Source organism: Anoplopoma fimbria, chromosome 3 (genome assembly GCF_027596085.1).
Source record: "Anoplopoma fimbria isolate UVic2021 breed Golden Eagle Sablefish chromosome 3, Afim_UVic_2022, whole genome shotgun sequence".
NCBI classification, from domain to species: Eukaryota; Metazoa; Chordata; class Actinopteri; order Perciformes; family Anoplopomatidae; genus Anoplopoma; species Anoplopoma fimbria.
This window is the reverse complement of record NC_072451.1, coordinates 21,542,575-21,768,544: the sequence shown is the minus strand read 5'-3', so window position 1 is coordinate 21,768,544 and position 225,970 is coordinate 21,542,575. Positions and strand designations below refer to the sequence as shown.

General features: G+C 39.9%; 16 protein-coding genes across 20 annotated transcripts; 11 read left to right on the top strand and 5 right to left on the bottom strand.

Moving 5' to 3' along the window:
- Window positions 1–4,263: 4,263 nt before the first annotated feature.
- On the top strand, window positions 4,264–10,968 carry LOC129112007 (phosphatidylinositol 3-kinase regulatory subunit gamma-like). 2 transcript variants are annotated; one of them, XM_054624190.1, is made up of 10 exons: window positions 4,264–4,367; window positions 6,433–6,544; window positions 6,663–6,761; window positions 6,878–7,058; window positions 7,191–7,307; window positions 7,448–7,587; window positions 7,679–7,855; window positions 7,977–8,051; window positions 8,171–8,341; window positions 8,470–10,968. In XM_054624190.1, the coding sequence occupies exons 1-10, from the start codon at window positions 4,313–4,315 to the stop codon at window positions 8,741–8,743; spliced, it is 1,401 nt and encodes a 466-aa protein (XP_054480165.1). In that variant the 5' UTR covers window positions 4,264–4,312; the 3' UTR covers window positions 8,744–10,968. The 2 variants fall into 2 exon arrangements, with proteins under 2 accessions (XP_054480165.1, XP_054480157.1); XM_054624182.1 differs by having other exon boundaries at window positions 7,445–7,587.
- A 5,542-nt stretch (window positions 10,969–16,510) lies between these two features.
- ipp (intracisternal A particle-promoted polypeptide) lies at window positions 16,511–21,055 on the top strand. The gene is made up of 10 exons (XM_054626240.1): window positions 16,511–16,563; window positions 17,011–17,403; window positions 17,489–17,700; window positions 17,937–18,156; window positions 18,282–18,437; window positions 18,551–18,718; window positions 18,818–18,955; window positions 19,394–19,516; window positions 19,731–19,951; window positions 20,043–21,055. The coding sequence occupies exons 2-10, from the start codon at window positions 17,064–17,066 to the stop codon at window positions 20,265–20,267; spliced, it is 1,803 nt and encodes a 600-aa protein (XP_054482215.1). The 5' UTR covers window positions 16,511–16,563; window positions 17,011–17,063; the 3' UTR covers window positions 20,268–21,055.
- An 846-nt stretch (window positions 21,056–21,901) lies between these two features.
- Window positions 21,902–23,359, bottom strand: LOC129113798 (transmembrane protein 69-like). Its single transcript, XM_054626279.1, has 3 exons — window positions 23,165–23,359; window positions 22,943–22,988; window positions 21,902–22,729 (listed from the first exon to the last, which is right to left on the bottom strand). Exons 2-3 carry the CDS (start codon window positions 22,979–22,981, stop codon window positions 22,022–22,024), a joined length of 747 nt encoding a protein of 248 aa, XP_054482254.1. The 5' UTR covers window positions 22,982–22,988; window positions 23,165–23,359; the 3' UTR covers window positions 21,902–22,021.
- A 174-nt stretch (window positions 23,360–23,533) lies between these two features.
- Window positions 23,534–36,387, top strand: gpbp1l1 (GC-rich promoter binding protein 1-like 1). Of its 3 annotated transcripts, none has more exons than XM_054626251.1 (12): window positions 23,534–23,622; window positions 25,444–26,798; window positions 27,362–27,476; window positions 29,161–29,290; window positions 32,534–32,862; window positions 33,295–33,370; window positions 33,482–33,678; window positions 33,869–34,012; window positions 34,846–35,001; window positions 35,303–35,427; window positions 35,588–35,690; window positions 35,771–36,387. In XM_054626251.1, exons 3-12 carry the CDS (start codon window positions 27,417–27,419, stop codon window positions 35,939–35,941), a joined length of 1,491 nt encoding a protein of 496 aa, XP_054482226.1. In that variant the 5' UTR covers window positions 23,534–23,622; window positions 25,444–26,798; window positions 27,362–27,416; the 3' UTR covers window positions 35,942–36,387. The 3 variants fall into 3 exon arrangements, with proteins under 3 accessions (XP_054482226.1, XP_054482235.1, XP_054482243.1); XM_054626260.1 differs by lacking the exon at window positions 23,534–23,622 and adding an exon at window positions 23,635–23,768; XM_054626268.1 differs by lacking the exon at window positions 23,534–23,622 and adding an exon at window positions 23,830–23,849.
- Window positions 36,388–38,300: 1,913 nt separating this feature from the next.
- On the bottom strand, window positions 38,301–43,396 carry LOC129088865 (nuclear autoantigenic sperm protein-like). The gene is made up of 14 exons (XM_054596120.1): window positions 43,264–43,396; window positions 43,022–43,132; window positions 42,266–42,346; window positions 42,068–42,171; window positions 41,699–41,944; window positions 41,499–41,581; window positions 41,326–41,405; window positions 41,159–41,232; window positions 40,205–40,393; window positions 39,936–40,108; window positions 39,233–39,304; window positions 38,965–39,057; window positions 38,731–38,861; window positions 38,301–38,596 (listed from the first exon to the last, which is right to left on the bottom strand). Exons 2-14 carry the CDS (start codon window positions 43,120–43,122, stop codon window positions 38,590–38,592), a joined length of 1,434 nt encoding a protein of 477 aa, XP_054452095.1. The 5' UTR covers window positions 43,123–43,132; window positions 43,264–43,396; the 3' UTR covers window positions 38,301–38,589.
- A 3,756-nt stretch (window positions 43,397–47,152) lies between these two features.
- On the top strand, window positions 47,153–50,600 carry prdx1 (peroxiredoxin 1). The gene is made up of 6 exons (XM_054596801.1): window positions 47,153–47,243; window positions 48,558–48,670; window positions 48,871–49,024; window positions 49,119–49,241; window positions 49,464–49,594; window positions 50,185–50,600. Exons 2-6 carry the CDS (start codon window positions 48,565–48,567, stop codon window positions 50,265–50,267), a joined length of 597 nt encoding a protein of 198 aa, XP_054452776.1. The 5' UTR covers window positions 47,153–47,243; window positions 48,558–48,564; the 3' UTR covers window positions 50,268–50,600.
- Window positions 50,601–51,648: 1,048 nt separating this feature from the next.
- Window positions 51,649–55,071, top strand: zte38 (zebrafish testis-expressed 38). Its single transcript, XM_054624831.1, has 12 exons — window positions 51,649–51,902; window positions 52,117–52,261; window positions 52,560–52,623; window positions 52,814–52,850; window positions 52,958–52,978; window positions 53,084–53,110; window positions 53,235–53,302; window positions 53,388–53,536; window positions 53,636–53,868; window positions 54,082–54,130; window positions 54,208–54,248; window positions 54,969–55,071. The coding sequence occupies exons 1-12, from the start codon at window positions 51,852–51,854 to the stop codon at window positions 55,014–55,016; spliced, it is 933 nt and encodes a 310-aa protein (XP_054480806.1). The 5' UTR covers window positions 51,649–51,851; the 3' UTR covers window positions 55,017–55,071.
- A 6-nt stretch (window positions 55,072–55,077) lies between these two features.
- Window positions 55,078–61,256, bottom strand: aldh9a1b (aldehyde dehydrogenase 9 family, member A1b). The gene is given in 13 exon segments (XM_054624818.1): window positions 55,078–55,913; window positions 56,117–56,229; window positions 56,412–56,553; window positions 56,743–56,830; window positions 56,921–57,109; window positions 57,221–57,336; window positions 57,339–57,360; window positions 57,610–57,806; window positions 59,203–59,337; window positions 59,668–59,797; window positions 60,131–60,276; window positions 60,739–60,961; window positions 61,177–61,256. Coding segments are annotated over 12 exon segments (1,551 nt in total). The 5' UTR covers window positions 60,917–60,961; window positions 61,177–61,256; the 3' UTR covers window positions 55,078–55,818.
- Window positions 61,257–62,149: 893 nt separating this feature from the next.
- uck2b (uridine-cytidine kinase 2b) lies at window positions 62,150–68,750 on the top strand. The gene is made up of 7 exons (XM_054596014.1): window positions 62,150–62,291; window positions 64,907–65,066; window positions 65,793–65,889; window positions 66,132–66,274; window positions 66,394–66,491; window positions 66,858–66,906; window positions 67,259–68,750. Exons 1-7 carry the CDS (start codon window positions 62,187–62,189, stop codon window positions 67,393–67,395), a joined length of 789 nt encoding a protein of 262 aa, XP_054451989.1. The 5' UTR covers window positions 62,150–62,186; the 3' UTR covers window positions 67,396–68,750.
- A 398-nt stretch (window positions 68,751–69,148) lies between these two features.
- czib (CXXC motif containing zinc binding protein) lies at window positions 69,149–72,761 on the top strand. Of its 2 annotated transcripts, none has more exons than XM_054596336.1 (8): window positions 69,149–69,179; window positions 69,274–69,357; window positions 69,599–69,655; window positions 69,760–69,841; window positions 69,932–69,963; window positions 70,535–70,632; window positions 71,158–71,223; window positions 72,320–72,761. In XM_054596336.1, exons 1-8 carry the CDS (start codon window positions 69,174–69,176, stop codon window positions 72,492–72,494), a joined length of 600 nt encoding a protein of 199 aa, XP_054452311.1. In that variant the 5' UTR covers window positions 69,149–69,173; the 3' UTR covers window positions 72,495–72,761. The 2 variants fall into 2 exon arrangements, with proteins under 2 accessions (XP_054452311.1, XP_054452312.1); XM_054596337.1 differs by having other exon boundaries at window positions 70,535–70,612; window positions 72,320–72,756.
- A 662-nt stretch (window positions 72,762–73,423) lies between these two features.
- On the top strand, window positions 73,424–90,965 carry scp2a (sterol carrier protein 2a). Its single transcript, XM_054622805.1, has 16 exons — window positions 73,424–73,532; window positions 74,831–74,888; window positions 75,021–75,092; window positions 75,350–75,481; window positions 75,709–75,773; window positions 76,318–76,444; window positions 76,562–76,625; window positions 76,733–76,819; window positions 77,002–77,152; window positions 78,211–78,358; window positions 79,173–79,280; window positions 81,787–81,940; window positions 82,322–82,418; window positions 85,177–85,306; window positions 87,851–87,930; window positions 90,382–90,965. Exons 1-16 carry the CDS (start codon window positions 73,479–73,481, stop codon window positions 90,475–90,477), a joined length of 1,623 nt encoding a protein of 540 aa, XP_054478780.1. The 5' UTR covers window positions 73,424–73,478; the 3' UTR covers window positions 90,478–90,965.
- A 4,084-nt stretch (window positions 90,966–95,049) lies between these two features.
- Window positions 95,050–124,143, bottom strand: slc1a7a (solute carrier family 1 member 7a). Its single transcript, XM_054622817.1, has 11 exons — window positions 124,003–124,143; window positions 117,005–117,084; window positions 106,472–106,687; window positions 102,934–102,976; window positions 102,198–102,429; window positions 101,823–101,922; window positions 100,733–100,966; window positions 99,417–99,611; window positions 96,724–96,858; window positions 96,269–96,368; window positions 95,050–95,316 (listed from the first exon to the last, which is right to left on the bottom strand). The coding sequence occupies exons 1-11, from the start codon at window positions 124,141–124,143 to the stop codon at window positions 95,050–95,052; spliced, it is 1,743 nt and encodes a 580-aa protein (XP_054478792.1).
- Window positions 124,144–132,029: 7,886 nt separating this feature from the next.
- On the top strand, window positions 132,030–133,570 carry LOC129089304 (protein shisa-like-2B). The gene is made up of 3 exons (XM_054596715.1): window positions 132,030–132,211; window positions 132,977–133,113; window positions 133,386–133,570. Exons 1-3 carry the CDS (start codon window positions 132,030–132,032, stop codon window positions 133,568–133,570), a joined length of 504 nt encoding a protein of 167 aa, XP_054452690.1.
- An 8,540-nt stretch (window positions 133,571–142,110) lies between these two features.
- LOC129089330 (leucine-rich repeat-containing protein 19-like) lies at window positions 142,111–143,905 on the top strand. Its single transcript, XM_054596742.1, has 2 exons — window positions 142,111–142,172; window positions 142,476–143,905. Exons 1-2 carry the CDS (start codon window positions 142,111–142,113, stop codon window positions 142,861–142,863), a joined length of 450 nt encoding a protein of 149 aa, XP_054452717.1. The 3' UTR covers window positions 142,864–143,905.
- Window positions 143,906–144,560: 655 nt separating this feature from the next.
- tmem125b (transmembrane protein 125b) lies at window positions 144,561–145,274 on the bottom strand. The gene has a single exon (XM_054596719.1). The coding sequence runs from the start codon at window positions 145,272–145,274 to the stop codon at window positions 144,561–144,563; it is 714 nt and encodes a 237-aa protein (XP_054452694.1).
- Window positions 145,275–156,615: 11,341 nt separating this feature from the next.
- LOC129111974 (low-density lipoprotein receptor-related protein 8-like) lies at window positions 156,616–223,300 on the top strand. The gene is made up of 18 exons (XM_054624147.1): window positions 156,616–156,714; window positions 157,462–157,578; window positions 179,556–179,678; window positions 189,951–190,079; window positions 196,876–197,265; window positions 199,015–199,137; window positions 200,657–200,779; window positions 204,732–204,851; window positions 205,508–205,633; window positions 210,661–210,832; window positions 211,923–212,150; window positions 213,826–213,944; window positions 214,501–214,640; window positions 217,720–217,861; window positions 218,521–218,673; window positions 219,664–219,954; window positions 220,919–220,987; window positions 222,957–223,300. The coding sequence occupies exons 1-18, from the start codon at window positions 156,648–156,650 to the stop codon at window positions 223,298–223,300; spliced, it is 2,976 nt and encodes a 991-aa protein (XP_054480122.1). The 5' UTR covers window positions 156,616–156,647.
- The last annotated feature ends 2,670 nt before the right edge of the window (window positions 223,301–225,970 follow it).

Sequence of the window (225,970 nt, the reverse complement as noted above, 5' to 3'; positions counted from 1 at the left end):
CTTAACTGCACTGAGCTTCCAGGCGTGAATCCTTTGCTCACTGACACACGACATCTTCTCTGTAAAGACTCATAGTTGAGTCACAGTTGAAGATGCATCGCAGAAGTTCTACTAATAGCGATGAGCAGGCGGGCTGTCTGAATCAGAAACAATGGAGTTTTTTGAGCAATTGGGATCTTCTGAATTTATTCATGACTATTCCTGGAATGATACATTTTAATGATCTATCATTAATCAAGCAAAAATACTGCTTTATATCCTAACGATTTGAATATCATTGGGCTTTTGACTGTTGGTCGGACATAACAAGCAATGTTTGGGATCTGGGAAACTGTGCCGAGTATTTTTCATTATTTCATTAATTTACAACAAAAAGCTTCATTGGAAGAAAAGACCAACAAATTATTCAAATAAGAAAATATTTCTATAACCTACTTTAATCCACACCTAATGATACAAGGGCTGAAAAACAGGCAGCGTTGCATTGATGTATTCCACATACATTCTTCATGGTCAGGCCTTTATTTGATGCACCGCTTAAGCAGAGAGGTGGAGAAGGTTTTCTACAGAGACAGAGGCTGCTGATACCACAGGATCATCATCCTAAACATAACTCAGACACTCAGCTGGTAAACGTTATGTGGTGGCATGCCGCGAGTACCTCAGTTGTCACCTCTGTTGGTAAGATTAGGCTCTGGCAGAACGGAGTGACGGATGATGAGTGGTGGGTATGACCACCGGGTGCTCGAGGACAGATAGGGAGAGGGAGAAGGCTGGACTTAACAGACAAGTAGGCAGACAGACACCGAGGGTTTAAAAAGCAAATGGTATGTCAGTTTTGCTGATGTCTATAGTAACAGTAGCCTCCAATTTGACATCCACCAAACATTGGTTTTCAGTTTTTTTTCCTCTTTTTGGCTTTTCTTTGACCTCCTTAAAAGAACAAGCTATGTTTCCCAGGGCCCAGCTATTTGAAGCTCATAGTTTTGGTCATCCAAAGTTTTCTGTTCCAACTCAAGCCGTTCAGACACTGTCCCCACTTACATTTCCACAATGGCAGGGTCCTGGGGGCCAGACCATAGCCGCCCTAAAACTCTGCCCACAGTCGAGTTGCCTCTGGCAGGACTACTGCGTGCTTTGTGTGCTGGTTCTGGCTGGCTATAAGGGAAACCCCACAGTCTCTCCATGGTGGATGTCGAATGCCCTGCCAAAACCATTATGCATGCCTTCAATGGCCGTGAATAGCAGCACACTACAGTACAGAAGATTTGAGAGATGTACAATTCACCCTGGGCTACAATGCGAGACCATGACACAGATACTAGCATTGGTGAACTGAACTGATTCCTGACATCGCTTTGACGTGTTGTGTCTTTGAGTCTTTTTCTTTTTCCAACAACAAACAAAGTAAATCCTGATAAAAAAATGCGTCCTAGTGTCAAAGGAAATATTAAAACAGCTGATAAATAATATTCCTTGACACAGTTAGTGAACAGAGTCTAAACAAGCATTAGTCTAAAAAGCCAGCAGATTATTCCACTGATTCTACAAATACTGGTTGTTGTGATTTAGGGTGGCTGAGTGAATGACAGCAGGAGGCCTATCATGTACACATTTAACACTCTTAAATATGGGGATTAAAGCACTTTCCATAATTTCCCCAGAGTTCATGTACAACACACTGAACCTCACTGACCTAATAACCTCGAGGACACAACAAAACAAGTTTGCCATTCTCCTTTACTCTTGTATATTTATATTTCTCTTCCTTGAATAGATCAACCTATAATGTCTTTAACACCTACTCTCCTTAATATTTGCTTCATTTAACAGCTCTTCTCCAGTCATTATATGTTACTTATCAGATCAGTGTCAAAACATAAATCTAACAGAATTACAATTGAACCGTTATCTACATTTAGCACAGAGAAACATCTGTCTATTCATTTAAAACTCATGCAGTGTTTCCCAGCACTCCCACAGTCTGGTGGTATATTGCGGTGGTGGATATCAAGATGAGTCACATCAGCTAGCGGGCAGCTGGTAGGCTTGCAGTATCAGCCTATCCCGTTAATCTTACGATTAGCCTTCACTGATCCCATCAGGACTGCCTGGATCTGGGGTGCAAAGCCTAAAGGTTTATCCTGCAAGTCGGGCCTCCCTCACCCTGGTCACTACACGCACACAACATGAAGCAAACCCAAAATATTTTAGCGTTTTTCTAATACTAATCACAGAGGTGGCATATTCCAAACACAAAGCCCAGAGACTGGAGCTTGTCATGCCTATGCCTCATTGTCCCCCAACTGAGACATCTGGAGCGCCAATGCCATTGCGTTTCAAGAGGATGGTGCTAGTGAAATGTGTCACGGAGTTCAGTTAAAGGGGCAAACTCTGTGCTCTTCTGACACCAGAGGGGCGGGTGGTTGGGTGGGGGAAAGTGACATGCCATGACAGGCCTCAAGGCTTGTTAAAGTAGGAACGCATGTAAAACACACAAGCTGTCATGTATTGGCGCCCTGGTCTACTGAACTGGTAGAGCCAGCTCCCCGTGTACTAAGGCCGATTCCTTACCACAGCAGCTAGTGCATCCACCCAACATGTGCACACACCCACACAATTGCATACCTGTCAAATGGCGGATATAATGCCAAAAAAAAAACTTGCCAACGTCCAACAACTACCTTTTGGAAAGTTAAACAGCACTGGCATACAAAATGCAAATAATACAGAGGTTTTTATGTTGATAGACGCTTTATTTGTTGGAAATACCTGTCGAGTGTGTACTCATGTCTGTCTGTGAGTGCAGCATGCATGCAGGCTCTCTTGCCGAGATATGCTCCATCACGGCAGTTAGTTTAGGAAGTTTCAGGGGCACTGACTGGACACAGGCAAGAATCGTCTTACTGATGGGAAAAAGGGATGCTGGAGGCAATTACCTCCAACTCTCTGTCCTCGGGTCAAAAGGGGACCGGCCATAAACGCCTGGACACCAACAGAGACAGACCTCTGACCATGCAGGCCTTGTTTCACTCTCCCTGCAGCCACTTATGTCAGCTGGTGGAAGAGGCCTTGGTTGTTTAAATTTATAGCACGTCATTCTGTGTCATGAACGAACAACAACGCATGTATTCATCCAACATGCACACGGAGATAATGATCATGATACTTTTTCCCACATGAAGATTGAAAAAGCAGAATGACCCATCATGAAATCATAAATTCACACTTACATTGATTTTCAAGGCACTGATGTTAACACACCTGCTATTATCTATTATGTCTTGAACCGGACGATGAAAGCGCAGCAATAATTACGTTACATTTTTTGCTGCTGAACGTGTTTGACAAGCTCAACAAGAATATAATACACACTTGTCAAATAGGCAGGCTACTCTGTTACGTCTCAGACAAAAGGGTTTGAGTCTGGTGCTCTCTGGATGCCAAACAGCTAAAGACACTTTTCTCATCATAAAATCTATCGCATGATGTCATTCTATTGAAACCTATTCACTGACCAGCAAATTTGTGTGAAGCTAAAGGGACAGAAAATGCTTAAATTCCACGTTGTAGAAAGTATTTAAATATATAAGGAATACGTTAGGTTGTGTTCTCATTGAATGATTCAAGCTAATAAACAAGGTTTTTCTCGTCCATTCATGCTCTGAAAGGAATTTTTCAGCTGTTAACTGTGCAGCTTGAGGAGAGCTGAATGAAACGGTCTGGAATGAACCAATACAACTCGGGGGGGTTACTGAAGTGGTACACGATAACTACATGCGAGTGGAATTCACATAATAAATAATTATTTTGTAAATCATACGTATTAATTCTTCTTTTTATTTAACTATAAAGCATTAAATTGACTGAGAGTATTTTACTTGACCGTGTGTCCTACAAGAAGAGAAAAGGAACTCCCCTTCTGTGGGTTGGACCGCTCCAAGATGATGATAGAACAGCCCTTTAAAGTCGCTCTACTTCCGAGATGAAGTAAAGTAGAGCTCCGCCGCGCAGCAGGAAGGCAAGAACTGACAATCTATCGGTCCGAAATAACCCCAGTTAGACAGGATATGTTGAGAATACTCAGATGGACTTTGGGACGTTTCATGGACTCGGAATCAAAGACGTTTTATTTTTGTCCAAATCAATGTAGGACGTGGCGTTTGCGACTGCATTGAAGTAGTCTGAATTTGCGGTATAAAGAAACGAGCGTCTTTTTTTTTTTTCAATTATTATTATTATTATTATTATTTTATTATTATTTACGTGCAAAGACAGCAACAGCAACCTGGACTACTCTTTTGAATCAGGAATGGTTTATCTTCCCGAAGGTTTATTCTACATCGAAATGGATCAAGCACCACCAGGTAAGTTATAGGGTTAAAGGCAGCCATTGTCTGATCTGCGGGGGGTCAAAAGAGGTTTTATTCCTTTTTTCTGCTTTCATCTTTTGCTTGCATCGTTTCATGCAATGTCTGTACTAAAGCTGACATCTATCAAAAATGCTGTGCAGGTGATGGTAAAAAAACGTTATAATGGTCCAGGTCCTGTGTGCTGAGCTCCCCCAGTGGCATTGCCCAGGCATGCATAGCGCAATTCACTTGCCAATTACGTAATACCTTTCGGTGGACCAGGCGCAGTGGCTTTCTTTTGTCCCGGGCGCATATACGACAAAACTTGTACACAAATGCATGGCAGGTTTTTTTTTGTGCATCTCCACCACCACCGTGAATCAAATACATTTATGTATGACAATGCAAAAAGAGTGCATTTAGAAAGGGAACGCAGCGGAAGGGTGCGTTAATAAGCGCCGCATGAAACGACCGCTTTGTTCTCCTCTGCAGCCAGCCGTGGTTAATGTGTGTGCCAGCTCTGGAAGTAGGCTAGAGGCAAGCAGACTAGACAGCTCGTCTCATGACTTAACTCCGGCAACTCACGAACACTAAGTTTTTATTTATTTACATTTTGTCAGTTGACCTCCCTGTTATTACACTGGCTTCACTGTGTATAACACTGTGTATTGTTGTCCCCATAATGCCTTATTCTAAATAACCATCTAGCTCATTTCATTTGACACTTGCTGATTAAAAATCGCACCACAATGTTAAGCCCATCACTTTAATTGTATTATTATTTATTTATAAATAACTAGAGATGATATGACACAATAGAGTGTGTACTTAAAGTTATTACTACTGTCACACCATGATAACAATACAGATTTGCTTTATTGTTCCTGTAAGGTCTTTACTGTAAAGGCGTTTTTAGTGACATTTCAGACTTGACTGTTATGTGTTTTCTGAATTGCACACAGTGCCGAAACAAGGCACTTGACTTGATTTGATATTTGTTATTATTCCACACTCAAATTACGTTGTACTGGTATGCCTGTGTGGGTTTTGGGGGGTTTTTTTGGAAGCCAGTAGAGTTTCTCGGCAGTAGACAGGAAAAGGGAAAGGTGTGCTTGTTTTAATTTTGCTGAGTTCAGGAGCTTTAGCTTTACGTTTTTGTGCCTGCCACTGTGCTGCTGCACCTGCCTTTTGTTTATTTTAAGGTTAGAAAAAAAGGGAGAGCGGATGGTGGAAACCCACATTTTCTCCTCTCTGAGGGTGCTCTTGTATTCTCCCTAACTGCCTCATGAAAGGCACTTTTGTCCTGCAGTGAAATATATCGCCCTTCACCTCCTCTTGATGCGGTTTGCCCTCATTTTTAAGGAAAATGCTTAGTCCTCCAGCCAGACTCATGCACATATTACTCCTCCGAGGTTGCTGGAAAACTTGGCGTGCAATCATTGTAAAATGGGAGGGGTGGTCCAAAGGACTCAAAATGTAATTTATGGTTTATTAGATGCCTTTCATGCACTTCAGGGCAGAGCCAGAGGCCGCTGCAAACTTAAGAAGTTGGACTTTTATCTGCTCTGCAAGAGTTGCAGGCAGCTGAACACATACATCTTAGAATTTCTGGGATAATAAAAGAAAGCATGATTCACATGTGTTGAATGATTGGGCTCAGAAATGAGGACTAACTGCCACATTTCCCTTTTTTTAGTTCTGACCACACTTAGTAATGATTTGGCAAGTGATATCTCTTGGAAACATGCCTGGGCTTGTCCCAAGATCTTGACAGGCTCCATCAAGCAAGGGTGTGACAGTGTGTGTGTGTGGGTGTGTGTGTTATATTGCGTGTGTGTGTGTGGCGGTGGGGGTTTGGGGGGGTGGTATACATTCAGAACACTGCATTTCCTAAAAAAATATACACAGACATCCTTGAATGCAGTAGTCATTTCATTGAAAGAGTCGTGTTTACAGTACTTCACCTGATCTCACAACAGATCAATGCTGTACAATCTCTGATAGATCTCTTTCTAAGTCGCTGCTATCCAGATGCTTTGCATTTCATTTTCTTAACTGTCTCTTTCTCTTCTGCTTGTAGCTCTCCCCCCTAGGTCAACAAAGCCAGTGTCCTCCACCATGAACAACAACTGCCTTTCGCCGCCTACACATACGCTACAGGACGCTGAATGGTATTGGGGAGACATAACCAGGTAAAGTACCTTCACTTTAAACATGCCACCGTTCTTATGAACACTGAGTATGTGTTGTTTGATCGTTTAACGCATCGGTACAGTCAGATCCGTTAACTGTTAACTGATTTTCCCTCAGGGATGAGGTGAACGAGAAGCTCCGGGACACACCTGATGGCTCCTTTCTGGTGCGTGACGCATCCACAAAGCTACAAGGAGACTTTACGCTGACGTTAAGGTGAGCAGACACAGAATCTAATCATAACAGCACGACCACAAATATCATCAACAGGGTTTTAATTTTAGTTTTACATTCAGAATCTAATTTTGTGGGTTGACGTTTCACTCTCTCAGGAAAGAAGGTCACAACAAGCTGATCAAGATTTACCACTGCGATGGGAAATACGGCTTCTCCGACCCGCTCACGTTCACTTCAGTAGTGGAGCTCATTTGGCACTATCAGCACCACCCGTTGGTGGAGTACAACGCCACACTGGACCTAATGCTCACCCATCCTGTGTCCCGCTTCCAGCAGGTCAGTGAGCACCAGTATTTTATTATTAAACGTGTCAAACTGTAAAAATGTTTTATAAGTGAAGATACACTTTATTGTTTAATACGGATGATTGTGAATTCCACATGTTAAGTGTCGTTTTTTTTACTTCAGGTGAAAGAGGACAGCGTTGATGTCGCTGGAAGAAAGCTCAAAGAGGTTCACTGTCACTATCAAGAGAAGTCTAAGGAGTTTGATCGTCTTTACGAAGCTTTCACAAAGACCTCACAGGTAAATACAAAAGCATTAAATGAGCTCTGGTGTTATTTACTGTCTGTGCAAAGACATTTGTTCTGTTCTAAACAGTAGGCTTTACGATTATCAGTCCCCTGAGTCTTTTCTAAGTGGATGTCTTGTTTGTGATCAAGGAGATCCAGATGAAGAGAACGGCAATTGAGGCCTTTAACGAGACGATGCTGATCTTTGAGGAGCAGTGTCGCGAACAGGAGCGTTACGGGGAAAAGTTTGAGATGAACAATCAGTCCGAGGGAGCCGACAAAGATCTGGAGAGGTACTTCATTACAACATGGCCCAAACAATTTCCCTATTTGTGGTTTTCCTGAACTGCATTCAGACCTGTGACCTTTACTTCCCCTTGTTAGCTTTCTGATAAATTATGAGAAGCTGAAGTGCCGTCTTGGGGAGATATACGACAGCAAAATCCATCTGGAGGATGACTTGAGAACGCAGGTGGAGGACTACAGAGAGACGGACAGGAAGATTAACAGCTTGCGGCCTGACATCATCCAGCTACGCAACATCAGAGACCTTTACCTTAAGTAAGTATATTGTCAGAGCATTGTTTGTGGTATCTGCAGGAAAATATGTCTGTAGCTGCTCTGTGAAGTATAGCTATTAAATATAAAAAAATGAAACCGTTCTTTTCACCTCTCCTTGCAGCTGGCTTAATCACAAAGGCGTCAGGCAGAAACGCATAAATGACTGGCTGGGGATACTGAGTGACAGCCTTGATGAGTAAGTATCAAATAAAATGAAACAATGTTTTAACTTTGCAATTTTAAATCATAAACGTGAGAGACTTTTTACAGAATTGTTACGGAGGTGTAACAATACAACTTTTGGGTTTTTTTCAGCACGTATGTGTTGAAGGGAGACGAGAAGAATTTGCCACATCAGGATGAGACGAATTGGTTTGTCGGTGAACTGAGCCGGACGCAGGCCGAGGAGATGCTTCAAGATAAAGCTCCTGGAACGTTCCTGATCCGCGAGAGCAGCAAACAGGGATGCTACGCCTGCTCTGTTGTGTGAGTATAACATTTTAGGAAAGCAGTATCTGGACAACAGATCGATTTTGAGATTATTAATATTATTATTATGCATAGTGTAATGTGCGACACTCGCTGATGAGATTTTTCTTCTTCTTTTCCTACAGTGTGAATGAAGAAGTGAAGCATTGTATGATCTACAGCACACCGCAGGGATACGGCTTTGCTGAGCCATACGATGCCCACTGCTCACTGAAAGACCTTGTCCTGCACTATCGCCTGCACTCCTTAGCGCAACACAATGACGCCCTGGACGTTCGGCTGTCACATCCAGTGCACGCCAAAGCTGCAGCCACGCCTTCTCAACACGCAGAGGAACACAAACTCTTACAGACTCCAAAACACACAGCGGGGCTCCCGCCTGCCGCTCCAGAAATGTAATTCGACGGAGAGAAACAAAAGGACATGTTTACTGTATCCTGCGAGAATGACTGCATCGAGGTGCATTGTGTTAAGTTTTGCACTACAGTGATTCCATCGTTTTTTGTGAATGGGATTTCACAGATTGAAGTGGGACTGGAACTTGAATGTCAGCTTGAACTTTTTTATTTTCGTTTTTTGTTTTCAAAGAGACTGTTTAAGCTTTTAAGATTTTTTTTTGTACTTCATTTATTGCCGTTTGTTTAATGGACACCTTTTTCGGTAGGGATGTTGACAACCATAAAATTGCTCACTGACATCAGGTGCTGCACCTTTATTTGACTTCAACTTTTACAACTGGAGTTGATGTTGCTAGAGACGTCCATTTCTCTAGTTAAATTGTATTCAGTTCTGAAAATTTGACCAATAGTTTAGAAATATATTTGGTTGCTATGGAGTTATATTTGTGCCTCATTCCTGAGCGTGTGATGGCACATTGTGAGCACAGAAAAAAAATTGGAAGTATGTATATTTTATTTAGTAGAGAAATTATTTATCATGTAAAGAAAATTGTATTCGAGCAAAAGAAAAAATATACTAGGTATGTCACCAAAACCGCTTTAACTATCATGCTTATCTTCTAGTGCTTCCTTACTCCCCTAGTAACTGATAATACTAACAATCAGACACAATAATAACCTACTTAAGTTTTATTATTTACTGGCATTGTGGCATAACGAACGCTCTGTCAAGTTGAGCGCACAGCAAACCCAGAATCGTGCTGAGCAAGACCAAAGGAGGAGCTCAAACTTTGAAGCAAATTAAACATAGTGGCCAAACGGTGGAATTACAATTTCCAGTTATGTCACGTGATGCCTCGGTCCGCATAAAGATTGTTTCCCATAGACAGTGGGAAAGAGACACCTGTAACCTGTTTTTTGACACTTGAATAGCCCTCATTTAAATCATAGGAATTAACTGAGCACTGCCTCCACCGCTATGTCCAGTTCTCTTTACACATCTATGACGCAGAGCAGAGAAGCTGAGAGTAAGAGAAACACTGAACTAGCGTCAAATCACACTTTGAGAGTTGAAATGAGTAAAAACGTAGGTGCACTCATGTGGATAATAGGAAACACTGTAAGAAGTGTGCGGAGCGCATGATATTTTAGTTCACGCAAATTAAATAATACTTTGCATGACACTCTAAAAGATATAACTTGTGATTGTAAAATATATTTTTCTGTGCTCAAAATGGCCCATTGTGTTCTCACAAATGAGAAAATGCGTTTCTACTACTTAGTGCATTTGTGATGGGGGATAATGGTGCTGTAAACAGGCTGTTTCCGTCATACTGGTTTGGTGGACCAAACCGTTTTTTGGGTAAATGCCACGTGTGAATATGTGAAAAGTCGTGGTGCATCTTGACAATTTGCCCTTTTCTGGACAGACATTCATATACAGTGGATAATTATGTAGCATTAACATCCTGTAGAATACCATTGTAAGAGCATACTCAATGTTATACCCATTGACCAAAGCACTTAATAGTGAGCAAAAAACTACATCCCTGTTAAGTCTGGTTATTGCATTTGGGGCGAGGGGAGGGCAATTAATGTACACCTGCTGATGTGCTGATCAAAACATAATCTGAAGTACTGTATGTTATATTCTGTTACTCAAAGAAGTATAACCTTTTTGTATTCTATATATATTTTTTCTATAAACATGCCACAAGATGAAAGCTTGAAGAAAGTGCAATCCAACAGTATTTCTATTGTTGCAAAGTATGACGACGATGATGATGGTGGTGAAGGTGATGCTGTTATGAGAGGTTGACATTTGCCACAAAAATGCACTCTCTTTGGTGGAGTTGGTATGATGTGGCCTCCGATGTTTGTGTGAACTGCCAGAGGTCCGGAAGTATCCTGCCTCCATTACTTGAACTGTGGCATTGCTCGAGCTATGAATGTTTTTTTCACGACATGCAGCCTACATAGCTTAAGAGGAAAGGAATCCATGTTGAACTTGGCACATTTTTCAAGTTTGAGGACAATAGATACTCTGTACAGAGAAACTGTTTAAATGTATTTCTGAGGTTGGTTTATGGAAGGAGGGTGTTTAAGCCTCTTATAAAAATATAACTCCACTGGGGGATTGAGGAAACTCCTCGGGTGAAGCTAAGCAATGTGAGATCCTGACCTTTTTCTTGCTGAAAGACAATAAACTGATGAGGGTTTTGTCAACATACGTAATCCATTGCTTTCTTTTAAAGTCTATTGCTGATACTGTGAAACTAATGCACAGTAGCCGTTCTTTTTTTCATTTAAGGTATTATTTCTTTGACAAAAGTAGAAATACAAATACAAAGCATTGAGAGACTAAATGAGATAACTAGTTCTGTAATATGTACCATCTGTCTCCAGTGGAGCCATTGTCGTCCGATGAGCTTATCCTTGGGTCAGCAGAGATAGGAGGCAGCGAGGGCACTGGAGGACACACTGTGGACAGATGGAAGAGAAAGGAAGCGATAAGACAATAGCAGGATATGTGTGGGCCCTTTTCCCTACTCAGCCTGGCCGCTGTTGAGTCACGAGAGAACAATTTATCAAACTTACTTCACTAAGAATTTTCTTTATTGTTAAATACAACTTTTCCGAAGCTCCTGTGAAAGGAATGCTGCTCATCTGTTTACATTTAGTACCAGATAGCTTGAGTTTAGTTATTATTAAGTTGATAAATGTTTTAAATATTTTATTTGTATTAACTTTAGCACCATCTATAAAGAAACACCTGTGTAAACTATAGGATATAGTCACTGATGATTATGAGTAACGTTAACCCTGGTGACCCCACCATTTTATCCTCCGTGACCCGGGCAACAGGTGGCCTCTTTCAAACTACCACATGAAGTCTGTGCTAGGTAGGGATTAATGAGGTGCAGAGGGCAGGGATGTACCAGGGTAGAGCGTCAGTTCCAGGCCATGGATTACTCCCTCTTACCTGTGTCAGCACAGAGAGCTGGCGGACAGGCATGCATGCATCCTCTGTTAGGATGGACACGATTGCAGGGGGAGACCGATATAAAGACAGGACAAACTGTACCGGCGCTGAGTCACACTCTGGCTGCGTGAGTGTCCTAAAGACTATGAGAGAGTGGGATGAGAAAGTGTGCAGGGCTAGACAGTCAGGGGAAAGAGGAGGAGCAGGAAAGAGTGCATTTTTCTAACTCCTGTACAGGATGGTATAAAAAAATGTGGGCTGGAAAGGTTAAGTTAGGCCTTTGCTACATTTCCGTCGACCTGAAACTCCCCCTCTGGCTGTGCCCCAAAGCTATTTGCCTCAACAGCACTTCAGCATTCGCAGCCCAGTCCCACCACTTTCCTTGGCTCCCTGAATCTGAGTTTAATCTATGTAAAAGCCGGCCCCCACGTCTTTTTTTCTTGCTTATACACATTGTACTTATCTTTTTTTTTTCTTTCTATTCTCTTATCTGTACACCTCACTCGCTCGTTTAAATTCATAGTCATTGTGCTTTATAGTTCTCAATTTAAATAAGTCCTGGCTGAAAGGTGGGGGGGGGGCAGGACGAATTACCTTTGGAGTCACGCCTAAAATACACACACACCATCAACTGTCTCACAGGCTCTCAGGAAAAGAGGTTTTTGCTTTCAGTTTGGCAGCAGCCAATCGCGTCTCTCCTCCCCTCTGTCTCCGTCCGATTCCAGCGTTTTCACGCTACCCGACGAGCCAATGGGAGGCCGGGAACGCGCCGGCTGACGACCAATCAGCGAGCAGTTGCTATGTTGGAGGCAGAATCGATAAGAGGCATTTTTTTTTCTCCTCTTTTTTTTACTAGCTCACATTATAGCTGGCTTATAGGCTGAAGGCAAGAGATCCTGTTGCCTGCCAAGCAGCATGTAGACTACCAACTGAACCATTAAACATACCAGCTCCACATTTTCTTTGAAACCTTGTGATTAACACCAGAAATAAAAACAGTTTGTCTGTATATTGTTTATCTGTGTGTACGAATCTATCTATTTATTAACAATTTCGGTTCACTTGTTGAGTTGTTGAGGTCATGGAAAAGCTAGAAAAATAAGATGGAAAATTGATTCCAGGCCTGGCTGGATTATGGGAAAAAGATGCAGCTCAAACAGTTTCACAATGGAAATTATGTTGGGAAAGTTTGTACATAAAATGTTTTCTTCAGGGAATTCATTCCTCAATGTATTGGCTATCATTTAAAGAAAAGCCCTTATAACATGTCTGATTACTTGCAGATAGCCCCAATGTAATGTAGTGGATGAACAATATCTTGAATGCTATAGTGAATAGGCTAATGTACGTTTTCAACAAAATATGTATGATAACATTTAGGCACACAGGTATATTTAAGACGTATGTCCTTCTGGTGGCCTAAATCAATCCAACCAGAGGTCTTCAGCTTTACTGATCGGTGTCCTCAAATCAAAACATAAAGAAGAAAGTTACACTAGATCAATCAGTTTAGAATGAGGTGCGATCATTATCTTAATTGAACCTATAACTTGTATTTCAAGTTGACTAAATTAGAAGTGAAATTGCATGAAATAATTTAATAAAGAAACTTTTATGATAATGAAGAATTCCCTGCTGTTTGGTCAAAAATGTACTGTGGCATCACTTACTAGTCACTGATGCGTCATCTATTTGCGATCTCCGTGACCTCTGGTAACAGTGATTGAAGTTGGGGCTCAGATCACACTGAGATGAGAGCTGACACTGAGCCAGCTCTTATTAAGGGATAACAAAATGTTGCTTGCTGACAAACCATTCAGCGCAAATGCCAATCCGGATCCAAAACCAAATCAGATTTGCTTATACCAGTTTAGGCAGGGTCTGAAAATGATCCCAGCTCCTTGAAACAGGTAGAGCAAGATTTTGAACCGACTTATAACTTTCTTTTTGGATAAATGCTCTACAGTTTGCATGACATACATATAACATTGTACTTCTATTTCTCAAGGAAAAAATCCTCACTAATGATTTCAGCTGTAATAAATGAAGGCCCTCGGCGTCCCTCGGGCTCTCAGGACAATCTCATTGTGGGAGTTCAGCTCTCAAATAGATTAAAAAGAACCAGCGGGCTCATGGCCAGCAAACCAATGTTGCACAGGACTGAGTGAATGCAGATGGCAGAGGAGCTTCAGAGTTCAAATAAAAAAAAATCCAGCTTGGTCTGAAAGCATAACACTGTATGTACATTGTAGGTGGTGAACTCACTCAAGATAAAGAGGACTTACGCAACTCACAAGACCTGTCAGGTGAGCAGAACGGCCTTGACAATATCAGAAAAAAAAACATGAAGATGAGATAGCTTTTGAAACTACAATGCATTTGTAATAAGAAGGATATTTTATGATCAACACGAAATAAAATACCCTAATCATATAACAGATATTTTTTCCAGAATAAGTTAAATACAAAATACTTGTATTACTTGTTTGATTCAAAGCCAAGTACTCAGTAAACGCTGAACTCTTCCTACTCCTGTCAAAACCTTTTGGCTGTCAGCTTCATCTCATGATGTTTTTCTTTCCTGGTGAAAGCAAATGTCGAGCCAAAAGAAAGAGCCCTGATGCAAAAGTCTGACATACCCTGCACTTAAAAAACGAATGGTAATTATGGTGACCGCTTTCCATAGGATGACCCTCACACTGTTTACTTTTTCTCCCACTACATGGGAGATTCTGGGAGGAAGTCAAACACTCTGCCTCCCATCACCACAATGGAGAGACAAGATGATTGGTGAAAATAATGACAAGTAAAAACATTGCCTATAGAAGAAAAAAATGAGGGACTAGAGCCATTCATAAAAAAAATAAAAGCATAATCACACACTGTAACAGAACCCCTTTTACCAAAAGAAGTCTATGTCACCACATACGAATTCATTTTAGCACCTTACCTACTTATTAAAACCCGTTTTACGGGAGACACCTGCCAGGGCAGCATAAAGAACAAAAGGAAAAGGAAAAGAAACACATTCATATTAGAAATGAAACACATGGGATAACGCATGGATATTCTGCAAATGAAGTTAATTTAAAGGATTTAGCAGAGGCAGTTTTATGAATCTCTAGTAATAAAGTTATTTGTTAGAAACAACATCAAATTCCTCAACAATTAAAACCAAATTCTGATGGACATATTATCACACTGAACTTATAGAGAAAATGTATGTCCCTCACTATCATGCATCATCCATTGATTGAATGGAGACCGTAGTCAAATTTATGAGAAACCAAAGAGGCTCTTTAATTGCACATTGGCACCGATCACTTCACAAGTGCTAAAAATATGTGATGTGATTAACACTACTCAGGCTTGTGTGGAAAGTGACAGTGCTCGAGCCACCATTGAGAAAAAAACTAATCATATCTTAGGATGAAGGTTACATTCTCCATCGAAATTTTCATATTTTAAGGCTTGCTGATAAACACGTTACCAAAAAAAGACTCTTTGCTCAGCATTTAAATGGGGTAATTTAATAAAAGATATCACATTACAGGTTAAAACATTACAATGGTTCAAGTTTTCTCCTGAAAAGATCAATGCTGAAAGTTTATCATGAAAAATAGTAGTATTATCAACTATTATTAGGTATTTATTCATTACAGATTTTTTTGGCTATCAAATGATACGTCCATGTACATAAACTCTGTAGTTTCTCAGGGCAACCAAGTAATATATTAAGTCTAGATTTTCAAATTCCTCCCAAAATATTTGGCTGCAACAAGGTTGGACATTAAAGTGACAGGGACAGTTTTTTTTATTCAAAGTTCGCTCAGTTCAAAGGATGAGCTTCGCCTTATATTGGCTTACTCACATTCCATTTAAGCTATATCCAATAAGCTAATTGTTCAGCTGGGATATTGGCAATGATTGATGCTCTTTAGGGAAACAGGACACACTGGAAATTTAACAACACAGGGCCGACTATACAAATGTTTAGTACAAAGGATGGCCAGGTTGGCACATCTCTAACTTTGAGTTTTAATTGGCCGACGTTGGTGCCACCTTATATTCTCTAGTGCTCCACTGGCTGTTAGTTTGTGGGTGACACATTGAAATATCAGGAAATACAAGTCAAGTGACAGTTAAAGGACTTTTTCCTGTAGCCTAACTGTCACGGGTGTTTTTTCATTTTCCCCTCAGCTCAAAGACAGGTCTAATGGGCCCAGGCAATGCTAAAGTTTTGTATGTAATAACAGGTTTCCCAAACTCATATTTAAATCAATTTGATGTCAAGCTACTGATTGAAACAAACTGTACTGCCCCATTGCCTGTTGTCTTCAGTGGAAGAAGTTACAGCCAACACAGTGGAAGATGGCTACTTTTAAAATGACCATTCTGCTGGTTTCTGACATGCTAAGAATACTATAATAATTTACATGGTAGGTTTCTGTGGCTTGTTGTCAAGGACTTGCATTAGTTTAACTTCTTGTTCAAAGGCAACACTGCCATCTGGTGTTGTGTTTTATAACAAACCTGGTGAGAATTCTTATGTAAACTGACGAAAAATAAATAAATAATGAAAACTTCAACCAAATAAGCCATACTATGGTGAAATTTTAAGTTATGTCTCTCAAGGTGGACACCGAAAGCACCTGTCAAAAAAAAAAAAAAAAAAAAAAAATGATGCAGATACATTAAAATGCCTCATTTTCGAGGATCGATTAGTTATGCCTGGACTGGAGATTCACCACCCAGACCACTGCAATCGATCCAGGAAGATGTGTTGACAGTCTGCAGGTCGACGGAAGTTGCCTGCATCCTCATCAGTAAACTTATGGGTGAGTCGCAGCTAAAATCAAGCTGAATTTCGACATTTAGTTTTTCTATACAAGTCTGTACTTCTCTTTAAGCCGACACTGCCTGAGAAGGGATTTTTCGAGCTGTAAAGTTGTCTCATTGCAGTTTATTTGACTGATGCAAATTGTTGAATCCACCCTGGCTGGATGTCTGTCGGCTAGCATGTCTGGCTAACGGCGGTGGATGGTGTGTGTGTGTGTGTGTGTGTGTGTGTGTGTGTGTGTGTGTGTGTGTGTGTGTGTGTGTGTGTGTGTGTGTGTGTGTGTGTGTGTGTTTTTATAGAGAATATATCAACAGGGTGACGCACAGTAACTTTGACTTTACCACTTTTGCCAGGACAGTGTGTCTGGCTTATCATGTTGCAGATATTGTCATTCGTGACTCTGACTCTTTTGGCGTCTGTTCATCAGCTCGTGTGTCTTTCTCAGGTCTGTTTCATGCTGAGACTCACTAAAAGAGGAGGGCCTCGACCCCAGCTGCCATGTCCTCCACCTCAATGTCAACAACCACTGGCTGTGTCGGTGATGCTGCAGCTGCCATGGCAACCCAGGCGTCCGAGCAGGCTCTGCTGGCCTCAGACCGCTACGCCAGACTCATCCTGGCCCAGATGAACAAGATGCGGCTCCGCACAGATTTCTGCGACGTGGGGCTGAAGGTTGGCAGCCGGGTCTTCAAGGTCCACAGACTGGTGCTTGCTGCCAGCAGCCCTTACTTCTCCGCCCTGTTCTCCGGGGGGATGAGGGAGGCGGATAAGGAGGAGGTGCAGATCCTCGGAGTGGAGACTGAAGTCTTTGAGGTTTTGCTGGACTTCATATACACAGGTCCGCATCCATCCTGGTATTCCACAAGATCTGTGTAGTTTTATCACGTTTTGCTGAGTGGATTTGTTTTCCCTTTTCCGATCAGGTGTTATCAGTGTGACAGTGGAGAATGTCCAGGAGATGATGGTGGCAGCAGACATGCTGCAGCTGAACGAGGTGGTGTCTATCTGTGGAGAGTTCCTCAAGGGCCACATGGACCCGTCCAACTGTGTGGGCATCTTTCAGTTCCTGGAGCAGATCGCCTGCATGGACATGTTGGAGTTTACTGAGAACTACATCCATGTTCACTTTCTGGAGGTATGAAACAATATGTATGTTATGTTATCTCTCTGAGAATACTCACCCTAAAGAGTGAATGTGTGTGTCGCTGTTAAACTCTGTTGTAGATGTAGATGAAATCTTTTCTTATTCTGAACTTGGCAAACACCTTTTAGAAATTTATCAGAATTGTAAGTTTGCATAATCTTAAAATGCTCCAGATCAGACAGAATTGTCAAGTTTACAGATTGCCTCTATCAACTGTTTCCCGTTAGGTGTGTGTCACCGATGAGTTCAGGGGCTTGTCGAAGGATCAGCTGGTGAGGCTGCTAAGAAGTGAAGAGCTGAGGATTGAGGACGAGTACCAGGTTTTCACTGCAGCCATGGACTGGGTTCTCCAAGATGTGGCAAAAAGGAAAAAACATGTAGTGGAGGTGTTGGAACCAGTCCGCTTCCCCCTGCTCTCTCCACAGAGACTATTCAAGTACATAGAGGGTGAGGGAAACAGAATGTTTTGCGCCTCCCTTTTGCATTTTATATATTTTTATATTTCTATTCACAATATTGCTTTTAAAGTTGCTTAGGTCTTGAAATGTTTGCCATTTTGACTTTTATTTAAGGTATTACAGACTTTAGCCTGCGGGTGGCACTGCAGACTCTGCTGAAGGAATACACTGAGGTCACAAAGTCTCCCAAAGAAAACAAGATGTACAGTCAACTACAACCAGCCAAGATGAGACCCAGAAGAAAAGCCAGGAAATACCTCTATGCCATAGGTTCATTACAAATCTTGTATCAACATAGAAACATAGAAAAATAACCACATGCATTCTGGTGAATAAAGTCTTAAGTCTTTAATCTTGGACGTTTACTTGTTTCCTGGTGACAGGAGGCTACACTCGGTTGCAGGGCGGCCGCTGGAGTGACAGCCGGGCGTTGAGTTGTGTGGAGCGCTTCGACACCTTTAACCAGTACTGGACCACCGTGTCGTCGCTGCACCAGGCCCGCAGCGGGTTGGGGGTCTCGGTCCTGGAGGGCATGATCTATGTGGTGGGAGGTGAGAGAGCTAAGGCCGTCCTATGTTTGTGTTCAAGCCCGCATAATAAAATAACCTCAAAAATCTTCAGTCTGACAAGGAATCAATTTTTCTCACCAGGAGAGAAAGACTCAATGATTTTTGACTGCACTGAGAGATACGACCCAGTGACCAAGCAGTGGGCCGCTGTGGCGTCTCTGAACTTTCCGCGCTGTGGAGTCGGTGTCTGCCCCTGCCATGGAGCTCTGTATGCACTTGGTAAATGCCACTCTATCACCATTTTTAACCAAAAATACATAAAGCTTTTAGAGTCGCAAAACATTGATTTAACACATGGCGATAAGTTTGCTATTCATGGTTCGTGCTACACAGCCTGTGAAAACAGTTGCATAATGTCTCCGCAGAGCTTTGTCAAGTCTAAATCAATTTCTCAGACTTGACAAAGCTCTTCAGGAGCTTGAGCATTTGAGTCAACACTTGAGTGAGAGTGTCATACACCAGATAGGAAAGGTTTTTATAAAATATGCTATTGAGTTGCATGAAATGAAATGTAGGATCTAGTGTTTTGGGAGTTCAACAAAATTCTTTTTTGAAATGATAAAATTGTAAATAGAAGGTGCAATTCATCCAATAACCAGCATCTTGGGAAATGTCACACAAAAAGCATAAGATGATGATTGCACTGTGTCTCTGTAGGTGGTTGGATTGGCTCTGAGATTGGGAAGACCATGGAGCGATACGACCCAGAGGAGAACAAGTGGGAGGTCATCGGCAGCATGGCAGTTCCACGGTACTATTTTGGCTGCTGTGAGCTACAAGGTGTGTTCCTCCCCTTTTGTTGAAAATCAAATGTGCACAATCTAATGGAATTTATTAGTGTAGTTAAGTGCTTTTCTCAGTGTTCATGCAAACTTACAATCGCCACTGAACTGCCCTTCTCACTTTGGTTTACTGCAGTGTATTTCTTTACTTCTCTGAGGACTTGTACTCTCCGTGAAGCGGCTCCAAACTAAATGCTGATGTTTCTTTCCAGGGTTTATTTACGTGATCGGAGGAATCAGTGATGAAGGAATGGAGCTGCGTTCAGCCGAGGTTTATGACCCTATCTCCCGCCGATGGAGCGCTCTGCCCGTCATGGTCACACGTCGAGCCTATGTGGGCGTCGCCTGCCTCAATAACTGCATTTACGCGGTGGGCGGCTGGAATGAGGCCCTGGGTGCACTGGAGACAGTGGAGAAGTACTGTCCAGAAGAGGTAAAGTGGGACAATTTATTTTTTTAGGTTTCTGTAATATATGTGTCCCAACATTCTCCTCACCACCTTTTTATGGGGTTTTTTTCTACAGGAGAAATGGGTTGAGGTGGCTCCAATGTCTACTGCTCGTGCAGGCGTGTCGGTGTCCGCTGTTAATGGGCTGCTGTACGCCGTCGGTGGCAGAGCCGCCAGCAGAGACTTCTCAGCCCCGGTGACAGTGGACTCAGTGGAAATCTATGACCCACATCTGGATACCTGGACTGAAGTTGGCAACATGATCACCAGCCGCTGTGACGGCGGGCTAGCTGTGCTCTGATTGCCAGGAATATTCAAACTGTGGACATCCATATCGGCACTTGAATCATCCCAAAACTGCATTGACTGAAAAAAAGCTGCACCTTAAGAACACAAAAATTGTGTTTCGGTCTCAAGCAGGCTTTCACGTGATCATAGATGTTATTTATACATGGATTAGACATGTTCTTCCTTTTTAGTTTTCCAGAACATTTGACATTCATTGAACATATGCCAGCAGATCTGAAACTGGAAAACTGCCGAAACTACTCACACTGCTACAGGACTCGTCTGTGTCTCTATTTTCAAATCACTAAATACTTTTACAGGAATATCAGTGGAAACACACTTGTTTCCACTGATTTGTTTTGAAGACAAAGCGATCCTTGCGACTAAGGATATTTCTATTTTGAGTTCTATTTTGGATCGAGTTCTGCTTCTCAAGTAGAGTCCCGTGGGAACAGTTATTGGATAAGATGTGAAAGCACTGTTTTTGTTTGTTTTCTCTTTATTTTTCCTTAAAGAGATGTTTGAGGTGAGTGCGTTGCTACTTGGAAGATTTATCAAACCACTTGAGCCTATTTAATAATGGAACCAATGTTCCATGGTAAGTGATTCCTGTAAACAGTTCTAAACTTGAACAGCACACCACTGTTGTCACACCAGTGCAGTTATCACAGTAATTTCCACTGGATTATTTTTGTATATATGATACTGTATATAATAGTGCCTCTTAATCACTATTTACACTCGATCAAGCAATTGAAGAGTGTTTTGTCATTTCACTCATCAGTGTCACCTGATATTACAAAAATTTAGATTTCAACTTTCTGATGTCGAGATACGCGACATCAGTAAAAGACAATGTCCATACTTTTTTATGGTTATCTCATCATTCCACAGCTGACTGAAGCCGCTGCACAGTAACCGTACTTCCAATCAATAGTAACAGCATATTTTATGAATTGCTTTTCAAACTTGATAAACTTCATAAAAGAGTTATGTTCCTGCTTGGCTTACGTTACCTCTCTCCTTATGTAGGATAGTTCAAATCTAAAAACTTTAAATACTACTTACCTCTAGCTCTGCCACTAAACTCAGCACTCATGATTTACACTGAACATTTACGTTGAATGCCGATCTCCAGTAAAACTCATTGAGATACATTTTGAACTTAAAGGTCCTGATGTGTGAAAATGTAACATCTTTATTTAACTGATTAAAAATTCATGTGTCTGAATCATGTATTGTAAACTGAAACAGATTGGTGAGGATGTTTTTTGAACAGTTAGCATTAATAACAGAAGTATACTGTACTATACTGACTTGTATCAGTTTGGAGTTAGAAAAGAAAGGTATTCAAGTAGTCCAATGTGTTTTGTCCCCAATTTCATGAAATTTCCATGTTCAAACCCATTTCAATAAGAGTGCTTTTTGTGTGTACTTTTCACAGCAAAGAATGATTTTACAAATGTTTTCTGATAAATGTTTCATTCATTTCAAAGTCTGTCTTGTTCTACATTTTTATATTTTAAACCAGCTGAACATTTCTGTGCCTATGTTGCAACTGTTCTTATTCATTTTCTAAATGATATGCCACATCTATACATGTCACATTTGTCCAGAAAGATATTAAATGTATTATAGGTAACAAAATTACTGCTGCGCTTTGGTATACTGTACGAACAAACAAGACTGTCTGTACATCTGCATTTAATTTCACATTTTTTTTTTTATTGAGTCCAAATGGCTCAAAGTACAAACTGACCTCTTAAATTAGTTCTGAATCTCTTTGAACTTCTTCTCAGTGCAGAATTTTTTAATTGTCAGGGTAGCCACCAGTGAGAAGGTGGCGACAAGTGTGAGGAGAGTTCGCATGGCTTTGAACCAGGAAGGGTAACCAGGCAGCAGGGTCAGGTCATAGTGCAGAGAGAGACCTAGTCCCATTATAACTACCAGGGCTCCCTCTGCAATATTGTCCCTGCAGAGCAGTGCCATCCAGGCCAGAAGTGAAGGCACCACACTGTTGCCCAAGTTCATCCAGTCAGGCTGAGCAGGACTTCCGGCAGGGAGGGCAAACCCCCAGCGGGCCCCTCCCAGGAAGGAAACTATAGAGGCTCCATAGACCACTTGAGCATATGCCAGTTCAGGATAGAAAGACTGAGTGGCGGCCATCAGGAGAGGGGCAGACAGGAAAGGGATGAGCCCCGAGATACCGAGGTAAAGAGCTGGTGTGGGAGACTGGGTGAGGGCCCTCAAACTGAAACCCTCTTTGCTGTCGCGTCTCTCTGAGTTGCCTTGTGAATCCCTGTGGCAGAGACGGGAGACTGGCCAGCTCACAGGTCTGATGCTGGACAACCTGCTGGTGGGAGTCAGTCTGGATGGCATTAACCCTGAGGAGGCTCTGGAGCGAAACGGCAGCTGAGCTTTTGTCGTGTAGTTTGGTGCTCTGATTGTCTGCTGAAGACATCTCCATACTGGAACCTGATGATATAATAATCATAGAAGTGCATACACATTATTGCCTGACAACAGACAGAATGGTCAATTAATTACACTTGGTGGAGTGGGCAGATTCAAAAGGTCTGGACCCAGGCAATAAACATCATGACTTCTTGTTATATAATGCTGGCACACATAGTACCTCTGTATTAATTAGAAAGCAAGCTGCATTGATCAACAAAGAATCTTTCTTACCCCAGATATGATGCGTCTCCAAGATGCAAGTCTTATCATTCTCAACCTGTAAAATAGACCTTATAATTAGTAATAAAACACTCAAACCGATGTTGTATTTATTATAACAACCCCGGGCTAACGAGTGCTATTGACAGCTAGCACACATCATCTCAACCTGATGCAATACAGAGCTATCCAACTGTAACAACCAATAAAACACAGCAATCCACCAGACCTTACCCTTTAATTAGTTGTCATTCAATGGTTTGCCACGGCCACTGCAGGCACAATTGCATGGAGTTAGTAGTTGCAGAGTTAACTAGCTATACTAAAGGTCGTTTGCAGGCTACCATTGTATCGGTGCTCCACTAAACGCCTGTCTCCTCACATACTGGTCGGAGCTGAATACTGGATCGACTGGTTGGGCTGTCTGCGGCGGGGGAGGTATTAAGTTATATTCAAGACCAACACCATGTTCTAGAATATATGTTATTATAAAATATTAAAAAAACATAAAACCGTAATTTTTACATACGGACAGGCTGTTTTAATTTAAATATAAAATGATTCACACACGCCAACTTTTAAGCCGTTCGACTTTAAAAACACTGTGGAACCTCGTTAGGTTGCATAATCTCGACCGCTCTTGAACGCAGCATCGTTGAGGTTGTCCGAGTCCCACAGTGCAAGCGCCAGTGGTAAGCCCTCCGAAAATCCAAACAAACATCCATAACCTATGAGTAAATAGGTATATAGTTGCAAAAAGGTGCAGTCTGGTTAACGTTTTCAGATTCTATATACACTTGAATCCCTCTCTATCGGAAGCTATGCTGCTTAGGAGAAGGTAAACGGTATCGCCATGAAACACTGCAAGTTAGCTCGCTAGCACTTAGCAGGCTGATGAATGTGTGCTGCCGCTGCTAAGGTAGCCATTTTGAAACTGTGTTGTTCCAACGAAGCCAGGTCTGTTTACCTCTATTGTATGTACGTGACAGCTGCTCAAAGAGACACTTCAAGCCACCGTGAGCTTGATGAGTGCGTTGTTGCTTCGCTAAACCCGCTAACCTTATTGATTAATGTCAACTACCCCGCGGTTATCGATGGCTGGCGTTACTTAATAGGCTGGGCAGCGCTATCTGGTAGCTAACAAATGCTACGCTAACGTTAACCTTAGCTAACCAAGCAGAGTTAGCCAGCAGCAGAGTTTGGACCGATATGATAACGATAACATTCTTAGTTATCGATTAACTATTTATCTCAAACTAGCTCCGCGTTGGGTCCTGGTTGATGTCCATGCCTGTAGTGCTTAGCATCACTCTGCTAACGCTAGCTAGCTTGGTGAAACGTGCATGTAACGCTGCTGTGTGTGTGTGTTGGACTGCTCCACTGCAGTGTGTGTGTGTGGACTGTGTCCACTGCAGTGTGTGTGTGTGTGTGTGTGTGTGTGTCATACCATGTCCACATGGTATGACAATGTGGACTTTTGGTGCTTTGCAAAAAAAACATTGTGTTGCAGTAAATCATCTGAAAGGTGTTTTTGCAGTGAAGTAACGTGAGCGTTAAATGTCCCCTGCTGCACGCTGTAGCTCGTGTCCGTGGCACACTCATTGATGTTGAGCTGTTACGTCACTGGGGAGACGTGAACGAGTCCTGGCTCTGAGTTTGTGCAAACGGGGGATTCATTTTGTTCAGGTGTTTTTGGTGTTAAGCTGTATACTGGTTGGACATGGTTGAATAGTCTCTGTTCAGATGTGTAAAGCTACATTTCCTCCAGCATTGCACTCACTGCTGGACGGGGCCTGTCTGGCTGCACAACCAGTCTGGGGGAGAAGCACCGAGGAAGAAAGTGTTCGAGTTATTTTTACACTGTTTTATAAATAATTTATTTACCAAAGCGGACGCAATTTTATAGAAGACTCAGTGCATTTCAGCATAAAATGGTTCCGAGATCACGGAGTCCTAGTTTTTCTGTCATGTCTCTAGAAATGTTTTTGAAGTGTCAAAAGCAGTTTCTTTTGAAGGCTGTGGTTGTGTCTTGTCTCGGAAGCTATTTTGAGGTTTAATGTCTGACAATAGGTATTTGCAGTGACACAGGTATAGATGTATAAATGCAGGTTTAAGCTTAATTTCTCTGTAAGGCAAACTAAGGCTAACACAGCACGCCTGCAAATCATATTATGTTGCATGCATTAGTCTGGGGCTGTGTTTTGTAATATTTGATCAATGATTTGTCCACCTGTTTTATAATAAAAAGGATGAACTAAATAGTATAAACGCATCACAACACAAATCAACAGCCCCAGTAACACGCCTCCAAACGAAGCATACAGCCAAATCATTTCAATTTTCCTTAAGGTAGGGTTTTATTTATTTATTCCTTGCAGGACCGGTGTATTTATTGGTATAAGTAAGCTAGGTGTAGCAAATAAACTGGCAACTGAGTTTAGGTATTTGTGTGTTTTTAACCTGTAGCGTTGAGGTCTTCTTTTCTTAATAAATGCTGTTATTCTTTGTTGCAGGTCCAGTGTGTTCCTGTGCAAATACCAGTGATCCCTCACCAGGAAAACAGAAAATTGCACCTCTTTATGTGTGAGAAAAAACTAATTGAAGACGGGAAGGAAAGGCTCACTTGCCTATCTTGGATTATCAAACGTCAAAAGGAGTGGATTGAGTTTCTTGAGGAATTCTTTTTGGACACGTTTGATTTTTGCTGAACTCTTGTTCATCATATGCCACGAAGACCTTTGGACTTGTGGAAGATTTATGTTAAGCTATTGAGCTTGCATATCTATGAAATCTGAGCTATACCCTTTATCTGCTTCAATCCGAAAACCGCATATTATTAAATGGGCATCTTACAAATGTGATATTAAAACGTATAAAGATAAAATCGGCATTATAATGCATCATCCGGCAGCATCTCTATTTCACTAACCAAAACTGAAAATGACGGCAATGTAACATAGGGTCTTACTTCCTTCATTGTCATGTGACTTTGAACCTTTGAGCATTATTTTTTTCAAACTCGGACAGTCTTCTTCATCAGTTTAATGAGGTGAGCAGTGGTTCTCAGTGACCTCCATCGCCAACAAAAGACTGCCTCTGAGCTCATTTTTTCTTTTCTGCATGTGTTTCAGTAGATCTTAAAATGATTCGGTAAAAGGTGAGTCGACGTAGAAACGTACTGGCACGCAGTGTGGCAGGATAACACCTGTCTGTTTCCTTTCATCTGGTGTCTAAGTGGAACTGCTAAAAAAACTGCTGTCCATGTTCCAGGGCGAACAACTTTCAGAGACTGCTTCCTTATACTAATAATAACACAACCTCGCTCTTCCTCACCGTTGGGACACATCACCTGTCAAACCAATTAATTTTGCCATTCTGCATAAAGTCTGATCAGGTTTTGAGTATTTCTTCTAACAATAAGAGATAATAGCTCAAATAAATTGAAGGAGTCAGTCTGCCTTGGAAAAAACCCCAAAAAACCTGGACTGGAAACGGTAATACACAGAGTTCATCAGAGACGTGACCTCCACGGGAGCTGTTTGGGAATCTGGTTCAACTAGGAGAATTCACAGACCTCTGCACCTTCTGCTTTAAAATCGACTTCTTGCCCGGCTAGTTTTCTGGATCGCCATTCCAGATCATTCCTGCGACCTTTTGACCCATCTACCAGTGTTTCATCCTGGACGAAGGGATCTGCCTCTGGGTAAAGGGGCTGTGCTGTCCTGGAGGAGGTGGAGAGGGGCTCGCCTGTGTGCTGCTCCCCGTCTGTCCGTGCACACACTCTGTGATCAGTGCCATCAGGCCTGAAGAACCGAGCCCAGCCGGACAGAGAGAGGAGGCAGAGGACTTCAGAGCCACAGACTCTGGGGTAATGATAAAGTTTCACCTGACTGCCTTGGCCACTGCAAACATGCATGGATGCACTCAATAGCTATGAAAGTAATTGCTGTAGTGTGGTTCTTTTTTTTTTTTTTTTTTTTTTAAAGAAAAAAAAAAAGTCATTTGTCAACATTTTGTGGGTAGCAGGTGTGAACTTTTTCACCTTGTAAGCACAATAGCTTAAAATAAAAATTAAAAAAACATGATGAGCTACATACGTTTTAATCACATACACATGTTGTAGAATCAAACTTGTATTATGCTGCACAATATATTTTCTATCCAGCCTGTCAACCTGTTATCAGCTTCACAGACACAGCTGCAGCAATTGGGAATTGTTGTTTTCTGCTAAGAATAGGACTCTTTTGGCTCTTGAGGTAGACTTTTAATGTGCACTGAATTTCTAAAGAACAACTGCTATACAAACCACTTGAAAGAAATTACGTTAAATCAAAGATGGATGGCTGCAAAAGGGAATTTGATTCATGTTCCTGGGCTTGCATTTGCGCTGAGTTTTAAAGATGTCATCCTACGGTCCTTTTCTTTCGTTAGATCCTGGCCATGAGGTTTGATGCCTCGATCCACTGACCGGAAACACTGGACCTAAATGGCGCAGCATGACTTTGTCCCTGCCTGGCTTAACTTCTCCACGCCCCAGCCTGCCAAGGTATGTGTGTGTATACTGTATGGGTTAGACTGTGGGCCAATTATTCACAAGAAAAAAATGGTAATTGAAATAGACAGAGCTTGAAATTATGACCCGTCAGTGTCACTGTGCAAACACCCGATGTGAATGTGTTTCTGAAGTCAGGGACAAGTCAGCCTCAGGGAGAGACAGTGCAGTCAGCACATGGCTCAGCAGAGGGACACCTAGACATTGTATACCTTTTATGAAAAAGACTGATGATGGAAGTAAAGAAACCATTATAATAACATCAAACGACAACTCAGTGTACTGGTTGAGAAGTTCATGGACTGTTTTTGTGATTTTTGCATCCAAGCAGAACTCAATCTGCAGTGGCTTTTCTAAAAGGCTAAACTATTTAAGATTGTATGAAATTGCTTTGATTCAATAAGGGATCACAAATCAAATTCCTGAAAGGTCTGATTTTAGGTGTTCAGTTTTGGGATGGAGTTATATAAAATTCACATCATTATTCATTCAGCAGATGTTTGGTAGCAGATGAGAAGGCTGGCTGAATAACATTCGTTAGCTAGCTGAATAATTCCTCATGTTTTTGGTGTTTTCTCAAAAGTAAATTTTAACCAAATATAATGAGAACTGATAAGAGTGTTGTCTGTACTGACCTGGTTACATTTGATTTAGCTGACTTACCAAAAAACTTTATTCTCACCCACAAAAGGTTCTGATTTGACTCCAACAGGGAAACCACAATTACAGAAGCAACACCAGAGTTATTTTAATTGCAGGGCATAATTTGGGACTTGGCTGGAATTTAGGGGTCTAGAGCCAAGATGTATCCACCACATTTAGTTCAGATTGAAAACACAAAAAGTCAACCGAAAATATATTTCCAATTAAGAAGGGTGAATGTTGTTTGTGAACAATTGTATTGATTCGTGTTCTTCCTTTTTAAAAAGAGTGTCGAGCTGTCTGACTGTCAATCTGAGATTGTACTTGTGTTCAGTGTAATCTGTAAATCAGGAAGTTGCTCAGCTAAAGTTGCCTGTCTGTGAATCCAAGAGACTAGACAGAAAAACAAGTGCACAGCTACTGTCCTGCTGCCAGATGACTTCACTTCAATGTAATTTGTCTTTAGGGATTAACCTACATGCACATTGTATTTTTGTATGTCTGAGGATGTTATAAAAAAATAAAAAAATCCTTAAAGTGACGCTTGCAGGGAAAGGCTGAAGGACAGTTTAGTTTCATCTTCAGCTGATGTCGAGGATATGATTCAGATGGAGCTGAACATTTGAAACACAGCTGTGTCAGTGCAGTGACTTCAGGATCTCTTCCATAGCAGCACATTTCTCATGATGGAGCATTCCAAGATTGTGTTGAGTTTCTATGATGTCTGTTTTTGTTTCCTTTGCTAAGAATAGATCCCCACAGGGACTGTTTCACTTAGAGGTATTTAAGGTCTCTGAGGTAGTAAGAGAGGAACTCGGAGTATGGAGAGGATTTCCGCTTGTCTACGTTTCTTCACAAGAGGATGATGTACAGAAAAAAGTAACGTCCTAGAATATAGTTTAAGGATAATGACTGTCTCTGTCAGTTTAATGTTAGTTTGTGTTGTCAGTTTAACCTGGCATGTGATTCTTTGTCCACCATCTCAATGACGAGTCCCACCTTGACTGACCATGTCCCCTTTTCTGTCCTCCTCCAGTCCCCTGCTGCCAACCTTGAGAAACAAGGTGAGCCCCACCACCACAGAGACGGCAGAAACTCTGTGAGCCGCCGCCGCCACAACTCCTCTGATGGTTTCTTTAACAACGGCTCCCTGCGCGCTCCAGCAGGTAACGGTTCAGAGCAGTTACTAGGGATGGGGGGAAAAATCGATTCAGTTACGAATCGCAATTCTTGTTTGTGACGATTTTTAAATGGCCACGCTGCCTCCCAAATCGATATTTTGTCTGTAGCCTACTTTTAATTATTTCATTTTATTTTATTATATTTTACAAGGCGGAAAAAAACGTTGCCGCTCATAATCCTACAGATGGCGCAATGCAATCTATTCGTTCATGATTTCCTTCCGGCTAGAAGCGCAGCTTCACACGTAGTAGCTAGGTAGGAATACAAAGGCTGACATGTTGGACAGCAAACGTGTCAGATGTTAGTCCCGAGGTTCATGCTGCACCTCAACAGTTTAAATCGCACGTCTGGAAGAACTTTGGCTTTCATAATTTACGAGGAAAAAATGAGTTAGACATGAGCAATGCTGTCTGCAAACTATGCCACGGAAAGATAAAGTATTGTGGTAATACGACCAACGTACGTGCCCATATCACTCGACACCATCCTGAGTTATCAGACAAAACGGCGGAGGAAACTTTATTTCAATACAAACTTTATTTCAAAGTTTATATTTTAAGTAAACTTTTATTCGTTCTATTTAATTTACCTTTTATTTATTGTTTAAAAGTAGCCTAAGTGGCATACATTTCTTAATCTGTCAGTTTGTGTGCAGTTGACAGGGGCTATACAATAATAGGGCACATTTTTATTTACTTTCTCTATTGGCTGCCCTGCAGTCATTAAGTTAATGTTAAGATTTAGGAATTAAAACTTGAAATAAAACTTGGAAAGCTCTAAGTGAATTTGACTGTGTTGTATTTGAAGGTATGATTCAACAGTTTTTTCCATGGTCCAGTGTTTTAAAAAAAATAACCAAAAGAAATCGTAATATCGAATCACAATACTTACAGAATCGCAATACATATCGAATCGCCACCTAAGTATCGTGATAGTATCGTATCGGGAGGTCCCTGCTGATTCCCGTCCCGAGCAGTTACCCTCATGATGTTAACCCTGTTACTGCTATTACAGAAGCGGTGGGAATATGAGCAACAATAATGAATCCCAGATGAGTTTAGTAACTGAATCATCTACACTGTACTGCTGGTGCACCCCAGTATAGTGTTACAAAATCATTGCAAACATTTTTTTTAAAGGCTTTGTTGGGAATTGTGTGATGTCACCAAACTATATGGACTAATATGAATGAAATCCATGCAAGTTGACTTGTCCTACAAGTGCAACAAAACCAACAGAGACATGAGGGAAATTCAGTGAAGTGCAAATTGTTCATATCAACATAGTCCTGAGAAGAGGTCTAATCAGACACATAAGTGGAAACACCTGTGTGGGTGGTGTAGGGCCTTTAAATGTGTCTTGATTAAAGCCTGCTGACGACCAATGCCGTTGATTAACTGGCTAAACTTGAAGGTGGGATAAGATTAAAGACACTTTCATTTACACCTAACTACATGTAGTGTCTCGTAACCAGGATACAAATCTGATTACAATCCGTCTAGGTTTTGCCGGCCACATGCAAATCAGGGCGAGCCTCCACCCGTTGAGGTTGTGGTTGTGGTCCGGCACCTTGAGCTGTTTGGTAACTGCCAAAACCGCCAGAAGAAGAAGGACTTCTGCACTTTTGTTACAACAGTAACATTTTAGCTGGCGTTGGCCAAAAACAAAACCCCAATAATGAATCGTAGTTATGAACTAGAAAGACGTTTTGTTTTCTTCACGGCTGCCCAGCTGCTCCATCAGCCACACGGATCATTCAGTGGTTGAACTAATCCCAAATCTAACAGCGCCTTGTATTTGATCGTATGTGTTGACATTGATGGAGCGGTTTCTCCTTGTTGCTTCATTGAGCAGGAAAAAAGGCACATTTCAGTGTAACTTTAGCTGCAGTTCTCACAAGGACACAGGAAGAGAGGCGGACGCATTTACACCTTTTCAGTATCTGACTGGAATGCGTCTCAAACCACCACCTGAGCGGGTTGATTATAAAGACAAATGCTAATGTTGAATACTTTATTTGTCAAAGCTCGTCGTAGAAAGGGGATGATGCATTGACAGAATTGGTTGTGCGAAGAATGAACAGGTAGACTGTAGAGACTCATTGACTGGTCTCTACTTTTACCTACCAAAAGGACCCTTTATTGAGCTTTCAGGATGAAAATAATGCCGTCTAGGTTTCAAACATTAAATCAGTTTTGCCAAGTAATAATAAAGTAATTCTGCTGGACTTTCATTGATTTTATGTTGAAGGTGATGGCAAACTTCTATTTAAAGAGGACATAATTGAGGTCACCTGCTCTGAAGACAGTGACGTTACAGCAGCGTTGCAGACAGGTGGCGTTGGAGTCCTTTCCCTTTTTTCGAGGCTTCTTTTTACATGACACATATCCCCTCCTGTATACACACTGAATCAAACCAACCTTTCTCTCTAGATTATGCAAATGATTGGGTTTCATATCAGTGTTATGTACACTGCAGGTAGTATGTGAGCATGCGGTTCATTGTGTCAACTAAGAATCGTTTTAATGTTTTTCCCTCATCTCCTCCTTTATGAAATGATGCTGAAGATCCACCAAGCTGCTGTGTTACATTACATTACATTACAGTCATTTAGCAGACGCTTTTATCCAAAGCGACTTACAATCAGTAGTATATATTACATATCATTCACCATTCACACACTGATGACAGGCTACCATGCAAGGTGCCACCATCAGACTCTAACTAACATTCATGCAACATCCAGTCCACACCGATGGCAAGCCTTCAGGAGCAACTTGGGGTTAAGTGTCTTGCCCAAGGACAAATCGACTGCCGAAGCCGGGTATCGAACCACCGACCCTCTGATTGGAGAACTACCTTGCTCTCCACTACGCCACAGCTGCCCTAGTCAAATAACGATATCAACAGATCTCAGTGGACTTAATAGATTAAACTCAACCTCATGATGTTGACTAATGAGGATTTCCAAATTTTCCATATCCAGACCGTTTCCCTGCCTACCTGTTCTCAGTGCCATGTTATGTACAGAGTAAGTTGTCTTATGAGAGGATTCAGAGTCTCAATTAAAAAAATGATAAGATATGAAATGCTAAATCATTTTTCGTTCAGATGTTCTTTCAGGAAGCTCTATCTGTAAAAGCCATATATCACTGGTATTCAGCTCTTACTCAATGACTCATAATAACATTATTCTTATATACACTGTGTTTCTGCTCTGGCTTCAGGTGACGGATGGCAGCAGCCCTCTCTGCTTCTGAGGCATGACTCGGTGGACTCGGGGGTGGCCAAAGGAGGGCATGGCGGGCTGGCAGGGGGCTCCTGTTGGAAGGAAACACCCAGCTGGCATGGAGCGCCGCGGGGTGCCCAGGACGGCCACCACCACCAGGGACGCCACCCCAAACGGGTAGGAGTCGACAGGGACAGGCAGGCGGGGCACCGTCAGCGCAACGGCAACTTTCACCCCCGCAAGGGTCCCTCGTACCAGGACAAGTTCCCCAACGAGGAACGCAAAGACGGCAAGGACGACAAGCTAAAGTTTGTGGAAGAGGACTTTGTGAGTAGATGACCTTGATGGGGTTTTCTTAAACATGCCGCTGACCTTAACATAGTTCTGCTATGTCTGTTGCTCTGCGGAAGGATAAGATATGTTGAGTCAGTGGCAAAGCTATTTGAATTGATTCATAAAGAGGTTTCCGAGTTCAGTCAGCTCTGAATAAAGACTATATATTGAGGAAAATTGTAGCTGTTGTTCACACTGCTAGTGACGTCAGATAATCAAATCTACTGTCAGACACGTTTTAATTTTCTCCGCACATTTACCGGGTGATGCAAAAATGTAGTATATTCCATGACAAGACTTTCCCTTCCCTGATCCATCAGGCTCAATCCTGTCGGCAACAACATGCTCAGATTCTTGGATGTTGATCTTGGATATACAACATTTAAATGCTAATTGGTATTTAGTGCAGGTGGTTTGTCTTTTCAGCCTTCACTCAACCCTGAAACAACTGGAAAGCCCGGGACTCAGATGCGAGCAGTGGCTCCCCATGCTGGAGTTTGGGGTGAGAGCTCCCAGTCCGGATTTGAATAAACAGGACTGTTAAAATTCTTACGCTCTGTTTAACAGTCTCGTTCTCAACTTTATAACATTTCCTCACTGATTTATGTTCCAGAAAACCCCCCTAGTGGCAAACAGATGGTGTCCAAAATGCTGGTTATCAAAAAGGTTTCCAAGGAAGATTCCAGCACAGCCTTCTCTGCGGGGTTTGCCACTGCTGGCGCCTTGCCCACCAACGGCAGCAAAGTTCCCATTACAGGCTCCAGCATCTACAAGAACCTGGTCCCAAAGCCCGCTGTGGCTCCCACCAAGGTAGGACTTGCTGTTATGTGTCAAATTATTATTTTACCAACGTGCAGATAAACTGATAAAGCACACCTGTATTAAATAACACGCTTTGCATGTATTTCAATAGCTAGCTATGTTGTTGCCATGCTGGGATGTAAGCTCCCTTTTTGTTTGTGAAACAAATATGTCCTCTTTTTTTTATTTATTTTTCCAGAGCACCCAGTGGAAATCCAGTGGTAGAGAGATCACTAAGTCTGGCCTCCACATGCCAGGCCGAGATTCAGTCTTCACCAGCCCCGTCTCTGCAGCCAAACCCAGCACCCCAGTCAGCGCACCACCGCACAACACCCCGAAAGAGGTAGGAAAAGGACGGATGAATAACTTTGTCTGTCATTACAGCAGACATTAGGGGAATTTCCGACCCCAACATGACGGAGCAGTTTACTCAGACTTCCTACTAACATGTAAAGCTGCACAGCAAGCAAACCTGTCAAGTTTAAGTGTAGCAGTGTTGAACTCTTAGCTCTCATGGCTGCATGCGAGAGTGTTTGAGTAAATCACAGGTTTTGTCGAAACGTAGCAATTATGTGTCGGTATGGTCAGAGACTGAGCTGCTACTCTCTTGAGCACATGAAGTTTTCCTTTGCAGCAGTGCATGTGCTGTCCAGTGTAGTATGATGCTGTTAACTATGAGAGGGGTGTGAATTTTTTATTGTCCTCATGATAAGATCACAATGAACTTGTCAAAGATTCAAGCAGCAAGCAGTTTGATATATCTGAACCCTCTTTTTATTAAACAACGGTCTTTAATATAAAAAGCGTCGTCATTTAAATACCAGTATCTATGTGAGCTACCTCAGTACATAAAAAAAAAAAAAAAAAAAAAAAAAAAAAAATTAAAAGTGTGCTGTGATCTATAAGGTTTTCACATAGCAGCTCTTGGCTAGTGAACTTTTCCTTACTCAAAGTGCACTATAATGTTCAATAACTCATCAGAAAGTAACACTGTACATGCCTTGCGTGCAAAATGACAGAATTTCTTTTTAGATTTGGATCTCCTAATCTGAAATTTTCACAACCCAAAAGGATTTCATAGTTGATAAATTAGTGTCCCAGTTGAAAAAAATAATTTTACTAACTCTCTTCTTTTCATGGCTTCTCCCGCTTCCTTTGGCACCGTCACCCCTACAGCACCCTTCCAGCACTACTCCTCCCATAGACATTGCCCCGTCGAGGCTGAAGCTAATGCGACGCGGTCCGGACCGCAAGAGTGAGTTCCTGCGAGCTCTCAAGGACGAGGGAACTGGAGAGCTGGTGACGAGCAGCAGCCCAGGAACATCTGGAGAAGTAGGCAACTTCATTTTCATAAAACCATCACACAGCACAGTAGTTAAAGAGATGAGAAAGTGCTTATGACATGCTAATTCCACTTTTTTTTCTGCAAATAAGGACACTTAGTACATGAAATTCTGAAAGCTGTAAGCTCTAAATTGAGCTGCTAAATATTGCAAAGAAATCCAAAAGAAAATCACAGACATTTTGGCTTAGTTGTATCAGGTTGCTGCACTTTTGACTGTGGGTTGCAATTGGAGGAAGTAAATATTGTTTTTTTTAAGCGTGTTGTGTGTCTCTGTGTGAATTTTCTCAGGGTGAAAGCAGCACCCCAGAGCCCAAAGCCTACAGCGAGGAAGTCTGCCACGAGAATGGTCTGTCCTACTCCCTCAGTGACTCGGACACTGAACACCTGTCTAGTTCCCTGGAGGCAGAGCACAGGTAGGACACCTCTAACTGTCTTCTAAACACACACACACACACACACACACACACACACACACACACACACACACACACACACACACACACACACACACACACTCACACTCACACTCTCTCACAACACTCAACTAAGCAGAAAATTGCATTGCTTTTGAAGGTTGCTTAAGGCCATGGGCTGGCAGGAGTACCCAGAAAATGATGACAACTTCCTGCCTCTGACCGAGGACGAGCTGAGAGAGTTCCAGACTAAAACTGAGCAGGTGAGCTGAGACAAAAATACTTTGAGTTACTGGACTGCCTCGTCTGTTTGGGTCCTTACATCTTGTGTTCTTTTGACCAGCTGAAGAGGAACGGCATGCAGAGGAACGGGGCTCTCCCAAGGGCACGGGGTGTGACCCTCCACTTCACCCCCTGGAGGAGTGTGGCCGAGGCGAACGTCGAGGAGGGCTCCGAGTCCGAAACCAGTAGCAGCAGCCAGACCTCTGACGACGACGACTGCATCAAATCCTAACGTGGCTTTACGGAACAAAGAAAAAACAACAACAACAACACAAATGCCAACAAAACATCCCAGCAAGCGATCCCCCCTCTTCCTCTCTCATCTTTGTTTTTAGAGCACCATTTTGAATTTCTTTTCGTTTTGATTTTTTTTGTTGTCATTCTTGCACAAGGGAAAAACCAATCATATCCCAGTGAAGGGGGAGATTCCTGCTCCGCCAGACGTCGTTTTCCCTGCGTTTCCTCCTTCACTGCAGTCCCGGTCGTCTTCGACCCCCCACCCTCCCCTCCACCTTCTTCATTTTTCTTCCTCGCTTTGTGGAACTGACGTGTTCATCAAGAAAAGAAGGGCAATGAATGCACACTTGATTCTGCTTTAAACAGACTAACTCATTTCATTGATGATGCTGATGACACATTATTAATGATATTAATAAAAATTGGTTCCTGACAAGCTGATATGTTTCAATATGAATCTGGCTACTGTGTGGTGTTTGAGTCCACATGTGATTCACGTTGTGTAGATGAGTTTTAACGTTACTTGTTGATCCCACACTGCCTTGCAGGAAAGTTTTTGACTCCTATTAGCCCGAGTGGCAACATAATGAATGTTCACTAAAATGCTTTGTAAAGATGAAAAAACTTTTCCACTTAAATGTTATATTAGTGCTGAATATAACAGGTGCCTGTATTTTGACTTTCTCCAAGAGTGATTGTAGCTTTAAGGAAGGGCGTTGGTCTCCTTAGTGTAAGAATGAAAGCAGATAAATGATGTGCAGATATGTTTTTTGTGTATATTGCATAAACAACTTCCCTAAAGAGCTGTGACCTCATGAGACCAATGCAAAACCAAACCATACATTTTTTTCATGAGGTTGGTTGTATAAAATATAGATTTCTGCACAATCAATGAAAATTCTAAACAAATCTGGTTGTGTTGGGGGGGGGAACTGCCTATTTAATCATTTTCAATCGGATTCATTTTGATTGTTATCGCTTGGATTTCTTTCAGATAGCAAAAAAAATTACAATGAAGGCGTCAGAAAAAAGAAACGTTACTTCCAGAAATGGTGCATACATTTCACAGTTTTCCACTTAAAGTGTGTCGACAAGCTTCAAATGTAAGTTTATCTTCATGTTCGTTTAAAGATTAGGTTCTATACGTTTTTCACAGCAGGCATGTTTGACCTGTCATAGCAGGAAAAGCACAGGTGTTACTAATAACACTTGTGATTAATTCCATGTAGGTGTCTCACAATACAGGGTTGTGACACTTGGACTAGAACAATTATTAAAATAATTATCTACACCTGTACCTTTCAGTCTGACAAGTCCAAATGTCTGCTGTGAAGTTTTAGCTCATTTGAAAGGATAAATTGAGGGTTTTTTATGTATTGGAAACCACTTTTTTCACTCTCTCCCCTTTGACACAGAAAATAAACATTTTCAACTAGTCTTACACTTAAACAGTAACAAAATTACAACTAAAACCATCACAGCTCTGACCACTAAATCAATGTTCTCTCAGTCTATGCTTGATATACTAGCTATTGTCCATCACAGATTTCCTTTGAAAAAAAAAAAATAATGTCTCAAAGTTCAGCAACAAAAAAATATTCTGGCAAAAGTTAGATATTTCTTCAAATGCTCTTTTCTTCACAGCAGATAATCTGGCTGGTCATTGCAGGAAAAGCACAGCCGTTATCAATAAATGTAACCACTCAATGCTGCTTTCCATCTCAGCGTTGGTTCCAATGCTCCATTTATGGGCATGCCGGTTCACTGAGACACAGACACGGGGCCCAATCCCAATATTCACCCTCACTGAGGGTTTCACTCTCACATCGTGGAGTGATTGAGGGCGCTCTCGCACACATTTTGAGGCCATTATGAACACTTTCCGTAAATCCAGATGGTTGGAGATGTGTTGGGAAAAATGGTAAACAAAGAGGACTGCACAATAGTTCAGCCTGGGAATGGTGTACTGAAACAAAACATTTTAAAGATGGAACATAAAAAAAAACGCAGTAGAATGCAAGTATAAACTGTTATACATTTTTTTTTTTATTGAAGTAGTTTGACAAAAAGAATAAATAGATTTGACAAATTCCTATCATCTCGTTAGGCAAGATCCTGGAAGACGTTCAAATCGTTGATTAAAAAGTATAAAATAAATTCCCTCAATTGTTCATAACATAAGTGATGTCCCATTTGTATTTCTACCACTTCGATCCTTTCACACTCCAATTAAGTCACCTGTTTAATGGTTAAGTCCCTGAGGGTTCTGGGTTTAAGGCTTTAGAGGTGACATTGGGATTGGACCACCATGTTCACATTAATACTAAGTGTCAGAAGTTAAAGCTCCACAGTGAAGTGAGAAGCAGAAAACAGGGAACAGGTTGAGCAGCTTAATTATACGAGATGCCCTGACAGAAAGACCAACTCATTCAGGGAATAACGTCAAAAGCAGAGTATGATCAAACAAGGTTTATCAAATTATATTCTTTATTGAACTTTAAAGGTCACATATGTGAACAAACAATGACATCACAACAGGTATCGAAAAAGATTCACATATTTACAGCAGCAAACGAGTGTAGCGACAGTAAGAGCTCTTCATGTTGGTGGATCTCTTCTTGGGTGGAGGCAAAGAGTCCATGTTCACTGACTGGAAGAGAAAATGAGTTCGAGTTACACTCAACAGCAGAAAGCCACTCTGTGCAGTGAAGCTCTGGAGTGTTTGGCGATCTCCGTCCTATCAATTGTTTTGAGCTTTAAAGTAGCTAACCCTGCGTTCCTTACCTCTTGACTTCAGTACTGTCAGCGTGTCCATTAGTGTTTCCCTTGGCTTTTTGAACAGCGTTAGACTCTCCATCATTCTGCTTCACCTTCTTCATCACGCCCTCCTTCACCGGACTCTCCTCTGGTTTCCTCTGAAATAGAGACACATTCATGCAAATAAGAGAAAAGTTTGCTATGGAATTCATTTTTAGATTCCATTTAAAAAACAAACAAACAGACATCTCGCTCCCTCACCTTCTTCCTGACCAGGTGGGAGATATTTGAGACTGGAGCTTTGGAGGCGTGTCCGTTGGTAGAGCTGACTCCGTTGGTTGACACGCCGGTAAACTGGGTGGAGCACAGAATTCAAGACATGTCACTAATTAGCAAGAGTGAAAATGACTAAGACAAACCAATTATTCCTGTTGACGATACAGTAATCTAATACTCTTATGAAACAGGTTTATCAACAGTCTTAACTAATCATTTCTTTACTTCAGACACTTCAGAGTATGAGACTTACCTTTGAGCTGGATGAGGAGTCGCCGTTCTGCGTAGTGGAGGCGGGGAATGCAGAGGAAGTGGAGCCTCCATCCTGACAGGTACATTAAGTTAAGTCAGAAACAAGCTGGTAAACATTTGATCCTGATGATTTACACCTGCAGTAAGTCTAAGAGGAGGTCAGAGGTGTGTAGAGTAGGAAACGTGTGGATCGTCTCAAAGTCTGTGTTTTTGGTAAGATGCCTGAAATAGAGTATGTGGTAAGCTTAAGAGATTTTAACATTTTGTTCCAAGGCGTAAAACAAAAATCAGTAAATACCACTCTTGTGAATTTTGAAGCTTTTTGATTGTAAAAAAAAAAAAGACGGTTGCTAAGAATCGGTTACAAGTGGTGACCGTGGTATGGTTCGTTTATAGCCCAACGTTAATGTTTTACTTCTGCCGATTGCATTTATGCTTTCAGATTCATGAGTGCTGTTCATTTGTGAAGACTATCCTGCTGAATCATAAATGTTTGTTTGCCACAGAGTTTATTTTCTGCAATGCAAAGAAAAGTTCCATTGGCGCCAACTGCTGGTGATGGACTACAATAAATATACCATCCCTACAGCACTCTGTTGATCTGCAAAACTATAATCCATACATGTCAGAAATATCTATGTCCTCCTCTATTGATTCTAATGCAGTGACATGACAAACCGTGCCTCTTTACTTCCCTAACTTACCAGTGAACCCTTCACAGCCTCAGCAGCCGCGCTCGTCATCTTCAGGCCCTCTGTGGCGTCCTCCACCTTCTCCTGGATCTCTGGCAGCAGAGCCTTCAGCTCCTCCATCTCCTTCCTCTCTTCTGGCAGAGCGTCCGGACCCTCAGCCTTGTCCAGCAGCTCCTTCAGTTTCTCTATCGGACAAAGTGGGAACGTTAGCGCAGAAACAACTTCACAGACCGAGGTGAGTGATCATATCGGTTGAAAATATTGCAGCCCAGCCTGCTTACCCAGTCTGCTCTTTATGACAGAGATGGAGCTCTTCAGCTCCTCGATGGCCCGACCGAACTGGACATCCAAGCTGCAGGTCAGACCGAGCTGGTAGTGGGTCTCAGCCAGCAGGCGGCTGTCTGAGTCCAGGTGCTTCACCTGCAGCTTCAGACACTCCTGGAAATCCTCCAACGCCTGAGTGTAATTTCCTGGGAGACAGGCAGCAACTCAACACACTTTTCTCAACAAGGAAATGAGGACAATTTAAAAAAAAAAACAGGTACAGTCTTTAAGGCATGTCCGTTTTGTCAAAAGCTACGTTACAGTCTGAAAGGAAGAATTTAGGGTCCAAACCAAATTATTTTCATTAATGATAATTGTTAAGCCTAAAACATTTCAGAGTAGTGAACAATGTAGTGAAAACGCACGTCACCATCATAGCAGTTTGTATGTAAAGGTTTTTTTGTCTTCCTTATACAACCATAGAATGGCACGCCTTTCCTTAGAAAGGCCATATAATACACAAACTGCTTCCTTATTTATGTTCTCTGCTGACTCCCAAAACTATCATTACCTGTATCTCATTTATGCAAACAAATGATTTACATCATTCCTCCAACCTGCTCCGTTTTGATGAAAATGCTTTTAGAGTTTTTGCACCATCATCTTTGTGTGAGCTACAGAGCCACTTAAAACGCAACCATTTTATAAGCATGGAAGACCAAAAACAGGATAAAGGACTATTTGAACATTGAATATGGATTTCATGTCACTAACATTTTGCTGTTAGTTTAAAGTCTGTTACTTGTCTTTCTTGTGAAATTTCTTATTTTTCTAAATTTTGCTTTTATGTGGCCAAGACTTCTTTGGAAACAAGATTTTTTTTTTTAAATCTCTATGGTTCCATCCTGGTAAAACACAACAACAAAATAAAGTGTTCCAAGCTGATGATTCATTCAGCAAGCTGTTAGTACCTGATTCAGAAGAAACTTCACCCAGTTTCAAGTGAGCCTGGGCTGCCATGAGTTGATCCTCTTTAGTCTCTTTCCTTGTTAAGAGAAAAAAGGACTCAGTCAACATGGAGGCCGTAAAACTCAGATTGCACCATCATGGCTCAGTACACAGTCGGTGTCTCCATTACCTTTTGTAGATGACTTTGGCTACTTCCAACATCTCCCAGGCGAGCTGCAGGTTCCCCACCTCCTCCTCCTCGTCACTGTCCTGAAAAAAAACACGATTACATTTAAGATCGGACACTTAAAAATCACCCAGCCGAGTCATTTTGATTTGTGTTCGAGCCCGCTCGTCAAGTACCTTTTCAGCAGCACCATCTTCTTCGCCTTGCTCTTCTGAATCAGCCTCCATTTCTGCATCATCACAGTCTTCCTCCTCCCCATCTGAAAACATCAGTATCAATAACAATGCGTTTAGATAAACTGGGCAACGTATCATTACCACCATCAGAGAGCTATTTGCAATCAAAGTCTGTCGTTGAAGAACAGAGAGAAAGTCACCTTCTGCTTCCTCCTCCTTATCTCCTGATTTTTTCTCAGCTTCCTTGTCTTCACTTTTATTACATTTGCTGTTTTTGTCCTCATCGTTCCCTTCCTTTGCAGGGTTCTCTTTCTCATCAGCAGCCTCAGCCTTTACTGCGTCCCCTTTCTTCTCTTCGTCTTTGCTCTGCTCCCCTTTGGCGTCTTCATTTTTCTTCTCTGCCATGGCGTCATACACCTGCACCCTCAGCTCATCTCTGGTCTTCTCTGTTGAAGTAAGAGGGAACAGTTAGGGGGAGCAGTTTAATAGCTTCCCTTAGAAATAAATATCAAAAGGGCCAGGTATAAAAAAGGTTTTCTGCATGTTCAAAATGATCATCATTCCCTCACCGTCAAAGTTCTCTGTGCTGTCAACGTTTGAGTCTTTGGGTTTTTCTTCATCCTCCTCTTCTGGTACTCCTTCCAGAGCATTACCCAGGACCGAGTTCTCCATCCTACAGCAATAGTGTCAGTTAGGTCTGCATTTGCACAAATTCCTTAAAATGCAAAATGACCATTAGAGCCTAGCACAAGACTTAAAGACTTTACCGTGCCAAATCCAGCAGCGCTTTACCACACCAGAAGAAAGCCTCTCCACACTCGTCTGCTGTGTCGCCATACTTCTGAGCTCTGAAAGAGGAAATATTAAGTCGTAATGTCAGATTATAAATCGGTATAAAAGCACACCTGGCAAGCACTGTTTATTGCATATGCAAAACAGCTGCATACAGTTTCCATCTATTGAGTAATACGCCTTTAACTTCCATTTAAAAAAAACTAAAAAAACACCATGAAATGCTTTTTCTGAGCTCAAAAGAGGTTCCTCAATAACAGTCACAAGCCAGGCTGCAACTGAACTATAGTTGTTAAAGTTAATATATATAAATATAAATATATATATATATATGAATTCATTTTATAATTGTGACATATATGCAACACTCACTTTTGAGTTCTCCTAATTTATAAAATTCTCAGCTGTGCTCACTACATTTGCATCCTAAAATACCTGCTACACAGCTTCCTTCTCCCGTTTAAATAATAAGCTTCTTCTTGTCTGAGAGTTCATCTGCCCACCTGTGGAAGAACAGCACGCACCTGCAAAAAGCTGTGTGAAAGCTGAATATGCTTTACTTTTATTGGCTTAATATAACTTGTTGTTTTCCCCTCACGTTAATCATTATCAGAATCATTTGAAAACACCTTCTCTTCTTACTTATTTGTGCTGTTAGTTTAGAGCCCGGTAGTCTGGATTAATAATGTTTCGTGTTTGAAGCTGGTTTCTATTGTCACAGTTAAACTCACAGCATGCCGCAGGCCTCCTGCAGGGCGCCCACCGCCTCCACCACCTTCCCCATCACCAGGTGCTTCTTGCCCGTGCCGATGAGCTTGTTGGCCTCCTCCATGTTGGCTGAACTGGACAAACAAAAAAACGACTTTACAAAGCTGAACTTATAAACCCAGTAGATCTTTTACAACGCTAACGTTGTGTTAACGTTGTGTTAACGTTGTGTTAACGCACAGTTCACTACAGACTCGGTGTATACCTGGTCCGAGAGATAGCAGGCGAAACGGTAAAAGCGGTGCAGGTCGCTTTGTGTCTCGGCTGCTCGTCCCTCCTGGCGCTCAGAGTGACTACCCCGTTGTTTCAATTTGGCGCGAAATACTCCGGCCTTTTCCGGTCGATTTCCGTGTTCGTAAACCAGCGCGGGATAATTCTTAAAGGCACCACTGCTGCTGCTAAACGCAAAGTGTTCAAAATTAAATAAAAATGACATTATGGAATCCTTAATTAAATCAATTATGAAAAAAACACTTTATTGAAAAAAATAAAATAATTAAATATTCAATTTTATTTAAAAAACAACATTTTATTTAATTCAGACTTTTTTCTTTTTTGTCATTTTTATTTCATTGCAGCTGTTTTTTTTTTTTTTGTCAAGCCAAACAAGGCAGAGCAAGTACAATGGTTATTGATATGGCCTGAATGAGTAGACCTGCAATAATAGGTTATTGTGAGAAGAATAAGGATGAAATAACATTTCATATGCAGAATTGTATAAACAAAGGCTACATTATTCTTTGCATGTCATGGTAATACTGTGTATTTTGTTGTGTATTTAGGTATATAACTATTCACTTAATCATTTTTTTTTATTTGGTATTTTATAGGATATTTAGCATTTTGGGTATCCATAACTACTAGGCCTAACTGAATGCAACTGTTTCATTAAAGCTGTTCAGTATAATTCATTTAAAATGAGGTGGTGGTGGTATAAATTATATGTATGTGTGTGTGTGTGTGTGTGTGTGTGTGTGTGTGTGTGTGTGTGTGTGTGTGTGTGTGTGTGTGTGTGTGTGTGTGTGTGTGTGTGTGTGTGTGTGTACCCCACGTGGTGCTGCTGTCATGTCCTGCTGTGAGGGACAGGGATCACCCAGCTCCCTTCTGAACACCTCCTGCTGTGTCCCTGCCTCATCAAGACAAGTCTGGACCTGGCAACCAATCAACCTCACACTGAGACAATCACACTCAAACCTCCTCACATTGTCATCATGAGAGACAACAGCTATAATTTCCAAGTAAAAATCTGCCAACACAGAAAACCAAAGCTTGGTTAGCTCACATTTCTTTAAATCTAGAGGCAATCAGTTTGAGAGGGAATATTCTCAGGGGAATATATTTTAGGTAAAAGCCAATATTGCAGAAGGTTGAAAGGCTTTACAAAACATTTTTTTAATTCATTGGTAAAGAGGGCAAGATTATATTTTTTTATCTTTAAATGTTAGACATTTCGGGTCATTTATTTATTTGCTTTCATGCTGAGAGGTAGATAATTGGATTGATACCACTCTGATGTTTAAGAGTGGATCAAACTTATCATCTAATTCTCAGCAAAAAAAGGAGTAAGCATTTCCCAAAATGTAAAATATTTATTTTTATTTTTTATTTCATTCCATGACAACATTCTCAACTGGTGCAAGTTTTTCATTTCATTTAAAAATGTAAATACATTTTTCCTCCAAAAGGAATTGAAACACTTTGCAATACTCTTTGAGATCTGTTGCTTCTGCTGGGTGTGTTAGAGCTTATAACCAATACACCTTTGATAAAAAAAAAACACAGAGCAGTGATGCATAAACAATGAATCCATCGTTGATCCAATATGTGAAGCCTTTAATCGTGTTGTATACCCTCATGTAAATTGATTTAGGGAATTAATCAAAGGGGTGACAGAACTGCCTTAAATAACCAATATTGGCAGCAGTATTTTGCAAGATGTTTCATTCGTTTAAACTGTTGTCATTTATCATTTGCATGGCTGAATGTGATCAGGATGATGGACACACAAGTGCCTTTCAAACATCCTTGAGTGGAGTAGATGCACTAATTATTGGCATATTGTGAAACAGCAGATGAACACAGGGCGACGTTTGATCACAAGCCCACCATGGAGCTTCTAACAGGAGGTTATTGTGTGTCCCCCTCTCATCCGGCCCTTGATGCAGTGACCAAGGCAACGGCATGCAAAGACATCGCTTGGTGACGGCGGAGAGAAGAGGCATGATGGAGGAGCTGATAACAGCCTCTTTCTGTCCAGGTTATAGAATCAGATGATCTAATGCAAAACAACACAGGTTTCACTTATCTACAAATTAGTGTATATAAAGCTTAATTTCCTAAAAAATCAATGTGGCAGCATCTCTACTCAGATATTTGATTTGTGATAGAGTCAAGTACGATTGGCTTAAAATTTTACTTTCAAGAATTTGAATTTAGGGTTACTAAATAGTATATGTATTAACAGCAAAATGTGGTTCTGTGAAACCATGGTTCACTTCCCTTTCTTTTTGTTTTCACTCCTTGGAGAATTATAATTTTGTGTATGTTAGAAATGTTAGCTGTCAGAGCTTTACACTTATGTCCAATTATCTGAAAACATGTAAGGGAACATTTGGGAATATCATAATTAATGGCAAAGTGCTCTTAATTTTTAATCAACTGTACAATTAAGGGTGATTAAATAAAAAAAGGGTCTTAACAATTGTTGTGTGGAGTTAACATAACGCTTCTCAGTGTGACATCAGAACTGTACAGCCAATCATTTAAGAGGATTGGCTTACATACCACGACCAATCAACAGAATACTATCTCCCAACACTTATCACGATATGCCAACGGAAGTTATGTGATGTTTGTGAAACTAGCATGAAGATTTTGTGAAAGATTAAAAAGTAGACACACGAAACTAAACAAACTAGCTGAGTATTCTTTTGTAACTTGAAAAATAAGATATTCTTAATAATTGATATATCTTATTTATTACAGACTCTATTTATAAGGGGTAAAAAGCCAATTGAAATTCCTTTTTCATTGCAGAAACTGCTACCATTATGAAAATGCATAGACAGAGGTTGGTATTCCTCAGCCTCTTTATTAAGTAAACATAGCAGTGGCAAGGAGGAAGTAAGAATGAAAAATGAATTCTACAGCCCACAGGATAGTACAAGGTGTTTCAACAGTGCACCACCCTTTGCAGTACGTCCCACATAAAATACAGAATAGTTTGGTAGTATGTGACAACTCAGGAAACATGGAGGAAACTGGCCAGCACACACAAAGTGCAATGTTCACAGTGTTTATAAATGAAGTACATTGAATCTGTTGTTGTTTTTATCTGTTATGGGGAGGTTCTGTTTCTATTTTTAGTATGGAAATGAATTCCCTCAGCTTCATCTGAAATGTTCTCTGGTGACCACAATTCACTTTTATAATGTGAAAAAACACTTTGGTGTGAGCTCATGTTTGTCTTCTTATATGTCTATATGAGGGTCATAGCACAGAGAAAAAAAAGATTAACTAAAAGAATGTGGGTTCTATGGAGTATTAGTCTATTTTCTGAGTGGGAACGTAGAAAATAGACCAATACGGATGCCGCAGCAATGTGGAGGTGTTGTTTAATGTAGCGGCTCTGCATCCTAAAAGAGTTGGAGTCATGTGATGAAACCTCATGACTCCGGCATGGCATGTCAACTTTGATTAACAAACTTGCAAGCCAGTGAAAACACACTGTTTTTTGAGTTTCAGATTAATAGATTCAGTGTTATGCATCCCAATTGGGTGTAGAATTAATCAAGGTTGCCTCAAGGTTGCCCTGATTACTGAAGATGGATGAAATACAGAGATTAGGTGTCCGATTACTTCATCAGGAAGAGACTTTGAAAATGAAGCATGAAGAATATTTCCTATATGGGCCACTACTTCCGTCTTTCTCCTCAACCTCTTTGACTTGGTGTGGTTTCACAAGAGCACGAAATTTCCCAGAAAAGGAATGAGGAAAAGTGCAAAGTCATGCTGTGTAGTGGGAAATTGGTTGTGAGACTGGAGCTCTAGACTGACTGAAGTGGCCTGTAGTCACGTTGTGACAAAACTTATCGCGAGAAGTGCGCCTTGGTATATATTCCTCAATCGAGTCTGCCAGTCCTCGCACTTTCTTGTGTCTGTTGGTGTGGTGTGAAAGTAACTGAGGTATGTGTTATGCAATGCATTTTATTATGTTTTTAGTATGCATGTTTGGTAGTTTGTTTTTTCACAGTGTTCATTTCTTCGGGTTGTTTACGCTGTTTGTGTTTTTTTTAGTTTTGTTTCGTAGCGTTAGTTGAATTCACAGTTCAACAAGTGGGTTTTCACAAACCTCAGGAGAGCATCGTTAGTGCAGAAGTTGATGATAACCAACACGCATATATATAGTCTCTAACCTGGTCTTTAGATGATCAGTAAACTCAGGCGGGCAAATTCCTGAAAAAAAAACTTCCACTATGTATCAAGAAAAAAAAAAAACCCATTGTTGTAGAAAATCCATATGCGGAAACACCTGTTAGTTTAAACAGGAGAAGAAGTGGAACTAGTTCATAGGTTTCGGTAGTTGCCAGTTAAAGCACCTGTTAAAGTGCTGGGTGCTTTACAGTGATCTAAGCTGATCGAGGTCTGGATACATAACGCTGTATCAATATGTGTTTTTTTTAATTTTGAGCTAACCAAAAATCTTTTTCTTTATGTCTTCTGGTTTAATAATAGCTGCTGTAGACAGTATTTAAAACATTTGCTTAGTTCTGTAAGAATGGCTTCACTCTAATGAAGACATGCTTTATAACGAAACTTTGATTATTAGGAAAAAAATGAAAACGCCCAAGATGATGTCACAAATCATTTCTACTGACCAACAGTCAAAAACCTAAGGGAAACAAAAGTGGATAAACTAGTAAAAGGGAATGTTTGCTACGGTTGCTTGAACAATTTCCTTTAAATCAATCCATTATCAAAACAGTTGGCCATTAATATTTCGACTTTTTATATGATGATTAATTGATTATCAACAATTGTATATATCGATTGATAATTATTTTTTTTGCGAAGATTCTAACAATTTCTGACTCTGGCTTCTCACATGTGATGATTTCCTTTTTTCTATGGTATTTCATAGCTACCTTTTAATATGCTTGGGTTTTGGATTGTCACCTCCGGCTCAGATATCCGCATTTTTCACTGTTTTCATACAAATCATTTTCAATCAACTAATGATTAATCCAGATGATAATAAGAAGAAGATCAGTTGTTACGAGAAATAATGATTGGTTGCTTTTATAAGATACAGAAAAATTGTACAATTGGGTTGACGTATTATATAAAAGAGACCAACTTTTTTGTCTTGTAAAAGAGGAGGGTTTTGGTTTATCCATGATTGTTCACGCAAAAGAAACAAAGAGAAGCAATGCACAGCGGTGAATTTGAGAAGAGATTGCGTAATACATCAACTGTTTCCTTCTTCTGTTATCCACTTAGACTGAAGATGGCTGCAGGCAAAGCACAAATTGGAAAGCTGGCCCCGGACTTCACAGCTAAGGCGGTGATGACGGACGGACAGTTCAACGACCTGAAGCTTTCAGACTACAGAGGTAAACCTCAACATCTGTCTCATCTGCTGTTTAGTGAAGGAAATGCTTTGATGACGCTCTCTCTTCTGGACTATGATTCACAGCTGCTTTGTGTTCCTACAATTTATTGAATAGGCATTCATTTACACTACTGAAGACTAGAATAAATTAGTGACAATACAAACGCAATAGATTCATCTGTTTCCTTTCCTTTGGTGCAGGGAAATATGTCGTCTTTTTCTTCTACCCACTGGACTTCACCTTTGTTTGTCCAACTGAGATCATCGCTTTCAGTGATGCTGCCGACGACTTCAGGAAGATCGGCTGTGAGGTCATAGGCGCCTCTGTTGACTCACACTTCTCCCATTTTGCCTGGTAGTTAAAAGCTTTTATCCTTAACACGTTTATTGTGTGGATTCACTCTTGCAAATGTCTCACTTTCTTCCTTTTTTGGGGAATGTTCTTAAAGGATCAACACACCACGAAAGCAGGGCGGTCTGGGTCCCATGAAGATTCCCCTGGTGTCAGACACACGGCGCACCATCTCCACAGATTATGGCGTCCTAAAGGAAGATGAGGGCATTGCCTACAGGTGGGTTTAACAATGTGGAGTTTCTATGCTTTGCTTAAGATAAGGGACAATAATACCAGTCTAAGTTGCTTTTGCTGCTGGAGGCAGATGATACACTTTTCTTTACATGACGTTAAATGCACCAACCTAATAAAGTTTCATGCAGCGACTGGGAGAACATGAACTTTACAGCGTTCACTTACGTCTTTGCAGACTTATAATTGCTCTTTCTCTCCGCTTCAGAGGTCTGTTCATCATTGACGACAAGGGCGTCCTGAGACAGATCACCATCAACGACCTCCCAGTTGGACGCTCTGTTGAAGAGACCATGCGTTTGGTCCAAGCCTTTCAGTTCACTGACAAACACGGAGAAGGTAAGTTACTGCTGTAACATACTGCAGACCTTAAAGGGACAGTGTGTACGATTTTGTGGCTTCAGATTGAAACCAACCGAATACCCCCCATAACATTTCTGCTAATAAATCCCACGTAAGGCTACACACTTGCCCTTTTAAAGTATGTGATGTATTTTTGTGTGTCCTTTTAGCATATACCTTTGAGTTTATTAAACCCTTCTGTTGCTATAATATTTTTTTAATGTGCTTAGCTGTGCGTGATTACTCTCATCTTGCTTTCCATGACCCAAATATTGTTATGATGATAACTTAACCTTTGTACTTATAACCACATTATATTATTTGGATCCAAAGTTTAATTTATGTCGCAAAATATTTTTTACATGTCAGACAAGTCAGTGCTGATGTTCATGTGAACTTTACAAGATGAGAAATAAATGTAGAAAGGAGGGCATGAATTGCATTGTGCATCAAAACCTTAAATGCATTTCCCTGCTTTAAACCCAAAGCATTAGAGGTTAGATATACTGTATATGTGTGTCATGTTGGCACAAGTCTTTACTGTTTCGTCTACCGGGCCAGGACTCATTACAGGCTTATCTTTTCAGTCTGCCCAGCCGGCTGGAAACCAGGAAGTGACACCATCAAACCCGACGTCCAGAAGAGCAAAGACTTCTTCTCCAAGCAGTAATAAGCCCAGAGTCTGCAGCCTGCTGTAGGAGATTTCATCGAGAGATTAACATTTCCAGAGAACAATATTTAAGTCAGCCGTTGTGCCTGTGGAGGAGTAGTTAGGAACCAGTTTTTGTTGTCAACATGCTGTGTGTGTTCAGTCGTCTGTAGAGTGAATAGTGCACTAATGACCAAAGTATATCATTGTGTAATTATGTTGTGGTAATCAATGCTATTTTCACTGTCAGGCTGAGCTAAATGTCTGTTTGTTCTTCCATGTCATTCCTTACTATTGTTAACTGCAATAAAACAACCTGTTTTATTGGAATGAAGCCACAAGTCCATTTTTAAATTATGTTGTACTTATTTTTTTTACAGTGAACAACACATGTTCTGTCATTGGAATGAAGAAGTTAATAACACCGTCCTAAACGAGCATATTGACTTCAAACATCACAGGTGAAATGCTAGGAAGTTAGGGCCATTACACATAGTATCTAACAAGTAAGGTATATGTTTCTTAAAAATGACACAGCATTAGATTGAGATACTATTATTCCTTTATATTTATCACAGCCATTACCTATGTGAACAATTACACGACATAGTGAAACACATAAAATAAATGGTGGAAGATAAATAAGATTGAGTAATGTGGGAATTTTGAAATGAATTAGCTTTCCCCTACAGGTTAACAGATGCTTAATCGTTTGCTAAATGCACAGGTGCTTTCACTTAGTTTGTCTGATTGGTCCTCTCTTCATTACTGTCGCATATGAATGTCAACTCTACTGTTTAATTGACCTGTTGGGACAAAACAACCTGTAACTTTGACTACTATAAATATGTAGTTCAGTGACTTCAACATATCTCCAACACGCATTTTAGCTTTAACGTTTTATCAGCCACAGTAACTTAAAATAACCCTGAGAGAAAGGCTTTTATTTTATTTTTATTCTAAAACTTCACAGCCAGAAGTTTTTCCTTACTAAAGGGCCAAAAAAAATAAAAATTTGAATACCCATAAATCATGACTGTGTTCCATTTAGGGTCCTGTATTTTGCATTGCTAACTGACACGCCTAAATCAAACAGGGCCATCATTAATATGATTAATTACACCTGTGTTTTAGCTGCTGTGGAGCTGGTAACTGAGCAGTACCTCTGGTTGGGCCTGCCTCTAAGTGAACTCTCTCTTCATGTATTTCACTTGAATTAACGACCTTGGTGTTAATGTTATTATTGATGCAGAAAAAGCTGTTATTTTATTATGGAAAGGTAATAATATCTTATTCATTCAATCCTGATACTTCATATAGAGGTATATTACCTTAATATTTACAAATAGACTTCCGGTCATTTATGGTGCACATGTGACACTTTTGGCGGGAAAGACACATTTCGATACGCTCGCTAATCTTTGAGTAACTACAACGTTTGAGTAACTTTAACCTCAAGAGATAGACTTTCAAGACAGCGTAGATCAAAATATTACAAAAGGTGACTAATTTAACGTCAGCTTGATATTTGTGGAGCATACATATTGTTGGCTTGTTTAATTAATCGTCAGCATTGGAGACCCCTCAGCACCGGAGGAGGGAAACATGGCAGCTGGGAAGATGTGCTTCAGGAAGAGCAAGGAGGAAACTGCCGAGGTTTTTGACCACACCGCATACTACTAAACGAGAACATGTTTGCCATTTGATTTAATCTGTTTCTGCTTTAATAAGTCAATGTTTATCATGAGTTTAAAGTCTGCTTGACGTGGACAACTGCGCCATCGTGTGGTCTTCAATTTAACGTGACAAGTAAGATGTAGTCCAGATGTTTTCTCAAAAGTATTTGTTTCTCTGTTTTACTTTTTCAAAGTGGACTGGATTGTTCCTAAAGGACCTGAAAACCCAGCAGGAGTCCCTTGTCTTCGTCAAGAGGATGATGGCTGTGGCAGTCTCCTCCATCACCTACCTCAGGGGGATTTTTCCAGAGGACGCCTACAGATCCAGATATCTGGAAGGTGCCCACCAACATGACCATAAATAGTTAAAAAAAAAACAAGAAAAGTCCATGCATGCAATTCATAGGAATAAACCAAAATGCAATATCAGAACTCGTTTCACACATTTCATTCGTTGTTAACTGAGTTTTTTTACATAGTAGTTTGGTTTTGGAAACCTGGAAATCTGGAAAAATAACATTTTAGACTTTTAGCAAACGAGGAAAGGAGTAGAACTTTAAAAGGTCATGGTGGTCATCGAGATTAATGTATGCTTTTTTTTTTTTTTTTTACCATTTGTTGTTTGCCATTTCACCAGATTTGTGCATCAAAGTTTTGCGTGAGGACTGCAACACCCCTGGTGCCAGCAAAGTTGTTAAATGGTAATTATAATATTCCTGCTCTAATGCTTCCTGAATACACAGTAGTGATTTGGTCTGCTGGCCACAGCAGCTAGCTGAACACCAGGAGGAGGAAGTCTGCAGTGATAATCAGAACTAGGAGGCTGAGGGTCATTTCCTATCCTAATTATGTCGTTATTGTCTTCATCCTGTTCAATCTTGTATGTTCCAGGATGATGGGCTGCTTTGATGCGTTAGAGAAGCAGTATGTAAGTGCATCCTTAACTACTTCTAATTTGTAATGTTTAATCTGTTCTGCTGTTTTGATCCACACTGCTACTATTTTTACTCTTGTTCAATGTTGTCCTCTTAACAGCTCCAGATTGTATTCATTGGGGTAAGTAAATTAAGTCGGTACAGAGACACATTTGTTGTTAACACTTTGCTTACATGCAGAAAAAAATAGAGCAATAACTCTGTACAACATGTTATTATAATCTAGGTGTACACCAATCCGGATGAACCAAATGTAAGTTGCCCCCTGAAAATACTGAAAAATGACGGTAGATTTTGAATTGAAACACACTATTGCGTCAAATCATAATTACAATGTGAAGTCCGATCAACATTAAGAAACATTTCTCCCTTTGCAGTGCATTATTGAGTCCTACCAGTTCAAATTCAAATACACTGAGAAGGGACCAGAGATGGACATATTCAGGTTTGGATAGAATTCCTATGTTTGCATAGATGTATTGGATAAGGCCTCCATATGTGATGATGATATAACCTCTGTGAAACCACAGGAACAACAATGTGGAGATGAAGGTGTCATTGGAGGACACCAAGAGAGCCTCGGTGCTGCTCATCAGGAAGCTGTTCCTTCTTATGCAGAACCTGGACGTCCTCCCCAACAACGTGTACCTCACCATGAAGCTCTACTATTATGACGACAGTAAGATGCATTAATGTCTCTGTCGTACAAAATTCAGAATCTTGTGTCATTTCCTGGGTTGCACACTGTAAACATCTGCTCCTGCTCTCCTTTGAAAAGTCACCCCAGCTGACTACCAACCGCCAGGCTTCAAGGAGGGCGAATGTGACAGCCTCTGGTTTGAAGGCATGGCTGTGCACTTCAAGGTGGGTGAGGTGCAGACGGCATTTCACACCTTGAGAGTACGTGTGTCAGCGGAGCAAGGCCGGCTGGAGAAGCTTCAAGAAGGAAACCACCTGAGGGAGACCAAGCAAGTTCCTCAGAGCAATCCTCCAGAGAGGGAAACGATCAAGGTGAGGGCAGAAAGAGGGTTATTAAAATATGGGGTTTCAGTTTTATCTTCGTCCCACCGTAAACACGCACAACATTCCCTCTTTAAAAATGTGCTAAATCAAGCTCATTCCCGATAGATCTTATAAGTTCTCCCGTGTTTCAAGGTTTGTTTTTTTTAGTTGGTGTAGTTTGCTTTAAGTTTAATATAATTGTCTGTAAACATCTGGTTACAGGATCCTCGTAAGACAACATACGACGAAGATGATCTACCTTCCGAGGATGGTAAGTCTGTGCTGCTTCTGTTACAAAACTGTTAAAATATATCAAAAGGTTTACACTGTTAACTTTCTTTCTAACAGAGTCTGCACAGTTCAAGAAACCTAAAAGACCCACGGCAAAGGTATAGTTGTTCTAGAGGCATGATTATACAGTGGAAACCTCTTATACGATCACGCCTGTCAAGTTGTTCGCTATATTTGAATTATTATAAGCAATTTTATTCTTTATCTACCATGCAGATTACCATTTAATTGACATTTGTATATTTATTACATTAATATAATGTGAAGAAATGGACAGCTTCGGTAATTACTGAATTTTTTTTTCGACTTCAGCTGTTTCAAACGCTTTTAAATTACTGTAGTGAGTCTAATTCAAATACACTATAATACAGTTCCTACTGTATATACAATATAGTTTATTGTAGTTCAGGCTAAAGCCTAAAACAGTGTTGGGCTGTTTTCAAATACAGTAATGCCAGTAGTGCTAAAAAGTCTCAGCTTGGTTGTGGTTTTGGCACATTTCTCAATTTTTAACAGGCCTGAAATTAAACTGAAGGCTATCAGAAATAAAATATATATTTATCCCCAATATGTTGTCATGTATGAAAAAACCCTTTATGAGCGTTGTAAACTGAAAACTAGATTAAAATAAAATAAAATAAATTCACATTATTTGTGTAGAAATGATTCTGTCCCAAGCTTTTTTACCCACATAACCGGTTGATTACTAACTGTGATCACTGTAAATGTTGTCCACTGTATAAGACGTATGCAGGTTAGATAACATTATATATGACATAATAAAAACTTGACAGGTGATTATTTTTTTTCTGTCTTAGAGAAATGCAGCTGCCAAAAATCTGTCAAGGAGGAAAAGAAGAGTTTAGCCAAAACATTACACAAAACAAAAGCTCTGACAGAAATGTGAACACAAACATAAAATGAAATGAAATGAAATTTTAAACAGTTTCATGTTATGTTACAAGTTATTTGACATGAAAATGTGTCAAGACTGGTTCCTTACATAATACTCTTTACCCACCAGGCAGGAAGTTACTGTCTAGTTCTAATTTAAACAACATTTTATTAAAAGCATAAATTAACTGTACAATCTATATTATTTAAATTCAAGGTGGTACATGTCATTTGTATTTTGTGTGTATAAAATATATTGACGTATATTGTTCAAAAAAAAAAGCTTGACCTTAATAAACCTGAATAAAACTTTTTTGTTCTTAAGTACAACTTTGTAAAGTTGTTATTTTGCACATGAGTGTTGGAATATATCAAGCAAGAAAACATACAGTGAAAATCATATATCACAGTAGGCTAATTATATCTTTGCGTTAAAAGCTGAAATCAATCGAGATTCAGCAAATACAGAGAACAATCTTTAATTTGATCCTTATGACACAGATGGTTACTAATTCAAATGTGTTTTAAGATTCAAATGTTTAATTCCCCCTATTCCATATAGCTACTTGCTTCAGTATTACATTTATTTCACATTCAGAAAATACTGAACATACTTTCAGTACAGACTTGCGCTCCTCTGATTCAGACTTGTTCCTCATCTCTTTGAGCACCAACGTTTGATGCTCTTTCCCTGAAGTACTGTTCTGGTCCAGACCGTCTGTTTCAGTCTCCGGGTCACTGTCACAGCTCCGTCTTCTTCTTGATGTGCGTGTCCTAGAAGAGGCTGTCCACGTCTCCCATCTCCACAAACACTGTCTTCAGCTGGGAGTAGTATTCAACTGTCACCTGGCCGTTCTCGCGCCCTATGCCTGGTGAATGTAAAGATTACAAGGAATAAGGAAGTACAAGCAACAATGATCAGATTAGTTACTGATGTGGTTTTGCGATGGTGCTGTATAAGTCTGTGCAACAAAAAATAAATAACCCCTCTATAGGGCCACAAGCAGATTGAAATGATATAAAAAACAGGCCAGTGGCGTTTGATTCCTGGTCTGTTTACAAACATCTGTACCTGACATTTTGAACCCTCCAAAGGGCACCTCCACTGGAGTGATGTTGTAGTTGTTGATGAAACAGGAACCAGCCTTGAGGTGTTCCACCACACGATGGGCTCGCTTCACATCCCTAGAGAAGTTGCGTGTGTTCATTTTAATAATATTTACACATGCTTCTACTGATCTATTAATTGTTAAATTTGACTGAAACTATTTGTCATTTTGCTGCCTCCAACTTAAAGACAATCATGGTTCAAAAAGTCTCCTTTACGAGCCTGTGAGGTTGTCCTTAATGTCTCACCACAAACCCACCTGGTGAAAACTCCTGCAGCCAGACCCATGGTTGTGTCATTGGCTCGCAGCAGCACCTCCTCTTCTGTTTCGAAGGACAACACAGACATGACGGGACCGAAGATCTCCTCCTTCACACAGGTCATCTCATCTGTGCAGTCGCCTGAACGAGAAACGAAAGAAAGGACAAACGCTTGTGTGACCTTAAAGTCACCTCTATCTTAACTGTATTCAAGGAGAGATGAATCCCTTTTGACTTCTAAACATTTGTGATGTTCCAGCCAGAATTAGAAAAAGGGTAAAATAAGGTTGCAACACTGTACCAAAGAGTAAAGATGTATGGAAGTCTTACCCAATACACATGGAGTCATGTAGTATCCACCTCTGAGTTTGGGATCTGATGGAACAAAAGCTTCACCTCCGCATAACACTGTAGCTCCCTTTAAAACAGAGCAATTCACAAAAAGGTCGAATTAAAGATGCTGCACAAGAGCCTGTTGACAAAACAAAATAAATAGGACGAGTCTTACCTCTTTCTTTGCCTGATCAACAAAGGATAGGACTTTTTCCAGATGTGGCTGGTTGACCAGTGCTCCCATTCGTGTGCTCTCCAATAGTGGGTCTCCTATCTCGATCGCCCGTGTCCTCTTCACCACCTCCTCCACAAACTCAGGCAGAATATCCTTCTGAACAAAGACCCTTGTACCATTGCTGCAGACCTGTGTTACATTTAATCAAATATAATATGCTTTCATTTGTAGATTGGTCACATGTGTCAGCATATACAAATTAAACAGATTATATCCAAAGCAGAATAGCACAATATATACCTGGCCTTGAGACAGGAAGTTGGCCATTAGAGCTCCCCTCACGGCGTTCTCAAGATCGCTGTCCTCAAAGATGAGCAGAGGAGATTTCCCTCCAAGCTCCAGAGTCACAGGCTTCACCCCTTGGATGCCATCTCCATAATCTGTTGGTCAAAGTCACGTGGAAGAATACCCATCGATTGTTCTTGTCACATTTAGGATTATGGAGAAAAAGACAGATCTCGACATCTTTGCCACTAAATCTACAAAACCTAAATATAGGGAATTAACATTCCCCATTACCTTTTATGATTTACTTGTGTTTTTTTTATTTAATATCTCACGCTAATAAAATCAATAAAAGTTGACAAGGTGCGTAGAATATGAAGTTCTGCCGTGTAAGTTGCACTGACCTTCTTTCCTGTGGCCACACTCCCGGTGAAGGACACTTTAGCGACGTCTGGGTGGTAGCAGAGTAAGCTGCCAGTCTCCTGGCCGCCCTGCACCACGTTAAGCAGCCCCTCCGGAGCTCCAGCCTCGGCATAGATCTCTGCCAGCATGACTGCTGTCACAGGCGTCACTGGTGACGGCTTGAACACCATGGAGTTTCCTATTTAAGATGACGGACATAAGAATAAGTAAGACCTCTTGTTTGACTTATCTAATCAACGAGAAAGCACACAGAGATCAGAGATGTCAAGTCTGCCCAATAAAGCACATAAAGCAGCTGTGGTTTGGGGTTATACCTCAATTTGGCATGTTATGGTGTATTACATCAGAAAATTATGCAATCTGTGGAAAGAAACAGACTCATGTGATGTGACCATTTAAACATTTTATGTTGCTGTAGTGCCATCTATGGGCGAAAAGCCATTACATCTTTCAGGATTGCTAAGAGTAAATGTGCATATAAATTTGGCTGAAATTGCATGTTATGTGTGAGTGGGTGAGTTATAAATAATAATTTATTCGCACATATATTGTACAGTTGGAAAAAACTAACATAATCACTAGGAGACTGATCACGGTCTTGATGTCAGTCCCCTCAAACTCACATTCTCTCAGACCATCTCGAACATCACATAGCAACATCCACACAATCAGCAACGGTATCATTACATATTTGGCGACGCAAAACACGTCTGTTATACGTCAACATATTTACATTAGTTTTGTACATGAGAAACCGTTGGTTAATAGCAACAGACGTCTGGCTATACAGTACCAGTCAAAAGTTTGGACACACCTTCTCGTTCAATGGTTTTTCTTTATTTTTAAAATATTGTAGATTAATATTGAAGACATCCAAACTATGAAGGAACACATATGGAATGATGTGGTAAACAAGCAAATGCTCAACAAACTAGAATATGTTTTATATTTTAGATTCTTCAAAGTAGTTGAATGAGAAGGTGTGTCCAAACTTTTGACTGGTACTGTACATCAATCCATCAGAACATAGGCGAACTAAGGCATTATCGCTATTATGCACAGTGCATAGGAACATAGAGAAGCTAGATAACAATTGACATTCAATATTAGATGTTGACATAAGACTGGGTAACAGATTGCAATGAGTAGTGTTGGGGACACGCCAAATGCCAGTGTTACAATCACATGGCATATAGACAGTCACAAGAAGTATACGACAATCACCCACAATCATCATAGCAGCCACACAACGCTTGTTATCAACATCGATAGGTGTAACAGTACATTTAACATGCTTGTCATACACTATAGCACACCCGCCATAAGGCCTGCCAGTACGTATCTCGTTATCGCTCATACCAACTCCTATATCCAAACTTAAAACCTCTATGTTTTCTTAATTCTTAACAAATGTCACTGAATCCCTTCAGGTAGTTTTTGAGATATTCTGCTAAATAAAAAATAAATAAACATAGCAAACAAATAAAAAAAAAAAACCTCCCTGACAGGGGAAACTAGTTATGTGTACTAAAGGTAATAATTTATGTCTTGACAACTTTAGAAGTATCCCATACCACAGGCCAGGGCTGGAGCTGATTTCCAAGCAGCTATCTGGAAAGGATAATTCCAAGCACCGATGCCGACACACACTCCCAGAGGCTCCCTGCGGGTGTAGGCAAAGGATCCCCCGGGCAACTGGACATGCTGGCCTTGAAAAAAAGAAGGCAAAAGTATTTCGTAAAAACAGGTATAAAAAGGTTTGAATAAAGGTTTTTAAGCTTTTGGTTTAAAAAAGAGTGCACAGTGTCAATCTATCATATATCAGATTTTCACTAATATCTTAATATTGGCTAATGCACCATAATGGTTGGCTTTTCCACTAAACCTTGTAATTAATGCATTGTAATGAATGTGGATTACACAGTTAGTAACAGTGTGAAATTGTTGTCTGTCATGCTTGTAACAGTTATTTTTTGGCCTCCGGCTTCAAGACCTCTTGGAAAGTTGGAAATGATGAGTGAGAGTTGTTTTGTACCAACCTGCTAGAGTGCTAGCCAGGGCTGCATAGTACTCTATGCACAGTCTGGCAGAGTCCACATCCAGACGGGCCTCTGTGATGGACTTCCCATTGTTGACCACCTCCATTTCAGCTATCTCCTCTCTCCTGCTCTGAACATGAAAGCCAGAGTAAGTGCCAAACATTTTGTTTGTGTTAGACAAGATCTCAGATGCAACACTGAAAATACATAACTCTTTTCATGAAATACACTTCATTTGGGTAGGGTAATATCCCCTATTTAGTTTTGTTATAAAAGGTGTGCTAATCACAAAGGAAGAGATGTAGATAATGTAGTAATCTAGTATTTTCTTATTACATTAAATATACACAAGGTATAGTGATTCCCACTCTTTAGATCTTTGTTATGCTAGATATAAGAGATCCATCGAATTACTCATACATTTTGGAAACCAGAGGTAGCAAATCAACAAAACAAAAGACACCTCAATGATATGCGCAGCTTCTATCATGATCCTCGCCCTCTCCATCCCAGACATTTTGCTCCAATGGCCAAAAGCCGACTTGGCAGCCTTCACAGCCTGATCTACCTCCTCAGTACCACACGGCTCCAAATGGCACAAGACTCGCCCTGCACAGTGAAGAACGGGAAAGCACACACAGGTTAAGTAGAAAACAAAACGTTGTACAATTTGGCAAGCCCATATCACCTTGCTTTTTCATTTAGGTTTTACTGGTTTGAAGTCATCCTTTAATAAAGAAGGACATGAAGTCTAGGCCTGTAACATAGTGGATGTATGTATTTACACTCTCTCTTCCATTACCAGGATGAGTGACAAGATAAGAAGATGCCTAAAAATACAGCAATCAAAGTGGCTGAGAAAGAGCCACAAAGAGACACAAAAATCATATTGACTGCATTTGCTGAAAGATAAGCAGTGAACCGTGTTTCAGCCATTAGGGTGAGGAAGGTCCAGATACAATGTCCCCCCTGTGGGACTAATAGAGGATCACACACAGACCAGAGATCAGCTGACCTTACACAGCAAGGCTCAAAGTCCAATGAGGACAACGTCATAATAGTGTGGCTCACCTGTTGCAGGTTCGTAAACATGTTCCTTGTTACATTTCTTCCGGCTGGTCTGTCTCTTCCCAGCCCAGAAGTTCAGCGGGACCTTGATGTCCACTGAGCCGGAGGAGACGCACCGCACCGCCGCCGCGAGAGGAGCCGCCGCGGGCCGCCGCACGGACGCAGCGAGCCTCTGCAGCATACCGTTACTCAACCTGTCGACAGCTGCTCCACGTTTAGCATACAGCTGCAAAACATACATACTGTTATACTCCTTTATAATACTGCTGGTAAACTACATGTGACACCGTCCCTTCAACATTAACGTGAAAAAAAGGAGATTCACTAAAAGTTTAAAGTTTTCTCGCGTTTACAACAAGTGCACAAAACTGTAACATGCAGATTTCTTGTTCCTCGCTTTCTCACTTTTTAACATATTGAACTCCTCAAAAAACAACTTACGCGCAGGCTTCCTCACAGGTGGTGCGTATCGGGAGGCTAAGAGTGAGAAAATAAAAAGTGAGTCCATAAAAAGAATGTTGGTGTTGCACCCAGGGGGCGGGGCTAGTGACGTATGACCGTTGCTGGTGTCGATTGGTTGTTTTCAGTCAATCTCAGAAAAAATAACTATGAAAGTAATATTTACAAATTACTCATTTAATTGGAATATAAATGTATTATAGTTCATTTATACTGAAAAATACATGTAAATAAATTAATGTAAAATAAAAATAAAATGTGAGTCCATAAAAAGAACGTTGGTGTTGCACCCAGGGGGCGGGGCTAGTGACGTATGACCGTTGCTGGTGTCGATTGGTTGTTTTCAGTCAATCTTAGAAAAAATAACTATGAAAGTAATATTTACAAATTACTCATTTAATTGGAATATAAATGTATTATAGTTCATTTATACTGAAAAATACATGTAAATAAATTAATGTAAAATAAAATAAAATGTGAGTCCATAAAAAGAACGTTGGTGTTGCACCCAGGGGGCGGGGCTAGTGATGTGTGACCGTTGCTGTTGTTTTCAGTCAATCTTAGAAAAAATAACTATGAAAGTAATATTTACAAATTACTCATTTAATTGGAATATAAATGTATTATAGTTCATTTATACTGAAAAATACATGTAAATAAATTAATGTAAAATAAAATAATAAATAAAAAGTTAGTCCATAAAAAGAACGTTGGTGTTGCACCCAGGGGGCGGGGCTAGTGATGTGTGACCGTTGCTGTTGTTTTCAGTCAATCTTAGAAAAAATAACTATGAAAGTAATATTTACAAATTACTCATTTAATGGAATATAAATGTATTATAGTTCATTTATACTGAAAAATACATGTAAATAAATTAATGTAAAATAAAATAATAAATAAAAAGTGAGTCCATAAAAAGAACGTTGGTGTTGTGGGCGGAGCTTCGCCTCAGTGATGTTCCAGCACAGCAGCTCTGACGATACATTGCAAGCATGACCGGGGACAGTGAAACACACCTAAGGGACCGCGGCGAGAACACCAACGTTATCCGGCAACCGTTTCTCATCGGTGTCTCCGGGGGCACCGCCAGTGGCAAGGTTGGCACTCCAGCTAGCTAATTTGACGGTTTTGGCGAAATGTCATGTTTTAAAATCGATGTTAAATCACGGCAGCCGGGTGCTGGTTGACCGCGTGGCTACAGCGACGCAACCCCGTGGACTCAACGCTGAGTTTTGATTGACAGCTTTCTCATTGTGTTTAACCACACAGCGCCTAGATAGCACAGGTTTTACTTGTTTCGCGTTTGACTTAACGCCTGTTATGAGTAAACATTACTGAAAATCTCGCGTTTGTCCATTACTCCCCTGTCATGCTGGAGGGTAGTCACTCCCGACTACGTGTGTACCACTGATGCTAGCTTTAGCCGTGTTAGCCGCACCGCTACATTCCATCACACTGGAGCAGACCGGGCACACACACCAGTGCCAGCGTGTCTCCAGGCCACCCGAAGTGTGTAAATATTGTGAACCATGTTTGTTACATGTGTAGACTATCCCCTATGAACAGGGTGAGTCAACTACCCCTTGGTGGCGACACACGTGTATGTGTGAGTGGCCTGGGATAACATCGCCTATTTTGTTGGTGTCTTTCCATCGCGCCCACGTCCTTTGTGCTATATACGACACGTTAAAAAAACATGGTGACGAGGCTTTAGTCAGCTATTTGACTTAACATCCTCACTTATTTGCCTTTTTAAGCGTGACATCCACGCTCCAGTGAGACATCGGATGTGGATATTTCCAATGACGTCATTTTCTTTGTTATGAACCGGTCTATTGTGCGAGCTCTCGGTGGTACCAGTAACCACACCCCGTGTTATCTGGGGACACGTTTTAAACGGATAGGCTTGTCAGTGACGACCACAACTAAGCAGCATTTTAGAAAAAACAAGGCGTCGAGTATCTGGCTCCAACTGGTCTCGCTTGCAGTGAAGGATCACATAATTACATATGAGGGCAAATGCTCGCCTCTCCTCCGTCCTCCTCGTTGGCCCCTCCTCCAAACTTTGTCCCAGATATCTTATTACTGGCAGCGAGCCTGTGTTTTCCTTCCTGTAAACCCCGCACAGGTTACTGAAAGAAGGGTGGTCTTACTGGTTTTGACGCCAGTGTCAAGTCGTAAGGTGGCTGACTGCTAATGGATTGGAAGATGCATTTTGGCATTCTGGTCTGAAGTCATCCCCCCCCCCCACAATGTGGCAGCAGTGCTGATTTTGTGTTTCTCGGGCTCACTGCTGAGGCTTGTTTTTTCTTTCTTTTTTTTCTCGGCAGTTCTCGTTGAATACAGAAAATCGTTTCTTTGTTCCATCAGTATTGAAAACAAAAGATATCAGACTCGGTTGCTAAATCTAAGCATGAATTAACCCATCGATCCTGTGGAAGAAAAGTTTCTTTAAGGTCCAATTCAGTGGCTGGTTCAGAGGAGCTTTATTCCCTGCGCAGTGGAGACAGAACTTCACAGTATGCTTGTAGAATTCTCTCTGACTACAGTAGGTTCTGGTCAAGATTATATACAGTTTTACAGGAAACAAACAGTTCATCAGATGATGTGGGTTGGGCTAAGCTTCTCGGGAAGGAAAGACCTTTGATCAATCATCACCCAAGATGTATTCATTGTCAGTTCAAAGAGTGAGTTATGTTTGAGAAGCAAACTGACAAGTCTGTAGTAGTGGATTAATATAGGCACAATACAAGCTGAGCAATCTTCACATTGCATCAAAAGGTTTTACTAACAGAGGGTTGTTAATTAATGTAAAATAGTTTCTGTCTGGACAGAGGTTTACTGTTACTGAGACAGAACGGAAAGGAATACAAATCAATGCAAAAGAATACAGTTAATACAAGTTAAAGATATAAAATGTTCTTCTACAATCCCTATTTGCAGTAGTAAACTAATATTGACATATACTAGACTACAAACCCCCATTAAGTGATTAGAACACCAGTGAAGCTGTCTCTAAATGAACAATTATGTTACAGTGATATAAAAAGTAGTGCCAGCTTCTGGAAACGTTTGCTTTTCACTTAATGAATAACGATGGGTTATGTGATTATTTATGGATTGTGAGTCGTTACCAATCGGTTTCTAAATCTAGAAGTATGAGCATTAAAATTGATGCTGTAGATTGCCTCATTAAATGTCACTGTGGATTAGTCATTCACTCTGAAATTGTTGCGTTTGAGTGTGTTGACACAACCTACCAGCTCTCGAGTGAGGAGGCGGTCCAAATTCATTGTAACACAATTTCATTGACACAAAGGCAACAGAGCCTCGGGTAACGGGAGAATGCCCACTCAGCACTGGGCATGAGATTCGTTTGGCTGGGAAGGTCAGTGGGGACAAACATGGTGGACCGCTGGGCATTTAATCTATGATTGTGTTAGTTGACCTCACACAAGGTCGGGAATTACCCACCCGCTTTCTTGTTAAATTTGAGTGTGGGTGTAACACCAGTCTTAATTCCGTTCTATTTCGATAGAGTTGAAACTAGTTTCACTCGTATTTGGGTTGACGGTTATGAAAAACAGATGTGATATTAACCACACACACTTGCGTACGTTTTTCTTACCTCCATGTATGTAGACTGTTGATGCTCAGTCACCTCCGGTTTCTATCTATTGACTTACTTTTTTCTATTTGTCTGTTTCTGCAGTCGTCTGTATGTGAGAAGATCATGGAGCTGCTGGGCCAGAACAAGATCGACCACCACCAGCGGCAGGTGGTCATCCTCAGTCAGGACAGCTTCTACAAGGCACTGACTCCAGAGCAGAAGGCAAAAGCACTTAAGGGCCAGTTCAACTTTGATCACCCAGGTATGCACAAGCCGAGTAGTGAGGCACAGCTTATAGTAGTGTAAAGGATATATATCACCTCTGCTGGTTTGCAGCAGGCACACGTGTGCCATTCATATCACAGATTTCAGTTGCACCAAGAAAAGTATTTTTTTTTCTTCTTTTAAATGATTGGAAAGCAGGTTCTGCAGGTGTATTTTCACTGTGGGTTTGTGGTTTTGAAATTCTCCACCTACCTGACCTAAGCCAAATTGATGTGGTATGAAAAGAAATGCGTTAGGAATAAGTAACAGCTGAGGCTGCTTAAGGACTACACAGATTAAAATATGCTGACTAATTTAGATTACAATAATTTTCAAATTCAAACAAAGCAATTTACCAAGATGATATAAACCATTTAAATCAGGCTTGGGTTAAGCAGCACTCATTGCTGCCATGTTGATTTCTTCCGCTGCGTCTTGGCAGAAGCATAGACTCCATTTTTGGAGTCTGACTTGGCCCCCTGAAGCTCCTGCTTCCTTTCTCGGCTGATTTTAAATCCCAACAGTCAGCAGGCCTTTCTCAGAGGCAGCTGCTCTAAGGCTCAGAGGCTGAACCCAGCACCTGTTACACGAAAGGGATTCCTGGGTTACCAAACGTGCAGTGTGGGGTCCTACATTGGCGCACACCAAGCCGGTTTAACTGGGGCTAAGTTACACAGCGTCTTGCAAAGATCCCTACTGAGCGTTTGCCTTTTCTTTTCCTTAGATGCCTTTGACAATGAGCTGATAAAGCAAACACTCAGGGAAATCCTGCAGGGGGAGACTGTCCAGATCCCAGTTTATGACTTTGTCACTCATTCCAGGTGAGCACCTATCTGTAACACTTTATAGTTCCTGTTTGGTCAGCACCAAAACATTTTGTTCTATCAGAATAGAATGACACTAATGGTCATGTTGAACCAGTTCCTGCTTAACATAGTTGTGTAATAATTTTACATTTTCATACTAACCCATGGTCTGAATGTAGTTGCTACATGTCTGAATGTAGTCGCTACATGTCTGAATGTAGTCGCTGACAAAGAGGAGGAAATCTGTGTTGTTCCAGGAAAGAAGAGTTTATCACGGTGTATCCGGCTGATGTGGTCCTGTTTGAGGGCATCCTCATGTTCTACTCTCAGGAAATCAGAGATCTTTTCCAGATGAAGCTGTTTGTCGACACAGATCCAGACACACGACTCTCTCGCCGAGGTGTGTAGTGAGAGTTGGGTTAATACACAAAAGGGTGTAGAGCACGGCACCCCCTTACTATTTTCAGTTTGTTTAATAGCTAGCATTTATATTGTGTCTCTTTCTTTGTGTGCTTTCAGTTCTTAGAGACATCAGTGAGCGTGGGAGAGAGCTGGAACAAGTGCTGGCTCAATACATCACTTTTGTGAAACCAGCCTTTGAAGAGTTCTGTTTACCAGTAAGCAATGTTTCTACCCTACAGGCATCTGAGGTTGTGCATAAGAGTCCCAACTGATAAACTTGGGTGTCCAACATTATCAGCCAATTTTAGCTTTAAACAGATGTATTTATGTTTATGGCTGCTCTTCTGAATCAGGAAATTGCAGTAGAGACAGGCCAAAGGCACATACGTTTTAAGTGCTGCATTACATTGTTTAACCAGGAAGCACAGAGTTTTATTTTGACTGTAAAAGTAGTTCATATCTAGGTCACAATTTTCTTAAACTACCAAGTATCTGTGTGGCACTGTTGTGCGGTATATATTTATAAATCTGATCATGAGAAATGTTTTTTGAACATTGACCTTTTTCTTTATTTCTACTAGACAAAGAAGTATGCAGATGTGATTATTCCTCGAGGAGCAGATAACCTTGGTATGGACAACTATTCTACACTACGCCGACACTGCATTTTTGTTTGTCAGGCGGGGAATAGTGTCTGTTAAAAGGGGAATTCAACAGATTTTACACATCTGTCAGTTTACAGATAAATAAACAGTTGGGTTTGAAGACTAAATGTTTTTCAAATGAAAAAAATCTGGGGAAGTGGTGTTACAATAACGTGAGCCACCAGGTGGCACCAGATATTGACAAAGTGTGTTTGTGGAATAGAAAAAGGCCTTCTTTGTGATTTTGACACTTTTTCTTCATCTGTCCATGAGTCTGACAATGTTCTAGAAGTGCTGTGGAGTACTCTGTGTAAACAGCTGTCTTTTATTTTCTGCAGTGGCCATCAACTTGATAGTACAGCACATCCAAGACATTCTGAACGGCGGACTAAGCAAGCGCCACAACGGCTGCATGAACGGCCACAGTACTCCACGCCAGCGGCGGACCTCCGAGTCCAGCAGCCGGCCTCATTGACCTCGTCCCAACTCTCTTCACCGCCCGGAGAGGGGTGTGGGGAGTTACGCTGTAAATAATGCCTGTTGGCATCCCTGTATTTAAGAGAGAAGAAATGCAAAAAGAATTGAAATGCCTTTTATTATGATTACTCTTGTTAATGGGTACTTTCATTGTAATTGCTGTACTTGGGATTTAGATTTTTTTTTCTTTTTTTTTTTTTTTTTTGTCAGCAGGATAAAAGAAAAGATCTTGTTATTCCTGTGATGAAACCATGGGTTAAATTTAACCCCATGCATTTTTCTCCCAAATTGCTTTTTGTTTTTTATGTATCCCCTGCTGCTCCATGGTAAATTATGCCGCTAATGAATAAAAGAGGGGAACCCTTTTTCTTTATTGCAATGTCTGATAAAACTTGAACCCCTAATAGCGGGGGAGATTCATCAACGTTTGAGTGGGTCCCAGACGAGAAGGATGAAATTAGAAGATGAGTTAAAGACACCAGAATTGCACTCTGTATTTGTACTGACAATCTTGGGAGTGTTTCCAACCCTTTTGTTCGGTATTTAAGTTTCTCTGTATTGTTTAGTATGTGTTTCACTAGAGGTCTGTTTACTACAAAGTATCCACCACACTGACTGTATAATGTCTGCTGCAACAGCAACACACTGCATGATTTTCAAATACTGATTATCAGGTGCAGAATATTTTGACTCTCAGATCAATGAAGCCAAAGGCTGGAAGGTTCGTCTGACTACTGTATTAACCCAGTCTAGTGTTGATGGTATTGTTACACTTCGGGGATACACTTGCCTCCTAATTATTACAATACTGATGAGTGCCCCAATGAAAACTAATTTAGAAAAAGTACTATTTTGTAAATGAGATGGTTATTTAAATATGGATAAATTATTCACTTAAATATTCCTAGTTTTGGATGGTTAGACTAGCATTCATGAGGGAATCAAGCCCTGTTTAATATGATTAAAAATATGACTATATGTTTACTCTCAGGTTGGAAATACCATTTTTAATTTCAAATGCCAGAAAAGGGGATGCTAAAGGTGTTCAATGCCACAGCAATATTAGTTGTCCCAGGTGTGTGGCCATTAACCACCAAGACCCACCACAATGCCTCTGCAAAGTTGCCTCAGGTTAACGTGTACAGTAAATATCCACGCTAAAAGCCAGTTTCCATTCTTACACTTAAAGGTATAATAAACTGTTGACTTAATTTTGTATTCCACGTGCTGTATTTATTGTGTATAAATGACTTGAATGACTGATTTGTACCGCGAGATTTGTACTGTAGGCTGTGTAATGATTTATGACGATGAGGACAAGTGCTTAATGGTTAATAAACTGATGCAGCCGACTGTCTTTGTGTGAAGAGTGTGATTGTTTGTTAATATCATGCGTTAATATGACTTATATACATATTTGAATGTCTCATGCGTGGTTTTGCGAACAAAGACTCACTGAAATAATATTGCAAGGGGCATCAATAAGTAGGTCATTAAATTGTATTTGATTGTGTCCACTAGAGGGAACAATAGATTACTGGAGTTATTATCCCTTAAAGTGATAACGGATATATAAGTATTTAGATAAGTGTGGTCGTTCTCAACAGGATGGAAAGATATACTAAGTATTCAGTACAGAATTACCTCATACGATGTATTAAACCCGACCCCGGTGCTGCTTCATTTCTAAAAAAACAAAAACTAAACAAAACTCCCTTACGACTCAGAAACCATCATTTACGAGGCGTACCTGAAGGCAGCAGGGAAAGCTTCAAGATGGTGGTATGTGTCACTGCAGCATGTTTCTGATGTAAACAATGAAGCAGTTATTCCTAACTTGAGGGGAATTTTTAACCTCTCTTTTTTATTGTGACAGAAATTTGGGCTCCAGTTCAAAGCCACTCTGGAAAATGTCACTAATGTGAGACCATTGGGCGACGACTTCCGCTGGTTTCTGAAGGTAGGTTGGCTGTCAAGCTAGCATGCTAACTCTTTAACTCTGTGATCTGTACTGATCATAACGTTAACATGCTCTAACGTAAGACAACTACATACGGGAACACCTTTGTTTACTGTGCAAATATTCATTATATCGACACACTGTTTATTATTCACCACTTCCTGTGATGTGTTAAAGCCTCTAGCAACTTCTGTCTCATTTACTCAAGCAACTCTTTTTTCCTAATTCCCCCTCAACGTAGCTGAAGTGTGGAAACTGTGGAGAGATCCCAGATAAATGGCAGTATGTGACACTAGAGGTAAAGAGAGATATGTGTGTATGCAGTCCGGCACATTTTGCCCATATTGTCTCTCACACACACAGTATCCAACCTGTTTTTCTTTTTTTTTTGCTTTTCCATAGGAGAGTGTGCCACTAAAAGGAGGAAGAAGCAGTGCGAGCATGGTGCAGAAGTGTAAACTTTGTGCCAGGGAAAATTCAATTGGTACAACCTGACATACCATTTAACTCACTTTGTTTTCTTTCTGAAGTAAAAGGTTCAGGTGGAAGTATAATATGTAAACTGTTTTTACAGATATCCTGGGAGACACAATCAAACCTTATAATGTAAGCAAACATATTGTGCCTTTTAATATGTCACCAGTCTGTTTTCATGTAACTAGACAGTCCACACAAGAGAGTTATTTGTCATATCTCCAGTGCAACTGTAATACATACAGATATTCCTAACATACTGTAGTTGCCACTTGAAAGCATGACTGAAATGCATTAAGCAACAGCAGAATGTCTGTAAAACAATGTTAAATTAAGGGGGTGTTTCTTAAATTAAAGGATAGAAATTGCTTAAGGAAGAGATCTTTTAATAGGCTGAATGATTACAGAAAGCAAAAACAGTTTTGATATTTATATCGGCTATTGACTGACGATTGTTTTTAAAGAAACATTAGAATTTGTGAAGCTATCCTATCCTACTTTTTTTTTTTCTGGATCCTACTTTTCTTTCTTTTTAGTTGGATTTTTGGATCTCTTTAGTCTGTAAAATAGCACCTCCAAAATATTTAACGTCCTCCCTCTGTCTCATAGACTAACAAAATGAGTTTGTTTAGTGTTGCCTCTTTTTCCAGCCATTAACAATGTGTCTCTTTCTGGCTGGTGTTGTACGTTTGCTGGGTTGAAGGTGGAGGACAGCGAGAGCTTCAAGACAATGGTGCAGTTTGAGTGTCGAGGGCTGGAGCCCATTGACTTCCAACCTCAAGTGAGTCTCTCTAAGCAGATGTGAGTTTTCATTATGTGTAGCAATCGTCCTTTTTCACAGCAGACATTTTAACCTGTAAAGGAAGCACATGTGTGACTAATACCATTAACGATGACGCCATGCATAACACCAAAAGCCGAAAACTGAAGCAGCTACATGTAATTCAGCCATCATTCATTTAATAATTTACACCGGTGCTTTTCCTACTGTTACATGTCGAAATATCTTCTGTGAAAACCGCTTAACTTGACCTTCTCACGGTTGATATTTGCTCTGCCAAACACCGTTGCGAAACCCAATTCCTATATTCCATTTAGGGCTATTAAGCATATTGACTCACTGGAGCATGTTATTGATGCACCTTATAGGATGAAATTGATTCGTGTTATTAGATATTCATGTGATCCCAGCCGCAACAATATATTTGCTGTGGAAAGAAGTATATCGCTCGTGAGTCAGACAGTTTACTTAAGGTAGCAAACTCCATTAACTGCAAATATTATATTATAATGTGACTCCTCTCAATTACTATATAACCCCCCCAGGCTGGATTCGCTGCACAAGGAGCCGAGTCCGGAACACAGTTTCCTGAAATTAACCTGCAAGAAAAAGTAAGTGCAGTGTGCAAGAGTGAGTGTTTAGAAATCAACTTTATCGGTGTAAAACGATGTAGTTTTTTATGGTAGAAATGCATTTATGTAAAGGAAAACACAAAATTCAGGTGGCAGGTGACAATTCAAAATATTGAATCAGGCATTCTGAATTGCTTTCGCCTGTGGTTCAGTTGTGGACTGAACTGCAGCTGATGAAATTATCCTCATTGGTTGTATAAATCCAAAATAACATCAAATAACTTTAAATAATATCTTTATAATGCTGTGCATAATCAAACCAAGTAGAATTTTAGTTTTCCTGTAGAATTTGTGTGTGCCTTCTCCAGTCTCTTCACCCTGCTCATCTTCACTACCACAGATATCTGTCTTATTGAAAGCTGTCCGTTTCAAGCAGTTTCATGTCAAAGAGTCAGATAGCTAGTGGACTTTTTAGGGAATAAATAGCTATGTCCGGATCTCGAAGACCTTGTCGCTGGCTACGGCCGTGCCAGTGGGAACAACTAAAATGTTACCCCACTAATTATCCTCTTGATACATCTACAGACATTGATATCTCTTGTACCATTTGCAAACGTGATACAGAAATAATTTCTCTTTTTTTTTTTCACCGATTGTGAAATATCCAACAAATTTAGGACAGACCTAAAGTTTCACTTTTTGATTCTCGTTTTTTTTGTATCTTTTTTGTAACATAATTGTCTTTGAATCTTATTTTTTATTATTTGTGTATATGCGTATCATACTACCTACAAATGTTCGGTATGTGCTGCTTATGTTTACCTAAAATCTTTGGGTATTTAATTTTGTCTATTAAAAAAAGTATTTAGAAAAAAAAAGAGCGAACAATTTTTCCTTCAGAGTATGACAGTTTTTGTTTAAAATGTCTTCATTGAGAATATTTCACTAGCAACAGAATTTCAACCTTTGATACTGCACTGTTGCATATCATTCATTTTATGTTATTAAGTTACAGGTTCTTTCATTCATTTGTTGCTCTGCCTTTTTTTTGGTCAATAATCCCAACAGTGTGTTCAGAATGTAACAGCCTCTTCCATCTGTGCAATTTGACAAACCCGCATTTTGTAAATTTCAGGACTGGACGGACTACGATGAGAAAGTCAAGGAGTCGGTGGGAATATATGAGGTCACACACAAGTTCATCAAGTGCTAATGTCATCAAGTTAAAAGCCTCCCAGTTGGGAGAACGAACACTACAGCCAAACATCCTCCGGTCTTTTAGTTGCCATCAAGGATGCATCAGATGTTGAGGTGGCGAGGTTTGGATGATGATGAACAGTAACAGGTGTGGATCAAAACCACAGGTTGTCCATACACGTCTTGGATTAATCAAAATGTTCAAGGCTTTTTTCACTGCTTCAATAAAATTGAAATGGGACAGTTTTGAATTAAGCTTTTTCTATGCAGTGCCACTTTAAATGGTCTGTAGTCATGTAGTAGAACCACACTTTTATAGCAAAACCAACCTGTGAAATTATAAAAAAAAAAGAAGTCCAGAACAACTTATTACAGCTGTGGGTCACAATGAACCGAAATGTATTCAATAAAGCTGGACTGAGCAAAGATTTCCCCTTTAAAAACTAAATGAGGAGTAACATGAGCTGATTGGACAGAACTGATGGGGGACTGCTGTCAACTAAGGAGAAGAAATGTAAGATCTCTCACTCTGTCAGCTTTTCAAGGTATCGTAAACTGTCTAGAAATTGCTATCAACGTACAGGGGGTTAGATTGTATCAAATAGTAGATCTCACCTTAATTACAAAAATAATAAAGACAATACAAAGTAACAGTGCATACAATGTTCAAATGAACAGACATTGTGTAGTAAAACCAATTATTCCATCCTCAAGTCAGCCACATTTCACATAGCACTAATGCACAACACGGCACCAATGGAAAAAAGTATGTCAAGTTCTAACTGAGATAAACTATTAACATTAAACTAATCAGCACAATACATTTACAGACAAGTGAGTGCTTATAATATACCAAATATTTTACATTTACTCAGCTTCAGTTCAGTTTTGAAAGTTTGAAAGATGGCCTGCCACACTCTTTTCAGCATGTCCACAGAGAGGTGTAGTTTTTGTTTTTTTTTCCTTTCGAGTGACGCATCAGCTCGGAGACAGACGATCTTTGCTCTGTGGGTGGCTCCTGTCAGTGCTGCTGCTGTCTGCTGTTCACAGACCTGTCTGTCTGTCTGTTTGTGTGGACCAGCAGAAGATAAGCGACCATGGCACCTGGGAAGATGAACAGGGTGTTTGTCATCGGTGTGGGCATGACTAAGGTAATGTTATCATTATTTAGTTATCATTCTTATTGTCGCAGTTGTTAAGACGACATGAATGAGCCTATGTACAGTAAGACTTGAGGCTATTATAGTTAGCTGACCCCAGACTGCACTGTGTTGGACATGTTCCTTTAAAAAACCTATTTTGTTGTGGTTAGCCAACAGGCCATAGTGTAGAGAACTGTTAATTGTGCTCATATTGTCTCTAAGAGTCGTGTCACAACTGATACTACACATTGTAAACATTAGCCAACGTTAGCTAGGTTAGCCCAAACAAAATAACATTGTTGCAGCTGAGGTTTGTATTTAATGCTGGTTTTAAAATTGTTTTCTTGACTTAGTTAGGTAACACTATGTCTCGCTTGACGTACTTTGCTCTGTATCTCATGCCCTTATTTCTTAGTCCATAGTTCATGGCCAACAGTTAGAAACTGGGCTAAGGGTCATCTCTTTACACGTCAGGCTGCAAACCATGTTTTTTCAATGACACGCTCTACTCTGCATCTGATTGGCTGGTACTGTCGGTTAAGCCAATCAGAGGCCGAGAGGGGCGGGGCATGAGTTCACCACCCAAGGTAGTTATCTATTAGAGATGGGAATAACAGCTCTTTGAAGGGAGTCTGATTTTTCCCATTGCTCCTGTTAAAGTTTTTTTTTTTATTATGAATGAGATCATGTTAGTTTAGTTTTAATGGGTGCTTAAACGGAAGTAATGCTGGAGTTATGAAACTGTTTATATGTGTCGATGTATCTTTTCATACTTGATGAAGTTCATATTTTAGTAGTGCTACCACTTCATATTCCAATTTGTTGAGGTTTCAAGTTGCAAAACAAATGTGTTTAGAGGACGATGTTGCCAAAAAGTAAGGGAATATTTTCCCAGAACCCTAAAATGAAATATTGATTATAATTAAAAATGTAAAATGCATTTGTGTACAAATACATCCTGACAATATATTTTAATTAATCTGGAGATGTTTTTTGTGTTTTACCAATTGACCATCAAAAACGAAAAAGAATGGTGAAAAATATATTCATTTCACAATGATGTATCAGAAGGAATAGCAGCAAATCCTTTCATTTTTAAAAAGCCGGACCTACAGCATTTTTGATAACGATTAAATAGTTGCTTATGTTTCTGTCAATCGACTAATGGGTTCAGATCAATTTTCAGGTCAAGTCATCACAACCATTTTATAATGGTGATAGCTTGATTAGAGGGACTCTCATTTAAGTTCCATCTCATGTTAGTTTTACGATGACAATATTGTTAAATGTTCTGTATTTTGCTGCAGTTTGACAAGCCTGGAGCCCGAGGCGACTATGATTACCCTGACATGGCCAAGGAAGCAGGTGCTTATCTTTTGGATTGTGGATGTTGTTCAGTCTCTCAAAAGATACCATATCTGAATATCTGTGAAATGGATCTAGTTGCATAACATGTAGCAAAGTGTTTTATAACTGTATATCTACATCCTATTTTAGGTCAAAAGGCTCTAGCAGATGCAAGAGTCCCATATTCTGCCATTGAACAAGCCTGTGTGGGATATGTCTATGGTAAAATGTGACTGTTTTGTATATTGTTTACATTTTGCACGTTTTCCACTGAAATATTGAAGTACCAACTTTTATATTACAATGCTACATATGTTCTCACTACACCCTTGCAATGTCCTATATCCTATCTACTCTAAAAACATCCACTTTAAAGGAAGGTGCTTTTGTTCATGAAAGAAAAAACAAAGTGTTTCTCATATTGTAATTACAGTCAATAAATAAGGAATGACATCTTCTTTCCTCTTTCATTCCCTCAGGGGACTCCACATGTGGGCAGAGGGCCATTTACCACAGCCTTGGCCTGACGGGCATCCCCATCATCAACGTCAACAATAACTGCTCCACAGGCTCCACTGCTCTCTTCATGGCTCGCCAGCTGGTTAGGGGAGGTGAGTAGACCAGGACGCCTTGAAATTAATAAACCACACAAAATATATACTTTTAATAAGAAGGCCGTAGAGAGCTCACACGGTTTCAGTGGATTCTAATGATGACACATTTTCACAAGAGAGAAAAGTATTGCAATATCCATTGAAACTTCTTAAACCACCACTGCAGATTAAATATATTGTCTATAATTTAAAAAGAACTCTGCACTTTCCATCTCCTTTTGCAGGTCTTGCTGACTGTGTGCTTGCCCTCGGGTTTGAGAAGATGGAGAAGGGCTCTTTGTCGGCAAAGGTATGAGCTAACTGTTTGCTTTGTGTTGTCGTATTGGATGTAGAGGAGACAAAATAACACGACACAATATCTTACAGTCCACCATCCAGGTGTTGTTGTAATTGGGTAGTTTTTGCTAGCAGCAGAGAATAACAGCTGGGTTCCACACTTGTCCTTAGAGGGTTACAGCTCATTGATATGTAAATAAAAACGCAGACTCAACAAATTAGCTTGGCTGCACTCAATTAATGAAGAAATAATGCAACTCTGCCTTAGTGTTCATTAACAACTCATTGCTATTGAGCTAATTCCTATTACAGGGGAGCAGAGGGGATAAAGAGGTGGCTATTATAAAGAGATCTACCTTCTTGCAGGGCAATCAAAATTAATTTTACTTGTTACCAAAACATAAAAAATATAGAAATATTTCAGTATCTATTATCAACAAATCAAGCATTGATGTGTTATATTTGCCAGATTATACCAAATTCTCTACTTACATTTTCATTTTTTTTACAAGGTGAAAAAGCAATTAAAAAGTAATTTAAGAAATACCTGCTATTAGTTTATGGACAGGATCAATCCAATGGACAAGCACATGGAGGTGATGATCAACCGCTACGGGATGGTGGCCGCTCCAGCAGCACCACAGATGTTCGGTAACGCTGGCAGGGAGCACATGGAGAAATATGGTACATGCACACTAGTGGTCTAACATGTGACAGTGATGGATTTGTCTTGCATTGAGGTCATGGTTTTACTTTATCATATACAGTAAATGTTTGTTTCAATGTTTGAATCTCCTCCAGGCACTAAGCCAGAACACTTTGCCAAAATCGCCTGGAAAAACCACAAGCATTCCACCAACAACCCGTAAGAAAGGGTTAACTTTTAAAAACTATTATTGCTTCAACAATCCTTGCATTTATACTTTATTCAAGTTTGTGTGTGTGTGAATATTTGTGTATTCATTCATGCAGGTATTCCCAGTTCCAGGATGAATACAGCTTGGAGCAGGTGATTAACTCCCGGAAGGTGTTTGACTTCCTTACTCTGCTGCAGTGTTGGTAAGAGCTTCATCTACAGTTAGTGTTGTCAGATCTTGAAAAGAAATTGATCATTCTGCCTCGAGTGTAACTGTCAGGACAGAGGCTATATGTATTTGATCAAAGAGCAGAGTTATTGATGACATTTCCCACAGTTCCTAACAACACTATGTCATCTTTTTCTGCTCTTCTTCTCTCGTCAGCCCGACATCAGATGGTGCCGGAGCAGCAGTCTTGGCCAGCGAAGCCTTCGTCAGGAAACACCATCTGGAGAACCAGGCAGTGGAGATTGTGGCCCAAGAGATGGTGACTGACCTCGCCTCCACGTTTGAAGAAAACAGCTGCATTAAGATGGTAATTATCATTCACAAAGCGTGTCTCATGAAAACACACTGTCTCTGTAACATTCTCCACTTGTCTGGATCTACATTAAACTAAATATTTTAAGTTTAATAGTACATTGTTAGGTGAATGAAAAATGTAGCTACATTACAGCCAAGAATGGAGAGATACTTTCAAACAATATCGCATTTGCACAATTCAATGAAACTATTTTTGAAAGTGTTGATAAAGCAGACAAAATGTTAGCCTGAAACAAATGGCAAATGAGTCCTAGATTCCTGCCATGAATGATGAGAAGTGCTCTCTAATATATGAACCAAATCATATCAATTTCACTATTCAATAGTCCAATCTAAATACACCTCAAAGTTGCTGTTATTTTTTTCCAATACAAAATGAGACAGAACAGACAGTAAAGGACAGGACTGTCATAGCATTGATTTGTTTAAATGTTTTCAAGATGTATTGATCCCCTTCCTCAGATGACTATACATTATTGTCAATCCGTCAGTGCCACACAGAGTTCTGCTGTTATTTCCTCTCCCAAAGACCACTGGCACCATTTGCATTTTTGTTTCAACCACCTGCCTGCTGTCTGCAGATTCATACAGGTTTCACAGGCTGACAGCTCCCCAAAAGGGAAAGCCAAAACATCTTGAACGCCCCCTGGTCAGCTGTTGATTTAGGAAGCTTATCTAAGACGATCTATGAGCGGATCATTTTTTCAGAGAATCATGTTTATTTAATTGTGAGGAGCCAAAACCTTGATCGTGAATAACATTTGATTAATTGTGCATCACTTATACCTAAAACCATCCTGAAACGACCGATTACTTAGCTTCAACCACTATTGTAGGAAAAACACAAGCGATGAAAAATTGACTAGATGTTTGAGTTAAATGGTCCCAAGCTCCTAAAAAAACAATAACGGAAGACCTCATGAGATGGATACATGTGTCTCTATCATTATGGGGAAAGCAGAAATGACCTGAAACATAACTTTGTCGTGACAAATTTGTTTCCTTAAATGTGTTCCTGAAAATACTTATTTTGGGGTTTTTTCTGTTCAGGTGGGATATGACATGTCTCAGACAGCTGCCAAAAAGTGTTATGAAGCTGCAGGTCTGAAGCCCAGTGACGTGGATGTGGTTGAGCTGCACGACTGCTTCTCAGCCAATGAGCTCATCACGTATGAGGCTCTGGGGCTTTGTCCAGAGGGTAAGACCGCACCTCTTAAAACCCTAAACAGCTTTTTTAAGACTCAGGAATATCTTTATTGAGGTTTTTGGACCCTACGGATGCAACTAATTTAATATATCTCATTGTGCTAAACCTGTTTGAAATCCCCAAATAAACTAGAATTTAGACATGTTTTGTTGCCTCTTTTTAATGGGTTATATTTGGCTGTGAGGCAAAATACTATGGCAAGCAGTTTTATCATATATTGGCTAAACTGGATGTTCATTACTGATATCTGAAACATCATTTTGCTTAAAATAAATATACAATACGCTTTCAATTTCTCTTGTTCGCCACAGTTTCTTTGAATATAAGTTAACACTGAATAAGAGATATCTGCAACTATCACTACAGATGTGTGACGAGTTGTGAGTTGTTTTCAGTGTCATCACTGCTGACATCTGTAATTCAGTTTTGACTTGTCAGAATGACGTCGGGGTTAAGTGTCTTGCTTATCGAACCACAGCCACTTCCCTCAGAAAATTCGGAGTTTTCTTGATCAAAATGACTTTCTTAATATCTATAGTGTTCATTTCCAGAAAGTCAAACTTGGCTTACTTAACTTACTTAATAAATTGTTAAAATGCCTTGCGATTAAAATACAGAATATAGCGCTCCTAGAATCAGTAATAATGGAAACAGAATAAATCCTGTTGCTTTCCTTATGTAAAACTGAGGGACATGATCCAGAAATGCAACAGATATTACTGAACCATATATGGTGTTAACATATCAGAATATTATACTGTAAAGTTCACACTGTTCTGTTTTGGGATCATCTCGTGTGTTAAAGGTAAAGCAGGAGAGCTGATTGACAGAGGAGACAACACATATGGAGGCAAGTTTGTGATCAACCCCAGTGGAGGTCTCATCTCTAAAGGACATCCTCTGGGTGCCACAGGTAGGTCAAGCCTCTGACTCTTGATTAAATTATTTTGTCATATAGGAGGACAAGGCACACAGTACATAATCCAGGCTGGTAGGGAGTAAAAGCATTTGCAGCTTATGTTTATTTTTAACTTGTTTGGAGCAGCGGATGAATGGGATTTGCTACACTGTTCACAAGATATGAAGAATTGTGTTTATTGTGATTTGCATGCTGATGTAAATCTTCAAACTTTGCCAAGCAACAATCCACAGTGGCCACCAGGTGGCATGTGTCACATAGTGATGGCCACCTTGTAACTGGGTAAGCCTGCATGTGATCGGAAAGCCTCCGCTGTAATCTCTCATGTTAAACTCTAAACAGTGCAGCTGACTCTGCAGGTCAAACATTTTTCATACACATACTGTTTAATATTATACATACGTTTGTGTTCACTCAAACATGCAAACTGATGGTCGACATCAAAGTAAAACTGTGCTATGTTCTCCTTTTTCATTCATTTCAAACGGATCATTTGATTTGTCCTTTTCTAAATTTTCTTTGATTTATTATATTTTGTGTCTTTAATTTTCTTTCCCTCTGCCTCCCTTTCCTCCTACCCTCATGATCTCAGGCATCACTCCCTCCACGTCATTATTTTTGCATTGACTTTCCCCATTCATCTCATTAATACTCCCTCTGTCTCCTGGGTCACGCTCCCAGTGTGCGAGTGCCCCAGTCAGCGCAAAGCCCTGTCTGATCTCTGGTGTTGCTCCTAATCTTGATTTTGACTTCACCTTGGGAGCAGCACCGGGAGCAGAGATACAGATGGCTCAGTCACTCGTGCAAAATATCACATGTCAGGAAGTGATTTTTACCTTTTGAAATGACATCCAGGTACAAGGGTGTATGTGTTAAATTAGCACATGCCTGTCCCCTTCCCCTATATTTGTAATCTTCTCTCTTTTAGATGAATTTTTACTTGAGGATGATTTCTGAACATTCCTTTTCATTCTGTATGAATATTATGTAAGGTGATATCCAGAGGCTCTTTATTTGGCTGAAAAGCCAAGCCTGCAGTACATTCTCAAATGGGCATTTAGACAAAATTGCAGCGACACAAACAAGTCCTCATGGAGAAGATTAGGAGAGTGCTGCAGAATGTAAGAGACGCACCGTGAAGAAGCCTTCAGCTTTAAGTCCTTCAGCTTATTGGCATAATCGAGAAATGCAAAAGCTCATTAAGCAGATGGGATGAAATGCTTAGCTGTAATGCTAGCGCAGGAGCGGTCCCTGCAGAGATTAAGGAGTTGTTAGATTAGGGGTCAGCTTGTCACCCCTCTGAGTGAAGATATTGTGTTTAACACTTATAAAATGCTTTAGTGTCACTTCACTTGAGGACCGAGACGTGATGGGATTGTGTCCATACTAAGTGCTGGTGTTTTAAGGATCGCTCCCAAGAAAAAAATGCAGACGGCAAATTTACTGTTCACTCTCACTTCTCTCATTAACATTGTTTCCGGCCGCAAAAGGCAGCTTTTTTTTCTTGTTTTTTTTTTTTTTAAGCAAAAAGGCTCTGGCAGACAGACAATGTTAACAACTAACTGGTGATCAAAGTGGAGCATTTAGAAGCTAGAGAGGCCGTTTTTTTTTCCTCAGGAGCTGGTGCAACCGATCACTTAAAATTTAAACTTTTTTGAGATCACTAGTCACACCCCCCCAAATAATTCTAAATGTGGCCAGTGTCTGCCGGATGTTTAAATAAGCATCTGTTTGCCCTTTCAACTTTATAAGGTGAGAATATTTCAGTGCTGTGCTTACAGCTGGTTTCGGTTGCACCTAAGCTGCCAAAACATCAGCGAAAAACAGATTTTAAATGTGTTAAAAGAGATATGTGTTTTATGACACTAGTGCAGTGTCTATAGAAAACATGGCTGTAAGGAATGGGCTGAATGAATAGCCTGTGGTGTTGCTACTTGCACCTCTCTTGATAACTACACATACAAACAACATGAGAAATACACCTGCCATGACTGCTGTGTCTGCTTCAGTGCGGTTACTCGCAGTAATAAGCTACAGAGAAATACATGTAGAAGATTTGGAGGTATTTTGTCGTCGTTAGAATTATAAATTACTATGACAAATTTACACAATTTTAGTTGCATGGCAGAGAGAGCTTGCTTTATAGTTTAATCTTAAAATTCAGGGGCTTTATGTTCTGTCCAACAAATGCACCTTAAAATAAATTGCAATACTTTTACTAATGCATTGCAAAACATGTATTCATTTTCTCATAAATACATTTCAGAGTCTAAATTAATCCATTAGTCAAAACATTATGTGTAAAAAAAAATATGACATCTGCACTTACTTTTGTCTTTCTCACTTTATTTAATGCACCTCTCTTGGGTTGGGGTGTGATGTTACCTTTTCAGCCATTTACAGCTTCAATAACCATAAATGACGTTGCCAGCCCACACCATATCTCCCTCTACATTTCACGTTACCCTCTTTCCTTCTCTGCCTCCTTGTCCTCTCTTAGGTCTTGCCCAGTGTGCAGAGCTGTGCTGGCAGCTCCGCGGGCAGGCTGACAGGAGACAGGTTCCAGGGGCAAAAGTGGCCTTGCAACACAACATTGGCTTAGGAGGAGCGGTCGTTGTCGCTCTCTACAGGATGGGATTCCCTCAGGAGTCCAGGTGAGGAAGAAGTTTCCAACGATTTGTTCTAAGTTCTGTTTAGAGTCTATATGTAGCATTTATTTTATTAGTAATTTTGCAGCCTCAAAAAGACATGATCTGCTGCTGCTGATTAAAACGCCAGAGGCATAATGCCTCTGGCGTTTTAATAATATCTGTTTCTATATTCTGGTGCAGTTACAGCTCTTCTCTTTGTCATTTGATCTCTAGATACAGTACATAGCTTTATCCACTGTTCCTATTCTGCAATATAACACCTAGATTGAAATTTGTACATTGTCAAATGCGTTTGAATCAAAGTGAACCTCCGAAAGCTGAAGTTCTTTTTTCACATAGTGTATACTTCTAATCTAGCGGTGGTATTTTACCTGCTTTGCACAGTTCCCAAGTAGGTGCAGTTCCCAGCAGCTCAGCCAGCGGTCTGGAGGGATTTAAAGCATACCCTGTCTTCAAAGAGATGGAAAAACATCTGCAGGAGGTATAGCAGCACACTGTCACTTACAAAAGCCCCCTTCACACCTTAAACTAGCTATCCTTTTTAAGATGCTATTGAATCTGTTTCTTTCAGTCTACATGTGTTTTGTGGACTTGGAGAAGGCCTTCGACCGTGTCCCTCTGGGAGTCCTGTGGGGGGTACTGCGGGAATATGGGGTACCTGGTTCGTTACTACGAGCCATTCGGTCCTTGTATGACCAAAGTGAGAGCTGTGTCCGGATACTCGGCACAAAGTCGAGCTTGTTCCCAGTGCGTGTTGGCCTCCGCCAGGGCTGCCCATTGTCACCAATCCTGTTTGTGATTTTCATGGACAGGATTTCAAGGCGCAGCCGGGGGGAGGAGAGTTTCCGGTTTTGGGACCTCAGAATCGCATCCCTGCTTTTTGCAGATGATGTGGTTCTGTTGGCTTCTTCAGAACGTGACCTTCAGCACGCACTGGGGCGGTTCACTGCCGAGTGTGAAGCTGTCGGGATGAGAGTCAGTACCTCCAAGTCTGAGGCCATGGTTCTCTTCCGGAAAACGGTGGATTGCACCCTCTGGGTTGGGAGTGAGTCACTGCCCCAAGCGAGGAGTTCAAGTATCTCGGGATCTTATTCACGAGTGAGGGAAAAATGGAGCGGGAGATGGACAGGCGGTTCGGTGCAGCGTCAGCAGTGATGCGGGCGTTGTACCGGACTGTTTTGGTGAAGAAGGAGCTGAGCCGAAAGGCAAAGCTCTCGATTTACCAGTCCATCTACGTTCCAACCCTCACCTATGGTCATGAGCTTTGGGTAGTGACCGAAAGAATGAGATCGCGAATACAAGCGGCCGAAATGAGCTTCCTTCGTAGGGTGGCTGGGCTCAGCCTTAGAGATAGGGTGAGGAGCGCAGACATCCGGAGGGAGCTCGGAGTAGAGCCGCTGCTCCTTCGCGTCGAAAGGGGCCAGCTGAGGTGGCTCGGGCATCTGATCAGGATGCCTCCTGGACGCCTCCCTTTAGAGGTTTTCCAGGCACGTCCAACTGGTAAGAGGCCCCGGGGTAGACCCAGAACACGCTGGAGAGATTATATATCTCGTCTGGCCTGGGAACGCCCCCCCAGGAGGAGCTGGAAAGTGTTGCTGGGGAGAAGGACGTCTGGAGGACCCTCCTTAGCTTGCTGCCCCCGCGACCCGGCCCCGGATAAGCGGAAGGATGGATGGATGGATGGATGGATGGATGGATTTAAGTACAGGATGTATTGAGTTTGCTTGCCCTTTGAATGGCTGTGAGCAATGTATGGTCTTTATAAGCCTTCATACATAAAAGCAGCACACAGTATTGTAAATAATAAACTGTATATGTGTTGACCTTAAAGCATGCAGTTTGAGGGCATTGTAGCCTACACACGCTGAGTATATATAGTATAATAATATATACTAACCTATACCTAATAACCAACAATTACTCGCTGTTTCTAAGCATTGTCCATTATTTTATCAAGGTATATTATGTACTGGTATAAAAAACAATGTCAACTTTAATTGTAGAGCACGTTGAAACAAAGACAATACATGTAATATATTGCGTTTTGGAAGCAATTGATTGAACTCCAAATCCATAACCTGTTAGTTGAACACTGACATCACACATACGTGGTAAATAAACAGGTGTTTTTTTTATGTTACCAGAAAACATGGTCAACAGTAGTTGTACATCGTTTTCAAGGCTTATAAATGTGCTTTGACTTATCAGAAAAAAACAGATGAACAAGGACTGTATGTGCATTAGTCATGTTGTTACATGGGGCCTCATTTATAAATGTACAAACAGTTTGAATGCCTGTACAATTTATTTCAATTTATATAGACATCCTTAAAACCATTTGAGCCTGTGATTCGTCATTGATTGTCAGTTATAACCTGCATGTGACGGTGGCTGACACTTCGGGGGTTGATGCAGTGGAGAGCCGCTATGCAATAATGATGCGTAGTGGTGGTCAATGTTAAAGCGTGTAGAGCTGCTGAAGGGACTTAAAGCCTCATGTAGCAGGATTATATATGTTGATTATATGTTCTTATTGATTTTAATTCTACTTACTACTTCTTCTCGTTCTACATGTCCAACCCCCCACTCCCAACTTGCTCTTTCCAATATTACGTTGAGTAATCACTGTGCTGCTCACTGGGGGATTATTAGAATTTGTGGCTCTGGACAAATGCAAGAGAGTTCAGTTCGAGCGGTGGTTGCAAGTGTTGGTCACATTTCTCAAAAGCTGATGAATGATTTCAGGTGACTCTGTGATCGTTCTAGCCCGGAATAAATTAGTTTGTTTGAAGATTTTCCTTACATCATTTTACTTCTGAAGGTGTATCAAATATGGGTGGTTCTGCAACATTGAGTGACTGTGTCCACAGAATATTTTAGATATTGGTTTTGGCAGACACTCTCTTTCAAAATTCAGTCATATGTGAAAGAGGCATGATCGTTTTGCCCCAGGAAGCCAATACACATCGCCCCCTTCTAACAGAAATCCCAGCATGCTTTGTTGCAGAAAATTAGTCTGAATCGATACAAGGCATGTTCAGAATATTTTGTAACACTGTACACAATGAACTGCATTGTATTGTGTATTAAGTAACTACTATAGGCAATCGAATCATAGTTTTAGTTTGACAGATTCTGACCTTAATAACAAAACCCTATGACTGTGATTTTAAATAATTCAAGTGCTGAAGTCTACGAATAATATGTGTCAAGTTAAACATCTGCTGAACTCCCTGCAGGAAGGAGAGCAGCTTGTCAAGAAGATTGGTGGAGTGTTTGCCTTTAAAGTGAAGGATGGACCAGATGGGAAAGAGGCGACTTGGGTTGTCGATGTGAAAAATGGCAAAGGATCTGTCTCCAGTGACCCAGGTGTGTAATCAGCGGAGGTGTTATCAAGAACAAATCATATTTATTCGTTATTTTGGTTGCAGTGGTGTGTTTAAAAAAAGAAAATAATTTCAAAATGAATTTCCACCCCAGGGCTTTTTTCTCTTACTTTTGCCTAATGGATGTTCTATTCTGTTCAGTAAGATGTCACTAAAAGAGCTGAGGGAGGCTCAGAAACTCTTCCCAGTCAGTCTGAAATTGCTTTTAAAACAAGTAATTTTCATATAGTAACACTTATCTCAATCAGTCCCTTACCACATATCTACCCCTCAGCAGCAGCTGAACATGGACATATAGTATTCACAGAATTTCCTTTATCATAGAGACCACATGCGTATCTCATGGTTTATGTTTTGGAGTAAAAAAAGAAAAACAGGATTGAACCACTTTCTTTGTTTGGCTCTTTGTGCTTTAAGCTCATAAGATAAATGGGTTCAATCCCCTGAGATAAATCCTGGTTTGAAAAAATGTTAATTGAGAAACTCTTAGCCTTTGTAAGGGGTGTATTAAGGGGTCTTGCCAATACTGAACTGAAGGGTTAAGATTTAAGATGTAAGAGATTGCTTCGGTTCTCTGGCTGTGTAGTTGCAATTCTAGTCATTTATCAGTCTAGTAAAACTCACTAGTGAGCAATCAAAGCAGTTGACATTTACAACACAGTCTTCATCACTGCAATTATCTTTTAAATGTCTTCTTCGGATTGAAAGACTGATAAAGCAGCTGCAATAGACATCAAAACGTGCACACACACAAAGCATAATCTTTTTTTCATCTTTCTGATGGCTTAAGCATTTTGATATAACTTCAATATGCCAGAGGCAGAAGGACCTTCTATAAACTGATTTTAAACACACACACACACACACACACACACACACACACACACACACACACACACACACACACACACACACACACACACACACACACACACACACCTTTTCAGAAATAGCCCCCTGTCTGTTTCCGTTAATGGGCCTTATCTTGTGATGTTCTCTGGATCAAATCCATTATTTCTGAGAGTACTGTTGCTTCTCCACCTGACTCATTCAGGAAATGGAAAAAACATCTTCGGGGTAATCTTTAGATGCTCTGTCACAATAAATCCATGTTTTTTCTTTTTTCTTTTGCCTTTAGGTTTTGACAGTACTATATTTGTATTTGGCAAATAAGAGATGATCTAGAAATAATAAGATATGAAATAAGAAATGACACATTTATTACAAATGAAAAGACAATGAAATACACTCTTGCTCAATTAGATTTTCCGGCTACAGCCTTACTTGTTCTGGTATGACCAGTAGCTTAGCTAATGTTGTCTCTTCCTAATATTACAGCACATTTAATAACATTTCACAGATGAACATCAGCTTAATCACAGAAGTAAAACAGGAAGTAAACGCACCGTAGTTGAGGTACCTTAATGATGTTTGCCACTTGTGGCTGCCACAGTGGGCGCTGTACAGGAAAATGTACATGGTCTCACTTTAAATTGTTTATTGTCGATAAGTATAATAACAACATAGTAAGTGAGTAAGTGTGAAAACAATGTGACAGGGGTCCCTTGTAGTGATGAACCTACAGAGAACTGGAAGGGCACTTAGAGAGCGCAGACCTCAGAGGCTGTTTACAGAAGTGAAAAAGCAGCTGAATATCCAACCCCTGAATTGGATCTGTTTAAAAAATTGTACGCGTTCTTCCTTGGACCATGCTACAGCCTGGCACCAAGTTTCATGAAAAGCGGACCTGAAGTTTTTCTGAAATGCTGCTGACAAACCAACAAGCAAAACCGATAAGGGAGACTCGTTGGCGGAGGTTCATTATAACCTGAATCTGCAGCCCGCTTCAGATTAACTGAAATTTACAGCGAGTTCCAGCTCATTGATTAGCTATCTGACCCGCAACTTTAATGTACTGTTTTGGTGTTGGCATTTGTTTAACGTATTTATACGAGAGGATTTCTCAGCAAAATAAGAAATTCATAACACACACATATACACACAGTTTCTGCAGGGGGAAAAAAAATGAATTACCTGATTCCACTATTTGATACATCTTCATGATGCCTGAGGCAGATGTCATGTCTATTTCAGTGATAATGGTCATAGTTGTATGCTGCTTCTTTGACAGGCTGAGGGGTTGATTCAGACGGTCGCTACAGAAAGCCTCAGAACAAGGCAGGGAAAATTTTCATAATGCTTTTTGGATTGTTGCTTCAGTGGGAGAAGCTGCATTGGACTTGTGTGCTGTCCACAACAGGCTTTTACACTAATGGAAGTTTCATCCAAATGCCAAGTGTACTTTTAAGTGCTTTCTATTTAGAGCATTGCCATAATGGTGACTAACATTCTAACTTGTGTCTAGCTTCTTACCACACAAAGCTTATTTTTCTTATGTGTGTATAAGGAACAGTAAATATGCATTTGTTTCTGTGTGCGGGAATTTTTAATTATGATGCATTTGATTTATTGTGGTAGTTAGTTTTGGAGAAAAAGCCACTTTTTTTTTTCTTTTTCTTTCTTTTAGGTAAAAAAGCAGACTGCACCTTATCCATAAGTGATGGGGATCTTCTGGAACTGATGACGGGAAGGCTGAACCCACAAACAGTATGTAGTTATACATTAACCACATCTATCTGTACTCACATGGTGACGCTCATAAGGTTCATAAAATAACTTTATAAATATGAATAATGTTATAATAGTATAAATATACGGGATTGATTTACGAACAACTGAAGATCTCTTTCATCCAATTCTGTGGTTTTAATTTGCTTTCACACCATTAACAAACTGCACCACAGTCCAGATGGGAAGGGACCTTGGTCCAGTTGTTCAGTTTGATTGAGTGCCTTCACAACAAACAAAGTGATGGAACTAAACAGGGGAAAAAGCACCAGAATTTTTTCACCAAACCAAACAGCTTATGTGTGAAAGCAGCCTGAATGCCCCGGATTAGTGTCAGAACCCACTACTATGTCAATCCATAAAAAAAGTCCAAAACTGCTTTTGGTTCTGGTGCAAATTTTTTAAGCAGCCAAACCCACCCGTTGTCTCTTCCCATAGACATATATTTATTTTCACTGAGAGCTGTCTGTTGCCTGTAATGCGCTAAATACATTACATTACATTACAGTCATTTAGCAGACGCTTTTATCCAAAGCGACTTACAGGAAGTGTATTCAACATAGGTATTCAAGAGAACTACTAGTCACCAGAAGTCATAAGTGCATCTCCTTTCTTAAACAAGCATCTAAAAGCATAAACCAGAGCAAACATACATCCGGTCTGCCACCTTTTAACCAACTTAATCCAGTTTAATGGTTTCTGTATGGACACTTTTCCATTTAGTCAATCAGAGGACTTCTCTAAGCAACAACAAACTCAAACAAAAAAAAAGATGTGAATTATCATTACCAGTACGTAGATGATAATTGCGCTGCCCTCCCCATTGACTCTGGAAAATATGACTAACACTGACATGCTGTGAATATTTTGCCGGCAAATTGCATGTTTCCCTGAAGCCTTCCTGCCAGCGTGGGGGCATCACTGGCAATTTGAAAGCACACAGGCAGAGGTGCAGAGAAACAGAAATATCACGTAGGCGTATGGATGAAACCCTGCTTGCATCAAGATGATAGAGATGCCAAAAATCTATTTTATATACATACAACTGGAAGATCGAGTAAGTGTAAGATAGTTAATATATTACCAGATGATAAAGAAATAAGAAAAGTGTTTCCATTTAGATATAGTTATACTCTATTTAAGTTACAGAAACACAGTGATATAACCCCAACAGTGCTTTCTCATTACATTACAGTCATTTAGCAGACGGAACTTTCTCGGAACTGAAATAGAACAAGTACGATTTAATGTCATGTTTTATGTTTTTTTCTATCAAATCTTTACTTTTAATATGATGTATCTTGACCACCACATGGCTTTTATTGTCCAAGAGTTAGGTGCTCAAGTAAATGATTTGTCCATGTGGGAGCATGTAACCTGGCTGTGGAGCTCTAAGTGGGTTGTTATGCAACTCTCTGAAGCCTCTGAGCACCAAAGACAGGGGCATCTTTAGTTTGAGGTAACGAAGAAACAGGTTCGAATGTTCACCACAGAGCTGGTGCTAACAGAACAGGGGGAGCTTATTAAAAATAACGAGTTGTGGTAGATTTCCGAGTGATTTCTAGAGGCTCAAAGCTGCAAGCCTCTGAGCCTGAATGTGTTTTATTTTTTTTAAAGGCTAGCTCCGTTCAGCCTGACATCCAGAGGCCTCATTTACCTGAGCTCCCTGCTCATTGGTTCATGTTACATCATCTTAAAAAGAAAATACTGCATTTGATAGAACAGCAGAGATAGAAATGTACTGGTGGGTGGTAATACCTGTTGGACGTCTCTGCCCATAGAAATATTCTCTTGTAGGCTTGTATGCTCCAGCAGCAACAGGAATAAAAGAATACTTGGTTTGTGCAGTCCACCTTTTTTGACCTAGAAGACGGACTAAAGGATTGAAGAATTTGAGATGTGTATTTTAAAGCAAAGTTACCCCCTACTAAATGTTACAGACGGCACCAAAGAGCAGAACAAACTGTCGTAGCCTGGTTGTAGTGCAGATGGGCGTTATCTTGAAGTGCATGTTGAATGATTAGGACAAAGAGCATGAAAGAATATCAACAAGCATGTTGATCTAGCCAATACTTGGGGTCAATGTCAACACAAGGAGAAGAACTGTGTTCAGTCCGGAAAACCCTAAAGCCTCAGCCTTTGCTCTGATTCATTTTCTGCCAATCAGATCACAGAGACATGGCAGAGGGATATGAACACTAATTGGTCAGTTGACCGCTTATCATGCCACAAAGGCCTGTTCACTTGATACATACATTTAACACTTTATAGTGTCCACCTAAAAGCATCTAATCCAATATGTCATTAGATTTGTGTTTGACTCAAAAATGTCTGTTTTTTGTTTTTTCACATAATGTTTTCACATTTTAAAATTTCAACCTGATGAAGTTAGATTTTTTAAATCTTGATCCTTTTAACTCCTGATTGCAGGCGTTCTTCAAAGGGAAACTGAAGATCACTGGGAACATGGGCATGGCTATGAAGCTGCAGAACCTGCAGGTTACTCCTGGGAAGGCCAAGCTGTGAGACGCTGAGCTAGCGTTGTGTCCTCTGAGCAGCACTTCCAAGGACACATTTGTGTCCTTGGGCAAGACACTTAACCCCAAGTTGCTCCCGAAGGCTTGCCATCGGTGTGGACTGGATGTGAATGAATGTTAGTTAGAGTCTGATGTTAGAGTCAGTAGTATATGTGATATACTACTGATTGTAAGTCGCTTTGGATAAAAGCGTCTGCTAAATGACTGTAATGTAATGTAATGTAATAACATTTCTGAAACACCTATAGTCTCTAATATTCTTAAATGCAAATTTTTGAACATATGTGAAGCTCCTCCATGCTTAATAATCATGTAGTAAAAACACTCAATGTGCCTCTAATTTCTCTCTATGAAATTAAGATTGTGGTTTAAAGCCATTTTTGATCTCAACCATTTTGATAGATCACTTTGTATTTAATATACGTCTGTCTAATTTTAAAAAATAAAATAATTTTCTTACAATAACAACCTCTTAGTTTTGTTTTCCTTAAAGTAAGGTTTATATATCTTCTTACTTAAAAAAACTATACGTCAGTGGCCTAAATGAAGAATTTGATATGTCCTGTTTTCTGTCACTCTCTTATTGTCCTTCTGTACCAATGCGTCCCATTTCCTGTGTATAAACTGGAACATATGTACTCAGAATTTGTATGAAAGTTAGTGAATGTTATGGATTTGTTATGTTGTGGTGTGTCTCTAATGACTTGACCTGCTGGATTCATGTGCGTTCAATCAAGCTCTAGATGGTTGACTAGGTGCACCTGTAGAGTCGCACAGTAAAGGGTGACTCATCATGCACTCAGGAAAATCCAACATGGATTGAAGTTATTGCAGTCTGGCACTCTAAATAGAAACATTGACAATACAGACTCTAATCTTAATCTCTTTTTATTTTCTCAAAAAAGAGATTCCTCCATTGACTTTTCAACTGACTACAGCATCAGAGATTATGTCAAACAAAGGAGAGTTTTTTAATGCGCGGCTCAACCCTTGCAAACCCCAGCTGGTAATTCGGCCATGATGCTTTTGTTTGTCTAAATCCTGCATCCGAATTTAAAAAATACTTGTTCATATGACAGTATCAGCGCTGTTTAAAAGCAGAATTGTGTTACCAATATTAGGCTAGTACAGTTCTCTGCTATTTCCCGTTGGGTAACATTCAAACAAAGGGATTTAATTTGTTTTAGTTTTTTTAGCTTCTGTGCCCTACTTCTCTCACTTTTTCTCCATTTCCCCTCCATTTGTCTATTTATGTATCCCTCTTGGCCTCCCCCTCCGCCCGCTACAGGGCACCTTCCGCCAGATCCAGCCTGCTTTCCTAATTGCTCCTATCCGGCCAACTGCCTTTAGCCCACTCCCCATCCTTTCCCTCTGCCAGGTGGCCAGCTGGCCAAATGGTGATGTTCAGATGCTGCACAAGCTGCATGACTGGCCTGCCTCACTGACCATTAGCAGTGGGCTAATGGGTGTTTAGGAGATATATTGCATCAAACACAGTGTGATGGGGTGGGATGAGGTGGAGCGCAGTGGTGTTAGCTGAGGATTTTCAGGCTTGGTTGGCCTCAAGTCAAGTTCTACCTCAGCTCAGCCTCAATCGTATAAATAACCTTGGCTCCAAGTTTTTCTAGGAAGGCAGGGTATATATTGGACTTTACTTAAATGAGACCCATCAATACTGTAAAGGCCTGGTTTTTACCATTGGTTTGTTATTTAAACTACTGCATACAGTTCACCCCCTGCTTATAACTACGTCTGAAAAAATATATCCTGCAAACGTAAATATAGCAGACATTGTGATGTGGACTTTGGCATCTTTCTTGCAGAAATATAGTCAGAAATCAAAGAGCTGGACTGTGACCAACAGCACATTGAATAGATTGGGGACATAAAGTTAGATTTATACATTGAGACAAATAATTACATGTTCTGCCTTCTGTCCTTTGGACACAGATGATTATATACAACCAAAGAGGAGTTAATTCCAATGTATTCTTAAGAGTTACGTTGTCATTACAGCCTTTACAATTTTTTTTCCCCCCCTCCCAAAAGTTATGGCTTCCCAAACCTTTTCATCATCTCCAGTGCTGTTAACACCTAGCCTTCCAGTTCCAATGATATAGCCTTTTTAAGACATCTCAAAAAAAAGAAAGAAACCAGCCTTTTGAATTTAAGGGAAAACTTTGCATTAAAATGACTAAAATGCTCTGAAGATGGAAGAAGAATTTCCCTTATGTTCCTAAAATTCTCTTGAGTCAGTTACTTTAAAAAAACACCACCATTGAACCTGATGAATAGTAAGTGGGATGCATGAGTGTGTTCCATTGAGCAAGAGCATGTTTCACTGCTCACAAATTCAGATTTTCATCTGAAAGAGGAAGGTTGTGTTATCAAACCTCAAATATCTCCAACATCAATGATTTTTGCTTTAGATAAATCGGTAAAAGAAGCAGGCTTCCTTTAGCATCCCATAGCTAGATAGTTGTTTTGAAAGGTTATCTGTATCTAAACATCATGGGGAACTAAAGTTATTGAATGCAAACATAGAATTCGTGATTATCTTTGCGAAGAGGAGCTAGAATGGATCTACAGTGGTCACATTTATAATTAACTGCAAACATCTGTATTCATTCAGCTTAAGAAAAATCGATAAAAGAAACTCATTATGTAACCAAAGCAAATGCAATTACCTGGTATAAGCCAAGTAATTGTTAATATTAATTTCAGGACTCTCCGTTCAACCTGTCTGATTATTTCTCAATGATTTAACCAATGCACACAAATCCTCCGAAGTGTCCTTGCTAATGGTGTCCCGCTCCAAGGCAGATCTTGTTGCTCCTACTCAGACCTTTTGATCTGAATCAAACCATCTGTATGGGTGCAGAGTGTTGAATATGTGTTATAGATATTTGGTGCACTGAAGTAATTCAAATAATGTATTGCCATGCTCTTCTTTAGAGTGAACCATGTACCCTAGTGCACATACGTATTTAAATTCCAGCCGAACAAAATTTTAATAAATCATCCTTGCGCCCAAGGAAACTTGGCTAGGATTGAAGCAGCACTCAGGTAATCTTTTAAATCTTTTAAATCTCAGTTGGTTTTATTTTACATCTTGAGTTGTTTGAACAGGACATTTACTCAGATGTATTAGTAAATAGCTGCTTGTATGTATGCCTCTGAAGAGAGAAGATGCAGCTTGTCAGATTTCTTTTTCAGTTTTTAGTCCTTGAAATGTCATAAACTTGAACCTTCATTGCACCTGTAGTTCTTGTAACTCAAACCTCATATACCCAAACCAGTGATAATAACTCCAATAGTACACTATTTGTCAATTTTTATATATTTTCCATTTCTTGATGTTTTCTTTTTTTACAGAGTTGATACATTTTATAAATTTCGGACTACAGTGAAATGTTTCTTTTTACAAATACATAATGGCAGCTCTTGAAACACACTGACATTTTAGTAAAATCTAAATTTCTTAAACTTTTGATATACATACATGTACAGCATATATCACATACATATGGACAGAGTTCTGAGTATGACCTGTGATTGTCAACTTGTGTTGTTTTGTCTTGGCTGTTTTCGGGTACGTCATTAGCAAACTGGTCCCACATGCTTCTCCTTTGGTCGTTTAAGGCAAAGAGGAAATACAATGGGGTGCATAGACAACTTAACATGACTTTAACACAAGGGCAAACACTCGTCTTTGATTTCGTCGTGACCTTCATCATCTTTTTGTCTTGGTTCTGGCAATGACCGTACAGTACTGCAGGTATGAGGCAGAGTTCCCACTCAGACTCAGGACAACAAGGCAGAGAAGAGAAGTGTAGGGAAAGAAGTGGCTTGGAAAATTTGATTAATCTGAAATAATCCCTTTTTTTGCCAAAATATGAGACTTTTTTTTCCTGAATGTGACCCAAACTGTTGCATATGGGTGTTAAAGTGAAGGTTTCTTGTCAAAGCTCAATCATCTTGTATTGTCCCACTCTTTGTTGTGCGCGTTATTAAGTCTGTTAATTTATTGGAAGACTGCTCCAAAAAGGCAAAAGACCCAAACAATATTCTGCTAAAAACATCCCAAACCAGATCAGAATTAATAAAAAGAGATATGAGTGGATGGTTTCTGTCCACAGAGGGATAGGTTCCATTTAATCATATCTGATATAAGCTATTGCGTTCTCCATTTCCACTCTTTTGACAAGGGCTGACTCACAGATCTGGGGGGATTTTGTGAAACATTGAACAGGATGAGCTCTCCTGTTTGAAATTACTGTCAGCTAGAGCAGCGCACTGTCACTGCTTGTACCAAATAATACATATCTGATAAATATGTACACACACAAACATACACAAATGTGGATTGTTATTCAGGTTATGTTGAAAAACAAAAATCGTCTTTTTTCCAGGGTGGTCTGTATTCATCCACCCTGGGCTGCTCTCCTTCTCGAAGAGGTTATGCATGTGAGCTCAGTCAGCTTAATCTTTAATATGTCTTCCTCTCCTGCCGGTCCTGCAGGTGTAGACGTGTCAGTAGCTGTTGGCAGAGCAGCTGCTTTTATACATTAGTCTCCAGCCCGTTCATATCAATGGAACAGTGATCCTTGTCCTTGTGCTCTCTCTTGTGGTGAGAGGAGTGAGAGTGTTTCTTCTTCTCTAGAGGCCGGATGCCTTCCTCCAGCTGCATCAGGCGAGCCACATCTGGGGAGAGGTGGTCCGGCCTGCTGCCCGGTGGAGGCGGCTGGTAGCAGCCATTCTTCTGATTCTGGTATGTCATCATCTGCTGGATGCTTATCATGGGCTTAGTTTCACAGATCAGAGGCACCTGGTGGACGCAGTGGTCGCGGAGGAGAAGAAGAGGAAATAAGATTTACATGAATTAAAAATTTGCAGATATGTCTTTCATACAAAAAGATTGGACATCGATTTGATGGAAAGTTAATGAATGGATTATATAGCACACAGGAGAAGTTTGTGAGCAGGACTTTACTGCCAGAAAGGGTTTATTTCAAAACAAACCAAAATCTTTTCCCAAACCTAACCAAGAAGGTTTGTTCTGGCAGAAAGAACAAACTTCTCTAATGTGCGATTCAACTGCTGTCACACTGACAGATTAAAATGGCATGATGCCAAGCTTATGACTATGAAGATGAAATGTAGTCTCCTGCCACTGTAAACATATTCGTCATTATCAGAATAATTTTGGGTTTGACCTCCAGCAGATGAAACTTAAACTTAAAACTTTTGCATTACTATTGATTGTCAAAATGGATAAACTTGCAAGCATGCATTTACTACAATTTCTTCTGACAATATTCTATATTCAACCTGTGATGAGATGATTGATAACGCTCACTATTTGTTAAATATACAGCTAGAACCAGGCGTTGATAGGCTAGCTGAACATAAAGACGATGCAGAGAAAACACCTGTCCTAGCTGTGTGTTTAGACAGAAAGCAAATTTTTTGAGAACACAAAAGAGAGACACAATTAGAAACGAAGAAGAGAAAATGTATGCTTATTCTGGAGCTTGATGATTCTTCCTTTAGAAAAAACAAAAACAGACTGGAGTTCCTTGTGACTGTTGAAATCAGTCAGTGGCTGAACTACACACAAACCCACAATCAGTCTGTGCCTAATGGACTGCATTATAAACAATGTAATACCATGAAAAGCTCTTCTATGTCTTTCACACTCAGAAACATATTCATACACACAGGTCTATACAGCCGTAAGAAGACAACAAAGATGGCTTATTTGCCTTTCAGGATCTCACCTGTTCCCCTTCTTTGACAAAATCTTTTCTGCAGATATGAGCCATAATGCCTGTGGCCAGGGCGTCACCCATCACATTGACCATGGTCCGGAATCGATCCCTAGATAACAAAATGATAAAGTCATCCCCAGTGTTAATGAAGCTTGGAAAAGAACCAAGAAATGATTCATGATCTAAAACTAAATATTTCATTGCAGTCCTTTGAGTTTATAGAGTTGCCGGTGATTTTGTTCAATGAGATGTTCAGGTTAATGCAATGGAGAGGTTTATAATATTCCAAACACATAAAGTATGGTACCTGTGCACTGTGGCCCTTTGGTGGTACAGTACATATCACCTCCAGCTAAAGTTAGATTTAATTTACTGGAAAACACTGAAAGGTCACAACCACATCCAGAGTTTGTGGCTTACAGTATGTTCAAGCTTTCACGATGGAAAGATTAACCCTTACTTACAAAGCCCAATCAACAGCAATGATGAGAGTGATGTCATCAGTGGGCAGACCCACAGAGGTCAGCACAATCACCATGGTTACGAGTCCAGCCTGTGGGATTCCTGCCGCACCGATGCTGGCCGCAGTGGCAGTGATGCTGAGAGAACAAACAGAGGAACAGAGTGCATTCCTTTTTTTATAACGTACAGGAACAAAGATAAGATAAGATGGAACTTTATTAATTCCAAAGGAAATTCTTGTGCTCAAATATTACAACAGAAGAATAACAAAAGACAATAGAATAAAAATATAAACATATATGAACAATAGAGTAATGATTATCGAGTGTAAAAGAAGTAAAACTGACACCGGTGCAAAATAGAATAGCAATAAAAGGGTGAATCAGTTAAAATAGAAAAAGTTAATAACAACAAGAGCAAGTTCTCATCAAAGGTATATATGTTATTTCTGAACTGATGGAAAGTGAGGCTGTTTGCCAGCCTCTCAAGCCTTCCATTCAAGCATGGCACATTTGCAGTTTAAAAACTGACTCACATTAAAATGAAAACGGGGTGTTCTCTATCAACCTGTGGCCCCATAAATAAAGCAGTTAGCTAATAACATATAATCTCTCTTGCCTTAAGAAGGAATGTTCAGTTATCTAGTACTTTAGCCAAGCATGCTAACATAATGTAGCTTACGTTCAAGCAGTCAAAAACACAGTTTAATCCATTTATTACACTTATTCCCTAATATTTTGGGTTTTGGCAAGAGTCATCAGCCTCCAAACTCTTTAGATACCAAATATCAATCTTATTACAGTCCCATTTACACTGTGTCAGCATTTGGAAAAATACAACGCTTGAAAGGCCTACTGTGCTAATTACAGCTGCTCAGTTATGATTGGACAACCAGTGCTCAGGAGTAGAGTATAGTGAAGGTAGAAATAGAGCATTATTAACTTAGAATAGCCGATACATTTATATTCAAAGTCAAATCATAAACAAACACAGAATTTTCAACCAGGAGAACGGTGTTTGAGACTGTTGTTGTGAAGTCACGGTTCTCCTAAACCTAACCAGGGGGTTTTGTTCACCAAACCTTTAAGGTTTGTTTTGTTGCATTCTGTAAGAACCTTACCGGCATATTGCGTGCCTTCACTATTTTACTTACTTAAGTACATCTTGATGATGATACCTCTGTTATTTTACATATCGGTTTGTCAAGTTCTCAATACAGGGCTTTTACTTGTAACACAGTATTTTTTACATTGTAGCAGTGTGACCTGTTATCAAGTAAAGTATTTTAATATTTCTTCCACTACTTTGTGCAGAGAATGATTGAGCGGATGTTTTGTTCGAGACCTGGACCTCTGAGACAAACTGTCCCTCTGCGGGGGGGACAGCTTCATGGTCAGCAGCCAAACGGCACGGGGACAGGATGCAGAGAGGGGGGAAAATTATTATAATTCTGGCGTGACAAGGGAGATGAGTAATACAGGTCATATGGGTTTTACCGCCAAAGGGATTATGAGGGAATGGCACAGACTGCCGCCATGAGGAGAGGTCTGCTTAATGTTATTACAGTATGACATGTCATGAAATCAGAGGAAGAACAGACCATTTTCCTGGACCTGAGTGGACTTATTTACCTTTGGTCAAAAGTTATGTGGTGGTGACGTTGGTGGGAAGAGGACCATTGGTGTTTTTGTCTGTCTATCCGTCTGTCTGTCTGTCTGTCTGTCTGTCTGTCTGTGTCCCCCGGGGCTTCCAGACTGATTTAGCAGAAATCAGATCAGACTAAGAAGCTCATATGAGGCGTAATCTGTGTGACATTTACATATATGTGTATCGAGTAAATCCCATAATATTTTTTATTAATTCAAAATTAAACTAAATATGTGACGCTAGGTTAATTCACGTTGCACACAAAACACCACAAGTATGCCTGCACCATTCTTTTTGACCCAGATGAAATTTGCAAATATTGTCACACTTTGGGAGCAAAGTTGCCGTTGAGATAAGACTCTGTCCAAAGAGTCATTATTATCTAAAAGGAATAGTTTGACACAAGCTTGCCAAATGTTAGCTGAGGGGATGGATACCATACTCACATATCTGTATAGCTGATATGAAGTTACAGGCAGCAGCTGGTTAGGTTAGCTTAGCATTAAAACTGGAAAAAGGGAAAAGAGCTTGCCTGGTTCTGAAACAGTTACAGCACATAACCCTCTATAAAACCACAGCTCATCATCTCCAGGCTGTGGGTCAGATGGTAAATAACAGTGGAATAAATGTCCTTATCTTAACACAGTTCCCAATGTATTCCTTTAAATATTCCTTTAACCTTTTGTAGAACTGCAAATAGTTTCTACACATCGATTTTTGGAGTGTCACTGCAAAACTGTATTCATGCTTTTTGTTGCTGTCACAAAGAATTAATAAATCTTGTTCCTTGATGACGATGTTTTTTCACTGGCGTGTATAAGGCTCGCTGATGCTAACGCTACCAGCAGCTAGAATATGTGTGAGAGACATAAACTGTGGCTAAGATTAGGTGGAGTGGCCCTTTAACTCCTTTGCTTTTTTTGCACAACATTTAATTTTCCTGTAAGTAATCCAACAAGATGCATTAAATCATATAAACGGCTGTTAAAAAAGATTTAGCAGTTTGATCTCCAATATTGGATGAAGGTCTAAATATAGCCGGCCTTACCTGATGGTGATTATCTGTCCAAAGTCAAGCTCATAATTATTCACTTGGGCGATGAAGATGGCTGCCACGGCCTCGTAGAGTGCGGTGCCGTCCATATTGATGGTGGCGCCGACAGGCAGCACGAAGCGGATGATGCGTCTGTCGATGTGGTTGTTCTCAAGGAGGCACTTGAAGGTGATAGGCAGTGTGGCAGAGCTGCAGCGGGAAATAATGATAATAATGATAATCAATTGATTAATTTCACAAAATGTCTCTTACAGGATCTGTGTACGATGTGATTTCTCATTCTGTTGTAAAGCACACAGCAAAGACAAAGTATTCCATGGAGCAATTTTCTCTGCGGGGGCCCTTTTGCCATCTCGACGAAGTGATGAAACATCAGCAGTGCCCTAAAACTGCCTCAAATAGGTATATTTGTAAATGTGTTTATTAACTGGAGATATGTTTTTTTTTACTTTTGTAACTCTTGTAACTGACTTAAACACATACATAGTTTGTGTTTTGATTGAGGAAAATGTTGGTACTGGGGTTGATATACATATACTGTACAAGAACATAATGTAAGTACACCAAACATTTAAATGCTCAACTAAGTTCCATAAAACTGTTGCACAAGAGCCAAATAGACGGTATGCATGCAAATACAGATACATTTCTTTCAGATGCTTTGATAAACGTGATATAAATCTTATCTTAGCTAAGGGGGATGAAAAAATATGATTTTTGTTTTGTTTAGTTCTAACTCTCAATCACTGTTAGCTGTGACACATAATAACACTGCAAATATATTAGTTTTATTATTGATTATTTGCAGGGACCCTCATTTCATCAACAGGAGAGGATTCAAAGATGTGTCAAGAGGCTAAAAGATGTGGTCCTACTGATTGTAAACCAGGGGTGAACACTCTGACACTAATTTGTAATGTTTGAAAAGCTGAAAAGTGTAGTGTTGTTGTAAACATCAAATATATATCCAATCTTAACATAAAATACAGCCTGGCTCTGGTGTGTGAGGTCTAAAGGGTCACAAACCCCACATCCATTTAATATAATGACAATTCTACTATCCACTCCATTTACAGTGGCAATATAGTTTCAAATCATGTCTATATTCTAACCTTGGCGGGTAGGTACTTTCTACTAATAGGTTTCTGGTGAAACTTAAATTGAAGCTTATTTTAATTTTATGGATGTACTCATTGTAAGTAAAAACATTAATGTTGTACAAATATATTACCATTTTCTGAAAAGCTCTCATTTATGTGGTCCCTGATTTTTATCTTATACAGGGAGGGAAATAAACAAAGTAAGCCTACCTGGAGGACGTGGCCAAGGAGATGAGTAGGGCCTGCAAAATGCCTCTGATGTAAACGATGGGGCTCTTCTTAGTGATGAAGAAGTACATGGCCGGGAGGATGAATAAACCGTGCAGCACCAAACCCATTACGACCGTAATGGCGTAAAAACCCAGCTTCTTTCCCATGGCCGAAGGGTCGTCCATCTCCAAGATCTTACCGGCAACCAGAAACACAATCCCAAAAGGGAAATACCTGTGAGGGAGGTAAAGTGCAAGTTAATTTAATGAATACATGTTTTTATTACAAACAAGACTATTTCTAATCACATTTGAACAGTCATGCATTTACTGTTGAACAAGACTTCTCCAAAAGCCATGCTAGCGGTCCTGTGAGGACCTACTTTAGATAGATGCTAATATGCTCACAGTGACAGTGCTAACAGGTAGCAGGTATTATGTTCACCAAGTTCCCCATCTTAGTTTTGCCGACTAACTTTTGCTAATTAACATTAACAGAAAGTATTATTTTTAAAGGTTTTTGGTCATTTTGGTCACATTGGACCCATGAAACAGTTTTGACCTGATATTGATGAGGATGCAAAATCAAAAGTTAAGGGATCACCAAAGCTATTACAATTAATCCTGAGGGGGGCATGATTATCTAGAACAAAATGTTCTGCCAAACCATCAGAAAGATGTTGAGATATTTTTGGCCTGCTGGTGGAGCTAGATGAAAAGTCAGGGTATCATCAAAGTCATAAGGATTCCTTCCCTGAGCACCATGAATATCTGTACTAAATGAAATGACAATCTATCCAATAGTTGTTGAGACATTTCACTAACAAACATAAATGTCAAATTTAAATTGGCTCAAGAGGAAAAGTCAGGGGATACTCCCATTATCAGTAGGATTCATCTTCTAGGGAGCATGAATGCCTTTACTAAATGAATGGCCAATTAACTGACCAACAGACCAACATTGCTGTCCATACACCAAAGCTAAGAATGAGAAATTCCTATTACTGTTTCACATAAAATTGTATCAGCAAAACTGCTCATAAATGGCGTTTCTTTATTTTGATTCTGTTTACATCTAAGACAACTCTTACCAGATGACAATGGCAACAATCTTCAAAACTGCCTCATTCACACTCTGGCAGAAGTTAACCAAAGCACTTCCATTGGGTCCCATTCTTCCTAACATGATTCCTGGGTTGGAAAAAAAAATACAACAACATAAGTCTCATTCATGAATTGATAAATCAATCATACCCCTACAATGACGCATTCAACTGTGTAAATTGACCAGTGGCACAATTTATTTATTCCCTGCCTTCCTCGTGGGGCACAGCACATTAAAAACTAATCTTTTGAAAGATATGGGGGCCACGACTGCAATTATACAATTTTTGCATATTTATGTTTGTGCATTGTGCATGTTACTCTTGGGAGGTGGGTGTGCAGGATCCATGGCAACCGCTTACCCATGGTAGCGGAAAAAATGACAATCCCCAGCACATTCATGCCTTCGCTGGTACCGGGGGAGGTTTTCATGATGACGTCAGGTGGGGGCGTGAGATCCAGGGAGAAATTCTGGACATCTGTGCCATTGTCATCTTGGATGCCGTAGATGTAGACCCTGCGTGTGGTGATCTCATCTAGGAGCTGAGCCACCGTTGGTTTGGGGATGAGCTCCGGGACTCTCTGGGTTCGATACTTGAAACCAAAACACAGCAAAAGCCCCAACATCAGCAGAGTATTCATGACACCAACAGAGATGTTCAAAGCAGCAGAATGGGGGAGGGGGTAACTTTTGAACTAAAAAAATTCACATTACAGTAGTAAATGACCATGAACGCAATAGACAGTTTGTTATTTCATTAGATCTGATTCTATGGTATTTTCTAAAAGAGATGATAGCACTTTTAAAAATTTGCTTTCCTTTATACAAAATAACATATATTTTCACAATTCATCTAACAAAAATAATTCCTTGACGTATTGGTAAATACGCTTACTTGCTTTCTTGTCCAAAGTTAGATAGTAAGATGTCTAAATAAGAAGTTACCACCACCAGCCATTTAGCTTAGCTTAGCATATAACTAGGAAATCAGCTAGTCGGTTCTCACATCACTTCCAAATAATTAATGCTGCTGTTTGGGTTTTGAACATCTTTTGGGATTTTTCTTTTTAGTGTGTCTTTCCCACTTTATTACTTACCTGTTGGAAAGTAGCTTGAACCAGATTGGCTGGAAACATGTTGCTAGGGAAGAGAATTTTGAGATTTTTTAAATTCCTTCAGATATTACTTTATACATAGGTATTTTCAAAGTACAGTTTTAAGAAGGAAATGCAAGGTCACACTGAATAAAAACATGAACATTCAATAAAACCATATGACAGATGAAATAAGTTCATTGCCACAATTCACCCTGTGAGATCACTAAGACGAGAAATAATCAATGAGGGATATTAACTTGTACCTGGACTCAATAATGTTCCACATGAAAGTAACATGGTTTTATACAGTTAGTCAATATGTTTTTCTTCATTGATCTTCGGTAATGAAAATCTTCACAATTTTCATTATCTTCCACACTGACAGCTCCTTAGATTGTAGGAAGGTGTTACTTTAATAACTGCCATAAAAAGACCCACTCTCATAGCCATATATCTCAGCCAAGCAAAAGCCTACTAAGTGCTCTTTCAGCCAAGGCAACTCCAGCAGAGAAGACTCAGGTGGCCAATGATAAATGAGCAGGAAGGAGTAAAACCTAAATTGGAGGTGCAGGTGGATTCTGGAAACATGGAATCAGTGAATATATATATATATATATATTTTTTTTGTTTGTTTTTGTTTTTATATATATATATATATATATATAAAATTCAAATAAAAACAGGTTGGGTTACAGTGACCCTGCTTTTCTGTTTTGAAGTGGGGTGTTTGTGTGGGTGTTCAATGGGGTGGTCCACTTTCCTGCCACGGTCCAAAGACATGAAAAGCAGCCTAATTATCATCTGTAATTTTCATACATTAATGATAAAAGACTTATTGTCTATTATCTAAAAAAATATGTTTTACAAAGTAATCTGAGACCAATATAATAATGCAGTAAAACGACAAGAGTAGAATGAGGCTTTAGAATAATCATTACACTGAGAAAAAAATCTAATCATGACTCAAATTGAAGATGATTCACACACAAATGCTAAACATTTAATCACAGTTGGGGAATCTATTGAAAGTTTATTAAGTAGTGTCATTTTGCACCATGACCACATATTCTGGTGCACTATTGTACTTTCCAATTATAAAGCTCTGCAGGATCTGGCCTGCACATCAGGTGCACATTTAGGATTAGTGCCCTGACTCAGAGCTCTGGGGAAAGTCAGGTAATGGTAACCACCAGCATGTACGAAAAAGCCTGTACTGTGTTGAACCTGTGCCACTTCACAATTATGTTCTTATAATAGGGAGCATGCCACACTTAATGCCTTTACTCTCAATAACAAATTGTATATCAAACAATGTGGAACACTATAGAAGCGATAAAACATTATAGCACAAGTAGCAATGCAGGAACACATAAACTGATGTCTATCAGTCTGAAGTTTCCCTTCATGCAAATAATAATGATTTTAAATATTTTTACCTTCACCACCAACTTGATTATTTTCTTATAATAAATAGGACTTTTTAGAACTCTTTTACCAAAAGAATACAATAATTATTTTAGAATTACAAAGGACAACAAAACAGACACTGAATGAGCAGCGGCATTGTTAAACATACAATGGAGTGCAGGCACCTTTTGTTTGTTGTGCAGACTGCTGCGGATAACTAACTGCAGGCTGGTGAATGAGATTCATTTTGTAGCATTCTTTATGCATCGTAGAACAGAATCAGCATGACATTAGTACTGACTATGCATCCCACATCAACACAGAACTCAAATCCAAACCAAATTACAAACAACCCATTTTTCAGACACAGATAGATTAAAAGGCTTATTGTTATTTTTTACAGCTTTTGCATACACTTAAAAGACATATGATAAGATAAGATAATCCTTTATTAGTCCCGCAGCGGGGAAATTTGCAAATGGCGAAGATATACGGGGACAGTATGGTGAAACTCAGTGGACTGTAGTCAGAACGCAGCATGGATTTGACCACTTAACCACTCAGCAGCCTATCCTGTATCTGAGCAGGCTAATGAACAACTCTGACCCCATTGCCCCTATTACATCCAAGTATACACACATATTCATGCATATTGTTCTCATTACGCATACTTATAACTCTCTCACGTGCACACCTACACACACATACACACACTAACATACGACTGCAGACAGTTGGGCCCATTTGTGAGTGCATCGATATAGTATGCCTGCATGATAGATGAAGGCTGTAAAGAAGCTTTGCGAGATAAATCCAAAGCACAGCTGTGCTCTGTAAAATAAACACACACACACACACACACACACACACACACACACACACACACACACACACACACACACACACACACACACACACACACACACACACACACACACACACACACACACAACATAACCCGTGAACATCAGAGCTTCACCTCTGATCAGTACATAGTTGGATTTCATGGCTTGGCCAGTTTATTAATCCCTCTTTTTATATTCTGATTGAAAGTGATTCATTGGAATACAATTTATTCTTAGTATGTATGATTTGATTTTGTTATCAAAAATACAAAAATCTACAGAGGATCAGAATTTTTAATGACAAAACGTTAATTATTTTTCAGTCGTTCGCAGTTCACTGAGCATCTGTGACATATAGCATGATTCATTTTGAGTCAACGGCTCGGGTACTCTCTGCGTTACATGCCGTTGACTTTAGCCCACTGACCGACTGTCACACTGACACAGCGGCTCTCAGGGCTTCACCGTCATGTTTCTCACTGCATTGCTGACCCAGGTTCAACTCAAACACTTCAACGACGCTAATTAGCTTAGCACGATGACCCATTGGCACACGAGGCTTGAGGCTTTGCGCTCTGACCTCAAGCATTACTCCCGCTAGAAACGCATGTCACAGCCGCTGTGTTATAAAACAGCCTTAAATTAAGGTGCTGTGCAGGTTGAAGGTTTCAAGTAGAACATTATATTTACTCTCAGTGCTTTTAATACATTTTCCCTTTTGTCTGCTTTCATTTGTGCTGAAGTCGATATCTGTTACTTCATTTGTAAATTCACAAAATCCAAAGCAAGCACACTTACAAATATCTGAAAATAAATTGGTTCTTTAATAAATCCATATTCTTAAAATGATCTCATGTGAATTTGTTGAAAAACTGACCACATGTTGGTATCTATTCTAAGAAAAATCCATTTTACCAAGACCAAAGCAAAATACATTGTAGTTGATTCAGAAATTAACATTAGAAAAGCCACATGATCATTTCATTTCCCATGTTGTAACTAATCTTATACCCACAGATTTATTTTGTGGTCTCTTGGAGATCATGACCCCTGGGTTGGAGATCAATACCATAGAACATGTAGTTGTATTTTTCTTTGTACATCTCCAACACATAAAAGATAACGAGAAACTCTAAAGAATCCAAAGAATGAAGCCATCGTATTCCCAGATTCTTTAAAGCCATGGCACTCCCTCATTTTTAAATTTTATTTTACATTTTCCTATAAGGATGGCGGCAGTTTCCTCTGTGCTGACTTGTAATAGGAGATACATGTCAGTCTCTTACCGGATGAGATCCAGCAGAGCGTCAGCAGAGCTGGTCATCGGCTTCTTGCTTTCATCAGAATCCTCCTTCTGAGCGGCTCCACCTGGGTGGATGATGTATACCATGACGATGCCCACCACCACGGCCACAAAGGTGGTCCAGAGGTAGTAGGAGATGGTCATGATGCCCAGGCGGCTGGAGCACTTGGCGTCCAAGGCAGCCAGACCTGACATCAAACTGAAGCATGGAGAGGAAGCAGAGACGCATAGGCACAGACAGAAACAGCAGGGAGACAAAAAAAAAAACAGGCAGGTAGAGGTCAATGTTTGAAATCGAGAAGGACTTTGTGAAACCATTGCTAAAGAATGTATTAGTTCTGCCTCAGTTTTCAGGGGTGGATATTTTGTAAAGACCGGGCACAAATGTTAGCTCATTGGTATTCTGTTGCAAATGTTCAGCTTACTCATTTAGTGCCCAATTGCACTCAAAATATTGATGGACCAAAGAAATATGTGGCACTTAATTACACAATTAAACTATTACTGAGTTATAGGTTGACAAGGTTAGACTTCACAACTGTGTCACAAGTGCATTATGAGGAGAACAAACCACATTTAAAAGACTCTGATGACCCTTAAGCTGATAATTATGGTGAAACATCAGAGAATAACATTCAAGTTCACCATACATCCTAAGAACATACTTTATGTGTGGATGTACAAGCAAGCCTTCCATCAAGGCTTTGGTTAAGTGTGAGATCATACAGCTTTGACATGATGGGACTACTTAACACAACTATGCCTATTTTCAAACCAGAGATGTATTTATAAGATACTGGCTCTGCCGTCTCAGACAATACAATCTACATGATAATTGGAATGAAGTAACCATCTCTTTATCATTTTCTCCTCTTCTGTTACTTGTGAAATGTGAGATCAAGCCATTCAGAGCTTTGTACTCCTCTCTTTTCTGTCACATTAAGCCTATGCTGTAATCATAAACATGATGAACAGAAGAGAATCATTTGCATTTAAATGGGCTGCATTTTTGCTGCACTGATGTGGTGGCAATTTGTGTAAATGAAAAAAAGGAGAAAAAAAAGAAGCAGCATTCATACAACACAATGTGCTCCACATCTGATGTAGAAAAGCAGCAAATGTGTTTTATGGGAAGGTGTAGAAATGGAGGCGCAGCAGGAAGTTCAAGCTATTGAAAGAAGGAATAAAGAGAGAGAGAGAGAGATAGTTGGAGAGATCTTAACACACTCTCTTGAGCTGGAGTGACAAGATTTTCTCCCTGTTCAAATGGTAATCTTGTTCGACTTGGCGAGTGTTTGGATGGGGCTGATGAGTCTTTCCGTGCAGTCACTGCCTGTGCGCCACCTCATCCTACCATAATTTATCATCTCCAAAATGTCTGTCTTTCACAGTCACATTGGGGATGAGTCTGCTCAATGTCTTTTAAAAGAGCAAATTCCAATTTTCCAGCCGTTCGCTACTAACACAGTTTTGACTGATGCAAAAAAAGTGGGATCACCAGGAGGCAAACATTTGTTTTGTAGCAGTCCATCTTTTAACCCACAACCAGTAGGCTGAATCATGAGAAAACATTTCAATTTTCCAATTTTTGGCTACAAGTATAAAATAAAATAAAACAATTCAGCAACAACAGTGGTTTTCTACATAGAGGCTGCTCTAATTAAGCACAGGATTAAATTATTTCACTGCACTGCAGCCACAGAATACAGGTTTGGAGCCTGGGATCACAACATGAGTATGTTCACCTGCCTGACTGAAGATGGAACTAATACAATCAAATAAAAAATACATTCAAAGCATTACTAAAAGATTGCCACAAGTAGCACATTGTGCGGGATATGCTTGCCAGGATTTGCTTTCTTGCCGAGGGTTTGATGAGAAGATTGATACCTGTCCGGTGTGCGAGAGAGGTCTCAACCTTCTCCTTTCGTGTGGCAGATTTGTCTCCCATGCAAACAGGCTATTTCTGTTCATGTGAATATACATTTGAATGTAATATTGCCTGCTTAAAATGTATTAAAATATATTATTTTTAATCAAGAAGCCTTTTATATTCATCAAAATATATATCCAGCTTAAATGTTCTCTGTCACGTTTCCATGGCCCCAAACAGGAACGTATTAATGCAACCTCAAATATTGGGTTGTAAAGTAATTGGGGATTTATTTATGTTTTAAGTGTTACAATGACTGCTTGTCACACTTCTCTCAATCTTGAGGTAAGCCGTCTTTCACTTCTCTCAGGTTGTGAACTCAATTTCTAGCTTTCCTGACAGGACACTCCAGGACGCTAGCTATTGTACTTCAAAACGTGTGACCATTTTGACCAAAAACACAGCTGTGGTTGTATTGCTCCTCGTTGCATGGCTGACATCTTTTGCACAGATCTCAAAAGAATAATGGTCCTTCTTGATGAAAATATTTCTGTTGTCACTGTTGCTACCTCCTTTATGATGCATTCTTACACAGCTGAACCTTATTATGCTACTGTGGACCACTTGCATAAATGACTGCATGGTGTTATGGTTAAATAAATGCTATAAGCAATAAACTGCTGTGTTCATAAATTCTGCTATTATAGGGCCAATCATTCCTTCAGTAGGATCTGAAGGAAGTGTGCTTGATTATCCATGGTTTGATCACCAACCGTGATGAAACAGACGACAACTGCAGCTGCAGCACTGATAGTTTAGGTGCTTGTCCGGGGCTGGTCAGGGATTAGACGACCTCCAGCAGGAAAATCAGAACATTGAAAGTAGAAAGTCAAGCTGAGGTAGACTGGATTGTACAACAAAACATAAATATTCTGGAAAATGGCAGACAAACTGTTTTGAATGAATTATATGTCCAGATGTTTGATGTAGAGTTTTTACTTCAGCTCTTTGGGAAACCAGAAACTGCAACCAGGAGGTCAAAAAGGGTAAAAATTACATTTGCTTTGAAAGGGATTTACCTCATGACCTTCTCCCTACTCTGTGCATTTCTGTCTGATGATGATATCACAGCCACACATCATATTTTCTTCCCATGAGTTTTTTGATGTGCCACAGTCTTATGAGTCAGCAACATGAAACTATGAATCTGATAAAAAACTTCAGAGTGAACTGATAAAAAACATCAGTGAATGAATAGTAATGCAGGAATAAATTATGAACAAACTTTCAAATTCAATTTCATCTAAATGACAACTTTTAATTTTTTTTACATCTTAGAACCAATTATTTAAATTAGTTGCTGACTCATCAGCCGATTACTAGAAGTTTTTTAATTGAAATAACTACTCTAAACACTTGGGTTCTGTAATATACTCCCCCTCCCCTATTAAGAGTGTCTTGTTTTGAATATCAATTCCACTGACACATGTTCATACACACATCCTTATAAACTGGCTACCAGAAAGGGAAAGACAATATTGTTATGCATCACACCTGCTGTCAGATATTCTCAGATTTAATTTCAATAATGTCTAACACAACGTGTACAGGCTTCTGCATAAATGCCATGAAACATTTTGAAATAATATAAACTATACTATGATTGTTTTATGTAGCCAATGGTACCTGACCACCTGACCAGCAAGTAGTGCACACTGACAAAGTGAACTAATACTCACTCCCTTTGGTTCTGTTTTAGGTCCCCACCAACTCCTGAGGTAAATATCTGTCTCTTTAGCTGCTTAATGCTTCACTATGTTCACCAGCTGTCTGTCTAGCCGTTCATACCCAGGGCGTCAAATACCGACGCTTTGCTTCTTTGGGTGTAATATCAACACACAAGGCACTTTCTAGCTTATTTATTAGACGCACTACAATGTAAATCCATCCACATCATTATTAGGTGTTTGTGTTCCAAAGTGTTGGTGAGTTATGTTGAAGTTACGCGTTTTACGTAGTCTATTTCCTTACATTTGACTTAGTTTTACATACTTATTATAAGCCCAACCGTGATGTTTTTCCTAAACCTAAGTGAGCGTCTTTTGTTTGAATTCACAACATTAACCACGTCTTTACTGTGACCCTAGTAAAGTGTTTGACCCGCAGGGCCACCCAGTGCATTAGAAAAGTGACCCAAGGGACCTGACCAAGTGTCAGAATGTGAGGAGTTGGAATGAGAACGTGTTCATGTGTTTGCTGTCTACTTGTGACCCCTGTTCACAGGTTTTATGACCTGTGAAAGAAAGAAAAAATGAAAGAGGAGGCAAAAATAATAGTATTTTTCTATTTCTATTTATCTAGTGATCCTACAATTTTTCTTGTCACCTCTAGGTGGATCACGACCACGAATTGGAAGCCAAGGTATGTACTGCGTGAAGAAGAAAGTTGTTTTTTTAAATTCTTTAAATTCTGCTTCTTATTGACAGGAAATTTAATAACTTGCCTGCCGATAATGAACACAGACTATAAACAGATTGAGACTGAGATCTCTATCCTCTGATATTTGAGGTAAAGTGGGATAACAGTGCGTCACATGTCATGTATAGCTGCCTTCGATCGTGAGGTTTGAAGCACACGTACAGCAGATCTGCCAAAATAATGTTTGACCATATGGGGCTTACAGTCCTCCATGCTGCACCTTCGCTGAGCAAGAGTATTACAGTAATCCTTCGTCCAGATGAAAAAAAAGAAGACTGACGCTCCTTTGGAGAAAGGTTATCCATAACATCCACGACATGTGGCAGTGACACTGTGGCCTTGCAATATCTCAGATCATTAGAGGCCGCGTCAATGTTCTACTTCGAGGCAGTTTCATCATTTGATGCTCCAGGGTTAGTCAAAGTCTTTTGATGTCACACTATATCAACAGCATTATAATTCAGCATACAGTAGGTACAAAAAAGAAGCAGCTCACTACAACAAATGGTGACTACTAATAAACAAAAATAGATATCAGGAATCCAGGACATTTCCACCAACTTGCAATGAAATGGAATGAATGATTAATAAAATATTTTGACTCTGTAATAACGTGTCATTCCTTTTTCTATGAGGAACTATGCCTTCAAGGCCTTTCCAAATGAATCCCTTGCAAGGCTGTGAATTAAAGCAACCCTGAGAAAAGATGATGATAGACCTGAAAACCTCAGAGATCATTAATATGTTGGATTTATTTGTGGCAAGTTTAATCAAGTCTGCCTAAGGGCAGTTCTCGATGATACACTTGTCACCCAAAGACACTGAACTCGTCAGTGCAAGTAAATCAATACTAGCCAGTTTCTGGGGAAAGTTGTGCAACCGGTTATTATTTGTGTACTGATCCAGTCTTTAGACATGTGGGGAAACAGTCCACATCAAGATGAAGCCAAGAGAGCGTCTTTTTGCCATTGCTTAGTGAAAAATACTGAGCAACAAAACAGACATGATCCACGGAATTAATAAACAATTGATTGCTTTCTCAGTTGAGCTTTGTGCTCATAGTTTGGGTTACTGTGGTTTTATGGCCATAGGGTTCAGGGATCAGATAAATCCTTTGTGCACTGCAGTACATTGCTGTGTGTTGTCTGTCTTTATGTATGCTGAGATTAAGAAAACCAATTCACTATAACCTCTTGTTCTTCTAACTCTGCTGCATGACCTGTTGACCGGTTTCTGCAACCCGGAAAAAGCAGAAAAAAACAATGACATTATTAAGAAACCCAGCAGTCAATAGAATAACTTTTGGGAATAAAACTCCCATCACAAAACTATATATTTATATATGCTCATGTTTTCTACATAATGAGCCGTGTTGTGCTTTGGTTGGGCTTTGTAATGACTAATCTCTGAGCTAGTTGGTGACCTGCTGTAGCTTCTTCAGCTAACCCCTAACACGCTAGTGAGCTGTGAATACACTAGCCATGTCTTGTTTTTTTTTGTTAAGTCTGTTTCCTGTTTTATTATGAAAGTTAACTTCCTCATGTATCATGTTTAGTTTAACTTCTTGCCCTTTTCTTCTGTCTGCCTAATTTCTACCAAACCTGAGTTTCATTAGTGGATTAGTCTCTTGTTTATTTAGTTTGTTTGTTTCAGGTCGTCTGCTGGTTTTTACATTCAAGGCCTCATTGTTTTTAGTTTTGCTCAGTGTTTAGCATTCTTAGTTTTTTGGATTGTCTCCTATTTCCTGCCAGTTTTTTGGCCTTCCAGCTGTAAGTTACTTTCCTCATTGAATCATGTACTCTATTGCTGCCTCATTAACTCTTCTTTATCTGTGTTTGAGTCTAAACCTACTACCTCTCCAATCTCTCCAAGCTTCTTTATTTTCTCTGTTCTGTGCTGTTTACTCCACCCTGACTGTTTGTTCACCACGGTAAACAATTGAAGTAGGAACATAAATCTCTCGCTCTCGAGTCTGAGCTGAAGGAGTTTGTGGTGAATGATGACAGGCATTACGAATATCACAAATCAACATCTATTCACTAATACTTCCATGCTCTCACAGCAGCACTTATTTATTTTCTATTTTCTTCTTTTAGTCAGAGAAATATTCACAGGCAGTCAATGTGGGAGAATAGAAAATAGACAAATATCAATTCACCTAAAAAATAATTAAAACAACCCCTTCAATATGTGTAAAAACCTGACAGGATGCCCTATGAAATAAAAAATATAAATAAAAATAAAAAATAACTTTCATTTTATTTGGAAATGCATGCGGCTACAAGAAATACTGTTATGCACAAACAAATCTTTTTTGTCATCTGGAGAGGATGTGTACCATATTCAAGAATGTCAATCATTTCTTCAATACGTCAATATTTGAATTTCAATCTGTTTCCAAGAATGGGAAAGCCAACATGCCTGAGAACAACGCTCATGGTTTAAGAGTACCCAGTCATTTAATGTCATTTTCTGAGAGCAAAACACGTCACTTTACATTTAAATAAGACTTGTTCCAGGCTATATGATATTCAAATTTCTCAAAACCTTGTAAACAACCTGCAGGACAAGCCCACTCAAATCTGTCTCTCAACACTCATCTTCCAGGCCAATTATTTCTTCTCCACTGTGTGCGACTGAGCATTCAGCTTAAAGCCAAATATGGAGAAACTGAATGAGAAGAAGCTAAAAGTCAAGTGGACATACAGAGAAAACAGATTGAAAAATAACTCTATGTTTTTAGGGTTGTAAAGGAGCACAGTGTTAATATTGACTTTATCATACCGTGTATATTTGCAATCTGCGCTATCGCAAATTTAGTTTGTGAGTTAAAGGTACAGACATAATGCTGCTTACATGTAAACTAACATGCTTCATATATATGACATATTAAAGTTACATGCTATTTCTTAATCAGGTTTATTATCATTCTGTTCTCAGTACCTTTGGAACTGATGATGATGATGATGTTGCTGATGATGATGATAATGTAATACCATTAATCTGTGATATTTTCCCATATAATTACAACCCTAGTAACATGTCCCTATCAGTTGACGACACTGAATACGGTTTGGATCAGCCATATGTTTGTGCGGCTGATGCATATCATTAAACTGCTGTTGACCTTTGACCTTCAGATCTCAGTCAAAGCTTTGGTAAATAAGAGGGCTTTATTATAATGTTAATGCTTTCTTTAGCCAAAAACGAAACAAAATACAAAGAATAAAAATATATTCTTCTCAAAATCTAGTTCTTTTAAATATGTGATTTTAATTCCAATCCCAAAAGTAAAGAAACCTGGAACATAAGGAGGCGGTAAATGAAGTGGCTATTGATTCTGCATGACGTGTACATGGGATAATCTGGTTTCCGCTTTGGCTGGTGCGCAGATGGTGCTAGGAGGGGGAAAAAAATAGGGACAGGCAGGCTATAGGGCTGGGGCGGATATTCACCCCCAGATAAGCCCTACTGTACCATGCACCATGTCAACCAGCCGGTCTGTGCATCCAGACCAAGATACACTCTGCTGTTGTTAGTTGGCATGTCAGAAGAGAAAGACAAAGAGAGAGAAGCAGGATATTGACCAAGACTGTGTTTAATGCCTGTGGATGGATTGACGTGCGTGCCTGCAGAGGTTTGCAAAGATATGCAGATATGCCTAATAAATAGAAAGACATTCGTACAAACACAACTGCTGTGAAGTAACAAGCCATGCCTTCCACCGTCATTATCCATAATTACCTCAAAGGCAGGCACCAAGAACACATAATGTGTTTCAAGCTCAACAGGAGCTCTAGCAGGCTGTTGAATGTTTGCCCTGCTTTTACATTCCCATGTGCTGAAATGATGTTTGACCTGGCTGTGTTTGGCCCTACATGCATGTTTCAGATTAGATGTAATTAACGCTGCTTGTCCTCACGTGCCTCATGTTTGGCAGGAAACCTGCACATAAGGGATCTGCTCTGAATCTCTGAAACTGGGAGAGTGGACCACTAGCTTGAATAAATGCTCAAATAAGAAAACGTACTGCCCTTTGCCTTTTGTTTAAACAACATAGATTAAGACAAAAAGAGAAACATGCAAGAGACTGACACAGAAGCGCAGAGAGATATAGACAGACAGAGACAGACAGAGAGAGACGGACAGAGTGACAGGGAAGGATTAACTTCTCATCCAGTCTTTGCTGTTGCATAGATTGTAAGTAGCTTATTGCACAAAGCACCCAGCATGTAATGATTTGTTTTAGTCTTTTGTGTGTGTGGTGGACATCACTGACCTCATGCAGGCAACTAAGAGCTTTGGGCCCAAAATAGTCGAACTGGAAAATCTGGCAGACTCTACACTTCTAAGAATGAATCCAAAGCTATAAAAGGGCAACAGGTTTGCTTCCATATACATATTACCCTTTAATCCTTGATATTGAAAAAGGTAATTGGGTAGAGAAAATCTCATCTAGGTTGTGCTTTTCATCTACATTAATCAACATACAATCATATTAGCAGCCGCCCAGCCCTGTCTGTCTCCTTACAAGCTTTCTCTGTGTGCCTGTCATTCAGAGTGCACATGAGAAGGTTAGCGTGCTGCGTTCGTGTTGTAGTTGAACCTACTCCGTCGCTAATGTTGCAGCTGTTAAACGGTGAAAAAACAACAACTAAAATGACTGATTTCACAATCAAAATTCTATCAATATGCTCCTGCAAAATAGATGATTTAGTAATTTTATCCCCATTCAAGTTAGAATTTGGGCTAAATCGGAAGTTAACTGGCTCGGACAGGGGAAGTCTCTGGTGCACATACTCTGCCCACAGAGCATGCACGCTAACATTCTGCAAAAGTAGCGTGCAGCGGTGAGATGGCCAACATGTCGTATGCACTGTAACTGCTCATTTGTAACCATGGTTTAAGAGCCTTAAGTACACACAAGGCTCTGCGTTTTCAAGCAGACGAAAAATGCTCAAATAATGCTCTTTTTTTCAAGATTTTGAAACCTAATGTTTTTTTGTTATTAAAATATGACACAGTGGTTAATAGCACATTTGCACCACTGTCCTTAATTAAATTAAAGTTAGAATTATGAATTAATGTCTTGCACTGCAATGCAACTGATCTTGTATAATCTAGTCTATTCTCTTTTTAAATCATATGTGTTTTTATATCGACTTTATATTGTTTCTTTTATATATTGTCTTAACACCTTTTGGTTTGTGTCATGTGTAAAGCACTTTGAATTGCCTTGTTTTTGAAAGGTGCTTTACAAAGAAACCAGTCTTATCTTGTGTTTTAACAGTAATTTCTTACATTTTTCCAGAACGCCTTTCCAATAAGACTAGTCTGAACTTCTGACTCTGAGTCAAATTGGTTATGGAATTATGATCAAATATCATCAAGTCAATGCAGAACCTCAGTACCTGCTGTCCCCAGAGTGACCTGCTTTTGCCAGCAAACACAACAAACACTGTGCAACAAGTGTGTTGCAAAGTGTCTCTGAGGCAATAAAAAAGAGCACTTAAACTAATTCACATTAATATCAGGAAATTTCTTATTTTGGACTCTAAGGGCTACGCTCTCTGCTATTCAGTTCATATGTAAGGTCAAACATTCAAATCAATTCCTTCTGACATCCCTACAAGTATGACACCTCACTCTGCTGCCTCTCAATGCTCTCAGCGGAACATTCAATTTTCTCCCAGGAATTCTTTCATCTATTCAATTGAAGGTGAGGCATGTAGATCAGAAGCCTTGATGTCTCAGATGGTACCTTTTCAAAAAACAGCTTCCAGAGGCAACAGCGTGCTTCCTGCTAAATTATTCAGCCATAAATTGCATCACACTCTACATTATATCTATAGATGGAGGAGCGTGATACCAGTGACTGCAGATACAGTATGTCCACTTTGTAGATCAGTTCACTTTGGTTCAAAACATTTCAGCATCGACGATGCAATACAATAAAACTGCAGAACATCGACAACAGGTGATATTGAAGAGAATTTCAAAGCAAATATATAATTCTTTCTGATTGTTGTTCCTCCTTTTCATTCTTAATTAAAATCTGACCTCCATGAAAAATAATTATGCAACATTGTAATCAATATTGGCATGTGGCTCACACAGCATGCAAGCGTTTGTGTGTTTGTGTGTGTGGAGCTGTGTTGCTCTTACCTGGATACGACGAGGGGCAAAATCAACATTTTCAACATCCTCATCAGCAGCTCTCCGGGAAACTGGAAGTACTTCACCTCCTGTAAGTTCCAGAGTAAAACACACTGTTTGTAACACAGAGTTATACATGCAAAATATGTGTGAGTATTTCGCTCAATATGGTGACCTGCATTATTCCTGTTTTTTATAATTTAGCACGACACGTGCATCAATTGTCAAACAATCACTGCGCCACCATAAAATTATACAAATTGAAATTAGTTTGACTGTATGGCCGGTTCCATTTGCATGGCTGAGTTTCTTCTTTGACAACTCTCAAAAACAGCTCATGCATGACATGGAGTTCCACAGGCATCAATCCTTAGCACTCATTTATTTTTACAGATATTATCAAATATTTAACATAATTATGTTGATGATGCAGAACTGGATGATCATTAACCCATTTTTCTGTTATTAACCATTGTCCTGCAAGATTTTACTGTTTACAAAAGAGAGTTTGATGCTAAGAAAAGCACAAAATTAAGGCCAATCTTAATTTTGTCGTCAGTGTTTGACACTTTGGAAAATGCACATATTTCCCTTTATTGCATAGAGTTTGTTAAGAAGATCGAAAGCCACTCTCAAGTCTGTATGAAGCTGGAGCCAGCAGCCGCTCGGCTTAGCACACAAACAGGAAACACAGGAAAGCAGTTAGCCTAGTTTTGTCCAAAGGTTAAAAACCCTGTAGTACCTCACTTTACATCTATGTTTCTTTCTTCTCTACACATATATATATATGAAAAACCACCAAGATCTTTGGCCATCTGGCTTCCTGCTGTGACTTAAATCTCTCAAACAATGCTCTTTGTTGCTGAAATAGTCTTCCAGGGGACATTGATGCTGTAATTTTTTCCAACTCTTTTAAAATTATCCTTGAACTTATCTTTTCCTATTTGTCAATATGCTTTTTCTCTGCCTGTGTGGGTGGTAAAAAGAAAAGGGGTTTCATTATTTGCAAGATGTTTCAGCCTATTCCAAATATCTGGATGGACTTTTGTCTAAAGCCAACAAAGAAACAACAACAACCTACTTTTCCGATCAAAAAGAATAACAGACACACATTTAGAGCCCATTGCCAAAGCGAAGAGTTAAAAAAAAAAAAAAAAAAAAAAAAAAAAGATTCTGTGATGCTGCACAGCGGTGCTTTAAGCCAAATGCCAATATCAGCATGCTAACATGCTAACAATCAACGATAACGTGCTGATGTGTAGCAGGTAGGTTTACCATGTTAACCATCCTATTGTAGTGATAGCATGCTACCATTTGCTATTCTCCAATAACACCATGAATGAGTGTACAAATTTTAAGGCAAACCATCCAATAGTTGTTGAAAATAGTTTTCTAACAGAGCAGACCTTTGTTCAAGTAATTATTCAACAGTATTAGAAATGAAGCTTTAAGGCCACGGAAACCCTAAATACTGCAGCTGATAATATTTATTTTGCTTTATGGGTCCTTTTAGTTCATTATTCACCAGGGTTTATTGTAATTATTATTATAATTATTTTTATTTTTAGGATAAGGACAGTGTAGAAATCGGAAAGAGAGAGAGGGGTATGACATGCAACAAAAGTAACCGCAAGTAGTATTATTAGTGTTTGATCAAGAGTTGGCAGTTGAGATCTTGTATGTCATACTGAAAATTATACAATTAAATCACACTCTAAATCTCAGTTAGTGCGAAGGGAACTAAAAATTACACTATGGCAAGCAAATATTTTACACCTTGCTGGTAAGAATCTACTGTACTTACTTTGTCTTCACCCTCTCATCATTAATGAACACAGTGCTATGCTGCATTATGCTATTGTCTTTTACTTACTTGGACATCATGTTAAGTACACACTTAGGCTACTGAAGGCCAACATATAGCTAATGATGTAGCTAATTACTGATTTAAAACAAAGATTAATGAACAGAATCAAGTCTCAGTCTAATAAACACTTTAATTAGAAATTGAGCAACTATCTACCACAGTGCTCTTTAACACGACAAAATGTCAAACATTATTTCATTATCTAACCACATTATTTAACTGTGGTTAAAAATAGGGACCCTGAGCTGAATTGCATATTCAGATTATAACATTGCAATTACATAACTTCTCACAAAAGCAGCCATGCTATTTGATTTGAATTATACAATTTCATTGAATGATATCTGTGATATATGTGTCTCCTTATCAGTATTCACAGATGATGCAGTCTGGGGTTTCACATGAAAAGGCTGTATGAATTTATCATGTTTCCTCATCGTGAAACATGCAGTGGTTTTAGTTTATTTAAGTCATTGCAAACAGCTTGCAGAGATTTATGAGATTGGTAATCATTAATTGTAAACATGATTGAAAGCATTATTTAATTACTTGTGTGCAAATCAATAATCTGCCATCAAAGAGGGCTCAGATACTGTATTGGGCAACATTTGCAATATTTGAGACCACAGACTTTACAAAATCATTCACACAATGTCTGTGTTCGTCATTTGTTTCCTTTTTCTTATGGGTTTGATTTTAAGCAGTTAATGCACAAGTGTTGGATATTAGGTCCCTTAAATCCACCAAAAAAAGAACAATCCCTCACTGCAACTACATTTTAGTGTAACAGTAAAAAGGCAAAGCTTTATTATGTTTGAGTGAGTGGATTTTTAGATGTAATCTAAAGCGGCTAATAGCGGATGAGCAGCAGGCTTTAAACTTTCACTTCTTTCTAACTCTACACCACAAACATGTAGACTTATGCTGCGTTCAAGACCTCTCTAGCATCAGGTTTGGTCAGTTTCCTTTTGTCAGTTTCATAGTTCCTTTTTAAATTAAACTTCCGTCTTCACATGCAGTATAAGTTGAGGCAACAAAACCACTAGGCAACGAGCATGGTTGACATTAACTTGACTGACTAACGACTCATGTCACTAGCGAGTGAAAAGAGTTAGGTGACTAACAACATTTACTTTCAGTTTTTCGCAAGCCTTGCGGACTATCTTACTATTTATACTACATCAGTTGCTCTGACCGTCTAGTAATGACACAAGTGTGTTTTATATTGGAGTTAGTTGAAGGCCTGGTGCATCGGTATCTGCGTCAAGATGCACTGACAGAACGTCAGCATTTGACCAGTTGGAAGTGAAGCCGGGTTGACTGAAAATTACAATGAGACGCCACTGAAAGTCGCAGTTCCTACTTGTGAAGTTTCTCCTTGTCCTGCATGTTTATTGATGTAAAAGTAGGTCGCCGTGTAATTGGGTAGCTGGTTGAGGAAAACAGTGTCAAGTTATTCGGTAAAAAGTTAAAAGGACAGAAGAATATGTAGGCTGCACTGCTTCGAGTTCCATTGTGTGAACACTTGCCAAAAAAACATCAGTTTGACGCACTCAGCCATAGTGTTTGCTTACTTTTGGTGTCATTCACCTGGAAGGCTTGGAGGTTGGAATTTGGAAATTTTAACTGGGAAAACTGACCTCCACGTTTAAATTATCAGACTTCTCACAGCTCCCGTTGAACCACAAAATGCTTTATACAACTTCATCACATATGCAGTAGTACTCCTCAACACCTGTAATTCCGACTTTAGTTGGAGTGTGAGATTACTGTAAAAGGTGGGTTGGTCTCTGCTCAGTCTGAGGCAGTCAATGACCTGTCAATTGAGCTTCAAGCCCTAACCTATCAACATGCTCTTTGGATATAAATAAAAAAAGTTTAAATGAGTTTCCTTCAGGGTCACCCTTAGGTTAAAGGTGAATAGATTTGAACACTTTGCCCAGGCCAACTTAACCTAATGCTGCAGCTTTAATTATTTGTAAAATAAAAGGTGTGAGTTGTAGTGACAAATCTACGGATAATTACCAACCGACGGTGTTTTGATTTGGTTTTCCGGCCAACAATTTTTTTTGGTTCAGTCTCACTAGCTGGTGAACATAGTGGAGCATTTAGTCTCTAAAGAGCCAGAGCCATTCTTCTCAGGAGTTGGTGGAGACCAAAAACAGCAGAGTGAATATTGGACCAAAAACACCTGAATCTGAAATAATGCTAATGTTGGTGGATATGTAACTAGTCAACTTTTTTAAAACATGTTTGATAACAACTTTGAAGGTGATTTTATGTTTAGAATAATGTAAAAAAAAAAATAAAAAAAAGAATAATGTAGGTTTAACAAAGGTTTTCCAAACAAGAACAAATGTCTGCGGGCACTCAGCATATAAAGCAGGTTAATACTTCAATAATGGCTATTTTGTCTAATGACAAGTATTAATTTGAAATGCGTTAAGCATCTAACTCAACACTCTTGTAACGTTGTTGTGAAGTTATAGAGCATAGAAAGGATGCAAAAATCTAAAATCTTTGCATCCTCTAAAATACAATTTTGTAAGAATAAAATCTAAAATATCATGACGCTAAGTCATGAGGAGAAAAAGGCAATAGAAAATCAAAACAAAGGTGAACAGTTGGAAATTACAAATGAAATTTAAGTACAGCACATCTGTGCAGTGAAATGATGGAGCAATAAAAGCTTTTTTTGAGAGACGGAGCTTATAGGCCAAATGGTTGTGTGTATGGGTGTGCGTGTGTGTGTGTGTGTGTGTCTGTGTGTATTTGTGTGTTTTGAGTGGGGGCAGGTACAATTTTGATTGCTCTTGCACTGTTATATATAGTGATAGTGAGACGTACAGAGCTACTTTGTTGCATATGTGCTATAATTTATCACTTTTTTTTATTCAATCTGCCTATTTTACTCTTTATTCTGTTGTTGTGTAAATAAGTTTCAAGTTAGATGTGGTGCTTCATCAATGAATCACAGTGTGTGCATGACTGTCCTCACCTTTGTTATCACCGTGTCACTCTCACAACTGCCGCACACTCTCTAATAGACTCTAATCCCCTTCCACCCTCTTCATTCTACATGAAAAATTGAAACCATTTTTTTCTATGGAGCAGAGTGCTTCCTCATACAATCAAATGATTTGGCTCATCTCAATATCAGAGTGTTCAGGGTTGTTGAGGGGCACTCCTCCGGCAGCTACTACATCATTTTCTTTTTTCCCTACAGAGAGAGTAGAAATGTTTCTAGCTTGTTACCCACAATCCCAGCTCACTGTGTTTATGTCAGCGAGTAGCAAGGACAAGCAAACCAGAGCTGTGTTTTACCACCATAAACCAAACCATGTGTGATGATGCGGTGATTTAGCCATTTGTTCACTTCACTGACTCTGAGCTGTGAGCTGCATCAGCAATTGTTACAGACTAAGATTTTCCATTTATATAAGTGGGAGTTTGCTCACATGCACATTGACTGAGATGTGTGCTCTGACCCTCAACATGCTTGGATCAAAATCATCTGGAAGGCACACATTTAAATCCCCCTGCGTCATTTGCCTAAACAGGCATGCTCAAACATTAATGGCAATACCTACACACATCTTACGTCATAATCTCACATAGGCCTACACCCACCACCTCCAACATCACCCAATTTCAAAACCTTTTCATTTTTCCAGCACCCTTTAAGCGGTAGCTTTTCAGTCACATTTAATTTCACACATGCTTTCTCCACAAATCAAACCTTTGCTGAATGTGTAACATTTTTTCATGCATTTCTGCAAGTCATTATCGAAGTGCTTAGTGAAATGTTCATCCACCCAGTTATCTGCAGAATTGTAATTTCTCTATTCATCTGCAGCCTCTTGGCATTCTCTGAATTCCAACTATTTCATTCCACTCCCCATTCAGTCATGTGTAAATTATATAAGTGAACACAAATGGTATGTTGTTGACTTCATGTCTCTGTGAGTGATTGACAACTAATCTCCCCACTGGCAATCCCTTTCAATGGACGCACTGAGTCCAACTGAGAAGCTATGGGCAATCTGAGCAACTGATGAGATACATTTTTGAAAAGCTGGGAAAAACACTATTCTTATATCTCATTCCATTTGGCTTCAGTGTGCCTGTGGCAGCAGACAAAGTGTCTTTTGCATGAGTCAATTTAATGCCATTCTAAGAGCAAGCTAACTGCTCTCATCTAGTTTTTTTATTCTTCTTCTCACATCAAAAACATCTACAGCTGTTTTTTTACACTCTTTTGCAATTCGAATGTAAACAAGGTAAAGACCCTTATAACATTGTCCTGTCTTTCCCATTAATGGTCCTATAGTGGCTGATTGTGGTAATGAAACCTTTGCTTTGGTTGAATTAGATGGGCTTGGGTCTGGTTTATAAAGATGAGGTGAAAACCTTATTATTTTAGGTGAATTTGTGTGTGGTTGAGTGTGAATACTGTGAATTCCTCCCTATTGTAGAGTCTTAAGGTTGCAGTGTGAAGGTTTGGCGGCATCTAGCAGTGAAGTTTCTTTGCAAACCAACTGAATCTTCTCCAGTGGGCCAAGCGTGTAGGCAGGAGAACTCCGGTGGTTCACATGAAAATGTAAAATGGCCTTATTTAAAGCCAGTGTTTGGTTTGTCCGTTCTGGGCTACTGTAGAAAAAAGGTGGCTTACTTTGTATAGAGGACCTGCTCCGTATGTAGATATAAACGGCTCATTCTAAGCTAGCATTAAAATATAACGATTTTTAATGTTAAATTCAATTTCTGCCTTAATGCTAGGTTAGTGGAAAAGGTTTGGCGTGTAGCAGTTATGATTAAGCCTCCAACGATTGAGTGTGAGTCATTGCAGTGCCCTCACAAAGATAATAGTGCCTGAGTGTGTGTGTGACTGTGATAATGTTGGTGTGTAGCTCATGAAGTGGAGGTAAAAAGGTAGATGCAGGGAACAGGGAATTGCTTGTATTAGGAGTTGTGGTGTCCAAATACATCATGGCTTTTAAGATGGACACAGGGGGTCACACTCAGACACTGGAGCGGGGGAGATAAGGAAGGAAGGCTGGCGGGTGGGCAGGTGCGTAGTGTGTGTCTGTGGGAGGGAACCAGTCGTCACAATCATCACCAGGCATTTTACACAACTGACCTGCTCGGAGAGCTGCTTGCCTCTGAGGAAGAAGCCCAGCAGGCAGCCAATGACCACGGCCAGCACGGACAGGATGAGCAGTCCGTTCTGCTTGCAGACATTCTTCACCCGCCCCCACACTTCATCCAGAGCCACTGCCATCCTCCTCCACCACCTCTTCCTGCTTGTCCTGGTCCTGACTGCTACTTCTCAACCCCCCCCCCACCCGTGGAGAAAACCACCAGAGCAAGCCCCCCTTTTACCACTTATTCAGCCATATAGAGCCAGCACAGGGCCAACAGCCGCCACCACTCAGGAAGAAAGAGTTGTGTTGACGCGGCAGGTGGGGCGAGATAGATGGAGGCAGACTGATGACGGAGTAGTTGGGATTGAGAGAAGAAACAAATGAGAAAGAAAAGCTTTAAATAAAGAAAAAATGGGGATTTGATTAACAGAGGGGAAGGAGGAAAGGGGGTGAAAATAAAGTTAAAGAGGTAGTCGTCCAAAAACAAGGGACTTCATGAGTTTCTGCGTTCCTCCTCCGAACAGCTTTCTTGATTATTCCACATGAGACTAAAGGCATCACGCACTCTCTATCTCTGTCTATCTGCGTCTGTCTCTCTCTCTATCAGTCACCTCCCCCTGTGTCTCGCTAAACGTTCCTCCTGGTGGCCAACAGGGGGCTCTGCGACAGCTGGTGGTATTGTCATCAGGGTTAATACTACGATCCTATTAGGCTGTGCTGCATGACTCCGATTTAAGGCTGGATTAGAGAGCTCTCTGAACAATTGGACAGCCGATTGTTCCAGACCACAAAAAAAAGAAAAATAGGAAAGAAAAAAAACCTCTCAAGTGACATGAAGTAAATAATAGCGCAAAACAAAAACAGGGATTTACAATCATGGTGAGTGACTATTTATTAGAGCACTTACAAAGCACTTAGCAGTCCATTACATACACAGTGCTACACGTTGTGTGTACTGAGGGGGTCTGGAGATAATGCTGAAGTCAATTTATGCAGAAAGGCTAACGCAATGGTCTGTTTTTTATATTGTCAACCAATAATTTTAGCATTAAAGCCATAAGACGTAACTGTACAGCTAAAGAAGCGGTTTTGCTCTTGCATACTCAGACGTATGTTTGGTTAAAGTCAACCTGGGAAAGATACTTCATCAAAAAACGTAATCAAATAATCATAGCACAATAATAACAATAAAAAAGAAACATTGTGGTTTAAGAGGACAGCCTAGAGTATGAAGGTACTTACTGACTAGCAGTGAGGCTAGCACCCATGCCACACCTCCTGCACCTGAGCCAAGCTGACATGTCCTGGACCCGACCCAGTCCACTGAACACACAGAGACAATATTAATATCAACCCACTCATCCATCTCTGAGTAAGATAAAACATATATAATGCAATTTCTGGATTTCAAATTGTAATCCCCTACACAACTCATTAGCAAAATAAAATAAAAAATTATTGAATTAGAATCAAATGAGTACAAGATCAAGATACACAGAATAAATGTTTTATTCATTAATATGGACTTAACAGCAGATTTTTACATATAAAAACAGTCACAGATTCCCGATCCCAACTATCCTCTGCACCGTCTCCACTCTCACTGTAATGGAAATTTCTGCCACAAACACATCTTTTGATTGAAATAGTTCAAATATCTACTTTACATTGTATTTATTCATGTCAGCCATAGTCTCTCCATATGTCTTCATACCCGAGTCGTGAAAGCTCCTCAAGCAAATGTTTTCACCTGCTGTATAACTCATTTTAGTTCTGTGCAGCTTTAATCTATATGGAATATATAGATAGGAGTCCCTGCATGTGTGTACTGAAAACAATTAAAATCCTTTTTATCTTTAATGCTTATTCTGGGGCATACTCTACCATTCAAAAGACAAAATATTAGTCCCAGGTGCCCAAAGACTAAATACAGTGTGATAAGAAAAACTAACTTCCAAGCCAAGCGGTAAGACGAATATTGAACATTACTTTAGATTTGTTTTTCGGCAAGCCCAGAGAACTTCTCCATCAAAAGAATTTTAAAATTTCAATTGCGTACTCAAATGGCTGAAATGTATTCATGGTGTTGGAGCCATTTCTAAAGTAAAGAAATATTTGTATGCAAATGGAATAGATGCCAAACAGGACACAATCATTTCTTGGTTCACTTTATCGTTAATGTTGTTGTTTGGTGTTGTTAGGAGTTGCTGTGTGTTTGAAAGAATAAACAGCTCTTAATAATAATAATAATGGATTTTATTTATATAGCACACTTTAAAATACAAAGAAATCTCAAGGTGCTGCACAGGGTAAAACAATCACAATAATCAAATATAATGATAAAACGCTAAAAACAAACAAAAAAAATAATTAAAAAAAATAAATAATTGCAGGGTGCTTAATCAAAATCAGTCAACAATGACTGCAGTCTTTTCTGGATTCTGATTGGGTAAAATGTTTAACAAGTTGTGTATAGCAAGACCAGAAATTACTGATATGTTCACTGTCAACAATTCGGCAAGATACATGAATTAATATTTCATCATTATGTTAATAGAAAGTGTAACCTGATTTGCATTACATTTCCTCCAAAACATTAATTTGCTGTTTGAAATTTGTTGTATTGAAATTAAATGATAGGAGACAGGGTTGTAAAAAATCAGTGATGATGTCCATCAGCTGCACGTCTTTGACCTACTCAGTGATGAAATTGAAATTGTAGAGAAGAGAAGGCAGAAAGCTGCTTTTTACCCTGCTCCTGTACCAGTGAACATCCAGGAAATGGATATTGAGATGGTGAAATCTTACAAGTACCTGGGTGTTAAACTGGACTGGACAGACAACACAAATGCAGTCTACAAAAAGGGTCAGAGCAGACTCTATCTGAGGAGACTCGGCTCTTTAAGAATGGAAGGAGCACTTCTGAGGACTCTGTGGTGGCATCAGCCATCTTTTATGGAGTGGTCAGCATCTCAACTGCCGACAGAAAGAGACTGAATAGTTTGGTTAAGAAGGCCAGCTGTGTCCTGGATGTCCACTAGATCAAGTGGAAGTGGTTGGAGAAAGGAAAATGATGGCTAAACTGTCATCCCTGATGGAGAACATCTCCCCCTCCATGATGGAATCTCTGATAACACTCTGCAGCTCCTTCAGTGACCGGCTGCTTCACCCACGGTGTGTGAAGGAGAGGCATCGCATGTCCTTTCTTCCTGAAGCTGTCAGACTGCAAAACCAAGATTACTCTCAGTAGATCGCATATACCAAAAACACTGACAAATTCCTCATTCATTTATCAATTCATGTGCAATATCAAGCCAATGTATTCACTGTGCATTATCAATAATCTGTGCATCCACTGTGCAATTTAACCAACCATTCAGTCCGATTATATCATATTTCAGAATTAGTTTTTTACTTATTTATTACACTTTACTGTGAGATTACTTGTTTATTATTCTTTTTTGGTTCTTGTTTTTTTTTTTTGTCCACTATGCTGCTGTAATCCTGCAAATTTCCCTGCTGTTATTTTATCTCATTTTATTTCAGCCTGTAATAGGGTAACAAGGTAAGAGGAAAACGGGTTGTGTTTGACAGAGACACACTAGTATGCAGCTTCATTAACTTTGAAGCTAAAGTTACTGAGAAAGAGGAAGACTAAATGAAAAACCACAGGAGATGATTGAGAGAGGGACCATAGTAGGAAAAGTGTCAAGAGAGAGTAAATAGGCACACAGTCAATTTATAAAGTTATGAAGACAGGAGAGACAAAGATAATCTTAGAAAAAAGTGCATACACCTTTAAACCGTCCATCATGCTGATTACATCAAAATCCTTCACAATGCAAACAGCTTATTTCATTTCCATTAACAACAATGCCCCACGTGTGACACATAGGAAAAACCAGAGGCTCTCCTGTTATGTTAACATAACAGGCTTTCACATGATGGGTGATATTACTCTAATTTTAATCCCAGATGCCACATCTGCTGCGAGGCTGCTGTGTAATCCCTGACTGGGCTCCAGGATGGGATGTTGGCGGCTGTGGCGTAGTGGAGAGCAAGGTAGTTCTCCAATCAGAGGGTCGGTGGTTCGATACCCGGCTTCGGCAGTCGATGTGTCCTCGGGCAAGACACTTAACCCCAAGTTGCTCCCGAAGGCTTGCCATCGGTGTGGACTGGATGTTGCATGAATGTTAGTTAGAGTCTGATGGGGACACCTTGCATGGTAGCCTGTCATCAGTGTGTGAATGGGTGAATGATATGTAATATACTACTGATTGTAAGTCGCTTTGGATAAAAGCGTCTGCTAAATGACTGTAATGTAATGTTGTCTGCGGCTAAAGACGTGGCCTCAGATGCTGGCTAATTGCTACTGCCAATTTTGGTCCCTGGAGAAAATGTTATTTTAACAAAAGCCACAAGCCACTATGGGTGTCCTTTAGCGCTCTGTGTCAGAGAATACAACTTAAATGAAGGAGATTTGAAGTCAGTTGCTCGGCTCAGTCTTTCCCATTTTTATAGAATGACAAATCCTGCTTTGGAGACGTTGTGCACTCTCACATGCTCTGTCACGGACCCATTAAAGGCGGTTTATGCTAACGTGCAAAGCAACAAAAGCAGAGCTATACTTAAGTATTAAAAAGAGATATGTCAATGAGTTCCTCATAATGATATTTCAGTGGAAAGTTGTTTCAAATTCACCAAAGATAATTAATTTAACAGTGTAACTGCTCCCAAAATGAATTACTTTACATATTTATATGTTGCATCCTTTTGTTTTCTACAAAGGTGTGACATGGAGTATCTGACTTGTTATGGGGTGCAGATGCCTCTAGAGATAGCTTCTTTTTTTATATTTGCACTGGCAGCAGGTTCCCTTAAGGTGGAGAGAGTAATAATGTACAGGTCATATGATTGGTTACGATTCTATGTAGCGCCGATGAGAAACACATTCACTGACAAATGACTCCAGTTCAGTTTGCTGAATTACTGCTTTTCGGTGTGATTCTCTACTCCCTGATGCTGTGATAGCAGTAAATCTCTTACAATGCAGCCATTTCACTCTACACTGTTTTGATTTTCAGTCACGTTCTCACATTCATTTCCTGATGGTGTTATGCACTGACCACAAAATACCAATGGAGGTGTTCATTTAAAAATGCTTACTTGGATTTATTTGAAAGTCTATATGAGGGGAGTTTGTAGTGTTGTGGCAATTGTTGCTATGCAGCATGCAGTGAGCACAGGGACGGTGAGCGTTATCTGTCATGTGGCGGAGCTCAAAGATGGAGTACGTTTATCGTTTTCTGAGGACTGACAGAGAAGAAAGATGCTGGGCTGAGATGGATGGCAGGGGAAGGTAGAGGAGGGAGGAGGGGGACAGTGGCAGGGATTTGTGTCACTGCTGTGATCACTTGCCTGTTGCTTCGACGCCACACATGAATGTATTTGTGCATGTCTGTATGTGTGTTAGGGATGTGAGTGATGCTTATGAACAAGTAGGTGTGTGTTCTAACCGCCACGTCCCTCCGCAATCACCCCACCACTGTCAAATAATCTCCTTTCTTCTGCCAATTTTTTCCCTGTTTCTGGATTGGACTGGCAGAGATAATCTGGGATTAGAGCGAGCAGTCAGGCCTGGTGTGTTCCTCATTCATTTAGACGGGGGGCAGACATGTTCAACATCCACAGGTCATCTGCTGCAGGCCACAACATATTCGTCACGTATCATCTCAGGGCAAAATTTGAGCAGATTTGGGCACTTTGCATGCTAAACTGAGAGCAAGAATGAGTGTGGTTGCCGCCTGTTGGGCTGTAGTGGTGCACGTTGATTCATTCACGTCAAAATTCATGTAGTCCTCATTTACTGGCAGATATATGTGACTGAAAGGCAAGATATCTGAATGATCTGATCCTTCTCTCTTTCTAACTCTTCCGAAATGTTCTTTTTGTTCCTTTCTGTTACTTTCTACTGTCACAATGTTCCTGTTTGTGCGTTAAATGATGCATTACATTGCATTCTAAACTGCTCCTTTCCAAGTTTTTGTGCTCATAAATTCAACAAAGGTCTGACTGATGGGACTCCTGTTATCTATCTTTTCTTTCAGACACCCCTTTTGTAAAGCTCATGTTTTGAAGTAGCTATGTGTTTGTGAACAGCAGACAGATAAGCAAGAATACAAAAATCTAGTTGAATTGTGAGTCTCTGTGTTTTCAGCAGCTTGTTTCTTTGCATCTCCAAGAATCAAATAAAACAGTAAACCTTTTGAAAATTCAACTCACTGCTGAAGCCTTTGGTCTCAACAGCTTCAATCTATCTATCTATCTATCTATCTATCTATCTATCTATCTATCTATCTATCTATCTATCTATCTATCTATCTATCTATCTATCTATCTATCTATCTATCTATTGTATGTATAGTCTTTGTGCTCTCTTTTGTCTGATCCATTTTGTCTTTGTACTTCCTACTCTAGCGTTCAGTATTGTTAACATTCTGTCCACTATCTTAACATTCTGATCAGAGGCAACCGATCAACATCACACACACACACACACACACACACACACACACACACACACACACACACACACACACACACACACACACACACACACACACACACACACACACACACACACACACACAGGCTCTGGGATCATAATCACACACACAGAATAAGTGAGTCACAAAGACTTCACTCGATTCATAAAAATATAATAAGGTCGGCATTTAGTAGCCTGATAGCAGAGTGAATGAAGGACGTAAGAATGAATGCTCCGAGGCATTACAGTCAAATTCTTTGTGGGCAGTATTTTTCCATCTCTATCTGCCTTTCGATTCAACCTCCATCTCTATCTGCAACCGCTTTTCCGGTTCAGGGTCACTGATTATAAAACACCATCTTTGTGATTTCATTATTTGTACTTTTATTATCATTTTTATATCTATTTTACCTATATTTTGTGTTATCACTATTTTATTGTTAATCATTATGAATTATTTCATTCGACTTATTGTTTTAATGTTTTAATCCTTTTGACATCCTTAGTTTTTCAAACGCTTGTAAAGCACATTGAAGATCTAGGATTAGTTTGAAATGTGATTTATAAATTAAGTTTGATAAATGATTAATTGATTGAGCCTATGATAAACGTTTTTTCCATTAATGTTCTTACGACCAACTACATGTGCTGCAACCTCATATTGCCCTGCTATCTCAGTGCTTTTAAATACAGTTTAGAGAGTCTTTTTTCTCCCTTTAGAAAAAGGAAAGGATATATATATATATATATATATAAGGATATATATATATATATATATATATATACAGAGACATTTGTTTGCCCCCTATAGAGATCTATAGGGGGCAAACAAATGTAAACTGTGTTTAAGATAAGATAAGATAAGATAAGATAATCCTTTATTAGTCCCGCAGCGGGGAAATTTGCAGGCTTACAGCAGCATAGAGTTAAAGTGCACACAAGAGACATAGTAAAGAAAGACAAGATAAAAATAAAAATGAAAATAAAAAATAAAAATAAAATAAAAAAACAAGTATTATAAATAAGCAATAAAAACAGTAGAAAAACACAATAACTGAAATATAATATTTACAAACAGAAAAAAAAAAAAAAAAAAAAAAAAAAAAAAACTATATTAACCACAACAGCACTCTTAGTAATAACCAGTACAGGTATAGTGTCCATCAACATTGCATAGCATAGAGAGAGAGAGAGAGACAGACAGAGAGAGAGAGAGAGAGAGAGAGAGAGAGAGAGAGAGAGAGGTGGGGGGTCGAGAGAGCTCCAGTTTTCTTCTGATTCAAAATTACCACCTTACTCCGTCTTGTCCAATTCATGGGGAACACAGAGCTGATGGAGAAGCAGCACCTTCACGCTGAGGCTGCCGGGATCTTCTTCTTCTTCTTCTTCTTCTTCTTCTCCTTCTTCTTCTTTTTTACTTTAATCTACGGATAACAAGTGTTTTGTTTCTTCTTCCCATTCATCTCCTGCTGCAGCATGAGCCCTGAATGCAGCAGCTACTACAGCGCTGATGGTGCGTTCGTGGACGGCTTCTTGTGCCCCAGACCGGGCAACGCCGCCGTGGCTGTCTTCTGCTGCGGATTTAATGATGTCAAATATTGCTGTGACGACCCCAACAGTTTTTTCCCCTATGAGTACGGATACATGTGGTGGCTGAGGTGAGGGCAATTTTTATTTGACTTATTTTGTCACTTCGGAATTCCTAAATAATCTGAAGATGTTAATGGCTATGCAGTTATAGTATGACCAACATAACACTCTCTCTTAGACATTTACTTGTGATTTAGCTTGCCACTAAATTGTTTAAAAGCTAATTGTATCCATCCCAGCTCCTGTATATATCCTATTTCATATACTTCTCATTATTATTGTTTTATATTTATAAATACTCTGATCTTATTTTCAGGTACAGTTACTCCATAAAAAAATTGATTAATGTAATTTTTGGATATTATGCATATATATATATATATATATAATATATATATATAAAAACAACTTAACCATAATGATTAGAGTTGACGTCATTATTTTTTGAATACATGTCTATATATCTTTTACTAAATGATTAATCTTTAAATATTTTAAATAATACTTTTGGTTTTCCCTTTCCCATCCACATCACCCTGTCCTCTTCTCTCCTCCTTTCTCATTATCTCCTCTCCTCTTTTATTTTCCTCTTCTCTTCTCTCCTTCTCTACTATCTTCTCGTCTCTTCTCTTCTCTCCTCCTCTACTATCTTCTCCTGTGTGCTCCTCTCTTCTCTTCTACTCTCTCCATATCTAATCTCCTTTTGTCTCTTATATTCCATTCCTCTGTTCTCCTCCTCCTCTCTCCTTCTCTCCTCTCCTCTCTCCTTGTCTCCTCTCCTCCTGTTCTCCTGCTCTCCTGTTTTCCTCTCTCCTTGTCTCCTCTCCTCTCAGTATTGGTGCTCTGGTTGGACTATCCATTGCAGCAGTGGTCCTCCTTGCCTTCCTCATCACCGTATGTGTCCTCTGCTACCTCTTCATTGCCACCAAACCCAGTCGTCTTGATAACGGCCTACCCCTCAGAGCGCCAGGTTAGTGTGTGTATTGGCTCTAATACAATTGCATTCAATTTAGTTCAATATGCTTAGTTGGCATGAATGTCACAGGGACAATATTGCCAAAACACCAGGGTGATGGGATTATAAATACCCTTACTGGAAAAACATTTTTTTTAAATGTGCTCTTTCTGAAATCCTTTCAATTCAGAAACATCGCTACAATTGACTCGTTTTGTGGCTGGTGAGTGCACAGAACAGATGCTGTGTAACTTTGAACTTTGTGCAATCGTCTTTGTGCTTTTCAGCGGGAGATCCCAGTGAGGGTTCCGGTACTGTGAGAGCGACCTGTGTCTCCGGTCCGCAAGGATTCAGAAAACACTTCATGAGCAGGAAACTGGACTGTGATAACCAGCCGCCAGACCCCGAGCTCCTGTTCCAGAGGTGTTTCACAGTTACCGCCATTGGCATGAAAGTTGAAAACCCTTCATAGGCAGCTGAGAGACCTCTTGTTAAAAATGGGGCCATCAGACCAGAGATCAAGACAGCCAGTGAATCTGGAGGCGGACTGTGTTACAGTTTTTCTCAGTTGTTAACACACAAAAAGAGAAAATTCGGCACAATTTCACACAACCTTCACTTCATGCACCAATCGCTCGACCCAATTTGGCACTACTTCACACTCCCTTATCTGCATTAGACTCTGACTTTCCTTCTTTACACTCTGATGTCAATTACACATCACCTTGTTGTCAAAACACTACACACAATGTTCAGTTGTTGCACACACTTCTCAAGTAAAATCTCAAAGCATCAACCTACAACACACAAATATTCAAATCTCTAAACATTCAGGTCTGTTGAGCAATTTGCAATCAGGACTGCAGCATAAAAGTGCCTCGAGCCTCTGTTTTGTTTGGTGAACAATGGAGAACTTTGAAGAGATCGACAACCAGAGAAGGAGAGGGGTAAGAGTGAGAGGAGGAGGAGGAGGAGGAGGAGGAAGAGGAGGAGAAGGACAAGGAGAAGAAGGAGGAGGAGGAGGAAGAGGAGGACAAGAAGGAGGGGGACAAGGGGGAGGAGGAGTAGGAGGACAGAGAGAAGGAAGAGGAGGAAGAGTAGGAGGAGGAGGAGGAAGAGGAGGACAAGGAGGAGGAAGAGGAGGACAAGAAGGAGGAGGAAGAGGAGGACAAGAAGGAGGAGGCAGAGGAGGAGAAGGACAAGGAGGAGGAGGAGGACAAGGAGGAGGAAGAGGAGGAGGAGAAGGAGGAGGAGAACGGTCATCTCTAATGAGATTTGGGCCACTGTGGTAGACCATGTGCTCAACCATGGTTTGAGCATGAGGGAGGCTGGCCAGAGGGTCCAACCAAATCTGTTTGACTATGAAAAAAGTAGGCCTACACTGAGACATTTTACAAAAGGAGAAATGGCTCATTCTCCAGAGTCGTTGTCGTTCATATGGTGTGTTCCATTTCTATGATTGTGTTTTCAATTTTGCACTTCAGTGTGCTGTAAATGCTTGGTAGTGTGCAGCAAATGCTTAGTTGTGTGTACTCAATGAATGGTATGTGTGTGTCATTTGAAAATATGGCTGTGTGTACCAAATGAAAACACAAGTTCCATTTTGTGAACAGTTAAGAGATTTGATGGCAAAGAGTCATCTTGCAAAGGGAGTGTCAGGTTTAGCATTTTGTGTGTGAGGTTTTCAGTTTTGTGTGTGCAGTTTTGAGAAAGCCGTTATTGTTTTGAGAAACGTGTGTTAACAATTGTGAAAAACTGTAAAAGGGGACGGCTGGGACACTGGGAGGAATAGTAACCGACATAATGTGGTGTGTATGGGATTCATTGGGGTTGAGTATTAACGCTGAGTGCTTTAGAACAACTCGAGTGTGCACAATGAAGACTCTGTAAAGCTTTGCTCGAATTTCTTCCCACACTAAATTCTCTCATCCTCATGGCTGCATAATTTTGACACTCAGCACTGTGCCGCAGTAATCAAGAGCATATGGATGGAAATTCATTATCTACCATCTTGGAAGAGAATAGGCATATGTAAGTACAACTGGTGGCGTAGTGTTTTGATTTCCAGTTTAGACTCAGGATGTACAGTTTCATGTGTATCTATAACGAGGCCGAAGATGTGGCCGATAGCAGGAAAAAGATCCTGACACACCAGGACCACAACAGAGTCTTGACATCCAGGCAGCAAAGCCAGGGTGCACCCTGGCAAAGTAGGGTGCTGTAGACTGGCCGCCTTATCTGCTTAATTTTACTCAGGGACTAAAGAAATCCACAGAGTGATGAGACCATAAAAAAATAACAATGCTGGTTATTTGTTCAAATGCTTAAAATGACCCATGTTTACAACTATCTGACAGGCGTCTTGGGGTCAACATGTGTCTCCTACTGTCAGAGCTAGTTTCTTTTAACCATGGTCAATTTCAGTCAGACACAGACTATCATTTTTCTATTTTGGTCATTTTTGCTTTTAATTGACAGCTGCCATTAAGAAACAAATGTCCCAATGCCAGAATGAATGTTGCATCTTAATCTTTCAACTGTCATGACACCATGAACCATAGCAAATTGTTTTACACTTAGATTTTCTCTTTAATGGTGCTCTCAGGATGATCTGAGTTACAACAAGGTGTTTGGCGAGATAATGATGAAAACTAAATCTTGGATGGACGATACCAACATTGTAGCACATAATGAGGAGGCTGCGGCGTTGAGCTGTGGCAGCAGCTGGCATGAGCGTAATCAACAGTCATGGTTTCCACATTATAATGAACAATTCTTCAGGATGTTTCTAGTCAGCTGATAGTAGGACTGGGTGATATGGAGAAAATAAAATATCACAATATTTTTGACTAAATACCTCCAATATTTAAATTGAGAGGTTATACCGTCGTTGCAGAATTGTCTGGCAATTTTTTTTTTACCTGGCCAAGCTTTTTCAATGTTGATGAAAAATATATGTATTTGACGTACTTTGATCTGAGGTTATCAGTATATATCTGCATTTGAAGATGAAAGTTATTTTCAGGACAAACACAAAGCTTTCTGAACAATGTGACACCGAGTCTAGGACATTATTCAGTCTCTTTTGTTAAATTATCCAAAACTAACCAACTTAAAGGAAATTTTCATATTTTTTCAAGCTTGTATTCGATTTGGAAAATGTGATCTGCCTTTAATTACATTGAAATGAGTAAATAACGGAAGACTAACTTTCTATACTCAAACACATCTCATGGTAAATAGCAGTATTACATTGTATAACTTGCAGTGTCAACAAATGTCACACCATAATTTCAGCTTTTGGCAGAAAACCTCTTATTGCTTTAAAGTGTTACTTAAAAGGTTTTAATAGAGATCACAAAGCTGCATTTCTGTGGACCAACTATTCTATTTATCTCCTGGAAAGTCAATTCCTTCTTAAAACTTTCAAGTGCCCTTGTTTTTGTAACTGGTAGCTTAAGCATTTATAAATCCATGCAAAATGTCATGTCTCGTATTTGTGAATGAATTTTGCCTGTGTAATTGTTGTGAAAAAAATGTTAACTGTCCTCAGTTTTGAATGTCAACAAGTTTCCTTTTTTCTAACTGTCTGGAAAAGTCAAAAGTCTGGAGGAATTATGTTTCTATTATTAATTTGTAAATGTCAGCACAAAGCTTTGCACAGTAATCAACTGTAGCATGCACACATACATTTCAATGGATGTAAAAGAAAAACAAGACTTTGGGTTTCAGAATATTTTCATATCATGTCCCGACGTTTGATGACAATGTTTTTTTAAACACATTCCATGAATGTACACAGTGGTTTATTGATACAGTGCTTGAAAGAGCATCAATAAAATCTGAATCAAAGGATGCTTCCTGTTTATTATGCAGCGATGCTGCCTTTTCACTGAAAAGCAGTCATGTGTTGGAAAATCAACAAACAAGGTACGGCTCGTATTATTTTCAAAGTAAAGAGTTTTTTGATGCACCTAGACTCAGATTTATGTTATCAACATTAGCAACATAGAAACTGCTAATGGTTATTAAAGTAAAGTATGTGTATACTGGAATTATTCTGCAAGTAATTCATCCTTTTTTATAATTTTGCTTAGCTTAAAGTTTCTCCACTGCCAGGCTGGTGTTGGTTGTGTTTGTATTAAACACATCCAGCTGAGCACCTCTGATAATGAAGGCTTTTTTTCTGTCTTTCTTTCCCTCCACTTCAATGCCACTATGTTAATTGAATAGTTGAAAAGGAAGAGATTAAACGGGCCAATGAGACTAAATGTCAGATATGGTTCTGGCTTTTGCTTCTTGATCTTTCTCTGCAGAAAGGCAGAGCCTTGCAAAGCCAGCAGGAACATTTCTGAAAATGTAAAGTCGTAAGAAGGTTGGTATAAAGGATGACAGTGACACCAAAACAGCTTTGATCACTATATAATCTTGCTAGCCTTATTTTCTTGACTAACGTTTTTAAGGGGACGTATCATGAAAAACTCATTTTTCAGTGCTTGTGAATATACATGTGAGTATCTGGAGTGCCTGTAAAACCCACCAAACTGTGAAATAAGTCAGTTTATTTGTGGGTTGCCCATACCAGAACACATTTGATTCAACAAGACATTCAGAGTTTGCTCATCTTACAAGACTTGAGAATTAACTCTGCAAAGTTGCACCAAATTATTCTTGCAAGCAAATCAGTGCAGACTGGGCTTTTTCAAGAGAGGCCTTAAAGAGACAGGTGCTAAAATTGAGATTTTCAGACAGAGGTTGAATACAGATATACTCAGACAGATAGTATTAGATCATTAAAGCATGTAAACATGTTCTAGTGGAAGCCCAAAAATACAAGTGAGGACCTGAAAATGACCATTGATATATCCTTGTTGAAATATACACATAACATGAATAATCCAATGTCTCCTCCCCTACTTGTGAGTTCTAGCACACTGCAGGTTTGTAAGCACCAAAGTCATTTTGGTCAGTGAGTCTGACAATGACCATAATGGAGAAAGCTTAATGGATTATAATTAGATGGTTCTACGTTCTCTAGCAGCACACTAATATGCACATCAAATGCAAGTTATATTTCTGAATTTAGAGACATTTGAAGAACCACCATTAGCATCTATTATGCTTTTAACTACATGGATATGTAAATCAATAATAAGCTATGTTAATGTATTATAGGGATGATGAAAACTTGCAATAGAGTGCAATAGGCACATTAACATGCACTAAGCTCTTTACAGATGTCTGTCATTATGGCAGGACTGGGAGCAGGCCACTTAACCTGGTTTGGTTCAGGTTTATAAGCAGTATGAGCGTGTACATTTGATTATTCACTTGAGGACTAAAGGCTAAGAGTAAAAATCACAGAGGAAATGTTGACATGCACAGAGAATACGTCATAAATGTGCTTTAGCCAGATACTGAGCAATGAGCATTTTTATTCTTGACATCAATGCTGATTCCAACCTAATTACAAGGTATTTCCACCTGTTTCAACAATATATTTCAAATGAGACTGTAATTAGATCTATATAATATAAGATATCAAGATATGGAAGAATCACATTCACTCACTGGCAGACATTTATTTGTTTCAAGATATATTATATTCAACTTTATTAGAGACACATGGGTCTATACAAAACAGAAAAAACCCTAAAACAACAACAAATAAATACAATACAAAAACGGCTTATACTGGATAGAACTACTTAAACTTTAAATCTCATTCAGCTGAATGGAAAGTATGCAACTATGAAGGGACCGCAAATCCTTTTTACTTTCTTTTTTACAAGTAATTGATTAAATGTGACGGGGGGCTGAATGAAGTATGAATGCATTACAATAAATTGAAGAAGCACTGGCATTAAAGGCTTCATTGCCATGTTTACATCTGATTAAGTAATTGGAAAAGTGGGGACTAAGGGACTATTAAAAAATTATTAAAAGCAGAGGGAAGGTCAGAAAAAGGGGGGAGGGTAGAGTTGCTTTTTTTTGCAGAGGGGAGGGTAGTCTGACTTTTTGTGAAGAGCAGAGGAGGATCTGCAGCCAGCTGACTTCTTTTTTTAACTCCAGGACGGACAGGAGCGGAGAGTCCTGATTGGGGGGGATCAGACAAGTAGGAAGGGGGCGTGTCCATTTACAGTTTTGTCTGTCATCAGAGGCAGTCTGATCTGCCATGGATACTGAGTCAATGAACTGTAGTTCAAATTTGTGTTATATGGTGAAAGACTTAGTTGAAGTTATAATTCTAGTTGGCAACGTTCTGCTCCACTTGCCTGACAACAAAACGTTACAATAGTAAAGTCTGAAACAAAGGCATAAAATGAGGGTCTCTGCGTCAGTCATGGAGAGAAAATAAAGGATTCTTGCTACAATATGTGTAAGACAGCAACAGTTAGTGAAAAAATGTAAAAAGAATAAAGTCTGGTATTTTCTGAGTTCTGAAAGCTCTCGTCTCCACTTCACTGTTCAATGATGTTTCCTGGTGATATTAAAAAAAAAAAACTTTATTTCAGTGGTCACATACATATGTGTACCAACATAAAATTTGACCTTTGCATTTAAGCCATCCTAAGCATATAGGAGCAGAGGGCTGCTGTAAAGCACATGTGGCTCAGTGTCTCACTGAAGGACACCTCGCCCAATGAACCTTTTTGAAGCAATGCTCTATTCATGGCAAAGAGAAGTGCAGCATTTATAATGAGGTGCAGAGAAAGTCAAGTTTTGGAATTCTACCAATTGAAGGTCTTATGAAGACACTTAATGTCCTACCTCACGAAGAGAAATGCTGACTGTTTAAAGTGCACTGATAATAAACCAAAGCAAGGCCGCCTGGATTCATTTCAGTGCTCATCTTAATCTACCATTCTCTCAGCACCACTGATTTAGTGAGAAGTAGTTCAAGAAAAAAACAACTTACAGCGAAGCCATGTAAAATCAACGTTTTTATCTCAGTGATTTTCCTTAAATACCCAAAACAAATGGTAAATGAATGCAGATGCCTTCCATGCACATACAGCATGTAGACTATGTGTAGTGCTCTTGTTTCATAGGTGTCTTATGTGATTATAGTGACACTATCTGGCCTCAGAGCACAGATGCAACAATGGTGACAATTTTGCCAAAGGCTTTATTTATCCATGTCGCTGAATTTTAATTATTTCTTGTTAATGCTCTATTAAGACTCTATTTTGAAAGAGTAAACAGTAGAAACATTAAGCGCCTTATGGTTTTACTCACAACTTTTGCATTCACTCCTGTGTAAAAGGATCTGAATGGAGAAATGGAGGACAAACCTAATAAAGTTACTCATTAACATCTCTGTCTTGAGGGCATGTTCAGGAAGGGTGATATTATGGTATGTCCTGCAACCTTTGCTCTGCAAGTCTCTTTATATTTTCAGAAGAGGAAGACAAAAACAGCAGTTAAAAGTCAGGTCTAGGTGAAGCAGTACACCCGCTCTGTCAGTTGTGGTATTTTGATACAGGTAAGTCATTTTAGACTTTGTGTGTGTGCGTTTGTGTGTGTTGTTGTAGATTGTGTAAATTGACAGTCTCTGATGTAGTTGAGACATTTTTCGGTTTGCTGTTGTCATTTGACTAGTGATTGATTGAGACACAGCTACCGTGTGCTGACCTGCATCACCAGGTACATTTTTTATTTCCCCAGTGTACTGCTGCCTTAAATTAAATACATTCAGCCAAACTATGTAGTACGTATTAACTGTTGTCTGCTCTTTAGATTTAGGATTATTGTCTATACAACATAGGTCTACTGATGCTATGTCTCAAGTTAATTAGTAAGCAGGTCAGGACTATAATCATGGACATTGCTCCAGACATCAGAAATCAGCTCTCCAAAATCATGTGACAGTTTCTGTGTGAAAGGGGAATATTTAAACGGAAATATTCATGTTTTTGTTCATGTTAATCTGTTTTATTTGCGGGTTGAAGGCACCTGCTCATGGATAACGTATTTTTCGTCTTTTTTAAAACTCATACTTTTACCGCTGATATTCAAGGTTCATGATTATTCAAAAATTCGGGTTGCGATAATTGATGATAGTGTCAACAATGATGGTGTATCATTATGTAGATATTGGGCGGCCAAAACCCCAGATTAAATAGTGTGAGGTGAATTTTGTAAAAATAAACTTTTCTCTCTCTTAAACTCTTGGCACACAGAAATACAGAAATAGCACAACAATAAACAGCTGTCATATTAAAGTATTAGTAGTGTTGTTTTATAGAAAATTCATCTTTAATTAATAATTAACTTATTTGGGTGCTCTGGTCTATAAACACAGATTGTCTTGGAGTGTTGTTTAGGCTGTGACTCCTTATACTGTTTTGTATATGGCCCTGTTAAAACCCCTGTAACTAGAGTCTCATCAAATCTTTAAAATGTAATGTGTTCAACAGTCTAAATGGAATCAAATCTCATAAAAGGAAATATAAAACACAAAACACTGTATCGAACAATGTAGATCTCCAATTTGTCCAATCAACAGATATTGTTGACCCTTCAAATATTCCAGCGTCAGTTTTAAGTGTATTGATCGTCACATAACACTGGTTAAAGGTTTATTGGCTAGGAAATATAAAACAAAATATAAAAGTATGTCATCCTCACTGCATGTGTCAGGATGTGTCATCAGCCTTACATTACCACAGTAATACACAAATTCAAAGTCTGTCTTAAAACAATACTGACAATCCCATATGTACATTGAAATAGTTATTGGTTGCTCTGATTGTTCCTCTTCTCCACAATGGCTGTGAAATGTTCCCTTCCTAATGCAATACAGGTGATCGGGGATGAAATCACCTCTTTATTCTGTGTAAATATGCATTCCTAAGCCAACCAAATGGGTATAATTTATGGCCTTTGTAGAGCATATTTCCCTCTTTGCTTTATTCATTCTTATTGTTTGCTGATCTTAGTGGTAGTTTCTTGTAGGCAGCCCCACAATTACTGTCTCATGATCCTGAGTCGATGTAATCACTTGATGACATGATTTTCTCGCAGTACGCAGAGATGGGCCTGTGGAGCTGCATCTTCTTTGTGGTGATTTTGTTTGGTGGAGCTTTTATCAGAGAAGCACATCAGGCTTCTTTATCTGATGTTGGCGGACAGAAAGACGCTCAGAGACATCTTCTGATGGAAGAAGATCACACCAACACAAATGGTTCTGAAATTCAAAGTAAGTTACAAACTTTACCATCATCTGACTATTTACAACCAGGTGTGTTTGAGGAACTTTGAACTCTGTAACACTTCATTGACAGGAAACCATGTGAATGCACTGGTGAATGACCTTTCTGTCATCATAGCTACATTTAGATGCTATAAAGTCTTTTTTACTGCTGTGCTTCCAGGGGCAGCCGATCCAGACGAGGCCCAAAGTCGCTGGAGTGGTCCTATCTTGCTGCAGGACTGGGCACAGTCCTTACCGTCTCACTCTTCATCGTGATGACTGTCAAGTTTCGTCTCTTCCATCGCTTCTTGGCCAGCTACAGACACTCCCTGCTCCTGGAGGCCGACGGGGTCAGCCAGTATGGCCAGGACGAGCCGCCCTTCCCTAACAGTGTGATGGGTAGAATGGGAGTGGTTGGAGGCACTACTAGAGGTGTGGATGACGATGACGATGGCTTCATCGAGGATAACTACATCCAGGCCAGTGAGAAAGAAAGGGCAGAGAGAGAGAGAGACGAAGAGGAGGCGGAGGAAGACAGCGACGATGATATTCAGTTCACTATAGGGTGATTTGATAAAGTGGGACTTCATCAAAAACATCTGACTTACAACTAAGATAAAATAAATGATGCTATAGAGGAAGGAGATTATGATCGACAGTTGACAGTAAAGCAGTGATTCCAAATCTTTCTTGTTTCTGACTCATTAAAATGAATCACTATCTACATGCAACCTCTTACACCTTGCATATGAACATCTATAATATTACTATTACTATAGTGATAGTAAGTTTCCCTAAAAGAGTTTCATATTGTTTCATTTAAAAGAAAAGAAGAAAAAAGAACAAATTTGTGGATCAGAATTTTTCCTTTTTCCTGTTCCTATTAATCATTTTGAGGCCTCCAAGATTACCTTGAGGGCTTATGGAGGGTCCTGACCCACATTTTGGGAACCGGTGAAAGTGCAGAGTGGATATGATGAATGTAAAAACTGAACAAGTCACAGCTGCTTCAAAATGGTTGAAGTTGTGAGAATGATTGGACTTGTGTCTAAAATTTGCAAATTTAAATAGTATGATATGATAAAAGTAATATAAAAATGTATAAACGGAAGTATATAGAAATTTTGAAAAATGTTACTGCTTGTGTTTGAAATTATTTGAGTACAGTATCGCAGTTCTATCCAATGCTATACTGAGGCTGGATGCACGTTAGCAGATTCAATTAATGAAAAGTAGAGATTAACTGCACATTAGATTATATCTCCTAAAACTTTATTGGATTGAGACAGCCAACGTTTTGACTGTACTGGTCCTTTGTGTTTCCTGTTTGTACCCTGCAAATGATACATTTTGATAGCAATCACTTGAGTAAGTAAACTATTCATATTCAAGTGTTTGGTTGATTTTAATTGGCTGTGAATTTTCAATAAAGGTGAAACAACTTGAAACGTCCTTTTTGATGTTGTCTGAATGTGCTGAAAGTTACGGATTTTACTTAAAAAGTACTGAGGCAGGAACCTGAGTGTTTCATGTAAAAGATATATCAGTGGATTTATACGTGTAGTTTGAAATAGATTCACTGGGAATGTACTTTATGAATAAATTCTTTTTAATTCCACTTTAATGATCAGTCATTCTTTTGTTCATTGCCAATCTTGGTCTATGAGTCAGTGGTATGAATACAGAGAACTTATCCTTCACATTGATGTTTTGAAAAAAAAGGAAAAGGTCTTAAGTGCTCACAAGTTCAAACAAATGTAATGACGGTGCTCTTTGGTAGGGAACACAAAAGTTTAAAAAAGAAGAAAGATTGAAGGCACTCATCTGGCAAAACCTTGAATCAGATGGCTTTTTCATGCATGTTAAGACTCTATCTGATTAAAGGCTTTTTAACTGTTTGCCAGAAGAGTGTCTTTTCAACCATAATTACTCCGATGTATCAAAATAGTGTAATCAAACAGTAAAAAACATGCAAAAGATGTGCACATCAATTATTGATTGAGTTATTGTTGAAAATATGCAGCAATCTGTCTTTCATTTACAAACAATTTTGAAGTACTAGTAGTCTTTTTTATGCAAATGGTGACAAAAAGACTGGAAAGATGCCCAAACAGCTAAGAAACCCAAAACTAAGCTAGGCTACTTATCCCCTTCTGAATTCATCTCTTTGTTTAACATTTTTTACAGCTGCTAGACAAATGTATTAAAAATCTCTTTATTTCACAGACTCTGATCGTTTTCCTCTGAGTGTTTTTGCTCATTCACTTCAGATCAGGCTGGTCCTGCTGGAGGATGTCTCTCTCGTGGCCTGACTCATCTGTCCTCCTGAGACACTGAACACCCGGACAGTTTGCCCCCCCAGCCTCCTCGCTCTGCTCATTCTCAGCATCATCCTCCTCCTCTGCTCTCTTCTTCTTTTAAGGAAGATCATCACGCCGTAGCCCACAACAGCTAAAGACATGCCTGCCCCCGCAGCCATCAGCACCAGGCTAGACACCAACATCTCCTTGCCGTCGTGACCTTGGCTGCCGACTTTGGCCACACAGAGAAGCACCGTCCCACAGAGCATCACTGCCAGCCCCACAGCTAACATCAGAGCCGGGTCGGCCCTGCCGCCGCTCTTCAGCTGGTCGATCCGACGCCAGCTGTGCACACAGTTCATGTCCTGGATGGCCGAGCTGAGAAGCTGCTTGAGCAGAACAGCCAGGGCCAAGAGGCAGAGGGTGGTGCCCACGCCGAGACGCCACTCCCCGGATAGGCTGGTTGTGGTGGACAGGAGGCCCACGCCGCCGAGGCCAAGCCCCAGTATGAGGGCCACAGAGGCACAGTAGCACAACAGGGAGTGGCGTGGCTCTCTGAACCACCACAGCTCCACTTGATCATCCAGGACACGTCGCTGCATCAGAGTGGGGTCCAGGAAGAGGCCCGGGGGGTGACGGATGGTGTGGCGGGGCTGGTAGAAGGTCTGCATGTCAGGCATGAAAGTAGTCACACCTTGCAAGAATGTGCAGGAAAATGTTATTTTCTATTCACCACAACTGTATGACTGTAGCTGTATTATCAGCAGAAACATCCCGTGTTCCATCTCAGCTTCTGTAAAAAAAAAACTCACTTGTTGTTATTTGAGGGTTAAATGTTACCGTCCATCCTTCTGCATCCCATCATTCAACCTTAGTCATAGATTCCCAAATGTTGGTTTCAAAGATCCTTCAGTTGTTTGGTCTCGAGGCTTCATTCTGTACAAGAGATGGTGTTTCACGTTGAAGTAATCCGGCTTCAAGAAAAGTTTTCCAATGGTGAAGTAGTAAACACAATTTGCTCAAGCATTTCTCGGGTATGAAACTCTCCTCGGCGTAGATGGTAGAATTATCCTGTCTCCGCGCTGGAGGCAGAAAAACAGTTAAGACCCCGGCCACAGAGATGCAGTGACTTCCTCTGTAATACTCACTGCGAGTAGAGAAGTTATGATGGTGTTGACATCCTGACTGGGTGTTGTGTATGTAGCCTGTCCAACTGTCTACTCATGATCACCACAGTGACTGTACTAGCGTCACAAACTGCTAATCTGTGCCCTCTTTACATTCTCTCCCCCAGTGCCAGGCAGAACAGAGGACCCCCATCCACCCTCTCATCACACGGGAACACCATCTTGTCTGGTTAAGTGGGAAAAAGACAGGTCACAATAGCAGCGTTGGATCATGGCTTGGACAGAGATTGGCGACATTGTCCAGCATTCCCCCACACAGACAATGGGCTGCCTGGCGTACACAATGACGGGGCTGCAGGAGGCGGGTGGTGGTGTGTGTGAGCTGTGGAGGGGTGTGTTGCATTGCTGTTGTGGAGGGCTGAGTGATGTCAGTGAGAAGTGATAATGGTGTTTCTGTGATCCTAACGATAGCGTCATTCACACACACTATGTTGAGCCTCTTAGATAGGCCACAGTGAATGCTGCCTGTCCTCAATGAGACGCTCACTGACACAGGCCTGCTGATCTGTGTCTTCCAGAATGCTAATGAGGCTCTTCCTAAAGTTTATTCCTGTTTTTAAAGTTTTATTGGGGGGGGCTTTTCCTGTTCCAATGTGAGGGTCCTGGATGTTCTATGTTGTACACAATACAAAGCCTTCTTAGGCAAATTTGTGATTTGGGGCTATACAAATAAATTGAAAGGAATTGAATTGATACACCTGCCAAAGCTGTAATATCTTTACAAAACATTTTGCTTTGAATTTAAAGGATGGTTCCACATTCTGGGAAATACAATTTTTGGCTTTCTGGAGGAGAGTTAAATGAAATGATTGATACCATTTGCTATAGCAGTTTGTGGTTTTACAGACAGTTAGGTACCAGATTATTTCTTGGCAACCACCATAAACACCAGGAAGACACTTCGCCAACCCCAGCTGACATTTCCTTTTTTCATTGGACAGAGCCAGGAAGGTGAATAGTTGTTTGTTGCTCTAAATTTGTTATTTAGCACTTTTAATAACCAAACATGATGTTACCTACATTCTTGAGTTACATTTTCTCAGCTGCTGATATGCTAAGTTTGTTACTCTCCAGTTAAAAGACTGAAAGACTTTAAATGCCGCAGCTATTCCTGTAAAATCATCACCCGTGGTTAGTTCTGTACTAAACTGAATGAAACCATGCAAACCATCAACAGAGTTAACTTACTACTGAAATAATACTTATCAAACTCAGTACAATAACTTCAGTGTCAAGAATGGTGACTGTATTATGAACTAAAATACATGTTTACCCCCGGAGTGGGCAATATCTTTTAGTATCCAATTCATCCTTTGAATATTTTAGTCTTTTGAATATCAACTGAAGCCAAATGTGAAACTATGATCTTCAACAATCAACTTTATAAACAACAAAATGGAAAAGACGGGAGAAAAGGAATAATTAACAAATAGTAGAGTTGATGTGGGCCTGATCTTAAACCCTCAAGGACATAATTTGTTACAATGACCAGTTTATGAAAAAGTGCTGAAATGGGGTTTGTCGGGTGGTTGAGGATCAATCTATCCAGCCAATAATTTTGCTTAAGTACCGGTTCATTTTTATAGGAGATGAATCCAATGGAGTTACTGTGACCCCTATCAACCACAAGATGGCAACAAATAACCATGTATATTTGTAGCCATTGATAATGTGGAGACACTCAAATCAATACATAAGGAAAGACATATTTGTATATTATAAAAATCACTTAATTATTTGTGAGTGTTACAAAACCTTGTCGTAACCTTTGCTGCACCGCCATTGAACGACTGGTAAACGTTTGTTTAGTTATTAGCCCGGTGGATGCCTGTTGTATTCTTGGAGTGACTCCAAAAGGGCTCTTTGGACGTAGAAAATGTATGGACAAATGGGAAACAGATGTGTGAATAAATGTGTTTGGTTACTGACATGTTTTTGCATTTATTTATTTTGCAATTGTCTACTGTCTAAATATTTGGATGATGATAATTACTGCAGTACACCCTCAAACCTCCACAAAGATGAAATATGTAATAGTCACTGGTTCATTATAAATATTACAAAGCCACATCAACAAAAATGTGAAACATAAAACCATATTGACTCTATTAATTTAATTGGGGCAGGTATCTATAAAATATTTTTTGTTCATTATTGTAACCAGTCCCATTTACCATATTACAATATACAACAGTACAGTTGTTTAAAACATCTGTACTCCTAAAGAAACCGTGAGTGGTGGTGGTGATAAAAAGATCAACCTGTAGAGGGCAGCAGCATCTAAGTTTGGACTGCAACCTGTGTAGTTGAACAGTACATGCAGTGCTGGAAGAAGTAATCAGACCTTCTATTTAATTGCATGATGCAATAAAAAAATCAGCTAAGATCTTATTGTGGTCAAAAGTAGTAGTGGAGTAGAAGCATAACTTAACAGACAAGAAACCCAAATAATGTAAAAGTAATTCTAAATTGCACTTAAGTAACGTACTTGATTAACTATAATTAAATTCCAATGCTGTGTAGATGTCATAATACCTACTACCTTAAGTTTTCTGTATGTTCAGATAGATGTTGACCCAGAGCATTTGTGTGTGTGTAGGTGCCATGGCCACCAAAGACCCTCAACATTCTTTTTTGATCTTAAGCAAATTATCTTATGCATTTCTTGTAATGATATTCAATACATACACTGAATATATATATATATATATATAAATATTAAATATAAATAAATATTTTTTATTTATATATACCAAGCTTAAATACATCTTTCAATAAAATGTATTTAAGAAAAACATCCACAAAAAAATCCTATACATTTTTACAAATTTAGTTTTAAAGTGTGTGTGTTGAGGAAGGATACATTTCTGCTCAGAGGCTTAAAAAAGTGATTGTTTGTTCTGGTTAAGATTAAAGAAGGAGACTGTAGGAGTGTTGAGCAGAAAAGGCGGCCTCCACAAACCTGCAGCAGTTCGCTCTTTGCTTTCTAAAAGATTGGGTCTAAGAATTTGTCACAGAGAGATTTGTGTGAACAGTTTCTCATTCTGGCTCTACACTCCAGCAGCTGATTTCAACAACAGGTGCAACATGAACCGGAGAGGATGAACTAATCTCATGACTGCAGAGCTCTGGGTTAGACAAACAGGGCTTGTGACCAGAGCATCGCTGTTCCAGTTTCCCCTCAACCAGCTGGTGAAAGGTGGGAGGAAACAAACGTGTGTCTCTCATCTCTCAAAAGCAGCTGTGGAGGTGTTCTTGAGCAAGGTACAAAAACCTAATTGCTTCAGTGCACAGAGGCCATCGGTGGATAGCTACTCTGTAACTGAACCATGAAACCTGCAGCTGTGTGTATGCAGAGCAAAGAACAGCTCGGAGGGGACGACGACTGTATGCACGCTCAGCAAATGTTCCCTTAAGGTTAATTAAATAAGAAGTGTGGCCAGAATAGAAGTCGCACTACTTACGGAAATTCTGCTCCTGTGTTAAAGGAACTGCTGATTTCCATGATTGTTGTGACTGTTAGTGAGGATGGTGGGAGCCTCTCTAGAATCCAGAATGTGGAGGAAATGTTGCACATCATCCAAACTGGATGCTGCGACAAATGGAAAGGACCTACTGCCAATTTCAGAGGCCCCTGACAACAGATGGACACACTAGAAAAACGTAGACAAACTTTACCAATCCTGCATTTTTATGTCCTTGGTCTAACCGGATGTCACTCAGGCTGAGTTGTGTCATGAAGTGACTTAATATCAATAAAGTCAATGGTCTGTAAACATGACTGATAAGGGATTTTGTTGTGATGTGCTGTAACCTGCAAGATAATATTTATTTCATCTGCAGTGTATCAATTTGTGGGGGAGTAGACAGCTATTGCATTACATGTCACACAAACCTCTGCTCAGCAAGTGTCACCTCTTCACGACCACTATAAATCAATACTCAAAATATTGAACGAAAGTCACAGTCCCATAGCCCACTTAGGAGGTGATCTCTTGATTTTTCCTCCTCTTGCCAGGTTGACATGTGGTTTTAAGTGCTCAACAACTATCGGACAGGTTGCCTTGAAAATTGCTCCACTTATTCATGTTCCCCTCTGGATGAACTGTGACAACGTTGGTGAACCTGTGACTTCTAATCTAGTGCCATCATCAAGTTAAAAAAGGTAATTTATTAAAACTTTAGATTATGACCAAATACCTGCAAAACTAACAACATTCCCTTCAGTCTCAACTAAACTTTTATTGTTATGCTTGTTAGTAAATGTTACATGCTAAATGAAGATGGCGAACATATCAAGCATTACCTGCTAAGCATTAGCATATTAGCATTGTGAGCATCTTAGCATGATGACGTTAGCATTTAGCTCAAAGCACCGCTGTGTCAAAGTGCAGCCTTGCAAAGCTGCTAGTGATATTTTTGATAGTCTTGTTTCATTTTCACTATAAATAAATGTATAGGTTTGTTTTCTTAATTCTTGAATTTCTTTAGAGGGTTGAGGTTTTCAACATATATAAAAATTTTAAATTAATTTTCTTTTGATTTTTCTTGTAGATAATATTCACCACAGTGGCTTTTATGGTCACAGGGCAAAACAAGAGCAGCTTCCCAATGTTTGAGGGCATACAAGTCACAGGGTGTTTGACAGTCAAAGAAAAAGTGCTTGTGGACAGGACACTGAGACCAGAGCAGAATCTGCTCTCAAGTATTTTCTAGTATTTGCATATTTCAGTTGATTGACAGTCTCTCTCCCTCGCTCAGATATATCCTGTCTTCTGCTTAATCCTCAGTGTGCTAAAAGCATTTCTCATGACTCACTCATGACTGTAAATTCGATTTGGTTCGTGTTATCTCTGATGGGTGCGAATCAGATTTGCAACTAAACCAAAAACATTTATTGTGCTACATCAATTATGTAGTTTACATGTTATGATTATCTTTTAAGGGGCAAAATATACAGTGGGTGAGCTATTACTATAGATAACTATGTCTGTACATGTTTCATAGCTAGTCTATATTGCATGATGGGGATCATACACCTTAAGGAGACAGACATTTACACTAAAAACTCATTACTTAGTGATTCTCATTCATTTGTCTGACAATTTGCAGTACTGAGGTTTTTGTCTCAAAGAGACCTCTGCAAAATATATGGCAGCTGTCTGTGTTGGGTTATTTTCCTGTATAGCTTAAAAACCTGGTCAAAGATTAGAATCAGAATTTGTTGGGCAGGTCTGGAAACAAGCTAATATCACATTATTATATTTCTAATGTACACATATTCAGACATCAATTCTTGATTTGAACACCTGTTCAACAACCACTGTGTTTTTTTCATTCGCTCTGCTCCTACTGCCTCATTCTTGCTGGATGGTTGCCATGCAACCATGACAACAGGCCCCCAACCATCTTTTCTCTCCTCGGTGTCATGGCTTTATTGGCAGTGAATAGGCTACAATGCAATGTGCAAATGTGTGCGTGTGCATGCCAGTGTCTGTGTATGTGTGTATTTACTATATGTTAAGGTTGGGAGGAGGATTAAGTTATCCTTCAGCTTATCTCCATTAAAATGACTGATTATGCTGTCAGCAATGGTCGTGGCCTAGATTTCAAAGACAGCTCTGTTTGCTCTGGCTGGAAGCCAGCAGACCTTGTAAATACTACCGATGCACTTTTATCTGCTGATGTGTTACCTCATTGTGTTCAGTAAGAGCACTAACGCTGGAGTTTGGTTAATGAAAGAGGTACAGGGGGCCTTTTTCCTGTTGCTGTTGCCACTGAGAAACCATATAGCCTGCGGTTCACCTTAGCATAATTTGCATATAGATGAGAATCACATCACATTATTGCACGGGGGTATATTAATAATGGGGTTGTTGAACAGGATATAGTACTGAACAAAGACTTGTGTAGATGCTAAAACAGGTGGAGCCCAGAGCACTCGTTTCTGCCTCACTGAAGCCATATTGTCTCACGAGTTCTACCTCCCTCTGCTCTCCATCAGCGCTACTTTCTGTCTCTCTCTTGTTTACATTCATGAAGGATTTAATAATTTGTTATGTGTGTGGATCCCCTGCCAAGTCCCTGAGTAGACTTCTAGCTGGCTACTTTTCTAAATTACTCCACCCAAAGTGAACACAAAAACACTACAGGGACACCAAATTGCTTGACCTCCTGATCCCTTCATATCTGCTCCTGCTAGTCCACACTGCTGTACCACTACTACCAGTCCGTCATGATCCAAAATTGATTTCACCGGCTCAGCGGGTGTGACATGGACAACCGTAGGACCCACTTTCTCTTTTACTCTCTGTTGCTCACACACATGTCGGCCTAGCTTACACATGCACTCACAGTTGTACTTTATTGATAAGTATTAGTAGCTTATACTGATTGTCTGCTTTGATTGAGATTTTAATACTTATTTCACTAAGCAGCGTCCCAGCAGTTGGGCTCCCTGTTAATTTTCCTGTTAGCCCTGTGTCTCTAGCCAGGCAGCTGCACCAGATATCAGCCCACACAACTTTGGGTTGCTTGCTGGTCAAAAGGCACTGACCAGCTAAAGTCAGTGGTACAGTTGTTGCAGGTATAAAAACGAAGACAGCTAAATATATTAAAGGAATATTATTGACTAAAACACCAAACAGGCGTTCGCTTCCCCCTAATGGACGACGACTGGGGGTAATCCGAACTTTACGTCAGTTGTTGGACACTAATACAGTAGCTACAAGACTAGTAGGTGCACAGGTCATTATTAAGGTCATACACTATTTGAGTGTCAGTTCTTGATCTTTCTTATGGCCAAGAGTAGTATGACCGTATAGCTGCGTTCAAAGTTGCTTACTTTCTCTTTTTACTTTAAGAGACAGACTACAGCTGCCCTAACAGTACTGTTTCAATATAGAGCAATCCCAATGTGCTATATGTGCCTTAAGGCCTGAACCCTCAGGGACTAAACTGACGTCACCTGGTAAATGGAGTGTGAGAGGCTGCAAGGGCTTCAAATGGTATAAAATGGGACAGCAGTTTGCAGCAATAAATCATGCGACCTTGATGACACCAAAACATGTTGTGTGCAAATGTGTTTTAAAAAAAAATGCTCTATTTACTTACTTTTGACAAAATAGCTTCAATTAGCAAAGTTAAAAGAAAAGGTTGAATAAACCAGGTGTGTAATATAGCCTATAGGATTGCATTACTCTGCTTTCATGTGTCTAATGTATCATCCTTAATCCTTAATGTTAATGGTTCCGTGTAAATTTAATTTGCCAGGCTGAACACCCATGTGCTGTCCTCTTAGTTAACTTATTTTTATTTTTGAAACATCTCCGGGGTAAACCTTAACGTCTGAACGCTGTGAATTGTGGGTAGTTCCCTCTGGCAAATTCTGCAGAAATGCAGACTTACAGAAAGTGTGCAAAAAGGCCTCAGACTGTCTTCGAGAGAGCCCTTAAGCTTTTTACAATTTGCCAGTGGGACAGCCCTCAACCCTAACAGACTTTGTGGAAACGCGCCTCAAAGTCCATGAGTCTGTGAATGTGGACATTGGGATTGGACCTATGCATGCAATTGGTATTATACTACTTCTTCACAACATGTCACTTTGAACTTTGCCGCTCTTACTTTTATACCTGCTGTTAAGAGGATTGTGGGTCAGAATAGCCAGTAAATCATGCTGGTTTGCATAATGCAATGTGCGACCAGATGCAGTAGGACATTCTGGTATTTTTGGCGTACTGAATTTGACATACTATGAATGAACACTAAATCTGTTTGTTGCATATTAAATAGTATGGTAGTATCTGTACTTTGAGCGCACAGCGTATACCTCCTTTTGGGCTGACTGACTATAAGGCTTTTGATTGATAGCAGCTCCCTGTATGCCTTCTTGTGTTTCTGTATCGAGGACACAGGACACGAGGGGAAAGAGAGTTCGACACTTAAATCGCAACCTACACACATTCGTTGGCTTGTTGGAAGAACAACGCTCTCTCAATAGATTGAGCGGAGCCTTGGGCCCCCAGACATCTCCAGAGGCTTCTGGCTTACCGATCGACTGTTCTGCCTGTGATCTGGAGCATTTGCATTTTTGACCTCTGATTAGGTATGCTTATGTCCGCATTTAAGGCTTAGTGACGTATGAAAGTGTGGCTTTGAGGTGACGATACCATGTTTGGTATTTATTGTTTCTGTACATCCAGCACAGGTTACACACCCCTCGAAAAGCAGTTACCTTCAGAATTTAAGGTGGCTATGTATTTGTGGGATTCAAGATTCAATAAACCTTCAGCAGATGACATTTAAGTCTCCTGCTGCTGCTTCCTCAGTCTCAGGCTGATCACAATATTTACATCACAGTGTTGACTGCACTGCTAGTGTCTTGCAAGGTTATATTGTCTATAACTGTGGTCATGGATGTGTTTCTAGGATAGGGATAAGACGATGGCTAGCTTTTACTTTAATGTTGTCTTCATCATCTCAGTGTCTAACATAAAGGCAAGTTCTTTCAGGTGTGAAAGGCACTCTTTGGTGGGGGCTGTTGATGCATGTTAGTTTTAAGTATTTTTTTATTACAAACAACCAAGTTTTTTATTTTTTACTTAACCTGCATATCAATTTGCAATCACCAAACTAAAGTGTAACACAGAAAATGTGTTGCAATTTAAGCCTGACTCTATATGTAAAGATTTCATATCATTTCAGTAGGGAATTAAATGAGCTAAAGCACATCCCATTATCAGGGTAGTATTATAACCAGACATGTTTCCTATTTATTTCAAATAACTCAATACATGAGTTAAAATGTAGTTATTGAGTTATTTTATCTTACATTACTTGTAATTTCGTGGGTCAAATCAGTTCTGTCCCATAGTGGCCACAATAAACCAGCACTTTTATGTCAAATAACTTGTAGCTCTGTGTGTTTTTCTTCTTCTTCTTCTTCTTCTTCTTCTTCTTCTTCTTCTTCTTCTTCTTCTTCTTCTTCTTCTTCTTCTTCTTCTTCTTCTATTCTGTTCTACTTAATTCTATTCTAATTTGCAGTTTTAAACAGTAGTTGACAAAAAAAATATCAAATCAGTGCCCATTTAGCTGCTGTTATCATACTGACCAAAAAGCTTCGAGACTGCTTTGAGAATGGACCTTGTTTAGTCTCGTCAAAGATGACTGTTCAATCTAAAAAAAATGTAGTTATTGAGTTATTTTATCTTACATTACTTATAATTTCGTGGGTCAAATCAGTTCTGTCCCATAGTGGCCACAATAAACCAGCACTTTTATGTAAAATAACTTGTAGCTCTGTGTGTTTTTCTTCTTCTTCTTCTTCTTCTTCTTCTTCTTCTTCTTCTTCTTCTTCTTCTTCTTCTTCTTCTTCTTCTTCTTCTATTCTGTTCTACTTAATTCTATTCTAATTTGCAGTTTTAAACACTAACAAAATAACTTGTCAAATCTTTTAGCTTCTTCTTCTAACTTCTGTTCTACTTAATTCTCTATTCTGTGGACCTTGTTTTTCGAATTCAAAGATGACTTTCTTCTAAAAAACTAAAAAATAAATACAGTAAATACTACAACTGTTTCCTATCATTTCAGTAGGGAATTAAATGAGCTAAAGCACATCCCATTATCAGGGTAGTATTATAACCAGACATTCTTCTTCTTCTTCTTTAAAATCTTCTTCTTCTCTACTTAATTCTATTCTAATTTGCAGTTTTAAACACTTTTATGTAAAATAACTTGTAGCTCTGTGTGTTTTTATTCAAGAGAACTTCTTCTTCTTCTTCTTCTTCTTCTTCTTCTTCTTCTTCTTCTTCTTCTTCTTCTTCTTCTTCTATTTCTAGGATAAGTCTACTTAATTCTATTCTAATTTGCAGTTTTAAACACTTTTATGTAAAATAACTTGTAGCTCTGTGTGTTTTTCTTCTTCTTCTTCTTCTTCTTCTTCTTCTTCTTCTTCTTCTATTCTGTTCTACTTAATTCTATTCTAATTTGCAGTTTTAAACAGTAGTTGACAAAAAAAATATCAAATCAGTGCCCATTTAGCTGCTGTTATCATACTGACCAAAAAGCTTCGAGGCTGCTTTGAGAATGGACCTTGTTTAGTCTTTGACTTTTCTAAAAAATAAATTACAGTAAATTCTTCTTCTTCATTTCAGTAGGGAATTAAATGAGCTAAAGCACATCCCATTATCTTATTATAACTGTTCTGTTTATTTCTAATAACTCAATACAATTAAAATATTCTAATTTGCAGTTTTAAACACTTTTATGTAAAATAACTTGTAGCTCTGTGTGTTTTTCTTCTTCTTCTTCTTCTTCTTCTTCTTCTTCTTCTTCTTCTTCTTCTTCTATTCTGTTCTACTTAATTCTATTCTAATTTGCAGTTTTAAACACTTTTATGTAAAATAACTTGTAGCTCTGTGTGTTTTTCTTCTTCTTCTTCTTCTTCTTCTTCTTCTTCTTCTTCTTCTTCTTCTTCTTCTTCTTCTTCCATTCTGTTCTACTTAATTCTATTCTAATTTGCAGTTTTAAACAGTAGTTGACAAAAAAAATATCAAATCAGTGCCCATTTAGCTGCTGTTATCATACAGATGACTGTTCAATCTAATAAATAAATAAAAATAAATACAGTAAATACTACAACTGTTTCATTCTCTACTATCACTATTCTGCTCTTCTCCCCGCCCCACGCACTGTCGTCACGCTCCGGGCAGCCAGTGAGGCGGAGGGGGGTGTGTGTGTGTGTGTGTGTGTGTGTGTGTGGGGGGGGGGGGGGGTGTTTCTCAGGCAGCAGCGACGCAGCCTTACAACGAGAGCGGCTCTTGGGCTTTGTGTCGTGGACGTGAATGAGCTCCATCACCTCCTTCAGAAATGTGGACGGATATAAGGACGTTGCTACTTTTTCATTCGTTAGTCCTGATGCTTCATTTTTCGGAAGGTCAGTATATATTGTTTCTCCCCCCTGTGTGTGTGAGACGTTTATGAAATACAATATAAACCGTGTGTGTGTGTGTGTGTGTGTGTGTGTGTGTGTGTGTGTGTGTGTGTGTGTGTGTGTGTGTGTGTGTGTGTGTGTGTGTGTGAGGTGAGAGATTGGGAGCGCTGCCGGTACTCTGCACGCGTGTGCGTTTGATACTAAAAAGAAAAGACAAAAAAAAAAGACTTTATGTTAAAACATAATGACATGTTTCATTTGAATGTTGGGTAGTTTGGCCTCTGGATGAATTGCTGGGGGTGGGGGTGGGGGGGGGGGGGGGGTCTGTCATGTGTTTTCCCGGCTGTGAGCGTCCATACTGCATCAGAGAGGTAGTGGCTGTAGTAGCCCAGACTGAATCTTTGTCTTTATGTTGTGGAGAATTATGTCCGGCAGACACGGGGCCTCTTCTGCCACGGTTTCCTCCTCTCCTCCTCCTCTTCCTCCTCCTCCTCCTCCTCCCATGGCAGCTTTTAATTATCACGGTAAAGTAGATGAAAAACTGAAAAGAAAACACGGAGCATGACGCTCCCAGCGCCTCAGCCAATTGACCTGAATGAATGCTGAATATCAATTAGGCATTCATTTGCAAATTACAGTTGAACCTACAAGCGGTTACTACTCCACCATATCCGTGTGTTGTTGATCCATCTGGATTCTGTTTCTCCCCTCATGTTTTTTTTTTTTTTTTTTTTTTTTTCATTCTACCAGCAACGGATGAGTGTGAGGATGGACAGTTTCAGTGCAACAACAAAAGGTGTATACCGACCATCTGGAGGTGCGACGACGATGACGACTGCTCAGACAACAGTGATGAAGAAAACTGTCGTAAGTGTTAAAAACAGTGGAGGAAATGAGCTCTGTTTACTGAGGAAAGACCTGCGACGAGTGGGCTGTTGTGCAAATATCACCATAAATGGGAATGACTTGTGGCAATAATATGAAAATTGAACAAAATAAAAAAAACAACCTAATTAGGTCACTGCGTCCCCCCCCCCCCCTTCCTAATGCCAACCACCCTGAGCAATTAACTGTGTGAAAATGTGTACTAAAACCCTAAAGCATCCTATTGTTTTCTTTAGATCTTAGAGACTAGTGAGTATTTTATATCCATGGAAAAACGCTCCAAAAGTAAAAAAAAAACAAAAAAAAACAAAGAAAAAATACTATTTCATTATATCATTCATTTCATCAAGAGACAATTTCTGGAACTGCTCCCATCAGCTACCCATTAATGCTGGCCTTAATGGTCTGTTCATGAGCGGAATGTGTATTGAAGCAAAAGCTCATAATGTTAAATGTTATGAACCTGAAATTGCACCAATATCTCCCATGGTACTCTGCCCTTTTATAATTTTGTATTATTTTTTATGGTGGATTTGCCATCCTTTTAGCATTTTCTCATCATTCAGGACAGTGTCTTTTATTTTTAGGGAGCTATGAAAGCTTTCAGAGTTAACAAAGAGGCACAACAAAATCATGTTTTAGTGAGGAATAAGCAAGCATGTGGGTGTACCTCAGGTCCAGTGTGTGTGCAGCTGATTTTATATAAATATATATTTCTATATATATAGCTCAACAAGCATGTTTTTTTCAAATGAAGGTTGATTGAGTGGAGCCATTTTCCAATCTTGAAATAAAACGCTGTCCGGCTGAGCGACAGATTGCGTGGTGCATCGGTTTAATGCACAAAGCTCTGACAGGTATCTTGGATGTGTTTTTCTGCGCAGAAATAACAGAATGCCAGTTTCTTTTCTGACTGCGAGCCTGTGGCCTATATTTTGGAAGAATGCTTGCTCTGAAACCAGTGAACTTGTGCCAAAGCTGAATCCAAGCTTGCCATGCAGCAATGTTTTTTTTTTGTGTCTGGGTTAATTGTGGCTCGGGAGGAATTCCTGCACCTCCCCACACATGAATGCAAACATACTCTGTATTTCTCCTCATACCTCTCTCTGTCGTTTTTTGTTTTGTTGTTTCTGTCTATTTCTCCCACAAACCCCCATGCACATAGACCTGTTGTATACCAACACCTCATGGTTCCTTTATGTGTTATTCTGGAGGTGTTGCCATTGTTACCCTGTTTATGAGGCCAGCAGGATGAGTCCTTGAGCATGCCAAAGAAAGCCGGTCATTTGGAGCATCTTTGCTTCTACAACATTCATACGTTGCTGCCACACACACACACACACACACACACACACACACACACACACACACACACACACACACACACACACACACACACACACACACACACACACACACACACAGACATAGACCCCTGATGTTTGGAGAAAATCATTACCCTGTCAGGCTTTATTTCCTCAGTTTTTCCTTTATGAATGAAATAGGAAATTGTAAGGGAGGTTTTATTACCCCCTGTGCGTTTTCCACCAGGCAAAGCCTCTGACACATTTAGGGTTTGAGGAAAAACACTCCTCCTGAAAGCCTTTTAAGCCGAGACTACTGTCAACCCACCATTTGATGATTATGACAGTCCAGCATTACTTGCCATTATGTTAGAGAGTGGCCTTCATACCGTGTCGTCATTTCTTTTCCTCATTTGTTCTGTATCCGCGTGGGCAGGCGGATGAGGCTGAGTGAGATTTGTCTCTGCGCTGGCATCCTTGTAGTGCTGGACCACTGATTGGCTAAGCTCAGTAGTTGTTCAACTTTTACCCTGTTTGATTTGGAGAAGCGGATCTCTGGCACACTGTGCAGCTCTTGCAATATTTAATCAATGTGTTACGATTGAAGTCATTCTCAAGGGTTAGCTTCTGTAAACTCTTTCTATTTCTATATTTGAGGAGGCTTAAAGACAGAGGGACAGACATTGCAGTGTGCACTGAAGTGTAAACTTGCACAACATATGCCGCACAGGGGGGGGATTGCGGTGAGGATTTAGCTTGTACACACAGCAAATCCTGTTCAGGAATTACACAGTTTGTTTCTTGTTGACTATTAAGTGTATGCATTTGTTTAAATGTTTCTAAATGGTTGAATGGACGTCTTATGTTTTATTCTACTTGTATTCATAATATATTATTTTACAACACAATGGCAAGCCCAAGAGTTTAGTGACTGAATGTGTGCAACAGACCATGGTTATGAAATATGCAGGAGGAAACCTTTGCCGCAGCTCCTTATTTGTCATGCCAGTGTCACCTTATATCCAACCTGCCTGCTGCCTGTAGTTGAACCTCAAAGAACAGGTGTAAATATCCTAAAACGCTGCTATTGCTCATACCCTTCAAGCATCATTATTCTCCTCCACCCCTGTTCCTGTTAAACCCCATCCCCCACCAGTCCACCCCCAGACTGCATCCCATCACCATCCCCCATCTCCCAAACTCTATTCCCATCTGACCAGTCACTTGCTGCATACACCCATACATTCATACATGCATAATTGCACTCATAAGTATGCGTGGACACAAGTATGGACAAGACGCGTATGAGCATTAATGCATAAATAAACACAAATTAATGCAAAACAATGAACTCTGAACCTTTCAGAAGAATTGGAAAAAGTGAATATACATAATCCACAATAGAAACTGTACATTTTATTTACTGGTTGCATTACATTTCTATGGAGGATGAGATGCAAAGCCACCCTACCTCTAGCCTCATCTGGAGTTGACAGCAGTGAAGGCAACAAAAGAATTGTGCCTTGAATTCTCAAAGTCAGATTTGTGCCAACTCTGACATGGAGCCGCTGTTAAATCCTCACCCTGATTATAGCAGCATATCAGCACACCAACTTCCATCTATCTGTTACCTTCAAAGTCCAGCACATCCGCCTTGACTTTCTCCTCATCCTTGAACGTGATAACGATCCATTTCATCCCTCTTCATGAATTTAACATCAATACCTACAGGGAGGCATTTTCACATCGCCATTCAGAGCTCAAAGTATTCTTTTATTTTCCTCGGTGATGCAGAGTCAGCAACAAACTGTTTGCCTCCTCCTTTTGTGTTCTTTTCCCTAATAAATCTGCACAACTCCTTCGGAGGAAAACTCGCTTTTGGAATTGCTGGTGCTCCTCCACACCTCCTTTAGTCATTGTTAATTTCTTTATTCCAAAGCCTTTCAATGGATGCAGCCTCCTCTGCTGCAGTTGTTGTCACCAAAGTCCTGCCAACACACCAAGTTTTGGAAATGCAAAAAGTATACCTCCAAGCTTGCTTAATGTTTTATTCAACAGTGTTTAAACCTCAGCTGCTTTTTGCTCAGCTTTTATCTGACACCAGTTGAGGACAGAGTAGAACCACATGTGGGAATTCATTGTGCAGGTTTTTTTTTGGTTTGTTATTTGGATGTTCTCTACTGTGTTGCACAGTCTGTAAATTGATCACATTATCTAAGATTAGTTCTGGCTTCCAAGCATATTGTATCTTTTTGTTAGAGCTTCTTGTTTGTTTCTTGGTGGAGTTTATGCCATATCTACTGAAAGACACCATGGCCCTCCTAAATGCTTTTCATCTCTTAAAAACAGTGACAATTGCTCACTGGCTTTAACTTTTCTTCAAAAACGCTACAGGTGTTGCTTTGGATACAATGACAGAACATTGAGAAAAACATTATTAAATGGTAACTGAAAGAAGAGGGCCTCACATTATGCGGTTTGCTTTTGTATTGCTTATCCTATGCATTTCATTTTTCTTTTTAATCTCCTGCTTTATTCAAAAAGGATTTGCTGTCAGAAATCTCTTCTAGACCTCCTAATGCTCACCGACATTCATGTCTTGTGTTACCTGCATCTAAGTTTATCTCTTCAAATGCTCCTATTTTGACGCAATTTCGTCCCAACACCATCTACAATATAGCTACCATCTATGTATCTGACTTCCCCACCTCTCTGCAACCGAATCCAACAAAAATCATGAATGAAATTTGCTGCAGCATTGTGACTCTGGATTTGTGTTTGTTGCCACAGGGAACAGTCAGCTCTACTCTTTTGAGAACTTATGTGTCTGTTTTGATTGTTTATAAGTAAGCTGTGTACTGGCCACTTCGCAGACAGGCATCTATTTAATCAATGCAGAATAATAATACAGTAACCTGTGATGTTCTGCTGTGTGTTATTGATGTTTTGTGGAAAAGAGAGAGAGACGCACCATCCTGTTTTGTTTTTGACTTATCAGTGTTGAAAACATGTTTTGGTTTTTTATTTTCCCCCACAGTTGTTGCCCCTGCTTGTCTCTATTTGACAGCGTAGAAGTGAGGCGTTGTTGATGATGGGGAAAAACAAAGACAGTTGGATAAAAAACGAGTGAAGTTGAAGTGATAGAAAGTGGGCAAAGAAATGATTCTGCCCTGCAGGGTGAGACGGGGCGGTTGTTTGTGTTCCTATCAAATTCTCTCCATAATCTCCACGGCTGTTGACAACTGCACACAGCGTGGAAAGGATTATGCCTTTATCTCGCCATGCAGTGAGGCAGGTTTTCCATTGAGTCTGTGGTCAATTTATGTTTTGTTAACACCCTCACTTGCAGTTCAAATAATCATGATGGAGCCTAAATTAGTGTAACAATTTTTAATCTTCCAGATAAAGAAAACATTTTAAGACAATAGTTTCATTTTATGAATTGAGTAAGAGTAATTGCCCTCTAGTCTATTATCTGAACCTTTTTTATATATTTTTTCATTTAAGCAAGACGCTCTAAAAGTCTGTCTATAGTAAGCATATCGAGGAGTCTTTAAAGTCAAACTGCAATTTTTCTCTTAATAAATATAAAGTATAATGATACTGCAGAGATACATGGATAGATATTATAGATTTCTTAGCCTAAATTATTTAATTTTTTTTAGTTCAATTAAGCAAGATGCCGAGCACACATACGTAACAAAGCAATACATTAAGATATTTCTGACATCTTCATTAAGCAGTAAATATCATTTGTAATGGTGTACTTGTCCAATAGTTAATTAACGTTAATCAGGTTTTAAATCATCTCCCAGTCTGACCGCTAGGCAGTGACGAGACATTTTCTCCCTGGAAGCACTTAGCGCTTTTGTTGCATTTGCTGGCTTCATGTGTCTAAAACTCTCAGAAGCCATTGCTCTGATACAGATGTCCAGTCCCCATCCAAATGTGTGTGTTTGTCACTAAGTTTGTGTTTGTTTGCTTGGTCGCTCTACTGGCCTACTGCCCTGTGAGTGCGTGTCTCAAAACCAGCATGCCCAAAGTGATCATTAAGAAGGCTGCAATTGAGCTATTATCTCAGATTAGTGCAAAGATGCTGAGAGAGAGGATGAGCGAGAGAGAGAAAGAGAGAGAGGGGTGGGGGGGGGGGGGGGATTAATGTGGGGGATATAAAACATCACTCAGCCGCAACCTCTTGCCCTCTATCATTTATATATTTATCACCCATTCCACTTGGTTTTTATGCTCAACACCTAAAAGACAGATTTCATTTACATATTTTTAAACATTAGAAATCTCAGTTCATTGTGAAGGAAAAGACGCAGATATTTCTCAGGGGACACTCTTAGCAGTGTGAGTCTCCTCTTGAAAAATGCTGTTTCAGTTCATTTGATTCCTTGAAATCTGTGCAGCACTAGTTTTTAAACTGAATAATCGTATGTGGGGTTCAACACTGGATTCTTGACTTAAATGTTTTTTGTTTTTAAGTCAATTGACTTCATTGTGCCTTTATTTGAATCATGTTGTTTTAAAAGTTGTCATGAACCAAAGAGGTTTCAAATGCAAGATTTTGTGTCACATGCCTCACCACTGAGTGAATCGATCATATTTACCTTTTATGTTCTATTTTTTGTATATTTAGAGCTTCCCTGTCAGTTAACGCTGCACAATGTGTTCTCTCAACAGCACCATGGTGCTTAAAACACGTTAATGTCAAGTAAAAAAGAGAGGATGCCATGCAGATAATTCATTCAAATATTCATAACAACACCTGACAGTTGTTGTGAAACTGTAAGAAATGTTGTTGTTTTTTTTCTTTAATGAGTTGAGCTTCAAAATCCTGCCACTCAAAAGCTCACACATAAAGTGATGCTGCTGCACATGGCTATAGTTTTTTTTCGGTAGTTGCAGTGAAACGAACCCAGGTTAGGTGAAAATCGATAACACACATGCTGGAGGTTTTAGAGTAGCTGCCTGCTCTGTGAACCCGGGCCCTGGGGCCTCGGGAATCCAGGCACACACTGCCTTTCATCCTAAATCACTGTCAGAAAAACACAGACCCACAAGGGAGGATGTTGGCACACATCGCAAGAACTGTGGCCCTTTTGCAATGTGTGATTCATTTTTGTGAAAAATGTCACTTCATGTGACTCAACAGGCATGCTTGTGAATCTTTGCTGATAGTTCCGGGGATGTTGGGATTGGCTGAGTGTGGCTGCGAGTTACACTTTATTTAGATTTATCTCTTTCTGGATGAGTACACACACTCATCACAGACCTAGAGAGGACATTATGCCACTCTGAAGCCAAGCCAGGGTAACAGAGAGCGTCAGCATAGCTCGTGGCAGTGAATTGGAAAGATGAGCAAAAAGCTGTGACACAGCAACCAAAGCCCTCAGCCCTTTTATTGACGATTCAGTGTAGCTGGATGAATAACAGCTGTCACATCCACTCACAGATGCAGCAACACTCTCTTGCTCAGCTACACAGTTACTCATTACATCGCCACCATCACAATGTTAAAGGTTTGCATGCAGGCCGTCACTGCCTTGAAATCATTCCACCTGCCTACATGTCTCCTGCATCGACGCAGCCCCCAGACTCATTGTGCCTGGCTGGAAATGAACTGAGACTAATGCATTCCTCCCACAGGGCCAGACAAAGGGACTTAATAATGGTCATCTACTGTAGATGAAGTCACAATTGGGGATGGGAGATTGAATAATTATATATTCAATGGACACTTAAGTGCTGCAATTATTGGTTGAATTCATTATCAATTAATCTGCTGATCATTTTCTTAAGTACTGATTAATCATTTAGTCTTCAAAAGTGAGAATTTTAAAGTCTGAGAAGCATTGAATCCAGACGGCCACAATCAAATTATGTTTCGACAAAACCATCCTTCCAATTAGTGGACGAGCGCTTTACATGGGAGGATCAAATGTGTCAAATGTCTAGACTATAGACCCCTTTGCTTCACACTCTGCTCAGTGTCAATTCGTACAAAAAAATTGGCACTTTATGATGGAATATAAATTAAATGGTGGAATATAACAGAATTTAATGGCTCTGTGAAGAGCGCAGAGCTTTTCTGCAGAGCAGCTTTTTTTCACAGTCCTCTGCAGGCCTGTTTTACATCAGAGTGTAATGATTTCAGCAGACACTTTTACTCTTCTTAAAGTTTGAATTTCAAAACAGCAGCAACCATTTTATTTTTTTCAGTTTTCTTTGAAATGTTCAGTCGTATACTACTGCACATGCTGTATGATATGGGTTGCGTATGAACCAAAGGGAATGATTATTACCAGTCTGTTGTAAAGGTTTGAAAATCTGTTTCCGTTTTTTCTAATGAGTTGGATACTAATGTGCGAAACCCAAATTGACGAATGTTCTTCGGGCCTTGATTATGGATTTGGAATTACTTTTTTCATCATTTTGACCTTTTAATCTCATCATTTTGACCTTTAATCAAAATGTAATGTGGAGCTAATAGATTTCTGCTGTCCCTTCAAGGAAAAAGCAGATGTCATAACAGGAAAGGTCAGCCGTGCCCTTTTTCATTTAGAAAGCTAATATTTAAAACATAGGCTGAATAAGAATTTAATGTTATTCCAAAATTCTTTTGACTGTGTGTCAAAGTTGAAGCCCAGTACTTCGGTAGAAGTCTGCTTGAAAGTAGGAAATACAATGCTGCTAGAAAGGCAGAGAAGTGGGAAATGCTAGCTGGCAGATGGTTTCTCTGAGTTGTGCCTGACCTAATGTGCTTTGGGGAGGCATATTGTGATCAAAGCTCAGCAACTAAGCTCTGCCTGGAGAAAGATATGTTTTAAATGCATAGCCATCGGCCACTCGCATGCACACACAAATATTTGTGCACACAGGCACGCACAGTCACTCACACACACAGGCTTCACATTCAAATATACTCACGGAAAAGCTTGATGTGCACAGACGCTCATACTCAGAGTGTGGGAAGTGTTATTGGTTTGTGCGCACCTATCATGCACAAAAGTGATGTAATCTCCTGTGACACGGATCCCCAGCGAAAGAAGAACAACAGCAATGGAGGGTGGAGAAAAATAAGAGCAGAGGATGAGGAGGCAGTGTAGAGGCGAGCCAAGGAGGGTGTTGTTGTGGATTGGGGGGGGGTTGGAGCAGGGATGAAGAGTGCTGCAGTGTCATTGATTTAAGAGTGGTTGCAGTGTTATTGTTGTGATGCAGATCAGATAAAAGGTAGCAAATGAGACAACATCACCTGTGGTCTCTCCTTCAGGAAGCTCAAAGTTGAGGATGTGTTTTCTGTCTCATCACAAAAAGAAAGAGTACGTCTAAAGAAACACAGGGAGTTTAGCTACCACAGCAAACAAAGTAAACAATACAGAAAGACAAATGAAACTCTTAATACATAGTACAAAATGTAAACCAATGGTGCCCATTTGGTTTAGATGAAGACAGGCAGATCATCTTTATGGGAGGCCCCAGCTCGCTACAGAACATCTGCTCATCTATCAGACACCTGGCAAATGTGCAGCGTTCCTGCTCTACTTACGATGCTGTTTGAAGTACATTTTCTGTATTTAACTTTCAGTCAAAACGGAAGCATATCAGTTTGTCCTTTATAAACTGTATACACAATATCTTTCTGTTAACGCTGTTGGAAAAAAAAAACTATCTTAAAAAGGCATTTTTTGATTCATTATATTTCATTATATGCAGGAGTTGCATCCACCTGTTCCACCTCCTCCAATATCAAGACTGCTGAACCTAGTCTACAATCTAATTCACTGTGGCCTTTCACTTGTATTGACCCACAAAGATATGTTACTTGTTTACATCCACACAGCAGAAACCTCCTGCATACAGCACCGTACCACAGCCTACTATGAATCTCAACAACACACGGGTTATTACAAGGTAGAAATAGTAGCAGAAATGCCCCAGAAAAAGCCTCATTAAATTGCCTCATGCAATAGGCAAGCTTCCATTACAACTGAAAGCTGCAATCTATTGCACCCTGTGCGTTCTAAAAAAAAGAAAAGTCATGATCTGAACATTAATGTTCTAGTTTGCATTCATTTTATACCAAGGGCTTGTAAAAATGGCCTTGTAAACGCAGAAATTGTGCTAACAAACTCAACTGGTAATGTTATCCTTCTCTTATCTCCATTTCCTTAACTGTAATAGTCACGGTCTCCAAAGAGAATTGCTTGATCAGTCTACCCAGTATTGCGTTAAATCGATTTTGTGTTGTGACATTTTGGTCTCAAGGAATTCAGACCAATGCTGCTGTAAAATCCCTCAGCTCCTTAAGGCTCTAGTAAGATTTTATGAAAACGGTTAACCACTTCACTTCTCTCCGATTAGTTTAAGTGAGGTCAACCGAAATGCTACATCTCTGATGTGTAACAATCGTACCGTGCTTTTAATGGAGCCATCTGAGCCGTTCGTATATGAGAGAAACCACAAAGAGCACAGTTGCCGAGACACCTTCAGCATTGTCACAATGACACTCACTTGGAGATGCAATGTGTTTGTTCATACTGCTACTGTATGCAGCACATGCAGATGTATTAAGTCTTGCATTGCAAAAAGGAAGAGAGATTGATCTGTTGTTTTGACATTACTGTGTGGTGGATGGATTTGACTATGATACTTTACATGAAGTATTTACAACTTCAAGTCATTATCCTTGCGTCTGACCCTCAGTGCTTCGAGGTGCATTCACAGTCCAATGATAAAGTATTCATCTAAGGCATTACTCGGAACGGTTTATGTGATGTGCCCATCCTTTACAGTAGCTGCATTGTGCTACTTTGCTAACATTCAGCAGCTCTGGTGGTGAGAAGGAAGCCTTTAGTCATGGTCTGAGTAATCTGCTTCTGTGGTGGGTGGCTGCTGGACTCTTTGATTGGACAGCGGGCATTTGGTAGACCCACACAAGAGGATATCGGCCCTCACAGAGTCCATCAATAGCTGTCTGCAACTTTGCTCCTCCTGTCTGACTCTAGTGTGCTGTCTGTGTTTGTGGGAGACGAAGAAAAACAAACCGAACAGACAAAGCATGAAGTCTGGAACGGAGAGAAACAGAAGGTCTACACGCACATGTGCAGAAGTAGGTGAATGTGGGTGTGTTGTGTTTTGCATGTAACTGTCGGGTTGTGTTCAAAGGCAAGCAGCAGTTGGGACTAAAATCTTAATTACGCTGCCTTCTTGCTATTGGGGCAGATTTTCTAGAACAAGAAGTTTGACCTCCGGCAGTATTACAGTTATGCAAATTTCAGTCTGCAGTGGGAAATGTAAAATCCAGCTCTCAGTGCCTCGTCACAGCAATTTGAATTCTGTAGTCTTCGGGCCAGTTAGGGTCTTTCTGAAAAGTGAGTCTTCAGCTAGAGCATTGTGTTTGGTATTATTGGAGTCAGGTCCTTGCAAGAAAACGAGAGAGAAGGAAGGAGAGAAGAAAGAGATGTGTCTCATTCTCCTTGCAGGGTAAAAAGCGCTAATCTCCCACTTCCCATTACAGTCCTTTGGTTGGTAGACGGACACTATAATCCAGTGTGGCACACATTGCCATACACAGGAGAGACTGTGCTGCATGATTCCCTAATACAGTTGGATGCCTGTGACTTAAAGTGGCAAGAAGCTTTTTTAGCATTTGTTCTGAAATCCAGACCTATTGTAAACTCAAGATGTGTAATGAAATACTCCTTGTAAGTAATACCAGTAGACATCAACCTTTCTGAAGGCTTTAATTAGTATTTTATTTTTTGTGTTGTGTTCAGAAACAGGAATGTAATGGCATACTTTGGTTTGCCCCCAAGCACGTTCATGGATTCATTTATATGTCTAAGATCAGGAGTCTGAATGCAGAGAAATCTCCAAATTCAAACCCAGTACTTTTCCATTGATTTGTCTTCTCCCGTTCACTTAATTTGAACCTTATCGTACCTGACCCCAAACAGATAATCTCCTTGACACCTATCCTTAATTTAATCTATGACCTAACCTCAATCAGGGTTGACCCTACTCCAGTCTAGGGTGACAGTAATGCAACTAAAGGTTATTGCTAACGGATAAATAACACCAGAAAGGGTTTGCAATTTAGTTAAACTCTGTTTAGCTAATAAGCCATGAATCCAGAAATGAACACAAACACATATACAACTTGTATTGATAGACTTTCAGTGAGACTTTAGTTTTGTTCATCTTCATTGGCTTCCACTCCCTCACAAGTACAGGTTATTCAGAGGCTGCAATGATCAGTGATCTGATAAACTTAAACAGCCAGTTACACTTTCTGTATGAAGTTGAAATTACTTTAGGGCCTTCATTCCTTTTGCTATGTGTGACAGAAGAAGGATGGTTCACTTATGTCACTTTAGCTGCCCCTGTCACACTGGACAACCTCTGTTAGTGACCATTTCCGCAGATACCTTACTGACCTAGTAACACTCGGGAGGAGTAAGGTTGTATATGGATCTGGCAGAGTTTGATATATTTACACCTTTTTAACATCTGGGAAGAATGTGTCTCAGTTGCACCTTGGCTTTTTAGCGACATGGCTCTATGGATGGCAATGCTGGCTAATTGGTTGCTAATGCAACAACTGGGATGGGATTTTTTAAAAAAATTTAAATGGCAAATAATGCTAAACTCAGCTGGTGAACATGATAAACAGACCCATGACTGTGTGAACATGAGCATTATCATTGTGAGCATGTTAGCATACTGACGTTAATATTTCACTCAAGAAACCAATGTACTTAACCTCACAGAGCTGCTAGCATGGCTATAGACTCTGTCTGGTTTAATATTTGTTACCTATCAGCTTTGAACAAGACCCTCAAAGTGGTTCATTTTAAATCTGGTAACATTTTCCCATCACAAGTTCATCTTAAAATGATAAACCCACTGGCTCCTTCATTGTTGCAGACTTTATGGATTGTGTCAGTCAGGTCTCAATGGGAAGTGAAGGCATTTGGTCCTGCAATGGTAATTACTTTTGACAGATGGATTATAATTGTTAAGAACAGCGTCTCCTGTGTGCAGCTAGATAGAAAGTGGGAGGAGATTGTCCAAGTGAATGGGGAAGTCACTTTGGGATTCTCCTCATTAATTTCCATTCATCTGATCGCCTATAGCGCAGACTCATTTCTGAGTCACGCTTCTTCTCAAATTGATGTAAAAGAAGGTTAAAGGCCTTTTATGTGTAAGCACACTTCAGATGGTATTTGTTTACCCAAGAGAGAGGAAAAGAAGACGTCAAGATGATTTATAGTCCATCTTTAAAGTTAAAGCACTTAATTCATCAGTGAACTTACATAGTGTTGTACTGTAAAGTTTAAACTCACAGCACTGATGTCTTCCCCTGAGATCTTCTATAAAGCTTTGAACTCTGCTTTTAATCTGTGAACTGGCAGAATTTAGAGTTAGTTGTACCTTTGTAGTGAAAGCTTTTATTCCAGATTTCTTTTGTAACTTCAAAACTAATCAAATGTTCAGATGGTGATAACCTGCATGTTACAGATGTGGCCCTCAGACTTTGTGGAAAGTTTAACACTCCCTATATCTACCCAAATTATTTCTTCTTTCTTCCGAATTAGAGCTGCTTAGTGGCTAATATTTAAAAGACAGTGCTTTTGCTTAACAGCTGTAGCGGTTTGAACATGAGACAAGGCAATGCTGGGATGTGTGTGTGTGATGTCAAGCTTCCCTGAATCAGGTAATAAAGGTTGAAAACTGGGAGTCTGATCAATACTTCTCTGGGTAGACCGCTGTGACTTCTGATGAGAAATACAAGACCACAAGACTCAATACCACACAGCACAAATCAAAGCAGAAGGGTCAACCTCTGCAGACTGTGGTGTTTTAGGCCAAGCAGAAAGGAGCATCTGGCTGCTGTGTTGATTTGGAGTAGTTTCTACTGGAGCGTGCAAGAGAGGCTCTGGAGGGAAGAGCAGCAGTGAAGGTGTCAGCTGTTTGGCTGAGAGACCTGTTCTTACTACACCACTTTATTACCAAAAACTATGGGGCAGGTGACAGAATGCACCACCCAGCTTGTTTCCTTTTATTTGGATGTTGTGAAGTTACCAGCTACATCACTTTATTACATCTATTTGACAATGTGTCATTATCTGCAAAGTTAGCTTCAGTAATGCTTTTAATTCCTTTTGCAAAAGCTTGTGATTCTGTCAGAGAATCAGCCGTTATGAAAAAGAAGCTTTCAGCATTTTATCTCAAGAGGCCCATCCAGCTGTCTAGCAGGATTCATTTTTAGGAATGTTTCCTGTTATTCTGTTCATTTTCTGATACTAGTAGGATTTTAGTGGTGCATGCACCGGCTCCAACTGTGAAAAGTGCACATTATCTGACCTTTGCTGTGAATTTAGAATTTAGAAGCAGAAGCTGGTTCCTGCAAACCCCCGCTGTTTAAAAACTTGCCAGGTTCTGCCACTGCCTGCCTGATTAGATTCCTCTGCCAAAATTATATTTCTTTCAATTAATTGCTCAGTAATTGCTTAGTTCTTCATCAGTGCTGCTCATATTTTTTACACGCAACTGTTCTTGCAAATAACAGAAACATTGCCCATGTTCAGGAAAGGAATACAAGTCTGGTGTGATTCTCAGCTGAAACAAAAATGACTGTCTCCACCTGAAACATTCAGTTGATATAATGTGTATCCCTGTAGCTCCTTCTTCCTACCTGCTGCTCTGCTGCAGACTGGTTGTGCTGTTTACTCCCTCCACCATCACCCCCCCTCCTCCTGTGAGGTTTCTGTCTATCTGTCTCTGTTGGCGTTTCTCTTAAAGCTATGTTTTCCAAATCGCGTGTCTGCTTTGCTCTGTTCTGACACCCCTGGGATTTGATTGTGCTCCCTGCTGAACCATTACCAGGCTGCTGGAATTCATGAAGGGGACGCCCCAAGAGAGCAGAACCTGTACCGCCAAATATAACGGTATAACCACTTGTACAACAATTGTTTTAACTCCATAATGAGATGTAAAATTCCTAGCTGAATCTAGGTTAGACTTTCCAACAGAAGTGATAATTACAAAGAATTGGGTGACATTACAGCTAGGTTGCATCACTTATGCTGCTTAAGAAACACCACCTGTCAGCTGTAAAGGACGTAGGGTAGAATTTGTTCTGTATATCACATGAGTAATCTTCTTCTGTGTGTTCTCGTCTCTATTCTTTCATACTGATCTTATATATTCATAGATACACTATAAATGGGTCCTATGGGCACTTTTTCTATGTTCACAGCCTTGTTCTTTGCTGATGAACCTGATGCCTCCTTGTTGATATGGATACCATTTTACAAGATGACAGAAATGGAAATATCCAAGTTATAGGAGATAAATGCATGTCACATGGCATTTCTCTTTGGTGGCTGTATGGTAAAAATGATAAGCAGTAAAGTTCTGCAAGTAATGCAAGCTAATGTAGGTCAGTTCATTATCTGACTGTACTAATCTCATTCAGCAACCTATCATGAGTCACAGCGACCTACAAGATGTCCAAAGCGTTCCTACATCAACATGTCATTGAGCTTAACAGGGTTTGATTTCCTCCTCCTCTGTGTTTAATACAGTGAATAACTGGTCTCATCTGATCTATGTATTTTACTCCCTTTACTGTCCCCAATGGAAGGATCATGCGATTGGTCGCGTATTTGTGCGTCCACCCGTTAGTCCGTCAGTGACTCGGCCACTAACAGTGAAAACTACTATATTGAGCAATAATTACGTGTGTAAAGTGTAAATACATTGAGTGGCTATTGCTTTGAATAACGGCAACCATAGATAAAATGGGGTTTCATTTCATGAGAAGCTTGAAGATTAGAGCTAAACTATATAACATCTTGCATGTAAAGAAAACCCAGCTTCACAGTATTCTGTTTATCATTGTGACACCGTCTCCAAAAAATTTGATGGGGGTAGTCTGGTAGAAGTTCATGTCTGCTGTTTAACTTGATTCAACAAACCCCATGCATTTTTCCTTTTCCCCCTTAACCAAACTTTATTTAAACGGTGAATTTCAGATTGTTTGAATTTTTAGAGTTGCCTGCAGCTTTGGCCGGCCCTGTAGTTTTTATGATGGAACAATGTGTCCCAGTGAAGATGCCATGCTGTAGGATGAAAATGTTGACATATGGCTGTGCATCAAAAATATTTTGGTCTTTAAACCAGCAAACACGGGAAAAAAAAAAAAAAAAAAAAAGAGTAGCAGAAGGTCAGACACATGGAGCAGGCATCATGTGGTGAAGGGCGGGGATATGTGTGTGTATCTGCTGATAGTCAGAGCAGTGGCAAGCTTTATTCGTAAACACTGATGTATGCGTTATCTCTGACAAAAGATGCACAGAGCGCTTAAATAAATCAAACAAATACTGTGTGTATGTGTGTGTGTTTGTGTCCACCTCCATGCATGCTCCATATGGGCACGCAGAGTGAAAGGAAGCGGACCGTCACATGAGCGTGAATAAAAGAACTGCATTGAAGCTTAAACAGTTTAATAAATCGAGACTTGTTCTGAATGTCAATGTGGCTCAGCTGTGTCCTGTTCCCCTCTCACAGAAGCTGGTGTACAACCACCTGTACTGCTTTCTGATATTGCCCCGCCATACTGGAGGCATTAAGGTTTTTGGGGTTTAGCCAAGCTGAAGCAAACCGTCTCCGGTATAAATCAATCTCAGGCTGCCTTGATGAGAACTAAGGAGCCTCCTTCTTGGTCAGGGGTTGTTTGTGTCAGTGTGACCTCACAGGGGGAGAGAAAATATGTCTTTTTAGTGGGCTGAGATCTATAATTAGCACACTATCTGTCTTTGGCCAGTACACAAGGTCAGAAGAAATGCTGGGAGGTGAACAGCACCACGTAGACTGAACATTTTGTGATGCACATCTGATAGCGGGCTTTGTGGCTCACTTAAACACAGCCTGATGTTCATCTTTATCATTATTGATTTAAGCCTTCAGTACTTTTATTGCATATTCCAGAGACAGTGTTGCGGATTTAATGAAACTGTTATGAAACAAAGTAATGAAAGATGGTGGAGTAAGGATATGAGGTGGTTTATAAAAGTCACTTTTCAGTTCAGTGTCATTCTAAATACTAAATTCGTGCATCTAGGGGCAGTTTGCAATACAAATACAACATACGATATAATAATCATCATCCGGCCAATGATACTCAAGTTGAGTCAATTTGATTTATATAGCCTTAAATCCCCTTAAATGTGGATAAGGAAAAACAAGAATTTTCTATGTTATAACGGAAATTAAATTTGCAGCACAAATTGGATTTACCTTGGGAGGGTATGCAATCTGATTCCATATCTGCCTAATTTTATCTTTAACATTTGATTTGCTCAATTTGTCAAAACAAGGTAAAATGATACTGCAAGAGAGAGGGAGATTTAATCTGTATATGCCAGTACTCTGTGGCTCTGTGTTTCTAGATCAATACTCTATCAACCAAGGCTGAGTTAGAGCTCGGTCCCATCTGGCTTCTTGTCTTCTTGTTGGTTCCGGAGGCTCACTGCTCTCCACACAGGCCTGACGGACAGGAGACAATACTTAGTGACTTCCAGATAAGGGGATGGAATCAATAGGAGAAATGACTGACTCACTCTAAGGACACCTTTAATTCACCTAGATATATATATAGCTTCAACTGTAGTAATACAACAGAGATACATTAAATATAAATTAGAAAAGTTCTGCCTGTGCATCTGGCACGTCTGGCAAACCTCAACACTCAAATTAGCCTCATTAGATTCTGTAATGATTCGCAAAAGCAATTTCAAGAACAGCTTGTCCCAAGTCTTGTTGATGCCATGCTGTATTTTGTATGCTACCATGGTATCGTATTAATTTGGGAAGGTTTAATCATTTGCATGCTGGTTTAAGCCAACAGGATACATTATGTTTCCTGCTTCGACAACACTCCCTGCTTCACTCTGAGCTAATGAGGCCATTTGTCTTCTAATGCCCAGGAGAATGTGCTTATCACTGCATTACCTATTAAGCTTCTCGTGGCCTCCAAATGGAAAGAGCTGTCATTAATATCCTTCATGGGGAAAAAAAGTTTCTTCAAGGGGTTAGGGAGTGCGTGTGTGTGTGTGTGTGTGTGTGTGTGTGTGTGTGTGTGCACGTGTGTGTGTGTGTGAATGTCTGATGACTGAAGGCTGTCTGCTGCTCTGCTCTTGAACATCACTGAATGATTGAGTGAGCTCAGTTAAGGACGCATTAAAAAGAACACCCTGGAGCCTTATTCCCACATAAACATATTCACACATAACGTTTCATAAGTCCAATGGAATTTTTGAAGCTTCCTTGTTGGTAATTTTCTTTTGGGGGCACCTGGAATATCCTTAAAATATTATTTGTCAAACTGTTAATAAAATGTCCATCTTCTGATGAAGGTTTGATGGGCCTCAGCTAAGAGGCATTATTGTCAATGATATCAGCCTTGTTGATGTGTGTCCAAAGCTTGTATAGTCTATTTGAATGCCTTACGAAAATGAAATCCTAATTCATCAGTTCAAAATATTAACACATTATCTAGTTCTTTGATACATTGAAAAATACAGGGGAGAATGAACCTACACTCCTAAGGTGAATTTTGTTAAGAAACATTCAAAACCAAGATCAAAATTTCTGGGCTGCTAATGGCGGGTTGAAGCTAACAATTACAGAGTTGAAAAAACTTACCATACAATCTGTAAACCAATTTACTTTTGGATTCATTTCGGATTAATTCAACAACTTTGGCGTTGTGTTTTGTTAACAAATTCAACGATGAAGCCTTTTATGCGTTGACTCAAATTTGATTTCTCAGAACCAAAGCTGAAATAATGAAAGCTGATGGCCATAACATAAACCTATGTGACTACTAGTGAAATAATGAGAGAGTACCTCATCCCTGTGTTAAGTAACATTTAGGATATCACTGAAAGAAAATGTTTTTGATGCAAAATGGGGGAAATACTGAAAAACCAACTGACCTACAGACCAACATTGCCGTAGAGCCACAGCGCTAGTTTGGTTAAAAATGTTAAAATCTGGGTATCAGCTTCTCAAGGCAGGATCATGCTGTTTTCATTGCAGTTCTTACACCCTGACACCCCTTTAGCGGCTGAGGAAAATCATACATAAGTCATGTCAGTGACAATACTTACATTTCCATATCTGATTATCATGTAAAGCTCAACATCAACCCACTGTAACTTCAAACCCATATTGTATATAGGTCTACCATTCACTTCCTCATGATCTGCGTTTAAGAAAGATGAAAAGGATTAGAAGCAGTGAGATGTTGACAACATTGGCCCCAGAGGAGAAAGCTCCAGGTGGGGTTGTTGGAGCGTGGAGCTCCTTCCCACTGTACCTCCTTCAGAAGACATAACATGGCTGGGTGAACTCCCCTGTGCAGGGCCCTCATTCTCTCTGTGTCACATCCCATTTGTAATGCTCACGATGGGTGATTCACACAACACAGATCCCTCTTGTTTTGTTTCTCCTCAGATTTTTCTCAGATGCATCAGAGTTATGTCTCTGTAGTGTGTAAAACACTACCACTTACTGTGTGTGTGTGAGTGTGCAGTGTACATCATAGATATTAACGTTGAGTAAGCGCTATCCCTGCCATCTACAGTAATATTGCCCGTTTTTATTCAGTATCACACTTTCCATTAAGATTTCATAAAGCATTATTACTGTGTGTGTCACTCTCCATCTCTGCTGCTATTACTCACCTGCTATTTCTCCGCTTTCTATCTAAAAAGAGGAAAGAAGCGGGCTTTCCTCTCGTTCTCCTGTCACTTTCCCCTTCGGACCCCCCACAAGCCGAACATTTTAAAACCTCTCCTAATTAAAACAGAAAGTCAATCCAAGCAGATGGCATGAGCTGGCCTAGGTAATTATTGCCAAGTGAACCATGGCCCCTGTAGACCTCAACTGAAATGAGTAGAAAGCTCAGTTGGATTGGCGAGAAGAAGCTCAGACTCTCGGAGAGAAACTGCACAGCGTGTGCACATCTGACCTGCAGAGGCCGAGAACCGGGTGAATGGGAGATTTTCAAGGTCTTTGTCATGCCATCAAATGCAGTCTTCATCACATACTGCATTGCATTACATTCTCAATTTTGCCCTCATCTCTCTATTTGTTCGTCTCATGGGAGTCAGATTAATTAATTAATTGAATAAGAATTTTAATATGTTGTATCTTCCAGGATTTTTAGAATCGTATGAATTTAATTATTCAGTTTCCTTTTAAACTCGGTATTATGCCTCAGGTTCTGTCGTGTTTGTGTGTCTCTTTCTCTCTCTCTCACAGTGCCACACCTACTTACATGAGTGATAAATAGGTTTTGAAAATATGCATCCCTTATGCGAAAACATGTGTTCTTGTGTGTGTTGCAGGAAACATAATGTGAGCACACCACTAATGAGTTTATACACTTGAGGGAGGTGTTGGTTAAAAGCATGTCACAATCCTCGTTTGCCCCATAATCATCTGTCTTCACCTTTTAACAAAGACCTACATTCCTGCTCTCTAATGAGGAAACAAGTGGCACTTAAGCTGCACTCCAGAAAACCCATGCACTTTATGTGATCTAAGAAAAACAACAAAATTGTGTTTATTTTTTTGTGGTGACAAATTTTGCCTTAGGCGAGGGGTTAGAAAAGGGAGGGACCTGAAGGAACAAAGGCAGGAGGGATTGTTTTTCTCAGTAGTTTAATGGGGATCAGTTCATAACATTTAGCAGAAAAGTCGAGAAAGAATGTTTATTTACATCTTTAAAATGAAATGAAACAAGGTTTGCTGATTGTGGTTACAGGCTTATAACACATTTAACAGTTAAACAAATGTCCCATCAGAGCGACACTATTAGACATTTCATAATTTCTTTTCATAGCATCAACAAGCCAAGATGAGCCGTTATGGGTTTGATTTTGGCCCTCTGACACAGGAGATAATTAAAAATGGGGCAATTAAACAAGATTTAGAGTTGGAGGCAAGCAGTTTTCTAATGTGAGTGCTTCTCGGTGGCAGTCTTTCCTAAAAGAATTACAATCGCAACATAGATAACGCATAAGTGACCCAGACTGTGAATGTGCGAATTACATTTCTGTAGGATTTTTATGCACGTTGAAAGCCGGAAGGGTGCTTTCACTTTTCACAGGTTTATTACATTCACAGGTTTATTCTTGGATTGACTCACTGAAATGAGCTGTCATAACTAAGATGAGCTATATGTTGATACAAATATCAACATATACGGTATTTGCCTATATAGGTAGAACAGGTAAGACAGTATTGGTGACCAATCACAAAATGAGGCACAAGAGGACATAAATATAGCATTTAGGATTTTTGTGAGAGAAGTAGTACTGATGAAGCATAAATGCTCAATGGTAACACTGTACAACTAAATGCAGAGTTTGCATGTCAATGTCACAAACGTTACGACAATTTGCTCCCCTATCATTACTCCTTACAATTTTTCCACCATGACAACAGTTTCCAAGGAATGACCTGCAGGTTGTAACTAGCTTGTATGGTGCCACCTGTTTCTTTAAATTGAAGTATAACTCCTCCACTATGTTCAAACTAACTGACACTTTGATGCTCTTTGATTTCAACGTCAAGAAAGAGCCGTAGCCGGAGCCGGAGTTGGAGAAGTGAGAGCAAAGTTATGTTGGAGTCAGCACAGCTAAGACCCCTGAAAAATCACCACCTGCTCTTTTTCCTTACAGCCCCTCAGCTGAGCTTAAGCTCCCTGCACATCTCTAAACGCTATATCTAATTTGCAGCATCAGCTCCAAGATGGGGCCAGTTTAGGAACAGTTGTGACTTTGTAACAGCACCAGACGAGAGAGCTCAGCTTAGGGCCTTTTTAGCTATCAGTGATTTATTAGACCGTACAGCAGGTCCTCTTGGAGGAACAAGCTGAGGAAATTGAATGACTCTGACCTCTGTCTGATTCTTGCTCACTGGCCGAGCTTGCAGCCTTGTTGCTTCAGGTGGAGAGTGTTTTTTGAGTGTGTTGCTCTTTGAACACAGTGGGTTAGCACGATTTGAGTAGCTACCGGGATAAACTCTGGGCCGTGACATGAAAGTTTTGATCACTCTCAGTTTTCGTCTGACTGCTTAAAAAGGCTTTTTCCTGGCAATTTTTTTTATTCTCAATTCTCCGCACGCTTGACATGTTTATCAGCGTGGCCTTGCTGGCTTGTAGCTTTCCGTGGTAAACAGGTTTGGGAGGTAAAAGGTTTAAAAGGCTCTCAGAGCTTGCGGTGTTCAGCAATAGGCATCCATTTTACTGCTCTGTGATGGAAAACCTGAAGGAGAGATTACAGTTTTAGAGACGAGCAGATGAAGGGGAGGGGAGGGGGAGACAGCAGAATGAATAAGAGTCAAGAAAGAAGGGAAAGTGGAGATAATTAATGAGAGGGCTGACGAGGAGAAGAGTGAGAGACGGTGAGCATGATCTCTGATAAGAGGGATGATTACTGGCATTCAGATAATGTGACCAGTTTCTAGACAGATATTAAGTTCTACTGCAGACTGGCCGTGTCGTATTGTCTTCACACTTTCTACTCTGACAGTTATTCTCTGTCTGTGTTTTTATTCTCTGTCTCTGAGCAGCCAGGAAGACATGTGCCCCCGCAGAGTTCGCCTGCTTAAATGGCCAGTGTGTTCCGGGACGGTGGCGATGCGACGGGGAACCGGAGTGTCCCGATGGCTCTGATGAGGCAGAGGAGACCTGCAGTAAGTGAAACCATTTAGCTGCTCACATCAAGGACATCTTTAAAGGATACTTCCACTCTTTTCCAACTTGGATCTTATTCCGAAGGCGTGACCATGGTTCTTGTTATGAATTATACTTTCCATAATTGGAGTCTGCTGCATATTTAACTCATCAGGTTAAGATGTTACACTAAACTAAAATTGAGTGCACAGATAATGTCAGTTATAATCCCTCTTTGCATGAAAAACTCTGCAGTTATGGTAAGTGGTTTGTACATTAGGTTAAAGTTGCACAGGGATACATTAAGGTAGATGTTTACAGTGGGTGGTTTGGAGAATAATCATACCGCTTCCTTTCACTTTTTCTTTCCGATATGTTTGGTTGAATCCTGTATGACTGTAAGACTGCTTGTGCACCTTCTTTTTTATTGGACCTATTTTGAGTGATGTCCCTACATTACCAGATCTCACAATCAACGTCCTGTTATTAATGATAAAAGTCAAGGAAAAAAAACATCAAAATTAAAAATCAGCTTCTATGAAACTGGAATTTCCCTTTCTCTGAATTGTTGTCTGTGTTGCTTTTAACTCGACTGGAGGACCTAAGAGGCAAAGTGAGATGTACTGTTACAGTAGATAAGATTTTTTTATATCAAGAAAAAAAAAAAAACTGTGGCTGGCTAAATACGGTGGCATTTTGCATGTTGCATCAGGATTCGCCACCACGCCTTCATCTCAGTCGTTTTAGACCAGTTTAATTTGACTCTCCTGGAACCTGTATTCAGGTTGCTGATTTACCTTGTTATCTCGGCTCCAGCTGCCATTCAGCTGCCTCCACTCGCCCACACACTTCAATACTCAATGCAGTCTGATGGAGAGTGCATAGAAAGGGCCTCGATTACCTCTCTGCCAAGCTGTTAGAGCCGAGGATCGCTGGCTGGCTCACTTGGAGCCTGTACCAGTCTAGCGCGCCCACACACAGGCTCTGATGGGGGTTACAGTAGGTGAGTTGACGTCTCCACAACCAAGCAGGGTCTCAAGTGTGGGAGGCTCGAACCAGTTATTAATTGTTTTTCTTTCTTTCTTAAATGCTCATTTCATTTTCTCCCATGGCTGCTTGCTTCTCTCATGGGGTTACAGATATCAGATAGAGCTGAAAGCACTGAATTGATGAATAGTGATGTCTTGGGGAGAAGTATCCACTCACTGGAATATAGCTCCAGAAATGTGTTACCCTGAACAGGGGTATCAACCCTACCAGGTCTTCATCAGGCAAATGTTAGCCTCACGGTTATACATTATGTTCAGTGAAACAACACCACTCTGCCTCTATTTGTTTTTAGTTTAGCGCTGTTCGATGCGAAATGCATGCTGGGATAAGGGAATTGTTTGCCCACACAGGTTCACACAAGTCACCTCCCAGAGCTGATACGTGTAGATGGTAACTGTTTGTAAGGTACACCAGTTGGAATCCAGAGCAGAAGAATGACTTATATACTGAAATTTTGTTCCTACCCATCATTACAATGCTTTTAAAATATTTTTTAATGTTATTGTGGGAGGGAACTAAATTACATCAAGATGCGTGGGAAATGAATTAAGAACAAGCCGAACAAATCTTTCTGAGGATTTTCACTCTTGTTTTGGTCCATTTTATTGGCTGTGGGTGTGTGCGTCTGTTCGATGAATAATGTAGCAGCCGAGTAAAGCTTCTGATGTCACCCCCAGAAATTTTAGTGCGAGGAGGGAGACATAAAGGGACCTCTGAAGGATAACAAGTTTATATTGGAAATCCAATTAAAGTTAAATGAAGGAAGGATTCATCTCTTGGCTGCAGAATAAAGAGATTGAGATCTGGGCTGAGAAGAAAGACATTTATATGGAAATCCCTTATGTATTGACACGATGTTGTGATGTAACACCAACACTAAACATTTTTGTTTGGGTTTTTATTTCTCTATATAAATTACAATAATAATCAGTATAGATTCTTGATTTTGACGCAATTTGTCAGAAATATTGTTTTTAATCCAAGTATCTTGAGGTGTAGAGAGATATATTTGTTATCTTTTTACTATGGGCACAATGGAAACATTAATGTCCTTCAGCTCCTTCCCTCTAAATGTCAAACTATAATACAGGTAGTCCTCAACGCCGTGCAGCCCTCCTCATTATGTGTTCCAGATGAGAAGTGTCAGATTGAGGCTGTATCCTGAAAAGAGGGATTGCTAGTGAGATCCACTTCATCACAGATGTCTTTCAGTTTGAGGGGATCCAACTGTGCAATAATCACACTGTAGAGAGAAGAAACTCAAGGGTGGACATTGTGCAAATACGCATGCAGCTTCTCACGCAACGGCAACCAACCGACTCGTGAATGGCTCTCTTATCCTCTATCTCATTCATCCCATTTCACTGATAAATTACCTGCCTGTAACAACCACTTGGTAAGATAACAAAGATCTAATGAGTATAACTGTGCATCCGTCACGGAAAAGCTCTTAACTTGCTGTATTTTTTTTTTTTTTTTTATTAGACCGAAAAAAGCAAAAAACAACTGTAACATGAACATTTAGCATTTCAAAGTCAGATGAAGAAAAAGCTATTTATTTATTAAAAGCAGATTATGTGTGATGATAAAGTCAGCAACATAAACATACTAAAAATTAGAGATACATAATATTTCAAAAGAGACAGCACCAAGATAATAGGCTGAGAATGTTGTTGGTATGTTGTTGTGCTATTGGATAAAGAGACCACCTGATCAGGAGCAAAGGGAATGATGAGGTAGCGTGCGTGAGAGGACTGAAAGGCCGTATTTGAGAAATAAACTATAGGCCTTAGCATGCAAAAATCATAGTTTTCCTGACTGAACTTACACTAGAGTTTCATTTCCTGTCTTAAATCCACCAGTATCAGCATTTTGGTCAACACCCCAATCCCATGCAACAATTCCCTTTTATAGGCAAAACCTCCCAAGCTTCACATTTATCAATTAAACTTTGCTAGAGTGATGATGTTTTACCATCTTAAAAGTTGTGGGAAGGGAGGAATTTCACACAGACTGCATCCAATCTTTAATGTGCAAGAGATATGAAATTTGCCATTATGTAAATAGCAGAGACCGGTGACTGCACCACCGTTTTACACGGGTTAATTACATAGCACAGCGTGCACTTTAATGCATCATGCTCCAGTTATGCTGAAGCCCGATAAGGAAGGCTGTGCTCTCGCATGCAAACAGCCTTCATCTTGTTTTTCATTCTTATTGCCCCCCAACTCTCCTGTACTTTCTGTCTATTTCAGTTCCATATGTGCACAAACATACTGTACACACATATTTGCACACCCACCTGCTCAGCTAAGGCATCTTGGACTCGGTGCTCTAGACATCTGTGCCACAATCATTCTGGCTCACTGAGTGGATTCCCAATTACACGCTGGAGTAGCGTTACACTGTTTTATTAAGAATTCAAATTCGGGCCACACTGAGCGAGTTACTCACGAGCACTGAAAAATGAATGACTCTTTAGAGCAACGTGAAGAGCCAGAGCTCATAGTTTTTGTATTAGATTAATGTGTAATCATAGAGGAACTGGGCCACTGCAGCCAGCTGTGCAGCATCTTCTCTGCTCCCTGGCCAGAGCAGTGACATTTCTCTTTGCTCTTAGTTACCCGAGTCCCTTTTTTAAGTATTTAACAAGAGAGGGACGGTGTTAGATACTTTACACGTTCTGAATAAATTGCTGAGTTCAGCTCAGTTCTGCATGTCAGTTTGCCCTCTCTGCTTTTAAATTCATTTCTAGGAGTTGACAGGCATAAGGGGAACTTACAGTGTTTCATCTTCCTCAAGGAGTCTTTCATTATGTGAAGATATAACCCTGATCTGGTGCATATTTGGGAAATGTTGAAAAATATGGATATTTTTCTTTTTAAATCCGCCAAATAATGATTTAAATTTGGTGTTTTTAAGTAATATGTAATTTGTTGTGGATTATGGTAATTTTTCTGAAAGGAGTTTTGATGAAAACTTCCTCCAATAAACCTCTTTGTAGATTGTGAGCCTCAACCTCGTTGAGCTTTTTCATGGGGTGTTAATAATAAAGCCTCTATTTTTTTATTGACTTTGTACTGGGGGAAGATGTTCTTTGTAAATATATTTGCATTGCGCATACTGTCTGCTCCATCTCTGTGTGCTTTATGGTCTGGATTTCTTTTGATGTAGAGAAGTGGGTTGTTAAAGTAGTGGTTATAATACATTTGCTTTGTCGCTGTTATGCATAGATTTCCCATCGTGTTGTTTTTTTTCTGTTCACTATTCTGTGTCCTCTTTGATTGTTGAAATTGTTGATGTGTCATTACAAAAGTAGGTTTGCCATCAGAGCCTGTATCTTTTGCAAGTCACTATGTTGGTAAACTCAGAACCACGGCTGATAAAAGTCTCATCAATGGCAGAGCCTGACATTGTTGTGAATTTTGAGGCGAATAATGTAATTCACATTTTGGAGTTACTTTCTTTGTTACACAAACGAGTTCACAAGAGTAAACTGGTACGCTTCACCTGAACTAAGTTTCGGTTTCGCACTCTGCCTTGATCAAAGAACTGTAATAAAATAACTTAACCATTAGATGACAGTAGCACTGCATCTAATGATAACTGTCCAATTATTCTTCCATCGGAAAATGTATTGAAATATATAAGAATGTCTATCACAATTTCTAAAACCCCTCGGTGACATTTTGTTGTCGATAACCCTGATGGCAGTCACAAAAGATTTAAAAAGCCTTCAATCCCCACATTTGAAAAGCTGGAAGAAGATAATGTTCGACATTTACTACTTTTTTTCAAATAGTTGCCGATTCATTTTCTTTTTCTTTCAGTTTACAAATCAATTAATCGCCCAAAGTCGATTGCAACTACAGATGATGGTGAAGTTTGAACAGTGACCGTATAAAAATTAAATCATAAATAGTCCCAATGAATGGAAAGTTCTGTGTTTAATTCCACTATCTTGGCTGTTCTAATAGTATTTGAATGGTTATTCTTGTAATAAACTGGCAACCAGTCCAGGGTGTATCCATTGCCCAGTGTCTGCTGGGATTTAAAACCAAAAACTCATAAAAAATATAAAAGTGCCAATGTTAGTTTGGCTTTATTCAGCTGTCTCGCTCGGGGAGCTCAGGTACCTCACTTAATATTAAATGGAGATGCATGCCACAGTGCATTACTTGCTAATGCACTTTGCTGAAAATAAAAATGTTTCCATCTTGTAGTTTGCAAGCAGCAAGTGTTCTCCGCTGTACCAGATCTATAATTCAGAGAGGAGGACATGGCCACGCTAAACCAATTTAATGAAGCGGTGAATCTAGCTTGACTCATGTTATTGGAGCACTTTGTGCCTTTTCGGCTACGAGGCTGAGATGCCGAGTTGTCTCATTAACCACCAGAACCCGAACATTCACGTACACAGAGCAGGCAGACCCAGATAGATGGTCACATAGCCACACATACTGTATCTCAAAGCCTTATATCTCAGGCAGTTGGAATCGCGGCTCAGGATTACTCACATATAGGTTGTGTGGGTTAGGATGTGTGTCCTTCTGAATGATGACTTTAAGCAGTAACATGTTTCTAACTTCAACTGGCTATATAGGTAAGTCAGGCTCTCACAATCCACACATAATGGCTGTCAAGCACCTCTTTGCAATATATATTATAAATTATAAGCAGCAAAATAGACATTAATTTATATGAATAGACTGCAAATGAGTACTTTAGGAACTCGTAGTGTCGTGTTACATTTGTCACGAAGCTGCAGTTCGTTATATCTGATCAGTTTCACACATTTTTCAGCTCCAGAGCATTTATTAGGCTTTCCTTTATCACAGTATTATATCACATGCCTGGCGACAACTGACAAATTAAAGAGTCCCTGCACTTCTTCACTGAAAGCCAAGTTTAGGGTAAAAGGCTGTCAGCAATAACAAGGTCAATCGTGATGATCAAACGGAAAGTGAAGCTATTAAACCTGTTCAGACGAACACTGCCTTGGGTAAAAGGTGATGAATTTCTAAACAGATATCTGCCTTAACGCCAAAGTGGAGATGAATCCTTATTTTTCACTCTGGTGGTAAACAACTGGCAGGCAGTCAGTTTGTCTTTGAGTAATTGGCTTTTATTGTGTTGACTCTTTCTCTAGCAAAAACTCATTACCTACGTCTTAATAAAAATCCGAGGAGTCACTAATCAATAGTTGTCGAGAGTGGCATTGAGTTACCACTGATTTGTCATTTTGAAGTTTTCTTTCTTTGTTTGAATCCGGGAGGAGCAGAGCCCACGGTTCATTAAAGAGTCAAACGTTAAAAGGACCGGACAGCTCGGCGGTTTACAGATTCTGCTCAAGTCTTCGCTCTGCCTGCCTCTCCTCCTTCATCTCTTTCCATTTGGTTTGGATGGTTTTGATTTTGCTTTAGGATAAGAACCTGAAAGGTCATGCAGCAGTTTGTCTTTTCATCCCTTTTCCGAAGCGATCATCCGTATTTCTCTTTTCTCTGCTCTCTCTGTGTCAACCTTGTGTTCATTCCCTTAGTCTGATTCTTATTTTTTGTCAGGTCTTCTTTAGAACTATTTGGTTGAATTCATTCAGACAGCATGTTATTTCCTCTCTCAAAGATTCCACCTCCTCGCCTCTTTCATCTCAGACATTTCAAAGAAATGTTTTCTGTACTGCCTCCCTGACTCATCTGTAATCATTCATTTCATCTAATCATTCCTTCCCGTCTAGTTTCTTCAGTCATCATTAAGCTTGTTTGCTAACTTAAGACTCTCAACAGCTGTGTCTGTCAAGAAGTGACTAAAAAACCCATTTTACAGTGAACAATTGTCTCTGTTGCGTGCATGGACAATATAGCACTGATGCAGGCAACATCAAAGACTGTCAAACATCCAAACTTTGCTTTGGTAAAACACTTTACTCACACAAACTTTCTTAAACATGAAACAGAAACAAAATAAATGAAATACCCCTTTTATATCTCAATCTCGTACATTAACCATGAGGGAAATGAAAGGCTAAGCCAGAGCTGGCAAGTGTAAAAGGCTAACGGCTAGATTACTCCACTTATTTCTTACTATCCTGCCGCTGTTTAACTGGCTGTTTGACACAATATTTTACTTTAATACGACTGTCAAGAATGCACATGTCAAAGCGTGAATTAAACATGACTCTGCAGTTTGGAAAACTATAACTTTTTGACAGGAAAAAAATGTATTTAGTTAGATGTCATGAGTCAGCAGTAATACAATGTTCTCTCTGAGCCTAAGTGTTATCTACTGCATCAGCACTGTGTGTGTGTGTGTGTGTGTGTGTGTGTGTGTGTGTGTGTGTGTGTGTGTGTGTGTGTGTGTGTGTGTGTGTGTGTGTGTGTGTGTGTGTGTGTGTGTGTGTGTGTGTGTGTGTGTGTGTGTGTGTGTGGGGGGGGGGGGGGGGGTCAAGACCTGGCTGCATCAGCCATTCTCACTGCTCAGGCTCCCCAAGCACCAGTCGCCTCTCCATCCTTCTCTCCCCATCTCCGTTCTGTCACCATGCTGCAGGGACAGTCGCAGATTCTAAATGGGCTGGGTTCCCTTACCTATCTGCCAGGCCGGTACCCTGTATCAGTCAATATTGGCTTGTTGCAGATATATCTGTAGGGACGTATATCTTGGTCGATGAGTAACAAGAAAATGCACACAGAGGTGCACACCCATACTCTTCTTCATTCCCTGTTGCAGTTCTCATCCAGGTCAAGAGTTTGATCGACTTACATTGAAAGGAACTGCTCTCTCCTAGCTCCAAGCCATGGCCAAACCCTATACTCCGGCCCGACCATTGCGCTCCTCTGCTTCTGGATGATTGGCCTCGCTGTCACTCTGAGGACCCTGTGGTTTCTCATCTCGGTCAAGGCACTTTTTTATTCTGGTACCACAGTGGTGGAATTAATTCACAAGTGAAGGACAACATGGTCGGTCTTAAAAATCACTCCCCTTTTCAGGTTCCACCTTGATACCTAACACTAGCACTTCAATCTAATTTCTTTCAAATGAACAAAGCAAATATAAGAGGCAATGAGTACTCAAAAAACGGATCTGAGGGATACGCTTCCAGTTTTGGTGACATATTGCTCCTGTAAGTCACGTCTGTCAAATGTATGTTATGTAATCTTGGTGGCCTAGTGGTTAGGATGTTTGACATTGTTAGTTCACCTAGTGGAGAGGGCCTTTTCTTCTGCATTCTTCTTTCTGCATGTCATCCCCCTCTTTTTTCTTTTCAGTCCGTCTATCCTGTCAAGGCAAAATGGCCACAAGAAAAAAAAAAAAAAAAAAAAATGTAACCCAGTTAAATTCTGAGGGCGATGAGTTAACCACAATCTATTGCCGAACTAGGTAACACAATGATGATTGAGCCTTTGGCCCACTGATGAAATCCTCTGCATTTGCAGTGTTACAAACTGGATGTGTGTGTCCACATTCGTGAGACCTATGAAAGGTGACACTGTTTGAATCTCTGGGAAGTGAGATCCAAAAACACACCTGCAAATAACGCTTATTGCCATGGGTGCCACCAAAGAGAACGAAATGCATATCCTTGAGATTGTAACTTTAAAAAAGTGTTTTAGATTTGTGTTGAAGAACGTGACCTTCCATTATGAGAACATTGTTAATGTAAATTACAACTTGGTCAGAAACTAAGAAACTCTTTTTCAGAAGAATAAATGAATATCTGCCAAATTAACTGATTTTGAAACTATCAAATATTGGTAAAAATCTGATGGCACGTGGCAGCAAATCCACTAATGTTTTACAATTTGATTGATACCACAGAATATTAATTTACACTGTAGTTAATTAAATAAACACACAAATGTATGTTAAAACCATTTCTACGAAGTAAAAAACACATAAACAGCACAGTTGAAACCTAAAATGCACCCTGCAATTGAAACTCTGTAGTTGTCATGGAAGTTATACAGTTGTTTATTTAATAATTAAAATCTACTGCATATTGAATTTACATTTGATACAAAATAATTCAATTGTATCTTCAGTGCAGTCTTTTAACAAATGCATTTCCATATGAACAGATGTGCTTTGTTTGGAAAGACCTGGTCTGTCTGGTCCAATTACCCACAGTGCAGTTTACGGCTAGCATTGCTCGTGACATCCTCAGAGATTGTTCTAACCTCATAAATTATATTCATTATGCAGCTTGTTCTCAGTGATCACGCTACTACCATAATCCTTACATGGTTTGTGAACTTTAGCAATGCTGTTTCAGTGATCTTATTTAAAAAAGAAAACATGGCCATTGAAATGTCTCAAAGCGAACCTTGTTATGTTGCCAGGGGATAAGTGGAAGAATTGTAGAGAAACTCAACTGATTTAAAAAATAGAAGAAATAAGATTTGCTGAAAAAAAAACATCCACACAGTCAGTTGTATCCTCTGAACACTATGTGTAATGATTTAGAGTGTGCAAAAGCCAGTTAGCAAATGAAAAAGCTTATGCTAAAGCTACACAGTTATACAGTTCAAATAATTAGCTTAATTTATTGTAATATTAGTTATAGTAAAAAAGAAAAAGTGATTGATAAACTGTTAAAATAGATAGCTACAACTAATGTATTAATGGTTGGAAACATTATTGTAAAAATATACACTTTTATATAAACAATAATGTTAAATAGCATCCAGTTTGAAATCCTTTTAAAATTCAAATGGACACATTTGAAAATATATAAAGGAATTCTTCAGTTCGTCTGACTGACTGAGTGCTGTGGGGTCTGCAACAAGTTGGTAATAATTGTTAAATTTAAATATAGGAAAATGAAATCATCAAAAAGTTAAATGATTTGTCATGTAGGTTGACCACGCTATTTCATTCTGGGAGGCTTAAGGGTGCACTGTAAGCAAAGATGTATAATTAACAACATGCTCTGTAATCTGGATCAAACCTACTCTGTGCCAACTAGAGCAGATTGGCAGGAAAAGGAGGAGGGGGGGCTGGTTTGTTCCTTTGCTTTACAGCCAACTGTGTATTTGCTGTATTTCATGATCTTTCGGCTTGCCTCTTTGGGGGCAGCTCAGACGGTAAAATCAATTGGCCGGTGTGGTGGAGTTTTGTATGAGTCCTAACTGCATCATGGGGGTGATAGAAATCGAGTCCAGCGGTGTTTGTAGTCCTTCTTTGCTGTCTTTATGGGACCATAAAAAACACTGCAGTAATCTCCCTATCTCTTTCATTCCTGCTCACAGGCAAACAGACGTGCCCTCCAGAGAAATTTGACTGTGGGGGATCCACCAACAAGTGTGTCTCGTTGTCATGGAGATGTGATGGGGAGAAGGATTGCGAGAACGGGGCGGATGAGGAGGACTGTGCGTCTGGTGAGTTTAAGAAAGTCTGCTGCCAGTTCTCCACTATATTGGAAATTACCTCAAAGACACACATGAACCATTGTTACTGCTGATTCTACGTAAATCTTCCGCTGCCAACTGCATTTCAAGAGGAAATTCAATTTAAAAAGTGGCAATGACTAATGTGCAGAAGTGAATGACTTGATGAGGCTCACAGTTAGTAGAATAAGGAGAATTCAGATTCCTCCTTTTTTTGTATTTTATGTGGTTTCATCCTTTCTGATCCCACTTATCATCCAGAGCTTTTAGACATTAAAGCACAGTAGATAATTAGAGGGATTTGAAGTGAGGTTTGGGTTTTAAGCCAGCTGCACTTCATCTTTAATGTGGAAAGACACTTGGTGTGGAGTATCAGATATTCACAGCTTTCTGTTGACATTTGGAGGTTTCTGTCGCCACATCTTGAACCTTGAGTCTTTAGATTTTCCACTGCAGGGGCCTCATAACCATCAGAAATGACTTCACCTTCCACCCAGCCAATCAGACAACTCAACCGTGCGCTTCCTCAACCCCCCACCCCCTGCAGGGACTATCCTTGCCCTACTTCTGAGGCGCCGTGAAGAATCGGCTTCTTCTTTTCTCTCTTCCCCTTGCTTCTTCGCATCAGAAAAAATTGATTGAAGCAACAGAGCTGTGGGGTGTGTGGGGCGTTTAGACTTTGAAGATGAAGAGCATGTGGCAGTAAATGCAGGGAGAAAAAAAAAAGCCATCTCCTTATTATCCTATATAAATGATGAAGTTCATCTTTTCAGGCATCTGTTCCCTGTCGGTTGTTTGTCTGTGTGGGTGTTGAGAACATGCCTCTCTGGTGTTTAAGCAATTCATGTTTTTTTTTCAAGGATACATGCAACTTTGAGTTTTTATGAGATGAAGCCAACACAAATTGGGCATAAAATTAAAACAGAGCAAATACATACTCCTCCTGAATATACATTTACCATCTTCTCATTGAATGATACCTGATAAAAATGCTTTCAATTTGTCATGTAATAATGATATTTCTTGCCAGATCAGCCTACAAGTGGCCTGTCAGTGACTCCTCAAAGTGGCCCCACACTCTCATGCCAAGTGGTAGTGATTCCGTTGACTTAAGATCTAATGCCCTCTTAGCTTGGATGGCTTTTCACTGTGCTGTCCATTGAGACCCAGTCGAGCCTGTGCTAATCCTTTTTTCATTCTAATGTCTGTATTGATGCAGCAGCCTTAAGCTTCTCAGTAGTGACATGAGGGCAGGCAGCGGGCTGCCACCCACCCAGGCAAAGGCCAAAATCCCTCCAGAGGTAAATGCCACTCAGCATGACCAGGAGGGGGAAGTTGATTCCAACACCAGCACAACACAGTGCTAGATAACGTCACCAATTAGGCTTAATAAGTGCTGCTCAGTCCAGTTTCTCCGAAGACTGATTAGGCCCACCGCCAGCCATAGAGATGACATCTAAATCAAGTGCATAACAAAGAGTTTCCCTTATTTTAGTGATCGATGCCTAAAACTAGACAGCCCCTACCCATACTGTATTGCCTGGCTATTATATGAATACACAAAAGAAAAACCTTCAGAGTAAACATTCAGCATAATTAAATTAACTTGGTAAATCAGCATTCTCAGTGGTGAGTGTTCAGTATAGTTAAAAGTGTTGCGTAGTCTTGTTTTAATGCAAGCTTAAAGCAGTTATCGTCTGTATGCAGTTATAATTCTGCAAAACAATGACTTGCTTTAAGTTTCAAAAATGCTGCTTGCAGTATTACTCTTAAGAACTGCAGACAGAGGGCTCTAGATCTTTTACATTTACAGTCAGGAAGTGAGTCGTGAGAGAAGTGGTTGAAATTACGGATTGGTTGGATTTGAGTACGTCTCAGTTTGTCTGTGTGTTTCGGACTAGCTGTGAGCACACGGGCACTGAGAGAATCCACTTCAAAGCAGTGTTAACTCAGCTGTATGTTTGTGTTTAGAGGGAGACGACGAATGGAGAAGATGTGTCAAATGATGCAGCAGCAGTCGTACAAAATCGAAATATTGCAATTTTCTGAACAGTGTATGAATCCAATTGCATTTTGCTCCTGCAGGGCCAAGGCTTGGCTGATAATCTCAGAGAGTTAGGCTGCAAATGTAGTAACATCATCTTTGGGTGCAGTTAATTTAAAATATTGAAGCATACATGGGAAGTGTCAGCAACATTGAGCATCAAATGTTGAAGGGACTCCCCAAGTGTAAACAAGAAACCAAAATGTTGCTACAATGTCTGCCCTTTCCACAGCAGAATCAGCATGTTTAGAGATAAAACTCTGCCATTTATGCTCTATCACACCTGGTTTGTTTAACTGAGAAGGCTTCCATGTACTGTAACTGTGATTACTTGCTCATTCAATCATGCGGAAAGACGGTCTGTAAGTGGTAAGGACCCTTTCAGGAGCTGCATAATCTGATTTTTGGTGCTGAATGAAACAAAAAATCCCACAGTAATGCCCTCTTTCTGCAGTTGGTGGCCCGTTTTTTTTTTTTTACTTTTGCACATCTGGCCACTGTGGTCAGAGCTTTAAGCTTTGCACAATCTCTTTTACTCACATTCCTGTCATAGGCTGATGTGAAACTCCCACACCACCTAAGGTGCCAGACATGCTTTGAAAAGCTTTAGACAGACTCCACCTTCATCTCAATACATTTGAATTAACCTCTTACAATTCACAGTGTGTGTTACATCGGCAGATGCAGCTAACTTGTTTCTTCTTCAGACTGACTTATTACAAACAAACCAAGAGTTCTAGACATGAATTCAGCACTGACACAAATCGTTTGGGCAGTTTTGGTGATCTGGCCTCCTGTAGCGCTGAAGTGACACATCAAGTCAGGCTCCACTTGACTGCACCTTGTGACTAAACTTATTCTTATTGGTGGTCAAAGAAGTTCACAAGGTAATAGTTGGTTACTTGAAGTATTAGTTGTCAACTGGTCATAGATAATGATGAACAAGTAACATTAGATTAAAGAAATTAGTTTTTTTGTAACTCAATATAATGTGGTGGAAATTGCTGCTGGGAAACGTTGAGTGTCAGTACTTTTTGATTTTAGGAATGGTCAAATGATGGCAGTGAGGTTGGTACTCTTTGCATTCGCACCACAAAATTGTTTGTTTGTACACAAACTAACCGAACAGGCAAAATCATAAGTCACACTTGTGTTTTAGTGTGCAAGCTCAAGCTTAGTCCTTCTCACAGTGAGCAAAACATTCAAAATTACACTCACAATGTGACAAGAGAGTTTTCACTTCCAAAAATGATTGAGCTGGAACGTACTGAGTTAGCCCCAGTGCACTCTGCTATTAGTAGAAATTTACAGAGAATAGCCCAGCGCGAGATTCGCAAAAGTAAATCTTGCAGAGGCATCCTGCTAATTGAGTCATCCACATGTTGAATTATATATTAAGTAGAATCTAGCCCTCACCAGAGGAAGCTTTCCTTGATCAACATTACATTAAGAAGCACTTCTAGAACGGCTCCGCAAGAAAGTTGAACTGTCCTCAACCCTCAGCGATGTGGAGACTAATGTGCACTTACTCTGCAGGCTTCTCTCTTGAGCATGCCTGTCTGCTGGGATCTGCTGTGAAGCACGGGAGCCGGTCTGGATTTGTATGTTTTCATGTGTGTTTACATTTGCACTCGCTGTCGGATTGTGCTGCCTTCCTGGCCTGTGCATATAATAGTTCTGTGAAGTTGTATTTTTTGCATGTTTCCTGATTCATATTTAATGCTGTCTGGATAGTATGAGGCAAACAATTACTTCCTGCACTGCTCACAGCTGTCTCTGGGAGATACTGTGCATCCCCACCGATGAAGCTTTCACACAGGACCGTTTTACAGAACTAATGGGCATCCTCCGACAATAAAATCATTCAGCTCTTTGAAATCTAGTCAGGTGGATGTTTTGTCTCTTCACACCACCCAATCCATGTCTCCCCCATAAGCCCTCAGTTAGCTGACCTTCTCAGTCAGTAAGGATAGCAGAAAGGAGGTTAAAACACCCCCACCTTGTCCTCTATTATCTTCTCTTGGTCTTTACTGTAGATGAGAGAGTTGTCTCTTCTCTATTCCAGCAGTGTTTCCTCTGTAAATGTCTGTGTGGCATCACAGGAAAGGTCAGCTACTGAGCTATTTCCCCGGTGAGCCACTGTGACCTTGCTGCAGTGGCTGTGGCTCGTGGACCTCAGCTCTGAACTGTCCCCTTCAGTTAAAGTCTGTGATATCTATGTGAAAGCTGTGAAGACGTTACGCTGCACAGACAGTGACTGATATGCTCAGAGGTATAAGGCGTGTGCAGATAAAATATGCATTACTCAGTTTTTACATGCTTACCCACAACACGAATGTCTCTCTTTTTATCTCACGTCTCCCTCTGTCCCTCCTCCTACACAAAAAATATAATATATTTACTCATTCACACGCACATACACACACACACACCACTCACTCATCAGCTGTAATGCTAATGTAAGTAGAACGACCAGTCATCTCTCGCCTTTTCATCTGAGCCACTGGTTGCTGCTGGCAAAAATCTGCCATCATCAAAGCAACCAGAAAAAGTGAAGTGTGTAACGCTGCCAGCTACTGACTACCATGCTGGTAGTCAGAGAAAAGGTTTTCCCTCCTAAGTTATTGAGGATGGGGCAACACATGGGTGCCACCAGTGGAAAGCTCTTAGGAAATCTAGCATTTTTATGGAATTTTTATTACTAGTTGACATTATTGTGTATTTTCCATTAAATTATGTATTTCTTATTATAGCTAACAGAGTTGTGTTTGCCTTGATAACAAAAAGAAATGAGGTAGCCACCCTGTCAGGATACAATTTAAAATTGCTGTAAACTCTTTTTGTTAATTAACAGTAAAATAAAAAATAAAGGACCAGAAAGTTGCTAGTCTATCAGCAGAGTTAATATAGGTTGCTTGCTGGCTGTCACAAGAACAATCTATCTCAATGCTAACATCAGCACGCTAACACACTCACAATAACAATTCTGGTAAACAGATGTTTAGCATAATATATAATGGTTAGCATGACTTGAGCTTTGTGCACATAAACATAAAAGGTTGTGTGGCGTGAGAGCAAATACTGTGTATCTAATTTCTGTGTGTCCATAGATATGATATACTGTATAGTACACAACATACATTAAAAGTGTATACATACAGTCCATATTTACATAACCATTTGGTGTTTAGTATGTATAATATTTTCCTTCTTTTGTTGAAGCAGCCATACCAAATTATGTATATAGATCTGCCAAAATCTACCAACCCACTGAGTGACATGTTGGGTCCCTCTGTCATTTTTTAATTAATTTTTTTATCATTAACACGTAGTTACTCGCAAAACATTACATTCAGGCAGTCTGTGGGCTTAAAGTCGCTCCAAAGACCTCAGATGAATTTGCTTAGCTCCTCTCCACCACTGGAAAAACAAAGTCTCTCTCCAGAGTAACCAGGCCACTCATGTACATTACTAATGGTCGGCCCACTGTGTAATAATGTACATGACTGTTGAATCTCCTTAATTATTTAGTGCCATATTAGTATGGAGTTGGAGTAGAGGCATAACGGGGACAGCAGTTGCATAGTACTGAAACACATCACAATCAGATGAAGCTTGTTTAATATTGATGAATATAAACCCTTCTACTGAACTGAATTTTTTTTTATATCAGCTGTTTTCCCGTGCTTCTGTGGCAATCATGTCGGTGCCAGTGAATAATTAAACACTGAGGAAACAGATAGGGACTAACATATGGTATAGCTACATAGGCTAGGAATTAGGACACCATCCTGCACCTGATGTTTGTTCCACCAGTTTAACTCAGCACATGGAAATGCATGTGATTTTCCTCTCTACTGAGATAAATATGTATTTTTTTTCTGAGGCGGTTTCTGATTCTGATAGGTTGTAGTGTTTTAGCTTTAAACAGCCAACCAAGAACACAACCTCTTAGCTTATCATTACTTTTAACTGATAGTTAAATGTTGATTCCTGTCATTTCTGTTCAGAGCATTTCAACCCGATTTATACTCTAGCCAATCAAAAGCTGATCCCTGTTTTGATCAAAACATCAGTATCAGATTTACAAATAACTGCTCTTGCACAAAAAATCTTGACTGACAATGTGCATTTGCTTTACAATGGGCTGATTCTCTGTAGAATGTTTTAAAACAGCAATCCCCTTCCTGTAACCATCTTTAACAGCCAAAGGCAGCGGTGTTGAAGTTGAACTCCCTGTGGTTTGTATGAATATCAATCTCTGCTTCTCCCGGTGCTGGCCTCTGTGCTGCTGTGGGCTCACAGTGGAAACCTGAACTCTCTTCACAGCCTGAGCTCTTTTGGACAGACTTGAGAAGAGACAGAGAGACACAGAGAGATGAATTTACAGAAGCTGTGAGGTCTTTTGCTCCCAGGAGAGGAAGTTTCTCTCCTCCTGTCCACCACTCTTTCTTTCTCTTCCTCAGTTCAGAGAAACTGTTATTACTGTCACTGTGTACCTATGTGAAGCAAATTTAAACCTCTACTTATCTCCTCTCATCTACCTACTGATAATGTTGAAGCTTCATCTTTTATTTCATGTACTGCAAACTAAACCTGGGGTGCTTGCTATATCTTAGTTCATTTTTAAGGCACAGTCCTTTTAATATATTAATTACAGTCCACATTTAGATAGACTATGCAGGCCCTCATTTGACCTTCAAACTCCTTTCTGAGTTTTGTTCGTTTCTGCTGGTCCTCTAGATGCCAAAGCCTGCCCCAGCGGTGAGTTCATGTGCTCCAACCGCAAGTGCTTGGCCACCGTCTATGTGTGCGACGGCGACGACGACTGTGGAGACGGCAGCGATGAGCTCAAGTGTGCGTCCCCTCTGACCTGCGGGCCCAACCATCTCCGCTGTAACACCTCAGAGTGCGTGCCGCTTATGTGGAGCTGCGACGGAGACCCCGACTGCTCTGACAGTTCGGATGAGGGGCCCGAGCGCTGCGGCGGCGACGGAGTCCCCTACCTGCCCAACCGCCGGACAAACTGCACTGCTGGGGAGTTTCGCTGTGCCAACGGGGAGTGTGTGAGGCTGACCTGGAAGTGTGATGGAGATCCAGACTGCAAGGACAAGTCTGATGAGTCTGACTGCCGTGAGTTTCTCCTTCTGTCTCCTTGCCTTCCTCCCCTTATGCTGTACTCTCATTTGCACCTTTATTACCTTGCAGGAGCTTATACTTTCACTATTGTGTGAAGGCTATCATCGTTTCATAGTTGAAAGGCTATCCTCTCTGTCTGAAAGGGTTTCTGTACGTATGGAATATGTAACTGGGTTCAGGTATAGTTTCAGTACAATAGAGAGTAACTATAAAGAGGATATAGCTGTGTCCAATTTCCATACTAACTGCTATTTCTAGGCAGGTTTTGAGTACGTATACTGAAAAAAAGTCAGTATTTTTGCTAAAAATGTGGAGCTACGTTCACAAACATCTGCTCTTGTTTGCAGTGGGCAGTTATGTTCAATATTTTGTGTGTTTTCATATTATTTAAATCTTACTAGTTATATTATGTTTTGGTTAGTGTTTGAGTTTTTTGTCACATTTAACACCATCATCCGTACACCATCATCCGTGTTTGTTGAGATATCCGTATGCTTTGAGACTTGAGAGAATCTCAACAAACAATATGTCCTTCCTCTTCTGAGGTGTTACTTTACCATTTAGCACATTTCCACTATGCTGGGAGTTGGGGTAAGGTTTCTCTTTTCATTTTTTAGAAATGTTTCTGGTAAAGAATGTGTTTCTGTTGATAAAAACAGTGTGAAGATGGGGCCTTGTGATAAAACAGGTTTTCCTATTAACTGGTCATGGATGGGGGAGCCCTGAAGCTCCTGTCACACTAAGCCCAGAGTGTGAAGCCCAGATAGTCCCACTATTCATTATCTAGATGTGTGGCGCACATATCACACCCACCTCTCACTCTCTGTGGTGTCATATAAAAGGCTCTTACAAGAGATTGATGTTTAGTTAGCCAACTGGATCCCTGCATTAAGGGAGGGGTCTTGAGGCCAGAACTCGTATTTGTCCAGAGGTTCCCGTGGTTACCATTTACCTCCGCTACTTTTGCTATATTCACATGCTCTAGTGAGGATTATTTTGCCATATAAATGTATGCTATTGTCTTTCATCAATACGTATCTGACATATAATGTACAGTGTATGCATTACTCTGTATGCAATGCTCGCTAACACATCTGCCAGAAACAAAGAAACACTGTATAAAGAGTATGCTATTGTGTCACATGTTCGTATGCGCGTACCCGTTTGCACATGCGTGTGTCCAGGCTACAGTGTCACTGTCTCCACTAAATTCCCTCCGTTCTGCTCATCTTGTGATAACACTAAATCATATCCCCCTCAGTCATATATATTGCTTTTTAGTGTGATTTAGAAAGGAGTTATATGAGCACACTGGGCCCAGTTGATGAAAAGCTTGTCTGTGCTTGGGATATTAATGAAATGTGGTGTAGCTTCATGCAGCCTCCATCTTTGCGTTACTATATTGAAAATCATTCATCACAAGCCCTCAGTTTGACTGTCTCTGTTCCAGGCAGCACCAAACACAAGCTATGAATGAATAGAAGTACAGGACTATATTTTGTTGCAAAACCCTTTTGATTTCATGAATGCTTTTACAAAAGACCCCTTATTATATGTATTTGGGCCTATCTTGTCCTTATTAGAAAGGTAAAAGTAGAGAGACTCGTGAAAAACTGATAAAGAATGAAATGCAAAAAAAAGTATTTCGGCCTTGGGAGGTTGTGATCTTCTTGAAGGGATTAAAGTGGATTTACAAGTCCAGTTTCAAGTGTGTTTGTGTGTGTGTGTGTGTGCCTCTTACAGCCCTGTTGACGTGTCGTCCCGATGAGTTCCAGTGCGGTGATGGTTCCTGCATCCACGGCACCAAGCAATGTAACAAGGTCCATGACTGTCCTGACCACAGCGACGAATCTGGCTGCGTCAACGGTGGGTACACCTGTCATCAATGTCTGCAGGCCTAACTGCCAGAATCTGTCCTCCTCTCTGCCTGTTCACCCGTCTTCTTCATTTATGCCTGTGTCTGTTTGAATCAGTCTTCCTGTCTGATGTTCTGACTCCCAGTGTGTTTATATATATTTGATTCAGTGTGTCTCCGCCTTGGTCACATGTCTGCCTTTGTGAAATTCTTTAAAATAATGAGTGATGACTTTGACCAGCTGTATTTGTTGTAGAAGTGAAAGGAATTTAAGATAAAAGATAGAAAGAACGTACCTGTAGTTGACATCACAGTATATGCTACAACCCCCCTTTTCTCTTCTCTTCTATCTTTACTCCCACTACTATTAAAGTGTGATGTAATGAAAACTGACGAATAGCAAATTTACCACCTTAAAGTGTCAATCCTTAAGATTTCTGTCCTGGTAGATTTGGGCGAAACACGTGGTTACAGGTGCAATTAGCAAGTACAGTTTGGTGTAATACAACAGCAAACACTCCTTGAGAAGCTTCTTTGTCAGTTGTAACTGCACAGCTAAACTGATGTCAGTTAAAAAAATAATAGTAAAATGATCTGATTTCATGCCGCACACAGCAAGGAGAAATGCTACCTTGCTGAAGGGTTGGATGTACTCAGCCTGCAGCCTTTTATCTAACAGCTCATTGTGGCTGCTCCTCCTTGTTTCATTTTTCCTCTCAATATTTAAAAACTAACCCTCTGTCAAAAAAATTGAAGTAAAAATGGCTGTTGTAAAAGCATGTTTGATGAACAATTGTGTTGAGTGCTAACCGTGGTGATAAAAAAAGTATGAAACATTTGTTATATTTTGCCAGTTGAAGGCTTTTAAGTAGATTCTGTAGGAAGTGTTCCATTTGCATTTGCAGTAACTTAATATAGCTTGAATATAGCTATATGAGGCTGATATCAATGAGATAAAATAAAGCTGGATAACCTGCTGCATTGTTTCTTGGAGGTGATTACATAATGTAAATACAAACAATGACTATTGCAAAAAGGCTGGCCATAAATGGTATCCAAAAAAAGGGTTTGATTTTATGAAAGCCATACAAGTTAAAACTTCCTTTAAATAAACTAATGTGGGATTTTTCTTGGTTTAAATGATTGTGAAATGAATGCTATAATGACCATTGATTGTTGTGAGAATCTAACTCAGTACTTTTTGTAAGTTGATTTCAGTACTTCTCTTTCTTCCGACTATTATACATAATTTACTGCCGTACTATTGAGAACATGGACCAAAGTTCAGCTTTAATCCCACAGGGTATTTTATGTGGAATAATTTGAATATCTGAGTGAGGAGCATTTGTCGCTGTCACTTGGCTCATGTGAGCCTTCAGTCATTTGGGGAACCACTGGATATATCCAATATGACATCACACACGTTTTGATGCATGAGTTTCTGAATCACTTTGCAATAGCTTACACAAATAAATGTCAGTCAAGTTTATAGTGTAGATGCTGATCTAGCTCTTGCTGTTTCCCCCGCAGCCACCAAATGTGAGGGACCCCTGAAGTTTCTGTGTAAGAATGGAGAGTGCATTGACAGCTCCAAGGTCTGTGACTCTGTCAAGGACTGCAAGGATCGATCAGATGAGCCCAAGAAGGAGTGCGGTAAGACGACTTTTTTTTTCCTGGACACGAGTACTTGGATGTAACCTCTGCTGTTAACAAACGCTCTCTTATCCTTGGTGCAGTGGTATTAAATTAAGTAGATTGTGTGTGTCAGCGGAGCTTTTAGCTATGCCCAGTGCCATGAGCACATTACATACACACTATGTAAATGGATTCAAGCAGTTAATGTTGCAGCGTAATCGTGTTTGCCATAACAAAACTGGAACTACCTCCCTCCTATTACCTTGCATTTCAAAGGCTTCAGAGGCACACTCAAATTAGCAGAGAGAGCCTGCATGTACTAATTACCATCAAACGGTAGAAAGAGGCTCCTTCTGCTCTGCGATAATGTATCTCCTCTCCCTCTCTCTTCCTGTCTACATACATCTTAGTCTCTTAAACTATTTTACTGACCACCAGTAAATGAAAGGGATGCCTGTTAAAGAAACAACACATTGTGTTTTTATGACGTTGCCTCCGTGATGAAGAGCTCAGTAAGTAAGTTACTGATATGAGAGAGAGTGAGGAGCAGACAGACACTGACAGCTCAGAGGAACGAACAGTTGAGAAGGGGAAGTGACAGATGGCAGAGTAGACTGACCTCTGCCAGGGATGGAAATTACAACACAGAAAAAAGTATTCCAGAGACTAATTCTGCTACCTTTGTCTTTCATTTTCCTTTTCTTCCTCACTATCTCTCCTCATACTTCCCTCCCTCTCTCCTTCAACTCAGGTCTTGTTCTCAGATCATTAAAAGTGTGTCCACACACACCTAGCTCATCGCTCTGCTCGCTCAACCATTTACTTGCATGATGTTCGCCAACCACAACACACACACACACACACACACACTCACAAGAAACACACAGAGAGACAATACTACACCCCACCGCACTGAACACGCGTCTAAACCTAGTTGTTCGGTTAGATTGCATTTAACACATCAGCCTTACATCAGGGGAAAATAAAGACAATGCATTTCTCTCTGAGCTCAAGTAAATGTTTTTCTGTTTCCCCATCTCATTAGACATAATGGCATATTACCACAGTACTGACTCATTACTGGGCAGACCATTCATTTCCTAACACTGCACCATCACTTCCAGATTTCACGGAGAGGAATGGCTGAAAATAGCTAGTACATAATGGGTTTCCATGGTGAGAGAGGGAGAGAGACGGAGGTGGAGTAGAGGAGGAGAGACATCATGTTTGTTTGCCCATGGGAAAGTGACCTCTAAATCATGGCTGTCCTTGGAAAATGGTCTAGAAAAAGCTGTTCTTGTCATCACACGGTATCCCCTGAGGCATTTCTGTCACCCACCCAGCCCCTCTCAAAGAAACAGGAAAGAGTGAGTCCTCAAATAGAGACACATCTTGGTCTATCTTCTGTCTGCAGTTAATTCTGAACTGACATGAAGGGACTTAGCAGGAGCTACTTTGAGTGGCAGGTTGCTGTCACCCATTCAGCTGAATAAGTGATGGGAATTTAATGCTGGCAGTTGCAGCGCTCAAAGTCTGTTGGCACTTACACAAAGCAAAGATGAAGATGTTCCCACAAAGTAACCCCTCAGTCAAACTTTGGAGAGTCAACTTTATCTTTATTTATTTTTATGTCAATAAATAAAGAATAATGTGGTGTAGCTGTGCAAAAAAACATCTTTGCTCAAAGCCCCACGGATGAGCTGAACAGGTCATCTTGGATCCCTGCACTCAGTGTAATGCTGGTATTGGGTCTAAGTCTTGTGTTGTAATTGTATAATTTATGAGGACCACATTCATCAGGACTGACTTTCAGCATTTTATTGCAATGCAAAAGAAATGGCATCAGCATAACTTCCCTGTGATTGTAGAAAAGCAAAGCATTCACAGAGTCTCCTGCATAAAGTCTCTTTGTGCCTGTAGAGAGTATAACAACATAAAAAGCATAACATTGACTCGACACAACGATCTAGTATTACAAGCTATGTGGCAGCCCTCCTAGACGCATGTCTTGACAAACGTCTCTTCTAAATGTCCAATTTATGCATTAAGACAATAAAGCTTTAGCTCAAAATGTAAAAACACATTTACTTTACACTTGTTTAAAGTAACTTAAAGGAATTGGGATAAATATGCTTATTTGCTGTCTCGGGAACAGTTAGATGAGAAAAAACTCTTATATATTTGTGGTAAATATAAAGCTGGAGCCAGCAGCCAGCTAGCTTAGCTTAGCACAAAGACTTGAAACAGGGAAACAGCTAGTCTGGCTCTGTGTTAAAGTGACAAACCCCACCTAGCAGTATCTCTTAAACTAATTAACACAATTATATATTGTTTATTTAACTGTACAAAAATGCAAAATTAAAATGACAGTGCTTCGAGGTGTTATATACTTGCATGTTTCCTGGCCAGGTGCAGTAACTTCCTGGAGGCTTGTCCTTGTCATGAGGTTGCCAAGCAACCAGCCCAACTTTATGTAGGCAGCGATTAAGTGTATTTCCCCAAATTATGATCTAATATAACCTCACTAATACAGCAAAATTATAAGGAAAAGTCCAAAGAATAACAGATTCAATTGATATCATGATATTTAATGGTTAATGTATTGTTTTTAGTTTGTAGTTTATATATTCAGCTAATGAAGCTTCATCTGGAACCAATGTCTTGGTGGGAAGCTTGCAGATGTTTTGCTTTTCCTTTAGGTCAAATGTTTACTAAGTCAGACACATACTGTACAGCAGCTCTGCTTTCAATGACTGATTATTTAAAGCTCCCTGGATATCGACAGATGTGTTACACTAGATTGAGCCAGTGGCTGGTTACAAAATTAAGCACTCTCGTATATTGAGGAACGAGGTTTCCCTTGTAGTTTAATCTATTTTTCTCTTCATCACCCCTTTCCAGGTGTTCATTGTGAAACCATGCGTATTTGTGTAAAAAGTAAAGCCCGTATGCTGTTGAATAAAAACGTCAAATCGGGTTAAATTAACTACAATGATTCATTCAAACAATAGTTTGTTCTTTTCTTTTAAAAGAAAACGTGGACAGGAAAGTGTGCTGAAGAGCTGCCGAGTCATTTCCACAGTGAAATTATAGAAAATGACTACTATATAGCTTGCGTACGCAGTTGCTAGATGAAATTAAATTTCTCAGCTGTATCGAACAAAGGATATTAAAAAAAACAACTTTAAAAACTGCAGCAACATTTGAGTCCTTCTTGTGATCAAGTATTTCATAAAGCCACTGTGTGCAGCTTAATAAAATCGTAACTGCCTCTGCCTTCTTTATTGTATGCCAACCTTGTGCCAGCTGCTATGACCTAGTTTAAAATGAGAGTGGTTGTGTTTTTACATCTTGTTTTTTTTTGCTTCTTTCATTCTCCAGATGCTTTTACATTACTCTACCTCAATTTAAGCAGCAGGCCTGTTTAATTTAGATGTCCTCTCTCTCTCTCTCTCTCTCTCTCTCACTCTCACTCTCTTTCTCTTTCTCTTTCTCTCTCTCTCTCCTGTGATAGAGCCTTATGGGGCACCTCAGAATCCCAGTTCACAGCATTAATCCCCTCTACACACATATTTCATATCCCTGCAGATGGACCTGATTCTCAGCTTTAAGAGCTCACCGCATGTGATGTCTTGTCTCTTTGATTCCCTTTTTCTTCTTTTGAGAACATCTGATATAAGGGTTCATAAAGGATGGAAAAGAGCTGAGCATAAGAGCTGAGATAAAATGAAGATATTGAAGATGATATCCATTTTCCATCTATGTGCCGCACATATTTAAACACCTTTATAAAATATCACCAGCCTCTGCACTAACCCTTTAACAAAAAATGTTTGACAGTATATGAGCCAGAGGCCTTTTTCTGAATCAGATTCTGACCTTTTTAAATGACCTATTGGGCCGTCGTAATGTCCCTACCTCTTCTATGATTGGCTGCATTTGACCTCTGGCTTCTTTCTTTTTCCCCCAGGGCTGAATGAGTGTATGATCAACAACGGCGGCTGCTCCCATGTCTGCATGGACCGACCAATCGGCTTTGAGTGCCAGTGCCCCACTGGCTACCAGCTACTGGACAAAAAGACTTGTGGTGGTAAATAAAGAAACTTTAGATAGACAGGCAGACAGATAAAAAAAAAATGTCATGTTAGCTGCTGACCAAGCTACTATGAGACTGTGTGTGTATGTGTGTGTATGTGTGTGTGTGTGTGTGTGTGTGTGTGTGTGTGGTATATTGCTTTGATCAGCTCTCTTGCTGTCTGCTTCTGTTAAATGTGCCCAGCCAGTCGTCCCCACAGGGAAACTAGCATTCACTCTCTCTCACACACACACACACACACACACATATATGAATACATATATATATATATAACGCTCTGTCCTTCACACTTTCCCCATCCTTTTAACACTAATGTTTCCCCATTACCCCCAAGGAAAAGCCTGCGATGTGCTTAAAGGAAGCAGAGCGGAGAAGTCAACAGGGACACGCCCTGTCTCACTGTCTCCTTCATTCTTGCCGTTAACTGAATGACAACATGTCTGTGTGTTTCTCCAGCACTTGCATTTATTATTGTGCATATTTACTCCTCTGTTACAGCTGTTAGTCTTAGAAATTCATTGCTCTATTTACATTTAGGCAGTTTAGTTTCTGCTCTTATTTAGTGCAGCTCATGAGGATGAATTAGTCACTGTCTGTCTGAGTCCGTCTCTCAGTCGATTGATAGCCTCTCTTCTCTCTTCTCCCTGCAGACATTGACGAGTGTGAGAACCCTGATGCTTGTAGCCAGATCTGCATCAACTACAAGGGGGATTTTAAATGTGAATGCTATGAAGGCTATGAGATGGACCCTGTTACTAAGACCTGCAAGGCAGAAGGTGAGTAGAAAAGCTCAGTGATCCACAATGAAAGGTATCTAAGACAATAGGATTTATGTTAGGGCTTCCTATTAGGCTGAAAATGAGAATCAGCGATTAGTCAAAAGGATGCCAGAGATTCTGAAAGTGTTGTTCTTGTATTTCATGTCCCTGCATTACAGAGTAAATTCAATATTTTGTTCTATTTTTGTATTATGCAGTTTTTAACCTACAAAGTTGCTGCTGTAAAGATATTTTTCCCTCTACTGAAAGTACAAAAATCTGTGTTGTATTGTTGATAACATCACATTCTCTGAAATGTTGCGCTGCCTCATTAGTGCTTCACACTTCCCGCTCAGCTTTTGAGCCCGTGTCAAAACCCTCCTCATCTCATAATCACCAACATCTTTCTGCTGCTAGGTTCTTATCGTTGCTCTGCACTTGCTTGTGCAATTGACATAATTGCTAAATCATAAAGAAAGCGAGCATCACCAAGGCAACCATTTTGTTTCTCCCAGGCTAAATCTTTCCTCAAGTGTCCTGTCACGTTAGACTGTTTCATGAGTGACAGAGTGATGTGTTCAACCGTGCTGAACACTTATAATTAGGTAAAGTAAAGCAACTCTTCAGGGGTACCTGGTTGAGTCACGGTGGATGCTAATTAACATCAAATTGAATCTGGTGTCCCATTAGGCTTGTTGACAGTTGTCAGACTAGTGGAGAACAAAGTGAACTGCTTAGAGGCCAATTCATTTTCTTTGACCTCCAACCATGGCCAAAAGATATTAGCATCAGGCTTACAGAGAGAAGCCAGTTTATATGTTTACACTCCATTTCCCCTAAAATGTTCATTATTTAATTGGCAGGAAACAGTGAGTCAAATTAAATGCGGTGATTTGTTCCCTGTGGCTGTCAAATGCTGTGATTTCATTTCCCTCAATTAGGCCGAGCTAAAATCAAAGCTCAGCACTCACATGTGTGTGTTTGCATTTGTACACACTGTGAATGTATTTGGATTGTATCTCCCCCCTGCCTCTCTCTGCACTTGTGTATTTCTCTGTGCATGACTGCCCGATGTGTTTGCTATCAGTTCATCATGGCCAGGAGAGAACTGTGTATCTGGCTGTGTGTCAAAAGCAGCGAAAGCAGAATAGCAGCCCTTCCACCGCTGCCATGACGATACATAAAACCAGCAGGGGACTATTTTAACCTTTACAGGGGTTGGAAATGTTGTCATTGTAATGGCAAGTTTTTGAGAACACTTAGTCCTGACCAGCATTATTTAGACTTTGAGGTGGGAGAGGGAGGAAAGGAAAGAAAGAGGGGAAACGTGCAAGTGTGTGATGCTACAACCAGGTTACGACACAGACTGTCAAAAAGGAAACTGAGGCGCGCAAGCTATTAATGAGAGAATATCATATCTGCCTCTGGAGATAACTGGCTGCAGCTGCTATCCTATTACATTGCAGTGTCAGAAAGAGATATGCTCAATATAGATGTTACAAGACAAAGGTGGGCTGTAGTTGCTTGCCAAAAGTGATAAAACCTTCCCTGTGGCATTACCCACTTGGCTTTTTCCTGCCAGAATCATAGGAAATAATCGTAAAGATGGCATGATAATATAAACGCATATAAGGCTCCAGTTCACATTTGGGGCTAATTAAAATGCGTCCTGGATGACCTTATCACAAGTGGACAGCTCTAAAAATAGGTGTGAGCGCACCCAAAATGAAACAAGGACACTCTGTGATGTGAGGCTTAGCTTAGGTGTGCTTATATTGTAACATGACAAAGCTACCAAACTCAACTCAACTTCAACTTATTTAGTTTAATTTTAAAGATTAGACTTAATAATGTCTTGTATTTGAAAATATATACAGATAATATGAATTAAATTGTATAACAATATTTTAATTATGACAAAATAGAGGAAGTGATGTATAAATTCAAAAGATAAAGAACAAATATTAGAATATGAAAATAGACAAAACATTGGATAAAAGAAGAAAATAAGCATTAGATTAAAACTAACTATATTTTATATTTTTAGGTATAAAATTATGAATACTATGTAAAAACATATTGGTAGGTCACCTGCCAAGAAATCCAATAAATGACTATAAAAAGGCAATTTAACAAAAAAAAAAAAAAACAGAATAGAGCATACACCCTTTTTCCAAGCTTCAACTATCAAGACTAAGTCATGTTATAATTTAGTCTAGAGTGGATGGCAATCCTTATAAGCTTTTTTTTCCTCTTAAATGTGTGGGAAAAGTTGTTGGTGGACAGGATAGTCAGATCAACATCTGTGGTAATTATGGCGTTAAGACAGCAGGGCAGATGTGCGTCGTCAGGTGTAAAAGATGAAGCGTTGCAAAAAAAGGCATTCTGAGGTATACTGGTTGCCAACTCTGTGATAATTATCGTAGTGTAGAATAGTATACATGATCGATGGTAGACAAGGGACGCTTTATGTATGAGGGGAAGGTACTTGAACTGACAGTTCTCCAGTTCTGGCTGGGGCCGACCTAAAATAGCCAGACATATAGATTTTCACGTCTGTCTTGAATGTCCTTAAAAATTGTTCTCACAGCATCTGTAATGGTAAAAAAAAAGGAAAGCTTACCTGTAAGAAGTTCACTTTACACACCTGTGCATTCTAGTCCGTCCACTCTCACCCGTGCCAGACATACAAAATTTAAAATTATTGAGTTGACATGTTTTGTTGTAAATGTATAGACTTACCCATTAAGATTGCTCCTGGCGAAAATTAACAGTCATTAACAGATATTTTTTCAAATGCTCAATAATTTCTTTTGATAAATTGATGTCAGCATAAATTATCAATTAATTTCCAAATAATCTCCTTATTTTAAGTATAACATTTTACATTATTACATTTTTTACATGTATATTAAACACATGTAATATTTAACAATGCATTCAACGTAACATTGCATTTTGGGATACGAGTAAACAGATTCGGTGTAAATGATAAAGAATAAACAGCTATACTGTGAATGCCGATGTGTGCAGTGCTTCTGTTTTAATATTTACAGGTTTATGCATTTTTAAGAATATGTAATGATGTTTTCAAAATATGATCTCAAGCCTGGCCGCTAATTCTTGGTCCATATCAGAGCTAAAGCGTAAAGGTATTGTTGAGATGACGTCTATTGCTCAGAGGACTATGATTTCATATTGATATATCATGGTTTCATATCCGGCTTTGTCTGTCTCATTTTTTGTTTTTATTGTGTACTTCTTTATCTGGTATGCAAATATTCACTGCAGTCCTCTTCCATAGCTCTGGGGCTGACAGCAAACATGTATTTTTAGCCATGCTAGCAGCATAGGTCTAGGAATAGCAATGTCTATGTGGATGTTAGTATTTAGCTCAAAGCACCACTATGCCTTAGTACAGCCTCACTGAGCCACTAGCATGGCTGCAGACATCTTGCATCTAGATGTAGTCAATTTTTCCCAACTGATAAAATCAAATGGGATTGGGAAATGGAAAATCTAATCACAAGTATTCCAATGAGATGCATTTGAGATGCATTCTGCTTCCACGTGAGACCTGCAACCCGTTGTTGCCCCTATGATTGAGACAGTCCAGGTATAAAAAGACGAGGCCTGTCCTCGACCAAAGACACACCATTTGGTCAACTAATTGATTAGATGATTTAATTGACAGATCTGTGAAACTAAGTTCCTCCACAAAGAATCACAGAAAAGCACCATTTTATATATTGTGTTAACCAGAGATGTGTTCATAAGTTTCTTGGAAATATGTCATTCAGCATGAAAAAGCATAAATAATGACATATCAAAGAAAGGAATCTTAGGCACCTAGGAATTACATTATTTAACTTGTTTCCATTGTTTAAATGTATTGCAGTTATAGAGTGAGATGAGGGAACTCAGTAACTGATGCTTATTGTTTTGTTAAGTTGCCAAGCAAAGTGAAAGAAACTTGTCTGATATAACTTCGTTCAAGGTTGTTTATCGGCCCTCAGAGGGAATGACTGCATTGCTAGTCTTTTAGTGTGTGTGTGTGCCGCTCATTCATGTCTATATAGTTCTATTGCCTGTTCGAAAGTTGACACCTTGCTGTTTAAAGAGGTGTCGCTGAATGCTAAGGTACTGCTAATCCATATTTGCAAGGAGAAGGTAATAAGGTGTGTACAACTTAATGATGCCTCTAGACACGCTGATCAATACAGAAACTATTCAGCAGTTTTTAATGAAGGATTATTGTCCCTGCACTCTTGTTAGAGGAGGATATTGAGCTGTATCACACAAGCTTTGTTGTGATATTTATCTTTGTTAAAAGATGACATTAAGAGTATCGACTTGCTACAAATATGCAGCATCACATTAAGCTGCGATGGCTTTTGACACTGTGGTGAAGCCTCTGTGTTATTAAAGTAGAGGGATGTCTACATCATCCACTGACACGCAGCATCAAGTAAACCGTCTTATCCGTCACAATTTTTTTGATGCTGTGCTGAAAAAACAATCCTTCAGGCTTATCGGCATCTTCTTCCCTTTTGTCCTGCCTTTGCAGCAGAATAATGTTGTATGTTTTGTGTTTAATTATTGACACACATTCAGGTACCGCCGTTATTTCTCATTTCTAATCAAATCTAAATCCAGACCATGTTTGCTTATATAGCCTTTGGAAGTTAATTCCACTGGCTAAAGGTCATATTTACTTTATTACACTTTACCTGCTTGCTATATTTGAATCATATAAGGGGGGCTGTGCATAGAGGGTGAGTGCAGCTCCTTTCTAATAAGAGATAATGTCATCGACCCTTCTTTTGGCCCTTTACCAAATTGTCAAAGCTGATTTGACCGGCCATTATTGAAGTACATCCCAACTCCACCTACCAATAATGTATTCCTCTTACTAATGTATCCATCCTGCTTCTAAATTGGTTTTCACTGTGACTGATTGTAAATTTCAGCTGGATAAACTCTCCCATAGTTAGACCACACGTTTGTACTTTTTCAAGGGCATTACATATTCTTGTACTTTACAGGAAAGAGCCCTTACCTGCTGTTCACCAACCGGCATGAGATCCGACGCATCGACCTGGTGAAGAGGGACTACAGCCAGGTGGTGTCCACCCAGAAGAACGCTGTGGCTCTGGACCTGGATGTAGCCAACAACCGTGTCTTCTGGTGCGATCGCTTTCACCGGAAAATCTACAGGTAAACATTTACAGACAAAACCTGAATTACAATTTACAAAACGAAATTCATATCAGAAACATTGTCATAGATCAGAAACTCTTGGATTTGAAAACCAAACCTCTTTGACTTTTGCAACCTTACAAATTATATATTGTTTCACCCTGGCGTGATTTGATTAGCCATCATTTGATTTACTGAGCATCTACTTGTAATCAGGAGTCAATGGTTCAGGCCTGTTACTATTTTAGATTAATGTCATCCTTCTTCCTATCGTTATCCCGACTGTGATTTCTCCCCAGAGTCTATTCTAATTGGAGCACTGTGTTCTCTTTATGAAATGGATGTTAAGAGAAAAGATCTCTGGGGAAACTAAAATTGAAATTCCCGTTCGGGAGCACAGCTGCCTGGCCCTCACCTCACACACCTCTGCCAGGGCCAAATCATTAGCGGGCAGGTCAACCCCTGAGTTAGGCCTTGTCTGTTCTGATAAGTGATGCACACAAGAAGGATGCCAACCCCCGGATGAACCTGCTCAGCGCTTTGCCCAAGGCTACCGCTTGCATACCAGTCCCATTCTCCACTCTTACAGAGACTGGAGAGTTAGTATTCACGTTAGACAGGATGATACACAATATTTAAGCAATTCACTGTCCTGTATGTTCTCATACTGTATATCCACTTACCATTTATCAAATTCATATGCCAAAGGTACTTACATTTTTGAGTTATATAATTGTTTTAATCTTTTATTCAGGGTTATTGCTGGATTGACTTTCTCTGATGTGATTGCAGTTCTGTTTCTAGAGTTACAGTAACAGTCTAACTTCTTTTTGGGAAATGTTCGTTAAATGCTTTAGTAAAAGTTATTAAAGTTATTATTTTACTAGGATTAATCTTTTTTGAAAGGGTGCCATGTAATAATAACAATAGTGTATAAAGAGACATTATAACAAAATAGAGCTCCAACAGGCAGTCAACATCCCTCCACTACACATCCACTCTGTAATAATATTTGGTTTTCGGTAAACTATGACTCACACGTTTTCCTCCCCTCAAAATACTCACTGTGTCCCCCTCTATATTTATCACCCTCTTTCCTCCCCCGCAGTGCCTTCATCCATGAGGCCAATGACCCATCTCAGCAGGTGCCGCTGCTGGATTCTCTCCTGCAGACCCCTGTGGGTCTGGCTCTGGACTGGCTCCAGCACAACCTGTACTGGGCCGACTCCGGGGACAAATCCATCTCGGTGGCCTCAGTGGACGCCACTAAGAGACGCGTCCTCATCAACACCGACCTGAGTGAACCCCGGGCCATAGCGCTGGATCCCCATCACGGGTAAGGAAGAGGAGATGTGTGTTCATTGTCCAGGAGCACATCATGAAATGACTTGACCTGCACAATTAATTTCTAATGTATGCTAATTACCAAACTGTATGCTATTAATTTACATACTGATTTATATCTGTTATTCTTCCATATTTATCTTTGAATATGCTGGCAGACAAAGTTGATGGTCAATGACCCCAGATAAAGATTTGTTAAGTGATTTCAGGCCGGGGAACCAGAAAATTAATAAACATAATCCTCTTCCGAGACCATGTCTAATGGTAAATAAGAGAACGCTTGTTGCTGTATGTGGGAATCCAGAATAACAAGCCTGTGACCCATTTAGCATCCTGACTCAATAGTTTGGTAGAAATTCTGTCCCAGATGAGCGCTACTAATCTGGGAAGCTTTATGAATTTGTGCCAGTGTGTGCTTCTGCATCTTTTGTCTTCTGGTGATCCAAACCCAGATGAAAACAAAATAAACTGAAAATAAACACAAAAATAAACTGAAATAAACAGGCACATAGCCTCAACTGAGGTTAGAATTTCTGCACATTGGAGACCCAATCATTACTGCCCAAAAGGAATCCAGCACACACAGATTTCTTACTCTTGACACCAAATGATAGTTTTGTCTTTGCAGGAAAATTCACTTAATGTCGGTAATGAACATTTACATAGAAAGGACGTAATGTGTAAATCAACCTGTATTTTGCTTCTGTGATTGCTGACTGATATTACCCAATAACCACTCAAACTATACAGAGCTCATACAATAACAGCTTTTAGTTTTTACAACACATTAAGCCTAAAATAAATCATTGCCATGGCTGCAGTTTTTATTAACACTGATGATGTATATTAGCGCAGCTGCAGAGTTGCGTCGAATACACATGTTTTGTAATTATGATATGATGGGCTGTTTAAGATTTGTCTCGAACTCATCTGGAAAGCAAAAGTTTCAGTCAACACTAAATTTGTAGGAAAGATGACTCTGTTACTGCATTGCTGCTCTTTTGCCTTGTGTTGTGTTGTTATTTTGTGGTGCTGAACGGACAGCTCCCGTAGAGTGCACTTTACCCAGATCTTTTGATCTTTGTTTCTGTCACTAATGGGATTTTTTAACAAACCAGCTGCTATTAAAAGACATTTCTCCATTCATTTGTCCCCCTTAAAATCATAGATCCACACATTTCCCAGGTGCTATTCCCAGACATCAAATCAGAGACAGTATTGCCACGGCTACAGTGTTCAGGCTGTATCAAAAAATCCTGTTTTCAGCTGCCAATTGAAAACATTTGCAGTCTTAATAAGATTGTTCTACAATAAGCTGTGTACTGCATGGCAATTGCTAGCACTGTCATCGTGTTCTTTCATCTTGCCAATTCAAAAATCCTCGTAATAAATAATAAATATAAACATGGAAGAATGCTATATGACTCGGTATTATCTAAAAAGAACTGGCATAAAGTTAGTAAATCAACCCCCTGGTGTCTGTTAGCAGGTTCGTTATTCTGGTTCCAGGCAAGCTATTTGATGGAAAAGTTTCTCTGTGCAAACAAGCCCAACAGAATAATACTTGTGCATTATAAGATTTTATAAGACGTGTCTTACTGAGTGAAGCAGCACAACATGAAGACTCCATAATAACACAATAAATGTGCTTCCTTTGTTCAATCCAGCTTTATGTACTGGTCCGACTGGGGCACGCGAGCCAAGATAGAGAAGGCCGGGATGAATGGAGTCGACCGACAGGTGCTGGTGGCTGATAACATTGAATGGCCCAATGGCATCACTCTAGGTGAGCGGAGATCAGCTCTTTTTCAACTATTGACCTTACGTTATACACAGTGCTATATTGTACCTTTTTGGAAATTGTTGTGTGTTTCTGAATGTGCCTTAGCAACAGTCCTCAATCAACTGATTGTGGGTATAGGTCAAAAGTAATTCCAATTATACGGGTAAATGCTGAATGATAATGGCAAGAAATAGATTAATAAAGTTATCACAGTTGCTTTTTAATGACATTTAAAGGGTTTTACAAGTTATTGATCAACACAGAAAAACTTGCCGTGGTGTAATCGTGAGAATCTGACATTTTAAAACGTAATCAATATTACCTAAAGGGATTTGTTGGTCGGAGTACAAGAGTGCTTACCGTGAAGACAATCAATCTCTATTCAGCTTGGGAAAGTCCTTTTCACCTGTGTGTGTGTGTGTGCGTGTGCGTGTGTGTGTGTGTGTGTGTGTGTGTGTGTGTGTGTGTGTGTGTGTGTGTGTGTGTGTGTGTGTGTGTGTGTGTGTGTGTGTGTGTGTGTGTGTGTGTGTGTGTGTTTCTGTGTTTCTGTGTTTCTCAGACGTAGCAAACAGGCGTCTGTACTGGGTGGATTCAAAGCTGCACCTTATAGCCAGCGTGGACCTGAATGGAGCTCACCGCAGAACACACGTGTCGTCCGCAGAGAGTCTGGGACACCCCTACGCTCTGGCTGTTTTTGAGGTTTGTAATGATTTTAGGCCGTTGTCTGTGGTATCATCCAGTCTCCACATCTTATCTACATCTCTCTCATTAGCCTCGCAGGGGCCCGCAGGGTGACTGGGAGTCTGAATGTAATGACTGTTAAATTAAATTTACTGTGTGTGTGTGTGTGTGTGTGTTGTGTGTGTGTGTGTGTGTGTGTGTGTGTGTGTGTGTGTGTGTGTGTGTGTGTGTGTGTGTGTGTGTGTGTGTGTGTGTGTGTGTGTGTGTGTGTGTGTGTGTGTGTGTGTGTTTTCCCTTGTGGGATTGACTGGCTGAGAATACTAAACAGAAGAACCCACACACTCATACTTTTGGTCATAAGCCAGCTTCCGTGTGTGTGTGTGTCTGTGTGCGTGCAAGCATGCTTTTACATGCCTATAAACTCTTGTCTGGCATGTCCCTGTTGTTGCTTCTGCAGCAAAGTCCCAGCCAGTTTCAGATGGCTGCTAATGACATCACCCAAGTGGCCTATTCCCCTGTCGGACTCTTCTAGAGGGGGGAACTGGTCTCCATGGGAACAGAGAAGCAGTTTTCAATTGGCAGAAAACCAGATATACAAGCATGGATTTGTTGAAAAATACCAACTTGGGTTTAGAGTACATTCGTGAGAAAACGGGTCATGAAACGGGTGACGGGTCATGAAACACTAGATTCAAATGTCCCTCCTTTAGTAGCAATCTAATAGCTGATCTAAAAAGCAGAGATGGAAAGAGTATTCAGATCTTTACTATTACAATACCACCATCTTCAAAGTACCTATAATTTACTTTGAAGAATATAGTTACTTTGCAAAGTATAGTATAACTATAACTGTAACTATATCTATAACTATACCTATAACGGTCAAATCAATGGAGTGAAAAGTACAATATTTCCTCTCTGAAATGTAGTGAAGAAGTATAAAGTTAAAAAATGGTTCTACTCAAGTACAAGTACCTTCAAATTTCAATACTTGAGTAAAATGGATTAAAGGTACTCTGCACCACTGCAAAAAAGTTATCTTGTTACACAGAATTGCTGTTTAGAATTCAAACTGCTCACAGATGTCATTGTTTTAACCTTTAAAATGAAAATAGCAATAGAGGTTAGCTGTCCAAAGCGTAACCTTGAGAGTTTTCCGTACTGTACTCTCCTGTTAGTCCACCCTGCAGGCAGCACTGCTGTGTAACTCACAGAAATGATAATACATTCCCTCTGGTGTAATACCTAATCGATCCGGGGCTTCTCTCTTCTATGACTACAAGGTGACCTTCTTGTTCAGGAGGTTGAACATTCACCAGCCCCATGTTATTGACTGGAGCTTGTTGTCTTGTACATCACATTACCATGTCTTTCTGACTCAGTGACTGACTCAACACTCTCTCTGTGGAAGGGCTTATTGTCTCGCTAGAGATTAGCCTGTAGTTTCTAAGGCAACCACAAAAAATGTCTTAAACTGTTGAGTGGGTGAACTGGGGAAAACAAAGCAAACAAATCAATAAATAAACAACAAACATAGTTAAAATTAGCCTCTGAGCTACTATCTTTTGATCTAAATAGGATGTATTTTAATAATTTAAGACCTAATGCTGTAACGAACCACAAAGGATGTGCCAGACAGAACCTATTAAAATAAAACCAGTGGATAGGTTGAATCTTCCCTGTTTATTGCATGCCTGCTGTTTACTGTTGCACTCCAATTGAATTAAATAACATGTCTTAGTTACCATTAAACCTCTGCATTTGCATTTCCTTGATAGATTCATCGCCTCATATTATTTGCCGCAAAAGCCACAATAACACAATCTCTTCTGCAAAAGAAAATTAATTAGATTATGTGTGCCAGCAAGTATTTATCAGTGCATATTTCACTTGGCCTAATTTTCTTTATATTATTTTTCCACAAATATATTCGACTTGTGAGAACTCTGAGCCAAGCATTTACGGCTGTTAGCGCTGTGTATTCTCCCACAACATGCATCTCCTGTGAGGCTGTACACAGTAGTGCTTCGAGCTAGATGCTACCATCGGCATGCTAACATGCTCACAATGACAATGCTAACAAACTGCTGTTAAGTGGGTATAATGTATACTATGTTCAAGTTTAGGGGAAGTGTGTTACAAAACTTTGTTTTGCATGTATTGAGTCATAAACAAAGTATCGGACAAATTGAAATTTGGACCAGAGTGCTAGAGAAAATGTGTGCATCATTGAGGTTATTAATATTCTGATTGTACAATTCAAGTTTTATGGCAAACCATCAAATACCTGTTCAGACATCTCACTTGAAACGAAAAATGTCCTCATGGAGGCATGGGCAGATCAGAAGTTTGTAGATCACCAAAGTTTAACTTAAATTACTTTGATGCACGAGTCCCGGTGACTGGTCGACAGCATGCTGCCAATATGCTGGGCAATAATTCAATATGATAATATTCCAATTTGATGGAATCATATCCTGATAAAATCATATATTGAGATATTTTAATGCACAATTACATTGTGTAAATTGATAATAAGCACGTAGTAACTCAATTTAATCAGAAAGTGTCATTATTTTGATCTAAAGTTCTTAATTAAATAACAAAATATTCAATACTTTTCATTTCAAGCATTTCTTTCACACAGAAATATTCAAAACCATGTGGTTATTTCATATAGACTATGTGTTTATTGAATTGCCAAAAAAACAAACTACTAATTTGTTATGGAGATATGAAATTATCTACATCCAAATAGTAGATTTTGACGATGTAGCCAAGCCCTAACTGTCAACAAAGCCAACTGAATTATTATCACTCAAAGTCAAACATCAAGTTAAATAAATATTATTGAAAAAGTGATTGTTTCATCCTTCCAAGTTTCCCAAAAGCCATAAAGTGACCATCATCTTTAGTGTGAATTGTAGAGATTAGATACGAGTTTAAGTTTATTGGCTCTGACTTTTGAGGTCACCGCCTTAGTTTTTGGAATTGCTAGTATTCATATATGTGCTCTTGGGTTTAAACCCAGAACAACCCTGACTAACTTGTTCTGAGTATTGCTCACATTAGGACAATGATTGTCTCTGTGTTTCAGGATCGTATCTACTGGACAGACAGAGACAGAGCGGCGGTCTTCATGGCCAACAGGCTGACCGGTAAAGACATCCACGCACTGGCTGAAAACCTCAACGACCCCCATGACATCGTGGTCTTTCACCAGCTACGCCAGCCTCAAGGTGTGTTCACACAGTATGAGTGAGGTGTGTGTCTGCACGTCTGTTCACCTTTCCCCCCCTCTGTGAGCTGAGTCGCAGCTCTGTGAACACGTTTCCTCAGTGGATCCGTGTCGACCCAGGCACATGAATAAATGATGGTGAGGCTTGTGACTGTGGTGCAGTGATCAAAGCATTGGGAGCTGCAGTACATTCACACATCTGTCAAAACTCTGCCCCCGCCTGCTTCCTTCTTAACAGGACAATCCAGATTTGAGTGGAACCGAATTTAATCATGAATGTGATGGCTATGTATTTCCTTTCTTGTGTGTCTTTCCAATTTCATCTTCATACATACCTGTCTTTCCTAGTTTGTGTCTTAACAAGATACCATGAACACAGTGGTGTTGTACCTGGCACGGACCACAGGTGCTTGTTAATATTTACAGCAAGTTTCTAATGCCAGATTGTATTCTTCTTTTTGTTTACGCATTGTAATGGGTTTTCTTGAAAGGACATTTAACAGGGTTCACAGTGGGGAACAATAAAGTGCATCAACTTCTTCTGTCTCTCTCTGACTCTCTGCTATCTCCCACTGTTGAATAAGTGATAATCTTATGTATACAACCATAACCGTGTAATTCTCTGTGTCTCTCTCTCTTTCTCTCTGCTACTGTCTCCAGGCCCAGACAGCTGTAATCTGGGCAGTGTGGCCAACGGAGGGTGTCAGTACTTGTGTCTTAAGGCTCCACAGATCACCGAACACTCGCCCAAATACACCTGCGCCTGCCCCGACGGACAGGACCTGGGGCCTGATATGAGGGGCTGTGTGCCAGGTGAGTGTGTTTACGCGGGTTTATTGAGTGCATTAAGTAATCAATCGAACCTAAAGGGATTTATTGGGCAGAGCGCCACGGTGCTTACTGTGTAGATAATCAGATTCTGCTTGACTTAAGGAAGCTCTTTTTTTGTGTGATGAATGTCATCAGAGGGAAAACATCAGGGCTTTTAGGCAGTTGTCTACTGGATTAGTGCTGACAAATGTTCCCATTGTAGATAATAAAAAGAGAAATATTTAATAATTGAAGAATAGATAAATTAATAGATAAATAATAGCTTGCGTTTTAAAGCACCTTTCAAGGGACCCAAGGATGCTTTAAACATATGTAGACAGAACAAATAGAACAATTACACAAGACAGATAATAAAAATAAGTGTCTTTTCAAATTGTAATCAAGTGAGCCCTGTACTGCCTGATATTCGTTGCTGTTTGGGAATGACTGTTAATAACTGGCTGAATGCATTTTATCACACAGCTAATACAGTAGAACAGAAGATCAATTAATATTTTATTTGTAGTAGGTAGTAATAAATAAATAAAAGATTAGATGTACTCCCTGCAGGCAACCTATTATTGAAACTGTAAATAAAAAAAGATAGTTGCTAAGCAACACATACAGGCTGGGGATACGATAACATGAACCACTATACAATGAAATGCAATCTACACCACATCTCTGGAACAAATACTACATATGTTGCATTACATTGCATTATGATACATGGTGTTGATGCTAACTTGTCATGCCATGAGAGGGGACAGCTGAATGTTTCTCAAAGACGAAGCATCACTGGATTCTTGAGCTGAAGTGTATTGCTGAGTTAATTTTATGCATGTTATTAAGTCTACCAACTTTAAGGACAAGGTCTTATGAACCCTGAATGTTGTTTTTTGGTCAGCTCATTTATGTTTAGATTATGTTTGTTATAAATCTTTTAACAATAATGAGCTAAACGTTTCTATGATGCTCTTCCTTTCTCGGCAGCAGCACCAAGAGACGACATGACCCCGACATCCTCACCTCCTGCTGGATTTACACCTGGCACCGGAGCGACTCTGGCGGAAGACTTTCCCCCACCCTCAGGGGGAGTATCACAGGCGGACGCCACCCCACACCTGACCACAGCTCCCTATGGGGCCCCCGAGCCCCTCACGCCTCTCTCCACTCTGAAGCCTTTGTCGTCACAAGAGTCAAAGGCACTGGGCTCGCACTCCACTGCCACCGCTATGGTCATCTCCACCACACCTGCAGGGGACAGCAGCGTCTCGCAACACTGTAAGTGGGCTGTGAATTCTAAATAATGTTCAATCAATTATGCGTCTGTGTGAAGATACTGGAATATAAACTGGAATATAAATCTCATTTAGAGACTTATAAGCAGATATGTAAGCATTCATTCCTTGATGTCACATTCCTACATTCACTTCAAGGAATCCAGCACTATGTGGTTATTCATTTCCATGTGACCTCTGTATGATTTTGAAAGGGCAGAGTCGCCCATTCAGGGGGTTAATAAGAGATGGGGCCCAATTCGCTGATAAGTGGGCACCTTCACCTGAGCGTCCTCATATCCTGCTAAGCACCACATTCTACAGTTCGATTCACACTCATAATGCAGCTAACAACCTCACCCTCAATGTAATGATGGCATTAAAGTGAGGTATCTACTGGCCACAACAACCACAGGCGACCGACTTTAATGGGACTGATGGACGATTGCCTTGAAAATGTCTCCTTTCCCTCAATAAATTGTGCTCTGTGTGGCCTGCAGGGTATTTGTATGTCTGCCAGGACACGCATGCACTTGTGTAGCTTCACATAGAAAAGTGTGTTAGTAAGCATGTGATATGTAAAGGAGTTTGAGATGGCATTGGAGCCTGATGGCGCCTGAATGGATGATGTGTACAAGGTCAGGGTTATTGTCAAGGTCGCACTCCAGCAAATGTGAATCTACTCATCATTTCCCTCTCCCTCTTTCATTTTTATTCCAGCCTCTTTTTCACTATCAGTCTCTCTTTGTAAAACACTCACAGCCACGCATGCATGATCAGCCGCTCCCCGCCGCTCTGTTTTATCTCCCTTCTCCTTCACCTGCTCTGCCGTCCTGCCTCTCCTACTTATCTCTCACTCAAATCTTTTGCTCATTTTATTTTATCCCACACGCTTCCACTGCTCCAGCTCTACTGTATTTTTTGACCCGAACTCTAACTCTTCTTTCTCGTCCCATCTCTCTCATCAGCTGGGAGCGAGAATTTCCTCCTGGGCGAGAATCTGACGGTGGCTGTTTTGGGAGTGGTCATCCCCATCGGTAAGTCACCGGAAGCCTTTCTTGTCTGTGCGCGTCTGTCCACATTAAGGCCTGCAAGGCTGCGTAAAGCGGCTGTCTACCTGCTGTCTACCTGCTGCCTGTGGCCACTCTGTTTGTACTCCATTCACACTGACCCCGCTGTGGCAGGATGAGAGAAGCATGGCCCACAGGTCCTTCTCGCTGAGGTTTCTCAGAAGTCATTTTTTGTGCGTCTGACATTGCTGCCATGCTGCATTATTCACTTCACACTGCGTTGTTGTGTTGGGTTCTGCTACAGCCAGACTTGTCAGCTGGCCTTTTTTCTTTCTGTGGTTAGCATACTATAGTGCAGCAAGAAAGCACACAAAGGGTTTATCCACGTGAATTGCAAAAAATATTTTCTCTCTTACACTAGTGGTATCTAGCCATTCAGATATTTTTATGTTTCCACATTTTGAAAACCAATTTAATGAACTTGCATGGAACTGACAATCTGCTAACTGGCTTCACGCTAAGCTTTCTGTTTTGACATGGCATTTAAGCAGTTTACAGTGATAACAGCTGCAGATTGATCACTCAAAACTCTTAGCAATTTTGGAAACAAAGAGTTCTGGATTTCAGTCGGAGGTAGACAAAAGCAGGGTTTTCATTTCTGGCGGTTGTCGATTTCAGCAGCTGAAATGAGAAATGTAGCTTTCACATTTTATCAGCTGTAGCTCCATGATTTGGTTGAAAATGCTGTCTGCCTAACTTTAAATATGAAATACTTCATGGCTACATGACCTTGTGCTAACAGACTGTGGCTAAAAGTTCATAATTTCCCAGAAAAATCCCTACCAGTTTAGGCTGCATGTAAAAGACAAGTGGTAAGAGATTTGTTCTTTTATTGCAGTGTAGAGCTATTTAGTTCAAGTATTATAGGTATTTTATGGACAAGTGTAGGATAAGGCTGTTATTTGTTCTGACGTAACTGTGTTTGGTTTCAAAGCTCACATATTTGTTCGTATTTGCAAACACAAGAGTTTTTCCCTTTGACCGTTTCAAGATAAATATTGTAGGACGAGGACTCACTAATGTGTTTGGCAAATGTAATGTTATCTCAAGTAACCTTGACTGGGGTTGCTTTAGTGTAAACTCTGGTTGAAGGGACTTCCGATGATTGGACAAATACTGTCCACAGTTTTTTGTATTATTCAATTATTAAGTTATTAAAACGTTCAACAGCAACATACTTTTCAAAAAAACGTGTCCTAAACTGACCTTTTTAAAGATGAAGATTTGATTAAAATAATGTTTTTCCCTGGAAATATTTTGTCCCGAGTAAAGCCGGTCTTACTTTGGCACCACTTATCATAAAGAAATATAGGGCTGTATATAGAAAAATAAACGTACTGTATATGTGAGAAATATTACTGTTTGTTTGTTGTACTTCTTTGAGGTATAAACAAGTGAAGCCAATGCAACACCAAAGTGAAACATAATGAACCAGTCAATTAGTTATGAAGGCCTGTTCTCATTATATACTTATTATGATGAACAGACAGCACAGGAGAGAGAAAAAAAGCCCCACGTAAGCTTTGTTGGTGCTTTATTGGTGTAATTTAATAAAGCATTATTTAATAAAGCTATATTAAATTCAATTACTTATTCAATGACACATTTGCTGAGTTGCCAACAGTTTGGGATGGCATGTGATAGTTAAAATATACACTCCCCAAGGGTATTTTAAAACAAATTTTCTTCAAAGCCAGGCCACTAATGATGCTTTACACAGCTGTGTTAAAAAAATCTGTTGGTTGGTGTATGTCCCGATGTTTAGCCGAGCCACCCACACAAACAACCTCTCTTCCGCTGCCCTCCCTCTCTGTCCCCCGCATGCCCTGGTCTGCTCCCCCCCCCTGTGCCTCTCATTTCATGCCATGGACTCGTAATGCCTCGTTAACGCTGCCCCTTCCCGTTGTCCCTGCCGCTGTGTGTTAAACGCATGCAGTTCCTATCGTTGCCACAGTGGTGTTCGGCCTGGTGTGCGCCGGGGTCTACCTGGTGTGGCGCAACTGGCGGCGCAACTCCACCAAGAGCATGAACTTCGACAACCCCGTCTACCGCAAGACCACCGGTGAGGGCGAGGAGGACGAGATCCACATCGGGCGGACGGACGGCATGGGACACCACCACGCACACCATCACCCGTACCCGCAGGGCGTCAACATGGGAGTGGTGGGAGCTGGAGGTGGCACCTGCCCGCAGTTCATCGCCCTGCCACTCGGGGGCAGCATGCCTGATCCGGGGACTCACTGGTACACGGAGCAGCCCATGCTGTCCACTGCAAAGTGACCCAAAAGAGGGGATTCGGGGGGGGGAGATGGCTGCTCAGGCGTGACTTGGACTGAGTCTGCAGGAGGAACGAACAACATATCATCGAGTGTCACATGCAGCCATATTTTGTGCCAATTTCCATTCGAAAACAGCAGATTTATTAAGACTAATATGATTCTTAAAAATAATTTCATACCTTGTCTGTGCTGGAGATAGAGCTACTTTCTTCAGTAAATGCTGAGAATTAATTACAGATTTTTTTAAAGTGTTGTAATGTGTTCCATACATTGACCTAAACTGGAACGTGGAATCTTCTTTTTGAGTCGTTTTGCATTGAAAACTGTGAGTTAGGTGTGTGCTGTGTGTCTTATATTTTGTGACGGGCCTGGTGAGAGGTTCTGTTTCGTCCTCGATGTATTCATTTGGGCTTTGTGTTATTCCTGGTTGGCCGTGGAGCTCTGGGAACACTGTTTAGGAAGGAGGAGCGCTGAAACTGGGACAGCAACTGCGTTGGTGGGACAATCTGTACAGATTCATGTTCGAATCAATCACAAATGTCATTACTAGAGCTGTGGTTAGCAGTTTTCCTGAATGGCTTTTTCATTTGTAAGATTAGTTTTTTCGTCTGATTGATTTTTAAAGAAAGCTCAATACTCACATGATATGCTTTCTATCTGATTCAGAGGCAAAACCTCCAAGGGTGAGTTGTCATGCGTTTTGAAATGCAGGCGATTTAAGAGGGGAAATATTTTTATTTGACCTCCAACACCCCAGAGTTTTGGGAGAGTGCAGCAGGTTTGTGGATAGGAAAGAATAAAATAGACACATTAGACCTCCAGTATGAAAAGAGAGGATGTCAGGTTAGAGGGAAGTGGATTTTACGCAGGAGTTCTTTCTTATTGTGACTTGGTTAGATGTTAAATGGTTTAAGAAAAGCAATAGACTACAGCTTTTAGTCAGGCTGCAGTGTTACGTGGTTCACAAAAATCCTGTGAGTGTTATAAAATTGTATTTGATCAACCACTTTTGACTGTGACAAATGCGCACATAAGTACACATGGGGTGCAGTGATAGCAAATTCATGCTGTTCTCCAGAGGACAGATACGATGTGCACTTGCCCTCCGTAAACACAAACAGCATGCATAATTGCTCACCAGCTGACAATGCAGCCATTCATTGTTCCAGGCAAGAGACACACACATTCACAAAAGCAAGCTGGATTCCATAGCCCCCTCCCCTCCTCCTCCTGAGATGGCCGATATCTGAGCAGACAGTTTTGGATAGTGCCATGTGGGAGGGCCCAGCTGGTGGCCGCATGATGAAAAAGACTCGTCAAGTGATGTAACCGCAGAAAACTAAATCCTGACTCTGATGTAATGAGGTTGAGACCAAATTTTCCTATCAGTGAATATACTTCATGCTGGTTTAGACACTGTTACTCCATTCATAAACCTTAAAAGACTGTGTGTGTGTGTGTGTGTGTGTGTGAATGCGTGTGTGTGTGTGTGTGTGTGTGTGTGTGAGCGTGTGTTTGTATTCATTATTATGCATGTGAGTGCTAACGTTCATCCCACAGCCATATTTGAACCGTTTTGTATGCTCTTTGTTGCACAACCCTCTTAGAATGCCTTCTGCATTGTGTTTTTGCATGGAACAAAATGGTGTGTGAAGGTGCGTGGATACACAGGTGTGTAAGTGTGTGTGTGTGTGTGTGTATGTGTGTGTGTGTGTATGAGTTGTATGTGTGTGACACTGGAGAAGCTTTGAGGGTGCTTTTTGATTCATTGATTTGTAAATATGTTTTCATAAGGTTTTTGATAATGTATTATACGATTATGTAAAAGAAAAGATGTACATAAGATTTTAGATAAAGTGTTGACATGTATATTAATTTATTTGTATAAAAGCAGAACACTGCATTCCCTGATTGTAAGAAATCTGAATTATCCACCAAAGTGGTTTGTGTTGTTTCTTGCTGTGCACCATTTAGCATCCCTTTTGTGTGCTACCCTTTTTCCTTTGTTAGCACACGTAAAACATGGTGTCCCCTCCCGAAAAACTACCCACATCTTTTCAACCTTGGTGTTAATGAGATGAGATGATTTTTTTTTGTTTGTTTATTTGTGCCTTTTTGTTTACTTTCTCATTCTCCTGTAGTATTTTTCATGAAAAGGACAGGGATCAGCCAACTACTGTACATGCAAAGATAAACTGTATGAAGACCAAACTGGTTCCACTTTTTGATTTTCTGTAATGGATTACTTTTGAATATCTCTATATATTGATATATAAAATCTGACTGAAAATTGCCCTAATGTCTGCTGTTTCAGTTTCTTCTACAAAATATCAGCTATCTTTCGAACATTTCCCAGACCTGCACTGGAACATTGTGAATGCATATCTCAGGAACACCAGGAGGAAGTTTCTTCAAATTTGGCAAAAACCTCCACCTCGACTCAAGGATGAACTGATTTTGCTGTGAAGTGATGACATTCTGGACAGACATGGATGTAAACGGATTCTAATAATTATACTATTTATATTTAACAATCGGTCGAGTGACTGTGTAATGTGAAAGGTGCTGCTCATAGAAACTAACTCTGCAGTTACCCTCAGCTCTTTGGAGCTTTTAAAGCTGATTTTAGCTCATTGTTTGGTTCAATATCGCCAAACCTTGTTTCCAGATT

Coding starts and splice junctions, on each gene's coding strand:
- zte38 (XM_054624831.1), top strand. CDS start 51,852: ATGGCAGCTGGGAAGATGTGCTTCAGGAAGAGCAAGGAGGAAACTGCC. Junction 52,624..52,813: donor GCCAGCAAAGTTGTTAAATG/GTAATTATAATA, acceptor TGTATGTTCCAG/GATGATGGGCTGCTTTGATG. Junction 53,303..53,387: donor CCAGAGATGGACATATTCAG/GTTTGGATAGAA, acceptor GTGAAACCACAG/GAACAACAATGTGGAGATGA.
- ipp (XM_054626240.1), top strand. CDS start 17,064: ATGTCCTCCACCTCAATGTCAACAACCACTGGCTGTGTCGGTGATGCT. Junction 17,701..17,936: donor TCCATGTTCACTTTCTGGAG/GTATGAAACAAT, acceptor GTTTCCCGTTAG/GTGTGTGTCACCGATGAGTT. Junction 18,956..19,393: donor TGGAGCTCTGTATGCACTTG/GTAAATGCCACT, acceptor GTGTCTCTGTAG/GTGGTTGGATTGGCTCTGAG.
- prdx1 (XM_054596801.1), top strand. CDS start 48,565: ATGGCTGCAGGCAAAGCACAAATTGGAAAGCTGGCCCCGGACTTCACA. Junction 48,671..48,870: donor GAAGCTTTCAGACTACAGAG/GTAAACCTCAAC, acceptor CCTTTGGTGCAG/GGAAATATGTCGTCTTTTTC. Junction 49,595..50,184: donor CACTGACAAACACGGAGAAG/GTAAGTTACTGC, acceptor TTATCTTTTCAG/TCTGCCCAGCCGGCTGGAAA.
- LOC129111974 (XM_054624147.1), top strand. CDS start 156,648: ATGTGGACGGATATAAGGACGTTGCTACTTTTTCATTCGTTAGTCCTG. Junction 190,080..196,875: donor TGAGGAGGACTGTGCGTCTG/GTGAGTTTAAGA, acceptor CTGGTCCTCTAG/ATGCCAAAGCCTGCCCCAGC. Junction 219,955..220,918: donor CAGCAGCGTCTCGCAACACT/GTAAGTGGGCTG, acceptor CTCTCTCATCAG/CTGGGAGCGAGAATTTCCTC.
- uck2b (XM_054596014.1), top strand. CDS start 62,187: ATGACCGGGGACAGTGAAACACACCTAAGGGACCGCGGCGAGAACACC. Junction 62,292..64,906: donor GGGGCACCGCCAGTGGCAAG/GTTGGCACTCCA, acceptor CTGTTTCTGCAG/TCGTCTGTATGTGAGAAGAT. Junction 66,275..66,393: donor CACACGACTCTCTCGCCGAG/GTGTGTAGTGAG, acceptor GTGTGCTTTCAG/TTCTTAGAGACATCAGTGAG.
- czib (XM_054596336.1), top strand. Junction 69,842..69,931: donor TGCCAGGGAAAATTCAATTG/GTACAACCTGAC, acceptor CTGTTTTTACAG/ATATCCTGGGAGACACAATC. Junction 69,964..70,534: donor ACACAATCAAACCTTATAAT/GTAAGCAAACAT, acceptor GCTGGGTTGAAG/GTGGAGGACAGCGAGAGCTT.
- scp2a (XM_054622805.1), top strand. CDS start 73,479: ATGGCACCTGGGAAGATGAACAGGGTGTTTGTCATCGGTGTGGGCATG. Junction 73,533..74,830: donor TCGGTGTGGGCATGACTAAG/GTAATGTTATCA, acceptor ATTTTGCTGCAG/TTTGACAAGCCTGGAGCCCG. Junction 74,889..75,020: donor TGACATGGCCAAGGAAGCAG/GTGCTTATCTTT, acceptor ATCCTATTTTAG/GTCAAAAGGCTCTAGCAGAT.
- LOC129089330 (XM_054596742.1), top strand. CDS start 142,111: ATGATTTTCTCGCAGTACGCAGAGATGGGCCTGTGGAGCTGCATCTTC. Junction 142,173..142,475: donor ATCTTCTTTGTGGTGATTTT/GTTTGGTGGAGC, acceptor CTGTGCTTCCAG/GGGCAGCCGATCCAGACGAG.
- LOC129088865 (XM_054596120.1), bottom strand. CDS start 43,122: ATGGAGGAGGCCAACAAGCTCATCGGCACGGGCAAGAAGCACCTGGTG. Junction 41,233..41,325: donor GCCAAAGTCATCTACAAAAG/GTAATGGAGACA, acceptor TCTCTTAACAAG/GAAAGAGACTAAAGAGGATC. Junction 40,109..40,204: donor TGTCATAAAGAGCAGACTGG/GTAAGCAGGCTG, acceptor TTTGTCCGATAG/AGAAACTGAAGGAGCTGCTG.
- tmem125b (XM_054596719.1), bottom strand. CDS start 145,274: ATGCCTGACATGCAGACCTTCTACCAGCCCCGCCACACCATCCGTCAC.
- LOC129112007 (XM_054624182.1), top strand. CDS start 4,313: ATGGTTTATCTTCCCGAAGGTTTATTCTACATCGAAATGGATCAAGCA. Junction 6,545..6,662: donor TATTGGGGAGACATAACCAG/GTAAAGTACCTT, acceptor ATTTTCCCTCAG/GGATGAGGTGAACGAGAAGC. Junction 8,052..8,170: donor CTGAGTGACAGCCTTGATGA/GTAAGTATCAAA, acceptor GGTTTTTTTCAG/CACGTATGTGTTGAAGGGAG.
- LOC129113798 (XM_054626279.1), bottom strand. CDS start 22,981: ATGATAAGACTTGCATCTTGGAGACGCATCATATCTGGG. Junction 22,730..22,942: donor GGAGACGCATCATATCTGGG/GTAAGAAAGATT, acceptor TTATATCATCAG/GTTCCAGTATGGAGATGTCT.
- gpbp1l1 (XM_054626251.1), top strand. CDS start 27,417: ATGGCGCAGCATGACTTTGTCCCTGCCTGGCTTAACTTCTCCACGCCC. Junction 33,679..33,868: donor CCGCTGTGGCTCCCACCAAG/GTAGGACTTGCT, acceptor TTATTTTTCCAG/AGCACCCAGTGGAAATCCAG. Junction 35,002..35,302: donor GCCCAGGAACATCTGGAGAA/GTAGGCAACTTC, acceptor GAATTTTCTCAG/GGTGAAAGCAGCACCCCAGA.
- slc1a7a (XM_054622817.1), bottom strand. CDS start 124,143: ATGGCAGTGGCTCTGGATGAAGTGTGGGGGCGGGTGAAGAATGTCTGC. Junction 100,967..101,822: donor ATTGTTGCCATTGTCATCTG/GTAAGAGTTGTC, acceptor CCTCCCTCACAG/GTATTTCCCTTTTGGGATTG. Junction 99,612..100,732: donor TCCTTGGCCACGTCCTCCAG/GTAGGCTTACTT, acceptor TTCCCGCTGCAG/CTCTGCCACACTGCCTATCA.
- LOC129089304 (XM_054596715.1), top strand. CDS start 132,030: ATGAGCCCTGAATGCAGCAGCTACTACAGCGCTGATGGTGCGTTCGTG. Junction 132,212..132,976: donor GGATACATGTGGTGGCTGAG/GTGAGGGCAATT, acceptor CTCTCCTCTCAG/TATTGGTGCTCTGGTTGGAC. Junction 133,114..133,385: donor CCTACCCCTCAGAGCGCCAG/GTTAGTGTGTGT, acceptor TGTGCTTTTCAG/CGGGAGATCCCAGTGAGGGT.